Here is a 288,358-nt window from a genome sequence, read left to right as displayed (position 1 = left end):
CTCTGTCACTCTCTTTCTCAGACTCTCTGTCTCTCTTTCTGTCTCTCCCTGTCACTCTCTCTCTCTCAGTCTCTCTCTCTCGGTCTCTGTCTCTCTTTTCCTAAACATTCAAGAAGAAGAAATGTATATGAAGATACTCAACCATCCAGGGCATGGTTGTCCCAAAGGTGCTTTTCAAAAGGCAACTGGACTTTCTTTCTTTCTTTTCCCCTTAAAGACGTTTCACTTCTCATCCAAGAAGCTTCTTCGGTTCTCTCACTTCTTCAGAACTGAAGAAGCTTCTTGGATGAGAAGCAAAACATTTTCAAGGCAAAACAAAATCCACAGAAGTCTGTTTGCCTTTTGAAAAGCACCTTTGGGATAGCTAAGGAGAGAATACTTAACACAATTAGGGAATGTGAAGTACCACCTAAGAGACAATACAGGACGCATCCTGATTTAATGGAAAACAATTTAATTCTAATAGTTTCCTCAAGGGACAGCCTTAGCAAGCTAGGTTCAAGGTGAATCTGCATTTCCTCCAGTTCTGTTGAAATCAAGGGTATTACAATGTTTTCAGGTATATTTCTCAAGTCTCAAAATTGCTGCTCTCTGGCAGATAGGACAAAAAAGTGAGCCAAATTATTGCAAAAATCAAGTGTGGTAAGTTTGTCAGAGAATTCATGATTGGCAGAGACATGATAACAAAGTCACCCAATGAATAGAGCTTAGTAACAAGATCAGCCAATGGGAGCTGAGACAGTAAGGAGCCTGGGCGTGGCTTAGCTGTGCTAAGCTCTGAGAACTTAAACTGAAACTAGTTTGCTGCTGGAACTGAAACCAATGTCTTCTCTCTACCACGTTGGAAGAACCACTCTTGGTATTGCATATATTACTTCATGCGTTATTATCAGTGGGGGGATTCAATTTTTTTTACTACCGGTTCTGTGGGCGTGGCTTGGTGGGCATGGCAGGTGAAGCATACTGTAAAATCTCCATTTCCTCCCGATCAGCTGGGACTCGGGAGGCAGAGAATAGATGGGGGCAGGGCCAGTCAGAGGTGGTATTTACTGGTTCTCTGAACTACTCAACATTTCTGCTACTGGTTCTCCAGAACTGGTCAGAACCTGCTGAATACCACCTCTGGTTATTATCAGTGACATGCGGTGAGGTTTATGGCAGGTGAGGCACTGACACAGTGGTAGGTTTCAAATATTTTTAGACTTGTGGACTTCAACTCCCAGAATTCCACAGCCAGGCATGCTCAGTTCCGATTTAAAAATGACAGCATTTGTTTCTCTCTCCCTTCCTCCCCCTCTCTCAAACACACACACACACACACAAGTTGGATTGGACTATCTCTCCTACCCCCTTCCCTCTCTCACTCACTCTCAAACAAACACACACACACACAAAAGTTGGATTGGATATATTTTCCAGTGGCTCGAAAGCAGCTCCTCTGCCATCCCCCCCATTCCCCTGCTGCCTTCCCCAAACACCTCCACCATTGCAAATGCAGACTGCTGTCTGGGTGGGAAATGCCTGGAACGCAATAAAACCCACCCACTCACCTCCTGCTGGCAGCCTGGGGTGAGAGGAGAGGCAGAGAAGCTGGAGGGGAGCCGATCCGAGCCTTCCAAAAGAAAGAGACTGGGGGAAAGTGTGTGTGCTACAGCATGGCTCTTTGCCTGGCTTCCGTGGATGACTCTGCTTAACTGTTTTAAAAAGCCTCTATAAAAGCGCCCTCTACTAGGAGGCAGGAGAACTGCGTGCCTCCCCTACATCGGGAATTTTTAGGCTTTTAACCCTTGCTTAACTCTGCTCAAGTGATCATAAAACGCCTAAAGTCAGACTAGATGAGGCATGCAGTTCTCCTGCCTCATAGTAGAGGGCGCTTTTTAAGAGGCTTTTTTTAACAGTTAAGCAGAGTCATCACGGTGAGGCAGCAACTAGCTTTGCTTTTTCCTTTTACATTTTTTTTCTTTTCATGATGAGAGCAGTGAGGCTGTGCCTCACTTGCCTCACCTGACTGCACGTCACTGGTTATTATGTATATAAAGAGAAGCTAATGAATCCTATTGAATCAGTTACCGGTATGTGCTTTCTGGATTTGATTGCTGCAACAAACTCTGGCAAAGTTTGATTTAATTAACATCAAATCAAATTAATTAAGTACAATTAACAAGATGCTTCTCTCAGGTACTTAATAATCACACTCCTTTGGCACATTAAAAAGTAACCTTTGAAAGAATGCTAAATCTCTTTTGTTTCACTGGATCTATGAACGTGCTCCAAAACTGCCTCTTGAGACTCAAATCTGTCCAGTTCATTTGACAAGACTTACATAGCCGGACAGACTAAATTCAAATATTTGAGAATCTACCATAGGTAGTCCTTGAGTTACAGCCACAATTGAGCCCAACCCTTCCGTTTTGAAGCGAGATGGTTGTTAAGGAGGTCTTGGCCCATTTTGTGACTTTTCTTGCCACAGTTGTTAAGTGAATGACTTCGGTTGTTAAGCTAGTAACACGGTTGTAAAGAGAATCTGGCTTTCCCACTGAATTTGCTCGTCAGAAGGTTGCAAAAGATGATCACGTGACGCCGGAACACCGAAACCGTCATAAATACAAGCCAGTTGCCAAACATCTGATTTTTGTTTTTGTTTCGATGGGGATGCTGCTGTTCGGACCTAGGCTTCCCAAGAGCATGGGAGCATCCCGACAAAAAACCCTTTTATTCATTTGCTGTGAATTCTGCTCATTCATATCCAGCAAAGTCTTTCAAGGGAGGATTTACAGTCACAGACCTTCTCTGGCTTGGAGAGCTGCCAGGCCGATATCCGCAAAACTTGGCAAGGCGCCTTGGAGAGTCACGAACCAATTAAGCGAACTAATGGTCTCCTGCAAACTCCACTCCCCTTTCGCTCCTCTTTTATTTCCTCTGGGAGGGGCCATTCATCGTCCACCTGTGGCTTTACTCCCAAGTCGACCCCTGTTCTTTAGCTGTTCCCTTCATCTGGCAATTCTGCGCATGCGCACACTGGGAACAGGCTCCAGCTGTTCTTCTGCCTCACTGATGTCTGACTCTGAAGGCAGCTGATAACTGGCATACGGCTCTGGCCCCCTCTCTGCCTCTGACACAGAGCCCTCATCAGAGCCTTCCCCAGACTCCAGGACTGGCCCAGGTTCCTCCCCAACCTCCTCACTGTCTGAATCTGCTCCCAACTGCGCTGGCGGCTGGCGAGTCACAACAGCTGCAACAGTTGTAACTGTGAAAAACAGTCATAAGTCTTTTTTTTTCCATTGCTGCTATAACTGCAAATGGTCACTAAACGAATGATTGTTAATTGAAGGATAATCTATACCTGTTCTTCTTTATCAAGTAAATATAGCTCTCATTTTGGAGCAGAATACCTTTGTGAACCAAACACCAAAGGATAATGGACTTATATATGTCTACAGGTAGTCCTCAACTTACAACAGTTTGCTTAGTGACTGTTCGACGTTACAACGGCACTGAAAAAAGTGACTTATGACCATTTTTCACACTTATGACTCTTTCAGTATCCCCATGGCCATGTGAATTACATTCAGATGCTTGACAACCGATTCATATTTATGACGGTTTGCAGTGCCCTGGGATCATGTGATCACCTTTTGCGACCCTGTGAGAAGCAAAGTCAATGGGGAAGTAACAACCGTGTTACTAATTTAAGTCACTTAACAAATGTGGCAAGAAAAGTCATAAAATGGGGCAAAACTCACTTAACGAATTTCTCACTTGGCAACATAAGCATTGGGCTCAGTTGCGGCCGTAAGTTGAGGACTACCTGAATTTGCATCTGATTGCCCAAGCAACATGGCTGGAAAAGAAAACACTCAACTCCTGTGGACTACGTGGAAATGCATGTGGGGTTTCTGTCTCGCTTAGCAACAAAAATTTTCGGCTTAATTGTGGTTGTAAGTTGAGGACTAACCCGTAGACCAACTTGAAAGGCTACGTGCTCAACACTTTTTGAGAAATTAAGTAATGAATTAGGGTGATTATAAAATATAGAATAGGTGATACCTCGCTCAATAGTAGTAACTGTGAAAGGGATCTTGGAGTCCTAGTGGACAACCATTTAAATATGAGCCAGCAGTGTGCAGCAGCTGTCAAAAAAGCCAACACAGTTCTAGGCTGCATCAACAGAGGGATAGAATCAAGATCACGTGAAGTGTTAATACCACTTTATAATGCCTTGGTAAGGCCACACTAGGAATACTGCATTCAGTTTTGGTCGCCACGATGTAGAAAAGATGCAGAGACTAGAAAGAGTGCAGAGAAGAGCAACAAAGAGGATTAGGGGACTGGAGACTAAAACATATGAAGAACGGTTGCAGGAACTGGGTATGTTTAGCTTAAGAGGAAGAAGGACTAGGGGAGACATGATAGCAGTGTTCCAATATCTCAGGGGTTGCCACAAAGAAGAGGGAGTCAAACTATTCTCCAAGGCACCTGTGGACAGAACAAGAAGCAATGGGTGTAAATTAATCAAGGAGAGAAGCAACTTAGAACTGAGGAGAAATTTCCTGATAGTGAGAAGAATTAATCAGGGGAACAGCTTGCCTCCAGAGTTATGGAGATTTTCAAGAAGAGTTTAGATAACCATTTGTCTGAAGTGGTGTAGGGCAGTAATGGCTAAATTTTTTCGGTCAGAATGCCCAAAGCGTGCACACACATGTCTAAACCGCCAAAATGCAATATACACACCCTCACACATTCACCATGCCTCCTGTATGACCTCCCCACATGTCCCCTGCCTCCATGCACTTCCCCCCCCCCCGGACATCCACGTGTGACCCCCCCCCCAGTCAGGCACAAGAGACTCCCCCCATGCGCTACCACCACCCCGCAGGCGCGGCAGAGACCAGCTAGCCAGCAGGAGCTGCACACACATGCGCAGCGGAGCTGAACTGGGGTGATAGCTCGCACGCCACCAGAGAGGGTGTTGCGTGCCATCTCTGGCACATGTGCCATAGGTTCACCATCATGAGTACAGAGCTTCGTGCTTGAGCAGGGGGTGGACTAGAAGACCTCCAAAATTCCTTCCAACTCTGTTATTCTGTTATTTTAATCCAAATCCCAGTGGAATCTTCTTCCTGCTTTTCATCCAAGTTCCTGCTGCTTTGTGTAAGCAACTCATGGTGTTAGATATTAACATATATCGCGACAAGTCTCCTCTCTGGTCCGCCGCTACGGCGGGAAACAGGTATCGCTCTGATTGGTCGAGAGGCGTACCCGATCCCTATAAAAGGGGAACCCTCAGACCACAGAGCAAGCTGGATCACTACTACTACTAATAAAGAGCTGTTAAGTCACTACGTGTCCGGAGTCTGTTCTCTCGTTGCCCGAATCCAACATTGGTGACGAGGGTGGGATCGAGAGACAGATAGGACGAAGAAAGCTACCTCCAGAATCCCAGGATTCGATCCAGCCCAGGAATTCGGCAGAAATTCCGGCAGCCATCTCAGGCCATCGCAGCGCGGCAAATTCAACGCAGAGAAGATGGCGATGCACACTCCTCCTGCTCCGTTCGACCCGATGAACGACCAATGGGAGGCATACATGATTCGTTTCGAGTGTTTTCTCGAAGCAAACGAATACACGGGAATAACCGATTCCCGAAAGAAGAACATCTTCCTCAGCTACTGTGGGCGAGAAGTTTTCAACACGGCCAGAGACCTCTCCGAGCCTACACCGATACAAGCGGTATCATGGGCGGCGCTACAACAGACGCTGCAAACTCATTACGCGCCAAAACCTTCCCGCCACGTTTGCCGCCAGGAATTCAACACGCGGAACCAGAAGGCGGGAGAGTCAATCAACCAATATGTTGCAGCCCTACGTAAAGCAGCGACTCACTGCGAGTTCAGGGATCTGGACGAGCATATCCTGGCAAGACTTGTTTGTGGGTTAAGGGACATTTCGCTACAAAAAAGACTGTTGGCAAATCCAAATTTAACCCTACAAATAGCGCTAAACGAAGCAAGGGCGTCCGAATCAGCGGAAAGATCATCGGAGACCATACAACGCGGGTTCAACGCGAGCCAGCCAGCACCCAGACACGCCAGAGTCCACTACGAGGACACCAATCCAGATTTCGAGGATCCCGAGTTCAAGGAAAGTCACCTGATGCGGAGCAGTCACATGAGGCCTGGGGGGAGATCAGGATTTCGTTTGCCACCCTGCGCAAGCTGCGGAGGGAACCACCCCCGGTCTACCTGTCGTTTCAGGAACGTTGTTTGTTCGCACTGCGACAAACTTGGGCACATCGCACGAGTGTGCCGGAGCAAAGTCCCTGCCTCCTCACGGCAGCCTCCAATGTACCGCCAACAGAAGTCCAACCCAGGGGCTTGGCGAAATCAAAAAGGGCGCCCAGAGAGAAACACACGAGAGTTGACCCAGAGAGAAAATTCCCAAAGAGCTGAAAGGGCGTATTCCCAGAGAGATTACACACAAAGAGCTGAAAGAGCGTTCTACCAGGACGCTCAACGAGAGTATTGCCAGGATACCGATGCAGAGATAGAGTTGACCCAGAGAGAGGAATTGCGAACCTATCTCACCACAATAAGTCAGGTCCGCACCAAGCAGCCTAAAAAGCTGAAAGTCACAGTCCTCTTGGAGGGCTCTCCTTACGAGCTGGAAGTTGACACAGGATCGTCCCTGATGATCATTTCATGGGCCTCCATGAAAAAGGCTATCCCTAGCCTCAAAAAGAGCCAACTACGTGCACCAGACATTCTACTACGAGACTACCAGGGGAACCGAGTCCCCATCGTGGGCCAAGGCACATTCCAAATTCGTTTCAAGGACATCGTAGCCCAGCTGCCCGTGACCATCGCCAGCGCGCTGTTACAGAACCTTCTAGGACTAGATTGGTTTGAAGCCCTGGGGTTAGAAGTCACCGGGATCAACGCCGTGGAGAACAGCAGCGCTGAACAGATATTTAAGGAGTTCGAGGATGTGTTCAGCCCCAGTCTTGGTAAGTATGTGGGTAAACCTATCTCATTCAATTTAGACCCAAAAGTGGTGCCAATCCGACTCAAACCGAGACGAGTGCCTTTTGCACTCCGCCCAAAAATAGATAAAGAGATCGATAAATTAGTAGAGCAAGGAATCCTTGATCCGGTGGATCACACGCGCTGGGAAACTCCCATTGTGACCCCAGTCAAACCAGACGGGTCAGTCCGCATCTGCGCGGACTATAAATGCACAATTAATGTCGCGCTACAACAAAGCGCATATCCTGTGCCAGTAGTACAACACTTATTGCATTCGTTGGGGCCAGGAAAAATATTTGCTAAACTAGACATGGCACAAGCTTACCAGCAATTGCCCATGGATAGCGCCACAGCGGAGGCCCAAACTATAGTGACGCACAGAGGAGCATTCAAATGCAACCGGCTACAATTCGGTGTGAGTATTGCCCCTGGCCTGTTCCAGAGCGTCATGGAACGGCTTTTGCAAGGGATACCTGGAGTCGTCCCCTATTTCGACGACATCTTGGTGTCCGCTGCAAACGAGGAGCAACTATTAAAAAGAGTCAGAACTGTTTTGGCCAGAATCAGAGAGAAGGGTCTCCGCCTCAAAAAAGAGAAATGCCAAATTAACGTGCCTAGTGTAGAATTCCTGGGATATAGAATCGATGGTCAGGGAATACACCCCACTTCAAAAAAAATTAAGGCGATCCAGGACGCCCCCACACCACGAAATCAGACCGAGTTGCAGGCCTTCCTCAGACTACTTAACTTCTACAGCGTTTTTCTGAGACAGAAGGCGACCGTTGCTGAGCCATTACATCGACTACTCCAAAAGAACGCAACATGGAGATGGGGACGATCCGAAGCAGCAGCTTTTGCCGCAGTCAAGCGCCTGCTCACCACCGACTCGCTGCTAGTGCAATACAGCCAGACGCTACCACTGGTATTGACCTGCGATGCATCCCCATTCGGCGTCGGCGCAGTCCTCAGCCACAGGATGCCAAACGGGAATGAAGCACCCATCGCATTCTACTCCAGGACTCTTTTGTCGGCCGAGAGGAATTACAGCCAGATGGACAGGGAAGCGTTAGCTGCAGTGGCTGGAGTTAAACGTTTCCACGAATACCTCTACGGCCGCAATTTCGAACTAATTACAGATCATAAACCGCTGTTGGGACTCTTGGCGGGAAACCACCCCACACCAGTCTCCCTTTCTCCACGCATGACCAGGTGGACTGTTTTCCTGGCTGCGTACTCATACAAGCTGATACATCGACCGGGCTCCACTCTAGGACATGCAGACACACTCAGCCGTTGCCCACTCCCGGATCTTTTGCCAGACCCCACTCCCGAGGTACCGGTTCTGTTAATTGACTGTTTGGACTCAGGACCGGTCTCTTCCTGCGACGTTGCCAGATTCTCTTCTAGGGACAATGTAATAAAGCAAGTTCAAACCTGGGTTTGGAGGGGGTGGCTGAAGGGAAACGTGGGCCCGGAATTCAAACTGTTTTGGGCAAAACGGGATGAACTTTCAGTGTTACAAGGTTGTTTATTGTGGGGGGATCGAGTCGTTATTCCTTATGCGTTACGTAGAAATGTGTTAGAAGCGTTACATGTTGGGCATCCGGGGATCGTTAGAATGAAGGCGTTAGCAAGAAGTTACATTTGGTGGCCAAACATGGACAAAGAGATAGAGGAATGGGTGGCCACTTGTGATCCGTGCCAAGAATCTAGACCAGCACCCCCTGAAGCACCCGCCACATAATGGGAGAAGCCTAAAGCACCCTGGTCGCGAATACACATCGATTTCGCAGGGCCAGTCCAAGGTCAGACTTTTCTTATAGTTGTGGATGCATACTCCAAATGGCTAGAAGTAGTCCTAATGACTTCAACTATGGCAGAGGCAGTCATTAAGATACTACGGCAACTTTTCGCCACTCATGGCCTGCCCGACCTCCTGGTCTCCAATAACGGGCCCCAGTTCACGGCCATGCAATTTGAAACGTACTTAGCAGGTCAGGGAATTCGGCATGCCCTCGTCGCGCCATTCCATCCGGCATCGAACGGACAGGCGGAGAGAATGGTGCGATCCGCAAAAGAGGCCCTCGCTAGGATGGGTCCAGGTGATTGGCAAACACGCATTGATCATTACCTCTTAATTCAGCATATTACCCCCAGCGCAACGACGGGTAGGAGCCCCGCTGAACTACTCATGGGCCGCCGTCTACGGTCTCACCTGGACCTTCTTCACCCAAATTACTCTGCCACATCGCCCCCAGACTCTACAAGCAAAATTCGGAATTTTAGCATAGGGGATTCAGTATACGCCCACAACTATGCAGGGGGAACATTGTGGATGCCGGCAAAGGTAATTGGCATCACGGGTCCACGTTCATATTTGCTGGAGCTAGAAGATGGACGGAATTGGAAAAGGCACATAGATCAACTACGGGGTCGTCTGGCACACTCAGACCTATGAACCGAGAACGAAAACTATCTGCCAGCACAAAGTCAACCATCCGAGAGCCCAAACACGGAGGAACACGACATCATTGAGCCCAGGTTAGAACCAGCGGTCAATCGCGAACCGGAACTACGCCTAAGCAATGAAAGCCTGCAGACCCCCGAACGCGAAGCTGAAAGAACAGGCGAAACCGATCCTGCAACCACTCCCGTTCAACCCGAACTACGGCGTTCCACCCGGGTGAGACAAACACCCACTTATTTGAAAGACTATGTAACTAACCGGAATGCTCCATCTAAGAGGGGAGGGGTGTTAGATATTAACATATATCGCGGCAAGTCTCCTCTCTGGTCCGCCGCTACGGCGGGAAACAGGTATCGCTCTGATTGGTCGAGAGGCGTACCCGATCCCTATAAAAGGGGAACCCTCAGACCACAGAGCAAGCTGGATCACTACTACTACTAATAAAGAGCTGTTAAGTCACTACGTGTCCGGAGTCTGTTCTCTCGTTGCCCGAATCCAACATTGGTGACGAGGGTGGGATCGAGAGACAGATAGGACGAAGAAAGCTACCTCCAGAATCCCAGGATTCGATCCAGCCCAGGAATTCGGCAGAAATTCCGGCAGCCATCTCAGGCCATCGCAGCGCGGCAAATTCAACGCAGAGAAGATGGCGATGCACACTCCTCCTGCTCCGTTCGACCCGATGAACGACCAATGGGAGGCATACATGATTCGTTTCGAGTGTTTTCTCGAAGCAAACGAATACACGGGAATAACCGATTCCCGAAAGAAGAACATCTTCCTCAGCTACTGTGGGCGAGAAGTTTTCAACACGGCCAGAGACCTCTCCGAGCCTACACCGATACAAGCGGTATCATGGGCGGCGCTACAACAGACGCTGCAAACTCATTACGCGCCAAAACCTTCCCGCCACGTTTGCCGCCAGGAATTCAACACGCGGAACCAGAAGGCGGGAGAGTCAATCAACCAATATGTTGCAGCCCTACGTAAAGCAGCGACTCACTGCGAGTTCAGGGATCTGGACGAGCATATCCTGGCAAGACTTGTTTGTGGGTTAAGGGACATTTCGCTACAAAAAAGACTGTTGGCAAATCCAAATTTAACCCTACAAATAGCGCTAAACGAAGCAGGGGCGTCCGAATCAGCGGAAAGATCATCGGAGACCATACAACGCGGGTTCAACGCGAGCCAGCCAGCACCCAGACACGCCAGAGTCCACTACGAGGACACCAATCCAGATTTCGAGGATCCCGAGTTCAAGGAAAGTCACCTGATGCGGAGCAGTCACATGAGGCCTGGGGGGAGATCCGGATTTCGTTTGCCACCCTGCGCAAGCTGCGGAGGGAACCACCCCCGGTCTACCTGTCGTTTCAGGAACGTTGTTTGTTCGCACTGCGACAAACTTGGGCACATCGTACGAGTGTGCCGGAGCGAAGTCCCTGCCTCCTCACGGCAGCCTCCAATGTACCGCCAACAGAAGTCCAACCCAGGGGCTTGGCGAAATCAAAAAGGGCGCCCAGAGAGAAACACACGAGAGTTGACCCAGAGAGAAAATTCCCAAAGAGCTGAAAGGGCGTATTCCCAGAGAGATTACACACAAAGAGCTGAAAGAGCGTTCTACCAGGACGCTCAACGAGAGTATTGCCAGGATACCGATGCAGAGATAGAGTTGACCCAGAGAGAGGAATTGCGAACCTATCTCACCACAATAAGTCAGGTCCGCACCAAGCAGCCTAAAAAGCTGAAAGTCACAGTCCTCTTGGAGGGCTCTCCTTGCGAGCTGGAAGTTGACACAGGATCGTCCCTGATGATCATTTCATGGGCCTCCATGAAAAAGGCTATCCCTAGCCTCAAAAAGAGCCAACTACGTGCACCAGACATTCTACTACGAGACTACCAGGGGAACCGAGTCCCCATCGTGGGCCAAGGCACATTCCAAATTCGTTTCAAGGACATCGTAGCCCAGCTGCCCGTGACCATCGCCAGCGCGCCGTTACAGAACCTTCTAGGACTAGATTGGTTTGAAGCCCTGGGGTTAGAAGTCACCGGGATCAACGCCGTGGAGAACAGCAGCGCTGAACAGATATTTAAGGAGTTCGAGGATGTGTTCAGCCCCAGTCTTGGTAAGTATGTGGGTAAACCTATCTCATTCAATTTAGACCCAAAAGTGGTGCCAATCCGACTCAAACCGAGACGAGTGCCTTTTGCACTCCGCCCAAAAATAGATAAAGAGATCGATAAATTAGTAGAGCAAGGAATCCTTGATCCGGTGGATCACACGTGCTGGGAAACTCCCATTGTGACCCCAGTCAAACCAGACGGGTCAGTCCGCATCTGCGCGGACTATAAATGCACAATTAATGTCGCGCTACAACAAAGCGCATATCCTGTGCCAGTAGTACAACACTTATTGCATTCGTTGGGGCCAGGAAAAATATTTGCTAAACTAGACATGGCACAAGCTTACCAGCAATTGCCCATGGATAGCGCCACAGCGGAGGCCCAAACTATAGTGACGCACAGAGGAGCATTCAAATGCAACCGGCTACAATTCGGTGTGAGTATTGCCCCTGGCCTGTTCCAGAGCGTCATGGAACGGCTTTTGCAAGGGATACCTGGAGTCGTCCCCTATTTCGACGACATCTTGGTGTCCGCTGCAAACGAGGAGCAACTATTAAAAAGAGTCAGAACTGTTTTGGCCAGAATCAGAGAGAAGGGTCTCCGCCTCAAAAAAGAGAAATGCCAAATTAACGTGCCTAGTGTAGAATTCCTGGGATATAGAATCGATGGTCAGGGAATACACCCCACTTCAAAAAAAATTAAGGCGATCCAGGACGCCCCCACACCACGAAATCAGACCGAGTTGCAGGCCTTCCTCAGACTACTTAACTTCTACAGCGTTTTTCTGAGACAGAAGGCGACCGTTGCTGAGCCATTACATCGACTACTCCAAAAGAACGCAACATGGAGATGGGGACGATCCGAAGCAGCAGCTTTTGCCGCAGTCAAGCGCCTGCTCACCACCGACTCGCTGCTAGTGCAATACAGCCAGACGCTACCACTGGTATTGACCTGCGATGCATCCCCATTCGGCGTCGGCGCAGTCCTCAGCCACAGGATGCCAAACGGGAATGAAGCACCCATCGCATTCTACTCCAGGACTCTTTCGTCGGCCGAGAGGAATTACAGCCAGATGGACAGGGAAGCGTTAGCTGCAGTGGCTGGAGTTAAACGTTTCCACGAATACCTCTACGGCCGCAATTTCGAACTAATTACAGATCATAAACCGCTGTTGGGACTCTTGGCGGGAAACCACCCCACACCAGTCTCCCTTTCTCCACGCATGACCAGGTGGACTGTTTTCCTGGCTGCGTACTCATACAAGCTGATACATCGACCGGGCTCCACTCTAGGACATGCAGACACACTCAGCCGTTGCCCACTCCCGGATCTTTTGCCAGACCCCACTCCCGAGGTACCGGTTCTGTTAATTGACTGTTTGGACTCAGGACCGGTCTCTTCCTGCGACGTTGCCAGATTCTCTTCTAGGGACAATGTAATAAAGCAAGTTCAAACCTGGGTTTGGAGGGGGTGGCTGAAGGGAAACGTGGGCCCGGAATTCAAACTGTTTTGGGCAAAACGGGATGAACTTTCAGTGTTACAAGGTTGTTTATTGTGGGGGGATCGAGTCGTTATTCCTTATGCGTTACGTAGAAATGTGTTAGAAGCGTTACATGTTGGGCATCCGGGGATCGTTAGAATGAAGGCGTTAGCAAGAAGTTACATTTGGTGGCCAAACATGGACAAAGAGATAGAGGAATGGGTGGCCACTTGTGATCCGTGCCAAGAATCTAGACCAGCACCCCCTGAAGCACCCGCCACATAATGGGAGAAGCCTAAAGCACCCTGGTCGCGAATACACATCGATTTCGCAGGGCCAGTCCAAGGTCAGACTTTTCTTATAGTTGTGGATGCATACTCCAAATGGCTAGAAGTAGTCCTAATGACTTCAACTATGGCAGAGGCAGTCATTAAGATACTACGGCAACTTTTCGCCACTCATGGCCTGCCCGACCTCCTGGTCTCCAATAACGGGCCCCAGTTCACGGCCATGCAATTTGAAACGTACTTAGCAGGTCAGGGAATTCGGCATGCCCTCGTCGCGCCATTCCATCCGGCATCGAACGGACAGGCGGAGAGAATGGTGCGATCCGCAAAAGAGGCCCTCGCTAGGATGGGTCCAGGTGATTGGCAAACACGCATTGATCATTACCTCTTAATTCAGCATATTACCCCCAGCGCAACGACGGGTAGGAGCCCCGCTGAACTACTCATGGGCCGCCATCTACGGTCTCACCTGGACCTTCTTCACCCAAATTACTCTGCCACATCGCCCCCAGACTCTACAAGCAAAATTCGGAATTTTAGCATAGGGGATTCAGTATACGCCCACAACTATGCAGGGGGAACATTGTGGATGCCGGCAAAGGTAATTGGCATCACGGGTCCACGTTCATATTTGCTGGAGCTAGAAGATGGACGGAATTGGAAAAGGCACATAGATCAACTACGGGGTCGTCTGGCACACTCAGACCTATGAACCGAGAACGAAAACTATCTGCCAGCACAAAGTCAACCATCCGAGAGCCCAAACACGGAGGAACACGACACCATTGAGCCCAGGTTAGAACCAGCGGTCAATCGCGAACCGGAACTACGCCTAAGCAATGAAAGCCTGCAGACCCCCGAACGCGAAGCTGAAAGAACAGGCGAAACCGATCCTGCAACCACTCCCGTTCAACCCGAACTACGGCGTTCCACCCGGGTGAGACAAACACCCACTTATTTGAAAGACTATGTAACTAACCGGAATGCTCCATCTAAGAGGGGAGGGGTGTTAGATATTAACATATATCGCGGCAAGTCTCCTCTCTGGTCCGCCGCTATGGCGGGAAACAGGTATCGCTCTGATTGGTCGAGAGGCGTACCCGATCCCTATAAAAGGGGAACCCTCAGACCACAGAGCAAGCTGGATCACTACTACTACTAATAAAGAGCTGTTAAGTCACTACGTGTCCGGAGTCTGTTCTCTCGTTGCCCGAATCCAACACATGGCTAATGGATTCTCTCTTATCTTCCATGAATCCAATGGTGGGTTTCAAATTTTTTTAGAACTTCTTCTGTAGGTGTGGCCTGCTTTGTGGGAGTGGCTTGCATGCCATGTGACCGGGTGGCAGTGGCTTGCTGGCCATGTGACCAGGTGGGAGTGGCTTGCGGCCATGTGACCAGGTGGGAGTGGCTTGCCAGTCATGTGACTTGGTGGGCATGGCCAACTTGTAAAATGTGGTGGAACTCATTTAACAACGCTCTTGCTTAGCAACCAAAATGTTGGCTCAGAAACTCTGGCATTTGAAGCACGCAAGTCTTAAAGCTGTCAAGTTACAAGACCCTTGCACCCCTAACCCTTTAGAAAAAAAAAACCAGGGGTGTTCAAACTTGACAGCTTTATGACTTGTGGACTTCAACTCCCAGAATTCCTCCTCCATTCATGTCGGCTCAGGAACTCTGGCATTGAAGTGTGCAAGTCTTAAAGCTGTCAAGTTACAAGACCCTTGCACCCCTAACCCTTTAGAACAAAAAACCCACTTGTGGACTTCAACTCCCAGAATTCCTCCTCCAGTCATGTTGGCTCAGGAACTCTGGCATTGAAGCACACAAGTCTTAAAGCTGTCAAGTTACAAGACCCTTGCACCCCTAACCCTTTAGAAAAAAAACCAGGGGTGTGCAAACTTGACAGCTTTAAGACTTCTGGACTTTAACTCCCAGAATTCCTCCTCTCGCTCTTCATCTTGATGATGTGCAGACGGGCGGTGGGGAGGGAGCTGGAACCGGTTCTAAACGGCACTGGAGATTTGTGGAACCTGTTCTATAGGAGAGGTTAGAACTGGCAGGAACCCACCCCTGCATGAATCCCTTCTGCCTTGAAGATGTTGCTTCAAAGAGAAAAGAATTCAAAGGGACCCATACATAACGCAAAGCATTGACTCTCTGACACCCAGGAAGATGTCACAGACGGTTGATTAACATATTTATTAAAGGTGTGTTATCGGAGACACAACCTCTGTAATTCCACACCTCATTTATAATCTAGAATAAGGGGCAGCTGGGGTCACGGCGTAAATGCCATAAGGAAGGCATTATATTAACACTCTAATGTCAAACCAAAATGCTTTGGGATGGATTTACGGGAAAAGAAAGGCCTTTAAATCCTGTGGCTTTAAGGAGGGCTCAAAAAGGAATCAGCCTCTGAAATTATTCACTGTAATGGTTTACGGGAATGTTGTTGCCGCATGCATTATTTTTCCCCAATAAGTAAATATAACACAATAGATGAATAGATGGATAAAGGTGGGTTTCTGTGAGCAGATAGAAAAACAGTTCATTTCCACATTAGGGACTTAGGGTGTCATTCAGAGACATCCAAGGATCTTTCCACTAAGAGAATGGTAATAAAAGAGGCTGTTTATCGCTTCCATAATGATGGCTGGATGATCTTATGGAAATGCAGTAAGTTACTAGTGGAGAAATGGTGATAGATGAGAGAGAGGGAGGGGGAGAGAGGGAGAAAGAGGGAGAGAGAGAGAGAGAGAGAGAGAGAGAGAATGAATAACAGTTGGAAGGGACCTTGTAGGTCATCTAGTCCAATTCCCCCTGCTCAAACAGGAGACCCTACACCATTTCTGGCACATGGCACTCTGGCACTCTTCTTGAAAGCTTCCAGTGATGAAGCTCCCACAACTTCAGTAGCAAGAATGGTAATAAAATGGGGCAAAACTCACTTAACAAATGTCTCACTTAGCAACTGAAATTTTGGGCTCCATGGCAGTCGTAAGTCAAGGACTTCCTGTGTAGACTTTCCTGTCTGAGCAGTGGGTTGGACTGGATGGATGGATGGATGGATGGATGGATGGATGGATGGATAGAGATTAACATGACGTAGAGAGATGATAAATAGAACAGATAGAAGATAGATGGATGGATGGATGGATGGATGGATGGATGGATGGATGGATGGATGGATGGATAGATAGATAAATAGATAGATAAATAGATAGACAGACAGACAGACAGACAGACAGACAGACAGACATGACAGATAATAAATAGAACATATAGATGATAGATGGATGGATAGAGATAAACATGACATAGAGAGATGATAAATAGAACAGATAGATGATAGATGGATGGATGGATGGATGGATGGATGGATAGATAGATAGATAGATAGATAGATAGATAGATAGATAGATAGATAGATAGATAAACATGACAGTTGATAAATAGAACATATAGATGATGGATGGGTGGATAGAGATAAATATGACACAGAGAGATGATAACTAGAACAGATAGATGATAGATGGATGGAAAGATGGAAAGATGGATGGATAGAGATAGATAGATAGATAAATATGACAGATGATAAATAGAATAGATAGATGATGGATGGATGGATGGATGGATGGATGGATAGATAGATAGATAGATAGATAGATAGATAGATAGATAGATAGATGATAGATAGATAGATAGATAGATAGATAGATAGATACTGTAGATGATAGATAGATAGATAGATAGATAGATAGATAGATAGATAGATAGATAGATAGAGGTGTAGGTGTAGATGTAAAGATAGAGATAGATAGATAGATAGATAGATAGATAGATAGATAGATAGATAGATAGATAGATAGATAGATAGATAGAGAAACATGACAGATGATAAATAGAACAGATAGATGGTGGATGGATGGATGGATCTGAAGATGCTTCCTGGATGAGAAGCGAAACGTCTTCAAAGAAAAACCAGAAAGTCCAGTTGTCTCTTGAGAAAAAGCACCTTTGGGACAACCATGACCTGGATGACTAAGAATCTCCATAGACACTTAAATGAGCTATTTCCTTTATTATTATTTTTTAATGCAAACAAAAACTTGGAAAAATCATATTGCTGTACTGCATGTATGTGAGTTTAGAGATTTTTACGCTGCAATCCAGGGGTCCAGAGACAGCTCACACACCCCTGAAGCAGGGGAGCTGTAGCATCAATGCAGTCCTCCTCCCATGATCTTCTCTCCCTGCACTCCCCCCCCCCCTTGCCAAACTTGGCTAAATGGATGCATTCAGGAGACTGACAAGCAAAGGACGGACTTGGTTTGCCCCAAACATCATATACGTATCATATAATCATCTGAATCAGAAGCCACTGCAATTCTAAATACATGTTTCAGTATGTTTCAGTACCAGGGACCTGCGGGCAGGGGAGGCAGGGGAGGCAGAGCCTCACCTCTCTTCATGAAATAATAGTATATAATATTATATACATCCGTCCGGCCGCGCCTGGGAGCTGCGGAGGCAGAAATGTTGTCGGCGCTACCGGATGACGAAGGCACGAAAGAGAGAGCGAGGCAGCCTGATCCTCGGTCGCTCGCCCGCTGGACTGCCTCGGCGCCTTCTGGCTACCTCCATCCGTGCGCACCCGGGAGCTGCGGAGGGCGGAGGCAGAAATGTTGTCGGCGCTCCCGGATGACGAAGGCACGAAAGCGACTGGGGAACGACGAGAACCTTCCTGCTTCTGCTGGATTTTGTGCGCTCCTCGCGACTGCAATATGCAGTCGCGAGGAGCGCGCAAAGTCCAGCAGAGGCAGGAAGGTTCTTGTCGTTCCCCAGTCGCTTTCGAGGACTGCAGAGCGCGAGCCGGCGGAGCACGCTCAGGAAGGCGGAGAATGGGATCACGTGTGCTGGAGGCTGAGGCAGCCTGAGCCTCCAGCACACGTGGTCCCATTCCCCGCCTTCCTGATGATGTCACCAGCCTCACCAGCCATAAACCTCACCGCACGTCACAGTTCAGTACATGCAACTGAATGTAGGATTGCGGGTAAAAAGCAAAATCTCCTTCAAGCCAAGCTGATTTTCTTGCTGAAAATATGGTAGTCCTCAATTCATGACCACAATTGAGCCGAACATTTCTCTGGGGAAGCCAGACCTGTGTTAAGTGAGTTTGCTCCATTTTACGACCTTTCTTGTCACTGTTTAAGTGAATCACTGCAGTTGCTAAGTTAGTAACACGGCTGTTAAGTGAGTCCAGCTTCCCCCGTTGACTTTGCTTGTCAGAAAGTCGCAAAAGGGGATCGCGTGGCCCCAGGACACTGCGACCATCATAAAAGTGAGTCAGTTGCCAAGTGTCTGAATTCTGAACATCTAACCACAGGGACGCCGCAACGGTCGTAAGAGTGAATAACAATCATAAGCCAGGTTTTTTTCAGTGCTGTTGTAACTTTAGACAGTCACTAAATGACTCACTGGCTAAGACGCTGAGCTTATCAATCAAAAAGGTCGGCAGTTTGGTCGTTCGAATCCCTAGCGCCGCGTAACGGAGTGAGCTCCCGTTACTTGTCCCAGCTTCTGCCAACCTGGCAGTTCGAAAGCATGTAAAAATGCAAGTAGAAAAATAGGCACCACCATTGGTGGGAAGGGAACAGCGTTCCGTGCGCCTTCGGTGCTTAGTCATGCCAGCTACATGGCCGCGGAGACGTCTTCGGGCGGCGCTGGCTCTTCAGCTTTGAAAAGCAGCTGAGCACTGCCCCCTAGAGTCAGGAACGACTAGCACATATGTGCTAGTGTTAAGTGTAAAACTGTGTTAAGTTTAGGACTCCCTGTATTAAATGCATTTGCAAAAGGTCTCGTTTCTGTTCATTTGAAGCTGAAACAACACATTTCAGAATCACAATGAATAATCGTCTAAGCCAAAGGCAGCATCTGGAGTAAACCCCAACCTCTTTGTAAACTTGCTTCCAAAGCACAAAATGATCTATTTCTCTTCCTCCCCACCCGCCCTGGCCTCAGCGTGCAAAGGCCATGTTCTAATGCTGCATATTCTAGCTAGATCAGATACCTGTTCCATCTTTTGCAACTGGTCTATCTTACCCTCGCGACAGACACATTTATATCCCATTTACGCTAATGGGATTCACACATGGGTATCGAGGAGAGCAAAATATAACTCAGCTCTGTCATCCTTTATGGCGCTCAGACTGAATTTCTGAAAGTCTCCATGCTGATGATCCCCGGAAAGGAAATCAGGAGCTCTTGATGACATAAATCTGCCTCTCCCCAGTTATATCATCCTCTTCCAAATGCTTGCAGGCACAAGTGGGATTCTTTTTTTAAGTGCAGGGAGAGGATTAGTTTTTGGGTCTAGAGCTGTCTACAACCAACCAATCAATCACTCACTCAGAATAGAGCTGAAAGGGACCTTGGAGGTCTTCTAGTCCAACCCACTACTCAAGCAGGAGATCCTATACCATTTCAGTCTTAATGGTTGGAATGGAATGGAATGGAATGGAATGGAATGGAGTGGAGTAGGGTAGGGTAGGGTAGGGTAGGGTAGGGTAGGGTAGGGTAGGGTAGGATAGGATAGGATAGGATAGGATAGGATAGGAATATAGAATAGAAAATAGAATAGAACAGAACAGAATAGGAACATAGAATAGAAAATAGAATAGAATAGACCAGAACAGAATAGAATAGGAATATAGAATAGAAAATAGAATAAAATAAATTAGAAAACAGAATAGAATAGAATAGGAATAGGAATAAAGAATGGAATAGGAATATAGAATAGAAATTAGAATAGAATAGAACAGAACAGAATAGAATAGGAATATAGAATAGAAAATAGAATAAAATAAAATAGAAAATAGAATAGAATAGAATAGAATAGGAATAGGAATAGGAATAGGAATAAAGAATGGAATAGGAATATAGAATAGAAATTAGAATAGAATAGAATAGAACAGAACAGAATAGAATAGGAATATAGAATAGAAATTAGAATAGAATAGAACAGAACAGAATAGAATAGGAATATAGAATAGAAAATAGAATAGAATAGAACAGAACAGAATAGAATAGAACAGAATAGAATAACCTGCAAAGGGACCTTGGAGGTCTGCAAAGTCAATAGGGAAGCCAAAATCACTGAACAACCATGAAATGATGTAAAATGGGGCAAAACTCACTTTACAACTCCCGCTTAGCAACAGAAATTCTGGGGTCAATTGTGGCCATAAGTTGATTATCTGTATTATTAACCCACAGCTAACCTCTAGCACAGTGTTTCTCAACCTTGACGACTTTAAGTCCTGTGGACTTCAACTCCCAGAATTCCCCAGCCAGCTGGCTGGGGGATTCTGGGAGTTGAAGTCCCCAGGACTTAAAGTCGCCACGGTTGAAAAACACGGCTAGCAGGGGCGCCTTCTACCCATCTTCCACTGTCTCACTGCTGTGTTATCACAAATCTTCCTCTCCAAACGGCCTAATATCAGTTGGCGTTTTTCTCCGATTGAGTAATAAAACCTGCCCATCATTCAGAATTAAGGCATACGTACATTCTGCGATTATGGCAAAATAAAAATCGCAACGATAGCGATCGGAACTCGGCCGCCAATCCAAATGCCAGACAGGAGAAGAAGAACATGTATCTTTATGCATCGTTAGCGGCATAATATCTCTCTGCTCCTTTTATGATTTGCTTTGTTATTATCCATATTACAGAACTGCCCAGAAGCCACATAGAGTTGATACAGCACAAGACATAATTGTTTCAGCCTAGAAATAGTTATTAATCTTGACACCTGCATTTGGGGTAAATAACAATTAGGACCTGATAAGATTTTTAATTACGACTTCAAACGCTATTTGCACCAGTCATTGTTTGGTATATGTGCTTTTCTTTTTTTTCCCTTTCGCTTTTTAATTGGATGTTTTTAATTGTTGAACAGAGATGTTGTGCTTCTACTGTTGTGCCCTGGGCTCTTTTAAGGGAAAGGATGGTCGATGCCAACAAAATAAAAATGAGGCAGTAATGAAATTAATCAGCTAAATATCATAGCCCTGCTACTTAAAGCAAATGTAGTGGATTAACAATATTTAAAAACTAGCCAAGCATTAAAGCAGTGCTTCACGCGAGCCCTAATTAAAGCATAATTCTGCTTCCTTTTTTTAAGGGTACACCATAAAACAGATTTCCCAGAATCTTTGAAAAATAAAAAATAGCTTATTGGGGCTTTATTGATGGTTTCTGTATTTTCAATCAGTTAAACAGGGGAAAGGTTTGCGACCGAAGCTAAGTCGGCATTATATGTAGCCCTTGACTTATGATCACAAGTGAGTCCAAGATTTCTGTTGCAAAACAAGACAACTCTTAAGTGAGTTTTGCCCCGTTTTACAGCCTTGCTTGCCACAGTTGTTAAGTGAATCACTGCCGTTCTTAAGTTCGTAGCATGGTTGTTAAGTGAATCTGTCTTCCCCATTGACCTTGTCTGAAGGTTGCCAAAAGTGATCATGTGACCTCGGGACCCTGCAACCGTCATAAATACATACCAGCTGCCAAGCATCTGAATTTTGATCCCGTGACCCTGGGAATGCTGCAATAGTTGTTAAGTGTGAAAAATGGTCACGACTCACTTTTTTTCAGTGCTATTATAACTTTGGACAGTCACTAAACAAATGGTTGTAAATTGAGGACTATCTGTAATCTGGGACTTTTTTCTAACCATTTTGGGATTACCAGATAGCAATGCAAACCCAGAATATTCCTAGTTTAATCAGCATGTGTATGTGTATATGTAATGTATATATGTACTAGCTGTATACCCATGCTTCATGATAAAACTACGTGATTGGGCTATGCAGGAGAAATTTGGTTCACAATCCATTGGCTCGGTGGTGGTCAGTGCCTAAAATACATAAGGGAATATCGCTCTCATTGCCTTGAGTCCAGAAGCAGTTCCATAGGTGGAGGGTGTAGACATTTTGGTAAGGTACCGACATTTAGTACTATAAGGAGCCCCGGACCGCTCCTGAGTGAAGGAGTGGAACGTCCGCCAGTTTGAACGGAGGTAACGGAAAGTGAGGCAACTGGCAGTTGGAACAGAGTTCTTTTCAAGTGGGGAGGGGGAGTAGACTGTCTAACCTCTTAGCATCAGAGGGTGTAATATCATGTTTTCCCAAAAATAAGACCTCCCCAGATAATAAGCCCAATCAGGCTTTTCAGCGCATGTGCTAAAATAAGCCCTCCCCCAAAAATAAGCCCTCCTGAAAATATTGCAACACAGCAGCAGCCATGAGGTGACCACGCTCACCACCTCCTGTACCTCAAAAATAAGACCTCCCCAAAAATAAGGCCAAGCGCTTCTTTCAGGGGTCAAAAGAGAATAAGACCATGTCTTATTTTTGGGGAAATACGGTATAAAGCAACTGGCAGTTGGAACAGAGTTCTTTTCAGGTGGGGAGGGGGAGTAGAACTCCTTAGCATCAGAGCGTATTAATTACTGTATATGAAATACTAAAGATCTGATGGTAATTTAGAAAAAATCCTTTCTTAGCTAGCACCTAGAAGCCAAGACGAACATGCCAAATTCAAGTTTGTAGGCTTTACGGTTCTGGAGATTTCATGATGAGTGAGTGGTATTTGTCTTTTATATATATATAGATATGTGGGTGTATGTGTGTGTGTGTGTGTGTGTGTGTGGGGGGGGGTGTGTATATACACATATGTATATATGTATATTATAATATACATACTGTACATCAGAAACTAAACATTAGGTTGGGGTGCTTAACTAGATTATTTAAACAGAGTTTTCACTCAAGACTGAAATGACAAGGCTCAAATTATTCCAGTTGGATACAAGATGGAGAAGTCCATAATATTCGGAAAGGTGGAAGGCAAGAGCAGAGGACAAATAGCAGCAAGAGGGATGATGGGTACACCCTTGGAATACCTGAAGGACCAGGTTAGAAATAGATCATCATGGAGAAAATCTAATCTAGTTGGTCTATAGGAGCTGGCACTGACTTAAATAGCAAATATCTAATCTGTCAATCAATGCATGACCCAACTTTCTTTGAAGATTCCATAATGCTGGGAAAGTTGGAAGAAAGGAGAAGAAGAGGACAACTAGGACCAACTCAATTATAATGGTGATGGGTGCACCACTGGAAGACCTGAAGGAACAGGTTAGGAACAGGTAAAACATGGAACAAATTTGTGACCTGCGACTGACTTATATAGCACATATGTAATCTGTCAATCAATATGCAAAGATCCATGTCCCTTTGAGAGCTCTATATTGTTGTGAAAGTGGAAAAAAGGGAAGAAGGTGACCAGCAACAAGGTGGATGGACTTGGTTATAGATGATGGGGTCAACCATTGGAGGGTTTGAAGGACCAGGTTAAGAACAGAAAAATCTATGTAATCTATCAATACAAGGACATAGTTTCCTTTGAGCAGTCCAAAATGTTTGGGAAGATGGAAAAAAAGAGCAGAAGACAACTTAAGGTGGATGGATTGTCAAAGGGGATGGGTGCATCATTAGAAGATCTGAAGGACCAGGTGAAGAGGGATGGAGAAAACCTATCTATGCCAGTCAACAAGAGCCAGCAATAACTTCTTAGCACATAATGAAGCTGTCAGGCGTTCTAAATACCATGCAGAATTAAATCATTGTCCAAGGCAAAGTTATCCTTAAAGGTCCCTGTCAGGCCTGTAATTATATTCTTTTTAGGATCTTTGGCCTGCCACACTTTTTAATAATTCTCTATGCTGTTTCATTAGTGTAGTAGTTGGGAGGGGGGAATAGAAAGGAGTAGGATTGTAGAATGGATTGTTGACATTCTTTTGTAGAAGCCAAGGTCATCTTTTGTCTCCGCACCTCAACACCTGGCCAGAAGAAGATGGGTGTACATGCCAGCGTGGAAGAATATGATTGGAACATGTGATGGATTTGTGGGTGTGGGGAGAGATCATGAACTTTCAACTGGTTGAACTTAGAGGATGTAATTCAGAGTTGAAATTTTACATAGCCGTACTAACATGCCTGCGGAATAAATTGCACCTTAAAGGATGTTTTGCCTTGGACAATGATTTATTTCTGCATGGTATTTAGAACCCTAACAGTCCAATTTATTCATACAGGCAAGTTAGCATGTCTATGGAATTCCAACTCTAATGTTCTTCTTGGAATTCCACCCAGTTGAAAGTTCATGATCTTATCCCCACACCCACAAATCCATCACATGTTCCAATCATCATCTTCCACGCTGGCATCTACACCCCTCTGCTTCCGGTCAGGTGTCGAGGTGCAGAGACAAAAGATGACCTTGAGCTTCTATAAAAAAATGATAACAATACATTCCACAATCCTACTCCTTTCTATTCCCCCCTTCCAACTACTACACTAATGAAACACATAGAAAATTATAAGAAAGTGTGGCAGGCCAAAGATCCTAAAAAGAATATAACTACAGGCCTGACAGAAGCATTTCTATGTTTCTACAAAATGCTACCAGGTTAATAGAATCACTCAATGTCTATGGAGATTCTCAGTCATCCAGGTCATGGTTGTCCCAAAGGTGCTTTTTCTAGAGGCAACTGGACTTTCTGGTTTTTTCCTCAAAGACGTTTCACTTCTCATCCAAGAAGCTTCTTCAGCTCTGACTGGATGGTGGGGAAATAAGTATTTACAGCTGTTTAAGTGGTTGCCCAAGGACCATGCTTGATTTTATTCTTTCCTACACCAGTGCTTCCCAACATTGGCCACTAGATGATGTGTGTGTCAGAGTTCCAAGTAGCATCCAAAAGTAAATCTGAGTCCAAGGCAAATTATTGCTCAAAGTTCCAATTTATTAAGAGAGCCCTGTTGGCACATCTGGGAAAACCCGAATCTGAAAGCTTCCCGGTTTTCTCCACCCAGTTGAAAGTTCAAGATCTTGCCCCCGCACCCACCAGTCCATCACATGGCCCAATCTCCCACTGCAATGCTGGCATTCCCACCCATCCACTTCAGGTCAGGTGCAGAGACAAAGGATGACCTTGGCTTTCTAGAAGGAATTTTGTTTTGGCTACATAGCATTTAACTCGGTACAATCCCCCCTTCCATTTTCCCGCAGTAGAAAATGCATAGTAGAATAATAGAAAGTGTGGCAGGCCAAAGATCCAAGAGAAATACATGGCTGCAGGCCTGACAGTGTGGACTTCAACTCCCGGAATTCCCCAGCCAGACAGTTTTGCAAAAATGTGGAAAGTCCATCTCTAGGACAGATTGAAAGATGCCAAGTGATCGGTGTCATCACTGCCATCATTATATTTTATTCTGTGAGAGACTTACTCCTGCTTACGTAAAAGCTTCGTTCATAGTTTGATAGTTAATTAGTATGATTTACGTTGATCGCTTATTTAGTATCCAAGACTATCACTAAATGCTGTATCTAATGTTTTATGATGAATGTATTCTTACAATGAATACGATAATGATCTAGCACTACTGTTGTATGTGCACTTACGCACTGGAGGCAAATTTCTTTTGTGTCTAATCACACTTGGCCAATAAAAAATCTAATGAAGAATTTTAATAAGAAAAAAATAAGAATAAGATAGTTGAACAGGTCAGGAGCCAACCAATCACTACAACATTTGGATCCCTAAAGTAATCCAGTGGGCATGGAAGATTTTATTTACTGATCAAGGAACTGAGATCTCATCCTGTTAAGCAGGAGGTGCAGCGTGTTCTCGTTACTTTTTGGCAATTTAATTCTTTACCTAGCGGTTATCCACTGGAGGAGATAAATACAAATGTCAGGCGTGCCTCCATCAATAACCAAGAAAGAAAACTCCCAATTCCATTGTTCATGGAAATTAAAATACTTTTATTGGTTATGAAAAGATAGCGGCAAAAGGAAAGCAAGATCAAGTACATATCAAATGATTACCCAACCCCCTCCCTCCAACGACCCCACCCCAGTGTCCAATCTGCAACTCCCTAAGGTGTCACGTGGGTTGCATCTCCAAAAGGCATCATCAGGTTGGCATGCAAGACGGTTGGCCTTGACCAGGCCCAAACACCGGTCACCAGCATGCGCAGAAGATGGTGAGAAGAAAACTCCCTTTTCCATATCTCCTCCAGTACCCTATAATTCCCATCCCAAATACCATGCCTCCACCCTCCCCGTTTCTATGGCAGCCGATAGCAAGCAAGCGAAGCAGAGGCTGACAACGTATCAGGAAATTACGGGGTGAAGTAGCAATGAGGGACAATGACCATGACATTTAGACGTTTCACTTCTCATCCAAGAAGTTTCTCATCCAGAGCCGAAGAAGCTTCTTTGTTGAGAAGCGAAATGTCTTCAAAGAAAACGAAAAAGTCCAGTTGCCTCTTGAAAAAGCACCTCTGGGACAGGCTAATGGAAGTTTTTTGGGGTAGGTCACCCTGATCTTGGGGTAATTTATGATTGGCTGTCATGTGCAAATCCAGAAAGTGGGATAAGGCAGGAATCCACTTCAGACAAATACTGCAATTAATGCTGCAAGGGAGCCTTTTAAGCAGACAGGCAGGGCGGCTGCTGCAAACACTCCCGGCGGCCACCAGGGGCAGCTCAGAGCGTTAGAAAACCAGCGCTGCTGCCCCCTGGCGGCCACCCATAATATTGCAGGGACAGCGAATTTTTTGGGGGGGTATTTTACTTCAATGTTAGCGTTCCAAAGTTTCAAAAGATAGGATAAACGTCGAATTAGACGTTTAGAATTGTTTATTGGCTTTATTTGCTACGTAAAATAATGTCCGCCCGTCCCCCAGCCTTGCAGAACAAAGAACCCCGCGAGCCTTTTGGCTCGTTTTATGAGGTAAAAATGGAGCCTCCACCCGTCCTAGCGTCCTCCTGCGGGGTCAGAAGTGTCACAAACGAAGACCCAGGTTGATGGGGGACAATATGCCGACTCTGTAAACCCGTCAGAGGCGGCTGTAAAGCACCGCGAAGGGATATATAAATGCTATTGTTATTGCAGTCCATCGTTGCCCGAGGGCGCCAGGTTGGAGAAGGGGCGGAGGCGCGAGGCTATGGCCCGCCCTCTTTCTGGCGCGCGTGGGGAGGGGGCGTGGCTTTCACGGCCCGGCCGCCCCGCGTCGGTGACGCTCCTGCCGCCCCGCCCCCGCCACGTTCCGGGCGCGCCCCGCGCGTGCGCAGAGCCTAAGCCGGTGGCAGCGGCGGCGCTGGCGCTGCCGGAATGGCGTTCACGCTGTACTCGTTGCTGCAGGCCGCGCTGCTCTTCGTCAATGCCATTGCGGTGCTGCACGAGGAGCGCTTCCTCCGCAGGAGTGAGTCGGCTGCAAAGCCCCCTGGGAGGGGAGGCGGGGGGGGGGTCCTCCGGGGGGAGGCGAGTGGGGGGTGGTGGAGTTTAAGCCGATGGAGGAAATGCAGGAAGTCCTCGAGTTACGACCACGATGGAGCCCCCAGGTTTATGTTGCTAAGACATGGATTCAGGGAGTCTTTGCCCCGTTTTGTGACCTGTTGTTAAGTGAATCGTTGCATTTGTTTGGTGAGTCACATGGTAAGTTGAGTCTGGCTCCCTCATTGACTTCGCTGGCCAGAAGGTGGCAAAAGCAGATGATGGCATGAACCCGCAACACTGCTGCGACTGTCGTAAATATGAGTCAGTGGCCAAGCCTCTGAATATTGGATCGTGTGACTATGGGGATTCCAGGGTCATGCGATTCCCCTTCTGACAAGCAAAGGCCATGATGGGGAAGCCAGAGTCACTTTACAGCTGGGTTGCTAACTTATGACCTGCAGTTGTTAAGTGAATCACTGCAGTTGCTAAGTGAGTAGAACGGTCGTAAAGCTTCCCCATTTATTTATTTATTTATTTCTTGGATTTCTAAACCGCCCCCTCTCCCAAAAAGGGACTCGGGGCGGTGTACAGTCAAATGCAGATAAAAATATAATAATATAAAACAGTTAAATACATTTGGATGGAGGAGATAAGGCTGTACAAGAAATAAATATAAAAAACATTTTACTAAAAATCCCCTTAACTTCCGGTTCCTGCACCTCTCGGGGTCCACGAACCCGTCCTCGAGGCGGGCCCTTGAAAGAGCCAAGGGCCAAACCTGCGAGAGAGGGGCCTCCCGCAGGCGGAGCAAGTCTAACCTCGAATAGGTTATTATCAAAATTCCAGTGGGGGTTAAGGTGCTGTAGATGGTAAAATAAGTCAGTATGGGGGGGGGGGGTAAAAGGCATTAGTCCCATAGGTCAGTGGGGGGGGGGTAAGAGGCATTGTCCTGGATAATTCTTCAGTAAGGAGTGGGGGGGGGAGCAGATGTCCAGATGATAAGATTAGACGGATATGGCGAAGATGGAAAAAATGGTAGAAAAAAATGGGTGATAGCCCCAACTGGTAAATGGTAAGATAGTAAAATAGATGATAACCCTCCATGGTCTTAGATGGTCCTAGGTGGGCATAGGCTCAGGAACAGAGATTCAGGGTCCTTGGTGGGTGGGGGGGGCAGTCTTGGCCCAGGTATCCAGATAACCATAATCCCAGGCAGCCTTCCAGCCTCTCCATGGTCATAGGCCCAGTCCATGGCCCTAGGCCAGATCTTCCAGAGGCCTCAGATGATCCAGGCCCCCCCAACCACCATAGCCACCATCCTATCCCACTCTGTCCTGGCGCCCACCTGAAGGGTCCAATAAACCAGGCTATCACCCAGCGCTCACCCAGGCGTTGTTCCAGGCGTTGGTCTTCCGGCGTCTTCCAACAGCGCCGGCCTCCAGGAGTCACCGGGAGCCACCAGAGGATGATGAGAAGCCTCAGCGGAAAAGCCTCAGCAAGGCCCTTGGCAGAGGCATCTTTGCAAGCAACCGCTGCTATCTCCATTCCGCCTGGCCTCAGGTCTTCTTTTGGCCTTTCCTAGTCGGCTGCCTCGCCTCTTTGCCGGCCGCTCTGTCGCTCCACTTGTCTCCTCTGCCGGCGCGCACGCCAAAACGCCGAACGCTGTTGCGCCGCCATTCCACGCCTGCTCGTACCCCCCAGCCTCTTCCTGCCTTTCGGCGATCTTCTATGGCCTCCCCTCGATCACCACGACCACCCTGACGGACCGAAATAGGTCCAAAACCAGCCCGGGTGGTTCATCAGTCCGACTCTCAGCCCTCCGATGGAACGAGGGCCGGAAACAGCACCCATTGCCCCGTTGGAGCTCTGTAGCGTCTCCTGGAGCTCAAGAGGCGACCGCCATTGCCGGAAGCTCCTCCTCCTCCATGGACATTGCTTGCCAGAAGGTGGCAAAAGCAGATGATGGCATGAACCCGCAACACTGCTGCGACCGTCGTAAATACGAGTCAGTGGCCAAGCCTCTGAATTTGGATCTTGTGACCATGGATATTCCAGGCTCATGTGATCCCCTTTTGCAATCTTCTGACGAGCAGAAGTTGATAGGGAAGCCAGATTCACTTAACCCTGTTATACCAACTTAACCACTGTATGTGGGAATATGCATAATGGTTGTCCTTTGACAGCTGAATACCTGTATTATGTAAGAACTCTTAGCACTTAAGATGATTCCTAGTAGGGTAATGAAACAACTACCAGAAAACAACCAAGGAGTCCACAGTTTCACCCTGAGCTGCAAATATTCTCTCGTCTGTTGGTGCAAGCTACAACGTTGTGCAAACTGAATGTTGTGCAAACAGCTGAACTGTTTGGTGACAGTCTCCTAACTACTACACCTGCGCTCTCTGAACTTTCAGGTTGCCAAGCGACCACATTTTGACCACATGACTGGAGTTCTGAAGTGACTGTGTGAGGACCAGTTGTAAATCACTTCTTTCACTATAATTAAATGAAGGATGTGTAAGTCGTGGAATAGTTGTATTTGCTAGTTCCCACAAACACATAGTCCTCACATTAGTAACAGTTCATTTAGTGACCGTTCAAAGTTATAACAGCACTGAAAAAAAGTGACTTACAACTGTTTTTCACACTTGTGACCATTGCACATCCCCATGGCCACGTGATCAAAATTCAGATGCTTGACTCATATTTATGATGGTTTCTCTGACTTGGGGTCATATGAACTACCTTTTGCGACCTTCTCACAAGCAAAATCAATGGGGAAACCAGATTCACTTAAGAAACCATGTTACCGACTTAACAATTGCAGAGATTCACTTAACGAACGGTGGCAAGAAAGGTTGCAAAATGGGACAAAACCCACTTAACAAATGTCTCACTTAGCAACAGAAATGTTGGGCTCAATTGCAACCGTAAGTCAAGGACTACCTGTATCTTTAATTTAGGTTTATAGTCAGGCTCGGTTCCCATCCATTTTCTGGGATGCTCTAGAGATGTGGTAGAACTGGATTCCGTGTGATCATGTGGACTGGCTGTGACTTAGTCCAGAGGCTTACCAAGAGCACCAAAGCCATGAAAAAGTGATCCTGATAAAGAAACCTTTATTGGTCTTTCCGCCTTTGTTACTGAAGGAATACTAAAATACGAATGGAATGGAAGTAGAATGGAATGGAGAACAATGTAGAAGAGAATAGAGAATAGAATGGAATACAGAATAGAGTAGAGCAGAACAGAACAGAATAGAGAACAAGAGAGAAGAGAAAACAGAACAACACAATATAGAAGAGAGAAAAGAATAGAATACAGAATAGAGTAGAAAATAGAATGGAGTACAGTAGAATAGAACAGAATAGAATAGAGAACAATGTAAAAGAGAATAGAGAATAGAATAGAATAGAATAGAGAACAATGTAAAAGAGAATAGAGAATAGAATAGAATAGAGAACAATGTAAAAGAGAATAGAGAATAGAATAGAATAGACTAGAATAGAGAACAATGTAGGAGAGGAGAGAATAGAATACAGAATAGAGTAGAAAATAGAATGGAGTACAGTAGAATAGAACAGAACAGAATAGTATAGAGAACAATGTAAAAGAATAGAGAATAGAATAGAATAGAATAGAATAGAGAACAATGTAGAAGAGAATAGAGAATAGAATAAAAATAGAATAGAATGGAATGGAGAACAATGTAGAAGAGAAGAGAATACTGAATAGAGTAGAAAATAGAATAGAATAGAGAACAATGCAGAAGAGAAGAGAATACAGAATAGAACAGAATAAAATACAGAACAGAAAAGAACGGAACAGAATAGAAGAATAGAGAATTGAATTGAATTCTTTATTGACCAAGTGTGATCGAACACACAAGGAATTTGTCTGGTGCATAATCTCACAGTGTGCATATAAACAGCAAGTAATAGATCATAGGTCATAATCATAGTTACAATCGCTAATCACAAAGTTACAAATAACAATTGATAAATCATAAGAAACCAATAGGAGAAGATAGTAGGGAATCTGAGAAGAGGACAAAAGATTAGAAATGGGACAGTGCTGGGGGAATTAAGTGTTATTATTAAATAAATAGTGTTTTATAGTATAAAATCTTAAACTGTATAAACCAGCATTCTTTAGAATATTAGAATTCTGAAGTAAAGTCATATACTAGCAATTATTACTTCTGTGCTTGAGATTTAACAACTTCCTGATATCAAATTTAAGCAGTGGTGCTTCTCAGTAATGATGGGATCATTTGGTATTTTAATTTTCTCTGATCAGTTTTCCATGAAGAACTAATTTTCTGATTCCTGGAAATTCTGCTCTTTGGCCATTATAAATGTTCTGCTTCGTTTCAGGTGCTCATTTCTGTTCATTTTGTTCATTCCTCTGACATTTAAAGAAAGAATTAGGAGTTTTGTCTATTCATTAGGTTTGGGTTTGAAATGGGCCTTTCCTTCTAAGAGGGATTATCGATTTGTATCACTGATTATTTTATCTTACATTCGCTTTAACCAAAAATTAAAAAAAAAACTTCTCCGTACAGTTGGCTGGGGAACAGATCAGGGTATCGGAGGATTTGGGGAAGAGCCTGGAATTAAAGGACAGTTAATGAATCTGATCCGATCAGTACGGACGGTTATGAGAGGTAAGATTGACATAATACTATTGGTACAAAACAGTTGGGAATTAAATTCCTTCCCAAATATAAGGTAGTCCTCGGCTTACAGCCATTCGTTCAGTGACCATTCGAAGTTATAACGGCACTGGGAAATCCATTTCAGCATCCCCATGGTCACATGATCGGTATTGAGATGCTTGACAACCAGTTCATATTTATGATACTTGCAGTGTCCCAAGGGACATGTCGATCACCTTTTGCGACCTTCTAACCAAGCGCAATGGGGAAGACAGATTCACTTAACAATTGCGGCCAGAAAGCCTATCGAGACTACATATAGATTTTGCAGGCCCCATACAGGGGCACTCAATTTTAATAGTAGTAGATGCATTTTCACATTGGGTAGAGCTCTGTACCATGCATTCCATTACTTCTGAATCTACAATAAGACAGTTACAGAAAATATTCACAACCCATGGAATTCCCGACACTATAGTGTCCGATAATGGGCCCCAACTAACTTCAGCCACATTCCAAGCATTTTTGGCAAGTTTGGGCATAAGACACGCACTAATCGCTCCATACCATCCAGAGAGCAACGGCAGGGCTGAACGGCCAAGGAAGCACTCAGCCGTATGGGGCAAGGCCCATTGGAACACAAGGTTAATACTTATCTGTTAGCACAACATACAACACCATGTCCTATCTCTGGGGAAAGTCCAGCTGAACTCCATTGGCCCAAACACTGACTGATTGACAGGGAAGGCGGCCACGTACATACATGACAGGTAAAATGGAGCAAAACTCAATGACTGGGAGCTTCATCACTTGAGACTTTCAAGGAAGATATTGGACTGCCATTTGTCAGGAATGGTGTAGGGTCTCCTGCTTGAGTGGGGGGGTTGGACTAGATGACCTACAATGTCCCTTTCAACTCTGTTAATCTGTTAAATTTTGGGCTCAATTGTGATTGTCAATCAAGGACCACCTATATTATTTATTTTTCGTCATTCCTTTGAATCTGTCTTGACGCCTGAGAACGTCCATGCAATTTTCCATGCAATTTTCTTGGAAGTATTTTTTGGAAAGCCAGCTTTCCTAAGGCAGGACTAGAACTCACAGCCTTCCTAATTCTAGCCCAGGGATTTTAACAGCGACACCAAACTGGCTTTCCCCAAACACCTCGGTATTAACTAAATGTTAATGCTTTGCTAACATTTACCAGGCTAATTTCGAACTGCTATACATTAATGGCATATTTGATTGCACTAATGCATCTAATCTTATGATCTTAAATTTAATGACCTCCATTCCAAAGAATGGAGCAGATCTTTAGCAAAGACGTTATTATTCATAAGCTCTATACCAGTGGTGAAATTCATTTTTTTTTACTACCGGTTCTGTGGGCGTGGCTTGGTGGGCATGGCAGGGGAAGGACACTGCAAAATCTCCATTCCCACCCCACTCTGTAGCCAGCCAGAGATGATATTTGCCGGTTCTCCAAATTACTCAAAATTTCCACTACTGGTTTTCCAGAACCTGCTGAATTTTACCCCTGCTCTATCCCTTTTTTAAGAAGAAATTTGAAGGAGCATCAATGCTTCCCTGTTTTCAGATCTCTAATTTTAGTCTTAAGAGCTCTCCTTTTTCTAAAGAATAAAAGATTCTCTAACCATTACATCCTTCATGGCCAAATCTATTTTAAGGACTTATTCCAGCATGCAGTAAATATAATAATGTTGTATTTTAGACAGCTTTTGCTTTGCTACTCAGAAAGTGTGTCTTGTGTGGATAAGTGCATGATATCATATCATATATAATAGTGTAATGTTCCACTAAAGCCAAAGATGCTGCTTCAAGAAGCAACTGGACTTTCTTTGTTTTTCCTTGAAGACGTTTCCCTTCTCATCCAAGAAGCTCAGTCCTGAACTGAAGAAGCTTCTTGGATGAGAAGGGAAATGTCTTTAAGGGGGGGAAAAAAGTCCAGTTGCCTCTTGAGGAAGCATCTTTGGGACAACCACAACTTGGGTGACAGAGAATCTCTGTAGACATTTAGCTGGGCACTAAACTTTTCAAAATAGAAAAATTATTTTTCAACCTTGAAACACGACCTTGATATTTTTAGCAGCTGTTGCATTTTTTTTGTTGTTTACATGATTTAGCTGCCATTAAGCTGGGTGCTTGTATGGATGTTTAAAAAGCAAGAAAGGATATAAACACAGATGCAAATAATTTATCCTTAGAAGATAAGCCACAAAGGTAATCCTCAATTTAGCAACCACGCATTTAGCAACAGTTCAAAGCTAAAAGAGCACTGAAAAAAGTGACTCACGACCGATCCTCACATTTATGACTGTTGGCAACATCCCCACAGTGAGATGATCCCCAATCCAGGCACTTGGCAACTGGTGTGTATTTACCGCGACTGCAGTAGCACAGGGTCAAAAGCAATTTAGAAATACTTTTTTAAAGCAAACTTTTGTCCTGGACCGTTTCATTCAAGTGATATTCTTGTCCTATTAAGTTGTGTTCCAAAAATTATAAAAACCACAAAGAAATGGAGAGAGAGAAATTGTGGGTGTCCCCCCCCAGCTGTTCTTTTGAGTTTAACACAAGTGATGGCTAACCTTTTCCGGACTGAGTGTCCAAAGCATGTGTGCCTGAATCCCCAAAATGCAATGCACGCATGGCCCCGTGCACATGTGCCCTGGCACATGCGTGTGTGTCCCCTCCATTCCCCCTCCATGTGCGGCAGAGACCCGCCGACCAGCTGGCCAGTGGGAGGCGTGCACACAAGCACAGTGGAGCTGAACGGGGGCAACAGCTCACGTGCCCACAGAGAGGGCGTTACGGGCCACCTGTGGCTCGTGTACCCCAGGTTCGCCATCACGGCAATAGGCTGTTGTTTGAAATGACCCTTTTCTTTCTTTTTCTTTTCTTTTTTTTACCAGTGCCATTAATTGGAGTGAACACAGTGACGATTGTGCTGTTGTTATTATTTGGTTGAAATTGTCTTCGGAAAATCTGGACAGCGTCTAAAGCAAACAAGACTGCAAACCGATTTGCACGTGGGATCCAATCTGAGAGAGCTGCTGAAGAAGCTGCATTATTTGTCCCAATAAAGATGCCGTTTTATATTTATTGTATTGCTTAATATGCACTCCGTTTCATTAAATCCAATAATTAAATTGAACCAGTTTTTCCCCCTCTACGTATTGTGGCAATGGACTAAAGGTGCTATACTTAACATTCCCGCAAATGAGCCGTCGTGGCGCAGTGGTAAGAGTGCAGAACTGCAGGCTACTTCAGCTGACTGCCAGCTGACTGCAGCTTGCAGTTCGAATCTCGCCAGGCTCAAGATTGACTCAGCCTCCCATCCTTCCGAGGTGGGTAAAATGAGGACCCAGATTGTTGGGGGCAATAGACTGACTCTGTAAACAGTTTAGAGAGGGCTGTAAAGCACTGTGAAGCGGTATATAAAAGTGCTATTGCTATTCCTTTAAGTTTGGGCCTGAAATTCAGTCACTGAGGGTTCCCCCCCCCCCCCAAAAAAATGATTTAGTGTTGGCCTATCTATCTATCTATCTATCTATCTATCTATCTATCTATCTATATTTATATTTTATACATACACACACACACACACACACACACAATCCCCAGAGTCAACACGTGAGTTCAAGGCACATACAGGTAGCCGTCATTATATGACCAGAACGGAGCCTGCCCATTACAGTCATATTTTGTAACAGTCGTAAAACAGGACAGCCGTGTGACCAACCCAATTTTACAACTTAAGTTGTGGTGGTGAAGCGAAGATTGCAGTTTAGCAAACCAGTGGTTCACTAAGGGAGCAGCCTTGTCAAAAACCAGAAGGAAGGAAGTACTTTGGCAAAGTCGTCATAAAATGAAGCCATTGGTTTCTGGATAATTCCCATTAAAACCAAGTATCGTCTGGCTCCATCTTGACTTTCCAGTGAGGAAAAAAGAAAGGGAAACTAACTGGACAAGTGATTATTTTAGGTACCTCAGAATTGAAGTAAGAAGTGATGGCAATCCGAAATTCCAATAGTTGGGTCCCCCTTCTGCAGTCTTTGGACTAAACTTTGAATGGCTTGGCAATATGGCCATATTTACGATGTTTCAAAGGTGCTTTTTTCAGGAGGCAACTGGACTTCCTTTTTTTTTTTCTTTTGAGGACTTTTCGCTTCTCATCCAAGAAGCTTCTTCAGCTCTGACAGGACAGCTGGGAATGGAAGTGCAGTAGATAAAAAATAGTCATATAAGTATTACACACACGAGTAATAAGGAGAATATTTGTAGCTTGGGGTTGACATGAGGATCCTACTCTACTAGCACTGATGATGTTACATAGTTTGGGTAATGAAACGTCTGCAAGAAAACAAGCTCAGCACCAAGGAGACACACACACACACATGAATACTGCTTGTATCCGATAATTGCATAAAGAACGGTAACTTTATTGTTCTAATAACATTGTAGGAAGTTGGCACCCACCCCTCTCCTTAAAATAATGTAGGAAATATTTAAAAGGCAGAGATATATTTCCCTGGATAAGAAATGGAGAAATATATTTTTAGGCAGGAAACAAGACTGGCTCTTAATAGCTCCCACCCTCCCCAATAGCCCACAGCAGATGTCCACACTTAAGAGATAAAGAGATAGCTAGGTCTGTTCATAGGAATGTGCTCTCACTCAAGATCCAACAAAGGTAGGATTAGCCCTCTACACATCTAGCAACAGAACTCACCACCTGGGAAGATTACATCACCCAGCAAGGCTCAACCAAGCCTGGGGCTGAGGACACCTTACAGCAGGGGTGTCCAAACTTGGGAACTTTAAGACTTGTGGACTTCAACTCCCAGAATTCCCCAGCCAGCCATGCTGGCTGGGGAATTCTGGGAGTTGAAGTCCACAAGTCTTAAAGTTCCCAAGTTTGGACACCCCTGCCTTACAGATTTACTCCTGCATGGCCCCATGGGAGTCTGACAACCAATCAGAATACAAGCTGAAATTCAAAAGCCCACAGAGGGCATAAAACCCAGGCACTCTCGGTATCTCTATTATAATAATAAAATTTTATTTGTTAGCCGCATCCTCTCCCGAAGGACTCGGGGCGGCGTACAATAAAAACATATAAAATACAAATATGGACAATACATACACAAAATATAGACATATACGTGGAGGAGGTAGACAGATGAATGGAAACAATTAAAATCAGAGTTTAAAATCCCCTAAATAAAATCACAAAATTAAAAAACCTGTCAGGAGCGATATGATCAAACTATGGTTGAGCCAGGCCACCTCTGCCCTTTTTTTCTTCGCCCAAGATCTTCAAGGCGTGTGATCCTGTCCACCATTAAAACCATCTTTCCGGTGTCTTCTTCCCCACTTGGAACTGAACCCAGGACGCATTTCTTCCAACAATATACTCCGCATCCTACTTCATATTTTTTTTCCCATTTATTTTTAAGTACTTGTGTATATTTACAATGTACATGTTTTGTTTTGGCTTTTTGTGTTACTATTTCTTTTAAGCAATACAGATTTTATTTTAAAAAGCTACCCCTGAAAAGTAGTGACTTTGTTTTGTCTCTCCGTTCCAAGTTAATCTCACGTCAAAACTGGAAGTCTGACTGACCAGAAGAGGCTGTGTTTCCTTCCTTCTTTTTGCCATTATTCCCAGATTGACTGCAGGGAATGGTGGCTTAGCTGCGCTTGGATGTTGATCTGGTATCATAATTACTGTTTCTGTATTGCTTTTTCTCCCCAGGGAGTCCAGAGCAGTTTACAAGCGAAGGGAAAAAGTCTTCCTGCCATTGTCATAAAAGAAAAAAATATAATAACAGCAAATTCAGAGGCAGTTTGTGTGAATAAGAGTGACTATTTGTACCTAATTCTAAATGTAACTTATGGCAGCAAGAATTACATACGCACAGAATTGGAAAAATAAACATGGCAACAGAAGACAACGTGATCCCAAAAAAATTGGAATGTGCCGAAATGGACAGGCTCACAAAAGAGCTAAAAGACAAAGAAGAATCCGATGGGATAATTGGCTAGAGGAAAAGGGGGGGAGGGGAGATCAAGAAATTACAAAATAAATACAAAACCACAGGATTAACAAGAGGGGAAAATATAGGATTGATTGTAGATCAAAATAGTACGAAAAAAGGAAATATAAGAGAATCAAATGTATATAAAAGATGTAATGATTTGGATGAGGGAATAAATGGGGAACTCATCAAATTTGCAGATGACACCAAGCTGGCCGGAATAGCCAACACTCCAGAAGATAGGCTTAAGATACAGAAGGATCTTGACAAACTTGAACATTGGGCACTATCTAATAAAATGAAATTCAATGGTGAAAAGAGTAAGGTTCTACATTTAGACAAGAAAAACGAAATGCACAGGTACAGTATAGGACCAGGGTTTCCTGCCTAGACAGGGGGTTGGACTAGAAGACCTCCAAGAAGACCTCCAAGGTCCCTTCCAACTCTACTATTGTATTATATTGTATTATTGTATTGTAATGTATGGAATTAATGGAGAAAGAAGATATGTAAAAATGTATGTATAGATAAAGATATGTGGGATATATATGCATAGATAAGAGAAACACAATGGATATGTAAAAGATGTAGAAGTGCTGCAAAGATGATATAAATGTATAAATAAAATAAAAAGAGTGTCTATTTGTTCTCTTAAAGAAAGACAGTGGTAATGAATTCCTAGAGTTTGGGAATAGAGCATTGTAAAGTGGAGCTGCTATTCCCTGGTTTGCATCAGAGGTTCCTGTATATCATCTCCTTTGGGATCTAGGGTCCCATAGACAGGTAGAAATTCAACAGAAATGTATCTTTTTACTCTATAGAGAATAGATCACAATCTATCGAATCAATGAGATCAGGTGTTCATCTAACTGCCTGTTCAAAAATGTTAGAGTTGAGCAAAGTACAAAATAAATTTCATCATCTCGATTAAGGGACACATTTATCTGTGCCATTTAGGAAAATTATATCTCGATTGCTGACGAGGAAAAAGAAACGAAACGAAGGACCATGCAGGCAGTTGTTTAGACATTTCTATAAGGTCCTTAAGCGACAGGACCTTCAGTCAAGTCCCAATGACGGGTCATAGAAAGAGAAGAGGCTATCTCGTCCCTCCTGCGTATCGTAATAGTACAGTCCAATCGGTGGCGTCCCCAATGGCAGGGACGGTACCAATGGTATGAAAGAGGGGGAAGTGTCGTCTCCAGTCTCCTTATGGTCTCACGAAGGGCTCCTTCTGCAGGGATTTTCTGAGCAGCAAAAAGGGACTGTCGGGGGTGTCGAGGTACGGAAGGAAGGAGCGCTGTGAACGATTTCCCTTCCCCTTGTGACATTGGCAAGGAGCGGGGCTGCTCAATGGGGGAGGCGTGTGTGTAGCAAGGCTGAATGGGGGTAATGATGAAGTTGCTAAAACAATAAGACCAGATAATGCAACAGTGGGGAGGGTGCCTGTTGTGCCTCTGCATGCATCTCTGATCTTGCCACAGCTCCTTCCAAACCTTTTTTTTTGGGGGGGGGGGGGAAGCAGGCTCATTTCTGCCTCCTGCATCGATTACTGAATGGGGGTAGCTTCTAATGCCCAAAGGAAGCACCACCTGCCACTCCCACCATGGTCTCTGCATGAGTCCCTGTTCTGGCTTTGCATTCCACCAGTTTTGCCTGCATCCCTCCTTCCTGGAGCTGCCCACCACAAAAGGGAACATCCTGCTACTTCCATATAACCTTGTTTGTCAATACTTTTAAGATGCATGGATTCTGGGAATTGAAGTCCACACATCTCCCAATAAAAAGTGGTATCTTGGTGATAAGTGGTAAGGGCGTAGGTGGCGCAGTGGTTAGAGTGCAGTACTGCAGGCTACTTCTGCTGATCACCGGCTGCCAGCAGTTTGGCAGTTAGAATCTCACCAGGGTCAAGGTTGACTCAGCCTTCCATCCTTCCGAGGTGGGTAAAATGAGGACCCAGATGGTTGGGGGCAATAGGCTGACTCTGTCTGTGCTATTGCTATCTTAAATTGCTGTTGAATCGTGTAACAGGGTTACAATTGGAACGGCTTGTTTCTATTGTAGCAAGAGAGTTTATAAAGTATATGAGTTCAGCTTGGCAATTATCCTCTGAAACCAAAGCCGGACATGATGTCAGTTTCCAGATTTTTGTTTTGTGTGTAACTTTTTCGGTTTTTTTTTTTTAAAAAACAGTTGGTTTTTTGTTTTTGTTTTGGGGGATTGGAGGGATTGGAGGAGAAGGTTCTGATTGATCAATTGTTGATATATTTTTATATGTTGATCTCTTCTTTTGAGAGGGCTCATCTACTTAGCAGGCAAATGTCCCAAAGATGTTTTTTTTCCAGGACAAACATAACCAGTGTCTCTTTTCCCTTATACCAGGGATGTCCAAACTTGGGAACTTTAAGACTTGTGGACTTCAACTCCCAGAATTCCCCAGCCAGCATAGCTGGCTGGGGAATTCTGGAAGTTGAAGTCCACAAGTCTTAAAGTTCCCAAGTTTGGACACCCCTGCCTTAAACCATCAGGCAGATGGTAAAGCTGGACAAACAGGTTTAAAAACAGCTTCTCCCCATGGGCTGTCAGACTCCTAAACACAATCACAATCACTCCATGTACACAGGGAAACGTAGGACTAGCTTTTCCCCCCACCCCAATTACTTATATAAGGATTATTCTCTATACCCATCATGGCAAACCTATGGCATGCATGCCCAAAGTGGCACATGGAGCCATGGCGCCTGGCACAGAGCATCACCCATTCCTCTTCTAGGTTTCTCATGCATATGCGCGCATAACAATGCACAGTGCTGCAGTGCCGGAAACTGGAAGAGCTGGTTTTCCGTTTTCTGGTGTGAGCATGCACGCCAGAAACCCAAAGACTAGCTGACTGATGCGCATGTGCGTGCTGGAAACCAGAACTTCACTTTTTTGTACACACATGCCCCCTGGGCAGCTTCTCTTCTATGTTGCGCCCCAGACGAGTGCGCATGCATGTGTGTGCACTCCCTTTTGGGCACTCTGTAAACCGCTTAAAGCACGGTGAAGCGGTATATAAATCTAAGTGCTATTGCTATTGCTACTACCCCAACTGAACCCAAAATTCATGTTGCTAAGCAAGACATTCGTGAAGTGAGTTTAGTCTCATTTTGCGGCTTTGCTCACCGCAGCTGATAAGGGAATCATTTTCGGTTGTTAGGCTAGCAACACGGTCGTTAAGTGAATCTGGCCTTCCCCATGGATTCTGCTTGTCAGAAGGTTGCAAAAAGGGGTCACATGACAGACACCCACCCACCCTGGCGGGACATTGTGACCGTCATAAATATGTGTCAGTTGCCAAGTGACTGAATTTTGATCACGGGGATGCTGCAATGATTGTTAAGTATGAAAAAAAAAACATCCTAGCTCACTTTTTACAATGCTGTTGTAACTATTCATGATGTCGTGTATTTTCAGTTATGGATTGCACCAGTAGAGGCTAAACCAATTTCATTGTATACATGATCTACACTGACAATAAAAGCTACTATTATCACCTGGATGTCTGAGAATCTCCCTAGACATTTAGCAGGGAGATGGGTTTCCCCCCGCCCCTCCTGCTTGTTTTAATCGTCTGTTGTTACCTAACCATTTATGCTCTTTTTCTTCTCTTCTACCGCCTCCGTCTTCCCCTCGGCTTGAAGGATGGCAGCTCGGCGTGTGATAAAAGCGGTCTTGGTGGATCTCAGTGGTACCCTTCATATAGAAGACTCAGCTGTGCCAGGAGCCCAGGAAGCTCTTAAAAAGCAAGTTATGTCTTCCAAGTCCCATTGAAGGATGGGTGGGAAAGTGACAAATTTTGCAAATTACATTTCTTAGCGAAGAAGATGCTTTTGCAGGCAGGGGTATCCTCTCCCCCGCCCCGCCCCGCGTTCGTATAGTTGCATCTGAAAATCCAAAAATCAGGGTTCCAAATAGCATCCAAAAGTAAATCAGAGTCCGAGGCAAAGTATTGCTCAAAGTTCCAATTTATTAAGAGAGCCATGTTGGTACATCTGGGAAAACCCTAATCTGAAAGCTTCCCAGTTTCCCCCACCCAGTTGAAAGTTCAAGATCTTGCCCCCACACCCACAAGTCCATCACATGGTCCAATCTTCCACTGCCATGCTGGCAGTTCCACCGCCATGCTGGCAGTTCCACCCATCCAGTTCCGGTCAGGTGCAGAGGTACAAAGACAAAGGATGACCTTGGCTTTCTACAAAGAATTTTGTTTTGACTACATAGCATCTAACTCCATACAATCCCTCCTTCCATTTTCCCACAATAGAAAATGCATAGTAGAATAATAGAAAGTGTGGCAGGCCAAAGATCCAAAAGAAAAGATGGCTACAGTCCTGGCAGTCCTCTTGTATCAAAAGCAACCAATATTTAAGACTCCTGTTTATTTAGTTATTCATTATTTTATTTATTTGTCAATTTAGATACTACCCATCTCACTCACAGAATGGCTGTGGAAGGTGTCCAATTAAAAACTAAAAGCCATATAAAAATGCAGTACATCAATAAAAGAGCCAGTAAAAAAACAGAATAAAATATTCTGTTATTAGAATAAAATTAAAAGTTAAAGGGCAGAGGGAGGGCTGCTAAGGCATCAACCACCTCCAGGGTTGAATACTGGTAGGGCAGGAGTGTCAAACTCAAAGCCCGGGGATCAGATCTGGCCTGCGGGGCTATCCTGGAAACAGCAAAGGACCAGCCTGCCATGCTTCTGCCAGTGAAAATGGGTGTCAGAGTTCCAAATAGCATCCAAAAGTAAATCAGAGTCCAAGGCAAAGTATTGCTTAAAGTTCCAATTTATTAAGAGAGCCATCTGAGCCATTGGCACATCTGGGAAAACCCGAATCTGAAAGCTTCCCAGTTTTCCCCACGCAGTTGAAAGTTCAAGATCTTGCCCACAAGTCCATCACATGGTCCAATTTCCCACTGCCATGCTGGCAGCTTCCACCCATCCAGTTCTGGTCAGGTGCAGAGGTGCAAAGATAAAGGATGACCTTGGTTTTCTAGATAGAATTTTGTTATGGCTACATAGCATCTAACTCCGTACAATCCCCCCTCCCATTTTCCCCCAATAGAAAATACATAGTAGAATAATAGAAAGTGTGGCAGGCCAAAGATCCAACAGAAAAGATGGCCACAGGTCTGACAATGGGCTCCCGAGCTCCATTTTCGGCTGCCACAGCTTTCTGCAATCCTCTGCTAGTGAAAACACAGCTCGGGAGGGCTGCACGCAACAAACGTCTAACTTAGCAACATAAAGTTTGGGCTCAATTGTGGTTGTACGTCGAGGACTACCTGCGGCAGGATTGCAGACAAAAATACTTCTGTGATCAAAACGCCATCCGCTTCTCTGTTTCTCCCGGCCAGGTTGCGCTCTGCTCCCGTGGCCATCCGATTTGTGACGAACACGACAAAGGAGTGCAAGCAAGACTTGCTGGAGAGGCTGAAGCAACTTGACTTTGACATTAAGGAAGATGAGATCTTCACGTCTCTGACGGCGGCCCGAAATTTGTTGGAGCAGAAAAAGGTCCGGCCTTTGTTGATGGTGGAGAAAAATGCTTTGCATGATTTTACAGGTATTCTAATACAACCCTCCTGGCATGAATGTAGAATTATATCTACGCACACAGACAAAGGATGTATGAATGGTTTAACCATTGCCGTACGATAATGGGACTTGTTTAAGGCCGTAGGCTGGTAGCCAGGAGACTGTGAGTTCTGGTCCTGTCTTGGATTCGAGACCAGCTGGGTGTTGTGGCAAGCCAGTTATCGTAGGAAAATCCCAATAGGAAACAAAGGCAACAACACAAGCAACAATTCTTACTTTAAGATCAGAGGTTTATTGCTTCTAATAATTTGGAACATTAGAAATGAATAGATATAAAAGATATAATAGCAGTAATACACTGCATTAACATATTAATGCAGAGGGCCAATGAGAAATAGCAAGTCCTACAAGGACTGCTGTAAATCAAAGAGCTGTGAGCTGATCTTGAAGCCCGTCCTTTATACCAGGGGTGTCCAAACTTGGGAACTTTAAGACTTGTGGACTTCAACTCCCAGAATTCCCCAGCCAGCATAGCTGGCTGGGGAATTCTGGAAGTTGAAGTCCACAAGTCTTAAAGTTCCCAAGTTTGGACACCCCTGCTTTATACTGTTCTTCTAACCACATACTTGCTTCACAACCTCATTAACTCTCACTTTCGGTGAACACCTGTGTACATTACTTTCAATTCCTCATTTCCAACAGTTTCATTCTTCCTGTTTTAAACAAATCCATACAAGTGCATATTTTTTTAAAGAAGCATATTTCACAGTTAGTAACGGTTCAGCAGGATTACAAATATTTCTGGTAAATTTTGAAATCATCCTAGCTGAAAACTTTGGATCATATCTCTTTCTTCTGGGGCCTTCTATTATCCATAGGACTTATTGAATCTAATAGATCAATAGGCTATATTTCTTGATTCTCACACAGTGGCCAGCAGAGCTGGCAGCTGATTCGGACAGTGAGGTAGTTGGGGAGGAACATGGGCAAGTCCTGGAGTCTGGGGAAGGCTCTGATGAGGGCTCTGCGTTGGAGGCAGAGAGAGGGCAGAGCAGTATGACAGTTATCAGCTGCCTTTTGAGTCGGACATCAGCGAGGCAGAAGAACAGCTGGAGCCTGTTCCCAGTGTGCGCATGCGCAGAGTTGGCAGGAGAAAGGAACAGCTAAAGAACAGGGGTCGATTTGGGAGTAAGCCCACAGGTAGAAGATGAATGGCCCCTCCCAGAGGGAATAAAAAAGGAGTGACAGGGGAGTGGAGTTTGCAGGAGACAATTAGTTCATTCCTGCATTCTTGCCAAGTATTGCGGCATCTGAAAGATATCAGCCTGGCCACTCTCCAAGCCTGATAAAGGTCGGTAATTGTGAACTATCTTGAAAGACTCTGGGAGAGGAAAGACTTTGCTGGAGAGGGATTCACTGTCAATTAAATAAAAGGGGTTTATCGGGACGGGGACTCGGCTTCATGCTGCTGGGGAAGCCTAGGTCAGAACACTGGTGCCAGGTGCCAGCAACCAACTTTTGCAACAGTCATAAGGGTGAAAAACGGTCGTAAGCCACTTTTTTCAGTGCCGTAACTTGTGAGTTGAGGAGTGCAGATCGTCCTCGACTTACAACCATTCGTTTAGTGACTGTTCAAAGTCACAATGGCACTGAAAAATGTGACTTGGGACCGCTTTTCACAGTTACGGCCTTTGCAGCATCCCCATGATCATGTGATCAAAATTCAGGTGGCTGACAACTTATTCATATTTATGACCGTCGCTGTGTCCCAGGGTCATCCCCTTCCTTCCCACAAGCAAAATCAATGGAGAACCCAGTTTCACTTAGCAACCTTACATTTAACTTATCAACTGCTGAGATTCACTTAACAACTGCGGCAAGGAAGATCATCCGATGGGGCACAACTCACTTAACAAATGTCTCACTTAAGGACAGAAATGTTGGGGCTCAATTATTATTATTTACTTTATTGTCATTGTAGGTATGTACACAGTTTACACATACAACGGAATTCATATAACACCCAGAGACCAGGCCCAGCACACATAACAATCCCCAAACACCCACCCACCCAACCAAAAACTCCCCGCCCCTAAACCACGCAAACATCCACACAACAGACCAAGCAGTGCTGTCCAATAGCTCACTGATGGTGGCCCTTTAATTCATTGTTGAGTGCAATTATAGCTCTGGGACAAAAGCCATTCAGAAGACGTGTGGTCCGAGTTTTAATTGTTCTGTATCTTCTGCCAGAAGGCAACCGTCTAAAAAGATTGTAAGCAGAATGGGAAGAGTTTCTGAGAATGTTATGCAACTTCCTCAAACAGGGAGATGCGAAAATGTCATCCAGGGCTGGTAGCTGGAGCCCGGTGATATTCTGGGCAGTTTTAATGATTCTCTGTAGAGCTTTTTTGTCCGCTGCGGAGCTGCTCCCATACCATGCAAGAATGCCGTATGTCAGGACACTCTCAATGGTGCTGCGATAGTAGGACAGAAGTAGATGCTGAGATAGATTTATCTTCCAATTGTGGTCGTAAGTCCCGGCATTTCAATGCTGAGACGGTTGTTGTGATTTAGGGAAAAAAACCTTAAGAAGTTTTTATTGGCTGCTGTTTTGGCTCCAGTTCCATGATGGTTCATTCAGTTGACTTTGGTTTCACACATGGGTGGGCTTCAAAAATTTTAGCAAGGGGTTCTCTGCCTGCTTGCTGGGGGGGGGGGGCATGGCCATGGTGGGCGTTGTCAGGGGAAATATTTCACCCTGAACTAATGAGGCTTAGACCGTGGCTTTTCCAAACAGGCATATTCTTCAAGAAGTGAAAAATAAATAAAACCCGAAAATATGTTCTAATTAAAAACAAGCTTTAATACAAAAATAAGAAAATAGAAAGAAAACAAATCTATCTAATTGTTACATTTTGGCAGAAGCAGTTTGTCTCCCAGCTTCCTGGCAGACGGACAAAGATCAAAAGGAAAGAAGTCTCTGGAATGTGTGATGTATATAAACATGTTAAGCACGCGCAATAAATCATTGCTGATAAAGGCTTATGACCTGCGCAGTAATTCTTTCAGTTCAGTTCGGCTAGCAAGCAAATTAACGCAATGACAGGCGTGGCCTAATCGGCCTCCTGCACTACTGTGGATGTCAGGGGAAAAAACACCCTGGAGAAAAATGAGGTTTATGGACCGGGCTGATTCCCAGCAGCATATCATTAAGATGTTAAGAAAAGAAATAAAAGTCTTTGAAAAGTATATTCTAATTAATAAACAAACTTTAATACGGAAATAATAAAAGTAAATAAAACAGAAGTTAACTAATTGTTACATTTTGATAATAAAAGTTCCGTCTGCCAGCTTTTCTTGGCAGGCGGACAAAGAACAAAAAAAAAAAGCTCTGGAATGTGCGAAGACATGTGCAATAAATCACTTTCAGATAAGAACATGACCTGCGCAATAAATCTTTCTCAGTTTAACTCTTCAGTGTCAGTTTCAGTCAGTTCATGTCTAGCAAACTTTTTAACATCGTGACAGTGGAGGAGTGTGTGTTTGCCCTCCCCAGGTTCCAGAGGTTTTCCTCGAGCCTCCGGGAGGGTGAAATCGGCCTCCCCAGGCTCCAGAGGTCCTCTGGAGGATGGAAACGAGGGCTTCCAGAACTTCTGGGAGGCCTGTTTTTTGCACCTCCCTAAGCCTCCATGCGCTCCCTGCACTTACCTGTATCCAAAATGGACCACATGGGGACTCCTGGAGGGGGGCAGCCTGGAGTGGGATTTGGGGGTTCTCCGAACTGTACAGAATCTTAGCTAGAGGTTCTCCCCAACCCCTGCAAAGCCCCCAGCAGCCCACCTGTGATTTCACTCCAGAGTTGTGTATCTTGTTAGGTATTTTTCTTCCAGTTTTGGCATATGTGGGACAAGCTAACTTTGCCTCCCGTCCCATCTGGCCCTGATCAGTTTACTACATGAAACATCTTAATGTCAGGGAGATTTAAAAGTTTAGTTAAATCAGATTGCGTTTCCTGTCTTTAGATCAATTCTGTGTCAAATCCCATTGGGGGCGTGGCTCTTCCTTCTCTTCACCTAAAATGCTTTATATGCATTTTTGTGTGTGTCCGGTAGTTTTAAGTACGATGAAAGATGTTTAAGCCCCTGTTAGTAACTACTATGGAATTATTCTTGGATAATCTTCGTTTAAGATAGCTTGCAGCTAGATGAACATAATCCATTCTTTGCTTAATGGAGCCAGATGCTGCCAGGGAGTGTTGCAAAGTAAGTCAAGTAAATGCATAAAATCCACATTGAAGTCTCTCTCATTGCTGCGCTTCCATTTTTGCCTTTCCTAAGGATGCCTTCTCTTTCAAAGAATATCCTGGGCCTAGAATTGCCCCACAAGTTTCACTAAATTCCGCTGTGGGTCACGTACTTCCTCATGGACTACAGGATGGGGCTTAACCCTCCTATTGTCAGCTCCGGACGGCTTGCATTGATGGGTGAGTAGGACACCCATTCTCATTATTACAGTTTACTCCAGCTGAGTCCAATGCTGGAACCTCCAGCTGGACTTGCTCTAGGAGGCACCAGGAGTTTAGCTTGACTTAAGGCAGTGGTTCTCAACTTTTCCAATGCTGCGACCCTTTAATACAGTTCCTCATGTGACCCCCCAACCCTAAAATTGGTGTATTGGTTCCTAAGACCATCGAAAATATGTGTTTTCCGATGGTCTTAGGTGACCCCTGTGAAAGGGTCGTTTAACCCCCAAAGGGGTCCCGACCCACAGGTTGAGAACCACTGACTTAAGGAATGCTTTGTCTTTTTCTGCAACAAAGACGATTAGGGGACTGGAGGCTAGAACATATGCAGAGCGGTTGCAGGAACTGGGTATGTCTAGTTTGATGAAAAGAAGGACTAGGGGAGACATGATAGCAGTGTTCCAATGTCTCAGGGGTTGCCACAAAGAAGAGGGAGTCATGCTATTTTCCAAGGCACCTGAGGGTAGAACAAGAAGCAATGGGTGGAAACTAATCAAGGAGAGAAGCAACTTAGAACTAAGGAGAAATTTCCTAACAGTGAGAACAATTAATCAGTGGAACAGAAGTTGCCTCCAGAAGTTGTTCCAACACTGGAAGTTTTTAAGAAGAGATTGGACAACTGTTTGTCTGAAATGGTACAAGGTTTCCTCCGTAAGCAGGGGGTTGGACTAGAAGACCTTCAGGGTCCGTTCCAACTCTGTTATTCTATTCTATTCCATTCTATTCTAACCTTTGCCCACTTCTCAGATGCTGACAAATATGCTGTATCTCCATGCAGGTTCGTAGTCTGCTGGAATTGTGCATTTATTGGATTTTTTAAAAATCCAACCTTCGTTGCTTAATTTAATAACTCAAGGCAGTGAACATGCCTAATATTCTTTCCTCCTCCTCCTATTTTCCCTACAGCAACAATCCTGTGAGGTGGGATGAGCTGAGAGAGAGTGATTGGCCTAAAGTCACCCAGCCAGCTTTTGTGCTTAAGGCGGGACTAGAACTCATAGTCTCCTGCTGATTGGGCCAAAATCACCCATCCAGCTTTCATGCCTAAGGCGGGACTAGAAGTCACAGTCTCCTGCTGATTGGCCCAGAGTCACTCAGCCAACTTTTGTGCTTAACATAGGACTAGAACTCACAGCCTCCTGGTGATTGGCCAAAGTCACCCATCCAGCTTTCATGCCTGAAATAGGACTAGAACTCAGAGTCTCCTGCTTGTTGGCCCAAAGTCACTCAGCCAACTTTTGTGCTTAAGGCAGGACTAGAACTCACAGTCTCCTGCTGATTGGCCCAAAGTCAACTTTCATGCTTAAAGCAGGACTAGAACTCACAGTCTCCTGGTGATTGGCCAAAAGTCACCCAGCCAGCTTTCATGCCTGAAACGGGACTAGAGTCACCCAGCCAGCTTTCATGCCTGAAACAGGACTAGAACTCACGGTCTCTGGTGATTGGCCCAAAGTCACTCATCCAGCTTTCATGCCTAAGGCAGGACTAGAACTCACAGTCTCCTGCTGATTGGCCCAAAGTCAACTTTCATGCTTAAAGCAGGACTAGAACTCACAGTCTCTGGGTGATTGGCATAAAGTCACCCAGCTGGCTTTTATTTGTCTATGGTGGGACTAGAAGTCACAATCTTGGACTTGGGTAGGACCTGTTTTAACAGATGTTGACCATTTCCTCTAGGCCTAGACACAAGCGACCCAAATGCTGTCGTGATTGGGTTGGCTCCTGACCAGTTCAACTATCAAACTATGAACAGAGCTTTCAGGTAAGCAGGAACCTGCTGCTGTGGCCTGGAGGTGGAGCTCTCCCTTCACAATCAGGAGGTTGTGAGTTCGATCCTAGGTAGAGACAGTTCTAGGGTCTCCCTCTTGGGCGGGGGGTTGGACTAGATGACCTGCAAGGTCCCTTCCAACTCTTGTTATTGATGATGGAAGTCTCAGAGACTCCTTGCCAAGTATTTTCTTGTACAGCAGTTGCGTTTGAAAGATACCGGCCTGGCAGCCCCCCCAGCCTGATAAGGTCTGTGGTTGTAAATTCACCCTTGAAAGACCGTTCGCCGGGACTTTGCTGGATGTGAATGAGAGGAATCCACATTAGCTTAATAAAAAGGGGTTTTGTTGGCAGAAGGAGTCTGCTTTGCAATTTTGGGAAGCCTAGGTCAGAATACGTCTAGGCCTCCTTCGGTTACATTACAGCAGGGGTGTCCAAACTTGGGAACTTTAAGACTTGTGGACTTCAACTCCCAGAATTCCCCAGCTGGGGAATTCTGGGAGTTGAAGTCCACAAGTCTTAAAGTTCCCAAGTTTGGACACCCCTGCACTACAGCTTTTGTCTCCTTCTTCTTCCAAGGTTGGTGCTGGACGGGGCTCCCCTCATAGCTATTCACAAGGCCAGGTATTACAAGAAGAAGGATGGCCTTGCCCTCGGCCCCGGGCCCTTTGTGACAGGGCTGGAGTACGCCACTGACCAGAAGGCCACAGTAGTAGGAAAGCCAGAACAGACATTTTTCCTGGAGGCCTTGCGTGGCACCAACTGTGGACCTGAGGAAGCCATCATGATTGGTGATGTGAGTCCCTGGATCCTTGCTCGCTTGGTTTATTTAGATATTGATTGGATTTTTATAGCTGCCCTTCTAAGTAAACGACCTGGGCCGTTTACAATTCAAAATACTTTATTTTATTTATTGTTAGTTAAGTTAAGTTTACTTTATTGTCATTGCCCATTGTACAACAAAATTAAATGCCCTCTTCAGTGTACAATATAACTATAAAAACACAAACACACATCCTTCACATGCTATATAAATTGAAATTGAAAACCCGATATTGCATTAATATTGCACTACACCATAGAATTCAATACAGTTTACTGCCCTGGAATAGAAGCTGTTCTTCAACCTATTTGTCCTTGTTTTTAATTGTCCTGTACCGGCTGCCGGATGGTAATAGTTCAAAAAAAAAAGGGTGCCCAGGATGAGATGGATCTTTAAGAATGTTTTGAACTTTCTTAAGGCAGCGGGAGCTGTAAAGCTCTTTCAAAGAGGGCAAGCCATGATCCTCTGGGCAATGGCATTAACCCCCTGGAGCGCTGTCCTATCTACTGCTGTGCTGTTGGCAAACCAGACACAGGTGGAGTAAGTTAAAATACTCTCTATGGTGCAGCGGTAGAAGGTCACCAGCAGTTTTTCATTCAGTTGCTGTTTCCTGAGAAGTCTCGGGTAGCATCATCTCTGTTCGGCCCTTTTGACCAGGACTGCAATGTGAGCTCCCCAGGTGAGGTCCTCTTTTATGATAACACCCAGAAACTTAAAACTGGCCATTTGCTCCACTCGATCTCCATTGATAAGCAATGGGCTGGATGTTTGATCTGTTCCTTCTGTAGTCCACTATAAGCTCCTTGGTCTAATTGGTGTTAAGGACCAAGTTATTGTCTTCACACTACGAAAGCAACCGGTCCACCTGACCTGTATATTATTATACACAGACATCTTAAAACATTTAAGAGCTGTTCATTTTTTATGGACCTAGTTATCTGCAGGATCGCATCCTACCACACACGTCCCTGCGACCTATCCGCTCACACAGGGAGGGGCTCCTCCTGGTGCCGTCTGCTAGGCAATGCCAGCGGGCGACACCTAGGAGTAGATCCTTCTCTGTGATGGGCCCAACCCTCTGGAATGACCTCCCCCCAGACATTCGAACTACCACCGACCTCCGTTCCTTCCGGCAAAAGTTAAAGACTCACCTATTTCAATCAGCTGGCCTGGCACTTTCTTAGTTTTACCTCCCGGGATTTATTTATTTTAATTGGGTTTGGGGTTTTATAGGCTTTTAACGTATTATATTTATTATTCTATTACAGTCTCACAACCTCCTTCACCAGTATTAATTTAATTGTTTATGTATGTATTTTACAACGTATTTTAGTGACTGTACACCGCCCCGAGTCCTCTCCGGGAGAGGGGGCGGTCTATAAGTGTGAATAATATTAAATATATTATTATATTTATCTGGTAATGTGTAATGTACCAAAAGTCCTCGTTCAAAAGGCAACTCATGGACTTCTTTGTTTTTCCTTGAAGAGGTTTCGCTTCTCATCCAAGAAGCTTCGGAAAGATTGAACCTGAAGCAGCTTCTTGGATGAGAAGCGAAACCTCTTCAAGAAAAAACACAGAAAAGTTCAGTTGCCTTTCGAAAAAGCACCTGTGGAAAAACCATAATCTGGATGACAGAGAATCTCCATAGAGAATGTGTAAGAGAGGGAATTGAAGTACATAAATTTAAGAATCAGTGTAACCATTTAGCTTCTGCGAACTGTTATGCAATCGGATTTACCGTATTTTTCAGAGTATAAGACGCATCAAGATTTTGAAGAGGAAAATTTAAAAAAAAGTTTTTACACTGCAGACATCCCAAAACTGGGATTTTTGCGAAAAACGGGCCTGTTTTTTTGTCAAAAAATGGCATGAATAGCCTTTAGGGGGCTTATAGAGTGCTCCTGGGGGCTGGGGGGGGGGCAAAAGTGAGCAAAAAATGGGCCGTGTTTTGCTCATTTTTGCCCTCCCCAGCCCCCAGGAGGTCTCTGAAAGCCTCCTAAAAGCTATGCACAGCCATTTCAGTGAAGCGGCAAGGTTTCGGGAGGCAAAAAATGCTGTATTCAGTGTATAAGACGCACCCAGATTTTCAGCCTCTTTTTTGAAGGAAAAAGGTGCCTCTTATACTCTGAAAAATATGGTAACTGGTTTAGAGAGTCTAATTTAGATTCCTATACAGCAGGAGTTCAAACTCTTAAGTTGTGGAACAATTGCTTTACCACTTCAATGCAGAATAGGAAAAATAGCACATGGCAAGGATTATTATGAAAATAGAGTTCAGTAAAAACACATCCCTATTTTTTAAGTGCTTTTACAACCCGTTTCCGAGTTGCAGATTTATTTGCATTTCTCTTGCATTTTGCAGGACTGCAGGGACGACGTCGGGGGTGCCCAGAGTGCTGGCATGCTGGGAATACTGGTGAAGACTGGTAGGTAGTGATGCCTGGGCACTAAAAGAACTACACTTTAGTCTAGGCCAGAGGTGTCCAAACTTGGGAACTTTAAGACTTGTGGACTTCAACTCTCAGAATTCCCCAGCCAGCCATGCTGGCTGGGGAATTCTGGAAGTTGAAGTCCACAAGTCTTAAAGTTCCCAACTTTGGACACCCCTGATCTAGGCTGATGTTTATTTCTGTTCTGCCTTAACGTAAAAAAAATCCACGCTCAAGGAATTAGAACATTTTCCCTTAGGAAGAAAAAGAGATAAGCAGGAAGGTGCTCAGAGATTTCTCTAGTCATGGATGAATTGCAGGGATGTGATATCCGCGATGGCAAACCTATGGCATGAGCCCTCTCTGCAGGCATGCAAGCCATAACCCAGCTCAGCTCCACCGCACATGTGGGAGACATGCACACATGTGCTGGGGGTGGGGAGTGCAGCCCCCCCCCCTGGCCGATTTTTCTTCCAGGAGGCTGCAGGGAGGCCCAAAACGGGGTAGTTGCATGCGCATGCGCAGGGGGCGAGACTACATGGGGTGACACACACATTGCATTATGAGTGCAATTATGGCTATCGTGCACACACACACACACACACACACACAAACACTTTCGGCACACGACAAAAAGGTTAGTCATCACTGATCTATACCAACCTGTTACTCCTGACTCAATGGAGGCATTGCAACAGAAGGGTCAACACCCATCTTTCATTTAAAGGTTTCCTTTGCAGCTGGCCTCTTCTCTTCCCAAGTGGTCATTTTGTACTTACATTTTTTCAGTATCAGGTGCAAACCGTAAAGTTTTTCATAGTGGTGAAATCGAAATAAATTTTCCTACCAGTTTTGTGGGCGTGGCTTGGTGGGGTCATGTGACTAGGTGGGCGTGGCTATGCAGTCATGTAACGGGGGAATCTAAAAACAGAAAGCCACTTTAACAATGTCCTGCTGGAGCAGGGTTGGACTAGATGACCTCCAGGTCACTTCCAGCCCTGGATTATTCTCTGAAGCTGTGTCTAGTGTCAGGTTTGTAGTCTTTACTTCCTCTCCTTTTCCCTCCCTCTTTCTTTTTCTTTCTTTCCTTCTTTTCTTTCTTTCCTCAGCAATTAACCCCCCCCCCCATTTTTAGCCTACCAAAAACGGACCCCACCCACCCCATGTTTCCGAAAAACCTGTAGTAAAAAGATGCTTTAAAAGTTAAAAGTTCCTAAAAAAGTTCCTAAAAGTGATCTAAAAGTTCCGAAGATCAGCTGTATTTTTTTACTAAAGAAAGTAAACCATACTGGTTTCTGTGAACTAGTAGCATTTTTTACAACCGGATCAGACGAACCGTCTCGAACCGGTCGTATTTCACCCCTGGTTTTTCAGCAAGTACAATCCAGCTGCAGTTGTTTGTGTCAGCTTGCTTACACACATTTGTGGAACAGACATTTTACCTGTAACACCTTTCTGCTGTTCCCCTCTGAGTTAACCTTCTTCTGCAGATCTTTCCCACCTGAACTTAAAGGTAAAGGTTCCCCTCGCACATATGTGCTAGTTATTCCCGATTCTAGTAAACCGTGCTCATCACCATTTCAAAGACGAAGACTCAACGCTGTCCGAAGACATCTCCGTGGTCATGACTAAATGCTGAAGGCGCAGGGAATGCGGTTACCTTCCCACCAAAGGTGGTCCCTATTTTGCCATCTATTGTTTAAGAGGATGAAACCTCAGTTCCTTGGTCCGTAAATAGTAAATAGAAGCACCTATGCCCACCGGATTATATTTATAAAGCTGAATGCACCAGTGAGAACATTGGAAATTTTTGGTGCCAGCACTGATCTCTGGCAAAGTTTGATGCGAATTCGGACCTAATTACAGAACTTATCGTATTTTTCGGAGTATAAGACGCACCAAGATTTTGAAGAGGCAGATAAAATAAAAAGGTTTTGCACTCTGCAGACCTTCCCAAAATGGCCCATTTTTCACGAACAGGCCCGTTTTTTGTCAAAAAAAAAAGGACATGCATGGCCTTTAGGCGGCTTGTAGAGTGCTCCTGGGGGCTGGTGGGCAAAAAAAACGGCCTGTTTTTCGCTCATTTTTGCACTCCCCAGCTCCCAGGAGCACTCTGAAAGCCTCCTAAAGGCTATGCACGGCCATTTTTGCAAAGGGGGCGGGGTTTTGGGAGGCCAAAAATGCTGTATTCAGTGTATATGATGCACCCAGATTTTCAGCCTTTGAGGGGAAAAGGTGCGTCTTATACTTCGAAACATACGGTAGTTTATGTATTTCTGGTTTTGTCATTGCAGGGAAATACCGAGATGCCGACGAAGGCAAAATTAACCCACCGCCTTACTTAACCTGCGAGAGCTTTCCCCATGCTGTGGAACACATCCTTCAGCATCTGCTTTGAAGAAGCACCGCCATTTGTGTGCCAAAAAAAGGAAATGGCCCACAGAGCGTTCGGACTTTCTTGGTGCATTGCCGCTGGATTCTACTCTGTTGGGGACTGTGATGGAATGAATGTTCTCCCTGTAAAAATTGTTTCCCACACCAAAAAAGTTATCCTGTCCAATAGGAGTCTGTGCCCAACCTGCTCCGTTCCAGGCAGAGAGGGGAATTTATCAGGTCGAAAAAGGAAGGAAATAGCGACTCGCCCTTCCATACCGCTCAGAATCGACTTGAAATGCGAGATGCGTGGCAAATAAATTTGACAATAATAATATATATTAGATTGGCACATTGCATTGCCAGTGGAATCGGTCTGTTACTGCATGACCGTCCATCTTCATGGAAAGGAGAAAAAGTGTGCCTAATGCCAAGACCTTGGTAATACAACTACCGTATTTTTCGAAGTATAAGACGCACCTTTTTCCCACCAAAGAGGGTGAAAATCTGGGTGCGTCTTATACACTGAATGCAGCATTTTTGGCCTCCCAAAACCCTGCCCTCTTTGCAAAAATGGCCGTGCATAGCCTTACTTAAGGGGGCTTCTAGAGTGCTCCTGGGGGATGGGGAGGGCAAAGAAGAGCGAAAAAAGAGCTGTTTTTTTGCTCGTCCCCCCTCCCCCCCGCAGCACTCTACAAACCTAAAGGTTTTCCTACCCCTTTTTTTGTTTTACAAAAACAGGCCGTTTTTTGAGGTCTGCAGAGTGCAAACGCTTTTTTTAATTTGCCTCTTCAAAATCTTGGTGTGTCTTATACTCAGAAAAATACGGTAATACCGTTTCCCTGAAAATAAGACCTCCTTGGATAATAAGCCCAATTGGGCTTTTGAGCGCATGCGCTAAAATAATCCCTTCCCTGAAAATAAGCCCGCACCTAAAATATTTAAATGCCGCTGCCGCAAACCCTAGCTACCGCATCCCTTCTCTTAGTGGCGGCCGCACAAAGAGCGGCAGTCCCAGAGACACTAGGGCTGGCAGGAGTTTGCCAGAAATTGAGACAGAACTTCTGGCCCTCTCTGGATCAGCTGATCCACGGGCCGAGGTGAAGGGGCCTCCTGCACCTGAAAAATAATAAGACCTCCCTGAAAATAAGGCCAAGTGCTTATTTCGGGGGTCAAAAGAAAATAAGACCCTGTTCTATTTTGATCTGGGAATCTACCAGGTGCATTATACAAAACCTGTTATACTTGCTAAGTGTCTTCTCCAATAGAATAAACATCTTGAAAGTGTCTTATTTTCAAAGGTGCTTTTGCAAGAGGCCCCTGGGCTTCCTAGTTTTTCTTCTCATCCAAGAAGCTTCTGCCGCTTCTGTAGAGTTGAGGAAGCTTCTTGGATGAGAAGCAAAACGCCTTCGATGAAAAAAACCAGAAAGTCCAGGTGCCTCTTGAAAAAGCACCTTTGGGACAACCATGACCTGGATGACTGAGGATCTCCATGGACATTTGTCTATTTTCAGTCTTCAGGTAACCAAGCAAGGGAAGAGAGAGGAGCCCTATTGGTCACTGTAAGGAAGCCTCTAAAACAGGGGTCTCCAACCTTGGCAACTTTAAAGATTTGTGGACTTCAACTCCCAGAGCTCTGGGAATTGTAGCCCACAAGTCTTAAAGTTGCCAAGGTTGGAGACCCCTACTCTAAAAGATATCTCTGAGACTCCAGAGTGGCTTATTCTTGAAGGATATTCTTCGAAACCTGCTGGTTTAATGCAAGGATGCCTGTAAAGGTAAAGCTTCTTCTCGCACATATGTGCTAGTCTTTCCCGACTCTAGGGGGCAGTGCTCATCTCCATTTCAAAGCCAAAGAGCCAGCGCTGTCCAAAGATGTCTCTGTGGTCATGTGGCCGCCATGACTAAACACCAAAGGCGCATGGAACGCTGTGACCTTCCCATAGGTGGTTCCTATTTTTCTACTTGCATTTTTGATGTGCTTTCAAACTTCTAGGTTGGCAGAAGCTGGGACAAGTAACGGGCGCTCACTCCGTTATGCGGCCCTAGGGATTCGAACCGCTGAACTGCCGACCTTTCGGATCGACTAGCTCAGCCACTGAGCCACCATGCCCCACCAAGGATGCCCGAGAAGGCCCAATTAATGCCTCTCTTTCTCCCTTCCTATTATCTGGTCCCACTAAGGAAGAAAAGTATAGCAGCAAATATTAAGTCAGCAAAATGGATCCCAAAAGTCTTCTAGGTAACACAAGAAATAAAAACAGCCGGTCATGTTTAATTACAAAAATTAAAAATGGTCAAAGTGCTAAAATGGGGGTGGGGGGGTGGGGTTCCGCCTTGTGTATGAGTCTCAAGCTATCGGATGAAAAGATATAACGAGCTTTCTCCAAATCAAAATTGTCAGCCTCTTCTCCATCATCAAAACTTCAGCAGCCAGATCGGAAAGCGGCAAGTTTCTTCTCCTCTTTGTTTGTTTTAAAAATACACTTTTCAGAAATGTGTTGGGTGGAGCGGAGGAGCTCGAAACGCGGAGGATTGTTCCAGATCTTAAACTCCGCTCAAACCGACTCAAATTCTCTTTGCCAGTCAATGTATTTTTGACTTAGATTCTTAGCAGAGGGCTTGGTGTGAGAAATGACATCAAGGAAGTCTTCGGTTGTGACTGTGTCCAGGTGAATCCCTGGTAAGTTTCCACTGTCTGAAGAAAGAAGAACCTCCAGTTAGAAATTGAAATGGCGTCCAAAATCGGTCTGTGGTATAGAAAGGATTGCAAGTAAAAAGAAATTAAAGGTAGATTAATTAATAAAGATAGTAGGCCAGCTGATATGTATTAATAGTGGAATGTGAAATGATTATACCGGGTTACAAATAAGAAAAATATTAGTTGGGAAAGTTACCAGAGAAGAGAAGAAGAAAAAATGGATGGGGAATTTGGAAATACGCCTAACTATATATATTTAAAGTTACAATATGAGACCAAAAATATAGGCGTTTAATGATGTATAATGAGGATAGCTGGAAACTTGTATCCGCCTCGAACTTCGGCCAAAAAAGAGGTTTGGAGGGCGGGGGTAGAGGAAACAAATGGCATTTGTATAAAGGTATACCAATTGTGGTCGTAAGTTGAGGACTACCTGTACGATCTTAGGAAGGTTTGTATCAGTGATCAAATGTGAAAGGAGTGTGCAAATCCTAAGTAAATCTAAATGGGAAACAAATGGAATGGCGCCATCTGCTGGTACAGATTTATAAATTTATCATTTACTTTTATACGCATCTTAGCTAACTTAGCTAAGACATCCCGGCTTGCTCGACCCTGAGTCTTCTGACCTAGGCTTCCCAAAATCACAAAGCAGACTCCTTCTCCCAACAAAACCCCTTTTTATTAAGCCAATGTGAATCCCTCTCATTCACATCCAGCAAAGTCCCGGCGAACGGTCTTTCAAGGGTGATTTTACAACCACAGACCTTATCAGGCTTGGAGAGCTGCCAGGCCGATATCTTTGCAACGCTGTACAAGGAAATACTTGGCAAGGAGTCTCTGAGAGTCACGAACTAATCTTCACATTAATTAAGTGAACTACTTGTCTCCTGCAAACTCCCCTCCCCTTTCGCTCCTCTTTATTCCCTGTGGGAGGGGCCATTCATCATCTACCTGTCACTTTAACTGCTGAATCGACCCTTGTTCCTTAGCTGTTCCCTTTTCCTGGCAGCTCTGCGCGGGCGCACATTGGGAACAGGCTCCAGCTGTTCTTCTGCCTCACTGATGTCTGACTCCGAAGGCAGCTGAGAACTGTCAGACGGCCCTGGTCCCATCTCTGCCTCTGACACAGAGCCCTCATCAGAGCCTTCCCCAGTCTCCAGGACTGGCCCAACCTCCTCACTGTCTGAGTCTGTCACTAGCTTTCCTGGTGGGCCACAACACTGAGTACCTGTTCAGCTCGAACACGCAAGAGGATTTTTGCTATACCTGGCTGATGATTTTCAAGAGCGCTGAAGATTTTTCTCACAGGGCGCATGGCTGCCTCCTTGCAAACCAACTTAATGTCAGATCCCGAGTAGCCTTCCATCTCCTAATACACAAACATGAAGAGAGAAAGATGTGCTTAACCTCCACAGAGGTTTCCCATTGCAGGTAGCTGCCAAGCTAGCATTTAGATTAAGAAAGGACAGAGAGGAAGACAGGCTATGGGGAAGGTTTCTACATCGGGCCACTTCTGACACAACCCAAATGGTCCCCTGAGCACATGGAACCAGCTCTATGTAGGGGTGATATCCAGCAGGTTCTGACAAGTTCTGGAGAACCGGTAGCGGAAATTTTGAGTAGTTCGGAGAACCGGCAAATGCCACCTCTGGCTGGCCCCAAAGTGGGGTGGGAATGGAGATTTTGCAGTATCATTCTCCCGCCATGCCCACCAAGCTACACCCACCAAGCCACACCACGCCCACTAAGCCACACCCACAGAACCGGTAGTAAAAAAAAAATTGAATTTCACCACTGGTCCTACAGATCCTATTATGATGGACAAGAGATTGGTGAGGAGTTTATTTGCCACCGGAAGAGCATCAAGATAACATTAAAAGATCTACAGGGATCAGACCAGTTGGCCTATCCTATCCCATGCCCCATCTTGGCTGAAAGTGCTTCGAAACGCCTTCAGGAAGATCTCAAAGAAGGCAAGCCCTGTATTCTTTTTCTCAGGAGTCTGCAATTAATTACCGTATTTTCGGAGTATAAGACGCACCAGGATTTTGAAGAGGTAAATTAAAAAAAAAAGGTTTTGCACTCTGCAGACCTCCCAAACCCTCTGCACGCCTCATTTTTTTGTGAAAAATGGGGCGTGCAGAGAGTTTAAGAGTCCTGCAAAATGCTGCTGGGGGCTGGGGGGGAGGCAAAAACGAGGAAAAAAACAGCACATTTTTCACAAAAATGTGCCTGGTTTTTTTGCCAAAAGCAGGGCACGCATAGGCTTTGGGAGGCTTGTAGAATGCTCCTGGAGGCTGGGAGGGGGATGGGCAAAAACGAGAAAAAAATGGCCCCGTCTTCACGTGAGCCAGAGCGCCAGAAATCCGAAGACCAACTGACCAGTGCACATGCAGATGCCGTCAGTTCATCTTTCCGTTTCTGGCACATGCAAAGACCAGGCCGGCACATATGCGCCCACAGGAAACCAGAAGACTAGCTGGCTGGCGTGCATGCGCGCATCAGAAACTGGAAGACCAGCTGACCAGCACATGCATGCACACCAGCCAGCTGGCCTTTGGGTTTCTGGGCTCCGGTGCACACACATGTTCTGGTTTTGGCACCCGGTGCCAAAAAGATTCATAGTCTCTGGTCTATGCTCTGACTGGTGTCAGCTTTGATGGAGCCCAGCCACCGTATTCTTTGGTGGCCTGGTTACCTTTATATATGGCAGTGATGGCAAACCTTTTTTGCACAGAGTGCTAAAAAGGGAGTGCATGCACACGCACAGGCACTCATCTGGGCCGCACCCAAGAAGACAAACTGCCCAGGGGGCATATGCGCACCCAAAATGGACTTCTAGCACATGCGCACCAGCCAGCTAGTCTTTTGGTTACTGGCATGCATGTGTGTGCGACGATCAGCTGGCTGGCGTGCATGCTCACACCAGAAAATGGAAGACCAGCTCTTCCAGTTTCTGGCACTGCCACAAACAGGGAGGACAGCTGATTGTTTTTGCGCACATGCTCACCAGAAACCCAGAACAGGAACGGAGGATGCCACACATGACAGGCGCCATGGTTCCACGTGCCACTTCGGGCACATGTGCCATAGGTTTGCCATCACGGATATATGGGAATGGAATGGAAGAGTGGGGTGGGATGGGATCAGGAGCTCTTTTATCGGCTACAAATGCCTTCCAGAAAGCCCTCCGCAGGACTGATCCAGAACCCTGTTATCGGCTGCAGAGGGCTTTCCAGAAGGAGAAACAGAAGCCAGGGGGCTCCAGGAGCGTCAATCCAAAGCCCATTTCTCAGCTGCAGAGGTCTTTCCGAAAGGCTCCGACGGTGAAACGGAGGCGACTGGTAAGTAGGGAAGCTCCATCCCACCATCCCCACCCTAGCTTAAATTGTACCTCGCCCCACCCCCAGCACCCTGGGGTGGGCAGGGTCTCAACTAGGGCTAATTTTGGGGGTAGGGCTTAATTTGAGTGCATGCGTTCAAAAAAAAAACATGATAGGGCTTCTTTTTGGGGTGGGTCATATTTTTGAGGAAACACGGTAATAAGTCATATTTTCTAAATCATTCGATAAAAACATCAAGTGGCAAGTCATAAGATACCAATAGGACAAGACAATGGGAAAGATGAGAAGATGAAGAAGATGAGATAGATATAGATAGATATAGATATATAGAGAAAGATATGTGGACTTCTGTCAAGGTAATGATGATTTAATAGCTGATCAGCTGCTTTAAGGCTGTAAACCGAGATGATGACATGAGGATGTGTCAGCAGGGTTACTGCCACTTTAAGAAGCTGTATATATAGGGGAGGCCATGTGAGGATGTCTCTCTCTCTCTCTCTCTCTCTCCTTGTGTATGTCTCTCCTCGTATTCTATCTGCATTGTGGTTCCCTGTGTAGAGTTGAAGATTGATTGATATTGCCTGGTATTTGCCTAACACATGTATGTAGGTGTATATATAAGACTTGTATATAAACCACTGTTTGAAAGACAAAACCTCTGTGTACTGTATTTTGCTCCTGGGTTGTCCCAAAATAGTAGTCACACTGTGTGTACTCTGACAACTTCAACTCCCAGAATTGAACAGACGGATGTTCACACATCTTAAGTGGCCAAAGTTGAGAAACTCTACTCTATAGATTCCTTGACTCCTCTACAAAGGTCATTCATAAGGACCTGGATAACCTGGGTGGGTTTCTTCCTCACCTGGCTGAGCAAATTATAATCCAGTTCCGTCCTCAGCTCCACTCCTCCACTGTTGCTCACCGGGGGAAGCCAATGCTGGATCATGGTTTGCCGGGCCTCTTGATTTGGGAGGTCAACCAGAATCCTCTTCTCCAGTCGGCGCAGCATGGCATAATCCAGTTCCCTAGGAGAGAATAAGGAAGGCAGATCCTTGTTCTATTAACAAGAGGATCTCAGGACTCTTTCCATCAAGTATAAGTGGAAAAAGGTTCCTTAAGAAGCACCAAAATTAGGGAAGGATCAGACACACCCAGACCAGAACTGACCAGTAGAGACAAAGATTGTTCATATGACCATGGTGTTATGGCCCGCCAGTGGAGCAGGCAGCAGAGTAGGACAGTGAGGAGGTTGGGGAGGAGCATGGGCCAATCCTGGAGGCTGGGGAAGGCTCGGACAAGGTCTCTGCGTCAGAGGCAGAGATAGGGCCGAGGCCGTCTGGCAGTGATCAGGTGCCTATGGAGCTAGACAGCAAAGAGGCAGAAGAACAGCTGAAGCCTGTTCCCAGTGTGCTCATGCGCAGAGCTGCCAGAAGACAAGAACAACTAAGAAAGCAGAGTTGACTTAGGAGTAAAGCCACATCTTGGAGGTGACTGGCAAAAGAGGAGCAAATGGAGAGTGGGCTTTTGCAGAAAACAATTCGTTCCTTCGGTCGTTTCCAGAGTGGAAAGTTCTGTTTGTGACTATAAGAGACTCTGTTTTGTCTTGCCCTGGCCCCTCACATAGGAAATAAAAGAGGAGCAAAAGGGGAGGGGGCTTTTGCAGGGAACAATTTCGTTCGGTTATTAGATTCGTTTCAGGAGATCTGTCCGTGAATCTCAGAGACTCTGTGCCCAGTCTTTCCTTGCACAGCACCTCCTTTGGAAAATATTTACATGGCAGCTTTCCAAGACAGATAAGGTCTGTGGTCATAAAAACTCCTTTGAAAGACTGTTTGCCAGGGCTTTGCTGAATGTGAATGAGAGGAATTCACATTCGTTTAATAAAAAGGGTTTTGTCGGGACCAGGACTCTGCCTCCTGCTTTTTGGAGACACTTAGATCAGAACACATGGCTTCACTTGAGCCAAGATTTGATGTATGAATAAACCATCAAGGTGAACATACTAATGATGGCGTGCAAGCTTATACATGATGCTTTACAATACAGCTGGTTCACCCTCTCTGTTTTCAGCAGTGACGTGCAGTCAGGTGAGGCAAGTGAGGCACAGCCTCACCACTTTCATCATGAAAAAAAAAAGTAAAAGGAAAAAGCTGAGCTAGTTGCTGCCTCACCGTGGATGACTCTGCTTAACCTCACTGGTGCTCTCCCTCCCCAAGTGTAGTGACTTCCTCCCCAGGCCCCCATTCATTTCTCTCTCACACACACACAGCTGGATAAAACTATATAAAAATCTACCCCAGCTTCACTGATTACAAGTTTGAAAAGGCAACGTGGCTCCACCTGCAATCAAACTACACTTGGGGAGGGAGAGCACAAGCAAGCACTGAGGAGACCACAGGAGGAGGCAGGAAGCCAGGCAAAGAGCCATGCTGTAGTACACACACTTCCCCCCAGCCTCTTTCTTTTGGAAGGCTCGGCTCGGCTCCCCTCCGGCTTCTCTGCCTCTCCTCTCACCCCAGCCTGCCAGCAGGAAGTGGTGGGTGGGCTTTATTGTGTTCCAGGCATTTCCCACCAAGACAACAGGCTGCAAGGCACCTGAGGGTAGAACAAGAAACAATGGGTGGAAACTAATCAAGAAAAGAAGCAACTTAGAACTGAGGAGAAATTTCCTGACAGTTAGAACAATTAATCAGTGGCAGGGGGTTGGACTAGAAGGCCTCCAAGGTCCCTTCCAACTCTACTATTGTATTGTATTGTATTGCATTTGCAATGGTGGAGGTGTTTGGGAAAGGCAGCAGGGGAATGGGGGGGTGGGATGGCAGAGGAGCTGCTTTCAAGCCACTGGAAAAGATATCCAATCCAACTTTTGTGTGTGGGGGGGGTTGTTTGAGAGTGAGTGAGAGAGGGAAGGGGTAGGAGAGATAGTCCAATCCAACTTCTGTGTGTGTGTGTGTGTGTGTGTGTGTGTGTGTGTGTGTGTTTGAGAGAGTGGGAGGAAGGGAGAGAGGGAAGAAGGAGGGGAAGGAGAAGAAAAAGAAAAAGAAAGAAGGAGCAAAGGAGAAAAACAAATGCTGTCGCTTTAAATTGGAACTGAGCATGCCTGGCTGTGGAATTCTGGGAGTTGAAGTCCACAAGTCTAAAAATATTTGAAACTCAGCACTGTGTCAGTGCCTCACCAGTCATAAACCTCACCGCACGTCACTGGTTTTCAGTCATCAGATGTAGAGTTGTTACATGCTGAAAGTGTGCGGTAACTAGAGCAGAGAAGCAGGCTGGCTTTATCCAATGCCAACAGGCCATTGAAACAGGACTTTGCTTTCCGACAAGGGGCATTTCTACATTACAGGTATTCCTTGACTTACAACCATTTGTTTAATGAACTTTCCAAGTTACGCCCGCACTGAAAAAAGTGACTTACGACTCTTTTTCACACTGAACAACCATTGCACCTTCCCTATGGTCACATGATCAAAATGCAGACACTTAGCAACTGGTTCATATTTATGACGGTTGCAGTGTTCTGAGATCATGTGATCCAGTGGTGGGTTTCAAAATTTTTTGGAACCTCTTCTGTAGGTGTGGCCTGCTTTGTGGGAGTGGCTTGCCAGCCATGTGACTGGGTGGGAGTGGCTTGCCAGCCATGTGACTGGGTGGGAGTGGCTTGCCAGCCATGTGACTGGGTGGGAGTGACTTGGCAGTCATGTGACTGGGTGGGCCTGGCCAACTGGTAAAATATGGTGAAACTCGCTTAACAATGCTCTTTCTTAGCAATCAAAATGTTGGCTCAGAAACTCTGGCATTTGAAGCACGCAAGTCTTAAAGCTGTCAAGTAACAAGACCCTTGCACCCCTAACCCTTTAGAAAAAAAAAACCCCAGGGGTGTTCAAACTTGACAGCTTTAAGACTTGTGGACTTCAACTCACAGAATTCCTCCTCCAGTCATGTTGGCTCAGGAACTCTGGCATTGAAGTGTGCAAATCTTAAAGCTGTCAAGTTACAAGACCCTTGCACCCCTAACCCTTTAGAGAAACCCCCCCCCCAGGGGTGTTCAAACTTGACAGCTTTAAGACTTGTGGACTTCAACTCCCAGAATTCCTCCTCTCGCTCTTCATCTTGATGATGTGCGGACGGGCTGTGGGAGGAAGCTGGAACCGGTTCTAAACGGCACTGTAGATTTGTGGAACCTCTTCTATAGAAAAGGTTAGAACTGGCAGGAACCCAGCCCTGATGTGATCCCCTCTGGCGACTTTCTGACAAGCGAAGTCATTGGGAAAGCCAGATTCTCTTAATAACCGTGTTCCTAACTTAACAACCGCAGTGATTCAGCTACATGTAGTCAAACACGTTACGTATTTGCATCCCATAAGATCACACACGTTTAGTTAAAATGAGGTCTAAAGTCAGAAGGGGCATAAATTGTAAGGAAAAAAGTTGTTTTAAATTCACAAAAGAGATAAACCAGACCCCAATTTGTACTAACAAACTTTTTCTTATCTGGGGCTAGTCTCCAGCTTGTTTATCAATTTAGGAATGTGAAAAACCAATAAACCTGAACATCGTTTTGAAAGAAAGAAACTAAATTAAAATACAAAGTAACTACCGTATTTTTCAGAGTATAAGACGCACTTTTTTCCCTCAAAAAAGAGGGTGAAAATCTGGATGTGTCTTATACAATACAATACAATAGCAGAGTTGGAAGGGACCTTGGAGGCCTTCTAGTCCAACCCCCTGCCTAGGCAGGAAACCCTATACCGTTTCAGACAAATAGCTATCCAACATCTTCTTAAAGACTTCCAGTGTTGGGGCATTCACAACTTCTGGAGGCAACTTCTGTTCCCCTGATTAATTGTTCTCACTGTCAGGAAGTTTCTCCTCAGTTCTAAGTTGCTTCTCTCCTTGATTAGTTTCCACCCATTGCTTCTTGTTCTACCCTCAGGTGCCTTGGAGAATAGTTTGTCTCCCTCTTCTTTGTGGCAACCCCTGAGATATTGGAACACTGCTATCATGTCTCCCCTAGTCCTTCTTTCTCTTAAGCTAAACATACCCAGTTCCTGCAACCGTTCTTCATATGTTTTAGTCTCCAGTCCCCTAATCCTCTTTGTTGCTCTTCTCTGCACTCTTTCTAGTCTCTGCATCTTTTCTACATCGTGTGGCCTTACCAAGGCATTATAAAGTGGTATTAACACTTCACGTGATCTTGATTCTATCCCTCTGTTGATGCAGCCTAGAACTGTGTTGGCTTTTTTGGCAGCTGCTGCACACGGCTGGCTCCTATTTAAATGGTTGTTCACTAGGACTCCAAGATCACTTTCACAGTTACTACTATTGATACACTGAATACAGCATTTTTGCCCCCCCCCCTTCACAAAAATGGACATGCATAGCCTTTAGGAGGCTTCCAAAGTGCTCCTGGGGGCTGGGGAGGGCAAAAACAAGTGAAAAATGGATCGTTATTTGCTCATCCCCCCCCGGCCCCCAGGAGCAGTCTGGAAGCCTTCTAAAGGCTATGCATGCCATTTAAAAAAAAAAAAAACAGGACCATTTTCGCAAAAAACAGGCCGTTTTTGGGAGGTCTGCAGAATACAAAAACTTTTTTAAAAAATTTGCCTCTTCAAAATCTTGGTGTGTCTTATACTCTGGTGCGTCTTATACTCCGAAAAATACGGTATGTTAGTTAACAAATTACAAAAACCATGTCATTTGCTCCTAAGCAGGGAAGCTATTATAGCAATGACAAAAATTTATCTCAATTCACACATAGATCTTTGGGGTGGGGGACGGGACGATATCATTTTCTATCAAATCAAACAGATCTCAGGAATAATATAGCCTACTGCGTGGAAAGTGTTTTGCGCTGTGATCGTGAAAACAAGGGTTTGGACTAATTTCCTCCTTTGTTACTTTTGTACTGTAGGAAGTTAGCACCCACCCTTCTCCTAGGAAAATTTTAGGAAATATTAAAAGGGCAGAATATTTCCTCTAAAAGGGAGGCAGAAACAGCCCTCCCCCCCCACCTTTGTCAATAGACCATTAAGGCCTGATCCAGTCTATTCTACATAACAAAGATCTACCTCTTCAGGCAGAGCTGTAGTAGGAATCCCAAAGCCCTTTCATTACATCATCACCTAGCAAAAATCAACCAAGCTTGGGACTCAGGACAGCCTAGAGTTGCCCCTGCATGGCCCCATGGTAGTCTAACAGCCAATCAGAATACAAGTTCAAATTCAAAAGCCCAGACAGGGTATAAAACCGGAGACATTCTCAGCATCTCTTCCCTTTTTCCTCCAGGACTTCAAACCATGTGCTTCTGTCCACCATTAAAACCTTCTTTCCGAGCAACTTCCATGAATCCAATGTCTTTTCCCCCACTTGGAACTGAACCCAAATGGACATTTCTTCCAACAGTACAAACAAAAACATTTTTTTCTATTATATTGTAGCCCCCTTTTGATCCCAACTGGATCTTCATGTTAAAAAACACACACACGCGCACACACACAAAAAGGAAGGATTTTCATCCTGAAACTTTAGTGCGTATAATTCCAATAAAACCCAACTCTCCCTATTTTTAGAGAACATATTTTTCTAAGCACTGGATGATTTAAGCACCTTAAAGAGTTTCTCGGGCGGAGAACGCTTCTTTAGCTTAACTATAGTAAATAACTTGGCCATCAAGTTGCTTTTTTAAATATTAGCAGCTGGCTTGCTCTGGCATCTGCTGATCTTCTGCAGGATTATGCACTTTGGGGTGCAAAACGCAAGAACCGAAGCAGAAGCAAAACGTTAGTAGTAATAATAATAATAACAAAGAAGCTCAAAGCTCCCAATTAATCTTTGAAGGCTTTAGCCAAATATCATGGCTTTTACTGCTCTGGGTAAGTAAAATCTTTATCTGTGTTTAGAGGCTCATGCAGATGTATTCAAAACATATTCTCCGGCTCTCTTACCAGGGTAAGTTGGAAGCTGCTAAAACAAAGACAAGATCATCTGAGCGAGCCAAGCCATCCATCTGCACCAATAATTCCGTTTTCATCCGCCGGCTCCCTTCGTGTTCGCCCCTGTCAAGATATTGAGGGCAGGAGAAAAGAGGAAAGATTATTCCCAGGCACAGGAGAAGGTTCCCCATTAAAGGTGAGACCTCAACTTACAACAGTTTGCTTAGTGGCTGTTCAAAGTTATGACGGCACTGGAAAAAAGGGCTTTGTTCTGACCTAGGCTTCTCAAGAGCACGAAGCCGACTCATCGTCCGAATAAAGCCACTTTTATTTAGGTTAAAGTGAATTCGCCTCCGGCAAAGTCGCAGCCAACAGTTTTTCAAGAGATTTCACAACTGCAGGCTTTGATCAGGCTTGGAGAGCTGCCTGATATCTTCTAAATGCCATGCTGTAGCAGCAATTCCTTGGCAAGAAGTCAGGAACAGATCTTCACTCTAATGAATTGAACTAATTGTCTCTTGCAAACTCCCCTCCCCTTTCGCTGTTTATTCCCTAGGGGAGGGGCCATTCACTGTCCACCTGTGGCTTTACTGCTGAGTTGGCCTTTGTTCCTTAACTGCTCCTTTCTCCTGGAAGCTCTGCGCATGCGCACACTGGGAACAGGCTCCAGCTGTTCCTCTGCCTCACTGATGTCTGCCTCTGAAGGCAGCTGATAATTGGCATACGGCTCTGGCCCCCTCTCTGCCTCCGACACAGAGCCCTCATCTGAGCCTTCCCCAGAACTCCAGGACTGGCCCATGTTCCTCCCCAACCTCCTCACTGCCTGGGTTTGCCACCAGCTCCGCTGGCCGCTGGTGGGGCACAACGGGGCAGTTTTTCACACATAACTGTTACAGCATCCCTACAGTCACGTAATGTGGAATTAAGAAGAAAATTCCCAACAGTGAGGCCAATTAATCAGTAGAACTGCTTGTCTTCAGAAATTGTGGGAGCTTCATCACTGGAGATTTTCAAGAAGACCACCATTAGTCTGAAACGGTATAGGGCAGCGATGGCGAACCTTTTTTTGGCTCGCGTGCCATAAGTGGGCGGAGCGCAGGGGGGGTCGTGTGCGGGCGTGCCGCACCCATAATGCAATGCGCGACCCCACAGTGCGCATGCACACACAACAGGCGCCCACCCACCCCGTTTTTACATGCTTTTTTCACCCTCCCCAGGCTTCAGAGGCTTTATAGGAGCCTGGGGAGGGTGAAAAGAGCCTCCCCCCCCCGAAGGCCCTCCGGAGGCTAAAGGGACCGTCTGGAGGCTTCCCTAAAGCCTTCGGAGCGCTCCAAACGACCCTCCAAGCAAACCGGAAGTCATTTTCGGTTTGCTTGTAGGGTCGTTTTAAGCGTTCCGAAGGCTTCAGGGACCGTCCGGAGGCTTCCCTGAAGCCTTCGGAACGCTTACATTGACCCACCCAGCAAACTGGAAGTGACTTCCGGTTTGCTCGGAGGGTCGTTTTAAGCGCTCCGAATGCGTCAGGGAAGCCTCCAGACGGTCCCTGAAGCCTCCGGAGGGCCTCTGGGGGGGGCGGGGGAGGCTCTTTTCTCATGACAGCAGATAAGGCTCCCCTTCCCCCCTGTGGAATGCATGCCATAGGTTCGCCATCACGGCCTTAAGGGGTGGGATTAGCTAAAATAATATGAGTTTTCACCATAGTTATTTACGGTATTTGTAGAATTTATATGGCTGCCTAACACAAATTCATGTTAATGTCAGATTTCCAAGAAACGCTCCCAACAAAAGAAGACTCCAAGGCTTACGTTTCATTTTATTACAGATGTCATATTGGCACATCTGGAAAAACCCAAATCTGAAACCTTCTAGGTTTTCTCCAGGTTTTCTGGTCCCTGCCCAGCCCCCACATGTCCATCACACGGCCCAATCAGGCACCGTCCCAACTGGAGATGCCTCCCAGTCACACCATCCCAGCTGCAGGGCAAGGTATCCTTGACTCTCTGAGAAGGAATTATATCACCCACACGCCATACAATTCCCCCCTCCCATTTTCCTACAGCAGAAAATGTGACAGGCCTCAAGGCCCCAATGCAAAAAATGCCTTCCAGGCCACATTGTGACTCTGGCACCACACAAATAGGCCCCTGACCCAAAACAAAAGAAACAATGTCGATTAAAATTCAACCAGACATTAACAGACAACCGAAAGTTCACACTGCTGTTCCAACTGGGGTGCTGGAGAAGACTATTGAGCATCTCTTGGACTGCAAGGAGATCCAATCCGTCGATCTTCAAGGAAATCCAATTCTGTCTGTTCTTTGAGAGGACAGATCCTGAAGCTGAAGCTCAAATACTTTGGCCACCCAATGAGAAGAGAGGACTCCTCGGAGAAGACTCTGATGTTGGGGAAGATGGAAGGGAAAAAGAGAAGGGGACCGCAGAGGATAAGATTCAGAGATAAGCATTCAGTTTTGGTCGCCACGATGTAGAAAAGATGTGGAGACTCTAGAAAGAGTGCAGAGAAGAGCAACAAAGAGGATTAGGGGACTGGAGACTAAAACATATGAAGAACGGTTGCAGGAACTGGGTATGTTTAGCTTAAGAGAAAGAAGGACTAGGGGAGACATGATAGCAGTCTTCCAATATCTCAGGGGCTGCCACAAAGAAGAGGGAGTCAAACTATTCTCCAAGGCACCTGAGGGCAGAACAAGAAGCAATGGGTGGAAACTAATCAAGGAGAGAAGCAACTTAGAACTGAGGAGAAACTTCCTGACAGTTAGAACAATTAATCAGTGGAACAGCTTGCCTCCAGAAGTTGTGACTTCCAACACTGGAAGTCTTTAAGAAGATGTTGGATAGTCATTTGTCTGAAACGGTATAGGGTTTCCTGCCTAGGCAGGGGGTTGGACTAGAAGACCTCCAAGGTCCCTTCCAACTCTACTATTGTATTGTATTGTAAGATGGTTAGATAGGGACATCAGCAGAGATAGTATTCAGCCGGTTCGGACCGGTTCGCCCGAACCGTTTGCCGAAATCGCCCCGGCGCTATGCTGTCCTATTTAGGTGCTTTTTTGAGGCCGGATGCATGCGCAGAAGGCAGGGGTGTGAGCAAATTGCATGCGTGCAAGGCCGGGAGCATGCGCAATGAACCGGTGGCAACAAAATGTGAAACCCACCGCTGGTCATCAGTGCAATGAACATGACTTTGAGCAAACCATGAGAGTCAGGGGAGGACAGGGGAGCCTAGCAAAGGGGTGCGATCCTACCGCTTTAGCAACCGGTTTGCCGAGCGCACACTTTGTGCACACGCCCTTCACTCATGTGCGCGCCAGATATGCGCTCTGCACCCGTGCGGGGTTCACAGGGAAACCGCTGAGGCGTGGCAATCCACTCTGCCGTGCCTTTCAGCTGGGCTAAAAATCAATGGGATATAGGTGCCAGGGGCGCGCATGGGGGCCAGGCATGGATTCAGGCAGCCGCTAGGGTTGGTTTGCTCATGGTCGCCCAGCGTGCGCACACATGCGCAGTACTATAAAAATGCTTCTGCACAGGTGCAGAAGCCAAAAACAAGATGGTGCCACCTATGATGCCACCAGGAGAACCAGTTCGGGGGCGTGGCAGGCCTGGGTCGCTGCCGGTTCCAGCGACCCAGGCCGCCAAACCACTTACCAGTTCAGCTGAACCAGTCTGAACTGGTAGGGACCCACCACTGATGTGGGCCCACCTGAAGGTCGGAGCAAACCGGTTCGGTCTCAGCTGCTCTTCAGAGCTAGCGGTTCCGGCAAAACGGGCCGAATTGGTAGAATGCCACCTCTGGCCTAGCATGCTGTGGTCCACGGGGGTCCTGAAGAATCAGACAGAACTTAGCAACTGAACAAGAACAAAAGATTCACTTCACACCCTCCTCCAGATTGGGGGGTAGGGGGGGCAGTCTTCCCAGCCCCAAGGCCAAAGACAACAAAAGGCACATTTTGACAATCTGTCTGAGGTTCCTGACCCCGCAAGATAGAATCTTTTAACGTTATGACCCCTGGTTTAGACATCCAAGCTCTGAAGATAGATGGTGATTATAATATTAAAACAGGGGAGCGCCCCATATAAATCAGGGAGCCAATTAAAAAGACCCATAAAAGCCAGGGCAGAGGGCATGTATGCCAGGCCTAAGGTCCCAATCCTTTTCCCCCTGCAGGTAAAAGATTTCCGAGCCGTTTGTCCGAGGACTGGAAACGATAAGGGCTATTAATTCACACAAGGCTTATCTAATCATCTTCTCTTGGCGGTATGATGTGATAATGCTCTCTCCAATTAAGAAATATGCAAACCAATTTTCATATCTATGATTCAACACTTGACAACTCAGCAAATCCATTGATGAGTTCAGGAAGCGAAACCACCTTGGCTGACCCAGCCTTGCGGAGGTCTTCTTGGCCACATTCAGCCGCCGGACACTTGACCAACAAGACCTCGGGGGCTGGAGAAGTGTCTGGGAAGTTTTATTTCAGACGTCCCAAAGCCTCCAGGCCCCCTCTTAGAAACTGGGGCAGAAACTAAACCTGCAAACGGGATCTTTGGCTTCCATGCTGCAGCATTCCAAGGCCACACTTGGAATATTTGCATTCAGTTTGGTCTCCACGATGTAGAAAAGATGTGGAGACTCTAGAAAGAGCGCAGAGAAGAGCAACAAAGATGATTAGGGGACTGGAGACTAAAACATATGAAGAACGGTTGCAGGAATTGGGTATATCTAGTTTAATGAAAAGAGGGACTAGGGGAGACATGATAGCAGTGTTCCAATATCTCAGGGGTTGCCACAAAGAAGAGGGAGTCAAACTATTCTCCAAGGCACCTGAGGGTAGAACAAGAAGCAATGGGTGGAAACTAATCAAGGAGAGAAGCAACTTAGAACTGAGGAGAAACTTCCTGACAGAACAATTAATCAGTGGAACAGAAGTTGCCTCCAGAAGTTGTGAATGCCCCAACACTGGAAGTCTTTAAGAAGATGTTGGATAGCCATTTGTCTGAAATGGTATAGGGTTTTCTGCCTAGGCAGGGGGTTGGACTAGAAGACCTCCAAGGTCCCTTCCAACTCTGCTATTGTATTGTAAGACTGCGAAGGACTTCTGCTCCTTGGCCTAAACTGGTTGGCTTGGAGAAACAGAGGTACCGCCAAAAAAGGCCGTCTTAGTATCCACTTTATGCGATTATCAATTTCTTTCTCAGCCTTGCTGAGATAAAACAGGTAAAATAACATCAAGAGCAAGAGTGGGCAACTATGGTCCTTTTGCAAATGGCCGGAATTCAACTCCCAGAATTCCTCAGCCAGCCGTGCATGGATGATGCTACCCAGTTTGGTAATGAGATGCCTGCAAGAAAACAACCAAGCTTAGGAAGCACCAAAGATCTCTCATTTTAACCCAGAGCTACAAATATTCTGATGGGAGAACCAGACCATCTTATTTGTCTCTCGAGAAACATATATGCGGGTCAAGAAGCAACAGTGAGAACTGGACACGGAACCCCCGATTGGTTCAAAATTGGGAAAGGAGTCTGGCAAGGCTGCATACTGTCGCCCTGCCTATTTAACTTATATGCAGAGCACATCATGAGAAAAGGCGGGGCTAGATGAATCAAAAGTTGGAATTAAGATTGCCGGGAGAAGTATCAACAACCTCAGATATGCCGATGATACTTCTCTAATGGTAGAAAATGAAGAGGAACTAAAGAGCCTCTTGAGGTGGGCAAAGAAGGAGAGTGCAAAAGTTGGCTTGAAACTCAACAGTAAGAAAACTAAGATCATGGCATCCGGCCCTCTCCATTCCTGGCAAACAGATGGGGAAGAAATGGAGGTAGTGACATATTTTATTTTCCTGGGCTCCAAGATGACCGCAGGTGGGGACTGCAGCCAAGAAATTAAAAGATGCTTGCTCCTGGGGAGGGAAGCTATGGCAAATCTAGACAGCATACTAAAGAGCAGAGACATCACCCTGCCAACAAAAGTGCGTATAGTCAAGGCTCTGGTTTTCCCAGTTGCAATGGATGGCGATGAAGGTTGGACCATAAGGAAGGCTGAGCGAAAGGACTGGTCAGTTTGATCTCCTTGCAGTCCTGGAGGAATGTTGTCCATGGGGTGGCAATGGGTCGGACACAACTTCGCAACTAACAACAACAAATATTCTGGTCAAAAGGTTTATACCCAGGTAGTCCTCAACCTACGACCACAAGAGAGACCCAAATTTCTGTTGCTAAGCAGGATAGTTGTTAAGCAGGTTTCACCCCGTTTTATGATCATCCTTGCCAAATTGTTAAGTGAATCCCTGCAGGTGTTAAGTTGGTAACACAGTTGTACAATGAATCTGGCTTCCCCACTGAATTTGCTTGCCAGGGGGCCACAAAGGGGGATCGCGTGACCACAGGGCAGTGGTGGGTTTCAAATTTTTTAAAAACCTCTTCTGTAGGTGTGGCCTGCTTTGTGGGAGTGGCTTGTCGGCCATGTGACCAGGTGGGAGTGAGTTGCCGGCCATGTGACCGGGTGGGCATGGCCAACTTGTAAAATGCGGTGAAACTCACTTAACAACGCTCTTGCTTAGCAACCAAAATGTTGACTCAGAAACTCTGGCATTTGAAGTGTGCAAGTCTTAAAGCTGTCAAGTTACAAGACCCTTGCACCCCTAACCCTTTAGAAACCCCCCCCAGGGGTGTTCAAACTTGACAGCTTTAAGACTTGTGGACTTCTACTCCCAGAATTCCTCGTCCAGTCATTTTGGCTCAGGAACTCTGGCATTGAAGTGTGCAAGTCTTAAAGCTGTCAAATTACAAGACCCTTGCACCCCTAACCCTTTAGAAAAAAAAACCCCAGGGGTGTTCAAACTTGACAGCTTTAAGACTTGTGGACTTCAACTCCCAGAATTCCTCCTCTCGCTCTTCATCTTGATGATGTGCGAACAGGCGGGGGGAGGGAGCTGGAACCGGTTCTAAATGGCACTGGAGATTTGTGGAATCTTTTCTATAGAAGAGGTTAGAATTGGCAGGAACCCACCCCTGCCACAGGGCACTGCAATCGCCATAAATCTGAACCAGTTGCCAAGCCTCCACATTTTGATCACATGACCATGGGGATGCTGCAATGGTCGTTAAGCGTGAAAAATGGCTCGAAGTCACTTTTTCTCCACTGCCACTGTAACTTGCAACGGTCACTAGATGTACTCTTGCAAGTCGAGGGCTACTTATATTTCTTTTTGAAATATTTTTTAAAATCCATTAAGAGGATTCACACACACACACACCACCCAAAAAACAAGAACAACAAAACCTAGACTGCTTGAGAATTGTTACCCTTACGGTATAATTGGCTAGAGTCGTGATGGCGAACTTATGGCATGCGTGCCACAGATGGCACATGGAACCATTTGTCAGGGCACGCGAGGCTTGCCCTGTCAGCTGGCCAGCACATGTGCACCTTGGCCAGCTGACTTCGGTCTTCTTTTGAGGCTATTTTTCGCCCTCCAGAGCGTGAAAAACCGGCCCTACAAGCAAATCAGAAGTCCATTCTTGAATGTCCAGTTTGCCCGTAGGACCGGTTTTTCGCACTCTGGAGGCTCGTGGGCGTGGGGAGGCTGTTTTCGCCCTCCCCAGGCTCCTATAAAGCCTCTGGAGCCTGGGGAGGGTGAAAAAAGCATGCCAAAAATGGAGGGGAGCGCTGGGGTCGTGCACATAGCATTATGGATGTGGCATGCCCGCACACGACCTCCCTGCGCTCCCCCCCCCAGCTTCTGGAACGCGAGCCAAAAAAGGTTTGCCATCACTGGGCTAGAGGAAAGAGGAAAAAAAGTAGGAAAGCAATGAAGAGAAGAAGAAAGATCAAGAAACTACAAAACAAATACAAAACTGGAGAAGGAATAAGAGGTGGAAATACAAAATAGACTGTAGACAAAAATAGTAGGAAATAAGAGACATAAGATGACTTAAATGTATATAAAGGTTGTTACATATGGAACTGATAGAAAAGATATATGAAACAAAATATGTATATGTATGCATGTGTGTGTGTGTGTGCGCGCACATACATGTATGTATGTATGTATGTATATTTGTTTTCGTAGATTTTCATGGGTGTAGGTATGCTGGTCTTGTTGTATTCGGGTCTTTTCCTGTGTAAGATTGAGATTATCTTGGCAACGTTTCAGCGAGGTCTCACTCGCCATCTTCAGGCTGGGTTTTGGGCTTAAAGCGTGGTCAGAGCTGCGGTCTTTCTATAAATCTTGGTGGGGGTGTGTGGAGTGCTGGCTTTATTTCAGTAAGTGGAATGATTGGTTGTGTGGTTGTATCATGATTGGTAGATTGGTGCTGATTGGTGCTGTCCATGTGTCCATTGTTGTTTCGTGTTGTAACGGCATGGGTGGTGGATGGGGCTCGTTTGTTGACTAGGGCTGGTTTCCATATGTGTATATGTATATGTACAGTATATGTACATACACATATAGTTATATAAGATTTACATGTACAGACAAAGGAAACACAATGGATATGTAAAAGAAGTATAATATGTTGCAAAGATGTTATGTTTGTATAAACAAAATAAAATATATATATAAAAAAAGAGAATTATTACCCTGGTACTGTGCCTCGCTGACTCATGACCGACTCCAGCTCGTCCAGGAAGATGGTGGAAGGCGCATGATAGCGGGCAAGTTCAAATAATACCTGCGGAGACAAAGACAGGACCCAAGGAAGAAATGTCAAGTGGGAGAAATGGTCTGTCTGGGATCATTCTCTGACAGCAGGAATCTGGGAAGAGCGCGCTTTACGTGGGGCTGCCTTCAAGAGAATCCGAAAGCTGCAGTTGGTGCAAAATGCAGCACCCCACATGGTTTTGTGCAGATTTCAGTGTGCACATGTATCGCCTCTCCTCCGGGAGCTGCATTGGTTGCCGATTTGCTTCTGGGTGCAATTCAAGGTGCTGGTTGTCACCTTTAAAGCCCGTCATGGCTTGGGACCAGGTGATCTAAGGGATAACTATCACTATAACAGTGGTGGGTTCCAGATCCTGTTGCAACCAGTATGGCCCGCAATGCTCCGTGATGCTTCCGCAATGATCCAGCTGCTCGGCAGAGTGTTGCGCAGGTGCCAGACGCTCCCTGCGCCTGAAAACTTCAAATACCGGTAAGGAGAGCGCGCGGGCAGGTGGGCCCTCCAGAGCACCGTACTGGAACGGTACCTGGTGCTCCCGGCAGGCACTGGTACACCCGTACAGGGACGTACCGGTCATAATCCACCACTGCACTATAAGCTTCCATTAGAGACAGATATACTAGGTATCAATTCAATACTGCAAAACAAATGAACATTTTTAAAAAATGTACCTCAGGTACGGGGTGGGTTTCAATTTTTTTTACTACCGATTATGTGGGTGTGGCTTATTTTGTGGGCGCGGCTTGGCAAATTGACGTTTCAGATTGGAGGTGGGAAATAAAATATGCTGTAAATGTTTTTTTTTTTAAAAGACCAAAGAAGGCAGCAACCTGAGCCGAGCCCAGCTGAACGCAGGAGAGCTGGAGGGTCTGAAGAGTGCGTGGTTTTGTTCGCTGCCTGTGAGCTCCAAGGGGGTGGGGGGCAGCGGCCGAGCGAGCAAGCCAGCAATCTGCCGACTGTCGAGTCCCCTGCTCCTGAGTAAACTTGCTCACGAGTCAACTGCAGATTAGAGGCAGCCGGCAGATCCTGGCATGCTCGCTTGGCTGCTCACCACCACCACCACCACCACCCCTTGGAGCTCGCAGGCAGTAAACGAAACTAGCGCCTCCTGTCTCCGTGCATCGAAGAGGTGGAGAGGCTCGATCCCACTTAGGAGGCGGTGGTTGCGAAGCCTTGGGGCTCCTTAAACAGCCCATGCTGCTTACCTGTCTGTAGGCACTAGGGGACAGTTGTGTGGATGCACATGGTGAAAACTAGGCAGGGCAAGCGTCGCAGCGAGCCGGTTCAGGGGCGTGGCCGGCCAGCCATCACTACCGGTTCGGCGACCCACGCCCAATTACCACTACCGGTTCTCCCGAACCAATCCGAACTGGGAGCAACCCACCTCTGCTCAGGTCGCCCTCAACTTACAACCCTTCGCTTAGTGACCGTTCAAAGTTACAACAGCACTGAAAAGCATGACGTACGACCGTTTTTCACATTGACGACCACCGCAACATCCCCGTGGTCACATGATCAAAATTCAGACGCTTTTCAATTTGACTCATGTTTATGACTGCTGCCGCATCCCGGGGTCACGTGATCCCCTTTTTCTGAGAAACAAAGTCAATGGGGAAGCCAGATTCACTGAACAAGCGGGGGACTAACAGCTGCAGTGATTCACTTAATAATTGCGGCGAGAAAAGTCGTAAAATTTGGGCAAAACTCACTTGACAGCTGTCTCGCTTAGCAACAGAGATTTTTGGCTCGATTTTGGTCATTAGGTGAGGTGAGGACCCCCTGTATGTATTTTGCTTTCTGCTATGAGATCAGGAAAATGCAGTGGCTATTATAGTAAAAGGGTGGCTCAATGGCTAAGATGCTGAGCTTGTCGATCAGAAAGGTCAGCAGTGGCAGTTCGAATCCCTAGGGCCACGTAACGGAGTGAGTGCCCATTACTTGTCCCAGCAGTTCAAAAGCAGGTAAAAATGCAAGTAGAAAAATAGGGACCACCTTTGGTGGGAAGGTAACAGCGTTCCGTGTTCCTTTGGCTTCTAGTCATGCCAGCCACATGATCACGGAGACGTCTTCGGACAGCGCTGGCTCTTCGGCTTTGAAACAGAGATGAGCACCGCCCCCTAGAGTCGGGAACTAGAATGTATGTGTGAGGGGAACCTTTACCTTATTATAGTAAAATATTGTAAGCAATCTCATTATGAGAACAGATGAGGACCATGTTAGAAATGCTGCCTTGATATGGACATAGAAAATAATTCTTAAATCTCCACAGATCACAAAAGAGTAGAGGAAAGAGCGAAGAGAGACAAATAATCCTATCTTTATAGTTTAAATCTTTTCACCTAAATCCTACTCAAATACGAAGGGAATAATAAGAGAGGAGAATGATTCCAGAAACAGAAGCTGAACAAATCCTCCTATAACTGCTTGAGACTAAAATGTCCCTTTACAGCCGCATTTATGGATTTTTAAATACACTTTCATAAGCAAAAATGAATGCAAAGACAATTAAAAGTTGGGTGAGCTAAACAGTTAGGTACATTTTACACACACACCTCTCTATTTGTAGAGAGAAGAGTGTGTGAAATGTACCTAAGTAAAATGTATCTAAGTATCTTCAGACAAGCCAGAGTTCTGGTGCAAATGACATGCTAAATCTTTGGTTCGGCAAAAATAATTGTGCTGAAATGTACAGCTAGTCCTCAACTTACGACCACAATTGAACCCCAAATTTCTTTGTTTAATTTTTAAAAAAAATTCTCTTATATATACCGTATTTTTGGGAGTATAAGACGCACCAAGATTTTGAAGAAGCAAATTAAAAAAAAGTTTTTGCACTCTGCAATCCTCCCCAAAACGGCCCGTTTTTCGCAAAAACGGACCCGTTTCTTTTTCCAAAAAAAGGGCATGAATTGCCTTTAGGAGGCTTGTAGAGTGCTCTTGGGGAGTGGGGGGGGGGGCAAAAACAAGCAAAAAAGGGCCCATTTTACGCAAAAACGGGCCCGTTTTTTGTCCCCAAAAAGGGCATGCATAGCCCTTAGGAGACTTATAGAGTGCTCCTGGAGGCTGGGGGGCAGGGGGAATTGAGCAAAAAATGGCCCGTTTTTCGCTCATTTCTGTCCTCCCCAGTCCATGCCCCTTCTTGCAAAGGGGATGGGGTTTCAGGAGGCAAAAAAATGCTATATTCAGTGTATAAGACGCACCCAGATTTTCACCCTCTTTTTTGAGGGAAAAAGGTGCGTCTTATACACTGAAAAATATGGTAGTTGCAGGTATACATTCACATTGTTAGTGTTCTTATTTATCTTTATCACTTTTACATATTTGTTTTTCCATATAAAAGGTGAAAATATACATTCTGGGTTGCTTTGTTTACCATCCCCTACACCTATTTTGCATTCCTTGCCTCTCCCCTATTCCTCTCTTCCTCTTCCCCCTCCTACCCTCTCTCCTTCTCTTTCTATCCCTTCCCTCCTTCCTCTCCTTTCCTCTCTCCTCTCCTACTCTCCTTTCCTTTTCTGTTGTTGCGGTTATCTCTTTTCAGCTCTAAACTGGTGTATTTTCGGGATGGTATTCCCGCAAACGCTTTTACAAGTTTATGTTTGTCCTTTCCTATTCCCTTTTCTTCATTATCGTATCCTTTTTTTCCCCCGAGCCCCAAATTTCAGTTGCTAGGCGAGACATTTGTTCAGTGAGTTTTGACCCATTTTACGAACATTCTTGCTGCAGTTGTTAAGCGGCAAGTTGTTCAGTGAATCTGGCTTCCTCCCTGACTTTGCTGGTCAGAATGTCGCAAAAGGCGATCGATCCCATGACCCCAGGACACTGCAACCGTCATAAATATGAGTCAAATTGCCAAGCATCTGAATTTTGATCATGTGATCAGGGAATGCTGCAATGGTCATAAGTGTGAAAAAAAATGGTCATAAGTCACGTGACCCCGGGATGCTGCAACCGAAACATGAGCCAGTTGTAAGGGTCCAAAATTTGATGACGTGACCATGGAATGCTGCAACGGTCGTAAATGTGAAAACTGGTCGTAAGTCGCTTTTTTCAGTGCCTTTGTAACTTTGAACTTGAGTTACAACCATTTGTCATTAAACGAAGGGTCATAAGTGGAGAACTACCTGTATTATGAAAAAGTTACAGTAAGACATGGAGAGTCAGGCCTTTGAAGTCGAATGCAGAAATTGTTATGACCACCAGAGGGCAGCAAAGAAATAGAGAAAATTAACTCTGCTGCTCTCTAGTGGAATGTCTGGGTTTTTACAGCCTGTTTAAAAATCTCTCTGAATCAATATTAGGTCCACTCCATAATTTTTAATCCTGGGTGATTTTCTTGGATACATTTGAACTTGGACTTCGACTCCTAGAATCCCCTAGCAAGCATGCTGGCTCAGGAATTCTGGGAATTGAAGTCCACGCTCAGGTGGGGAAACTCTGCTCTAGAAAGTATTGGGATATGGATTATTAGTTTAGCCAATGCTTGCATTAGGGCACTGATGGCTAACCTATTTGTTGTCGCATGCCAAAAGCAATACGCGCATGAGCCCCTTGCCCTGTCCCCTGCGCATGCGCATGCCAACCCACCATGCTCCCCCCGCCCCCACACACGCATGCACGTGCAACCCTGTCTGCACCACATTTTGGGTCTAGCAGGCATCCCTACAGACTTCCGGGACGAAAAGTGGGGTGCAGGGGGGGTGCCGTACGCCCCTCATGTTCCTTCCCTGTCTCCCACATTCGTTCCCCATCCCCCGTGCATGCACGTGTGACCCCCTAAGATCCCTCTGCGCATGTGCGCATGTCTCCTGTGTGTGACCCCCCGCACATGCGTGGCAGAGACCTGAAAATCAGCTGGCTGGTGGGAGGCATGCATACTGGAGCTGAGCTGGGGCAACAGTTTGCATGCCAGCAGAGAGGGCACCGTATGCCACCTGTGGCACGCGTGCCATAGGTTCGCCATTACGGCATATCTTAGCTAATTCTCTCTTAAATTCTTTGCATAAAGAAAACAAAAGGGATTTTTACTCTGACAAGCTTTTCCGAATCGCCTCTCCATTTGCTGACAATGGTGGATGCGGAGATGTTGAAGAATGTTGTGTTGCATTCAGTGGCAACAGCTTTAGCCAGCAAAGTTTTCCCAGTACCTACAAGTTCAAAGAAAGGCAGTGTTTACTCTCCAGTCATAAAACGTATGAAGAATAGTTGAAGGAATTGGGTATGTCTGCTATATTGTGGTCCGCTAGCAGCCAACAGAGCTGGCAGCAGATTTGGACAGGGAGGAGGTTGGGGAGGAACATGGGCCAGTCCTGGAGTCTGGGGAAGGCTCTGATGAGGGCTCTGTGTCGGAGGCAGAGAGGGAGCAAGGGCCGTCTGACAGTTATCAGCTGCCTTTGGAGTCAGACATCAGTGAGGCACACAAGCAGCTGAAGCCTGTTCCCAGTGTGCGCATGCTCAGAGCTGCAAGAAGAGAACAGTTAAGGACCAAGGGTCGACTTGGGAGTAAAGCCACAGGTGGATGGTGAATGGCCCTTCTCATAGGGAATAAAGAGGAGCGAAAGGGGAGGGGAGTTTGCAGGAGACAATGAGTTCAATTCATTAGAGTGAAGATTTGTTCCTGACTTCTTGCCAAGGATTGTCTGCTACAGAGTGGCGTTCAGAAGATATCGGCCTGGCAGCTCTCCAAGCCTGATGAAGGTCTGTGGTTGTGAAATCTCTTGCAAGACTGTTGGTTGGGACTTTGCTGGAGAGGAATTCCATTTAACCTAAATAAAAGAGGTTTTATCCGGACGAGGAGTCGGCTTCATGATCTTGGGAAGCCTAGGTCAGAACATACTCTAGACATACTTTTCTAGACAAGAAGGACTAGGGGTGTTCCAATATCTCAGGGGCTGCCCCAAAGAAGAGGGAGTCAAGCTATTCTCCAAAGCACCTGAGGGCAGGACAAGAAGCAATGGGTGGAAATTAATCAAGGAGAGAAGCAACCTAGAACTAAGGAGAAATTTCCTGACAGAAGAATTAATCAGTGGAACGACTTGCCTCCCCATGTATATGCGGCAATGGTCATGAGTGTGGAAAAGGGTCATATAAGGCACTGTTTTCAGTGCCGTTGTAACTTCGAGCAGTCACTAAATGAACTGTTGTAAGTCAAGGTCTCTTTCATTAAGGAGATTGTCGGCATTCAGAATGAAAAAGAGTCACATATCATACCTGGAGGCCCATAGAGCAGAAGTCCTTTCCAAGGAGAAAGAATGCCCGTAAACAACTGTGGGTACTGTGGAAAAATGAAGAAAATGAAAAAGGCCATCCCTAAACAAACGGGCTGTTTGGAACACGAAGCACATCTGGCAGGTCACTCTAGCACAGGGGTGTCAAACTCAAGGCTCGGGGGATAGATCCGGCCTGCAGGGTGCTTAGATCCGGCACGCGGGGCCATCCTGGAAAGAGCAATGGATCGGCCCCTGCTGCGTCTGTCGGTGAAAATGGGCTCGTGAGTTCTGTTTTCGGCTGGGACGGCCTCCTGCAACCCTCTGCCAGTGAAAATGGAGCTCTGCTCTCCGTTTTCAGCTGGGATGTCCTCCTGCAACCCCCTGCCGATGAAAACGGAGCTCTGAGCTCCGTTTTTGGCTGGGACGATCTCCTGCAACCCTCTGCCAGTGAAAATGGAGCTCATGAGGCCGTCCCAACCAAAAATGGAGCTCAGAGCTCCATTTACACTGGCAGAGCATTCCAGGATGACATCCCCGCTGAAAACAGAGCTCAGAGCTCCGTTTTCACTGGCAGAGGGTTGCAGGAGGACGTCCCAACCCAAAACGGAGCTGAGTGCTCCATTTTCACCGGCAGAGGGTTGCAGGAGGACATCCCAGCTGAAAACAGAGCGCAGAGCTTCATTTTAACTGGCAGAGGGTTGCAGGAGGACATCCCAGCTGAAAACAGAGCGCAGAGCTTCATTTTCACTGGCAGAGCGCTCGGACCACCACAGGCGCCCCTGAACTTGAGGCCCCTCCCCCCCTCCCAGTAAAACACAATCCTGATGCAGCCCTCAATGAAATTTGAGTTTGACACCCCTGCTCTAGCAACTCAACCAGCATTTATTTTTAATCAGAACAATTGCTAAAGGGAAAATGTAGGAAATCAGGGTGGCTGATTCTGTATTTTTCACTTTTATTCATTTAATGTCCCCCTCCCTTTGGGACATCAAGCTCATTGTTAGATTTTATTTATTTATTTCATTTTGAGCCCACCTTTAGGACTAGAACTCACTGTCTCCCACTTTCTAGCCTGATGCCTTCACCACGAGACAAAACAACCGTCAAACCAGTCCCCGAGTTAATTTTCCTTCCTTCCAAATTGCTTCCTGTTCCCCAATTTAAGTAGTATTTACAAAATCAGCAATAGTAGTTTTGAAAGAAAAAAAAAAGATTACAGATAATGCTCAACTTACAACTATTGCTCAAAGTTACAATGGCACTGAAAAAAGTGACTTACGAATGCTCCTCGCACTTACAACCATTGCATCATCTGTGCAGTTCACACGATCAAAATTCAAGGGTTTGGCAAACTGGCATGTTTTTATAACTATGACAGTGTGCCAGGGTCGTGTGATCATCACTTGCAACCTTCCCAGATGGATTCCGGCGAGCAAGGTCAATGGGGGAAGCCAGATTTGCTTAACGACCATGTGATTCACTTAACAACGGCAGCGATTAGCGTAACAATCATGGCAAGAAAGGTTGTAAAATCAGGCATGATTCACTTAACAGCTGCCTTCTTAGCAATGTAAATTTTGGGGCCCAACTGTGGTCGCACGTCAAGGACCACCTATACAGGTGGCCCTTGACGTATGACCACGGGTGGACCCAAATTTTGGGTCCAATTGTGGCAGACAACCACAATTGAGCCCAGAATTTATGCTGTTGGATTTATGTTGTTGAGAAATTTCTTAAGCGGGTTTTCCTCCATTTTACGACTTTTCTTGCCAACTTTGTTAAGTGAATCAGTGCAGCTGTTAAGTTTGTAACCGAGTTGTAAAGTGACTCTGGCTTCCACACTGACTTTGCTTGTCAGAAGGTCACAAAAGGGGATCACTTCAATTGTCATAAAGGTGAGTCAGCTGTCAAGCATTCGTATGTAACTCACACGAACCATGGGGAAGCTACAACGGTCGTAAGTGTGAGCAAACGCTCCTCAGTCCTTTTTTTTTCCAGTGTGGTTGTAACTTCAAACGGTCACTAAATGAATTGCTGTAAGTCGAGGACTGCCTGTGTATCTCGGCCATGGGAAAAGAGGCCATTTGTGTGACTTTTGAAAAGGTGGCTCAGCCACTCCTTACCCTGATGGGATACACAACAGCTTCCTTGACCAACCGCTTGGCTGCGTCAAGCCCGATGATGCAATTCCACTTCACGTTGGGGCTGTGGAGGTAGATATCCTGCAAGACATGGTTTGATCTTCTTAAAAACAGGCCTCCCCATCTTCCTGTGCAAGCATAATAAACACGCAACAAAATAAGCTCGGCCGTGCCGTGAAATCAAAGGCGGGAAAGCGACACGACAAAGAACAGGCAATTATGCTGATGCCATTATGGGGGAGCAGAAGGGAAGAGTCGGCTGTGGCTGAACGGCGACTTTCGGCATCTCTCTCCATTAGTCAGGCTTGGTTGGGTCTGCAAGAACTGTCGCTCAGCAACGGACTGGAGGTTCTGGCTGGCTCATCCTTCCTTTAATTCAGGGGGGTGTCCAACCACAGCAACTTTAAGACAGAACAGAACAGAATGGAATAAAGAATAGAATAGAATAGAATAGAATAGAATAGAATAGAATAGGAGAAATAAATGGAATGAAGAATAGAATGAAATGGAATGGAATATAATAGAACATAATATTAGAATAAAAAATAGAATGGAATGGAATAGAATAGAATATTGGAATAAAGAATAGAATGGAATAGAATAGAATATTGGAATAAAGAATAGAATGGAACGAAGAATAGAATGGAATGGAATAGAATAGAATATTGGAATAAAGAATAGAATGGAATGGAATAGAATATTGGAATAAAGAATAGAATGGAATAAAGAATAGAATGGAATGGAATAGAATAGAATATTGGAATAAAGAATAGAATGGAATGGAATAGAATATTGGAATAAAGAATAGAATGGAACGAAGAATAGAATGGAATGGAATGGAATATAATAGAACAGAATATTAGAATAAAAAATAGAATGGAATGGAATAGAATAGAATATTGGAATAAAGAATAGAATGGAATGGAATAGAATATTGGAATAAAGAATAGAATGGAATAAAGAATAGAATGGAATGGAATAGAATAGAATATTGGAATAAAGAATAGAATGGAATGGAATAGAATATTGGAATAAAGAATAGAATGGAATAAAGAATAGAATGGAATGGAATAGAATAGAATATTGGAATAAAGAATGGAATGGAATGGAATAGAATATTGGAATAAAGAATAGAATGGAACGAAGAATAGAATGAAATGGAATGGAATATAATAGAACAGAATATTAGAATAAAAAATAGAATGGAATGGAATAGAATAGAATATTGGAATAAAGAATAGAATGGAATGGAATAGAATATTGGAATAAAGAATAGAATGGAATAAAGAATGGAATGGAATGGAATAGAATAGGGGAATAAAGAACAGAATGGAATAAAGAATAACCGGAAGCTCCCCATTCAATTCTGAAGCCGACTGGAAGTCTGTTTCCCCCATCCTCCTCCTAGCAGGATGTCCTTTTTCCTCTGCCAACCAGAAGTCTGGTCCCCCTATCATAGAGTCTCCTAGCATGGTGTCCCTTTTCCTCTACCTGTCCTAACTGAAAGCCCTATCAATTGTGGAGCCGACTGGCGACAGGGAGCCGCAGCAGAGGGATGAAGGACCCACATGCGGCTTCAGAACCGCAGGTTGCTGACCCCTGTATTAATGTAATGTATCAATGTAATGAACATTAATCTATTAATGTTCCTCCTGTGTCTTCTGCTTGACTTTCAATATCAAGATGAACAGTAGGATTAGTCCCTCATTGAATGAGGCTGGAGCTCAACAACCATCCTTGGGTTTGAGAAGGAAAACTCACCTTGCTGACAACTGTTGCAAGCTCCCTCATTTCAGCTGTCATCCCAAGTAAGGCGCCCAAAGGTTTTAATAGTCGTTCCTAGAGAAAAGAAAAATAGACTCCGGTTGCAGAAAATATTGTTTAGGTCAGTGATGGCGAACCTATGGCACGCGTGCCACAGGTGGCAGGCAGAGCCATTTGTCAGGGCACGCGAGGCATGCACGCGCTGGCCAGCTGAGTTCACCCTTTTTTTAAAGCCATTTTTCGCCCTCCCCAGGCTCCAGAGGCTTTATAGGAGCCTGGGGCGGGTGAAAACAGCCGCCCCCCTGGACGCCGTGAATTCCGGTTTGCTCGGAGGGTCATTTTGGGCACTCCAAAGGCATCAGGGAAGCCTCCGGACGGTCCCTGAAGCCTTCGGAACGCTCAGGGGAGGCTGTTTTCGCCCTCCCCAGGCTCCTATAAAGCCTCCGGAGCCTGGGGAGGGTGAAAAAAGCATGTAAAAATGGGGGGGTCATGCCTGTAGTGCGCGCCTGCGCACTGGGGGTCGCACATTGCATTATGGGTGCGGCACGCCCGCACACGACCCCCCTGCGCTCCCCCCACTTATGGCACGCGAGCCAAAAAAGGTTCGCCATCGCTGGTTTAGGTTGACTCCTGGTCTGTCCATTGTTGCTTCCATTCTCCTACCCTAAAGACCTATATGGAAGAAAGAAGCTGACGTCATGACGATACAACGTGCAATCTCGGAGCTCCGAGATCACAGTCGATTCTTTTGCCACTGGACGGTCCATCTGGACCTAAACCATCCCGAAGAGACAGTGACAGGGAAGAGTACATCTTGCTGATCTCAGGGACATCGCAAAGTCCCTGATTGATCCAAGGGAATCTCTTCTAGCCGGCGACAAAAAGTACATCCTCAAGCTGCTGAAGTCGGGACAGCTCCGCAACGGAAGGAAAAGCGGAAAGAGAAAGTATGTCCATCTAGTGAGGAAATTTTATTTTTATAAAAGACTGCCCCAAAAAGATTGAAGTTAAATTAAATTGGCAAAGAAAAGGAAATAAGCATTATTGGACAGTGTGTTATCTTTTTTTTATTTTATTTTTTCTATCAATGGAAATTTTGTGAAAATGTTTTACTTTTTAAAGTGAAAGTTTCGGATTTTCTTCTTCTATTGAATCTGTTTGTGGTTGGCAACTGACTCCTATTTATGACGGTCGCAGTGTCCCGGCTCACGTGATCCTCTTTTGGGATCTTCTGACAAGCAAAGTCAACGGGGAAACCAGATTCACTTAATAGCCAGGTTACTAATTTAGCAACCGCAGCGATTCACTTAACAACGCTGGCAAGAAAAGTGAAAAAAAATGGGGCAAAACTCATTTAACAAATTTCTCACTTTAGCAACATAAATTTTGGGCTCAGTTTTGGTCATAATACGAGGACTACCCATAGAAATGGAGATGCAAGTATTTTGAGGAACATCTGGATCCAGTTAAGGCTGACCCTTTTCTCCTAAACAGTGTATTTTCTCTTTCGCAAAGCAAAAATTATTTGGCCATTCTAATTAATTTGGGGAAATTAATTGGGCACTCTCATTGTGCTAAGATACAAAATAGTGTATTCTGGTTTTCTATGCTGGGAGACATTCTCACACATCAACAGTTCTGATCGGAGTTTTATTTCTAATTGAAATAATTGTTTTCAAAGAACTACCGTATTTTTCAGAGTATAAGACGCATCTCCCCCCCCCGCAAAAGAGGGTGAAAATTTGGTGCGTCTTATACACCAAATGTAGCCCCACCCCCCCACCCCCACCAGAGGCCAAAAACGTGAAGCATGGAGGCAGGGATGGTCTGTGGCAATCCCTGCAGCCTGGAATAGCTGATTGAGGGTATTCTGGCAGTCCGATCTGCCTGCCAATCAGCTGTGCTGAATCAGGCGGCAATAAGTACAGAAGCTGACCTGGCTGGTCAGAGTTTGCAGCAGCAATCACATTCAGAAAGCACAGTAGCTGATTCAGCAGGATTCAAAATAATAATAATATACAATACGTTACCACAAGCAGGTTTTCCAAGGTAGCAGTAAATACAAGCAAAACACAAGCAGTTTCACTTTCAGTTCTCGGCTAAGCCAGGCTCCTTCCTGTCTCCTTGCTGCTCACATGGCAAATTTCAGAGTCTAAATAGCCCTCATTGGCTGACTTAGTTGCTATGCCTATTCATTGGCTGACCTTGCTACCGTGTGTCAGCTGAATACCATGGATGCTGGTAGGCAGAGGCAGAATTTGTTTTCTTCTTATTTTCCTCCCCCAAAACTAAGCTATGTCTTATACTCCAGAGCGTCTTATACTTTGAAAAATACGGTAATAACTTTTGCCAGCTATTGGTTAGGGGGAAAACGACACTCACCGAAGGATCTGGATTGCAGTTAAAGCTGTGTAAGGAAATTTCACTGGACGTCCCTTTGATAGCATCCTGAATCAGCCCACGGAAGTCAATGATTTGGCCCTGCAGGAGAAGCAAACACCATTCGATCAACCTAGACTCTTGCAATACCTGAGACACCAAACAAAACAGATACAGACTTCGACCTGTATACTGTGTCAGGGTTCCAAATAATACACCCATAGCACACAGAACACCAAGGCAGGTAGATTCCTCACAGAACACATTGATTGGATATATCGTATTGGCACAAACGGGTGAAAACCGACTCTAAAGGTTCCCGTGGTTTTCACCTAATTAAAAGTGAGTTTGTCCCTTTCCCAAACTATCAGTCACATGGGTCAATCAAGGTGTTGTCCGGTTGCTTGGGAACTTCACTCTTCCTCTCTTCAGCCACCTGTGGGAATGACCTTGGTTCAAGGGGAAAACTATTTTGTTTTGGCTACTTTCCCCCTCCCTGCCCCTCAGCACCATTTTGGCAGCACTAAAGTCTCCAAAATGGCCTTGATCAGGCCAGCTTCAGAGTTGACATACTGCACGAGTCAAAAAGAGGGGTGTGAAAATATCTGCAGACCCCCCTCACATCCTGGACGTAAATTGTTTCAACTTCTACCCTCAAAACGACCCTATAGGGCGCTGCAATCAGAACCACCAGACATAAGGACAGTTTCCCCCCCCCCCATGCCATGACTCTGCTAAACAACTAATTCCCACAACACTGTCAAACTATTTAGTAAGACTGTATTACTATTACTATTAATCTTCTCATCTTTCCTATTACCTGACCTGGTTGGGCCACGAGGGAGGTCTTCCCCTCGTCGAAATGTGCCCACCAGGCTACCGAGCATTTCACCAGCCCCGGGCCCAGGGAAGGGGCGGTGGGGTGGCAGCAATTATTCGGGAGGACTTAGAGCCGAGGGAGTCTACTGTGCCACAGACGTCCGGATGTGAAGCCCTTGTTGTGAAATGGGGGCCTGGGAGACAGTTGGGCCTGCTGATAGTATACCTGGCTCCTCGCTATACATCAGCGGCCCTGCCTGAACTCCTCGAGCTGATCGCATCGGTGGCGGTTGAGACCCCCAAACTTTTAGTGATGGGGGATTTTAACCTGCCGTCGGTGGGAGAAGCATCAGAGGGGGTTCGGGAGTTCATGGCTTCCATGACAGCCATGGACCTGACTCAAATGATTCAGGGCCCTACACACGAGGGAGGACACACTCTGGACCTTGTTTTTGTCTCTGGCCAGTGGCTGAGTGATCTGGGAGGAGGGGACCTAACCATCACTCCCCTGTCATGGTCAGATCACTCACTCCTTCGTCTTGACTTCCCTGGTGCTACCTCCCGCTGCGGGGAGGCGGAACCGGAAAGTGCCAGATGGTTCCGCCCCAGGCGCCTGATGGAACCTGATAGGTTCCAGACGGAGCTTGGGCCACCTCCTGTAACCTTGACCCGCCCCCGGGTAGGGGACCTGGTGGTTGCATGGAATAATGCAACTACCGGGGCCTTGAACCGGGTGGCGCCTTTGCGGCCTCTCCGGTGGCAACGATCCACCCTAGCCCCTTGGTTTACCGAGGAGCTGAGGGTGATGAAATGCTGCAAGAGACGTCTAGAGAGTCGTTGGAGATCCTCTCGCTCCGAATTTGATCGAACACAGGTACGAGCCCATTTAAGGACGTACCTTGTGGCATTGAGAGCGGCCAAACGCCAATATTGTGCCACTCTCATTGCATCCACGGAGAACCGCCCTGCCGCCCTGTTTCGGGTGTCCCGCTCCCTCTTGTTTCAGAGGCCACGGGAGGCCCCTCTACAGGGCAGGGCAGAGGAATTTGGTAAATATCTGCAGGATAAAATCGCTCAAATCCGGAGAGACTGGGTTCCTGTCAGTGATCCAGTGGAGACGCCCATGGCGAGTCTTGAGGTTTCGATCTGGGAGGAGTTTGACTTGGTTGCCATCGAGGATTTGGACAGATTGCGTGGACGACTGCGACCCACCACATGTTTATTGGACCCGTGCCCCTCCTGGCTTGTACTGGCATCCTGGGAGGTTACACGAGACTGGCTCCTGGGCCTAGTGAATGCTTCGTTGGGCGAGGGGTCTCTCCCGGCCGCCTTGAAAGAGGCGGTGGTGAGACCCTTGCTCAAGAAGCCTTCCCTGGACCCTTTGGAGCTGGCCAATTATCGTCCTGTCTCCAACCTTCCCTTTTTGGCGAAGGTTGTAGAGAGTGTGGTGGCCCACCAGTTCCCACGACATCTGGAGGAAAATGATTATCTAGACCCGCGCCAGTCCGGCTTCCGCCCCGGTCACAGCACGGAGACGGCCTTGGTCGCGTTGGTGGATGATCTCTGGAGGGCCAGAGATAGAGGTTGTTCCTCTATCCTGGTCCTATTAGACCTCTCGGCGGCTTTTGATACCATCGACCATGGTATCCTGCTGCGCCGGCTGGAGGGGTTGGGGGTCCAGGGCACCGTCTTGCGGTGGTTCGGCTCCTACCTTTCTGACCGGACGCAGCGTGTGTTGACAGGAGAAGAGAGGTCGACCCTACGCCCCCTTACTTGTGGGGTACCACAGGGGTCGGTCCTCTCGCCACTCCTGTTCAACACATATATGAAGCCGCTGGGTGAGATCCGTGGTTTCGGGGTGGGATACCATCTGTACGCTGATGATACTCAGCTGTACTTTTCCACCCCGAACCACCCCAACGAGGCCATCGAAGTGATGTCCCGATGTGTGGAAGCCGTACGAATCTGGATGGATGACAACCGACTCAAGCTCAACCCTTCCAAGACGGAGTGGCTGTGGGTACCAGCCCCCCAGTTCAGCCAATTAATTCCATCATTGGCCATTGGGGGCATTCATCTTGCCCCCGTGGAGCGGGCGCGCAATTTGGGCGTCCTCCTGGATGCCCGGCTGTCCATGGATGACCATGTGACAGCCGTGGCAAGGGGGGCGTTCCACCAGGTTCGCCTGGTGCGCCAATTGCGCCCCCTACTGGACCGGGACGCCTTGCGCACAGTCACTCATGCGCTGGTGACGTCTCGCTTGGACTACTGTAACGCTCTCTACATGGGGCTTCCCTTGAAATGCACCCGGAGGCTACAGTTGGTCCAGAACGCAGCCGCGCGGGTAATTATGGGGAGTACTAGGTACTCCCATGTGACACCGTTCCTGCGCGAGCTGCACTGGCTTCCTGTGGTCTATCGGGTGCGTTTCAAGGTTTTGATAACTATCTTTAAAGCGCTCCATGGCTTAGGACCTAGTTACTTGCGGGATCGTATTCTGCCCCATACATCCCTGCGACCAATTCGCTCGCACAGAGAGGGGCTCCTCCAGGTGCCGTCCGCTAGACAATGTCGTGGGGCGGCGCCTAGGAGTAGAGCCTTCTCTGTAGCGGGCCCAGCCCTGTGGAATGACCTCCCTCCGGATATTAGGAATACCTCTGACCTCCGCTCCTTCCGTATTAAGCTTAAGACCCACCTATTCCAAGCAGCTGGCCTGGCTCAACTTTGATCTAACCATATCGCTCCTGACGGGTTTTTAACTGGGTATTTTAATTATATTTAATTTCTAGGGGGTTTTAAATACTGTATTTTAATTGTTTTTTATCAGCCGACCTCCTCCTTGTGTATGTTTCAGTGTATGTCTTTGTTATATGTTTGTTTTGTTCACATATTTATTTCGTATGTTTTATTGTACGCCGCCCCGAGTCCTTCGGGAGAGGGTGCGGCTAAGAAATAAATATATAATAATAATACCTCCTTTTCTACTTATGGCTATAGCTTTGTTGCTTGGATTTTTACGATTTATATTGTTTTATTTAGTTTCCTAGTATGATTTATGTTCATTGCTTAATTAGTATCCTATGACTATCACTAAGTGTTGTATTTTATGATTTATGAAGAATGTATTTTTATGATGACTATGATCAAGTTTTATCCCTTATAGCTTTTATACAATGAGAGCTCATGCACTAAAGACAAATTCCTTGTGTGTTCAGTCACACTTGGCCAATAAAGAATTCTGTTCTATTCTATTCTATTCTATTCTATTCTATTCTATTCTTCTACTCTACTCTACTCTACTCTACTCTACTCTACTCTACTCTACTCTGCAGTGAACCAAAATATATCAAGCTAAACCAGAGAAGAAACCACTATTGATACCAAAGGCCAGAGTTGATCATCCAAAGTTATTCAACCATAGCAACTTCAAGTATGTTTATGAATACTAGTAGTCCTCGACTTACAACAGTTCATTTACTGACCGTTTGAAGTTACAACAGCACTGAAAAAAGTGACTTATGACCATTTTTCTCACTTATGAATGTTGCAGCATCCCCATGATCATGTGATTTATATTTGGATGCTTGACAACCGATTCGCATCTATGACGGTTGAGTGTCCTGGGGTCATGTGATCCCTTTTGCAACCTTCTGACCAGCAAAGTCAATGGAAAAGCCAGATTCACTTAACAACGGTGTTACTAATTTAACAACTGCAGTGATTCACTTAATAAACGCGGCAAGAAAAATAGTAAAATGGAGCAAAACTCACTTAACAAATTTCTTGCTTAGCAATATAAAATTTTGGGCTCAATTGTGGCCGTAAGTCGAGGACTATTTATATATTAAATAACACTCAAGATATCTGCAAGTCTTTCCCCTTGGACACCTTAATGTTACATAAGACCTTTAATGTTTGTAGGATTTTGACTAACTCTTTTAGAATGAGGGCCTTCTCCATCTCCTTTATGGATTGCAGATACATTTAAACCAAATTCCGATGCGACCCGACTTAAAGGACCTTCATTCTCCTGTAAGGGGAAAAATATATATATATTCTGAAGTTAGTGAGGGACAGTTTGGTCTAGTGATTAAGGCACCAGGTTACAAAGTGGGGGACCGTGAGTTCAAGTCCCATCTTAGCCATGAAAGCTGGCCAGGTGACTTTGGGTCGATCACCAGAAGGCTCCGAGTTCTAGTTCTGCCTTAGTCATGAAAGTCAGCTAGGAGACTTTGGGCCAGTCAATCTCTCCCAGCTCAACTCCACCTCACAGGGTTGTTGTTGTGAGAAAACAAGGAGAAGAAGGTGTATTGGAAACATTCACCACCTTGAGTTATTTAAATAATAATAATAATAATAATAATAATAATAATAATAATAATACAGGCAGCAACCCGTATCAACCATTAACACCAGTCAATAGTATTTGTGATGCATTTTTGAATGTTCAGTTGACTGAGTTTCATGTTTAATGAATAAAGTATAATAATAATGACGGATAGTCATTTGGAATACAACACGCCATATATCACGGTTGTAGAGGGCCAAAGTGTACAGTTTATTGATATCGCTGTACCAGGAGATGCCAGTCGAAGAAAAAGAACTAGGAAAAAAATCACGAAATATCGCAACCTGGTCATCGAAACTAGCCGATTATGGATGAAGCATGTAGCAGTGATACCCATTGTCATCGGGGCACTTTGTACCATGTCCAAGAATTTTAAAAGATACATCAACAAATTGCAGCTTCCTGCAATAACACCAGCGGAACTGCAAAAATGTGAGCTACTCGGAGCATCTTATATTTTAAGAAGGTCCTTGGTTGATACCTGGGACGCTGGCAGCAAACCGTATCAACCATTAGCACCAGTCAATGGTATTTGTAATAGATTTTTTGAATGTTCAGTTGGCTGAGTTTCATGTTTAACGAATAAAGTATATAATAAATAATAATAATGTGGGATAGAAATAAATAACATACTAAATAATTTTTAAAACATCACTTCATAGGTAGTCCTGACTTGCAGCCAGTGGTGGGTTGCACTTATTGTCACTACCGTTTCGTTGATCACAAATGCGCGCGATCCGTTCGTTCGCCTGCCTGACTCGTGCTGCACGTGCATGCACAATCCACCCCACCCCCTGTGACAGCCAGCTGATTGTCGGGACTCGCGCAGGTGGCGCACACTGTGCTCATGCACAATTTGACTTTTGCCTTAAAAACAGGTATAGAGCGCAGGCGGGCCAAAAGAGCCACCGTACCGGTTTGCTCTCAGCTGCTCCAGGCCACCACCAGTTCTACCGAACCGGGCCGAACCGCCAGCAACCCACCTCTGCTTGCAACCATTCACTCAGTGACCATTCAAAGTTATAAAGGCCCTGAAAAAAGTGACTCACAACCAGTTCTTGCACTTAAGACTGTCACAGCATCCCCACGGTCACATGATCAAAATCTGGGCACCTGGCATGTATTTATAACGGTTGCGGCGTCCAACGACGGCCCTTTGTGACTTTCCCAGCTGGCTCCTGACAAGTGAAAGCAGCAGAGAAACGAAAAGGAGTTTTACCTGCTTCGAGTTTTCTTTGAGTTCTGCTACTCTTCTGGGTGACACTTTGGACTGGGGTCTCCCCTGATGTTGGCTAATCTTGGGAAGAGTCCGGCATGTGCCGCTGGGGGCCCTAGATGGGAAAAACCGGATTGTAGTTGAGCACGTTTCTTAAAGAGGAAAAGACTCAAGGCCCGGATCATGGATGGTGTGTGTGCGTCTGTGTGCATGCTGTCAATTAAAGTCCCAGTGGTTGCCACAATAAGGCAATAAAATCCCCTCCCTTTAAATGTCTGTGGAATTGGGGAGACTGAGTAGAGCTTGAGCATTTACTGGCTGGATTCTCTTCCTGACGCCTATAGGGAGCTCACAGCAGATATTTTCTCTTTGCACCCATAGAGAGAAATATCTGCCGCTACCCAAAATCAAGCTCACAGCCTCACTTGTGAGGTAAGAGCTCCACCTCTATGGCATCAAGCCACTCCCCTCCCTTTACCTATGCCACATATTAAAGGGGTGGGACACAGCTGCCACCATTTTACCTTTTTTTTAACCTCCATGCAGACGCTCCCAATAAAAGCTCCACAGATCCAGGCACCTCACTCTCCTGTTTAGATTGAAACTCTGCTGCAGGCAGGACTGGTTTTAAGAGATTCAGAGATATCACTTTGCCCAAAATAATGCAGAGTAAGACTGGATAGCTTGCCTCACAATGTCTCATCTTGGCTCAGCCACTTCATTTCTAAAGCTCACTTGAAACATTTCTTTTAACCAAGTGGCTCTTAATGGTTTTGAACCAGGTTACCTGAGAAAAGGGTCTTCTTCCAAGCCTTAAGATCTACTATGCTCTACACCAGGGGTGTCAACCTCAAGGCCCGTGGCCCACATCCGGCCATGGGGTCCTTAAATCTGACCCGTGGGAACGGCCTGGAAATATCAAAGGCCTAGCCCACAGTGCCTTGGCCGGCCCATTTTCGGCCGGCAGAGTGCTGCAGGAGTACTGGATTGGACTGGATTACAATTACCGTATTTTGGGGTGTATAAGACGCACCTTTTTCCCTCAAAAAAGAGGGTGAAAATCTGGGTGCGTCTTATACACTGAATACAGCATTTTTGACCTCCCGAAACCCTGCCCCCTTTGCAAAAATGGTCGTGCATAGCCTTTAGGAGGCTTCCAGAGTGCTCCTAGAGGGTGGGGAGGGCAAAAATGAGTGAAAAACGGGCCATTTTCTGCTCGTTTCCCCCCCCCCCAGCCCCCAGGAGCACTCTACAAGCCTCCTAAAGGCTATGCATGCCCTTTTTTTGACAAAAAACAGGCCCGTTTTCTCAAAAAAACCAGGTCATCTTTGAGAGGTCTGCAGAGTGCAAAAACTTTTTAAAAAATTTGCCTCTTCAAAATCTTGGTGCTTCTTAAACTCCGGTGCGTCTTATACTCCGAAAAATATGGGATGTGGCCTGAAGCAAGTGTCTGATCTGGATAGAAAACAAGCAACATCCTATGCTAATACTACAGTTTAATGCCAGATTTTACATACTGTAGGTCCATTTAATCTGCAATCAACAATCTGCCATTTCTATTTACTATCCTGGAAATTTACCTCTGCTGTTAGATCTTGTATTATCATACTATTTAAGCTATTGTATTTTTAGTATTAGTTGAATAATAAAAATACAGTAGCATTTTCTACCTGGAAAAGCAATTTACTATTAAACAATGGGGTATAAATTAAGAAATAAAAAGTTTAGTGGAGTATGAAGAATAAGTAATAAATGTTTGTCAAACGCCCACCATGGCTACCCACCCTAGCCACGCCCACCCCCACCCACCCCCACCCCTGCCCTCTGAGATCAAACACAACCCTGATTCAGCCCTCAATGAGATCAAGTGTGACACCCCTGCTCTACACTCAAGATGTTTTATGCTCTGCTGAGACACTCAGGGTGACAGACTGGCATGGAAAGGTAAAAAAACAGGAACTTCCTTTTGGCAAAGACTTTGCAAGATCCTTCCATCTTGTGTGTCAGTTAGAGCATTTTCTATTTACCCATAACCTTTTTAGTTGCTGGTGCAGTTTTACTCAGTTTTAAAGCCTGTATGTTTTATAATTCTGTTTTGTGTTGCTTCCCCGATATTAAGACAACATATCAACAGAGAGCATCTGATTTTTCTTTCGTCCATTACTTTCATTTCCTTCTACTGCACTTCTGTATTATTCTCAACCCCAGAGGTGTTCGTAACACTGCGTATGTGCAAAAAAACTCAATATGGTGGCTTTGGCCACATGATCAGTAGGTGAGGCTTTGATCATTCAGCTACAGTTGCTATCCTGATTTTTGGGACACTCTGCAGCCGCCCCTACTTCTATCTATTCATCCATCATCCATCATATCTTTCTGTCTGTCTGTCTGTCTGTCTTTACTCTACTCTACTCTACTCTACTCTACCCTACTCTACTCTATCTATCTACAGTATCTACTATTTATCTATTCTATCATCTATCTATCTATCTATCTATCTATCTATCTATCTATCTATCTATCTATCTATCTATCTATCATCTATCTATCTATCTATCATCTATCTATCTATCATCTATCTATCTATCTATTATCTATCTATCTATCTATCTATCTATCTATCTATCTATCATCTATCTATCTATCATCTCTCTATCTATCATCTATCTATCTATCTATCTATCTATCTATCTATCATCTATCTATCTATCTATCTATCTATCTATCTATCATCTATCTATCATCTATCTATCTATCTATCTATCTATCTATCATCTATCATCTATCTATCTATCATCTATCTATCTATCTATCTATCTATCTATCTATCTATCTATCTATCATCTATCTATCTATCTATCTATCATCTATCTTCTCTGGTAATATTGTACTGCTAACCAGAGCACACAAAACATTTCCTAGATCAATTCTTTTTTGGGGGGAGGGGGGAGTATATTTTTATTATTTTTACATTTGAAACAAAGTCGAAGTGACCATACAGTCACATTATATACAGCTAGTCTCAACCATTAACTATTAGCCAACTTAATACATTGTCTATCCTTCTGTCCAATCACAATATATAGTTTGTTCTAGTCTTGTCACCTTGTCCTATACCAATCATAAAATCTGTTCCAGACTTCAAAATATTCTGATTCCTCTTTATTTTTAAGTTCAAGAGTGAGCCTATCTGCTTCCCCACAGGCCAACACTTTTCTGATTATATCTAGCTTTGATGGCGTATTTTCTTTTTTCCAATATTGTGCATAAGTTATGCGCGCCACAGTTAGTACATGTATAATTAGATAAAGTGTATCTTTCTTAAATCCTTCCGGTATTATACCTAGGAGAAAAAATTCTGGTTTAAACAGAATTTGGTCTCCCACCATTTGTTCTAACCATGATTGAATCATTTTCCAATATTTTTTGCCTCATTTCATGTCCACCACATATGATAAAAAGTGCCTGGTGTTTTTTTACACTTCCAACAATTTGGGGCCAGATTTTAAAACATTTTGGAGAGCCGTGCTGGCGGGATATGCCATCTGTAGAACATCTTATAAAGGTTTTCTTTATATGTTGAAGCCATTGTTAGTTTCTGATTAAATATCCAAAGTTTTTCCCACTTAGCCAATTCCATATTATAACCGAAATTTTTCGCCCAGGTGATCATAGTTTCTTTGACATGTTCTACTTGTACGTAATACAATTCAATACAATAGTAGAGTTGGAAGGGACCTTGGAGGCCTTCTAGTCCAACCCCCTGCCTAGGCAGGAAACCCTACACCGTCTCAGACAAATAGCTATCCAACATCTTCTTAAAGACTTCCAGTGTTGGGGCATTCACAACTTCTGGAGGCAAGCTGTTCCACTGATTAATTGTTCTAACTGTCAGGAAATTTCTCCTCAGTTCTAAGTTGCTTCTCTCCTTGATTAGTTTCCACCCATTGCTTCTTGTTCTACCCTCAGGTGCCTTGGAGAATAGTTTGACTCCCTCTTCTTTGTGGCAACCCCTGAGATATTGGAACAATGCTATCATGTCACTCCTAGTTCTTCTTTCTCTTAAGCTAAACATACCCAGTTCCTGCAACCGTTCTTCATCTGTTTTAGCCTCCAGTCCCCTAATCATCTTTGTTGCTCTTCTCTGCACTCTTTCTAGAGTCTCCACATCTTTTCTACATCGTGGTGATGTAAAATTACATCTTGTGATGCCAATTCTAATCTAGTTTTAATCTCCCCCTGTCTATTCAATAACTCTTTATATGTAACAATATTTTCCATATTAATTAAACTTGGGTGTATATATGCTTCCATTGTAGATAGCCAAATGGGTGTTTCGGGATAGTGGCCGTGTTTAATTTTGTTCCATATTACTAACAGGGACTGTCTGATATAGTGTCTATTGAAATATTTATGTACACATCCTTTTTCATACTACAGGAAGGCATGCCATCCTGCTTGGAGGTCATGACCTTCCAATTTGAGTAATCTTTTATTTCTCAACATTATCCATTCTTTTAACCATTAGGGTGGCCACAGTATAATAAAGTTCCCAATCTGGTACGCCAAATCCTCCTTTTTCCTTAGTATCTTGAATGGCTTTGAGTTTTATTCTTGATTTTCTTCCCTGCCAAATAAATTTCAAAACCAATTGATTCAAATCCTTAAAAAAAAATCTAATTTAATTGGGATATTCTGAAATAGGAAAAGAAATTTTGGAAGGACATTCATTTTTATGACTGCGATCCTACCCATCAGGGACAATTGTAGGTTTTTCCACCTTTCTATGTTCCTAGACCAATTCTTGAATACAGCTCTTCTGTCTGGAACCCGCACTGCATAGCTAGTGAACATTAATACAATTGAGCAAGTCCAGAGATACCGTATTTTTCAGAGTATAAGACGCACCGGAGTATAAGATGCCCCAAGATTTTGAAGAGGCAAATTTTTAAAAAAGTAGGTAGGTAGATAGAAGGATAGACAGGGAGAGAAAGAGAGAGAAATAGAGTAAATAGGTAGGGAGAGAGAGAGAGAGAGAGAGAGAGAGAGAGAGAGAGAGAGAGAGTAGGTAGGTTGGTAGGGAGAGGGAGAGAGAGAGATAGAAATAGAAAGAGAGAGAGAAAGAGAGAGAAATACAGTAGATAGGTAGGGAGAGAGAGTGAGAGTAGGTAGGTTGGTAGGTAGAGGGAGAGAGAGAGAAATAGAGTGAAATAAAGTAGGGAGGGAGGGAGAGAGAGAGACAGAGTGTGTAAGTAGGTAGGTAGATAAAGGGATAGAGAGAGAGGGAGAAATACAGTAGGTAGGTAAGTGTTTCTACGGGCACAGCACTTGATCAATGTAATTCTCATCAATCAATTAAAGAGATTTTCAAAAGGAAAAAAAAGTTTTTGCACTCTGCAAACCTCCCCAAAACGGCCCGATTTTCACAAAAATGGGCCCTTTTTTTCCAAATAAAAGGCATGAATAGCCTTGGGGAGGCTTGCAGAGTGCTCCTTGGGGCGGGGGGATGAGCAAAACGAACCCGTTTTTTCTCAAAAAAAATGTATGCATAGTCTTATGGAGGCTTATAGAGTGCTGCTGGGGCCTGGGGCGGGGGGGGGGCAAAAAACGGGCCATTGTTTGCTCACTTCTGCCCTCCCCAGCCCCCAGGAGCTCTCTGAAAGCCTCCATAAGGGCACGCAAAGCCATTTTGGTGAAGGGGCGGGGCTTCGGGAGGCAAAAAATGCTGTATTCGGTGTATAAGACGCACCCAGATTTTCAGCCTCTTTTTTGAGGAAAAAAAGGTGCGTCTTATACTCTGAAAAATATGGTATTTCACGAGAAGAGTCCTGCACTCCTCTGCTCGCAACCGAATCCCTTATGCCACCAGACTTGAAATCTATCTATCTATCTATCTATCTATCATCTATCTATCCATCTATCCGTCTATCCATCTACCCACCCATCCATCCATCCGTCCATCCATCTACAAGACATAACATGTTGAATGCAACACCATTTGCATTTCAGAAATGGGTGGGGGGGAAGATTAAATGAATCAATAAAAGTGGATACTAAAGAATTAGTACCCAATGCCATCCAGTAGCTGCATTTCTCTTACCTTTTTGCTTTCCCTCCACTTCTTGATTTATTGTCTACTGTGGAAGAGAAGAAAGACAGCAGTTAAAATTTAAAAAGGAAAACATTACTCTGAACAGAAGCAAAGAAGTTCTCAAGTTTGTGTTAAGCTCCGGTTTGCTTTGTGAGAAGGGGGGGTGGGGTTCTGGCTCATTGAACTCAATGCCCACTGCTACACCATACCTACAGGAATTTGGAAGGAGAAAGGCCAACATTTATTCCAGATGAATATTCCAAGGAACTTGGACTGTATGCAGTAAAAATCCGGAAAGAACCTGTTGCACAGTTATCTTGCCCAAAGCAAACACAAATGCAAGGGAGCTGTTAGGAAAGGAGTTCAATTAAGTCAGTGTTTCCCAAACTTAGCACGTGTGGACTTCGAATCCCAGAATTCCACAGCCAACACGGCCATTGCTAAGGATCCTGGAAGTTGAAGTCCATACATCTTATAATGGGAAAATATTTGATTAGATGATCTTCAAGGTCCCTTGAAAATCTTGATGCCATGATTCTAGTCTTTCATGTGGCATGCAAACTGGCTGGGTGACTTTGGGCTAATCACCAGAAGACTGAGAGTTCTAGCCCTGCCTTAGGCATGAAAACCAGCTGGGTGACTTTGGATCAATCACCAGGAGCTTGGGAGTTCTAGTCCTGCCTTAGGCATGAAAGCCGGCTGGATGACTTTGGGCTGATCACCAGGAGCTTGGGAGTTCTAGTCCTGCCTTAGGCATGAAAGCCGGCTGGATGACTTTGAATCAATCACCAGGAGCTTGGGAGTTCTAGTCCTGCCTTAGGCATGAAAGCCGGCTGGATGACTTTGGGCTGATCACCAGGAGCTTGGGAGTTCTAGTCCTGCCTTAGGCATGAAAGCCGGCTGGATGACTTTGGGCTGATCACCAGGTGTCTGTGAGTTCTAGTCCCGCCTTAGGCATGAAAACCAGCTGGGTGTCTTTGGGCTGATCACCAGGAGCTTCTGAGTTCTAGTATGATATTGGGAATGAAAGCCTGCTGGGTGACTTTGGGACAGTCACTCTCTCTCAGTCCAACCCACCTCACAGGGTTGTTGTGGTGGCAAAAAAAAGGAGGAGGAAGGAGTATGTACATTCACCGCTTTGAGTGATAAAGTTGGGTTAAAAATCAAATAAATAAATAAATAAAATGAGCCACACCGATATACGTTCCTGCTCCACCATGTAGCGAGGCCAATATTCAAGAAGTATGAAATTCAGTGGCAAACCATTCTCACTTTTAAACAGGGTTCCTTTGCAGGTGGAGGTTGGGAGGGAAGAGGCATTAAGTATTAGTGGCAGCGACAACATTTAAAACACAAAAAAAGTTCTTTCTGAGCAACGCAACGTACTGGTGTCGACAACTTTCCTGGTAATCTTGGGGTACTTTTGGAACTTGACGTAGTAGTAGCTTTCATACTCCATCAAAATGGTCTCCAGATCAACGTTGTCGCACACTTCAAAACGGCGCAACCCACATTTTGTTTCCTGTTCCAGTGCGCTAGCCGCATCTACATACCTGGGAGTGACAGATTTAGAAAGTTTCAGTGTGTGATTGAGGATTGAGGATGGTCGTCATTTACGACACGAGTTTTATACAGGAAGAAAAAAGAGGACAAAGTATAAAAACAGGATCAGGATTGACCTGCACAAATCAACTATTTCTGCATTTTTTGCATATGTGTTAGATTTCAACTCCCTATCATGCTGAGTCAGATTGGCTGGGACTGACGGGAGCCCTCAGTCATCCGGTACTGCTATGTACCGAATTGTTGTACGCTATCTCTGCATAAGGCAAGAGGTCAGCCCAATTATCTTGTTGATAATTGACATGGCACCTAAGATACTGCTCTAGAATCGAGTTAGCCCTTCACAAGCCCCATTTGTCTACGGATGGTGGGTGGAGCTTAGACCCTGGGCGAAGCCTATTAACTTCAGGAACTCCTTCCAGAAGAGGGAGGTGAATTGGACACCCCCCCCCCCCAGTGATCATTAATCAACTGCATAAAAATGGCTGGTGCCCCTTGCAGTCCGAATGGGAGTACTCTAAACTGGAAGCACCCCAGAGGGCAGTTGAAAGCGGTCTTCCACTCATCCCCTGCTTTTATGCGGACTCTGTAGTAGGCCTCCCTTAATTCTAATTTTGTGAAAAACTTCCCCTTTGCCAAGTGAGCTAACATGTCCTTCATGAGGGGTAAAGGGTACACATTTTCCACACAAATGGCATTGAGGTTTTTGTAATTCACGCATAAGCGAAGAAAGCTGAACTTCATTATCAGACACCCTATGAAGTTCACTTACGGCAACAATTAGAGCACTGGTTCTCAAACTACGGCCCGCAGGTTGGATATGGCCCGCAAATGCAAAGTATCCAGCCCGCGGAGTGGTGGGATTCAGCCCTGCTCCTCACCCCGCCTCTCACCGTCAGCGTTATATTCCAGCGAGCATCCACTCCAGCTGCACTTCTGGTTAGTTATTTCACTGGTTGAGCTGCACTTCTGATCACACCGCTGCTGCCGAAGGTAAGGCCAAAGGGTGCTGAGGAGGACCAGCTGAGTGAGGGGTGATCTCGCCAGTGTAGCCAAGTGATCCAGGGCCAGTGGGTGAGTAGGGAAGGGGCTGCTGCTGGCTTGAAAAGCACCTCTGCTGCCAGCTTGTAAAGTAGTGCTTTAAAAGTCTTTAAAAACACTTTAAAAACAGCCTTTCACGATGTTCTTCACAGCCATATAATGCAGCACCAGTGGGTGAGTAGGGGAGGGGCAAGTACAGCAAGGACAAAGGGAAAATGGACTGCTAAATTGGCCGCGCCCACCTAGTCACATGACTACCTAGCCACACTCACCCAGACAGTCCGGTCCCCCAACAGTCTGAGGGACCGTGAATCGGCCCCCTGTTTAAAAAGTTTGAGGACCACTGAATTAGAGTTTTGTAATATGTTGTTGGCTACCTTGTAAAGCCAATGAATGCTTACCCTTCTTCCATTAAATAATGTAAAATCAAAATAAGGAGATTTTTGCGCCGGGCTTCTGTTCGTGTGTGTTCCTAGGAAACAAAAAAAAGAAAATAATAACATATATGGTTCTGTAAAGCATGCATTGATGACTCTAGATCAGGGGTGTCAAATTCAAGGCAGGATACGGCCCTCGGGGTGCTTAGATCTGGCCCGCGGGGCCTCCCTGGAAACATTGAAGGACCAGCCCGCGGTGTCTCTGCCAGCAAAAACAGAGCAATCAGACATAGGACATGAGAGAAAGGTGATGAAAAAGTGATGAAGATGACCAACAGAAAGGTGGATGGACTCAAGTTACAGTGGAACACTGCTAGAAAACAGTGAAGGACCAGGTTGCCATGGAGAAAAACTATTTATGGGATTGCTAAAATTGAGCAGTAAATCTGACGGTACATAATCCAATCAATCAATCAATCTGTTGGAATAAATATCCATCTGGTTCAGTTCCAAGCCGGGACAAAGGCACAGGAGACAAAATGGAGGCTGGAGGTGGATTGGAAAGATGGTTTAATGATGAAGCAGAACCAGCAAGCACATGGTTCTAGTTTAGCTGACCACATGGAATTCAGAGTGGGTGGCTTTTATACCTTCTCTTGGGCTTTGCACTTGAGCTTTCTGTTCCTGTGCAAGAACAGGTATTCTATTGGTTGTTGTCAGACTCCCATGGGACCATGTAAGGGTCATAGCTGGCTCTGTAGGTTGTCTGAGCTCCCAGGTTTGGTTGAGGTTTCTGAGGGTGATGCAATGAAAGAGCGTTGGGCAATTCCTATTGTGGCTGAGGGATCATCCTACCATTGTTGGAACGTGGGTGAGGGTTTTTGCTTATGAATAGAGCTATCTATCTCTTTATCTCTTAAGTGCTGACATCTGGTGAGGGCTATTACGAAAAGTGGAGGCTGCATTCTTCTCTCCAAGAGCATATTTGTCAGTCGTGCCTCTTTCAAAATCCAAGAAAGGAAACCCCCAACTCCATTAGTTTAGAGCAGGGGTGTCCAAACTTGGCAACTTTAAGACTTGTGGACTTCAACTCCGAGAATTTCCCAGCCAGCAGAGCTGGCTGGGAAATTCTAGGAGTTGAAGTCCACAAGTCTTAAAGTTACCAAGTTTGGACACCCCTGGTTTAGAGAAAAGGTACTTTTACTGGATATAAAGTGATAGCAATAATAATAATAATATATTTATTTCTTAGCCGCACCCTCTCCCGAAGGACTCGGGGCGGCGTACAATGAAACATATGAAATAAATATGTGGACAAAACAAACATATAACAGAGACATATACCGAGACACACACAATGAAAGTAAAGCAAGATCTGAGGCTAAAGGTGCGAAATTGTACATATCAAAAGTTTACCCAAATCCCTCCCCTCAACAGCCTCAAGCGGAATGTCCAATCTCCAGCCTCCAAGGCTGTCATGTGGGGTGCATCTTCAGGTGGCTTCATCCATCTGGTATGCAGAGACGGTTGTCCTTGACCAGACCCAAACAAGTGCATTCAGCATGCACAGAAGATGGTGAGAACCGAAGCTCCTTCTTCATCCCAAGACATCTCCACCAGCACACTTCCCCTCCCAAATACTGAAAACCCCTCATCCCCCTGTTACTATGGCAGCCAATAGCAAGCAAGCGATATAGAGGTTGACATTATTTCTCCCTTTAGGGAAATATAATATTCTGTCTTTTTAATATTTCCTAAAATATTTCATTCTTCTAGAAGAGGGGTGGGTGCTGACGTTCTATAAATCAATCAATCAATCAATCAATCAATCAATCAATCAACTGAAATAAACATTCTGCCCTCTGCAGGCTTCTAAATCACAGCACTTATCCTCAGCAAGATAATCCTCTTTTATTTGACAATATATAAACTATTCACTATTTGGAGTTAACTTCCCTAATACAATAAGCAAGAATTTCTTAGAGACTGGAGCACCACCTAGTGGCTCTAAGTGGAAACCCTAATTTTTATTTCAATGCCGTTTAGAAAATTAAGTGTTTTAATACTGGAAAAGTTGGAAGAAAGAGGTCAGCCGGTAGTAAGGTGGATTAACTCAATTGCAGCAGCCATGGAGGCATCGCCGGAAGATCCGAAGGGCCAGATTGGGAGACAGATCTATCCACATCGACTTGATGGCACATCAATCTGGCAAGCATAAACTTGAGTTAACAACCATAATTTCTCAGGTTAGTCTCAGCAGCCAAAAGTTAGAAGGCAGGAAAAGGGGAAATATATTTTAATGGGCTCTCAAAGATCACCGGGACTTAAGCTAAAATCCTAATAAAACAAGAAGAAAAATGAAGCTAAACTTGGAAGATTCAGATGATTTTCTGAATGAAGATCGTTACTTTCTGGATCATGGAAAATTTCTGCAGCCACATCGCAAGCAGTGAAAGAATCAAACAAGTCATATATTGTCCTTCTGGGTTCAGTTCCAAGTGGGGAAAAAGACACTGGAAACTTGGTGGCTGTTTGGAAAGATGGTTTTAATGGTGGACCGGACCACATCAGTGGTGGGATTCAAATATTTTTACTACCGGTTCTGTGCGCGTGGCTTTGTGGGCGTGGCTTCATGGGCATGGCAGGGGAAGGATACCTCAAAATCCCCATTCCCTCCCCACCCCGCTAACCTACTTTCCTGCTCCGTTCTCCTGTTCAGGGCAACAAAAGAAGATCAGCCGGGAGGCTGGGAGGCAGCAGGGGCGCGGCCAGCCTATTTACCAGTTTTCCAAACTCCTCAACATTTCCGCTACCGGTTCTCCAGAACCTGTCAGAACTGACTGAATACCACCTCTGGACCACATGCATTGAAGATGTTGAGCGAAGAAGAAAAAAAGGAAGAGATGTGTTTTATGCCCTCTCTGGGCTTTTGAATTTGAGCTTGTATTCTGATTGGTTGTCAGACTCCCATGGGTCCATGTAGGGGCAACTCTATAAGCTGTCCTGAATCCCAGGCTTGGTTGAGCCTTGCTGAGTGATATAATCTTCCCAGGTGCCATGTGGTGAGATGGGTAGAGGACTAATCCTATCATGTCCTGAGGGCCATGTCTTAATCCCATCACCCTGGAGCTGAAGGGGGCAGGGAGCTGTTTTGTCTTTAAAAACGCATTTCTCCTTTTCTCATCCAGGGAAATATAATATTCTGCCTTTTTAATATTTCCTAGAATATTTCATTCCTCTAGGAGAGGGGTGGGTGCTAACTTCCTACAATAAGAAGAAAAATGAAGCTAAATCTTGAAGATTCGGAAGATTTTCTGAATGAAGAACATTACTTTCTGGATCACGCCAAATTTCTGGAGCCGCATCGCAAGCAGTGACAGAGCCAAACAAGTCATAGTATGTTGCCGTTGTGGTGACAAAAGGGAAATAAAGCGAGGGATGCTGGCAAAACAGAAATGGGTACTTCTTACAAGGATTTAAATGCAAAGAGGAATAATAACCCAAACACTTGATTCATCCCCTTTTCATCATCCCTCGAACTCTTCTCTATGGGAGAAACTGCTGTCTGCAAAGGACTGTCTCTCTCTTTTCAAGTCTTTCTTCTGTTGGAAGAAATATCCATCTGGCTTCAGTTCCAAGTGGGGAAAAAGACACTGGATTCATGGAAGTTGCTTGGAAAGAAGGTTTTAACGGTGGACAGGATCACATGCCCTGAAGATGTTGGGTGAAGAAAAATAAAAGGGGCGAAATGCTGAGAGTGTCCTGGTTTTATGCCCTCTCTGGGCTTTTGAATTTGAGCTTGTATTCTGATTGGTTGTCAGACTCCCATGGGGCCATGCTGGGGCAACTCTGTAGGTTGTCCTGAGTCCTAAGCTTGGTTGATTTTTGCTGGGTGATGATGTAATGCAAGGGCTTTGGGATTCCTATTATGGCTTTGCCTGGAGGCAAATCTTTGTTATGTAGAATAGGTCTGGCTCAGGCCTTAATGGCTCATTGACAAAGGTGGGAAGGCCCCTAAATTTCCTCCTCCCTTAGGGGAAATATTCTGCCCTTTTAATATTTTCTAAAACATTTCAGTTTTCTAGGAGAGGGGTGGGTGCTAACTTCCTATAGTTCCTTGCCAGTTTTGAACCTTTATTCGCTCCCATCTCTGGCTAGAATTTATACTACATTCTTTCCTCTGTGTATTATGTCATCAAAGCTGCAGTGGTTTGTAAATTGCAATATAATTTGAGAATTTAGGAAACCATTTGGCAGATAATACAAATAATCCTTGACAAACACAAAACATAAAGGAGCCTGCCCACTACAGCTGTATGTCGTTGTGGTCATAAAATGGGTTGGTCACATGCTCGATAAATTGTACCATAGTTTTTTAGTGGTGGTCATTAAGTGAACACATGGTCTTAAAGCAAGCCAATGATTCGCGATGGGCACTTGTTAAAAATCAGTTTTCAGCAAAACATCATAGAGTGTGGTCACATGATCGCAGGAGGCTGCAAATAGTCATAGATATGGCAGCGTTGCTCAGTGCCCGGAGTTCGGTCACGTGACTGCAGAGGGTGCCCATTGGGACTTCGAATCTGGGTTAGTGTCCCCATTTTCAGGTTGGTTGCAACTTTGAATCATTGTTAAGTGACCGGTTAAAACTCAAGGACTACCTATATAGTATACGCTATCCAAATCATGTTAACCAATGAGTAAGCTGCGTGTTATCCTTAGTGAAGCGTGTAAACCAGCACCTGCACTTCCTGCATAGGAGGAGAACACATCTTTCTCCATCCATCCTGGCCACTTTTTACAGGGTCACAATTGAGAGTGTTTTAACCAACTGCATCCCTATTTGGTTTGGTGGCAGCACCTCAGATAGAAAGTCCCTACAGAGAGTGGTGAAGACAGTGGAGAAGATTATAGGAAGTTTGCTTCCCGTTATTCAGGGTGCTGTTTATAAGCACCTTGTGCTTAGAGCTCAAAGCATTGTTAGAGACCCTACACGCCCATTTCACAGTCTTTTCCTGTTGCTCCCCTCTGGGAGGAGGTTTCAAAGTATTTCTAGAAGGACTTCCAGATTCTGTAACAGCTTTGTTTCCTATGCCATCTGTTTGGTAAAGTCACAAGATTCTTTTTTATTGCCGTGTATATGTATACATTTGAACTAGAGCAGTGATGGCGAACCTATGGCACGCGTGCCACAGGTGGCATGCGGAGCCATTTGTGAGGGCACGCTGAACTAGAGTGTGATATTTCTCTGTGTCATATAATATAGGTAGGTATGTGGGTATATGCATAATGGTTATCTTTTCAAACCTAACTGCAATGAAATTTTATTTTAATTTATGCTGATTAGTGTACATTTAAACTGACAATAAAGTTTTTATTCCATTCTATTCTATGTTATGGAAAGGTCTTGTAGAAAGTTAGCACCCACCCCTCTCCTAGAAGAATGAAATATTTTGAGAAATATTAAGAAAAGGCAAGATAAAATATTTCCCCTAAAAAGAGAAATAAAAATCTTAAGGGAGACAGAAACTCAGAGGCCCAGTTCCCTACCCCCAAGCAGATACTAAGCTCAGGCCAACTTTTAGAAATACAGATTTGGTGATCCATTACTCCCTGCAGCAAGATCTGAAACAAAGGTAGAGTTAGCCCTCAGCCGCAATAGGAATTGCCCAACAAGCCCCTTCATTGCATCAGAATCCAAACTTCAACTAAACTTAGCTCAACCTAGAGCCAGCTATACCCCTGTAACAGCCAATAGAATACATGTCTTTGCACAGGAACAGGAAGTTCAAGTGCAAAGCTCAAGAAAAGGCATAAAACCATGTGGTTGGCTGTACTAGAACCAGTGGTTCTACTTCATCATTAAATCCTCTTTCCAATTGGCCTCCATGTTCCCAGTGTCTTTTTCCCAGCTAGGAACTGAACCAGATGGATATTTCTCCCAACAATCTATTAACTACTTTTGAAAACTACAGACATCCATACTAGCAGGAGTCAGGGAATGGATTTATTGGAAAATGAATGCTACAATTGCAAGATCATTTCCAATATCACTTGTTCAGCAGTGAGGTTCATGCTGGAAGAAGTTTAGCAGAGTAACACTGGAGGTCTTTAAGAAGATGTTGGATAGCCATCTGTCTGAAACGGTACAGGGTTTCCTGCCTAGGCAGGGGGTTGGACTAGAAGACCTCCAAGGTCCCTTCCAACCCTGCTATTGTATTGTATAGAGTACATGAGAAGAGCCTGCTGGGGCAGTTCTGTTCCTTCTATTTTAATTGGCTTCCTTCTTGGTTCTGCTACATTCATCAGCTTTTTTCCTAAATTCCAGGGCCCAATCTATATATATAAAAGCGAAATACCACTCACACATCATCACAAAATCTCCAGGACCGTAAAGCCTACAAACTTGAAATTTGGCACGTATGTTCCTCTTGGCTTCTAGGTGCTTACTAAGAAAGGATTTTTCAAAATGACCATCAGATCATTAGTATTTCTTATTTTATTTTTAACATGCTCTGATGTTAAGGCGTTAGACATTCTATTCCCCCTCCCCATCTGAAAAGAATTCTGTTCCAACTGCCACTTGGGTATGGGTATGGGTCTCGTAGGCGTGTGACACCTGAAAACCGCTCGGATGCTAAGGAATTAGACTGAGAGACAGAAAGGGATAAGATAGGAGAGGCCTCTGTGGGGCAAGCCTGAGGGAGAGAAGGGGATAGGATAGGGGAGGATTCTGTGGGGCAAGCCTGAGGGAGAGAAGGGGATAGGATAGGGGAGGATTCTGTGGGGCAATCCTGAGGGAGAGAAGGGGAGGATTCTGTGGGGCAAGCCTGAGGGAGAGAAGGGGAGAGGAGAGGCCGATTGTAACTACTCATTAATTTTCAAGCTGTAAGTGTTGATTTATCAAGCTCGATCACATAGTTTCATAGCAGAGCATGGGTATTCAGCTAGCACTCTATAAAGTATTGTTCACATTCTCAGACCAAACATGTCACCCACATCTGCATCCAAGAGTGAAGTGTGCACTCAACAAACATCCATGTGGATTTCTACATTCTACATAATTTGTCCCAGGCACAAGATTAATTCTTTATAATAAAAACCCACCACCAGAATTAAGATGAGCCTTTGAGCTGCTAAAAATAAACAGTTACTATAGAAGCCATGAGTCTTGAGCATGCGTAAAAGAACCGAAACACTTAAAGAACAAAACCTTACTTAAAATTCAGTTTAGGTTTATAGTGATTTACACTTGCTCCTGTAATTGCTGTGTAGAATGCCACCATCTTTACAGCTATTGGTATTTCAATAGAGGTTTAAGTGTTTAAAGTTTAATAAGCTCCCAGTCCTAGAACGGAAAAAAAAATGGGTGTAATTAAAATTTCAATTACTGTAAGGGATTTTTGGTCCATACTATTAATAAAAGCTTAAGGCACTTAAACAGGAGCTGGTTTTAAATGCTAAAAGCTCTTCCCTAATTAGCTTGAATGCTTACAGAGCACACATTATTCATTTCTTAAAATGCCACACATTGTTTCCCTTTGCAGCTGCCAGTAGATGAATTAGGGCGCAATCAAGATTTAGCCATACAGATAATTTCTTTCGGGCTCTTTTTTTTAAAATCTTCCTCCTCTTAAATGGTGCTGAAGTTGTTCTTCCAATTTTAATAGCCCGAGCCTAGTTTGTTCAGCATTTATCATGGACATTCTGCTGCCTCTTTTCCATCTTCAAGAAGGCACACGAGTCCAATTAAAAAAATCAATTAGGGAGTTCAAATGAAAATAAAGTGTGTTCAATGCATGTGCGTCAAAGCCTTCAGAAGAATGTTATGGCGGTATTCTCTAAAAGCCGCCTTTCCCTAACGGGGCACTCGTCGGATGGTAACAGAATAACAGAGTTGGAAGGGACCTCGGAGGTCTTCTAGTCCAACCCCCTGCTCAAGCAGGAAACACTATGCCAGGGATGTCAAACTCAATTTCATTGAGGGCCGCATCAGGGTTGTGTTTGACCTGCCCGGGGGGAGAGGGAGAGAGGCTGGCGGATCCAGGGGTGTGGCCAACTCGATGTCACTCGTGTCAGGGGCAGCTGTGGTGGCCTGCGGTGCTTCTGCCAGCGAAAGCAGGTTCTCAAACTCCATATTCACTGGCAGAGAGTTGCAGGAGGCCATGGCAGCTGAAAAAGGAGCTCGGGAGCCTGTTTTCGCTGGCAGAGGCACCACGGGCCGGTCCTTCACTGTTTTCAGGGCAGCTCCATGGGCCAGATCTATTGCTTATTTGTACCCTATGACTATCATTAAGTGTTTTATCTTACGATTCTTGACGAATGTATCTTGTCTTTTTATGTACACTGAGAGCTTCTGCACCAAAGGAAAATTCCTTGTGTGTCCAATCACACTTGGCCAATAAAGAATTCTATTCTATTCTATTCTATTCTATTCTATTCTATTCTATTCTATTCTATTCTTTCATTGCATTCCATGTTTCCCTATTCTGTTATGTTCTAATTCTATTTCTATATTTCTAATTCTATTCTATTCTATTCTATTCTATTCCATTCCATTCCACCCCACTCTCCACTCTATTCTATTCACTCATCTCCTCCCACTTATGACTGTATGACTATAACTTTGTTGCTTGCATCTGTACAATTTATGTTGTTTCCTAGCATAATTTGATTGCTTATTAATAACTTATGATTATCACTAAATGTTATATCTTATGATTCTTGATGAATCATAATCTATAATCTTTTCTTTATGTACACTGAGAGCATATACACCAGTGGTGGGATGTGGGGTGGGGCTTCGGGAGGCCAAAAATGGCTGTATTTGGCACATAAGACGCACCAACGCTTTTTCCACGCTCTCTGGGGCGGGGGAAGGTGCATCTTATGCTCCGAAAAATATGGTAATCCCCACGAAACCCAACCTATTTTGACTGATGTCACAAAGAACCCCTTTTATGTATTGTAAGTGGTTCCGTGACCCCTTTCTTGATCAGTGGTTGCAGACCTATGACTTCCTCAAAACCTTGCAGGCAAATGTGCCTTGCAATGTTTCTGCAACGTAGGACGAACTATGAAAAGCTGAGTCTGGAAATTTTACAATGCGGGATAAAGAGAAGAACCTGAAAGGGGAAGATAATAGATCCAAAATATGTCATTATTCCTAGGATTTGTTCCATTCAGAAATCAGGTCTTCCGTACGGGTTTTTTTTTCCCCCTACTTCTCTGCTGGTGACCTGACTCAATGAAGGCAATTTTAAAATACACGAAAAGCAACACATGCCAGAGATAAGGCTCCCACTCTACAGTCTTCAATGTCTATAAATATATTTCTTTGCTATTGTTCAGAGTCCCTCTTTCTTGTAAAGCAAATACCCAATGATCATTGCAATAATTATGTTTTTCTCAACATTGTGCTCCTTACTTCAGCAAAAAAAAAAAAAATCCATCACAGTACCCAGAACTGGGCTTGCATGTGCATCACAGTTTGTTGTTGTTAGTCGCAAAGTCGTGTTTGCGACCCCATGGACAACATTCCTCCAGGCCTTCCTGTCCTCTTATCATCCTCTGGAGTCCATTTAAGCTCACGCCTACTGCTTCAGTGACTCCATCCAGCCACCTCATTCTCTGTCATCCCCTTCTTCTTTTGCCCTCAATCATTCCCAGCATGAGGCTCTTCTCCAGTGAGTCCTTCCTTCTCATTAGGTGGCCAAAGGATTTGAGTTTCCTCTTCAGGACCTGGCCTTCTAAAGAGCAGTCAGGGTTGATCTCCTCTAGGACTGACCGGTTGGATCGCCTTGCAGTCCAAGGGACTCGCAGGAGTCTTCTTCAGCACCAGAGTTCAAAGGCCTCAAATTTTTGGGCCTCAGTCTTTCTTATGGTCCAACTTTCACAGCCATCCATTGCAACTGGGAAAAACATAGCCTTGACTATAGGCACTTCTGTTGGCAGGGTGATGTCACTGCTTTTTAGTATGCTGGCTAGATTTGCCATAGCTTTCCAGGAGCAAGCGTCTTTTAATTTCTTGGCTGCAGTCCCCATCTGTGGTGATCTTGGAGCCCAGGAAAGTAAAATCTGTCACTACCTCCATTTCTTCCCCATCTACTGATATGTGCTAGGAATCGAGAGGGCCGAATGCCATGATCTTAGTTTTCTTACTGTTGAGTTTCAAGGCAACTTTTGCACTCTCTTCACCCGCCTCAAGAGGCTCTTTAGTTCCTCTTCACTTTCTACCATTAGAGAAGTATCATCGACATATCTGAGGTTGTTGATATTTCTCCTGGCAATTTTAATTCCAACCTTTGATTCATTTAGCCCCGCCTTTCTCATGATGTGCTCTGCATATAAGTTAAATAGGCAGGGCGACAGTATACAGCCTTGCCAGACTCCTTTCCCAATTTTGAACCAATCGGGGGTTCCATATCCAGTTCTCACTGTTGTTTCTTGACCCGCATATACGTTTCTCAAGAGACAAATCAGTTACACCAAGCTAAATAAATTAAATACACAAAACTGCACTATGCTGAATTTGAGGATTGTAATTTATTTCCCCCATTACTGAGTGGTCCAGCCTTTTGCAATCCCCTACCAATTATACAGCATTTGGACTGCAATACCCCAAATCCCTAAGCCGTATGGCCAAAGGGCAGGTAAGTGGAATATTTTGGGAGTTGCTCTTGTAGAAAGCTAGCACCCACCTCTCTCCTAGAAGAGTGAAACATTTTGAGAAATATTAAAAATGCAGAATATTATATTTCCCTGGATGAGAAATGGAGAAACATGCTCTTGGAAAGCAGCCCCCACCTTCCTTAATAGCCCTCAGCAGATGTCAGCACTTAATAATAATAATAATAATAATAATAATAATAATAATAATAATAATAATTTATTAAATTTCTAGACTGCCCCCTCTCCCCGGGAGGACTCGGGGGGTGTACAGGAATAAATTTAAAAACATACAAACAATCATATACATAGCTAAAAATCAAATTAAACAAACCCTGTACGAATTTATAAAAATTAAAAACATTAAAAACAGACCCTAAAAAATTTAGAAATAAAACTGAGGTGGGAAGATAGAATTAGGCCAAGCCGGCTAGCTGGAATAGGTGGGTTTTAAGTTTCTGATGGAAGGAGCGGAGATCCGTAGTCATTCTAATGTCGGGGGAAAGGTCATTCCAGAGGGTCGGGCCCATCACACAGAAGGCCCTTCCCCTAGGTGTCGCCCACTGGCACAGCCTAGTGGACGGCACCCGGAGGAGTCCCTCTCTGTGTGAGCGAATCGGCCGAAGGGATGTATGGGGCAGGATACGATCCCGCAAATAGCTAGGTCCTGTGCCATGGAGCGCCTTAAAAATGATGGTCAACACCTTGAAACGCACCCGAAAAGCCACAGGCAGCCAGTGTAGCCCGCGCAGGAGAGGTGTTACGTGGGAGTAGCCAGAGACTCCCGAGACTGCCCGCGCGGCCGCATTCTGAACCAGCTGCAGCCTTCGGGTGCATCTCAAGGGGAGCCCCATGTAGAGAGCGTTACAGTAGTCTAGCCGGTCCAATAGGGGACGCAATTGGCGCACCAGGCGAACCTGGTGGAACGCCCCCCTGGCCACGGCTGTCACATGGTCATCCATGGACAGCCGGGTATCCAGAAGGACGCCCAAATTGCGCACCCGATCCACGGGGGCCAGACGTTCGCCCCCAATGGCCAGTGATGGAGTAAGCTGGTTGAACCGGGGCGCCGGTAGCCACAGCCACTCAGTCTTGGACGGGTTGAGCTTGAGTCTGTTACTTCCCATCCAGATCCGTACGGCCTCCAGACACCGGGACATCACTTCGATAGCATCGTTGGGGTGGTTTGGGATAGAGATGTACAGCTGGGTATCATCCGCGTACAGATGGTAATCTACCCCAAACCCACGAATGATCTCGGCCAGCGGCTTCATATATGTATTGAACAGGAGAGGCAAGAGGACCGACCCTTGTGGCACCCCACAAGAGAGCGGCCTCGAGGTCGACCTCTGCCCCCCTGCCAATATAAATTGCACTCGGCCAGAGAGGTAGGAGGAGAACCACCGCAAGACGGTGCCCCTCATCCCCAACCCCTCCAATCAATGCAATAGGATACCATGGTCGATGGTATCGAAAGCCGCTGAGAGGTCTAATAGGACCAGGATGGAGGAACAACCCCCATCTCTGGCCCTCCAGAGATCATCCACCAACGCGACCAATGCCGTCTCCGTGCTGTGGCCGGGCCAGAAACCAGACTGGCCCGGGTCCAGATAATCATTTTCCTCCAAGTGGCGCGGAAACTGTTGTGCCACCACACTCTCTACAACCTTCGCCAGAAAGCAAAGGTTGGAGACGGGACGGTAGTTGGCTAACAGAGCTGGGTCCAGGGAAGGCTTCTTGAGGAGGGGCCTCACCACCGCCTCTTTCAGGGCGGCCAGCGGAAACCCCTCACTCAAGGAAGCGTTGACTAACTCCTGGAGCCAGCCTCGTGAGACCTCCCAGGATGCCAGTACAAGCCAGGAGGGACACGGGTCCAATAAACATGTGGTGGCTCGCAGTCGCCTACGCAACCTGTCCATATCTTTGGAAGCAACAGAGTCAAACTCCTCCCAGAATGGAACCTCAGGACCCACCCCCAACGTCCCTTCCAGACCACTAGTAGGGACCAATTCGCTTCGAATCTGAGCGATTTTGTCCTGCAGATACTCCCCAAATTCCTCTGCTCTGCTCTGCAGAGGAGCTTCCCGCGGCCTCTGTTGGAGGAGGGAGCGGGTCACCCCAAACAGGGCGGCAGGGCGGTTATCTGCGGACGCAATAAGAGTGGCACAATACTGACGCTTGGCCACTCTTAATGCCACAAGGTAAGTCCGTAAATGGGCTCTCACCTGAGTTCGGTCAGATTCAGAGCGTGATGATCTCCATCTGCTCTCTAGGCGTCTCTTGTGGCGCTTCATCACCCTCAGCCCCTCGGTGAACCAAGGGGCCTGGGTGGATCGCTGCCGCAAGAGAGGCCGCAAAGGCGCCACCTGGTCCAAGGCCCCCGCGGCCGCACTGTTCCATGCAGCCACTAGGTCCTCCGATCGGGTGTGGGTCAGAGCTACAGGAAATGGCCCAAGCTCCGTCTGGAACCTGTCAGGTTCCACCAGGCGCCTGGGGCGGAACCATCTTGGGCAATAAAGAGATAGATAGATAGCTCTATTCATAAGCAAATACACTCACCCAAGATCCAACACAGGAAAAAGCCATTAAGCCACAATAGGAATTGCACAACACCCTTTCAGAACACAAGCCTAGAGGTGATATTCAGCAGGTTCTGACCAGTTCTGGAGAAACGCTAGCAGAAATTTTGAGTAGTTTGGAGAACCGGCAAATACCACTTCTGACTGGCTCCGCCCCCTTCTATTCTCTGCCTCCCAGCTGATTGGGAGGAAATGGGGATTTTACAGTAACCTTCCCCTGGAGTGGGGTGGGAATGAAGATTTTACAGCATCCTTCCCCTGCCATGCCCACCAACCCATGCCCCGCCCACAGAACCAGTAGTAAAAAAATTTGAATCCCACCACTGCACCTTTCATTGCATCACTCTCACAAACATCAACCAAACTTAGCTCAAACACCTAGGATTTCTACTTTGCCTATAGAGCCAGCTATAATCCCTGCATAACTACTACATGACCCCATGGGAGTCTGACAACAGCCAATAGAATACATGTTCTTGCAAATAATAATAATAATAATAAGTTTGAATTTATTAGCCGCTCCCTTTCCAAGTAGGACTCGGGGCGGCGTACAATGGGGCATATAAAACACAGAAAATATATAAAACACATAGGCGTACATACAAAACATACATACAGATACACAAACACGGACTCGGAGGAGGTAAACAATTTACATCATATAGACAGTTAAAAGACCCGCATTAAAATACCCCAGTTGTAAAAACCCGATATAAAAATAAGATTTAATGTTTAAAATACAATTTAAAACAGTTAGGAGGAATAAGAATAATTACGATTGAGCCAGGCCAGATAATTGAAAGAGGTGGGTCTTCAGCTGTACACGGAAGGAGCGGAGATCGGAAGTAATCCTGATGTCACGGGGGAGGTCATTCCACAGGGCTGGGCCCACCACAGAGAAGGCTCTGCTCCTGGGTGTCGCCCCCCGGCACTGTTTGGCGGACGGCACCCGGAGAAGTCCCTCTCTGTGTGAGCGAATTGGTCGTAGGGATGTGTGGGGCAGGATGCGATCCTGCATATAACTAGGCCCTGTGCCATGAAGCGCTTTAAAGATCATAATCAAAACCTTGAAACGCACTCGGTAGACCACAGGAAGCCAGTGCAGCTCGCGCAGGAGAGGTGTTACAGGGGAGTACCTAGTCCTCCCCATAATCACCCGCGCGGCCGCGTTCTGGACCAACTGTAGTCTCCGAGTGCATCTCAAGGGAAGCCCCATGTAGAGAGCATTGCAGTAATCCAGGCGAGACGTCACTAGCGCATGGGTGACTGTGCGTAGGGCATCCCGGTCCAATAAGGGGCGCAATTGGCGCATCAGGCGAACCTGATGGAACGCCCCCCTTGCCACGGCTGTTACATGGTTATCCATGGACAGCCGGGCATCCAGGAGGACGCCCAAATTGCGCACCTGTTCCATGGGGGCTAGTTGGACGCCCCCGATGGCCAGAGATGGAAACACCTGGTTGAACCGGGGGGCCGGAAGCCACAGCCACTCCGTCTTGGAAGGGTTGAGTTTTAGTCGGTTGCCATCCATCCAGACCCGTACGGCCTCCAGACACCGGGACATCATTTCGACGGCCTCATTGGGGTGGTTCGGGGTGGAAATGTATAGCTGAGTATCATCAGCATACAGATGATATCCCACCCCAAAACCACGGATGATCTCGCCCAGCGGTTTCATATATGTGTTGAACAGGAGAGGCGAGAGTACCGATCCCTGTGGCACTCCACATGTGAGTGGCCTCCGGGTCGAACTCTGCTCCCCTGTCAACACACGTTGCGTCCGATCAGAGAGGTAGGAGCCAAACCACCGTAAAACGGTGCCCCTGACTCCCAGCCCCTCTAGCCGGTGCAACAGGATACCATGGTCGATGGTATCGAACGCCGCCGAGAGATCTAATAGGACCAGGATAGAGGAACAACCCCTATCTCTGGCCCTCCAGAGATCATCAACCAATGCGACCAAGGCCGTCTCTGTGCTGTGCCCGGGTCGGAAGCCGGACTGGCGCGGGTCTAGATAATCATTTTCCTCCAGGTGACGTGGGAACTGCTGTGCTACCACACTCTCTACAACCTTCGCTAAAAAAGGAAGGTTGGAGACTGGACGATAATTGACTAGGTCCGTTGGGTCCAGGGAAGGCTTCTTGAGCAGGGGCCTCACCACCGCCTCTTTCAAGGCGGCCGGTAGAGAACCCTCACCCAACGAGGCGTTCACCAGGCCCAGGAGCCAGTCGCGCGTAACCTCCCAGGATGCCAGTACAAGCCAGGAGGGACACGGGTCCAATAAACATGTGGTAGGTCGCAGACGTCCACGCAACCTGTCCAAATCCTCGATGGCAACCGAGTCAAACTCCTCCCAAAGCGGTCCCTCAAGACTCGCAACGGGCGTCTCTACTGAATCACTGAAAGGGGTCCATCCCATCCGGATTTGAGCGACTTTGTCCTGTAGATAATTCCCAAACTCCTCTGCTCTGCCCTGTAGTGGGGCTTCCCGTGGTCTCTCAAACAAGAGGGAACGGGTCACCCGAAATAGGGCAGCAGGGCGGTTATCTGCAGACGCAATAAGAGCGGCACAATGTTGACGTTTGGCCGCTCTTAATGCCACAAGGTACGTCTTCAAATATGCTCGTACCTGTGCTCGGTCAAATTCGGAACGGGAGGATCTCCAACGACTCTCTAGGCGTCTCTTGTGGCGTTTCATCACCCTTAGCTCCTCGGTAAACCAAGGTGCCAGGGTGGTTCGTCGCCGCAAGAGAGGCCGCAAAGGCGCCACCCGGTCTAGGGCCCCGGTAGTCGCACTATTCCATGCGTCTACCAGGTCCTCCACTCGGGGGCGGGTCAGGTCCACAGTAGGTGGCCCAAGTTCCGTCTGGAACCTATCCGGTTCCATCAGGCGCTTGGGGCGGAACCATCTAATACCTTCCAGTTCCGCCTCCTCGCGGCGGGGGGTAGCACCAGGGAAGTCCAGCCGGAGAAGTGAGTGATCCGACCATGACAGGGGAATAGTGTCTAGATCCCCTATTCCCAGATCACTCGTCCACTGGCCAGAGACAAAAACAAGGTCCAGGGTGTGGCCTCCCTCGTGAGTAGGGCCCTGAATTAACTGGGTCAGGTCCATGGCTGTCATGGAAGCCATGAACTCCCGAACCCCTTCAGACGCTTCTCCCATCGACGGCAGATTAAAATCCCCCATCACTAAAAGTTTGGGGGTCTCAACCGCCACCGATGAGATCAGCTCAAGGAGTTCGGGCAGGGCCGCTGAAGTATAGCGAGGAGCCAGGTATACTATCAGCAGGCCCAACTGCCTCCCTGGGCCCCATCTCACGACGAGGGACTCACACCCGGATGTCTGCGGCACAGTGAACTCTCTCGGCTCTAAGTCTTCCCGGATAATCACAGCTACCCCACCGCCCCTTCCCTGGGCCCGAGGCTGGTGAAATGCTCGATAACCTGGTGGGCACATTTCCACAAGGGGTAGACCTCCCTCGTGGCCCAACCAGGTCTCGGTTATTCCGGCGAGGTCCGGCTCCCCCTCCAGAATTAGATCGTGGATGAGGGGGGCCTTATTGACAACGGACCTCGCATTGCATAACAGCAGTCTCAGGCCTTGGGTCTGTAGGTCCTGACCACCTAGTATGCAGGGGTTGGTACAAACGACCGGGAATGACCAAAAGCCCCGGTCTCCCAACCGACTACGTGCTCTTAAGTTGTCCTCACACCTGCCCCTCCCTACGACTGTTGGTATTAAGGAGCCCTGAACAGGAATGCTATCTTCCCTCTCCTCCCCCACTCCGCTCCCTCCTCTTTCGACCACACCTAAGTGCCTGGCTCTACCATCCCTCCTAACCGGTTCCCCCCCCCCCACCCCTAGAACCCCTTACAATTTTTAAAAAAGATTTTATTAAAAAACCCCTCAATGTGCGCTTCCTCCACCTCTCTGGGTTAATAAACCCGTCCTCGAGGTGGGTCCTAGAAAGGGCAGGAGGACATAACTGCGAGAGGGGGGATTCTCGCAGTAAAATAAGGTCAGACCTCGCATACATGACAAATAGTAGATAGTGAATACGCCGGGCTACAGAAGGATTCTGGGTGCTGAGATGTTAAATAAGTCTACCCGTAGAAATTATAGCGAACGGCAGCTAAGATCACAAAATGAGAAAAGAAGGAACAGGAAGCTCAAGTGCAAAGCCCAAAGAAGGTATAACCTCAACCCCATGTGGTCAGCTGTACTAGAACCATATGCTTGGTGCTTCCACTTCATCATTAAACCCTCTTTCCAATCAGCCTCCATGTTTCCAGTGTCTTTCTCCCCACTTGGAACTGAACTCAGATGGACATTTCTTCCAACAAGACTTTTGCCTGGCCTGAAATTAAGGGAATGGGAAAGGCAGGGCATTTGGAAGGATGCGGAGGCTCCAGCCCTTCTGCTTTCCATCCCGTTGCAAGAGCTGCTCTTTAGCGGGAGCTCGAAGGAAGCAAAGGCCGAAGCCCAACTTCGACTGAAAGGCCAAGATCAGCCGCTCAAACTGTTTCAGGTCAAGATTAACTGCAAGCCTCCCTTTTCTTTTTTTCCTTCAATGGCGCTAAAACGCATGCGCAGCGCGGGCGCCACTCTTCCCAGCGCGTGTGAGCCAAGAGCCCCGCCCCTTCGCCTCACGGTTGCCATAGTTACTGGGCAAACAGGAACGGATTCTCGTTTCACTCACATCTTCTCTGGCCTGGTGCGTCGTTCTCAACGACTGATACGTCAGCTCCATTTCCGAGAGTGCGACTGAAGGAAAAGAAGGGGGGGAAAACCCAACCCTAGAGGGACTCCGAGTTTGCTATTTCGTCAGGGCTTTTAGTAAAGCTCCATCGCTTCCCTCAGCGGCGCTTTTCATTCGAGAAAGAAGGCGGACCAATCAATGTCCCCCAATAGCCAATAGTGACAGGCGAGGGGTGGGTTTAAAAGCGACCTGGCGAGGCCAAACAAGAAAAAGCCGCAAATCGATTTAGAATGTAAAGCAGCGGAAGGCGGGGGTTGTTTGGAAGGTGACCAATCACGACGGGGCGGGAGGAATTAGCCAATGACGGCACTGCAAAGGGCGCTCATGCAACCGACTCGCCTGTCGCCTCTTGGCTGTATTTCCTTCTGCCAATGGAGCGGAAGCTGGTGACGTAATAGGGATGGCCTGGGTTGAGTTGGGCGGGGAATGTTTTTGATTGACAGCGGCCGTAGGTAGAGTTCGCATGGTGCAGAGGTCTTCAAACCTGGCAACTTTGAGACTTGTGGACTTCAACTCCCAGAATTCTCCAGCCAGATATGCACTTGAGCTATGCTGGCTGGAGAATTCTAGGAGTTGAAGTCCACAAGTCTTAAAGTTGGCAAGTTTGAAGACCTCTGATGGAATTTGCCTCTTGGTCCTCGCATACTTTGTGAAGGTTTAGTGGGCCAGGATTTTAGGCAGATTCTATCTCTGGCATAACACTGAAAAGACATACAATTTGCTCACACAGGACATATCCATGATTAACTGGGCCAAGTAATTTTAGAGGGAGGAGTGCAAGATGATTAGGGGGACTGGGGCAAGCAGTAAAATGCAAAAATGAGATGGAGATAAATGAATTCACTCCCTGTGTTTGTTCAGATTAATTAATTGGATGGGGATGTTCAAATGGTACATTAATGTTTCCTTCTATTGTACCTATGTGGCAATTGTAAATTGCTAAGGAGATAAAAAAATCAAGATGGCAGTGTTGTGATTTTTAAAAATCTTTTTGAGGTTGGGAGAATTGAAGGAGGAAAAGTGTGCAGTGGCAGCCAAAAAAGCCAATGCAATGTTAAATTGCATTAACAGAGGGGATGCAATCAAGATCAAGTGAGGTACTAATACCATTCTATAAAGCCTTAGTAGAGTATCGCATCCAGTTTTGTTCCCTATAAAAAAGATGTTGACACTCTAGAAAAAGTGCAGAGAAGAGCAACCAAGATGATTAAGGGACTGAAGACTAAAACCTATGAAGAACGGTTGCAGGAACTTGGCATGGCTAGTCTAGTGAAGAGAAGGACAGAGGAGACGTGATAGCACTCTTCCAATATTTGGGGGGCTGCAACAGAGAGGTCAAGCTATTTTCCAAGGTCCCCCCGAAGGCCAGAGAAGAAATAATGGATGGAAACTGAACAAGGAGAGATTCAACCTGGAAATAAGGAGAAATTTTCTGACAGAACAATCAACCAACTTCCTTCTGAAGTTGTGGGAGCTTTATCACTGGCAGCTTTCAAGAAGAGACTGGACTGCCATCTGTCAGGAATGGTGTAGGGTCTCCTGCTTGGAGGGGGATTGGACTAGATTACCTACAAGGTATTTTCTCACTCTTAATCTGTATACCTGTGTATACATCCCTGCGACCCACTCGCTCACACAGGGAGGGGCTGCTCCGGGTGCCGTCCTCTAGAGAGTGCCAGGGGGCGGTGCCCAGGAGTAGGGCCTTCTCTGTGGTGGGCCCTACCCTTTGGAATGACCTCCCCCCAGACATCCGGACAACAACCGATCTTCGCTCCTTCCGCATGAAGCTGAAGACCTACCTGTTTTGTCAAGCCGGCCTGGCATAAACGTTACAATCTTGCCACCCCAGGTCATTTTATAATGGGAAATTTTGTTTTTAATATTTTTTGGTTTTAAACTTTGTAAGTATGCTTATTTATGGACTTGTTTTTACCTCCTCTGCACGATATATGGTGCTATCTTGATTATTGCTCTGTACGTCGCCCCGAGTCCCTGTGGGGAGAGGGGGCGACTAATAAGTTCAATAAAATAAATAAATAATAAATACTTTAAACCATACACAGGTAGTCCTCGACATACAAAAGTTCATTTAGTGACCGTTCAAAGTTACAATGGCACTGAGAAAAGTGATTTATGGCTGTTTTTCACAGTTACAAGCTGTACAGTTCGCAGTTACAACCCACGGTCGCAAGATTAAAATTTCAGATGCTTGGCAACTGGTTCATATTTATGACTGTTGCAGCATCCCAGGATCTTGTCATCGCTTATTGCAACCTTCTGACATGCAAAATCAATGGGGAAGCCAGATTCACTTCACAACCAGGTTACTAAGTTTATCCACTGCAGTGATTCACTTAACAACTGTGTCAAGAAATGTCGTAAAATGGGGCCAAACTCACTTAACACATTCTCGCTCAACAACATACATTTTGGACTCAATTGTGGTCGTAAGTCGAGGACTACCTGTATTAAGAGCTGAGGTTGTATAAGATGGTAGTTTAAACGGTGGTATTTTGTGTGTTGCATGAAACCTAGAACTAAGGGGAAATTTCCTGACAGAACAATCAGTGGAACAACTTGCCTCCAGAAGTTGTATTGAAGTTGTGGATGCTTCATCTCTGGAGGTTTTTAAGAAGAGACTGGACAGTCATTTGTCCGAAATGGTATAGGGTCTCTTGCTTAAGCAGGGAGGTGGACTAGAAGACCTCCAAGGTCCCTTCCAACACTGTTATTCTGTTAAATATCCATATCTGAGAAATGAGGGTGTTTGCACCTTTAATACCCCAATAAATGCTGCCAAAAGAATGTAAAAAAACAGTCCTTAACAACATGGTAGTCAAATTGCACTATATCCTTACCCACATCATTTATTTCATGCTTTCTTCTAACAAAGTTATTTTGAAAGTACATGATATGTTAAGTTGTACAATAAATTCACCAAATAGTCTGAATTTGTTCAACACAGTAGGTTAAAATGTGATTGGCAAATTGATGGTTCAGGATGTTTCTTGTAACATGCAAGAAAAACAAACTTTGGCTTAATGTTTCATGTTGACTACGGACAAAACTTTTGAAAGAAGAATAAGCATGCTTGCACAGTATTGCTTCAGCCATATACTTCCACATTTCATTTTAATCCATTAGGTTATACAGAAATAGCCCAATAAATTACATTTCAGTATGTGTTATACAAATCCTGAAAATGGGTTTAACTAATCAAATTGCTTCAGTTAACCATGGGTAAGAATCTTACGTAATAAAATTATTTTTAAAAAACTTTGGTTTTACATTACCAGCTGAACCTGAATTAATAAAGTATAATTGTTATGTTCAACTAACAGGCTATGCTCAGATATATTAATTGGATGGCCTGTTCATACATGCTAAAACAATCGTTGGTTTCCTAACATAACTCCCTACTAAGTCATTTTAGTTCAAACTACTGTGATGTGTGAATCTAATCCATGGATAAGCTTGTGATTCATTGTGTATTGCAACCCCAGGCAACAGTGTATATTAAATCCTGAGTGCATTATACAAACTCAGCAAAAAGTAAATATGGTTTAAGTAGAGAAAATACAGTATCAGTCAAAATTAACATGTCCGAGTGAAGCTGGTGGTAGAACTGTTGGCTATACTAAACAGTTGATTTTAAGTAGAGAGCAGTTTTGTGGCTTTATACCTCTAATTTGAATAACTGCCTGTGTAACATAAAACTTCCCCAGGTCTTGTAATAGGGTTTCTTTAATTCTAATATAAATTACTAGCTTTCTTATCTTTCTGCATTTGATTTACACTAAAATCACAGGCTGCACGAGTTGGAGGAAATCAGGGAGATCATAAAGTCCAACACCCTATCCAATGCAAAAAAAAGCCCAAACCCTACTGTCCCTGAAGGATGGCCATTCAGCCTGTTGAAACTTCCCAGCAACGAAGAGTATATCAACTCCCAAGGCAATCTGTTCTAGTTGTTGAACAGTTCTCACATTAGATTTTATTTTTCACAATGTCTGACCAAAATTTACTCGCTCATAATTTTAAGTGTATTTGTTGTATTTTCTGAGACTAAAAGTGCAGAGAAGAGCAACAAAGGTAAGATTGAAGGCTAAAACTTGTGATGAACAGAAACTAGCTAGGTTTAGTCTAATGAAGAGAAGGACACTAGGGGGTGACATGATAGCAATCTTCCAGGATCTAAGGGGCAGCCAAAGAAGAGGAAGTCAACCTATTCTGCAAAGCACCTGAAGGCAGGACAAGAAACAATGGATGGAAACTTACCAAGCAGAGATCTAACCTAAAAATAAGAAGTAATTTCCTGAAAGTGACAACAATCAGTGACTGGCTTGCCTTAGGCATTGTGGGTGCTCCATTACAGGAGGGTTTTAAAAAAAAGGCTTGGGCAACTATTTGTCTGAAATGGTTTAAGGTCTCCTGAGTGAGAAGGGAGCTGAACTAGGAGACCTCCAAGGTCCCTTTCAACTCTGTTGGTGTGGGACAACCTAATAAATCTGCTTGGTCTTCTATCAAATCTCCATATAGTCTTCTCTTTGCCAGGCTAAAGTTTACCAGCCACTGGATATGATCATTTAGGTGAGATCTGACCAGTGCAAAGTAGAGAAGAAATATTATTTTTTAAAATCATCACATTATTCTTCTGTTTACGCAGCAGTTGGAAGACCCCTGCTTATTTTGCAGCTGGACCATTGTTCACTAACAAATGTATTGGCGAGTACAGAAACTAGAATAAAATTACTAAATGAGACACCATTTAACACTGTCCAACTTGGCACGAAACCAATGGCACACTTGAATAGGACTGTTTGACTATTAGCATAAGCCAGCTCACACGCTGTCAACTTTACTAGAGATTTCATGGGCCAATTAATTAAATACTTTGCTAAATTCAAGCTAAACTACAGAATTCCTGGGGTCCCTTATCAAATAAAGAAACTGCTCTGGTTAGGCTTAATTTATTCTTGACAAATCCATGCTGGCTCCTGTTAGAAATGCTCAAAACTCAAGTCCTGAATATTACACAATTATGATCAGAAATGATGTCAGGCTGACCGGTCTCTATTTACCCAGCTCCTCCTTTATTTTATTCTTTTTGAAGTCAGGAACATTTACCCTTCTCCAATCTTCTGGGTCTAAACCCATTCATGAATTCTCCAAGGTCAGAGGAGACCTCTGAAAAAACATCCATAAATCCATCAAGATTTGCTGTAATTGAGCTGTTCCTGAGAGGTAAACTCATTAATGGTAGCTAGTAATCACTATTGACTAACTTGGGTTGCTACTTTCCTATCTTAATTGCTCTGCTTAGGATTTATTTGAAATTTCCCCTGGGGAAGACAGAAGCAAAATAGCAGTTGAGGAGACCTTCCCTCTATCATGCTACTGTCCTACAATCTTTTGATCTTTTGCAGGATTCAAACTATTTTTCTTACTTTCAACAATCCAGTTATCTCTGTGTTGGTTCATGTAAAACCAAAGTTGATGAAGATTTTATCATAATTCCATTTCGCTTTGAGTTTAATTTCTCAAAATTTATAAGAATCAGCAACTCTGCAATTTGTTTTTTTGTAGTTTGTAGTTAATGATGTACATCTTGAAACATGTTCATGTTATATTAAAATGTTAGACTTAATTTTTTTAAAAATATGCATGAATATACAGTGCCGCTAGGATGAGTGTTGACATGGATTATTTTCCATTATGAATGTCTGGCTGCAGCTATCTAACAACACCCCCACACACACACACACACACACACTTCTGCCTTCTGGTGACAAAGCAAATACATACATACAATACATACAATAGCAGAGTTGGAAGGGACCTTGGAGGTCTTCTAGTCCAACCCCCTGCCTAGGCAGGAAACCCTGTACCGTTTCAGACAGATGGCTATCCAACATCTTCTTAAAGACTTCCAGTGTTGGGGCATTTACAACTTCTGGAGGCAATTTCTGTTCCACTGATTAATTGTTCTAACTGTCAGGAAATTTCTCCTCAGTTCTAAGTTGCTTCTCTCCTTGATTAGTTTCCACCCATTGCTTCTTGTTCTACCCTCAGGTGCCATGGAGAATAGTTTGACTCCCTCTTCTTTGTGGCAACCCCTGAGATATTGGAACACTGCTATCGTGTCTCCCCTAGTCCTTCTTTCTCTTAAGCTAGACATACCCAGTTCCTGCAACCGTTCTTCATATGTTTTAGTCTCCAGTCCCCTAATCATCATCAAATGGAAGAGAAAGTATCTAGGCAGGAATGGATGGCTGAGTCTCCTTAAGTTTTATTATTATTTTTCTTCTTAATTCCTTATAGCAGTGGTTCTCAACCTTTTCTTCATCATAGACCCTCTTTAAATACCTTTTGTGGCTATGCACCATGGACACCGATCCCCAAGACTTAAGATTTAAATCAATATTTTTTTCAAGCCTTTGCAGACCACCTGAGAGTCCGTGGACCACAGGTTAAGAACCACTGTCTTATAGTCATTTGCCTCTTTTGGTCTGCAGAACACTTTCAAGTCTCTTGACAACCCTAATATTCTTTAATCAATTTAAAATAAACTGTTATCGGCAGTCCTTGATTTACAAGCTTTCATTTAATGACCAAAGTTACAAAAAACATTGAAAAAGTGATTTGCAGCCTTGCACTTATGACATTTACAGCATCTCCAGTCACATGATCAAAATTCAGGTGCTTGGCAACTGGCATGTACTTATGACAGTTGCAGCACCTTGGGATCATGTGATTGCCACCTGTAACTTTCTCATCCAGCTCCCGATAAGCAAACAACATAAATCATAATAGGATACTAAATAAAAGCAATCCGCATAAATCAAGATATACAAGTTATAGTCATAAGAATATAAGGAAAAGGGTATTAGGACAGATGAGAAGTAATACAATACAATACAATACAATACAATACAATACAATACAATAGTAGAGTTGGAAGGGACCTTGGAGGTCTTCTAGTCCAACCCCCTGCCTAGGCAGGAAACCCTATACCGTTTCAGACAAATAGCTATCCAACATCTTCTTAAAGACTTCCAGTGTTGGGGCATTCACAACTTCTGGAGGCAACTTCTGTCCCACTGATTAATTGTTCTAACTGTCAGGAAATTTCTCCTCAGTTCTAAGTTGCTTCTCTCCTTGATTAGTTTCCACCCATTGCGTCTTGTCCTACCCTCAGGTGCCTTGGAGAATAGTTTGACTCCCTCTTTGTGGCAACCTCTGAGATATTGGAATAATGCTATCATGTCTCCCCTAGTCCTTCTTTCTCTTAAGCTAAACATACCCAGTTCCTGCAACCGTTCTTCATATGTTTTAGTCTCCAGTCCCCTAATCATCTTTGTTGCTCTTCTCTGCACTCTTTCTAGAGTCTCCACATCTTTTTTACATCGTGGCGACCAGAACTGAATGCAGTATTCCAAGTGTGGCCTTACCAAGGCATTATAAAGTGGTATTAACACTTCACGTGATCTTGATTCTGTATAATAAGTAATACAGTCCTACTAAGTGGTTTGACATCCCAGGGCATAGACAGTATTGAGGGAAGCATGGGGTGGGGGGGTGGGGAATCCTGTCGTTGTGTCTGGTTGTTTTGGCATGCAATGCCCTGTAGCATTATCTTGAGGGAAGAAGTTGAAACAGTTTATGTCCAGGATACGAGGGGTCTGTAGAAGTTTTCACAGCCCCCTTTCTGGCCCATGCATTATACAGGTTCTCAATGGAAAGCAGGCTGGTTGCAATTATTTTCCCTGCAGTCCTAACTATCCATTGAAGTCTGTGCCTGGTTTCTGTGCCAAACCAGAGAGTTCTAGAGGTGCAGATGGCGGACTCAATAATTCCTTTGTAGAATTGTATCAGCAGCCCTTGGGCAGTCTAAGGTTTCTGAGCTGGCACAGGAAGAACATTCTTTGATGACTTTTTTGATGTTGTCCATTTTAGGTCCTGGGATATTATAGAACCTAGAAACTTGAAGGTTTCTACCTTTGATACCATGTTGTTTAATATTGTAAGAGATAGTAGAATAGGAGAACTTCTCCTAAAATCTATTATCATCTCTAGTTTTGAGTGTGTTCAGTTCAAGACTGCTCCCACTGCACCGCAGGCCCAATTGTTCAACTTCCCACCTGTATGCAGTTTTGTCATTGCTCCTGGAGACTGCCTGGACAAGTGATGTGATTTCTTGCCAAAATCATTTGCCATTATCTTCTTCTTAGGGCTGAAACAGAGTGACTGGCACAATGTCACTCAGCTGGCTTTGGGCCTAAAGCAAAACCAGAACTCGGTCCCAATTTTTAGCATGATACCTTATAAAAATAAAAGAGTTGCCTTGGGGCAAGATGGGCAACAAACAAATTTAAATAAATAATAGTGAAAAAGAAACAGTAAAATCAAAAACAGAACAATGTGATGTTACCACACTTCCCTGATGAAATTCTCATTATCACTCTCTGACCTAACAGTGAGATTTTAAATGGTCTCCAGATAATGAAAAGGGGTGGGTGGGTGGCTGTCAGATCACAGAAGTTATATCTTGTGTAGCAATTAGGTCTATTCCTAAATTGGGAGTCACAACTCATGGTTACTACTTGATTTGACTACTGCAATTATATCAGACTGACCTTGAAGACAATTTGCAAGCTGCAGCTGGCCCCAATACACTAGCTTCTAGCGTGATTAGCATGTCGTATACTGGGTGCACACAATACAGCCTCCTTCTTCCTTTCCTTCTTTTTGGAATGTAGGCCAATCTCACAAGAGAGAAATAGAAGCATTTTCATGAAAAGTGAGCAATTGTAAAGCCCCCCTCTCTTCTCCACCCCCCTGCAGTCAGCAGCTTCCCATAGACCGGTTCCTAACCTTTCCAGCTTTGCAGTGGAGGGGGAGGAGAGGATGGTTATGCAGGTGCATCAGCAGAAGGGATGATTCCATGCTCCATGTGTGAGTGGCAGACATGTCACCCATCACTTGCACAAATGGAGCTTCATGTATGAGCCACTCGTGCAACTGGAGCTGTGTGTGCTTGCCGGGGACCCTGCTATACAACATCCAATGATAAAACAAAACAGGAACACTAAAAGTAGTCCTTGCCTTACAACCACAACTCAGCTCAAAATTAGATCAAGAAAGAAACGGAAGGTTTAATACTGGCTGCTCAAGAACAAGCACTACAAACTAATGCCATGAAAGCGAAGCTACCAAAATCCACTGACAACCCAAACTGCCGATTTTGCGATAACAAAGTCGAAAATGTTTCACATTTAATATGTGAATGAAGCAAAATTGCACAAACTGATTGCAAAGCTAGACACGACCGAGTTGCTCAATTAATCCACTGGTCATTATGTAAAAAATATGATTTACCCGTACCCAGAAAGTCATGGGAACATAAAGTGGAAAAAGTTATCGAAAATAAGAAGGTGAAGATTTTTTATTCTTAAATTTTTTATTAAGTTTGACAATTATTACCCCCCTTACCCTTCCCTCTTCCCCCATCCCTACTCCTCTTCCGTCCCTCCCTCCGACCTCCCAGAGCAAAATACAGGGTATAAACATTTAACAACCATACGCTAACATAAGCTAACTAATTTTAACATGTTACTATTCTTGTGCTTTAACTCCTTTATTAAACTAGCTTTGAATAAATTGTAGCATTCCTTATGCCTTCATTCATAAACTAACTGAAATTTTTTAGTCCGGTATTTGTTTTGAATATAGTCAATCCATCTTCTCCAGTCCAGCTTGTATTTCTCATCTGAATGGTCCTTCAAATATGCTGAAATTTTGGCCATCTCTGCTAAGTTTACTACTTTTAACGTCCATTCTTGGATAGTGGGCAACTCTTCCTTCTTCCAATATTGCGCTACCAACAATCTTGCTGCCGTCGTTAGGTTCAAAATCAAATTAGTCTCTATAACAGTACAATCTGAAACTATACCTAACAAAAACAACTGGGGTGTGAACTTTATCCTCTTTTTCAAAATATTTTGAATAACCCACCAGATCTTGTGTGACTTTCGAATACAAACGGATCGTCATTTGGAGCACAACACGCCAGATATAGAGAGGGCTTGTAGAGGGCCGAAATGTACAGTTTATTGATATTGCTGTTCCTGGAGATGCCAGAGTCGAAGAAAAAGAATGAGAAAAAATAATGAAATATCGCGACTTAGCCATCGAAACGACACGGCTATGGATGAAGCATGTAACAGTGATACCCATTGTCATCGGGGCACTTGGCACCATGTCCAAGAATTTTACAAGATACATCAACAAATTGCAGCTTCCTACAATAACACCAGCGGAACTGCAAAAAACTGCGCTACTTGGAGCATCTTATATTTTAAGAAGGTACTTGGCTGATACCTAGGACGCTGGCAGCAAACCATATCAACCATTAGCACCAGTCACTGGTATTTGCAATGCAGTGTTTAATTAATAAAGTATATAATAATAATCTTTTCTATCCTGCTCTACGGAGTAGAGGGTCAGTCTCTGACAGAAAGCCACTTGAAGAGACTAGAAGCATTTGAAATGTGGAGTTACAGACAGCTGTTACGTGTAAGCTGGGTTGACATGAGAAATGAGGTGATAAGCCGCCTAGGAAAGCCAAGGGAAATCATCAGAGCCATTAAAAAGCGGAAGTTAAAATATTTTGGACATGTGATGTGACACCTGGAAAAATATGCCATACTTCACTTAATGCTCCAAGAAAGATTGAAGGCAAAGGAGGTCCAGGCAGAAGAACATCATAGCTTCAAAACCTAAGGGACTGGTTTGGAGAAAACTCAGCACTTTTTTGTGTGGCTGTTGACACAAATAGGATTGCCAACATGATTGCCAACGTCCTTTGACGGATATGGCACAAGAAGAAAATATGATGATGTGACTAATACCAATGTAATGAACATTATTGTGATTGCAATTATTATTTCCCAAAATTGCTCGTATCCAGACAACACAGTTTATTTAGAAATGGAATTTTTATATGTAATATTTTTTTAAAAAAGGTGTGTGTGTGGCCCTTTTGCTAGGGAACCCACAACGCAGGAGCTTCAATACGGTCACGGGACCAGGGTCGTTTTCCTCCCTTTTCTCTGGAGGACGATTTCTCCCGATCAAATTATTAATCCGTTATTGATTAATTCATCAGATTTCTCCATCCAACCCCCGTGAATTCCGACGAGCAAGAAGCGCTTTCTTTCCCCTCAGCTTCGGCCGCCCAACCGCTTCAGGCGCGGGAGCCTCTTTATTTATTTTTATTCCCTCACCCCAACCGCCTCGCTCGAAAAGGGCGGGAAAGGTGCGCTCGCCTCGCGCCCCGCCCCTTTTAACGGCCGGCGGGCTCCGCAGTCGGGTGGGCGTGGGCACGGGTGCCGGCCCCGCCCCCCCTCGCGTCAGCGGCATCGGAGGAGGCGGCGGCGGAGGTGGCATCGGGCGACCCTGCAGGATGGTGGCGGCGGCCGCGGCGGCGGCGGTGCCGGCGGCGGAGGCTGAGCCAGGCGGCGGGTAGAAAATGGCGGATTTCGAGGAGCTGAGGGTGAGGGCGAGCGCGCCGTCCCCGCGGAGGATCCTTCCTCCTCCCGTCAGCCCCGATTTTTTGGGTGGGGAGGTGGGGGTGCTGTCCTCTTCCTTTCTTCCTCGCTCCGGCCTCCCCGAGGCTGATGGGAATTGTAGTCCGACGCCTGGGAGTCGCGCGCAGGGGTCGGGGCCAAGTCTGGCGGCTACCTTGCCTTCCCTCCCTCCCATTCCCGGTCTTTTTTTTTTTAACACCCTCCCCGACCTTCGTTTCCTTCCAGTCGCCCTCGGACTACAAGGCCCATCCTCCTGTCCCTGCCGGACTCGTCTCGGCGGGCCAGAAGGAGCCTCTCGGCGCTTCAGAGAGCGGGTGAAAACAAAGGGAGGGCTGCTTCTTCCCACGTTCGCGGGAGGGGGGCGGGGGGGGAAAAAAAAGGAAACTCGTGTTTTTTGCTTTAAATCCCCACAGGAGCGGAGCCTGGACTGAACTTGGCTGACTCACCTATCTCCCTTCTCCCCTCCTTATTTCCTAATTTACCTCCCGAACCCCCCCCCCCCTTTTGTCCTAAGTGACCCCTATCAATCCCTCTTATTTCACATGTCATCCCTATCATCCCCCCTATTTCCTAAGTTACTCTTAGCAGCCCCCCTTCTTTTTTAACTCACCCTAAACCCCTCCCTTATTTCTTAGGTCACCCTATCAGCCCCCCCCCCCTACTTCCTAAGTCTCCCCATAACCCCCTCCCTTATTTCTTAAGCACCCCTATCAGCCCCTCTTATTTCCTAAGTCTCCCCATAACCCCTCCCCTATATCTTAAGCACCCCTATCAGCCCTCCTTATTTCCTAAGTCTCCCCATAACCCCCTCCCCTATATCTTAAGCACCCCTATCAGCCCCCCTTATTTCCTAAGTCTTCCTATAACCCCTTCCTTATTTCTTAAGCACCCCTATGTGCCGCTTATTTTTTAGGTCATCCCTTCCAGCCCTCCCCTCCTTATTTCCTAAGTCTCCCCTAAACCACTTATTTCTTAAGCACCCCTATCATTCCCCCTTATTTCCCAAGTCACCCTCTGAACCCCCCCTTTTGTCCTAAGTGACCCCTATCAGTCCCTCTTATTTTCCAAGTCACCTCTACCAGACTTCTCTTTACTTCCCAAGTCACCCCTATCAGCGTCCCCCTTATTTCTTAAGTTGCTCTTAGCAGCCCCCCCTATTTTTCAACTCACCTTAAACCCCTCCCTTATTTCTTAGGTCACCCTATCAGCCCCCCTCCCTTATTTCCTAAGTCTCCCCATAACCCCCTTCCTTATTTCTTAAATCACCCCTATGTCCTGCTTATTTTTTAGGTCATCCTATCAGCCCCCCCTTATTTCCTAAGTCTCCCCTAAATTCCTTATTTCTTAAGTCACCCCTATCAGCCACCCCTTATTTTCTAAATCATCCCAACCCCCTTTTTAAGACCCCTCTTAATCCCCTTATTTTCTAAGTCACTCCACCCCCTCCCTTATTTCCTAAGTCTCTCCTAACAATTCCCCTTATTTCTTAAGTCAGTCCTATCAACCCGCTCCCTATTTTATTAAGTCACCCCTAGCCCACCCCAGCACCTCCTTTTGTGTTTCTCGGATATTTCCTTTCCCACCAGCAATCCACTCAGTTTGGCTTCATCTGCGGCCCAGAATGATGAGCTTTTGTGTCCCTTCATATCCTGCAGCTCCCGAGTTACTCAGTCCACGTTTTTCCCTTCCCTCCTTCCCAGCCTCTCTACTGGAGTTCATCCCATGCCTTGCTCTTTTGGCAAGAAAAAGAGCTTGGCTTCTCACTTTCATAAAGAGGGATTTTTGGAGACTATATTAATTTTTTTCCTGTGCTTATTATCCACCTAACCCCTTCTCTGATCCTAATTTTGTTCTTCCTTTGTTGTGTCCTTCTTCTCCCCTCCATTCTCAGAAAGGCCCTTTTCTTTAAGCTGCTGCTTTATCCTGCTGGGTTTCATTCCCTCAATTGTACCACAGAAAGTTCCAGGCCGCCTCTGAGTGTCAGGATCCAGTATAATATTCTACAGTACATACTTAAGAGGCAGTCCCATCTATTGTTGAGACCTGTTTTAAAAAAAATAGGCAAGGGTGGGCTTTTAATCTCTGGGTTTACTCTTGGAGTCCTGATGCGAAGATACTTTCCTGAAGAAGTCTGAAAGCCTTTATAGGCAATCTGCTTTTGAATTCATTATTGTTAGATACAGATCACTGAGCTGAAGATAATACTTATGTCTCTTCAGTTAACAAATCTAACAATGCTTTGTAGATTTAACTATAGGTAATTTTCACTTAATGGCTGGTCATTTAGCAACTGTTTGTAGTTATGATGGGCCCCTCTCAAAAGGTCCTTGGAATCTAATTCTAGGTTTCTGAAGGTGGCAGCCTTCCTGGTAACAAGACAAGCTTGGCCTTGCCTTAAGGCCAGATATTTATATTTATTTTTCACACTTCTTAGTCTGCTATCTCTTCAAATGTGGAGCCCTCTGCAGTCATGTGATGCTGTTCACGGCTGTTTTAGCCAGAAATTGGCCTTTTCAGACAATTTCCAAGAATAAACACCCATAGGAATGCATTAACTCACTTAACAATTGCCACCTTTTTTTAATAATAATAAATAATAATAATAAATTTGGATTTATTAGCCGCTCCCTTTCCGGGCAGGACTCGGGGCGGCGTACACTAAGACATATATAAACATACATATATACACAGACATACATGCACGGAGGAGGTAATAGATTAAAACATTTAGACAAATTAAAACCATTAACATGCCCCGTTTAATAAAAACCCAATATACAATAAAAATTTGAAATTTAAAAAAGACAGTCAGGAGGAATATGAAAAAATTACGGTTGAGCCAGGCCGGATAATTGAAAGAGGTGGGTCTTCAACTGTACACGGAAGGAGCGGAGATCGGAAATAATCCTGATGTCACGGGGGAGGTCATTCCACAGGGCTGGGCCCATCACAGAGAAGGCTCTGCTCCTGGATGTCGCCCCCCGACACTGTTTGGCGGACGGCACCCGGAGAAGTCCCTCTCTGTGTGAGCGAATTGGTCGTAGGGATGTGTGGGGCAGGATGCGATCCTGCATGTAACTAGGTCCTATGCCATGAAGCGCTTTAAAGATCATAATCAAAACCTTGAAACGCACTCGGTAGACCACAGGAAGCCAGTGCAGCTCGCGCAGGAGAGGTGTTACAGGGGAGTATCTAGACCTCCCCATAATCACCCGCGCGGCCGCGTTCTGGACCAACTGTAGTCTCCGAGTGCATCTCAAGGGAAGCCCCATGTAGAGAGCATTGCAGTAGTCCAGGCGAGACGTCACTAGCGCATGGGTGACTGTGCGTAGGGCATCCCGGTCCAATAAGGGGCGCAATTAACAACTGCTGCAAAAAGATGGTAAAATCAGATTGGTCGCAAGGGTGTCTTGATTTACAACTGTCATGATTTATGACAGAAATTCTGGGCTACATTTCGGTCATAAGTCAAGGACTATTTGTATGCCACTATCTCTTGTATACCTTATGACTTCAAACTTATTGTATTTTGTTTTGTTTTTTATGTCCTGAAGCTGATTATATTGGGGAGGATGGATATGCAGGTTCTTACTTTTTTTAGTTATGATTTTATTCTGACGTTAAAGTAATATTTTTTAGTGCACAAAATATTTTTATTAATGGCCAAAGAGAGAAGAATAAAAGTACAAATATGATTTGAAAGAGTCTTCTTGAACTGCTTTTTCTCCCCCCCCCCCCAGTGTCTTCTATTTAATTTGATCTTAGTATTTCAGATGAAGCTCACATTTTAATTTATGACACAGTTTTTGGAAAGTTTGTTGACCTAAAGGTAAAGGTTCCCCTCACACATATGTGCTAGTCGTTCCCGACTCAAAGCTGAAGAGCCAGCACGGAATGCTGTTACCTTCCCACCAAAGTGGTCCTTATTTTTCTACTTGCATTTTTACATGCTTTCGAATTGCTAGGTTGGCAGAAGCTGAGACAAGTCACGGGAGCTCACTCTGTTACGCTGTGCTAGGGATTCAAACGGCCTAACTGCCGACCTTTGTGATTGACAAGCTCTGTGTCTTAGTCACTGAGCTAACGCGTCCTTCTTTTGTTGGCCTAAAAACTGTTAAAAATGGAAATTCAGATGTTGTAGTAGTTTAACAATACTTCCATGTGTATTCAGTACTCTCAACTGAAAATTCTGTCCTGATTTTTTAAAAACATGTTTTACATATTTGGTTTCTTTCTCCATTGTTGAAAATTTCTCCCTTGATTCATTAAAGGGCAACCTGACATGTTCAGTATTGATTAAGCAAATAATACCGTATACCTACTTTCTTTGATTGTTGAAATGAAGGTTTATTTCCTTTTGTAATGTAAAGAACTTGAAATGGCAAAAGTATATTTCTACTCATTTCTTTTGTCACTTATCACAGTGCTATTATGGCCATTCTGTGTTTTGGAGAGAAAATTGTTTTGGGGTGATTGCTGGTGCCCCTTAACAGTTGAGAACTACTCAGATTAAGTGAGACTTTTCCCAGGATTGCATTGTAGCCAGTGGTGGGTTCCTCCCGGATCGCACCGGATCGCGCGCGCTCCCTTTCAGCGCTCCACCTGGCTTGCGCGCTCCCTTTCAGCGCTCCACCTGGCTTGCGTGCTCCCTTCCGGCGCTGAAACCGGAAGTACAGTTTTGCCCGGCCCTGGCGAAGCAACGACGCCTGCCTGCGCTCCACCAGCTCGGCTGGGAACGGAGATGTTTCCTCAGCGGAGCGGAGCGCCTTTCAGGCGCTCCGCTCCGCTGAGGAAACATCTCCGTTCCCAGCCGAGCTGGTGGAGCGCAGGCAGGCGTCGTTGCTTCGCCAGGGGCGGGGCAAGACTGTACTTCCGGTTTCAGCGCCGGAAGGGAGCGCGAGAGCCAGGTGGAGCGCTGAAAGGGAGCGCGAGAGCCAGGTGGAGCGCTGAAAGGGAGCGCGCGCGATCCGGTGCGATCCAGCAGGAACCCACCACTGATTGTAGCTATGGAAGTGTAATCCTGGGAAAACACACAGCTTCTTTAAGGAACTGCTGACAGGTGCTGTGTGTGAAAGGTCCTTGGTGCTCTCTGAACTTGTTACCTATTTTGGGTAATGAAACCTATGCAAGAAAACAATCCAAGCTCAGAGAGCACCAAGGACCCCTCATTTCAACCCTGAGCTACAGATTTTCTCCTTTAATGGTGCTGCATGTATTCCTGCACACCTGAAAACACCAATTTCTCTTAAAATTGGAAGACTAGATACCATCCAAATAATATAAAGTCAAAGTGGAAATGAGGTTGGACTTTACAAGAAGATAGCAAAATATGTCCCCAAACTCCAAGAGAAATAAAGTTTAGAAGTCCCATAAATATGTAATAATATACAGATAGTCCTCACTTAACGATGGAATTAGGAGTAGGAATCTTCATCGCATAGCACCACAGGTGTAAAAGTGTGACATGTGGCCGATATGGGGGGGGGGGAGGGGTACTAAAAAAAAACATGATAGGTGTCTTTGGAAACACATCAGTTGGAAAACTGTGGAGTATAATAAAAAGCATTAGACTCTTTCCTGTGTTAATTTTTGGGGAAACCCAAGCTTAAAAATTGGGAAAAAGAGAATAAGAAAAAATTTGGATGGAAGCAGGGACTTTTTACTAGTTGATAGATGATGAAGATGTATTTTTAACATTCTCATTTGTCAAGAGACAAATGTCATCTACCACAGTAATCCCCAACATTTCCAACTTTGGGAACCAGCGGAGGGGAGGGAGGAAATGATAGGCAAGAGTGCACCCAACTCCGTTTGTACAGGTGGCAGCACACAGACACGGCACTTGCTCAAATGGAACACACAAATGCACTTGCCCCTTGCTGTCGCAGCCTGGTTCCGAACAAGTCAAGGCCTGGTAATGGGCTGCGGCCTGGGGGCTGGGGACCCCTGATCTACCAGTGGCAATTTGTTAACAACATTGGTTGCCGAGCATTTGAATTTTGATCACATGCCCATAGAGATGCTGCAATGGTAGTGAAAAAAATGGCCATAGGTTATTTTTTTCAGTTCCGTTGTAACTTTGAACAGTTGCTAAATGAACTGTTGTAAGTCAGGGACTACCTGTATATGAAAGTTTTGATCGTTGTTAGAATAATGAGAGTAGATTGACAATCATGGTATATGGAAGATTGCAACTGGGAATGTAAAAAGGAGTAAATGAGAATTGAGTTGGCAAATAGAATGAATGAAAATAGATGCATGTAAAAAACCTAGAAGAAAGGAAGCATGTGATAAATCTCAGAATATGGTGCCATGAAGTTCCTTTCCAAATGAAGGAAAGTAGGTTTATCATGAATTAAAGAGCGAATGTATACAACAGAAATCTGCTTTATATCTTTAGTTGTTGTGGGAACATATGCTAGCAGAAATAGATTTGTGAGAGTTGTATGTTAACAATGGAAAAAAACAGAAATAACCTAAGGGGGAAAAATGTAACAAAAGAAAAACGAAAAGCGAACAACTGCAGGAATGGAAAGTATGAATTCTATATTAAAATGTACTAGATGACATTAATCTCCCAAAAAGCAATGGAAAATGTATATAAGAAAAGAATATGGGGGATGCTTTCAATAGCATGGAAAAATGGTATCACCCAGTGCTACATGAATGTGTGATGCTAATGAGAATGACGAAAAAGGATGGCTGGTGGGCCTGCAATTGAAGAAAAATAGCATATAAGAGAATGCTGGAAAAGTGAGAGAGATGAAAGAATATTGTAGGAAGAAGCTTGCATGAAGAAAGAGAGTTTTGATTCTAATGCAAAGAAGCTCAACTTCCTCTCTCCCAACAAACCATTAAATATAAAAATAATTTCAACTCCACAAAGTTGTCCAAATTACCTGGTTAAACTGGAAGAACTACAAAGAACTCCTATCGTTTGTTTTTGTTGTTTGAGTATTGCTTATAGGAAGAATATTCTAGACCTGGGATGGGAGTCCTGCAGCCCTCCAGGTGCTGGCGAACTACAAAGAAACACAGGACCCAAGGCAGCAAATTAGGAGAACTTGTTGCAATTGGTATAAGACCTAAACATATTTTGCCATTCTTTAAGCCAGAGTTTGCAAGGATGAAAGGCAGGAGAAACAGAGAAATGATAGCAGAAAAATAATATGGATGAGAACAGAAAAATAAGGAGGCTTGACCCTTGATTTTTAACAATTTCCAAAACCAAATCAACTTTAATTGAAATAATTCCAGGAATGGGAAAAAGAAATGCCATCTGGCTATCTTTTCTTAATATCCTTAATACATATTTTCTGCATCAAAAATAAATAGATGACTTATGTGTGGGGTATATTTTCAGTTTCTTCTAATAATTGCTTTAGGAATTATTTAGGCTTTAGGAATTCTTATTAGGAATTCATCTTGCCTGCCCACTTACTGTCACGTTATTATTAGCATCTGAATTTAATCAAGCGTTTAAAAATAATCATTTTGACCCTTGTAGCATAATATAACATGAAATTACAATGCTCTGAAGGATCCCCTAATTCTCTAGCAAAGGTTTTGGTAGAGAGAAATAGAGGATTGCCCCCTCCAATTTTACTTCTGGAGGTCTTTTTCTAGGTGCGGATTTATTTGTATCATTTACAGCCCAACCCACCTAACAGGGTTGTTGTTATGGTGAAAACAGGGGGAATAAGTCTTGGTTATGTTTGCTGCCTTGAGTTATTTGTAAAAATAATAAAAGTGGAATACCAATAAGTAAAAATAAAATGTAATACTCATCTTTCACAAATAACTAGGTAATTTACAAGATTAATAACAACCCCCCCCCCCAAATTCCCTCCTTTCCCAGTAAAGATAAACAGTGAACAATGAATCGCCTATGGTAACAGAGCTCATCTCCACCCTGATTCAAGTGCCTGGGGAACAGCCAGGTCTTCAAGACCTTATGGAAGGCTCACAGGATTGGGGGCTTCTGAATCTCCAGGGAGGGCGTTATGCTGTTCCACAGAGCAGATGCTACTACTGAGAGGACACAGATCGGGGGTCCAACAAGGTGGCATTGTTTAATAGAAGGGACCTGGAGCACTTTACGAGGTTTGCAATAGTGGCGAATATCTGTAGCTTGGCTGTAGGATGAGGATCAAGGTTCGTTCTCCAAGCTTGTGGGTTGGTTTCCGAACATTTCATTACCAAGCTAGGTAACATCTTCAGCAGAGTTTAGGGGATTGTCAGTGTTCTTCTGCTTACTAGGGCTTCAGGTGTGGGTATGTTAGGTGTGGTCTCTCTACAAGGTCTCTGGAGACTCTTAAAGCCAATTCTCGGGAAGCATTTAAAGACAGATTCCAATGAATCTCCAAGGAAGGGAGATTTCAGACTTTTGGGGTAGCTTTACAAAGTCCTATCATTCATTTCTTTTTGTTGTTTGAGTATTGCTTATAGGAAGAATATTCTAGACCTGGGATGGGAGTCCTGCAGCCCCCCAGGTGTTGGCGAACTACAAGCCTTGGTAGCACAAATTAGACTCATGATAAGGGATGCCGGAAGTTGTATATTGGTAATATCTTGAGGAATAGAAAATGGCTTTTGAAAATGGGGATGGAACAATAGAAGCCTATCACAGTTGGATTTTGCGGCTGGTAACTGACACATTGACTTGCTTTTTCTCAACTCTCTGTAAAGCTAATGTTATATTTTCAGATCTGTAGTTACAGTTACAATCTCACTGAAATAAGTGACTTTCAACTGGTTCTCACACTTAGGACCGTTATAGCATCCTTGTGGTCACATGATTGTAATTCAGGTACTTGGCAACCAGCGGTGGTTGCTGTGTCCCAGGGTCATGTGGTTGCTATTTGTGATCTTATTAGCCGGCTTCTGGCAAGCAAAGCCAAAGGGGGAAACTGGATTTGTTTAAAGACAGTGTTCAAAAACGGGTCATAAAATCAAGCAAAATCGAATGCAGTGCATGACTCATTCTTCAAAATATGTTCCAGTTCCAGTTGTAGTAACTTAAGGACTATCTGTATTCAGAGGAAGGCCGGATTGTGAAAGATGAATAAATATTCAGAAGAGTAGAAACATTTAGCCATGAGAAAACGTAAGGAGGTAATCTTGTGCTCTGTTTTATTTTACTTATGTGTTTATTAAATAGAATTCCACCTCAGGTCACTGGTTTAGTGGTCCAAGGAATGAGTGCAGATTAACTGATATATTTAAGCTGATTCTATAGCTTTCTTCACGCTGCGCCGTAGTCACAAATATCCTGCATGGAACAAGACGATGGTTATGAGACACCCTGTAGCTATAAAAATCTGAAAAACTGAAACAAAAACAGTACAGTAAACAGTACACTGTTTGGGCTTTTAAGTCTGCTATAAATGTGTCACTTCATTAGAACTTATATTTTACTTTATTGCTGCCATTATGGGGGTTAATGTTGCTTGTTCTATGAAAAATTATACTTATGTGTGGGACACAATTTGAACGGCTTTTAACTACATCCCAATTGTAATACCATCAATATTTCAGTGACCGAATTGGTTAAAAAACCCCACCCCTAAATCATCAAGGATTTGTTGCCCATTTATGGTATGAAACAATATTATGATGTAAATAAAACTTGATCATATTTATTGTAACTTTGTAACCTAGGACTGTCAGTCCATCCTGCCACTGCCCATCATTTCACCTATTCTTGATCTGTTGTTACTCCTAGAATATGGTATCGAGTTTTCGGGTGTCTGAACTGCAAGTGTTGCTGGGTTTTGCTGGACGTAATAAAAGTGGGCGCAAACATGACCTCCTAATGAGGGCTCTGCACTTGCTGAAGAGCGGCTGTAGCCCAGCAGTTCAGATCAAGATCCGGGAACTCTACAGGCGCCGCTATCCCAGGACAATTGAAGGCCTTTCTGACTTGACTGCTCTAAAATCTTCAGTTTTCAACCTGGACAGTAGCTCTTCTCCGGTGGAACCTGACTTAGCCGTGCCCGGATTGCATCCTGCACCTTCAACTTCGGTCGCTCCCCAATCACCTTCCTCTCCTCTTGGTTCAGTGTTACTTCAGGACACCAAGCCTCGTTTTGAGATGCAGCAGCCATCCCCTTCGGTTCCTCCAGTGCATCCTGATGTTCAGTTGAAGAATCTCCCTTTTTATGATGTGCTTGACGTTCTCATAAAACCTACCAGCTTAGGTAAGTGTGCTAAAATACGTGGGTTTGATACAAACCTTTAGTTAGGACAAAAAATAATGAGGTGATGTGCCAAACTGGTTTGCATTGATTATTGTTTCCAATCCAGACAGAGACTAACTTAGAATTGCTTGCTTGTTAATGTTCCAATCTGATCAGCAATCCCATTTTATGTAGCCTTTGAGGCCAAAATTTATGTTGATAAATGAAGCGTTTGTTAAGTGAGTTTTCCCCATTTTATGACTTTTCTTGCCATCGATGTTAAGTGAATCATTGTATTCATTAAGTTAGTAACACAGTTGTTAAGTGATTCCAGATTCCCCATTGATTTTGCTTATAAGAGGCGGCAAAAGGGGATCACAGGGACACCCCAACTGTCATAAATATGAACCACTTACCAAGCCTCTGAATTTTGATCGTGACCATGGGGATGCTGCAATGGTCGTAAGTGTGAAAAAAGGTCTTGAGTCACTTTTTTCAGTGCCGTTGTAACTTTGCACGGTCACTAAGAACTGTTGTAAGTGGAGGACTACCTGCTGTCTAGGATATTGAATTGTTCCTATGCATTACATCTCTCAGTGCTATAAATCAACAAATGAAGCTTTACTATGTTCCCTTAGTCTGCATGTTATCTGACCTTATGGCTGAGGAAAGTTGTTAGGGTAGATTGGGATCATAAAGGAAGTTTTTCTTTTGTACAGGTGTGGGAAAGAGGTGTGCGATTTTCAACAGTTTGTGAATGTAAGGCCATGGGTGACTCAGGAAAATACAAGCTCCCTGGTCTACACTAGGCTCTTCTATTTCATCCATAGTCATAGAGATAACCCTGGAAACCATCTAGTTCAACTCTCTTCTCTGCACAAGATTTATTGGATTATCAATCAATCCATCAGAATAGAGCTGGAAGGTACCTTAGAGCTCTTCTAGACCAGCCCCCTGCTCAAGCAGCAGACCCTATACCAGTGATGGGGAACCTTTTTGGTACCAAGTGCCCAAGCCAGAATGCATGTGCGCTGGAGCCCCGGAAACAGAGACCACCTGGTCTTTGGGTTTCCGGTGCGTTCATGCACGCTGGTCAGCTGGTCTTCGCACATGCCAGAGCGCTAGAAACCCGAAGACCAGGTGGTGACAGCATGCATGTCCGCAGAGGACTCTGCGTGCCAGAGGTGCAATAGGTTCACCATCACGGGCCTATACCATTTCGGACAGGTGGCAATCCAATCTTTTCTTAAAAGCCTCCAGTGCTGAAACACCTATAACCGTGATGGTGAACCTATGGCACGCGTAGCCATATTTGCTGCATGCCAGCTGTCAGCTGATTTTCAGCCTTCCGTAGGGCCGGGGAAGGCCATTTTGTGCCCTCTCCAGGCTTCAGCAAAGCCGCCAGAGGCTGGGGAGGGTGAAAACCAACTGGAAGTTTGTTCCAGAACTTCCAGTTGGCTCATTGGGGCCATTTTTCACCCTCCCCCAGGCTTCAGGAAAGCCTCTAGAGCCTGGGGAAGGGTCGTGCACGCATGCGTGGGGCCCCCCGCACATGCATGCGCAGGTGGGAGGATTGAATTGGTGTGGGCACGCAGGCGTGCACGATAGCATGTGCACACACAATGTTGGCACGCTATAAGAAAAAGGTTCGCCATCACTGACCTATAACTTCTGAAGGCAAGCCATTCCATTGGTTAAGTGTCTTCACTGTTAGGAAGTCTCTCCTCAATTCCAGGTTGCTTCCCCTTGATTAGTTTCCATCCATTATTTCTTTTCCTTCCTTCATTTGCTTTGGAAAATAAGTGGACCCCCTCTTCTTTGTGGCAGCCTCTCAAATACTGCAATACTGCTAGCATGCCACCCCTAGTCCGTTCTTTCTCTAGACTAGCGATACCTAATTCCTATCTCATAACTCTGTTATGGCAAACCGGTGGCACATGTGCCACAGGTGGCACGCGTAGCCATTTGTCAGGTCATGCGAGGCGTTGTCTTGTCAACTGGCCATTGTTCATGCGCGTGCTGGCCAGCTGACTTCAGCCTTCTTTTGAGGCCATTTTTTCACCCTCTAGAGCAGGGGTGGGGAACTGTGGCTCTTTTGCGACTTGTGGACTTCAACTCCCAGAATTCCAGAACCAACATAGCTGCCTCAGGAATTCTGGGAGTTGAAGTCCACAAGTCGCAAAAGAGCCACAGTTCCCCACCCCTGCTCTAGAGGCTTCCTTGAGGCCTCCAAAGTGCAAAAAACCGGTCCTACGGGCAAACCAGAACATCAGGAATGGTGACTTCTGGTTTGTCTGTAGGCCTGTTTTTTTCCCTCTGGAGCCTTCAGGGAAGCCACCCGAAGGCTCTGGAGGTCGAAAATCGGCCCAACGGACAAACTGGAAGTCACCATTCCCAAACTTCCAGGTTCCCTGTAGGGCCATTTTTTGCCCTCCGGAGGCTTCATGGAAGCTCAGGAGGCCTCTGGAGGCTGTCGGGGGGGAACCATGGCAAAAGCGGGTGTGGGTGGGTGTCACTGATTGTGCGCATGTGCACACGCATAGCATTATGGATGTGGCGCACCGGCGCACAACCCCCCTGGGCTCCCCCTGCTTTTGGCATGGCAGCCAAAAAAGGTTTTCCATCACTGACAGAATTCTATTGCTTTTTATTTTAATACATCTCTCCAAGATTAAATGAAGCCATTAACAATGCACATTTCGGGCATTGTCATTTAGCCAACTGTTAAGTCCATTTAGCACTATCATCTACCCCATATTTTAATTAAGAACATCATTAAGCAGTCTGTCAAAGGCTTTGTTGAGGACCAAATACAATATGTTTATAGCATTCTCCGACTTGCCATCTTCGTTTTTCTCCTATGATGAATATTTGAGAAAGGGCCACTTATTCTATCAAAGAGGGAGATGTAGTTAATCTAGCCAAGATTGTTTGCTACAATTCCCATGCTGGTTTTTAATTGTGGCCTGCCTATCCAAGTTCTCACACACATGCTGAACCTATCCCAGGATTGATATCAGGTTGCCTGTCTGTAGCTTCCTGGCACCCCCCCCCCCTTTTTTTTTTTTTGAATATGCAGATAAACATTTGCTTTCTTCCACACTTCTAGGACCTCATCAATCCTCCAAGAATTCTCAGAGATTAAAAAGAGTGGGCTTTTTAAAATTAAAATTTCTTTTTCAATAGCAAAATGCAAATAGTAACTGCACCACCAACAAAAAAGAGGTGGTGATTATATGTTGCAGAAAGAAAATCAAAATATAATGATTAAAATAAATTAAAACAAAGCTAATTAACAGAAAAAGGGAACCATATAATAATGCAAAATTAATCCAAACTTATTGCTAAAGCTTATTAAATCTGGACCATACAGAGACATATTGCATTATCTTCTTATTTTTAGAACAAAGAAACTTTTTAAAAATTAATTACACATCAATATATGGGATCGTTTTCTTAGAATCAGAAGAATTAAGGTTTTTGGGAGAATAGAATCCTTTTTGCTTTGCCCTAAGCCCAAGAGTGAGTATAAGACACACACACCGCCCTAAAAGAGGGTGAAAATTTGGGTGCGTCTTATACACCAAATGTAGGCAAAAATGCGAGGCTCGACTAGGTGATGGACTGTGGAAATCCCTGCAGCCTGAAACAGCTGATTGGGGGTATTCCGGGAGGCCAATCCATCCGCCAATCAACTGCTCATGCTGAATCAGGCTGGAATAATGTGCTGAAGCTAACCTAGCTGTTTGCTATTTGCTGCAAGGATGTGTCAGAGTTTGCAGCAGCAATCACATTCGGAAAGCACACACAAGTAACTGATTCAGCAGGATTCAATATCTTCTGTTTATATATAATATAACACGTTAAGTAAATATGTAATACCAAAAGCAGGTTTTCCAATATGGTAGTTCAGCAAAGGAGAGAAATTTCACTTTCAGTTTTAGTTTCAGATATCAGCACAACATGCAGCTTTAGTACAGAACAAGCCACCCCTTGGCTCCTTGCTGTCTCCTTTGTTGCTCACACAGCAAATACTGTTTGTTTCCAAACAGCCCCCAACACACTCACACACACTGACAGGACGTTAGCCAGATGAATACCATGGATACTGGTAGGCAGACAGATTTTTTTTTCTTATTTCCCTCCCCAAAAACTAAGGTGTGTCTTATACTCCAGAGTGTCTTATACTCCAAAAAATATGGTATATGATTCTGAGGATATGGGGGAGCCAGCAAAGCTTTCAATCTTGAGTTAAAGGAATATAAATAATCAGGGAAATTGAGGAAACGCAATATTGTAGATGTTTCAGGATCAAGGAGAAGTTTATTTGGCAGCCAGGTTCAGAAAAGCTAGTCAAAGGCAAGCATGTAACTTCTGAACAACTCTTCTAATGGAAGCACGCATTCTTAATACTTTGTCGAAAGCAGCACAACACGGAAATACTTAACCCATTTCTGATTGTTACCTTGAGGAAAGAAGCCTTATAAGCAGATACTGTCTTGCTTCCCCTTTTGTCTGGGCCGCAGGTCATAATGGCTACTTGACTTTGTAAGAACTTTAGCTGAACTCTGCGGTTTTGGCATTCACACTTTCTGTTCTTCCGCAAGCTTCAAACTCTGTCTTTTACTTTATAATAACAAGATGAAAGGTACCCCGAGAGGCTATCCAGTCTGACCCCATATGTTCACTCTTAATGTCCAAATCTCACTTTACGTCTTACTTTAATATGTCCTCTAGAAATTAATTTTGAAATTAGCATATTTTGGAATGTGCTGATTATGTGATTGTAAAGCAAGTATGTGTTAAATATGTCATTCAAAGTCCTTATCCTACATACTTAAGTAGGTACATAGCATTCTGTATGTGGTCATGTTTTAGGTATTTATTATCAACATAGTTTCTTAGTCATCCGTAAGTAGAGAACATTTTTCTTGGTTAATTCTGCATGCAACTTATCACTCCTCTCATAATTACTTTAAAAGTGAACTTATCAAGTTCCTGAAGAATGTCAATACAAGAGTTTTGGGAAAGGATAGAGGTTTATGAGTTTTAGAGCTTTCTCAATGCACATTTGATATTTATGATGAATGTATTTTTTAATGTATCTTTCTATATCTCATGATTCTTGATGAATGTATTTTATTAATGTACACTTTGAGCATATGCATCAAAGATAAATTCCTTGTGTGTCCAATTACACTTGGCCAATAAATAATTCTATAAATAATTATGTTGTCACGTTCACGTTGCAATCAAACAGAGATTCAGTTTGTTTGGTGAAAAACTTTTATCTCTATCTAACAAACTACGTGATAACCAGCACTAAATGACAATGATACAAAGGTAATCAAGTCCAAGTCATTCAGGGCCCCACACATGAAGGTGGGCACACACTGGACCTTGTTTTTGTCTCTGGACAGTGGACGAGTGATCTGGGAATAGGGGATTTGGTTATTACACCCCTGTCATGGTCAGATCACTCATTTCTCTGGCTCGACTTCCCCGGCGCTACCCCCCACCGCGGGGAGGCGGAACCTGACTGTCCCAGATGGTTCCGCCCCAGGCGACTGATGGAACCGGACAGGTTCCAGACGGAGCTTGGGCCACTTCCTGTAGCCCTGACCCACTGCCGGACAGAGGACCTAGTGGCCGCTTGGAATAGGGCGGCTGCTGGGGCCTTGGACCGGGTAGTGCCTTTGCGGCCTCTCCTGCGGCAACGAACCACCCTGGCTGAGGGTGATGAAACGCCACAAGAGACGCCTAGAAAGCAGGTGGAGGTCCTCACGCTCCGAATCTGACCGAACACAGGTAAGATCCTATTTACGGACCTACCTTGTAGCACTGAGAGCGGCCAAACGTAGACACTGTGCCGCTCTTATTGCGTCCGCAGATAACCGCCCTGCCGCCCTGTTTCGGGTGACCCGCTCCCTCTTATCACAGAGGCCGCGGGAAGCCCCTTTGCAGGGTAGAGCAGGGGAGTTTGGGGAATATCTGCAGGACAAAATCGCTCAGATCCGGAGTGGATGGGCCCCCTTCAGTGGCCCAGGGGAGACGTCGGAAGCAAGTCTTGAGGCACCACGCTGGGAGGAGTTTGACTCTGTTGCCCCCGAGGATCTGGACAGGTTACGTGGGCGACTGCGAGCCACTACATGTTTATTGGACCCGTGTCCCTCCTGACTTGTACTGGCATCCTGGGAGGTTACACGAGGCTGGCTCCTGGGTCTTGTGAATGCTTCATTGGGGGAGGGGTCCTTGCCGGTCGCCTTGAAAGAGGCGGTGGTGAGGCCCCTACTCAAGAAGCCTTCCCTGGACCCGGTGGAACTAGCTATTTTCCTGTACACCGCTTGGAGAGTCCAAGCAATGGGTTAATTCAGTCTGCTTGCCCTTAGGACTGAGGAACTATTTTTCCTTAAGCCACACCTCCTCCTGGAGTGCTCAATCCCCCAGAATTCTTCCTCAGTCAGCCCGTTTGGACGTAATTAGTTAGAGCTCTGAGCTAAATTAATCCTTTTTTTGGCTTGGACTCTCTATTTGCATTTCAATTTTATTCCCTAACATTCCCCAACCTTGTGAGACGTTTCTCTCTTCATTGCTGCGACTTCTCTCCAGTAGAAATTGCATTTGAAGGCCAGGAAGTAAGCTGGAAGGTGGTGGGGGGTGCCCCTCAAGCCGATCCTCATGGAACGGCTTCGGAGGCCTGCCGCTTGTCGTTTAAACGGCGCGGCTGCAGCGGCGAGGCTCCTACGTCCCCAGGCCCCCCGTTTGTTGTTTTAAACGAAGTATTTTTCGTTCCCGGCCTGCTAGAGGACCTCGGCCGCAGGGAGGAGTGGGCGATCGTCGCCATTCAAGGCGCGTTCGCTCCTCGCTCTCCCTTAGCCCCACGCTGTTGCGGCGGCCATTTTAGGCGCGAAAATAGCGCGCCCAGCCATGGCCGCCATTTTGCATCAGCCTCGTTATCAGGAGACCGCTGGAGGTGGCAGGGCCTAGCAAGGGTTTCTCGGGCTAGGATCGCCACCTTCGCCTTTTGTCTATTTTTGCGAGCGGCGCTGGTTCCTGTGCCATTCCAACGGTCATCATACCGGCTCAGGGAGGAGGCCTAAGTAAGCGCAGGCCAAAGCTTTTTGATAGTCATTCTCCTCCCTGCTTCTCCTGCGGAGCCTTGCACCTCGGTGCAGGCTCCAATCCTACCCCTGGGCCTCCGACTGGTATTAAGCATGGGATGATTTCTTACGTATTGATTCAATTACTGTGCATATGGCAATTTTAACGAATCTTTTCGTTTGTTTTCCCATTGCAGCAACCAGTCTATCTCTATCCTTCTGCCTTATCATAGCCTTGCTCCATCTTGTGTGGTCATTGACTATGGATCTGCCCAGTCCTCCCGATTCCCAAGATACTAGGCCGAGCCTCTCGCAGGCCCCTAGCAAGGGTTCCTCCTCATCGGGGAGTGGGGGTGCGGGCAAGAGTGGTGGGGGTAGCTCTGGGAAACAGCGTTCCAGGACCCCTTCTGTGGCTGAGGCCAAGGATGCTGAAAGGCGCCAGCCGGCCCTTGACAAGCAATTTGAGAAGGCCAGACGCCAGGCAGACAGGGAGCAGTCCCTCTCAGGAATCCCTCCCTCCCGGGAAGATCTCCAGATGGTCCTCGCCGAGGAGGTGGAGTCCCAGGACCTCTCCCCAAATAGGTCATTTGCAGAGCCGGCTTCCCCGGCGCCCTCTTGGGCCTGTGAGCAGGCCCCTCCCCCTGGGGATGCTAGCATAGACGATATACAGGGTGAGGCTTCACCCCCCCTAGAGGAGGGCTTGGATCCTGATTCTGACTCTGAGGAGTTATCGCCCCGCATGCAGGAACTAATGGCCCGTGCCATTGCCAAGGGCATCACGGAGGCCATGAAATTTAAAAGTCCCACTGCAGTGGCCCCTAGGGGCCCCAAACCCGATCAGGCAGCTCCCCCTCCAAGCAAGCGTGCTCGCCATCCTTCCCTGGAATCCTCGGTGGTCAGCGAGGCCTCTGCCATTGAGGACCCTGACCCGGAGGTGCTAGGTCTCTCAGACGACGAGGACCTCCCTCCTGAAGCGCCCGCCTTTGCGGGTCTGTTCAAGCCCAGCCTTTTCAAATCTGTCCTTCACAAGGTCAAGGCTGCCACCAGGGTGGGGATCAAGCCCAAACCGACCGCGCCGGCGGCGGATGCCACTCCGGCTAATCCCAATGCGGTCATGTTTGATGTCCCAGCGCCCCAGCAAGAGCTGGTTCCGGTCCCGGGGCTGTTTCTTGACCTAATCCAGCGCCAGTGGGCTCAGCCAGCCACGCAGTCCTCTCCCAGTGGGGTAGATAGGAAGCTTTATACTATGGAGCCAGTGCTGGAGGACCTTCTGGCCCTGCCCACTGTCGACCCGCCCATCGCTGCGCTCACCTCCAACTCCTCCCTACCGGCCGACCTCCTGGAAGGCCTTAAGGCAGAGGACAAGAAGGCGGAAAAGGCGTGCCACAAAACCCACCTGGCGGCTGCCTGGGCCATCAGGGCCTCTTCATCCGCCTCCTTTTTTAATAGGGCCTCTGTGATCTGGCTGCGCGAGCTCCTAACCAAGCTCCCGGCGGGAGACGTCCGTCTCCACCAGGACGTGTCAAAAATAATCGCGGCCTCCCAGTATGCCGCTGATGCATCCCTTAATGCCACAAAATTTGCCTCCAGGGCGCTAGGCTCTAATATAACTTCTCGTCGGCTGATCTGGCTCCGACATTGGCAAGTGGACCAGAAAAACAAGTGGAAACTGGCTTCCGCCCCCTTTAAGGGGTCCAAATTATTTGGCGAGTCCCTGGATCCTCTCCTCATCGAGTCCAAGGACAAGAGGAAGATCCTACCTTCTCTAAACAAAAAGCAGGAACGTAAGGCCGCTCCCTATTCTAGGAGGCAGTCCTTTCGTGCCTCCGAGCCTTCTACCTCTGCCTCTTCCTTCTCTCCCTCCAATAGGTCCTTCGGCCAGCAGGGCGACAGATCCCAGGACAGGGCGCCCTTTCGGGACAGAGGCAGGCAGCAGTTCGGCTTCCGCAAGTATAACCGCGGTGGGGCCTCCAACAGGCCGTTCCGTAAGTCAAAGTGACTGCCCGGGCTTGGCGCCCATCGGGGGTCGCCTCCAGCTGTTTGCCTCCCATTGGGCCCAGAACACCGAGGATGCTTGGGTTCTGCAGACAGTCAGGGAAGGCCTCTCCCTGGAGTTCCTGTCCCTCCCCCCCCGGACCTTCATCCGGTGCCCTGTCCCATCCTGCCCCCAAAAGAGGGAGCGGATGGACCAGGAGGTCAGTCATCTCCTAGACATCAGGGCAGTGGAACCAGTTCCCCAGGGCGAAGAGGGGAGGGGGTTTTACTCCATCCTCTTCCTGGTGCCAAAGAACTCGGGGGGGTGGAGAGCCATCTTGGACCTCAAAAACCTCAACAGGCATATCGCCTACCGGAGGTTCAAGATGCAGTCCCTGCAGACTATTCTGGCGGGGATCCGACAGGGGGATCTACTCACTTCTATAGATCTCAAAGAGGCATACCTCCACATCCCCATCCGTCCTCAGCACAGGAAGTTCCTGCGCTTCTATTACGCGGGTCGCCACTTCCAGTACAAAGCTCTTCCATTCCGCCTCTCGTCCGCTCCTCGGACGTTTACCAAAGTGCTGGCGGTAGTGGCGGCCCAGCTAAGACGCAGGCCCATAAGGCTCCAGTGCTACCTGGACGACATACTCCAGTCGTCGTCCAGGCAGCAGGCCCTACGGGATCTCCAAACCACTATGAGATCCCTCAGAAATCACGGCTTACTCTAAACATAGAGAAGAGCCATCTCACTCCAACGAACAGACTTGTACACCTGGGGGCGGTGATAGATACCAACTTGTGCAAGGTTTTCCTCTCCCGAGACAGGTTGGCCGGTCTAAGGTCCATGACCCACAAGGTGTTGAGCTTGAGGCAGGCTCCAGTGGTCCTTCTGTCGCAGCTGCTGGGAAAAATGATTTCCTGCATTTCCATCGTGCCGTGGGCCCGCCTGCATTCCAGGGCTCTTCAGTGGCTGCTGCTGCCGCACCAGAGGGCATCCAGGAGCAACTCTACCAGGGCGATTCGAGTTACGCCGGACGTAAGAGGTCTCTCCGCTGGTGGGTGTCTCCGGCCATCCTCAAGGGCCACCTATTCAAGGAGCCCGAGAGGTTAATCATCACCACAGACGCCAGCCTCTCCGGCTGGGGAGCCCACATGGGGTCCCTGGTTGTTCAGGGCAAGTGGTCCCAAGTGGAAACCAGCTACAGCATCAACCTGCTGGAACTGAGAGCTGCTCGCCTGGCCCTGCGCCATTTCAGCCGGTCCATCCATCGTCAACATGTGCTTCTGATGACGGACAATGTGGCCACCAAGGCCCACATCAACCGCCAGGGCGGCACCAGATCCAGAGCACTGATGAGAGAGGCGGAGTCCCTGGGCCGCTGGGCGGAGCGCCATCTGGAATCCCTTCGCTCCGACCATATCTCCGGAGTGGACAACACACAGGCAGACTGGCTGAGCAGGACGACCATAGATCCTGCGGAGTGGAAGCTGGACCCTCGCCTGTTCCACCAGATGTCCGACAGATTCGGGACTCCGGCTGTAGACCTGTTTGCGTCCAGGGACAACAAGCAGCTCGACCGCTTCTACTCCCGGTTCTTCACCCCGGGGGCGGAGGGGACAGACGCACTGCGTTGCAAGTGGCCCCGCGAGCTACTGTATGCCTTCCCTCCCCTGCCTCTCCTTCCTCAATTCATCTCCAAAGTCATCGCAGAGGGAGCAGAGGTCCTTCTTGTGGCCCCGCATTGGCCCCGCAGGTCGTGGTTCGCCGACCTTGTCCACCTGTCGGTGTCTCCTCCGTGGCGCATTCCTCCGGACCAGATCTCCCTCAGCCAGGGGGCCGTGATTCATCCAGAGCCCCAGTGGCTCCAGTTGGCCGTCTGGCACTTGAGGGGGACCAACTGAAAGGCCAAGGTCTGTCGGAGGAGGTAGTGAACACCATTCAGGCGGCGAGACGCCCTTCAACCACCAGGATTTATGATGCGTCCTGGGCCGCCTTCGCCAAGTGGTGTGAGGAGCTGCTCATCGAGCCGACGACCGCGCCTGTTTCCAGAGTGCTTGACTTCCTTCAAGCGGGACTCAACAAGGGCCTGGCCCCGAACACCCTTCGACGCCAAGTGGCGGCTTTGTCTACCGTCTGGTCGGGCGACCACCTTTTGCCTCTCAGCAAAATCCCGAAGGTGCGTCTTTTTCTCAAGGGCGCCTCTAACCTTCGCCCTCCACCGTTCATCGCTACCCTACTTGGCAGCTGTCCGTGGTCCTGCGGGCCCTCTCTGGCCCTCCATTCGAGCCTCTACGCACTACTTCTCTTCGATTCCTGACGCTGAAGACGGCCTTCTTGATTGCCATCACGTCAGCTCGCCGGATTTCGGAGCTGGCGGCTCTTTCTGTTCGCCAGGATCTGTGCGTCATCCACCCTGACAGGGTCATTTTGAGGCTGGACCCGACCTTTACCCCCAAAGTAAACTCATGGTTCCATAGAGCGCAAGACATTGTGTTGTCAAATTTTTGTCCTCATCCGTCGCATCCCAGAGAGCGATCCTGGCACAATCTTGATGTCAGGAGGACCCTGAAGGTCTACATCGCTCGTACTGCGGAATTCAGGAAGTCAGAGGCTCTTTTCCTCTCCTTCCAGCCCGGTTCCCTAGGGAAGAAGGTCACTTCCTCCACAATTGGCAGGTGGCTTCGCGCTTGCATTGCGACTGCCTATGAAAGTCAATCCAAGGCCGTTCTGCGCGGCATCACTGCACACTCCACACGAAGTGCTGCTACCTCAGTGGCCTGGGCCACCCAGGCTTCGATCCTGGACATCTGCAGGGCCGCTACGTGGTCCTCTCCTTCTCCATTTGTGCGACACTATAAATTGGACATTTTCGCCTCGGCTGAGGCGTCCTTCGGCAGGCGTGTGCTCCAGGCGGTTGTGTCAGAGACCGAATCCCGGGAGCCCTTTTCTGCCCGCCCAGATGGACAGTAACTTGGGTATGTCCCATTGCTTGGACTCTCCAAGCGGTGTACAGGAAAATGACCATTGGCTTACCTGAAGGGTCCTTTTCTGTACACCGCGGGAGAGTCCAACCCACCCTGGCTCTCGAGGCCGGGATTCGGGTTCTTCGTGTCAACAGTACATCATCTTGGACGCTTCGCTCCGTCCGCACGAACTGACTCCTTCTAAGAATTCTGGGGGATTGAGCACACCAGGAGGAGGTGTGGCTTAAGGAAAAATAGTTCCTCAGTCCTAAGGGCAAGCAGACTGAATTAACCCATTGCTTGGACTCTCCCGCGGTGTACAGAAAAGGACCCTTCAGGTAAGCCAATGGTCAATTACCGTCCCGTCTCCAACCTTCCCTTTTTAGCGAAGGTTGTAGAGAGTGTGGTGGCACAACAGTTCCCACGTCACCTGGAGGAAACCGACTATCTAGACCCGCGCCAGTCCGGCTTCCGGCCCGGTCACAGCACGGAGACAGCCTTGGTCGGGTTGGTGGACGATCTCTGGAGGGCCAGAGATAGGGGTTGTTCCTCTATCCTGGTCCTATTAGACCTATCAGCGGCCTTCGATACCATCGACCATGGTATCCTATTGCGCCGGCTGGAGGGGATGGGAGTGGGGGGCACCGTTTTACGGTGGTTCTGCTCCTACCTCTCCGACCGGACACAATGTGTGTTGGCAGGGGAGCAGAGATCGACCCTGAGGCCACTCACTTGTGGGGTGCCGCAGGGGTCGGTCCTCTCGCCCCTCCTGTTCAATACATACATGAAGCCGCTGGGTGAGATCATCCGTGGTTTTGGGGTTGTATACCATCTGTACGCTGATGACACACAGCTGTACATCTCCACCCCAAACCACCCCAACGAGGCCGTCGAAATGATGTCCCGGTGCTTGGAAGCCGTTCGGGTCTGGATGGGGGACAACAGACTCAGACTCAACCCCTCCAAGACTGAGTGGCTGTGGCTACCGGCGCCCCGGTTCAACCAGTGGACTCCATCGCTGGCCATAGGGGGCGAACAACTGCCCCCCGTGGAACGGGTGCGCAATTTGGGCGTCCTCCTTGATGCCTGGCTGTCGATGGATGACCATGTGGCAGCCGTGGCAAGGGGGGCGTTCCACCAGGTTCGCCTGGTGCGCCAATTGCGCCCCCTATTGGATCAGGACGCCTTACGCACGGTCACTCGCGCTGGTGACGTCTCGCCTGGACTACTGCAACACTCTCTACATGGGGCTCCCCTTGAGATGCACCCGAAGACTACAGCTAGTTCAGAATGCGGCCGCGCGGGCTATCATGGGGAGTACTAGGTACTCCCACATAACACCTCTCCTGCGCGAGCTGCACTTGCTGCCTGTGGTTTTTCGGGTACGTTTCAAGGTGTTGGTTACTATCTTCAAAGCGCTCCATGGCACGGGACCTAGTTACCTGCGGGATCGCATCTCACCTCATACATCCCTGCGACCAATCCGCTCTCACAGGGAGGGACTCCTCCGGGTGCCGTCCACTAAGCAGTGTCAACGGGCGGCGCCCAGGAGTAGAGCCTTCTCTGTGATGGGCCCAACCCTCTGGAATGACCTCCCCCCCCCCCCCCGATATTAGAACTACCACCGCCCTCCGCTCCTTCCGACAGAAGCTTAAGACCCACCTGTTCCAATTATCTGGCTTAACTGATTTATAGTCCCATTCAACCTCCTGGCAAACATCTTATTGGGTAGTTTTTAAGGGTATTTTAAGGGTATTTTAATGTTTATTTGTATTTTAATTTAAATATTGTACAGTCCACATCCTACCTCCTCCGTTTAACTATTTGTTTAACTATTTGTATATTAAGTATGCCCATATTGTCTATTTATTCTGTTTTAATATGACTGTACACCGCCCCGAGTCCTGTTTAGGAAAGGGTGCGGTTTATAAATTAAAGTTATTATTGTTGTTGTTGTTGTTGTTGTTATTATTATTATTATTATTATTATTATTATTATTATTATTATTATGTTCTATTATCCTATCCTATCCTATGTGTTGAAGCTTTACTGTACATTGATAGTTCCTTCTAAGGTTTGATGTGTTTTTGTATCAGTCAGAAGAGATCTTCTGTATTCAGCTCAAAAGATCTTCTCTCTCTCTCTCTTTCTCTTTAGTACAGAGCAGTATTCAGAGATTCCAGGAGAAGTTCTTTATTTTTGCTTTAACACCTCAACAAGTCAGAGAAATCTGCATTTCCAGGTAACAAGGGAAAACTTGAACCGAATTTCCTTGTACACAATTTCGTATCATGAAAAACTACCTTAATCATTTTATGCCCCAATACTTGCTGGATATTGGACATTTTGTGAGTTCTCTCAAAGCAAAATTATTACTTCCTTGTGTTTATTGTCTTATATTAGTTGCCCTCCTCAGTGCCTGCAAGTATATAATTCAAACTTTTATTATGCTAACAAAACTGAAAACAATTATTGCTTTATACACTTTGAAAATATTTGAAAGTAGCACATTTTTGCTATTTATTAAAAAGTTTGTTGTTTACTTTGTGCACCATAGCTGAAATTTGGTGATAATTCTTTTTAATTGGTTTGGTAAATTTTGGATAGAATGTTACTGAGGAATTCCTGCCTGTTTGAAACCAATGGCAGTAACCATTTGATCCGTGCATGCTATGTTTCTTTCTTGAAAATAGCCCCTGTTTATACAGAAATCTAGTGGACTTTTTTATACCATGCCTATTTTTTAGTTATAGAATATTTATTATATGAATGCAAACTGAACCGTAATTGGATTTGTTGTTCTGTAGGATACCTGAAACTCTGTCAGAGGAAAAAATACATGTATTATTACCTGCATACACTATTCGTTAGTGACATATATAAAAGTAATAGGTACATGTTGAAATAAGTAAATAAACTCAAAATAAATCATAAATTTATACCAGTTCTCATACAACATGTCCAAGAAAACAGACCAATACATCAAAAAGAGTGAACACAGCAAAGCTGAACTCTAGGGACAATTATTTACCCCCAAAATTTCTGTTTTTTCATTACAGTTTCAAATATTTATGCCGATGGAAATGCTTACAACTTTGTTAAAAACCTCTATGCTCAGAATATTTCATTTATACTGTTTTAAGGCCTTTTCCTCACTACAACTTTGATTGCCCTAGATCTCTGGAACAGTTGGCTCTTCAGCAACATTTTTCAAGCTTCCAAAGCCAACACAGTTCTAGGCTGCATCAACAGAGGGATAGAATCAAGATCACGTGAAGTGTTAATACCACTTTATAAGGCCTTGGTAAGGCCACACTTGGAATACTGCATTCAGTTTTGGTCACCACGATGTAGAAAACATGTGGAGACTCTAGAAAGAGTGCAGAGAAGAGCAACAAAGATGATTAGGGGACTGGAGGCTAAAACATATGAAGAACGGTTGCAGGAACTGGGTATGTCTAGTTTAATAGAAAGAAGCACTAGGGGAGACATGATAGCAGTGTTCCAATATCTCAGGGGTTGCCCCAAAGAAGAGGGAGTCAAACTAATCTCCAAGGCACCTGAGGGTCGAACAAGAAGCAATGGGCGGAAACTAATCAAGGAGAGAAGCAACTTAGAACTGAGGAGAAACTTCCTGACAGTTAGAACAATTAATCAGTGGAACAGCTTGCCTCCAGAAGTTGTGTATGCCCCAACACTGGAAGTCTTTAAGAAGATGTTGGATAGCCATTTGTCTGAAACGGTATAAGGTTTCCTGCCTAGGCAGGGGGTTGGACTAGAAGACCTCCAAGGTCCCTTCCAACTCTGCTATTGTATTATTGTATTTAATATGGCCTTTTCCTTGTTTTAATTTTATTTGTTCCTGTCTGGTTTATTCTTTCATTTTACATTTTTATTTATCTTCACTGGTGTTTCCTGCTTTTTGCCAGTGGGCATTTTTACCCCTCCCAATGGTGTGTATGGCCTTGAGTTTCTGTAAATCTGTTACCACGTGGCAATACATTCATCCTACATATAAGCATCTTTGTTTGAGCTTTTCAGAAAAGGGGTATGTTGCTTATTAAGGCTTGCCAACAAAAGCAGGATTCATCCATATGTCCCCGGCCTAAATGTGTGCGTGTGAAAATGACTTTTTGCAATTGTATGTTCCAATGGAGACAGGAGACAGTGCCAAGATTTCTCATACACTGCACTGAATAAGAGGCCCCCATATACTTACAGGGCAGTTTTAACATCTAATAATAATAATAATAATAATAAATTTGGATTTATTAGCCGCTCCCTTTCCAAGTAGGACTCGGTGCTTCCAATACTGCGGTCTGACCTTTTTGTTCCTACATTACAGATATAGATCCAGTTTGGCCCACAGGAAAGGACTTAATTGCAAACTTGTAGTAGGTAATTTCATACCAAGCCAAGCAATCCTAGTAAATTGATGAAGCATCCTGCTCCAGTTTCAATAAACCTAATAAAAAAAGAAGGCAGGAATAATGGTCATTGTCACTAACTATTTTGATTGGTTGTTTTTGTGCCAAAGTAGCCATTGCTGAAATGGAACCGATAGAAGAGAATATTTGTAGTTCAGAATTGAACTGTGGGATCCTGGTTCGATGAGCTTCATGGTTTTCTTGCAGACGTTTCATTACCAAACTTTAATCCTGACGATCAGATATTTTGGTTCCCGAATGTTTTACTCGGCAACGTCAGAAAGTGGGTTTTATAAAAAAGTGAATCCTAATAAAAGAGAGGATTTGTAGCTCGGGGTTGACATGAGGGGATCCTTGGTGTTCTCTGAGCTTGCTTGTTTTCTTGCAGGCATTTCATTGCCCTAACTCAGTAACATAATCAGTGCTAGCACTAGCACTGATGATGTTACCTAGTTAGGTTAATAAAATATGTGCAAGAAAACCAGCAAGCTCAAGAGAGCACCAAGGACCCTTGAAAGTGAATCCTACAGGTCTGGACAATAGCACTTAGCTTGCATCTTCAGTTCTGTATGCAACTGATAAGGCCACAATGAGTAGCAGTCTATCTCAGTTAGTCATGGAGTCCTTGGGTTGTAGTTGCCCATGGCTTCAAATATGACAGACTAATGTTAACAAATGTGGTCATTCATCCGCCAAGACATCATACCTCTGAACAAATCTGTCACCCTTTTTCAACGTTTATTTCTGCCACTGGGAAAGCTCGTTGCATGTTGTCTGAAAACAGCTTGTAATGTGGGGAGTGTCTTTATCAAGCTCGTCTGCCCCTCTGATCTTCATTGAAGCGATGGATCATAGCACTGGCCAAAGCAAGTTCATGTTGAAAGATGAAGGTCAGAAAAATCAGTTCTGTCTAAACCATTTCTGTTTCCGTTGCTACAGGGACTTTTTGCCCGGAGGCAGAAGAGACTACACGGTGCAGGTTCAATTGAGGTGACTTCCATCTTTCTTACGATAACGTATTCATAATGCCTTCTTTTAACTGGAATGAATGGTAACATAAATTCATTGACTGAACAATTTTTTCTTTTGCAAATAGACTATGCCTAGCAGAAACAAGCTGCCCTCAAGAGGATAACTACCCCAATAGTTTATGCATAAAAGTGAACGGGAAGCTCTTTCCATTGCCGGTATGGTGACTGAATTATATTGAAGTATTTATTATTTTTATGTATATGGATGCCTATCTCAAATTCATGATGCTGGGTGACTCACCATGCTAAAAAGAAAATATAAAATATAAAAAAAAAAAAACAACCAAGTGTTTGCAGTTCTTCTGCCTGAAACTTCACTTTGTTCTGTTTTTGTACTTAAATCTCCTGGATTTAATGTCACATAGATCAGAGGTGTCCAACACTGGCATCTTTAACACTTGTGGATGTCAACTGGCTGGGGAATTCTGGGAGTTGAAGTACCACAGGTCTTAAAGTTGCCAAGGTTGGACACCCTGATGTAGATTGTCCGCTGGAATATTTGGGTCTGTTCTGAGAACAGTTAATATAACAAAAATTCTGGGAACCGAAAAAAAAAAAAAAGAATCCTGCGATTACAGGTAGTCCTTGATTTACAACGATCATTTAGTGACTGTGCGAAGTCCCAGTGGCACTGAAAAAAGTGACTGATGACCATTTTTCATACTTGCAACCATTGCAGCATCAATTCACTTAACATCTGTCTCACTTAGCAGAAGAAATTATGGTCATAAATCAAGGATTTACCTGTATTTGCAAAAAAAAAAAAAAAAAAAGTGAACACCTTTTCCCTGATTATATTTCCATTTCTTTTTCTACTTTTCCTTTTCTACACGAGAAGAGAAGGGCTAGAAAGAGGTATGTGTGAGGATAATGTTTGAAAGAACCTTGTGACTCCAGATGCTTAAGGCATTCCAGCCTTTTTACTGTCCCTGAATATGTCATTAAGTCATATGAACCTCAGCCCTTACTTATGTGAGAATGAGCTCCAGGGGAATACATTCACTCAGCTTTGTAGCAAATACCTTGAAAGAACTAAGTGCACGCTTAATGTTTCTGCGGCCATCAGTTGAACATCTTCATAATTTTAGATGAATGTACTACGACCCCTATATGTTGTGAGGGAAAATAGAAGGATGAAACAGCATTAGATAATATTTGCTGCTTTGAGTTATTTCTAAAAATAACTAGCTGATAACCCGGCATCCTGGTATTTATTTATAGGGGGGAAATGTCCAGACCAAATGTAATTTCTAATGTTGGATTTTCCCCCTTATCAGAGGGAACCCCCTTGTGGAGTGCTGTAAAGCCATTACAATGGCGACTCCACTGCTCTGTACAGTAGAAGCCATTTTACAGCAGTCTAGTAGAAGCCATTTGAAGGCACAACAGGCTGTATTGTAACAGAAAACACACCCCTAGGGGTTTTAGTGGTGTCTTACCCCCACAGCATTTTTTTCCAGAGAGTGAGCCATCTGTGTACCAAGTTTGATTGAAATTGCTCAAGGCGTTCCAGAGTTATGCTGGAACACACACACACACACACACACACACACACACACACACACACCATTTTTATATAAATAGATAAAGGTGGGGGTAAAAATAAATCCCTCAAGGAAAATATATGATTGAGTAAATGCTGTGTTTTTCAGGGATACGCACCTCCACCTAAAAATGGAATTGAACAAAAGAGGCCTGGACGTCCCTTGAATATTACATCATTAGTTAGACTTTCCTCTGCAGTGCCAAATCAGATTTCTATATCCTGGACATCTGAGATTGGAAAGGTAAGCAAGTTGTAAGCAACAAGATGTTTTTTTTTTCTTTAAGTTACTATGGTCCTTTCTGTATCTGCTATAGATCAGTGTTTCTCAACCTTGGCAACTTTAAGAGGGGTGGACTTCAATTCCCAGAAAGCTTTGCTGGGGAATTCTGGGAATTGAAGTCCACCTATCTTAAAGTTGCCAAGGTTGAGAAACACCGCTGTGGATTAAAGTTCAATGTGTTAATCCTTCAGTACATTCTAGAACTCACTCATTCTTTTATGATTTTCGCCCTGTAGAATTACTCGATGTCTGTGTATCTCGTGCGCCAGCTGACTTCAGCAATGTTGCTACAGAGACTAAAATTGAAGGGTATTAGGAATCCTGATCATTCTCGGGCACTAAGTGAGTAAAGTCATTCTTGTGTGTATATTTTTCCTGATTTGAGGAATTTGCTATTGGGCTCCAGTTTTCTCCAGCGAATGTACTCAGATGAAAACGGTTGGGTAGTGCCTTACCAAAGTATACTTGGGAATGCCACATAAATATGAATCTATTATTCTCTTAACAAGATTGAAGCCAGAATAAAATGATGACTTTTTTTTTTAGAAAAAACTTGAAAAGGGATGAAACATAAAACAGATTAAAAGGTTTCCAGGCAACCTTTAAAATGCAAAGAGATTAAGTTTATACAGATAATTTTCAGCTGACGATCATAATTGAACCCAAAATTCCCATTGCTAACCTATTTGTCCTCCCCTAGATGCATTTCTCCTTCAGATAGAGACAGCACGTTACATGTAGTCCTTGACTTACGACCACAATTGAGCCCAAAATTTCTTGTCGCTGAGACATTTTTCAGTGAGTTTTGCCCAATTTGACGACCTTTTTTGCCAAAGTTGTTAAGTGAATCCCTGCGGCTGATAAGTCCATAACCTGGAATCTGGCTTCCCCATTGACTTTGCCTGTCAGAAGGTCGCAAAAGGTTATCACATGCCCTTGGGACACAGCCACGGTCATAACTATGAACCACTTGCCAAGCATCTGAATTTTGATCATATGGCCATGAGGATGCTGCAAAGGTCGTAACTGTGAAAAATGGTCATAAGTCACATTTTTCAGTGCCATTGTAACTTTGAACGGTCATTCAGTGAACTGTTGAAAAGGACTACCTGTAATTGTACACTGGGAGGCAAGCATTTGTATGGTGAGGTTTTTTCAAAAGTTATACCACGGAGCTTCACTGTTTTTTTTACATAGGTTGTGCAGTGACAAATAAATAAAGGAATAAATAATTCTAATTAATATTATGTTGGATTTTCAAATGATAAGCACGTGAAGCAGAACTTTTATTAGCCATTGTATTTAATATTAAAGTCATTCTGCATTTTTAATTACTTCTCCCAGTTAAAGAAAAACTCACTGCTGACCCAGATAGTGAAATTGCTACAACCAGCCTCCGGGTATCACTAATGTGTCCTGTAAGTAAAACTAGAAGAAAGTACTTGACTTTTTTTGGGGGGGGGGGATTGAGCTTCTATGGGGGGAAAACACATTAATAATATGCATGGATTGCTGTGGTTCCAGTTTTATTATATGAAATATATACTTTCTGCTTGGGATTCAAAGCTTCCAGTAATAGTAAGAAATAAATAGATTGACCCCTTCTTCTTTGTGGCAGCTCCTCAAATATTGCAAGAATACTATCATGCCATCCCTTGTCCTTCTTTTCATTAAACTAGGTGCGCCCAATTCCTGCAAATGTCCAGTGTATTTTTTTGCCTCCAATCCCCTAATCATCTTTGTCACTTGTCCCTGCATGCTTCCCATTTAATCTTAATTATTACTACAAATAAATATGAACTGGGTGTGGAATTCTGAAAGTCCACCCATCTTAAAATTGCCAAGACGGAAAAAAAAAACATTTCTCCAGTTATTAGACGCATTCATGCAGTGGCAGGACCCTGCCTGGTCTGTGGGAGATGCTCTAATTGAGATCCTTGCATTTGGGAGGGATTTGACCATTTGTCCTAAACGAGGGCCTTCCGTTTCATTTCCTGAGAGTTGAATTTCTTCTTCGTCCTTGTTCTCTTTCTACCCTATTGGGTCACCAGCTGGGGAAAATGAGACTGACAATCCCCTGCCGTGCCGGCACATGTACTCACCTGCAGTGCTTTGACGCCGCTCTCTATCTTCAAATGAATGAGAAGAAGCCGACCTGGATCTGTCCTGTGTGCGACAAGAAAGCGACATACGAAAATCTCATCCTGGATGGGTAAGAACCCAGATAAGGCCTGTCTTCCAAGCCTGAAGTTTTATAAACATAATTCTCAGATTACAAAAGGCAGTTGAACCACTGTACTAAAATTTCCCACGTATGCTTAAATAAAAGACAGCTTAAAATGCAAGGTAGGTTGTAATTTTTTTTTTTAAAGGAAAGAGGAGACGGGAAAAAAATCCACACAAAAAATAATCCTAGTTTCCCTATCTCTTCCTGATTCCCTTTAATGATAGCTTTGCAGGTGCAACGGACTTACATGCATGTTCATATATGTATCTGGGTGCGCAGAAACGACACGTCAAAAAAGTAAAAGAAAGAAAAATAATTGAATTAACAGTTAATTAAAATAATTACCGTAAAATTAGATACTCCCGCTTATACATTGGTGAGCCACCCACCCACAGAAACATAGAAGTATAAACATTCTCCTTTCTTAAGAAGAGCTAGAGATGGAATAAGCTGTTACTAGTGATTTCCTCTTAACATCTTCCTTTTTGCTGTTTTTTTGAAAGATTTAGGTCAGAGGTATCCAACCTTGGCAACTTTTAAGACTTCTCAACACCCAGAATTCCTCATGCTAACTGTCTTCAAGTTGGCAAAGTTGGACACCCCTGATTTATTTAGGTCATTAGCAGGCTTGGCTCCTGGCCTGCTGAACAAACCCTTTCTGAAATATCTCAAGGAGGCTTGATAGTAGTTCGTCATCTGGGTATCATGGCTTAATATTTGTAGTGAAGTTGCAGAGGGGAAACTATGCTAACATTGCCAGGGGCTTCTGCCTGTCCATCAGTTTTTCTAGAACCATTCATAGCTTTAGTGCAGGGGTGTCAAACTCGATTTCATTGAGGGCCACATCAGGGTTGTTGTTGTTTTTTTTAATAAAAATTTTATTGGTTTTTCAACATTTATAGGGAAAAGGGTAAATGGACAGGTATACAAATTTTGGCAGTTGCAAAATGTGGCAGGCGCCCCTCCCTCCATACTCATAGTATACATTTATATATAATGCATTGGTATATAATTGGTTACAATCAGCATGTTAGTTCTATTACTATTTTCAATCAGATTAGACATTACAGTATAAAATCCAGATATAATTCCATTATCACTTTCGGTCAGTTTATAATAATATGATTTTCTTGTTTATTTTTGTGATCTGAGTTTTCTTGCTATTGCCCCTTCTCCCTCCACTGGCAGAGCTCTGGCCCCTCCCGTGTCCTATGTGTCCGTTGTAGTGTCTCGTGTTTTTTCTAGGAGTGTTTTGTTTTTTTCCATAAAGGCCTGCGCCTCTATGGGTGAATTGATTCTGATTCTTGTCTCCTCCCAGAATATCAGCATACCTTCAGGCATCAACCATCTAAACCACACCCCTTTCTGGTATAATTTATTCGCTAATTGCGAATAATTCTTCCTTTTTTCTCTAATCTTCTTAGGGATCTGCTTCAGAATGGTTATCTCCCTATCATGGTATGTCAATGCTTGCCCCCTTTGTACACCCAGAATTTCATCTCTTGTGCTTTTTCTAAGAAATTTAATGTGAACCTCCCTGGGTACATTGTGTGTTCTAGCATAGGCTGAATTCACTCTATAAACCAGGTCTATATCCCACCCCATCTGTTGTTTTTCTTTGTGTGTGTAGTCAGCCAGGATGTTTGTCATGATGTCCCTTATATTTTCCCCATCTTCTTCTATAACATTTTGAAATCTAAGGTAATAGGACATTCTCTCAAATTCTATTTTCATCTGTTGGGTGTCAAGATCTTTGTTCCCTTTCTGCACAGCTTCTACCCCCCCCCCCCTCACCTCCTCCACCCCCCCCCCCTTCCACAAGATTCAGTCTTTGTGAGTTCTTATATATTTGGGCTTGATTTTCTTTAATTTCATCTTTCATTTCCCTTAGCTGTTTCTTGATTTCCTCCTGGCCCTGTAAAATTTGTTGAAGCATTTGTTGAAAGTCCATCTCTGTAGTCTTAGGTTGCATCAGTTCTGTTATCTTTGACTGTGTGGCTGGACTGGATGTTGAGATGTTGGAGCAGAAGTGGCAAAGCCAGGTTTTCCAGGAGGTGGTCTTTTGGGTGGCATCATTTATAACATTAGAAGTTCAGTCCATATATAAGATAAACAGTTAGAAAAGAAGGGTAGCAAGGTGAGTTCCGGGAGCAGAAGAACCAGGCAGAAGAGCGTCCCTCTAATAAATCTGGCAGTAGATAGAAAATTTCCCCTAGAAAGTTTAAAAAATACCAATCCACAAGAGATTCCTCTGGGAGACACGGAGACAAAGACCGGAAGCCTGAATTTTAAAGGTGGAGTCAGGTTTCACAGTTCATAAAGACAACGGAAGTGTGCCATCTTGCCCTGCCAGTTTTGGGCACAGAGGCATAACAAAGTTTTAAAAGTTCCAAAAGTCCTCAAATCATCAGTAATATGTAGAATTAAATTGAAGAGAAAATCATTTTAGCCTGGGTGAGGCTTCATTTGTTGGCTCTCCCCCCTCCTCCTTCCCCGGGGGCTGAGAGCAGAATTGTTCCTCGCCGCTTGTCCAAGGGGGGGGGGGGAAACCCCCTCCCTCCAGCCGCGCCTCCAAAATGCTCCGAAAGTTAAGATTTTAAAAAGCTGAGTAATTCTTCCGTGCAGAGTAGGGAATGAAAAGAGAAGCAACCTCACTGCACTGCAGCTGCTTCCTTCTATTGTTACATTCTCCAGTCAGCTTGTAGCGAGGCGCGAGGCGCAGAAACGCGAAGCGCCCTCCGAGTTTGCTCCCCGGTGCCTTGGGCGCGCGAGAGACCTCCTGCCGGCCGCCGCCGCTGCAGGAGTCCTCCACGATGCCGCCCCTCCGGCAGGACCCCTCTGCGGGGTGTCCTGTGCCCCCCAAGGAGTGGGGAAGCCCACCGGGGAGCCGGAGCGGGCAAGGAGCTGCCCGTTGCCGCCGGAACCGGAACTCAGGGTTGTTTTTGACCTTGGGGGGCCGGGGTGAGCGTGGCCAACTCGACGTCACTCGTGTCAGGGGTGCCTATGGTGGTCCAAGTGCTCTGCCAGTGAAAATGGGCGCTTGAGCTCCATTTTCAGCTGCGACAGCCTCCTGCAACCCTCTCCCAGCGAAAACGGAGCTCGCGCTCCTTTTTCACTGGCAGAGGGTTGCAGGAGGCTGTCACAGCTGAAAATGGAGCTCAGGAGCCCATTTTTGCTGGTAGAGGCACTGCGGTCCGATCCTTTGCTGTTTCCAGGGCGGCCCCGCAGTCCAGATCTAAGCACCCCTCAGGCTGGATCCGGCCCCCGGGCCTTGAGTTTGACACCCCTGCTTTAGTGTCTCAATATGTGCCTTGTGATAGAAGCGAATATCTGTAGCTCGGGTGGGGGTGGAGGTTCGTTCTCCGAGTTTGTGGGGTGATTTCCGAACATTTTGTTACCAGGCTGTGGATAACATCTTCAGCAGAGTTTAGGGGACGTTCCCTAAATTCCGCTGAAGATGTTACCCAGCCTGGTAATGGAAAGTTCGGAAATCGCCCTACGAGCTCGGAGAACAAACCACCCTCAATAGCTGCCTTTTTAAATAGCATCTGTTCTTCGCCTTGTGTGCACAAACAATTGAAAGATAATGGGAAAAATTATTTTGTGTTTGGGTAAATATATTGCTACAAAAGAGCTCCAAAAAATTGAAAAGATAGTCCTCGACTTAACAATGGTTCTCTTTAGTGACCGAAGTTGCAACAACATTTTAAAATGACTTATGACCATTTTCCACACTTATGACTGTTGCAGCATCGTCATGGTCACGTGATCAAAACTTGGATGCTTGACAACTGACTCGTATTCATGACTTTTGCAGTGTCCCGGGATCATGTGATTCCTTTTTGCGACCTTCTGGGAAGCAAAGTCAAAGGGGGGAAACCAAATTCGCAAAACAGCCATGGTACTGATTTAACAGCTGCCGTGATTCACTTAACAATTGTGGCAAGAAAGATAGTAAAATGGGGCAAAATTCACTTCACAACTGTCTTTCTTTGAAACAAATTTTGGGCTCATGTGGTCGCAAGTCGAGGACTACCTGTAGCATGTATATCAGTCACCTTTAGTAGGTAACTAGTGGTTCATGTGACTAATAACTGCTGGCTATGGGAAGGATGCTCCAGAGTGTTTCCAAGGAAAGTATCTGCACGATTAATGGAAACACATCGGTAATCACAACCACAATCACTCCATGCACACGCTAGGTTTTTTTTTCTTTTTCTTTCCTTTTCGTTTCTGTTATAATTTTGCACCAGTGAGGTTAAAACCAATTTCGTTGTATTTAAGTACAATGACAATAAAGATTATACTTATACTGTGTTTCCACGAAAATAAGACAGGGTCTTATTTTCTTTTGCCCCGCGAATTATGGCCTTGGGCTTATTATAGGGGGAGGGCTTATTGTTTTGGGGTTGCCGGGCAGCTGCTCCCTTGCGAGCAGGCTCCCGAAGAGCCAGGCACAGCCTCAGAGGCGAAGCATCCATGAGGTGACCATGCTCACAAGCAACCGCCCAGCAAACCCCCTCTCCAGCCGCGCAGAGCGCCATTCACTGACCTAAGGCGCCAAGGCACATGGCGCTCTGCCCACTCCCCAGCTCCCGCGGCTTGGCACATTAGGGATACCCCCTAGATCAGTGCATGGAGCTCTGCCCGGCTGGAGAAGGGGGTTGTGTGAGCGCCTGTTCCGCCCCCAGCAAACATACCACCCAGCCTCAACATGCCCTGGCTCAGTCTCCCTGCAGGGCCACGCCGCCGCCCTCCCAGCATAACTTCTTCTCCGGCTTCCAAACTCCAAAATTCGGCTGCCGAGTCTTCCAGCAGCGGCCGCTCTAGGAGTGCGCTCTATGGTTGTGGGCCGGCTGCCAGACAGAGTCTTCCGGACAGAGAGTCTTCCAGCATCCAACCATAGAGTGCACTCCTAGAGCGGCCACTGCTGGAAGACTCGGCAGCCGAGTTTTGGAGTTTGGAAGCCAAAGAAAAAGTTATGCTCGGAGCGCGGCGGCGTGGCCCTGCAGGGAGACTGAGCCAGGGCATGGTGAGGCTGGGAGGCATGCTTGTTGGGGGTGGAACAGGTGCTCGCGCAATCCCCCTCTCCAGCCGGGCAGAGCTCAATGCACTGACCTAGGGGGTATCCCTAATGTGCCAAGCCGCGGGAGCTGGGGAGCGGGCAGAGCTCCACGTGGCTTGGCGCCTTAGGGATACCCTCTAGGTCAGTGCATGGCACTCTGCCTAGCTGGAGACATTTGCCAGGCAGTTGCTCGGGAGCGTGGTCACCTCATGGATGCTTCACCCCTGAGGCTGTGCCCGGCTCTTTGGGAGCCCCCTCACAAGGGAGCAGCCGCCCGACAACTCCCTCCTCTGGCCAAGCAGAATGCCACTCCCCAAACTAGCGGGATCCCGAAGGCACCATGCAACGTGAGTGCATTCCCCCCTGGCTCCCCTGGCTTGGCGCCTTCGGGATATTGCTAGGTCGCTTATTTTCGGGGGTGGGCTTATATTTTTGCCCACGCGAAAAATGTGGCAAGGTGTTAGTTTCAGTACTTAATGTTTAATGTGTTTTTTTCCAGGCTCTTTATGGAAATTTTGAATGAATGTTCAGATGTTGATGAGATCAAGTTCCAGGAAGACGGTTCCTGGTGCCCTATGAGGCCCAAGAAAGAGCCTTTGAAAGTCGTTAGCACACAGTGCCCCAAAATAGAAAGTAAGTAACTTGTAGGGATTTGTTTTTTCTGTTGGGCTGGGAAGTTATCCCTGCTGATCTGGGTTGAACTTGGTACTCCTCCAGCTTGTCTGAAGGACAGAGACCTTAACACACCCTTCCTGGAGCACAACAAGGTTAACGATGTGGAAGGGAGTCCCCCAGTTGGGCCTCTAGGTTTGAAATGGGCTGCTGGCTGAGGCGAGTGGCTGCAGGCCTGAATATTATAATAAAATATACTAGTTGATAACCCGGCGTAGCCCGGATACATATTTATCCCAATCCTGTATTAGAGGGAGCCCCTTGTGGAGTACTGCGAAGCCGTTACCATGGCAGCCCCACTGTGCTTTACAGTAGAAGCCATTTTAAGGCACAACAGGCTGTATCTTAACAGAACATGCACACTATCACTGTCAAAAGTACTGTGACTTGACACTATAGATATAATTCAGTCCTTTTCATTTCAACAGCTCAGGCGTTCTGGAGTTATGCTGGAACATATGCACACATGGACACACACACACATGGACACACTCACTGAGGGGTGTCTTACCCCCACAGTATTTGTTTCCAGAGAGTGTCATCTGTGTACCAAGTTTGATTGAAATTGTTTGAGGCGTTCCAGAGTTATGCTGGAACACACACACGCTTATAGATATAGATATATAGATGTGTTGTATTTGTGCTGATAAATAAATAAAGGGATATATATATAGATGTGCAGGTCTTGGCGTATTCGGATCTTTTCCCGTGTAAGATTGAGAGTATCTTGGCAACGTTTCGATGAGGTCCCACTCGCCATCTTCAGGCTGGATACTCTCAATCTTATACGGGAAAAGACCCGAATACGCCAAGACCTGCCTACCTGTACCCGTGAAAATCTACGAAAACAATTATATATAGATATATAGATATAGATTAAGAGGAACTGCTGTCTTAACCAAAAAGCTTCCTTCCTTCTGATGGGTAGAGAAGTCTTCTTCCTGAGTTCCCTGCTATTTCAGCTTGTTTATTTTTATTGTATTTATTTATTTGTATCCTGTCTTTACAAACATCCCAAAGGGAACATATCTAACACATCTTCTTCCTCCTGTTTTCTCTACAACAACCCTGTGAGGTGGGTTGGACTGAGAGGGATTGGTCCAAGGTCACCCAACTAGCTTTCATGGTTAAGGCGGGACTAGAACTCTCAGTCTCCTGGTGATTGGCCCAAAGTCTCCCAGCTGGCTTTCATGGCTAATATGGGAGTATAATTCACATTCTCCTAGTCAAAGACACCAAGCTGACTTTCATGTCTAAGGTGGGATTAGAACTCATAATCTTGTGCTTTCTAGCCTGGCGCCTTAACTACTAGATCAAACTGATTGCTATTTTCACTCCTTTTACTAACATCTGTCCTAGAGTCCACAAACGCTCCCAAAGAGTCTCCTTTCACTACCTTTTTATTAATTAAATAATGCAAAACAAAAACCAAGGAACTGGGAAAGTACCATATTTTTCAGAGTATAAGACACACCAAGATTTTGAAGAGGCAAATTTAAAAAAAAAGTTTTTGCACTCTGCAGACCTCCAAAAAACAGCCTGTTTTTCACAAAAACAGGCCCGATTTTTGTCCAAAAAAAAGGGGAGTATGCCTAGCCTTTAGGGGGCTTACAGAGTGCTCCTGTGGGCTGGGGAGGACAAAAATGAGCAAAAAACGGCCCTTTTTCGCTCATTTTTGCCCTCCCCGTGCACAGCCATTTTTGCAAAGGGGGCGGGGTTTCAGGAGGCCAAAGATGCTGTATTCAGTGTATAAGACACACCCAGATTTTCACCCTCTTTTTTGAGGGAAAAAGGTGCATCTTATACTCCAAAAATACGGTACATCTATACAAATAAAATAAAATTTGTACTTCAGCAAAGATTGAAATAGCACTATGATGATGAAAACTTATTTCCTGGATGTCTACAAAATTGTAAGGCTTTAATATAAACTGTCCCATGGTGGAACTAGGTGTGATTAATTTTGATGAGCAAAAGTTTGACCAAGTAAAAACAATAACAATTTTTGCACCTTAAGAAGAAACTTTTGCCAGTACTGTGGGGCCCTTGATGCTCTCCGAGCTTGGTTTTCTTCTTGCAGACATTTCATTACCCAACTAGGTAACATTGTCAGTACTAGAAGGGAATGGGGTTTGCTCTCCAATTATATCCTAGTCACTGGCTTGTTCTCTTAATTCTGGTGGGTCCTCATTTGACCGACCTCAGAAGGACAGAAAGCTGAGTCAACCCAGTTGAATTATAACTGTGTCTTTTCCCCCCTTAGTCCTGCACTCTCCAGGATCTGCCATGATCGGTAAGCAGGGCTCGACCCCTGCCAGCGAAATCAGCAAGAAAAAGGTGGACGTCATCGATCTCACTGTCGAAAGTTCATCTGATGAAGAGGAGGATGCCCCGCCCAAACGGAAATGCATATACATGTCGGACACACAAGCAAGTCCCACAAAGGGGTTGGTTCATTTTCCTCTTTGTAGGGCCGCCTTTGACGTTGGGTTGGATGTTTTGGGTTGGGTCATAGAGGTGAGGAAGGCTCCCTGCCTTTTGAACTCCACTTTTTCATGGGCTTTCCCATGAAAAAAAAAAGTTTGGATCAAGCTTCCTAATTTAACAATGGGAGAGAATCCAGATAGTCTCTGACTTACAGTATGTCCCTGACTTATGACCACAATTGAGCACAAAATTTCTGTTGCTAAGTGAGACAATTTCTTAAGTGCGGTGTTGCCCTACTTTACAACTTTTCTTGCCACTGCTGTTAAGTGAATCAGTGCAGTGGTTAAGTTAGTCACCCTGTTGTTAAGTGACCTTGGCTTCCCCATGGACTTTGCCTGTCAGAAGGTCGCAAAAGGGGATTATGTGTCCCCAGGACACTGCGACAGTCATAAATATCAGCCAGTTGTCAAGCATCCGAATGTAAATCATGTGACCATGGGGATGCTGCAACAGTCGTATGAAAAACGGTCACTCTTTTCAGTGCTGTAACCGGACGGTCACTAAAGGAACTTTTGTAAGTCGAGGACTACCTGTGTTTGTAGCTCGGGGTCGAACTGTGAGCTCCTTGGTGCTCTCTGAGCCTTGTTGTTCTCAATAAGGGTGGAGATAGCATCCATCACTGTCCGTGCTCTGATTGGACTGAGTCTGATTACTAATTAATTAATGTACTATATAACCCGCCCCTGTGAATGGCACCACTCCCCGTTTCCGACTCTGGGACGGTCGTGTTATCCACTTATCTCCAGTTACTGAAGCTACTTCCACTGTTACTGAAAGTAGTCAATCTGACAAGGCTGTGAGTATTCCTGGACTGCTAGTCCAGAGAACCTGGTACTTCTGGCCACTGGGCATCGGCCCACAGGTCTGAGCGCCCTGTATCTTCTGACCGTCCTGACCAGCGCGCTTACCTTGCCTCCATCACACGTGCAGAATCCTGTTGGGAATCAAAGGGCCGGAATTGACAGCCCCATCGCAGCCAGTCTGCAGGGCTTCCTTCTCCTGCCCGAGTCTCACTCAAAACGCTGGACTCCGGTGAATAAAGGCAGGGGCGAAGATCGGACATACGTGTGTCGCAATGGCTCGGAGGAGCCGCACACTTCGGAGAGAGCCAGGAGAAAGCCTTTGGTGCTTCAAAACGGTGCGGATCGGATGCGGAAGCATCAGCCGCGATGCATACGGCCGAGGAGAACCCACTGATACCCCTAGGGCTATTCTGCTCCCAGGGGCCTCCCATCCGCCCAGCAAGGCCGGATCGCCGAGAAAAGGGTGGGAGAGCCATTTTGAAAAGGCAGAGCTAGGGAAAGAGGTTGCGGCCGCCATTTTGTCCCTCTGTTCTCAGTGAGTGACAGCATGGCAGACAGTAGCGTGGCCGACCTCGCTCCGGAGGCTGGCAGGAACGCTGGTAGCCTGCTTGCGCTGGGTCGGAGCCCCATTTCCCACATCCGGCAGCCTGCCATCCAGACTCAGGGGGAAAAGGCCATGGGTAAGGGCTCCTCTTCCTCTGGCAAGGGGACAAAGAAAAAGGCCTCCAAATCGTCCTCTAAGGGCAATAACCGAGAGGAGCCTGGCCGTTCACATCAGAGGCGCGATAAGGTCCCTGCGGTGACGGCCCAGCCTAGTCCCTTGCCCCAACTGCATCTGGAGCTCAGCCAAGGGCCGTTTAGCCCCATGCTGCCCATTGATACCTCTGGGCTTTGGGGCAGTGCTGTTTCAAGACCACTAAGCAGGCCTGCGGAAGCCACTTTCACCCCTACCATGGCAGGTGTCCATCAAGAGGCACAGTTGCCCACCTTACCAGCAGCCTTCCCCCTGCAATCAACTACAGCTGGATTCCAGGACATTGTAGCTGGGGCTATCAAGCAGGTGATCACGGCAGGCCTCCAGGAGAAGGCCCGGGGGACGCAGTCAGGGATGTCCCGACCTACTCCTCAGACAGGGGCAGTTCCAGAGTCCAGCGCCCGCTTGTCCCTGTCAGAGCTGGTGCGCAGTCCTTCCCCCATCTCCGAGGAAGGGGAGATTAGAGACGCAGGTCTGTCTGAGGAGGAGGGCACTACTCTGGACAAACCCACCTGCATAGGCCTTTTCCCGCCGGAACTGTTCAAACCTCTCGTTGTCAAAGGCTAAGGCCTCCTCCAACCTCGAGAGCCAAATGACACTGCCCACAGCTCTGACGCAAGGGCCGTCGGCCAGTGCCCTGTTCACAGAACACAAAGTAGAAGCAGACACCATACCCACCCCTCAACTATTTATCGACACGGTGAAACGCCAATGGTCGGCACCGATATCTGGCCCGGCGCCCTCGGCTAGTGACAGGCGATTCTACAATGTTGCTGAGCAGCTGGACAAGACCCTCCTCTGGCCGACTGTTGACCCCCCTGCCCCCCATCGCAGCTCTACACACCAATACCAGTTCCTGGCGTGCAGGAAGACATCCTCAAGCCGGAGGATAGACGGGCTGACCAGGTTCTACAACGGGGGCATCAGGCCTTGGCCTGGGCAATGCGAGCTTCAACTGCAGCTTCCTTCTTTTCGCATTCGAGCCTCGTGGCTCCAGCAGCTGCAACAACGCATTCCCGCTGGGGATTCTAGGGCCCATCAGGACCTGAATAAAATTGTTGCCGCTGTGCAGTTTTCTGCAGATGCCACGCTGAGTGCCACCCGTTTTGCATCCAGGGCCATGGCATCATGGGTGGCCTCCCGCAGACTTCTGTGGCCACGACAGTGGCAATCCGATTTGAGACATAAATGGCGCCTGGCGTCTGAGCCATACTGGGGGGCTCTCTTCAGGGATTCGCTAACACCATTGTTAATCGAGGGCGCGGAGAAGCGTAAGATCCTGCCCTCCAACCCAAAGAAAGGGTTCTCCCAGGCCGCCTCCTACCCTAAAAATAACCCTTCAGGTAGGAGTATGGGGGATCCTTTAGACACTCAGATTATTCTCCATCTGGGTTCTGTCAGCAGGGTGGCTTCGGCCAACGTCCAAGGCAGCAGCAGTATAGGCAACAGAGGGGTGGTCAATCCAAGCATCCCTTTCGCGGGACTGGTAACTGATGCTACCACAAACCCTAACCTAGCTCAGGATTGGGCCCCCATTGAGGGAAGGCTGTGGCAGTTTGCCGCTCAGTGGGAGGCCACGACTTCTGATGCATGGGTTAGAGCCATGGTCAGGTTCGGTCTGACCCTGGAATTCATCTCCCACCCACTCCTCTAGGTCCTTCCTCCAGTGACCCATTTCCAGTAATCCCCAGAGGTGGTTGTTAATGAGATCGGCTATTCAACACCTCCTAGACATTGAGGCCATCCAAGTGGTGCCTGCCGACCAAATCCGTCAGTGATTCTAGTCCTTGTTATTTGTCATTCCCAGGGGGTGGGGGTGGCTTCGGCCAACATCCAAGGCAGCAGCAGTATAGGCAACAGAGGGGTGGTCAGTCCAAGCATCCCTTTCGTGGCACCGGTAACTGATACTACCACAAACCCTAACCTAGCTCAGGATCGGGCCCCCATTGAGGGAAGGCTGCGGCACTTTGCCGTGCACCAGTATCCAACTTGGGACCACACCAAGGTACTTGGGGCTCTCGTCAAACCTCCATTCGAGCCTCTGAGGAAGGTTTCCCTCGAGTTACTTACCTGGAAGGTTGCCTTCTTGGTGGCGATAAGATCCGCCAGGAGGATATCGGAATTGCCCGCACTTTTGGTTCGAGATGATCTGTGTAAATTCCACACGGATAGGGTGGTCCTCAGGCTGGACTCATCCTTTGTGCCGAAGGTGGGATCTTTTCATCTAGGACAGGCCATAGACTCGGAGGCCTGGAACATCAGAGGCCCACGCAGAAGGCCAGACCCGATGTTTTGCTGTGCTCGTTATTACCCCCCCCCCACTCACGTATTTACCATCTACTTCTACGGGCTATTCGCCCTACCATCTACTATGATTTACCACCCATTGCAAACCACCTCTTAGCTGCAATTCTTATCCACCAGCTGGCTACTTTATCATACTTTCATCAGCCAGCATTTCCATTCGGATATGGACTATCTCCATCAGCCTATCCCCCGCCTGGACTATCTTCTTGCCAGGACCATCCCCTTAGTGGGAATTGTGGCCACTGATACATCTACAGCTCCCTCTTGACGAACTTGGCCCTGTCTAATTATGTTATATACGAGGCTAGACCTTCTACAGCTACGAGATTCCCCCCTCTCGCAGCTATGGCCTCCTGCCCTTTCAAGGGCCCACCTTGAGGACGGGTTCATTAACCCAGAGAGGTGGAGGAAGCGCACGTTAAGGGGTTTTTTAATTAAATGTTTTTTAAAAGTTGTAAGGGGTTATAAGGATGGGGGGGGAGGGGTTGTAGGGATGGGGGGGGGGAACTGGTTAGGAGGGATGGAAGAGCCAGGCACTTAGGTGTGGTCGAAAGAGGAGGGAGCGGAGTGGGGGAGGAGAGGGAAGATAGCATTCCTATGCAGGGCACCTTAATACCAACGGTCGTGGGGAGGGGCAGGTGCGAGGACAGTTTAAGAGCACGTAGTCGGTTGGGAGACAGGGGTTTTTGGTCATTCCCGGTCGTTTGTACCAACCCCTGCATACTAGGTGGTCAGGATCTACAGACCCAAGGCCTGAGACTGCTGTTATGCAATGCGAGGTCCGTTGTCAATAAGGCCCCCCTCATCCACGATCTAATTTTGGAGGGGGACCCGGACCTCGCCGGAATAACCGAGACCTGGTTGGGCCACGAGGGAGGTCTACCCCTTGTGGAAATGTGCCCTCCAGGTTATCGAGCATTTCACCAGCCTCGGGCCCAGGGAAGGGGCGGTGGGGTAGCAGTGATTATCCGGGAAGACTTAGAGCCGAGAGAGTTCACTGTGCCGCAGACATCCGGCTGTGAGTCCCTCGTCGTGAGATGGGGCCCAGGGAGGCAGTTGGGCCTGCTGATAGTATACCTGGCTCCTCGCTATACTTCAGCGGCCCTGCCCGAACTCCTTGAGCTGATCTCATCGGTGGCGGTTGAGACCCCCAAACTTTTAGTGATGGGGGATTTTAATCTGCCGTCGATGGGAGAAGCGTCTGAGGGGGTTCGGGAGTTCATGGCTTCCATGACAGCCATGGACCTGACCCAGTTAATTCAGGGCCCTACTCACGAGGGAGGCCACACCCTGGACCTTGTTTTTGTCTCTGGCCAGTGGACGAGTGATCTGGGAATAGGGGATCTAGACACTATTCCCTTGTCATGGTCGGATCACTCACTTCTCCGGCTGGACTTCCCTGGTGCTACCCCCCGCCGCGAGGAGGCGGAACTGGAAGGTATTAGATGGTTCCGCCCCAAGCGCCTGATGGAACCGGATAGGTTCCAGACGGAACTTGGGCCACCTCCTGTGGACCTGACCCGCCCCCGAGTAGAGGACCTGGTAGTCGCATGGAATAGTGCGGCTACCGGGGCCCTAGACCGGGTGGCGCCTTTGCGGCCTCTCCTGCGGCGAAGAACCACCCTGGCACCTTGGTTCACCGAGGAGCTAAGGGTGATGAAACGCCACAAGAGACGCCTAGAGAGTCGTTGGAGATCCTCCCGCTCCGAATTTGACCGAGCACAGGCACGAGCCTATTTGAAGACGTACCTTGTGGCATTAAGAGCGGCCAAACGTCAACATTGCGCCGCTCTTATTGCGTCTGCAGATAACCGCCCTGCCGCCCTGTTTCGGGTGACCCGTTCCCTCTTGTTTGAGAGACCACGGGAAGCCCCTCTACAGGGCAGAGCAGAGGAGTTTGGGAATTATCTACAGGACAAAGTCGCTCAAATCCGGATGGGATGGACCCCTTTCAGTGGTTCAGTAGAGACGCCCGTTGCGAGTCTTGAGGGACCGCTTTGGGAGGAGTTTGACTCGGTTGCCATCGAAGATTTGGACAGGTTGCGTGGACGTCTGCGACCCACCACATGTTTATTGGACCCGTGTCCCTCCTGGCTTGTACTGGCATCCTGGGAGGTTACGCGCGACTGGCTCCTGGGCCTGGTGAACGCCTCGTTGGGTGAGGGGTCTCTACCGGCCGCCTTGAAAGAGGCGGTGGTGAGGCCCCTGCTCAAGAAGCCTTCCCTGGACCCAACGGACCTAGTCAATTATCGTCCAGTCTCCAACCTTCCTTTTTTAGCGAAGGTTGTAGAGAGTGTGGTAGCACAGCAGTTCCCACGTCACCTGGAGGAAAATGATTATCTAGACCCGCGCCAGTCCGGCTTCCGACCCGGGCACAGCACGGAGACGGCCTTGGTCGCATTGGTCGATGATCTCTGGAGGGCCAGAGATAGGGGTTGTTCCTCTATCCTGGTCCTATTAGATCTCTCGGCGGCGTTCGATACCATCGACCATGGTATCCTGTTGCACCGGCTAGAGGGGCTGGGAGTCAGAGGCACCGTTTTACGGTGGTTTGGCTCCTACCTCTCTGGTCGGACGCAACGTGTGTTGACAGGGGAGCAGAGTTCGACCCGGAGGCCACTCACATGTGGAGTGCCACAGGGATCGGTGCTCTCGCCTCTCCTGTTCAACACATATATGAAACCGCTGGGTGAGATCATCCGTGGTTTTGGAGTGGGATATCATCTGTATGCTGATGATACTCAGCTATACATTTCCACTCCGAACCACCCCAATGAGGCCGTCGAAATGATGTCCCGGTGTCTGGAGGCCGTACGGGTCTGGATGGATGGCAACCGACTAAAACTCAACCCTTCCAAGACGGAGTGGCTGTGGCTTCCGGCCTCCCGGTTCAACCAGGTGCTTCCATCTCTGGCCATCGGGGGCGTTCAACTAGCCCCCATGGAACAGGTGCGCAATTTGGGCGTCCTCCTGGATACCCGGCTGTCCATGGATAACCATGTAACAGCCGTGGCAAGGGGGGCGTTCCATCAGGTTCGCCTGATGCGCCAATTGCGCCCCTTATTGGACCGGGATGCCCTACGCACAGTCACTCATGCGCTAGTGACGTCTCGCCTGGATTACTGCAATGCTCTCTACATGGGGCTTCCCTTGAGATGCACTCGGAGACTACAGTTGGTCCAGAACGCGGCCGCGCGGGTGATTATGGGGAGGACTAGATACTCCCCTGTAACACCTCTCCTGCGCGAGCTGCACTGGCTGCCTGTGGTCTACCGGGTGCGTTTCAAGGTTTTGATTATGATCTTTAAAGCGCTCCATGGCACAGGGCCTAGTTATATGCAGGATCGCATCCTGCCCCACACATCCCTACGACCAATTCGCTCACACAGAGAGGGACTTCTCCGGGTGCCGTCCGCCAAACAGTGCCGGGGGGCGACACCCAGGAGCAGAGCCTTCTCTGTGATGGGCCCAGCCCTATGGAATGACCTCCCCCGTGACATCAGGATTACTTCCGATCTCCGCTCCTTCCGTGTACAGCTGAAGACCCACCTCTTTCAATTATCCGGCCTGGCTCAATCGCAATCGTAATTTTCCCATTCCTCCAAACTGTTTTTTAAATTGTTCTTAAATATTAATTTTATTGGGTTTTTACAATTGGGGTATTTTAAAGCAGATTTTTAACTGTCCATAGATGTAATTTGTTTCCTCCTCCGTGTATGTATGTGTGTTGTGTATGTATGTACGTTGGGTGTTGTTATATATTTTTTATGTTATATGCTCCATTGTACGCCGCCCCGAGTCCTACTTGGAAAGGGAGCGGCTAATAAATCCAAATTTATTATTATTATTATTATGATTCTATCTGGTCCAGGAAGTGGTGCTCCCAAATTTCTGCCCCAACCCAACTCACCAGCTGGAGAGGCAATGGCACAACCACGATGTGCGTCGGGCACTTAAGATATATATCAACCGCACATCAGAGATTAGGCAGTCGGAGGCGCTCTTCATTTCTTTTCAGCCTCCATCCTTAGGCAGGAAGGTCTCAGCCACGGTCATTGGTAGATGGGTCAGGCGTTGCATAGCAGCAGCCTATATAGCCCAGGAGGAGGGGGTCCCGGAGGGCATAACAGCCCATTCTACGAGGAGCGCCACTACCACCACGGCGTGGGCTATGCAGGCCTCTCTAGACGAAATTTGCAGGGCGGCGGCATAAGCATCTCCATCGCCGTTCATTAGGAATTATAAGTTAGATAAGTTTGCAACGGTAGATGCAGACTTTGGCCAGAGTCTTGCAGGCTGTCCAGACTGGTGTAACACAACAGGGAAGGTCACCTTCCCGCCCTTGAGGTCATCGAACTTGGGTATGTCCCATGCATGGATGCTATCTCCACCCCTATTGAGAAAGAGCGTTGGTACCTACCTGATACGCTATTTCTAATAAGGTGAAGATAGCATCCAGCCTCACCCTTGTGGGGGCGACCTTTCGCTTCCAGATCCTGCTGTTGACGATTGTTCTGGTTGGTTACCTGCTTCCTATATGTTACAATTCAGTTTACTCACTAAAGTTGTTTTCTGTGGGTAACACATTGAGTCTTTTTCTTTCTTTACTTCACCGGAAACTGGGTGGTGCCACTCACAGGGACGGGTTATATAGTATATTAATTAGTAATCAGACTCAGTCCAGTCAGAGCACGGACAGTATCAACCCATGCATGGATGCTATCTCCACCTTATTAGAAGAAGCGTATCAGGTAGGTACCAACGCTCTTTTTCTTGCAGATGTTTTATTAACCAAACTAGAGTAACATCATCAGTGCTAGTCATTATTTATTAGTCATTTAGTAAAGACATTTAGTAGGGATGCGGTGGCTCAGTGGCTAAGATGCTGAGCTTGTCGATCAGAGAGGTTCGCAGTTCGGTGGTTTGAATGCCTAGTGCTGTGTAACGGAGTGAGCTCCTGTTACTTGTCCCAGCTTCTGCCAACCTAGCAGTTCAAAAGCACGTAAAAATGCAAGTAGAAAAATAGGAGCCACCTTTGGTGGGAAGGAAAAAGCGTTCCGTGCGCCTTCAGTCATGCCAGCCACATGACCATGGAGATGTCTTTGGACAGCTAGCTCTTTGGCTTTGAAACGGAGGTAAGCACCGCCCCCTAGAGTCAGGAACGACTAGCACATATGTGTGAGGGGAACCTTTACCTAAACTAAAGACATCTTTTTTTAATTATTATTTTGCATTTTTAAAATATATTGAGAGTTAATTATGGCATTAATACATAATTATTAATTATTTTAATATTACAGCATATAATAGTGATTAATAAAATCATTACTGGGGACTCTCCTGTTTAACAGATATAAATTCAAACATGACAAATTTATACTTCTTCCAGTGACCTACACAAGTCCTTTGGTGTGATATTGTACAGATAGTCCTCGACTTAGAACTACAACTGAGCCCAACATTTCTGTTGCTAAGCGAGACATTTGTTCCGTGTGTTGCCTCATTTCATGACTTTTCTTGCCCTAGTTAAGTGAATCACTGCCGTTGTTAAGTTAGTTATATGGTTGTTAAATGAATCTGACTTCCCAATTGATGTTGCTTGTCAGAAGGTTGGCAAAGGGGATCCCATGACCCTGGGGATGGTGCAAAGGTTATTAAGTGTGAAAAAATGATCATAAGTCATTTTTTATCAGTGCCGTTGTGTCTTTGGACGGTCACTAAATAAACTCTTGTAAATCAAGGACTCCCTGTATTGTAGTGAGTTTACAGACAACAGGTCCGTGTTGCATGGTGCCTTACATCTGTTTCTGGCAATGTCTGCTTTATTTTAATTTTTTGCCTGCTTTCCCCCCCCCCCCCCCCCCCAACCAGCGTCCTTGTGTATCAGCCGGCAGCCATACGAGTGCCAGGAGTCAGCACAGTGGATTCTACGGCCATCGCCCCATCATTAACAGACTACTCTGTGCCCTTCCACCATCCACCAATATCAAGCATTTCGTCTGACTTGCCTGGTAAGTGCATTTTTAGCTGATTGAGACTGTGGCTGGAATGACTTAACAGTTGGAAGGGACCTTGGAGGTCTTCTAGTCCAACCCCCCCTGCTAAAGCATGAACCCAATACCATTTCAGACAAATGGTTGTCCAATCTCTTGTTTAAAACTTCCAGTGTTGGAGTAGACGCAACTTCTGGAGGCAAGTTGTTCCTCTGATTAATTGTTCTCCCCATAAAAGTAAGATGTCGACCAAAATGTCTTTCTTCTCACCCTTTGTTGAATGCATATCAAGCAGAGATTTTGGTCAGAGTCTGTCCAATTCATTTCCTTGTCAGAAGGTTGGCAAAGGGGATCCCATGACCCTGGGGATGATGCTGTCGAAGTGATGTCCCAGTGTTTGGAAGCCGTCGGGGTCTGGATGGGGGACAACAGACTCAAACTCAACCCCTCCAAGACTGAGTGGCTGTGGCTACCGGCACCTCGGTTCAGTCAGCTGACTCCAACGCTGGCCATAGGGGGCGAACAACTGCCCCCTGTGGAACGGGCGCGCAATTTGGGCGTCCTCCTTGATGCCCGGCTGTCAATGGACGACCATGTGGCAGCCGTGGCTAGGGGGGCGTTCCACCAGGTTCGCCTGGTGCGCCAATTGCGCCCCCTTCTGGACCGGGATGCCCTACGCACGGTCACTCATGCACTGGTGACGTCTCGCCTGGACTACTGTAATGCTCTCTACATGGGGCTTCCCTTGGGACGCGCACGAAGACTGCAGCTAGTCCAGAACGCAGCCGCGCGGGCAGTCATGGGGAGTACTAGGTACTCCCACGTAACACCGCTCCTGCGCGAGCTGCACTGGCTACCTGTGGTCTTTCGGGTGCGTTTCAAGGTTTTGACCACCATCTTTAAAGCGCTCCATGGCATAGGGCCTAGTTACCTGCGGGATCGCATCCTCCCACATACATCCCTGCGGCCAATTCGCTCTCACAGGGAGGGCCTTCTCCTGGTGCTGTCCACTAGGCAATGCCAACGGGCGACACCAAGGAGTAGGGCCTTCTCTGTGATGGGCCCAACCCTCTGGAATGACCTCCCCCCCGACATTAGAACCACCACTGACTTCCGCTCCTTCCGGCAGAATCTGAAGACACACCTGTTCCGACTGGCTGGTCTGGCATAATTCTAAATAAATAAACGTCTACCTCCTGGCATATATATTTCCTACTGGTTTTTTGGGGGACTTAATTTTATAAGACACTGGGGTTTTAAACTTTGTATATTTTAAATTATTTATTTAGCAATTACAGTTCTGTCTATTTTATCCTCCTCTTATTTATGTATTTATCCATTTAATAATTTTTAATTGTTATTATGTATGATGTTTTTGATATGGACTGTACACCGCCCCGAGTCCCTTTTGGGAGAGGGGGCGGTCTAGAAGTGCTAATTAAATTAAATTAAATTAAATTCCTTGCTGATTACCAAAGTCCAAAATAAAATTTGTGGAGTTGGTATTTGAGTCTAATAGAGAATTTTCCCTTAGCCTTCTTTCACTCCCTTTTCATGCTAAATAAGAGACTTCTTCAATTCCCAAGCTCTTTGCTGAAATGTATTGGCTGTTTATTAATTAAACCTACAGCGAGACCTTGACGTATAACCATTCCTTTAGTGACAGTTTGAAGTTAAAATGGCACTGAAAAAAAGACTTACAACCATTTTTCACACTTGTGACCATTGCAGCATCCCCACGGTCACGTGATCAAAATTCCGATGCTTGGCAACTGGTTCGTATTTATGACCTTTTCAGAGTCCCAGAGTTACATGATCCCCTTTTGCAACCTTCTGACAATGTCAGTGGGGAAACCAGATTCACTTAACAACTGTGTGACTAACAATAATTGCAGTGATTCACTTAACAATTGTGGCAAGAAAGGTCGCAAAAGGGGGCAAAGCTCGCTTAACAACTGTCGTGCTCAGCGATGGAAATTTTGGGCTCAATTGTGACCGTAAATTGATGACTACCTGTAGTTTAGCCGGTCCCAGGTCTCTCAATGGGTGTCATGATTCAATGTGGTTTTGAATTTACTCTTCTAGCCCAGTACAGGTAGTCCTTGACTTACGAGCACAATTGAACCCACAATTTGTGTGGTTAAGTGAGACATTTGTTAAGTGAGCTTTGCCCCACTTTACGACTTTGCTTGCCACGGTTGTTAAGTGAATCATCACAGTTGATAAGTTAGTAATAAGTTAGTTAAGTGAATCTGGCTTCCCCATTGACTTTTTCAGAAATATTAATCAGTTTTCAAGCGTCTGAATTTTGATCTTGTGGCCATGGGGATACTGCAAATGTTGTAAGTGAAAAACAGCCAGAAGTCAGAGTCTTCAGTGCTGTTGCAACTTTGAACGGTCACTAAATGAACTGTTGTAAATAGTGGACAACCTGTATTTCGTCTACTGTGATCCATGATCACAGGATGTAATCTAATGCAGCAGTCTCCAACCGTGGCATCTTTAAGCCTGGAGGACTTCAATTCCCAATGGGAGTTGAAGTCCTCCAGGCTTAAAGTTGCCAAGGTTGGAGACCCCTGTTCTCCGAGTGCGCTGAGGAGAATCCAAGAATGGGTTAACTCTGCCTTCCTGCTCATTAGACTGAGTCAATCAATCTTTTGTAGCCACGCCTCTTGTGTTTACATCCCCAGTTTTTGACTCAGTCTTCAGCTCAACAGATGTTTTTCTACTTACCTCCAATTATTCAAACCTCAGAACCAAAATTCAAGAACTACACTTTTATATGGAAGAAGTAAAGTACAAGAGAACGAAACAGGCAGGCTCCCCTATCTAACCGACAAGGGCGCCATTATCCAGCTCATTCTTGTAAAGTCAAGGTCCCTTTGCAACATCCCGCAATCTGCGAAGGGGACTTGAGTCACTGGCAGGGTTTTGGAGCATACTTGTTTTGTGGTGTTTAGTCAGCTGCGGCAGCTGTGTTTTCAAATGAAACCTATCTGCCTTTCAGAGGGGCCCAATCCAAAAATGGAGCCTCCGCGGTTGGAGACAGCCACGAGGAAATCTTGAGAGGGGAAGGATTGAATTCACCAGGCCCCAAGCCCCAGGTCTCAAAGCAATGCTTCTCCATGCCGAATTTGACTATTACAGGAGAAGCGGCCAGAATCAGGGCAAAAGTGCTATCCTCCAGAAAGGCCACTAAGGCTGAGGAGAAGGACGTGTGAAGGCGCCAAAAGGCCTTGGGCAGGGAAGTTGCAAAGGCAGAAAGGAAAGCGGAGCGACACAGGCAAGGGTGTTCCCAATGGGCGAACCTGCCATTTCCCGCACTTTTCAACCACAGTTGTTGCAATCTCTAATTGAGGTCAGGCAGATGATTAGCCCGACTACCCAATCTTGGTCACCAGAGCGTGCCCGAGAACAACTTTCTCAGTCACAGCTTCCAATGTTAGAACACAATGAGCTGTTCCTTCCTTCAGTTTCAGATCTACTCCCATCGGAAAGACGTTGGAAGCAGGTTCCTAAGAGGGCAAAGCCTAACCCAGAGGCTACCTTCACTCCTACAGCAGCAGGACTCCGCCCAAGGGAGACACAGGAACCAGGCATTTTCCCCCAACTACTGAGTCGAATAATCTCAGAGTCTATCACTCGGGGCATTGCCGCAGGCCTTCAGCAAAAGCAACAGGCAGCCACCTTACACCGGGGGCTCCGTCACTGCCAGGCAGACATGAAGTACAAGTGTAAGTTGGCTTCTGCTCCCTTCAAAGATGACAAACTATTTGGAGAGGCCTTAAAGACCAAAGACAAAAAGAAAATCCTACCCTCTATGTCCAGACGTGCTGACCGTCGATCTTCGCATTACTTTCGGAAGACTTCCTTCAGAGCAGTGGACACCGCAAATGACTTTTCACATCCGCAGAGGGCATTCTTCCAGCGACATGATCGCCAATCTGATAGAGTAGGCTATAGAGACAAGAGCAGACAGCAGTTCCAGTCCAAACGGCCATTTCGAGACAACAGACGTCGTCCCTTCCATCGCTCCTCCAGATAACTGCAGATACAATCCTCCCATTGGTGGCCATCTAGATCTCTTTGTGGCTCAGTTGGAGGAAACAACCACAGATGCTTGGGTCCTAAACACTGTCCAACAAGGCCTTGCTCTCGACTTTCTCTCTACACCCCTGAGGTCCTTTATTCGTTGTCCAGTCCCAAGAAACGGAATAAGAAGATTTGCCGATGGAAGTTACAATCCAACACCTGTTAGACATTAAAGCCATCCAGTCAGTTCTAGAGGACCAGCAGCAACTGGGGTTCTACTCCATCCTGTTTGTAGTCCCAAAGGGTTCCAGAGGGTGGGGGGAGCGATTCTTGAGCTAAAAAGATTCAACAGGCATCTGGTATACAGGGCGACTTGCTGACATCAATAGACTTAACGGAAGTGTTATGTATTGAATGTATATAGTTGTGTTAACTGTGCTAAAGCGAAACTAACATTTAGATGACCCCAACTGTTTTAGAGGAAAATTTAAAATATTTATATTTGGGTGGGCTTTTTCTAGTTCTATGATTAGTTAAGGCCCTGTAGGCCTAGAGTATAAATCACAGGCATTTGCCTGCAGTTCCTCAGTTCCATTTTTGAGTCAATAAATGCCTTTGCAGCTATTCTGGTCTGGTTCTTGCCTACTGTCCACTACACAATAGGAAGCATACCTACACATTCCTATATTGCCGGTTCACCAAAGATTCCTACGGGTGTGCTACGTGAACCAACACCCTGTCCATTATATGGTCTGTGACTTTCAACCACATTTGCAAACATAGCTGATGTCGAGCTCTGCTCAAATCATTGAGTTTAGTGCTAATGGACTTTCAGAGTCGCCGTGTTCCTGTAAGGGGCAAAGCTATCATTAGAGTACAATTTACAGAGTTCGAGGGTCCCCTCAGCATAGTAGTCATAGAGGGGCTGCGCACTGGACTGGACTGGACTGGTTCAAGGCCCTGGGCATCAGAGTAACGGGCATTCATTGAACCCAAATAGCTGATCTAAAAGTGGTATGCCAACAATACACTAACGTATTCAACGCTGAGTTGGGACAATACAAAGGGGCACCCATTTCACTTAACCTTGATCCAGCAGTAACTCCAATCTGATTAAAACCGTGCAGGGTTCCTGTTGCATTAAAACGTAAAATTGATGTGGAACTAGAGAAGCTGGTATAGCAGGGAGTGCTCCAACCTGTGGACTGTAGCCATTGGGAGACTCCCATAGTCACCCCAGTTAAGCCTAACGGGAATGTTTGCATCTGCGCAGACTACAAGTGCACCATAAACAAGGCACTACAGCAGCATGCTTACCCTGTATCAGTGGTAAGCCTTGCTCCAGGGAGGCAGAATTTTCGCTAAACTAGACCTCGCTCAGGCCTACCAGTAGCTGCCGGCAGACGACGCTACCGCAGAGGCACAGACAATAGTCACACAGAGGTGCATTCTGAATGCACCGCTTGCAGTTTGGAGTAAGTGTAGCACCAAGTTTATTCCAAAGTATTATGGAACGAACACTGAAGAATATTCCTGGTGTCTACCCGTACTGTGATGATGTCCTGATTGTGGGGGAATCAGCGGCAGTCCTGGAGGAACGTCTCTGCGTAGTACTCAAACGTTTCCACGAGGTAGGCCTAAAACTCAAAAAGGAAAAGTGCCAGATCAGTGTAAAATCCACAGAATTCCTGGGTTTAAGCATCAACACTGCTGGAATCCACCCATCTGAAGCAAAGCTGAAGGCAATTCAGCAAGCCCCCACACCAAAATCTAAGTGGGAGCTTCAAGCATTCCTCGGCTCGCTCAATTTTTACCACTCCTTCTTACTGCATAAGGCTGCCCTGGCAGAACTGCTACACCACCCACTGGACAAAAAAGCACCCTGGGTCTGGTCGAGCACTCAAGACAAAGCATTCAAGGCAATAAAATCATTGCTATCTTCAGACTCCGTACTAGTTCATTTCAATGAAACCCTACCAGTAACACTAGCCTGTGACGCTTCACCATGACATTGGGGCAGTACTAAGCCACAGGATGCCAAATGGTAGAGAGGCTCCATTGCATACTATTCTCAAACGTTATCAATGGCTGAATTAACTATCCCCAAATAGACAAGGAAGCTCTTCCTATAGTGGCTGGCATTAAGACGTTCCACAATTTCTTATATGGACAAACCTTCACCATCTTTATGGACCACAAACCTCTGCTCGGTCTGTTCACAGCTGACAGACACCACAGGTCCTGTCACCATAAATGCTACGATGGTCCATTTTCGTGGCTGCATACTCGTACCGGCTAGTACATCCGGGCAAGGAAATGAACCACGCCAACGCTCTTAGCCGATTGCCTCTACCACAGACTGAGCCGGATCCAGCCCCAGCTTGTTATATTCTCACGATCCAGGAGCTGCCTGAAGCACCCCTACATGCAGGAAACATTGCAGCTGAAACCAACATGGACAAAACGCTTAGCTGTGTTCTCAACTGGGTGTTAAGGGGCCACTTTGTCATCCGTGTTATCTTGTGTGGAACTGGAGTCCCTCGCATGGCACCCTATTGTGGGCAGCTTTATCAGAGGTGTGACTAACTTAGAGCCTCCAATGGTACAACAATATCCCACCTGGGAACTTCCTATGGTCCTCCAGTCTCTATGTTCTACACCCTTCGAACCCTTGCACTCTGCCAGCCTTCGCTTCCTCACCTGCAAGGTCTCCTTTCTCGTGGCTATCACCTCGGCGAGACGTATCTCCGAGCTAGCAGCCCTTTCAATAAGAAAGGATCTATGTGTTTTCCATTCCAACAGTTATTCTGCGACTGGATCCTTCATTCCCTCCCAGGGTCAATTCTTTATTTCACAGAGCACAAGAACTGATTTTACCGGGCTTCTGCCCTAGTCCGAGCCATGACCTAGAGAGGAAATTGCACACCTTGGACGCCAGGAGGGCTCTCCGCATCTATATCAAGAGGAGAGCTTCCTTTTGGAGATTGGAATGCCTGTTCGTGTCATTTGAACCCTCTACTTTGGGTAATAAAGTCACAGCATCAACAATAGGCCGGTGGATACGGGCATGCATCGCCAAACCGTATGAACTTCAGGCTCTTCTGTTGCCTTGGCAAGTGGCAGCCCACTCCACTAGAAGCACAGCCACTACAGCTGCATGGTCCGCACAGGCCTCCATTGAGGAGATATGTAGAGCAGCGATGTGGTCCTCTATCCCCGTTTACACAGCATTATAAGCTGGATGCCTTCACTTCCGCTGAAGCGGCCTTCGGCAGATGAGTTCTCCAAAAAGTGTATGCAGACTTGGAGACTCTGAACCAGGCTGCTGCCCACACTTAGGACGTGCCGGCTTTGGTATGCCCATTCCTTGGATTCTCCTCTGCACAATTGGAGAAGGGGTGTTGGTCTTGCCTGACACGCTGCTTCTCGGTGTGCTGAGAGAGAATCCAACCCCACCCTGGCGGCCGTCTGGCCCAGAGTCCAGACGTGGTCAAGTCAATCATCACACCCTCCTCAAAAACTGGGGACGCAGATGCAAGAGGCGTGGCTGCAAAAGATTCATTGACTCAGTCTAATGAGCAGAAAGGCACAGTTAACCCATTCCTTGGATTCTCTCAGCACACCAAAGAAGGGAGCATGTCAGGCAAGACCAACGGCCCATCTAATGTATCCTTTCATACAATGTTGTATTTACTGAAGGCAACATCTTTCTCTCCCCAGGGTTGGATTTTCTCTCTTTAATCCCGGTCGATCCACAGGTAAGGCTCTTAACTGCTTCTGATCCGCTTCTTAACATTCATAGAAACCTGAATTAAGCCAGAATAATTTTGAAAATGAAAAATGGAAGGCCTCTGAGAAGAGTTCAAAACTACTCTTATTGTAGTGCAATTAAAATTCACGGCTCCTGCGATTTCACTCTAATCCAGACGTGTTAATTTAAACATAGAATATCTCCCATCAAGGAGACAGTAGAGGTTGGGGCAACTGTTTTAATTTTTTTGATTTCTTTGTCTGCCCATCTCCATAAGCATCCCTGGGCAGCATCCCCATCGTAAAACGTAAGAACAAAAACAATTAAAACAATACAGAATAAATACATGTGGCCATTGTGTAGATTCCCAGTTTTTCTGGAGCTTTCATCAGCTTTTGATAGCATCAGTCATGGTATCCTCCTGGGAAGAGCATGGGAGGTACTGTGATGGTTCTTCGGCCATGACTGGTCCCAGTCAATATTGGGGGAGAAGAGGAGAAATCAAGTGTTAAGGACGCCAGTGGCCCTTCCTGATGGTCTCTCTCCTCTCCTCTAATATCTACACCTGAGGTGTCTAACCTTGGCCACTTTAAGACTTGTGGACTTCAAGCTGGCTGGGGAATTCTGGGAGTTGAAGTCCACAGGTCTTAAAGTGGCCAAAGTTGGACAAAAATGTACAAAAAAAGCCATTGAGAGGGGACGTCCATTGCCACAGGGTGAGGGATCAGTACAACAATGATCCTCAGCTGTACAGATTAGAATTCTTTATTAGCCAAGTGTGATTAGACACACAAGGAATTTGTCTCTGGTTAATAAGCTCTTAGTGTACATAGATTGGGTCCCTCTTAATTGTTTCCCCCCTCCCAAAGAATTCCCATTTGTCGTAAAGAAAATAGAAACTGACAGAAATGAATGGCATCTGCCGTTCTTTATCCCAAGGCAGACTTTTTTTTTTTTTAAAGTATGATCTTGTAAATAGGAAAGCAAATGAAAATGGCATGGACATACCATGTTTTTGGAGTATAAGACGCACCAAGGTTTTGAAAAGGCAAATTAAAAAAAAAAGTTTTTGTACTCTGCAAACCTCCCCAAAACAACCCATTTTTTGCAAAAACGGGCTCATGTTTTTTTTTTACAAAAAGGCACGAATAGCCTTTAGGAGGCTTGTAGAGTGCTCTTGGGGGCTGGGGGGACAAAATTGAGCAAAAATTGGCCCGATTTTCACTCATTTCTGCCCTCCCCAGCCCCCAGGAGTGCTCTATAAGCCTTCTAGAGGCTCTGCACAGCCATTTTGGTGAAGGGGGAGGGGTTTCAGCAGACAAAAAATGCTGTATTCAGTGTATAAGACACACCCAGATTTTCAGTCTCTTTTTTTGAGAGAAAAAGGTGCGTCTTATACTCCGAAAAATGCGGTAATTATTGGAACTCCAAACCTGACCGTTTGTATTCTACCCTTTGGGGAAAATAACTGCAATCGGGCCTTTTCTGTAGCTCAAAGACTTCTGCACTTCTCAACTGACAGTTTGTTCTGCTGTTCTTGAGCAAAGTGCTTCAGTTGTCTGGGTGCTTGGTGGGTTCCTCCTCCTCATTGGGAATCTCAGCTCTTTCTATAGATCCAGTGTCTTCTCCAGGGTGGATTTGATTTAAATCAACTTGATTTAAATCATAATTTTTAAAGAGCAACTGCCATCTCCGCCCTGCAGCGGCTCTTCCTGACCCACTGTGGACTCACCAACAGTCCCATTCACCTGAATGGGACGGCTGATGATGTGGCAGTGGCACTAGGTGAGGGACGTAGCTAGTAGCAGGTGAGTGGATGCCAGCTAACAGGCGCTGCCATAATGGATTTGAAATGACAGACACTCTTTAAACTAAGGCCTCATTCTTGCTGCTAGTTAGAATTTTTAATATTACTTGCAAACAAAAGGAAGGTTTCCTATTTAGCTTGCAGAGCTTGGATTCATTGAATGAGTTTACCAAAAAACATAAATATTGCAGACTCTACAGCCTCATGCTGCATAGCTAAGCTCCATTTCATGCTGAATAAACTAAATTATTAATGTATCTTAACTAGAAAATTATCTTTAGATAGATTTTTTATTCCAAAAGCATTTTATTAAAATAAGTACGATAAAAAAAATTAAAAATCTGATTTAAAATTTAAAAATCTGTTTTAAATAAAGTCCTTTAAAAAAAAAAACATCTATTTTTATCCACCCTGGTCTTCTCCAAAAACGCTTCACTTCTAAGCGATGCCAATAATTGACGACCGTGCCCATTATTAAGGAAAATATTTTTTAGCCCTCTGGACTACTGTATCGTGCTTTAGAGGGGACTCTTTTTGAAGACCTCTCAGAAGCCTACAGCTGGTCCAGAATGTGTCTTGTTCCATCCCTGTAGTATTTCTACTAGGCAAGCTGCGGTGGCTCTTGGTAGACTTTTGGATCAGAGGTGGGTTGCTGTCGGTTCAGCCCAGATCCGACGAACCAGTAGTAGCGGCTGCGGGAGGCTCCGCCCACCTGTCAGACGCTTCTGTACATGCGCAGAAGCAAGTGCGCACACGGGAGCACGCCCGAACCGGTAGTAAAAAAATTAGCAACCCACCTGGATATAATTCAAGGCACTAAACGTCACCTATGGAGTCCCATGTTGTTTTTCAAAGGGCAATTTTTTTCCCCAGACTTTGGGCTCAGGCAGGTGTGGGGACTGTTTTTATGCACTTCTGTGTCTGTTTTCCTGGCCATCTCTTCTTTTTTTTTTTAAAGTGGGTTTTTACTGTGTTGCATCCAGCTCTTGTTTTCATTTGCTATCTGGAATCAGGAATGGTTTATCTAAAGTCTAAATTAGGGGGGAAGGTTCCATAATGAGAGACTCTCCTCCTCGATAGGTTTATAGACACAGGAGCCTGTTAGCAGGATAACAATGTAGATGTGGAATTTTAGGACTTGCTTCTCTTGGACTCAATCCGGATGTCTTTTGTCAATCCAGACAAGAGTGTCCCATAGGTGCTTTTCCAAAAGGCAGTTGGAGTTTCTTGGGGTGTCCCCCCCTCCCCCCAAAAAAAACCATTTCTCTTATGAGACGCTTCTTCAGTTCTTGACTGAGAAGTGAAAAGTTTTCAAAGAAAGAAAAGAACCAAGAAAAACTTTTGGAAAAGTACCCTTGGATGATTGAGAATCTCCATAGACCAGGAGGGGTGTCAAACTCGATTTCATTGAGGGCTCCATCAGGCTTGTATTTGTTCTTGGGGCTGAGGGGGGGAGGGCTGGCATGTGTGTGTGGGAGAGCGGACGTAGCCAGCTCAACGTCACTCGCGTCAGGGGCGCTGGTGGTGGCTGAGTCCTTTTCCCGCGAAAACGGACTCCCGAGCTCAGTTTTCTGCTGCAATGGCTTCCTGCAATCCCCTGCCAGTGAAAACGGAGCTCGGGACAGCCATACCGGGCACTACGGGCCCAGTCCTTCGCTGTTTCCAAGGCGGCCCATGGGCCAGATCTAAGCATCCCGCGAGCCTTAGGTTTTGACCCCCACTGCCATAGGCAGTCCAGAGCAGTGTTTGTTAACTTTGCCAACTATAAGCTGCGTGGACTTCCAAACTCCCAGGAATTCTGGGAGTTGGAAGTCCACACATTGTGTAGTTGAGCCACACTCCCTTGGCAGAAGCTTGGTGCAATTTGGCCCCCTGTGGCTCGGGTGCGCATGCTGTTCTCCCCGCTTGCATCTAGTCTCTCTTCCTTACCCTCCATCATTGTTTGTTTCAAGCAGTACTGTGCTCCTATGTTTTTGGATAGTCTCGCCTCGACCTTGCCAGCAAACACCAGCTCTGGCAGCCTCCTCACCTCAGCCAGCCCCCTCGACAGCAGCAGCAGCAGCAGCAGCACTCGCGTTAGCTCTTCGGGCCGGAACGAGACGGCCGTGCTCACCAGCACCAGCGGGAGCAACATTCCGGATATCATCTCCCTGGACTAAAAAGGAAAAAAAAAAACAAGCAAAGCTGGACTGCTTTCTTTGCAGCTTGGAAACTTTTTATTTTAAAATATTTATTGGGAGAAGACAAACAAAAAGCTTTGGATTCCACAACTCTTTACGTGCAGGTGAACGGTGGAAGAAAACTGGAGCAATTTTTATTTTATTTTCATCCTGAATGTTTCTCTCTCTCTCCCCTGCCCCTCCTTCCCTTTTAGGAGACATGTTTTCCAACAAGCCAGCCTTTCTTTATGATGGTGAAACTGGCAAAGTTTTTACTCTGTGGATTCGAAGGAGGAATCCCATGTGCTAATTATAACTTTGGCTTAGATCTAGCAATAATGTTTAAAAAAAGAAGTGTTTTGAAATGCATTTAAGTACTTGGGTGACAAGAACCTGCCTTATCCCAGATCTTAAGGACAAGAGGAAGGAGTTTTAAATTTTGAGGCATTCCTGACCTTTTGCTGGGACCTGAAAAGAAATCCTTAACAGAGAGGATGCCACTTTTGCAAACTTGATGGTTGTATGAATTGTTTGCCTCCTCCCTTCCTCTTCGGTGAGATCACAAACCCTCTTGTGAAGATGAATTGGTGTTTCTGTTTAGGAGTTTGTGCTCTCCTGAAACTGCTCAGTTACATGTGCAAAAAAAAAACAACCCTATGAGAAGTGGAGAAAAAGAATGCTATGCAAAGTCCCGTTCATGCATCTACTCTGTGTTTGTAAAAATGTGAATACGATGTTCGGTGGTTAATTTTTAGGATGGGTCATTGGTTCTCGCTGAGAGGAAGGAAAAGGTTAGCTGCTCCAGATCTTGCAAAATAGCCGGTGTGCTTGGGTCCTTTTTGATCTGCATAAGGATCATGCAGTTGAAGTGCTCTCAGTTCGTCTCACTCCGGTCATCGCCACTAGGAAGATTGGCTCTCAGTTGTCTTAAGAGTCGTTTTAGGAGTGTAGCTAAATTAACGAGAAAGGATCGTCACGCTAAAATCTTCCCATCAGTTGGGGAGGGGGGCAGAAACCTCAGCGATAGAAACATGAATGCTTTAAGCCAGGGGTCCCCAAACAGTGGGCCACAGGCTGATTGCCACTGGGCCAATGTAAGTGGCCGGCAGGGATGCCCATCTGTGGGCAGCCGCACAGCTCCACCCTCTGTGGGCATCCACACAGCTCCACTCGCCACAGATGCTCATGATCCCGCTCATGCTTCACGGACGCACATGCGCTTGCCCCTCCCACACACACACCCTGCCCCGGACCGCCAACCCAGCAAGGCTGGGGAACTCTTGCTTTAAGCATCATGAGTAGGTGTGCTTTTAACTTTTTTTTTGGCCCAAAGAAAGTTGCTAAAACTGTCCTGGGAAGAGCCATGCTCAACTGTATGGTCTTTAGGGGATAATTTCCAAGTATTCCATAAGTAAACAACCTCCCTAACATCATTCTAATCACACACACACACACACACACACACACACATATTATACAGAATCTGTAATACCAGGAAGTCCACAGGCTTTAACAACAGCCAAGGTTTGGACATCCCAGTCCTAGATGAATAATGAAAAACCCTGAGAAAGAAAATGGCAATTGTAGTTGATATTCTAGAAGTCACCTGGGCAGGTAAGGAGTGAAATCACTTTGGCCATTCATGCCTTAGGGCTGGGATGGCGAACCTATGATGTGTCACGGGTGACACGTGGAGCCATATTTGGTGGCACTCCAGCACGCATGCACACACCGGCCAGCTGATTTTTCACTCTTCTGGAGGGTGAGAGAAGGCCATTTTTCGCCCTCCCTAGGCTTCAGGAAAGCCGCCAGAGGCTGGGGAGGGCGAAAAACGCTAGAAACGGGCCAACCGGAAGTTGGGGAACAAACTTCCGGTTGGGCCGTTGGAGCCATTTTGTGCCCTCCCCAGGCTTCAGGAAAGCCTCCGTAGCCCGACGAGAGGTTGTGCGCGCATGCACGGCCGGGGGGGGGGGCATGTGCAGGTGAGCAGTGAGATTGAGTGGGCACGTGTGCGATAGTGCATGCAATTTTGGCACGCCATAAGAAAAAGGTTCGCCATCACTGCCTTAGGGGGTCTTGCAAACGTTTTGATAAAACACCCCGTATTTTTATAATACAGAGCATTTTAGCCAGAGTGGATGAGATTAGAAAAGCTCTAGGCGTTCTATTTTACCGCCAACCGTTTGCTTAAAGGTCTCGGATGTTGTGACGATGAAAGCCACCCCGCTATTATCATGCGTGCGCAGCTCTTTCCTGCTCTCCCTTTTGACTTCCTTGCAAAAGGTCCTTTTTCACGATTATCTAACAGTGCTCTTAAACTTGCAAAAGGCATTGCCGGGTCTTTGCTCCCCTTAAACAAAGTCTTAATATTTTTAGAGTTATCTGGGCCATGCATACCTGATAATGATTTTCCCTTTGGCTGTCCTACCCCAAACGACACTTGTTTTGTATCGTTACGGCCACCCGAAAGAATGTTTCGCTTACGTTTCATTGATCTCCATGTGTCTGCCGATTTTTTTTTGTTATCGATTAAAAGCGATCCAATTCTTTCTATCTTTCAAGTTTAAGGGAAATAATACCTTTTTACTTTTGAGATTTTCTTTTCAGTGCTGTTCGGAAGGACTTTTCCCCCCCCTCCTCGTAGTTTTCCTCTTGCTGTGCTGTAAATTCTAAAGATCCCGGAGGGATTCACTAAAACTCAGGGTGCGTCTCTTGAAAAATTTCCTCTGGTTCGGAGCTGAATTTCAGGCTTCTGACTCAAGTCAAAAAATAAAAAATAAAGGTTTTTAAGCCATACTTTTTATTAAGCGATGCAATTAAAAACATGGAACTTTTTTTTTTTTTTTTAAATGCCACGCTGGATTGTTTCTGCAAACTTTTCTCCAAACCTTTAGAAGCAGCATTTTGTGTGCGAAGCAAGAGACGCTATGTACCGGATCGGCCTAAAAAGCCACTGAATCTGCATAAACTGAGCTTGATATGTAAATTGCCCTGTCTCAGAAATCCTTGCCGTAAAAAAAAGAAAGAAACTGAACCCATCTGAACTGATCTTGTTTCCGGAGGAAAATAAAAACCCGACTCGATCGTTGTATTCAACAACACACTTTTTATTTCTCGTTATGTGAACATGACATAATTGCTAGAGGCTGTTTTTTTTTTTTGTCTTCATTTCGGGTTGTCTGGTTTTCTCGTGTCTTCCTTTCGCGTTTTGGTGAAGCAATCCCGATTCCGCGGTGGAGTTTGTTGGGTGTTGTCATTAAGACGCTCCTCGCCCGCGTTGAGTGAGGAAGCCGTTACAATTTGTCCAGGAAGTTGTCTAGGGGTGGGATGCCTTCCTTCAAGCCTTTGCGTTTACGGGTTTCGGCCACCACTTGGAAAGGGCGTGAATTGGCATCGTAAGGATCACCAGGTAAGATCTGCCAGTGGTCGAAGACGCACTGCGGGAAGGCCTGGCCTCCGGTGTTGGATCTCAGGTCAGCTGTGAAACCTGTCGGGGAGGGGGGGGGGAGAAGACGACTTTGTACCACCGTCCCACACAACAGGAAACCTTAGGGGTGTTTTACAGGTAATCCTCGATTTAAGACCATGGCTCAGGCCAAAAATTCTGTCGCTAAGCAAGACTGCTGAGTTTTGTCCCATTTTTACCACCTTTTTTGCCACAAGAGAATCACTGCAATGGTTACTGTTAGTAACCCGGTTGTTAAGGGAATCGGGTTTCCCCATTAACACTTGCTGGTCAGAAGATCGCAAAAGAGGCTCACATGACCCCGGGGACACTTCCACCCTTAGAAATCCATGCCAATTGCCTAAATTGTGATCCCATGACCACAAGGAGGTTGCAATAGTCATAGGAGTGGGGGAAAATAACGGTCGCTAAACGAAAGCCTGTAAGTTGAGAACTACCTATACCTTAATCGTCAGTACAATATTTGTGCAGGGCAGAAGGAAGTCATTTAACTAATCTCTTCATAGATGATTGTTTTCCCTTTCCACAAAATGCAGAACTTCATCTATTCTGCATCTTCCCAAGATAAACCTCTGTCTTGACATCTGGACAATTTATGGTTTCAGCCCAGTGTCGGACATTTCTATTATTTGATCCTGGAGGGATGGAAGAACCGTTCTTTTAAATATGCAATTAAGCTGTATGCACAGAGCCCACCTGTATGTAACCACCAATGTCCGATGCAGTATAGAGCAAGCAACTAGATCAGGGGTGGCGAACACGCGGCTCTCGAGCCGCATGCGGCTCCTGGCCAAAATGAATGCGGCTCTTTGCCTCTTATCATTATTTTGTATGCTGTGGCTCTTTGCCAAGTTTGGATTTTGTCCCTTTCGGCGCTAAACCCGGATCGCACGCTCCCTTTCGGCGCTAAACCCGGAAGTACGGTCTTGTCCCGCCCCTGGCGACGTGACAACGCTTGCCTGCGCTCCACCAGCTCGGCTGGGAACGGAGACGTTTCTCTGCTCAGCAATGTCTTCAGTGGAGTGGTGGCAGCCTGGCAGGCTGAGCCTGCGTCCCTTTCAGGCGCTCCGCTCCGCTGAGGAAACGTCTCCGTTCCCAGCCGAGCTGGTGGAGCGCAGGCAAGCGTCGTCGCGTCTCCAGGGGCGGGGCAAGACCGTACTTCCGGGTTTAGCGCCGAAAGGGAGCGCGTGGTGTGGCTCTCTAACTCTCACAGTTTAAAATTTTGGCTCTTTTTGTCGAACTTGTTCGCCACCCCTGAACTAGATTGTTGGGAAATAGATACTGATACAGGTAATAATTAGCAGATCACACGAGGCTACTGCACAGGTAGTCCTCGACTTACAACTGATCCCTTAGCAACCGTGCAGAGTTACAACAGATTTTCTCCAGGGCTACTTGCCACTCAGATTCAAAGTTTGGACGGCCACCCCCCAGTCGTCTGATCACAATTTTGGGTGCTTGGCAATTTGCCTCCATTTATGGCTACTTGCAGGATCTGGTAAGTCCTGTGACCATAATTAACTGGAGGGTGGGGGTTTGCCAGAAACTGGCATTTACATCCAGTTTCTGACAAAATGTCCATTATGGGTAACTGACTCACTCAATGACCACTGCAAAAAGAAAAAGGTAAAATCAGTCAAGGTCAGGTGCTTAACAGGCACAACTTGCTGTCATAATTCTGGATTCAATTATACCAATAGCCGCAAAGGTGCTTTTTCAAGAACTTTCGGGTTTTTCTTGGAAGACCTTTTGCTTCTCATCCAAAAAGCTTCTTCAGCTCTGACTGGCTGGTGGGGAATGGAAGGATTTATATTCCTTGCAGACAGCTGGTCATTTGCATCCTTTTAGAGGGTGGCTGAGGCCACCTGGAGGCTATCCATGTCCTCAGGGTCACCTGTGGTGCAAATGGATATGCAGGATGAGATATTCTTGGTTGTAGGATGAGGAGAGAAAGTCTCCATAGACATTAATTAGGCCAGGGGTGTCCAAACTTGGGAACTTTAAGACTTGTGGACTTCAACTCCCAGAATTCCCCAGCCAGCCTGGCTGGGGAATTCTGGGAGTTGAAGTCCACAAGTCTTAAAGTTCCCAAGTTTGGACACCCCTGAATTAGGCCAATAGCCCCTAGCCTTATATATTGCTCCATCGTGCTTTATAGCAGTTTTTGAGGGGTTTATCACTTACCAAAAGACTCGTTCACCGGAAGATACGCTTTGACCACAAACATCGGGGTCCCGGCTACCTGAGACTCCTCAAAAACATGGCCACGTTTCCGATTCAGGACACCGTAGATGCCCCCAACCACCTGTTCTGGACACTAGGGGGGAAAACACATTTTTAAAGCATTTTTTTTTACTTGCTTCTTGCTGGAAGGACTGGTTCATAGCATCTCACAATTTTTAATAGAGAGGATTATAATTCATGCAACAAGAGTGAATCTCGGACTACAATGTTCGTCTAAGGTAAAGGTAAAGGTTTTCCCCTCGCACGTACCTGCTAGTCATTCCCGACTCTAGGGGGCGGGGCTCATCTCCGTTTCAAAGCCGAAGAGCCAGTGCTGCCCGAAGACGTCTCCGTGGTCATGTGGCCGGTATGACTAAACGCCGAAGGCGCACGGAACGCTGTTACCTTCCCACCAAAGGTGGTCCCTATTTTTCTACTTGCATTTTAATGTGCTTTTGAGCTGCTAGGTTGGCAGAAGCTTGGGCAAGTAAAGGGAGCTCACTCCATTAAGTGATGCTAGGGATTCGAACCACCAAACTGCAGATGTTTATGATTGACAAGCTCAGCGTCTTAGCTGCTGAGCCACAGCGTCCCTAATGTTAGTCTATGTTACTGCAATTCATAAAACAAGTTTTTTCATAGTAAAGGTGTCATATTCATTTTACTTTATGGAATAAGCTAGATTTCTGTACACATTTGGGAAAGCAAAGCGTTTGAGCAACTGCTGATATTTCTCTTAAAATGCGCTGAAACTCAACCCGCAAATTCTAAAATCTTTCCACTCAAACCAGTCAGAGAATCTTTTAGCTAGTGAAAACGCGCTTTAGCACCGGGATCACCAACCTTTCGCATCTCAGGGACCACTAAAGTCATATCATATGATCTGCCTAATGGCCAGTTGGGTGGGTATGGCTAGGTGGGCATGTGACTGGGTGGGCACAGCCAACTTGATGTCACTCACGTCGAGGGACACCTTGCCGGCTTCTACTTGCCCCTCAGTTCCCAGCTATTCCTCGCCTGCCCGCCCAGGCTCCTTAGGGCCCCAACAGGAAGCAGTTATTAGAGCTAAGCAGCCCCCATGAGAAAGAGTTGGCAAAACAGCTGGCTCAGTTCAAATTGGATCTGACAGAGAAGGAGGCTCAGCAGAAGCACCTCACTGAGGACTATGGGAATAGGCTTTCCAAGCAGAGGGAAGACCTGCGGGAGTGCAAGGCCAGGTACCAGCGCCTGGAGCCTCAGTGGGCTAAGATGGTCAGCCAGTTCCAGGCCATGATGCAGTCCCACTGGAATGAGGCTCTCCGGCTCTTTGTCACCAGCGGCACTTCTTCCCTCCAGCCTTCGCCCAAAGCCTTGCACCAGGAGGCTGAAGCAGACCCCAAGTCAGAATTTCTCCCCCCGCCTCTGACTCGCACAAAAAGACCCCAAAGGGGGAGACTCTCTGAAGCAGCACAAACGTTCATTGCACATATCCATCTCGGGCCGTAGTTTGAGGACTCCTGATTTAGTGCAATATAAAAAATGCAAATAATTTTTCTGCGGACCACCAACATTTTCTTGTGGACGACCAGTGATCCACAGACCACTGGTTGGTGACCACTGCTTTAGCAGAACAGGAGACAGGACTGATAATCCTCTAAATGCATCTTTCAATCCCCAATTTTTATTGGGATCTGAACACTGAGACATCACAATGTTCTTCAAGGTTGTTTTTACCCGTAGCAGCACCTGGTGGCAAAAACAGGAAACATTTTGGAGTCCAGAGGGAAAAATTGTGAGCACAATTTGTGTAGTAGCCAGTTTATTGCACATTTTGCATAGGGTTTTACTATATCATAATATACTAATTACTAAGAGTCACGGTGGCCCAGTGGCTAAGATGCTGAGCTAGTCGATCAGAAAGGTCGGCAGTTCAGCGGTTCGAATCCCTAGCACCGCGTAACGGAGTGAGCTCCCGTTACTTGTCCCAGCTTCTGCCAACCTAGCAGTTCAAAAGCACATTAAAATGCAAGTAGAAAAATAGGAACCACCTTTGGTGGGAAGGTAACAGCGTTCCGTGCGCCTTCGGCGTTTAGTCATGCCGGTCACATGACCACGGAGACGTCTTCGGACAGCGCTGGCTCTTCGGCTTTGAAACAGAGATGAGCACCGCCCCCTAGAGTCGGGAACGACTAGCACATAGGTGCGAGGGGAACATTTACTTTTATTACACTGCTCTTTCCACTCATTAAAAACTGTAGCTTAAACTATATTGTGGAGGACCTGGATCAAGGACATCAAGAAATCCGACCACAAACTGAACACAACATGAGCAAAAATAGCTTTTGCGGAGAAGCGTGCCAAGTCCCAAGTAGCTTGAGGGACACGTGGCTGAGTTTGGAACTGAGAAGAGCTCGCTGACCCTGTATCTCATCTCAGAATGACCATAACTACGTCAAACCTGTTACGGGAACATGGAAATAGCAGCCTTGGCTGGCTCTTCTGGATGCCAACAAGGATCATCAACTCCTCATCCCAGGTTGACCCGGGGTTGTACCTGAATCTCAACAAGATAGATGGGCTCCATCAGACGAGGCTGGGCAGTCAAGGCAGAAGCATACAAGACCCTCCTGGCAGTCGGGATGATTTGTCCTCCCCCACGATGGATCGCATCGGCATGGAGGGTCACGTCTTGAATGTCAAAACGGACCCCTCTCATATTCTCTTCGCACAAAACGCCCTGCGTAGAGAAAGAAGACTAGGTGCTAAGGACGCCTTTCCTGGGTAAACAACAGAAGCAGGAGGACCTTTTTACAAGGACGGTTGCCGCAGCCTTGCAAACAATCATTAACAATTCCAGCTAAATCGGGGGTGAAATTCAGCAGGTTCTGGAGAACCGGTAGCAGGAATTTTGAGTAGTTCGGAGAACCGTCAAATACCACCTCTGGCTGGCCCCGCCCTCATCTCTTCTCTGCCTCCCGAGTCCCAGCTGATCAGGAGGGAACGGGGATTTTGCAGTAACCTTCCCCTGCCATGCCCACCAAGCCACGCCCACAGAACCGGTAGTAAACAAATTTGAATTTCACCACCGAGCTAAATGAAACCAGCACAGTAATCAAAGTGAAGCCCTCATGCGAGATAACAGTATATACCCATCTTTTCATGAAAATAAGACTGGGTCTTATATTAATTTTTGCTCCAAAAGACGCATTAGGTCTAACTTTCTGGGAAATACTGTACTAAATGCATCCCTCTAGCTGGCCATCTTAACTGGGGCTTATTTTGGGGGGAAATACAGTAGGAAATTTGCTCTATTCCAATGGCGATTTGTGGGAAATGAAGGACCGTATGCAGTGAGACAATTATACTGGTGGTCCTCGGCTTACGTCCACAATTAAGCTCAAAACTTCCATTGCTAAGTGAGACAGTTGTTAAGTAACTTCTGCCCCATTTTATGACCTTTCCTGCCACAGTTGTTAAGTGAATCACCGCAGTTAAGGTAGCAACATGGTTGTTAAGCAAATCTGGCTCCTCCCCACTGATGTTGCTTGTCAGGTGGTTGCAAACGGGAATCACGTGACCCCAGGACACTGCAACCGTCATAAATATGAGTCGGTTGCCAAGCATCTGAATTTCGATCACATGACCACAGGGAGGCTACAACGTTCACGTGAAAAACGGTCATTCGTCTCTTTTTTTCAGGGCCGCCCTATCTTTGAACGGTCACTAAACGAATGGCTGTAGGTGGAGGACCCCCTGTAGGGCCTTAGATGAAATTCTGCAGCAGACCCACCTCCTTAGTGGCCCACTGGAACCCAGCCACGACGCTGTCTTTGATTTCATTGAGATACTGGACGCCCTTGGTGATGTCCACCAAAATATTGGGGCCCGTCCCGTCGGGTCCGAAGCACCAGATCTTCCGGGCTTCAGAAACATCCCACTCGTACTTCTCGGCCAGATAGCGAGCTCGCTGCTTCAGCTCTTGGCGGGAACTAACGTCTCCTTTGTCTACGTCTTCTGCCAATCCGTCAGGGAAAGGGCGGGCTTTCATGTAAAGCCTGTTGTGCTTGTTAGGCGATTTGGATAAGCACAACTGGTTCGATTCTTCGCAGACCGTCTCCCGATAAGATACAACTGGGTCAGATTTCTGCAAGTAAACAAACCCAGTTCAATTTATAAAGGAGAATGGCGGTAGCTCAGGGTTGGAATGAGGGGTCTTTGGGAGGTGATCTCTGTGTTTTCTTGCAGACGTTTCACCACCAGACTAGGTAACAGTGCTAGAAGAGAGAGGGATTTGCTCTGTCTTCTACATATAGCAATAACAGACTAATCTATTCCTAATCAATGAGCTATCAAGGAGAAAGCAAGCAACTTGTATATAAGTAGACAGCAAATCCCAGTTCCTTTTGGGACTGATGGGAGTTACCTAGTTTGAGTCATGAAACGTCTACAAGGAAACCAACCAGCTTCAGATAGTACCTCGGACCCCCAGTCCTCCTCCTCCTCCTAGCATTGATGATGTTACCTAGTTTGGGTAATGAAACGTCTGAAAGAAAATAACAAAACTCCAAGCACCAAGGACCCAAATTCAACTTGCCGATCAACCTATGCCCCTATTTCCAAACCCAGCATTCTTTTTAGAAAATCCAATTATATCCAGTTTACCCACTCTCATTAAAAGGCCAGGCTCTCTAGAAGATATCTCAAGATATCCCATCAGGTTAAATATCTAACATAAAGTGAAGGTTCCCCTCGCACATATGTTCCTGACTCTAGGGGGCGGTGCTCATCTCCGTTTCAAAGCCGAAGAGCCAGCGCTGTCCGAAGACGTCTCCGTGGTCATGTGGCCGGCATGACTAAATGGCAAAGGTGCACGGAACGCTGTTACCTTCCCATCAAAGGTGGTCCCTATTTTTCTACTTGCATTTTTTCTGTGCTTTCGAACTGCTAGTTTGTCAGAAGCTGGGACAAGTAACGGGACCTCGCCCCATTATGCGGCGCTAATCAGCATACATTAAAATGAAATTTCATTGCATGCAGCTCTCAAAGGGTCTCCACCTCTAGTATACACAACATAAACATGATAAAATAAATATGCATATACCTACATGTTCTGACCCCCCCTCCTCCCACGCCTGTGAATAAACCAGAGCACAGGCTTGGCTGTTTGCCACTGTTTAATTACTGAGATAACGAATCCTTTGGCTGAGGGCCCAGACAACTCACGTTCAAAAGAGCAATCCAGATAATTCAAATGAAGCAACGCAGAGAGTCCAAACGAGCAGACACAGCCAGAATACATAGATTTTCTTAACTACTAATTCAAACGGTTGTTTCCTGCAAATGTCCCCTCCCAACGCCTCCCCTATAATCTCTCTTGGGAGGGGCCAATCCACAACCACCTGTGCTTAATCACCTTCTGTGAGTCTGCCTACGGAGTTGCTGCTTCCGTTTCTCAGCCCTTCTCAATCTAGCATCAGGGACAAACTGCCTTTGATCCTCCCCACTGCTCCATGCCTCAGGCGCCTCCTGGTGGCCGACCAGCCTCTCTGGTCCCTGCTCTGAGTCTGAACCCTGCACAGGGTCCTCCACATCGTCCAGGGCAGACTCATATGGTTCCTCGCTATCCGAGTCCATCAGCAGCGCAACCGGATCCTGCTGGGCCACAACACTGGACTAGCAACCCTCATGTTATCTGGTTTAGGAAACGAAATGTCTGCGAGAAAACAACCAACCTCAATGCTCTACTCCTGTGATGGCAAAGCTGTGGTGCGCAGAACCCTCTCTGCGGGCACCTGAGCTGTTGCCCCAGCTCAGCTCCACCACACATGTGTGCATGCCTTCCACTGGCCAGCTGGTTTTTGGGTCTCTGCCGCCCAGGCGTGGGGCGCATGTGGGAGATATGACACACATGCACGGGGGGTGCGCCGTGACCTCTCCCAATGGCCCGTTTTTGCCCTCAGTAGGCTGCAGGGAAGCCTACTAGGCCCAAAACAAGACGTGAGGGTTGAGTGCGCAAGTGCAGGAGGTGGGTGTTCCGCGGGCGCAGGGGGGCGCACACGCATTGCATTGTGGGTATGGCACTCACTATTGCGCGTAAGCGCTTTCAGCACATGACAAAAAGGTTAGCCATCACCGCTCTACTCCCTCAATAACAGAGGTCAATAGAAGTCAACATTTATTGGGGCTGCAGGCATTTGCCTCCCCCTAGTCCAGGGGTCAGCAAACTTAAACACTCAAAGAGCCATTTGGACCCGTTTCCCACAGAAAAGAAAACACCGGAAGCCCCCTGTTCATTTCTGGAGCTGACCGGAAGTTCAGGTCCCCCACCATAGAGTCTCCTCCTAGCGCGGCTTACTTTTTCCTCTACCTGTCATAACCGAAAGCCCTATCAATTGTGGAGAAAACAGGAAAACCCTCCCCTTGCCATAGAGTCTTCTCCTGGTGCACTGTGCTCCCCCCCCCCACGACTAGTGACAGAGCCGCAGCAGAGGAAAGAAAGAGCCACATGTTGCTCCAGAGCCGCAGTTTGCTGACCCCTGCCCTAGTCTGTATCAAAGGGGGAGCTGAATCTCTATCAGAACCAGAATTGGACAATTCACTGCAGCCAATTCGCCATGGCCATCTCACTGCAGACAATTCCATGTGGAATAACCCCATGCGATAAAACGTTATCTGCCATTATTTCTATTTTTGTCAATGGAAATAACGTGGAAGAAACAGTGGCGGGTAACGTGTATTGCGCTGAGTTATCCTGCGTGGAATTGTCCGCAGCAAGTTGACCATGGCAATTGGCCACAGTGACCTGTCCTAGACCCATCCAGAAGGTCAGCTGCAGAATGGCCGCTGGTCTTCAGGGCTCAGTGGACAGCTCTTGAATTCCCTTTTGGAGGTCAACCCACCGACTGGGAACCCTTCGGTTTCTCCAGGCACAGACCGAACGGGCCAACACATTGGTAGAGGATGAAAATGATCTTCATATACTCCAGAAAGAAACAGCTGGCAGTTGCGCAAGACGGCAACAAATGTACAAATGTTGCCTATTAACACAATAATAATAATAATAATAATAAACTTTAATTTATAAACCACACTCTTTCCTAAACAGGACTCGAGGCAGTGTACAGTCATATTAAAACAGTATGAATACAAAATATAGATATACTTAAATATATAAATAGGTAAACGGAGGAGGTAGGATATACACTGTACAATATTTAAATTAAAATACAAATAAACATTAAAATTACCCTTAAAAACTACCCAATAAGATGTTTGCCAGGAGGTTAAAAGTGGGACTATAAATCAGTTAAGCCAGCTAATTGGAACAGGTGGGTCTTAAGCTTCTGTCGGAAGGAGCGGAGGTCAGTAGTAGTTCTAATATCGGGGGGGAGGTCATTCCAGAGGGTTGGGCCCATCACAGAGAAGGCTCTGCTCCTGGGCGCCGCCCGTTGACACTGCTTAGTGGACGGCACCCGGAGGAGTCCCTCCCTGTGGGAGCGGATTGGTCGCAGGGATGTGTGAGGTGAGATGCGATCCCGCAGGTAACTAGGTCCCGTGCCATGTTCTGCCCACACCTTCATGGACAACTCTGCACTATGTTTACTATCTCTGTCTTCTTCCTTACCCTTCCACAGGCTGATTTTTCTTAGAAGCAGAACCAAAACCTACTTATCAATGTCAGGTCTGGAAGAAATATCCCCCCCCCCCCCAAAAAAAAATTAGAATTTTATCTTTAATTTAAATTTTTTTTAATTTCAATTTTATCTGGAGGTTTTTTTCAAGAAGAGAATGGGCTGCCATTTGTCCAGAAGGATATATGAACTCCTGCTTTGGGCAGGGAGTTGGACTAGAAGACCTCCAAGGTCCCTTCCCAATCTATATATTCTATATCAGGGGTGTCAAACTTGATTTCCACCTCAGGATTGTGTTTGACCTGGGGGGGGACGACGACGACACAGGGGCATGTGGCTGGGGGAGGGGGGCGTGGCCAGCGTGACATCACTCAGGCATCTATGGTGGCCCAAGTGATCTGCCACCGAAACAGGCTCACGGGATCCGTTTTTGCCGACAACAGCCTCCTGCAGCCCTCTGCCAATGAAAATGGACCTCGGGTGGGGGCCGTGTACGAGCTCCATTTTCACTAGCAGAGGGCTGCAGGAGGCTGTTGCGGCCAAAATCTGAGCCTGGGATAGCTGTGCATGACTCTCCCAAGCTCCCTTTTTGCTGGCAGAGCCACCACAGGCTGAATCTGAACTCAGGCCTTGGGTTTGACACCCTTCTTCTACATTCTTTTGGGGCGCAAAAAAACCAGAACTGGGAACCTTCTTTCTTTTTCTTTCTTTCTTTCTTTCTTTTTTAAAAAAAGTAACTGTCAATTTATCCCGCCATCAAATGTTTCCACCCAGCCAAGTGGAATCGGGTACCTTGATTGGAATGCAGGCGTGGTCTTCCTCCAGATCTTTCAGGCAGATTTCCAAGTGCAGCTCTCCAGCGCCAGCAATGATGTGTTCTCCCGATTCCTCAATGATGCACTAGGGAACAGGAAAGGCTTGTGATAGGGATCCATTCTGGTGTCAGGATAAAAGAAAATTCTGGAAGCCTTTATAAATCTGGTAGTTCACACCATAGCATATGTTTTTTGCAAATCACGTTTTGGAGGATTTCAAGGTTAGGTCATTCTAAACGGGGCATACAGAAATGATCATAAGATTAAATGGCTAGAACCGTGATGGCAAATCTATGGCACCCGTGCCAGAAGTGGCGTGCAAAGCCGTCGCCCGTTGTTCTTCTGGCTTCCGGTGTGCCAACCAGCTGGTCTTCACACACGCGGGAGAGCTGGAAGCCAGAAGAACAGCCGCCCGGGCGCACATGCACGCACCAGGAAGATAATCTTCCGGTTTCTGGCGCTCGCTTGTACACCGGCCACCTGCTTTTCCTGTTACTGGTGCACGTGCGCATGGGAAGATCAGCTCATCATCATCCGGGAAGATGAGGAACGCGAGGGGGATCCCTCCCCCCCCGCAGATGGGCTCCGAACCAGCGGAGCCTCGTCCTTCTTTTTAAGCAGGCGATCTTTAAGCAGGCGATCTTCGGCTGCACAAGCCGCGCTGCCTTCTTCTCTCTGATAGATGCCTGCTTAAAAAGAAGGACGAGGCTCCGCTGGTTCGGAGCCCATCCGTGGGGGGGGGAGGGATCCCCCTCGTGTTCCTCATCTTCCCGGATGGGCTAGTAAGGGGACAGAAAAGGTTGTTCTCCAGTTCGGACGGAGAGAGGGACAGACAGACAGAGATCGCCTGGTTAAAAAGGAGGAGGCTTCACTGATCTGGAGCCCATCCAGGAAGACGAGGAATGTGAGGGGGATCTCTCCCCCCGCGGATGGAGCCTCCTTCTTCCAATTGGGGGGATCCATGCAGAGGATTTCTCCCCCACCCCCCAATTGGAAACGAGGTGGATGTCAAACCAAGGCAGCACCCCCCACAGAAGAAGGAACAGGAGAGAGTTCGCGCCAGTCGCCGGCTGGCCAGAGGCCCCCCCCCCCCCCGTTGGCTGCTCCCTCCTGAGCCGTGCCCACGCCCCTGCCTGGCCTGCCTGCTGAGGAGGAGGAGGAGGTGGGGGCGCGTTGCTGAGGAGTGGGCAGGGCAGAGGTGGGCGCAGCGCTGCTGCCCTTGCCCTTAAGGGACATGCTGGCTGGCGTTGCTTCAGGGCGCCCTGACCGCCAGCTCCTCCATACACAGCCCATTGCCCCCCCCCAAAAAAGACCGTTTTCTTTTTAAAAAACGCCTCTGCAGACGATCTTGAAAACCTGCGAGGTTGCTTTCGGAGGGGAAAGACGGGCAGCTGTGCAAAGGCTTGTTTTAAAGCTGCAGGCTCCAAGGCTGCAGGTGCCCAGGGAGGGCGGCAGGGGCAAATGCTGCCGCCTGCCCCCTCCCAAAGCAACATCGCAGGTTTTCAAGATAGTTCGGACAGGTGTTTTTTAAAAAGAAAACCCTGAAAAAGCCGCAAGATCTGGAGAGAGATCCGGCCAGCCCGAGAAGACATTTCTGAGAAGAGATCTCGCCATTTTTTGCATCGGGGCATGCTGCAAGGGGGGGGGGGGGAAGTGAAGACCTTTTTCAGCTGGCGCAAAGGACTTCCCCGGACTTGCTTTAGTGAGTACGGGCCCGCACCTCCACCACCACCAATCCGGAAAAGGTCTTTGCTCCCTCTCTCTTGCAAGCCCCGATGCAAAAAAACGCCAAGGACTTGCGAGTGAGTGACAGGGGCGGAGCTTCCGGGTTCATTGACCAACCGGCAGAAACCCACCACTGCCCAGGTGGCTACATTCGGCCTATAAGACGCACCCAGATTTTCACCCTCTTTTTTGGAGTAAAAAAGTGCGTCTTATAGGGCGAAAAATACGGTAAGTCCAAATGCAACTGCTATGCGTACAGGTCATCTTCCACTTAATGATTCCAATGGAGCTTGTCCATCACAGTCATAAGCTTTAACTGTCGTAAAACAGGTCATCCCATGGTGGCTGACCGTATTTTATTATCATTTTTTTGCAAGCAGCTTTAAGCAAATGCTGCAGGCATTAGGTGCACCAAGAGTTTGTGATGGGCTGGTTTTGCTGAAAACCAGGTGGTTTTTTTTTGGGGGGGGGAACTATTGTGAAATACATTTGCGCGACTGTAGGGTGCTACAAATGGCTATAAATGCAGCCGGTTGCTGAGCCGCTGGCATGCAATCCTTTGAAAACACTAAGTGATTTGGTCGTAAATCAAGGATTATCTGTACTTCCAAGTTTATGGTTTTCTTTCCTTCCCTCCTTCCTTCGCTTTCTCTTTCCTTTCTTCCTTTCCCTTCCTTTCTATCTTTCACTTCTTTCCTTTTTTCCTTTTACCTTTCATTCCTTCTTTCTTTCTCTCTTTCATTACTTTCTTTCTTCCTTTCTTTTCCTCCCTTCTTTCGCTTTCATTTTTCTTTCCTTTTCCTTCCCCCCTTCCTTCCTTTCTTTTCCACTAATATTATCATTACTCATCATCTATCTATCTATCCAATGAATAATTGGCTGTGTTTTGAATGTGGCAGGCTTTCGATTTTCAGGTGATTCTCTTATTTTTGTCTCCATATTTTAAGGCTTGGAGAATCTGAGCGAGATTTTGAGCTGGAGCTGACTGCATGGAGCAGCAGGCTTGCAAATGCAACTAGGCAAGACATTTGAGGCGAATTCTGTTTCTTTTCTTTTTCTGTTTAATAAACCTACGCTGGCCAACCGGTTACGCCAAGTCACACCGCAACAGCTACCACACTCACCTGCACCATAGGGTCCGACTTGGCAAGACGCTTTAGGCCCTCCACTAGCTTTGGTAGGTCGGCAGGGTTTTTGGCTTCAACCGCAACGCGCACCACTGGGCTAACACTAAACTTCATCACTCTCATGTTGTGGGCATGTTCGAAGGTGCTAATGGTGCCCGTCTTCACCAAAAACTGATCGACACCAACCAGGCCAACAATGTTGCCACAGGGGACATCCTCAATGGGCTCAACGTAACGACCCATCATCAAAATGGTTCTACAAAGACAGAGGATGAGTAACCAGACCTGTTTTATCATCGGAAGTATTTTCTTTGTTTGAAATCAAACCTTTTACAAAGAATGTATTCTCTATCATTGCCTTCTTTCTATCTTTCTTTCCTTTTCTTTCTTTTCTTTTAAATCACATGACAAAAGCTGCCTAAACAAATTGGCGTAGGGAAAAAAGTCTCCTGGGAATCAAAATAGCGTTTTCTCTCCAGCAGCCTTCCGTTTCCTATCCCAGAGATCCATTTTCAAAAGGCAACTGGATTTTCTTTGCTTTTCCTTTGGAAGACCTTTCGCTTCTCATCCAAGAAGCTTCTTCGGTTCTGACTGGATGGTGAGGAAAATGGGAGGATTCAGTCAGAAGTAAAAAGAAGTTTCTTGGATGAGAAGCGAATCGTCTCCAAGGAAAAACAAAGGAAGTCCAGTTGCCTCTTGAAAAACCACCCGTGACAACTATGACCTGGATGATGGAGGACCTCCAAAGACGCTTCTCCATTCTCTACGCTTCCTAAATACAAAACTGACTTAGCTCGTGCAGAGTTAGAAATTGTCACACAAGCAGGAGAAAAGAGCCCTCCCAAGTCACACCCGGTGACGTTTCTACGCTCAAACACATCCCTGTCTTCGCGCAGTGATCGAAGAGTGTTTCCAGCTTCCTAGGGGTTCTCCTTAACATGAAGCCGTGGTGGCACAATGGATGCAGTATTGCAGGATGACTCTGCCCACTGCCAGGAGTTCAATCCTGACCAGTTCAAGGTTGGCTCAGCCTTCTATCCTTCCGAGGTGGGTAAAATGAGGACCGAGATTGTTGGGGGCGAGAGGCTGACTCTGTAAACCGCTTGCAGAGGGCTGTCAAGCACTTTGAAGCGGTACATAAGTGCTGTTGCTATTGCTATTATTCTGCCCTATCAGAGCTGCCACGGAGAGCTTTAAGCATACATGTCTACCGGGGATGGTGTCTATTGTGAGTGGGGGAAGAGGGGCAGAACTCATCCCTGCTGCTTGGAGAGTGCTTTGCAGCTCTTTTTGTCCTGGCAAACGGGACGCTGGATTTCGTTCGAGTGCACCCAGTTTAGAAGAGGAGGGAAACCCTCATTAAGCTACCTCTGAATAGGCTTCAAGTAGAGGTCTTCCTTCTTTCCCGGGGTATAGTTGGGTCCCATAATCCGCACCTTCTGGCCGGTGGAAACTATGCCCGAGAAGACCCTCCCGAAGGCATAGAAGCGGCCTTTGTCTGACGTGGGTACCATTTTTGAGATATACATCATCAGAGGGCCCTTTGGGTCACAGTTTTTAACCCCTGCAGCGAAACAAAAAGAGCACATTGTGAGGTCCAGGCCGTTCCCTAAATGGAGTCAAAATTGGCTGCGGGACCTTCCAGCTGACATACACGAAGTCCTTGACTTGCAACAATTTGTTTAGGGATCAAAGTTACAGTAGCCCTGAAAAAAGTGACTTGGGACCATTTTTCACATAGTTGTTCCAGCGTCCCCCGTGTCACGTGATCAAAATCGAGACCCTTGGCAACTGGCTCGTATTTGCGACGGTTGCCGTGGCCCCGGGATCATGTGATTGCCTTTGGCGGCTTTCTGACAAGCAACGTCGATGGGGCAGCCAGATTCGCTTAACACAGGGGTGTCCAAACTTGGGAACTTTAAGACTTGTGGACTTCAACTCCCAGAATTCCCCAGCCAGCTATGCTATGCTGGCTGGGGAATTCTGGGAGTTGAAGTCCACAAGTCTTAAAGTTCCCAAGTTTGGACACCCCTGGCTTAACAACTGTGTTCCTAACTAAACAACTGCAGGGATTCATTTCAGAATTGTGGAAAGATTGTAAAATGGAGCAAAGCTCACTTAGCAACAAATCCTTCAAGGTCGTCCAGATCAGGAAACTGTCATTGCAAGGATTCCAGGAGTGCTAATTTATTGCTGTTGTTTTTTAAACCATTTTTATTTGTTTTTGAACAAACATAACAAGTAAAAAAAAAACCATCTTCCATTACAAATTGTAGAAAGTGCGTCAGTCAGTTGCAGTATTTCCATGCATCTCTTCCATAGTCACCACCTGCTTTTCCTATCAAATCGCATATTTTAAATTCACCCATATTCATGTATATCACGATGATTATATCTCAACCTTAATTTGACTGTAATTGTTTTTACATCCTTTTATATATAATATTAGAAATCTAGAATAGGATTATATAACATAAATCATCCTAAAATCATCCAATCACAATACATCGTTATAACATATTCTAGATAGAGCTTTTAAACCTCCTCTCATAATCTCCATATATTGTTTATATAAAATTTCTTATTATCAAACTACTATATCTATATGTATTATCATTATTAATCATTATTTAGCTATAGCTATTGTTGCTTCATCTTATATACATACTACTAGTAAACTAAATTTAGCTTAATTTTTATTATACATTTTCATTGCATCAACCTGTATCTTTCCAGTAATAGTGCAGTCTTATATCTCTTGCCATTTGTAGCATTAATGTTCTAGTTACTTTCTTAATAAATCTTGTATAAATCTCCCTTGGCAACATGCTATTCCTTTCATATGTCACAAAAGCTTGAAACCCAACATCTGCTCTTTCCATCAGCTTATCTTTGGTTATCACTAGTGCTTCTGTCAAGATTTCTCTCCTTATCTCCATCAATTTTTCTCTCTTTTCTTCTTCTGTGCTTTGAGGTCTGGGGTAGAGTTCCAATCCATCCATCTCCCCTTTCCATATTCCGCTCTTGCCATTACCAACCACGCTCACTTTGTTGTCAGTATCCACAGTTTCCTTAACTCTTTGCTCATTTTTTTCTTCCATCTTTTGAACTCTGTCCTCCACTTTCTTCATTTGGTAAACATCCTCAGTTTCTCCATCAGATTTTTTTTTCTTTTGTATTCCATATTCTCCAGTCTCTTTTCAATTCTCTCTGTCACAATTAATAGATTTTGAATTTCAAACATAATCATTTGCAACGTTGCAGTTTCTTTTTCCTGATGGGCCATTCTTTCAATTTTGCAGATACTGCCACTATAGGGTTCAAGGCTATTTTAATAAACTTCAAACAGGTTCATTTATTATCTTTCAAGTCAAAATCTTGTCTTCCCTCCAATAGCTGGTGATAGAACTTCCAAAATGCACCTGTATAAACAACTTGTGCTCTTCCTACGATCACTGTCAGTAAACAAGCTGAAAGAACCTTGAATCTCAAATGATCAAAGAGAAAGAAGAAAAAACTATGTATCCAGCCTCCAGCCTCTAAGTGGCAGTGTAACTGCTTTTCCTCCTGTTGTTGCAACCCTCTTTATAACCCTTCTTATTTTCTTCTTTATATTCCAAGTTTAAGAAAGAAAAAAAAACCCTTAAAGGGAGCTCAAAAACAATCCAATCAATCAAGCATTATTAAAAAAAGGAGAATTTTAATCCATAGGTATAAGCAAGTGAAAAAAGAAGAAGAAAGAATTAATCCATTCAGTTTAAAAAATAGGGAGCCCCTGCAAAAGTTCCATCCATGAAAAAAAAAAAGAAACTGGATAACATACTAAGTTCAATGTAGATCAATCTCGCCGCCTACAATCTTTTATCTTCAATCTTAACTTAACTTAAAAAATATTTATTGGGTAGTCTCTTCCTCTATCGTTTCCCCAATATTAACCCCCCCCAAATTTTGCTAGAGTCTTATTATCAGGGGGAGGGGGTGTTTGGTTTGGGGTTGCCGGGTGGCTGCTCTCTTGCAAGCGGGCGCCCGAAGAGCTGGGCACAGCCTCAGGGGCAAACGGCTGTGTTGCGCTGTCACAGCAGCGCAACAAAGCCGCCATGAGGTCACCATGCTCATGAGCAGCCACCCGGAAACCCCCCTTTCTAGCCAGGCAGAGCGCCACTCACTGACCCAGTAATATCCCAAAGGCACTAAGCCGCGTGGCGCTCTGCCCACCTTGAATCCCTTTGACACTTATCTCCCGCCAATTTGCTTTGACTGTTAGTAGTTCAGATTCTTGTAGAGAGCTTTAGAATACAATAAACCTATACAGGCAGTCCTTGACTTACGACCACAATTGAGCCCAGAATTTATGTTGTTAACGTGAGATTTTGTTAAGTGAGTTTTACCCCATTTTACGACCTTTCCTTGTCACATTTGTTAAGTGAATTACTGCAGTTGTTAAATTAGTGGCACAGCTCTTAAGTGAATCTGGCTTCCTCATTGACTTTGATTGTCAGAAGGTCACAAAAGATGATCACACTACCCTGGGACACTGCCACCGTCATAAATATGAAGCAGTGGCCAAGTATCCGAATCTTGATCACGTGACCATGGGGTGGGGATGCCACGACATTCGCATGTGTGAAAAAATGGTTGCAAGTCACTTTTTTTCACCGCCATTGTAGCTTTACACTAAACACGACCTGTTGTAAGTTGAGGACTATCTGTATATTCATTTGAGCTGCCTGCATTGTGGCCTGTCAGCTACCAGCCCCTCCAACAGCTGAATCAGAGGAGGAGGAGGTGTGGGAATCAAGGCCAGCATCAAGGCAACCTGAGAGGGAAGAGGGAATGGAGCTGGCAGAGAGAGAGAGACAGAGGCAGAGCCTGGGTCATCTGATAGCCCTCAGAAGGAGAGTCAACAGCCCCCAGGTCGGAGGTGGCTGATGAGGAAGAGGAGGAACAGCCGTGTCCAGTGCCTGATGCGCAGATGTGCAATGGGAGAGGAGAGTGGTGGAAATCTATGGGCCAGTCCTTGGGACAGAAGAGCCACTGCTGCTTGCGAAGTCCCACCCTAGCTTTGGGGATGAAAGGCAGGGGGTAGAGATCAATAGATGTGGCAGGCAACTATTCATCTCCTGGACAGATGGACTTCTTAACCTGTGGTGAGAGAGAAACTTATTGCTGGCGCTCCTAATAAAGGAATCTTTGAGTTAACTTCAGAGAGTTTGTAAATGTTTGGGGAGCTGGGCCATAACTGCCTGGACTCCCGATCTCCTGCACATGAAGTGACATGGGAAGAGTCAGAAAGGAGAGACAGGCTTGGCTCAGTCTGCTGAAGGTCCTCCAAGGCCTTACCCATGGCAGCTTCATCGTCAGGTGGCCCCTCGTACAGAAGCTCACAGCGGTACTTCTGAGCAGTTACAGGGGAGGGCAGATGAATGGTGATCATCTGAAGTAAAGCCTCTCCAGCAGGTAACCAGCGACGCATAACGGCCTGGAAAACACATACGGAGAAGCCCTCAAGAAATGCCACCTGAGATATGGATCAGTACCGTAGCTTTCCCTCTTTGAAAAGGTAACGAAAACAATGGGGCCCCTCCCCCCCCCGTTCTTCCAACATGCAGGGCCGTTTCCCCCTAAGGCTGCCGCGAAGCTTTGCAGCGTCCCTTGAACCACGGGACAAGTTCACGCGCAGCTTGGCTCCCTCAAGACGGCACCTGCAATTCTCAGGGCACGCGGCTGCTTACCACTCTTGTGTTAAAAGGACACACATACACACGCCATTTCAAAAAACCTTGAGAAGCGGCTTTCCTTCTTTCTCACGATCTTCCGCGTCTAGCTTGATGTCCAGTTTCTCTATCAGCTTGGACGTTTCGTCTTTCTTGAAGTTCATGAGGGCATCAAAGACCTGCGGGGGGAGGGAAAAATAAAAGAAATTACGGTATTTTTTGGAGTATAAGACGCACCAAGGTTTTGAAGAGGCAAATGAAAAAAAAAGTTTTTGCACTCTGCAAACCTCACAAAAAGGGCCCGTTTTTCGTGAAAAGGGGGTTTTTTTTTGTTTTTTTTTAAAGGGCATGGATAGCCTTTAGCCGGCTTGTAGAGTGCTCCCAGGGGGTGAGGGAGCCAAAGACGAGCAAAAAATGGCCCGTTTTTTGTTTTAAAAAGGGCATGGATAGCCTTATGGAGGCTTATAGAGTGCTCCTGGGGGCTGGGGAGGCAAAATTGAGCAAAAAAACTGCCCTCCCCAGCCCCCAGGAGCACTCTATAAGCCTCCTAAAAGCTATGCACGGCCATTTTCGTACAACCATAGAGCGTGTGCCCAGAGCGGCCACTGCCGAAAGACTCGGGTTCGAAGCCGCGGAAAAAGCCAGGCTGGGATGGCGGTGCCCTGGCTCTGTAATGAGAGCTGGGCCATGCATCGTGAGGCTGGGAGGAACAGCCGCTTGCGCAACCCCCCTCTCCAGCCGTGCAGAGCACATTCACTGGCATTTGGAGGGCGCCAAGCCGCGGGAGCCGGGCGGCGGCGAACAGGCGCTCACACGGCTTGACGATACCCCTAAGTCATTGAATGGCGCTGTGCCCGACTGAAAAGGGGGTTTGCCGGGTGGCTGCTCGTGAGCGTGGTCGCTTCATGGCTGTTGGGTTGCTCTGCTGCGACAGCGCAACACAGCCATTCGCCCATGAGGCTGTGCCCGGCTCTTTGGGAGCCCGCTCGCAAGAGAGCAGTCGCCCGGCAACCCCCCTCTTCAGCTGGGCACAGTGCTGTTCACCAACCTAGCGGTATCCCGAAGGCACCAACCAACGCGATTACCTTTGCCTCCCCCCAGATTCCCGCGGCTTGGCACCTTCGGGATACTGCTAGGTTGTTGAGCAGCGCTCTGCCTGGCCGGAGGTGGGGTTTTTTCCAGGGGGCTTATATGCGGGGGAGGGAGGGGCTTATATTTTTGCCCACCAGAAAAACGTGGCATGGCTGTATTATGAGGACATGTTGTATTTTCGGGGAAACACGGTAATGAGGCAGTCCACCAGGTTGTGCTCTCTCTCTCTCAGTAAGTTCTTATGAAGGCTCTTGGCATTCTCAGGTTCATGAAACCGGGGCCTGCCATTATGTAGAGTGGCCCACCTGCTCCAGTCTAGAATCTTTGCCGAAACATGCAAATGAAGGAGAATACACGTGTCCCGGGATAATGTTGCAGGATCCAATCTGAGTCGGTCCCTGGGATCAGAGGTTTATGCTTTCAAACTTTCAGGCTCATGCTGGAATCTGTCCTCAAGGAACTTCTCTCTTTTCAGAATAGGTTCCACGTGTTGTATTTATATGGTTTCTGGGTGTAACAATTAGCTTTTACTTGCTAATACAACAATCATTACTTGTTGTTTTCTTGTGCCATCTGTGTCATTGGTCCTAAGTTTTTGTTCATTGCTGATGGTAAATCATCACTCCTATTGACTGACAAGGAGCCTGTTTCCCAGACGTCAATTGTTTTTCTGGCTATTTTTGTCCCTCCTCGACCAACAATCATAATAGCTGTGAAAATGAATGAAGTGCAAGTTTTGAGTTCAACTGAGCTCATTGCAATGTGAGGCTATCACTGAGTCCTTGTCTAACTGCTCATTTGTGTTCTCACAATCTGTGCTTAGATTCCTTCCCATCTCTCCTACATAGTCAGTCACAGGGACAATCCATATAGGATTGGTAGTCTCATGAACAAGGGCATGCATTCCGTTTTGCAGCTACTACTATTATTGGCCGAGCAGGGACAAAAATAGCCAGAAAAATGATTGAAGGTTGGGAAATGGGTCCCTTGTCAGTCAATAGGTGTGCTGATTTACCACTAGCCTACCAAGTACTTAGCAGTCAAGAGCTGGGCAGCACAAGGAAACAATTAACAACTTAATAGTTAGCCATCAACACACTAATTAAGTTGTTAAAAGCTACACACAACTAGGCACCATATAAATACAACACGTAAAACAGCCCGGCGCACATTTTATGAAACAGGCTATAACAGCGATGGCGAACCTTTTTTGGCTCGCGTGCCACAAGTGGGGGGAGCGCAGGAGGGTCGTGTGTGGGCGTGCTGCACACATAATGCAATGCATGACCCCCGTGCGCATGCGCGCACAATGCGCCCCCCCATTTTTACCTGCTTTTTTCACCATTCCCAGGCTCCAGAGGCTTTATAGGAGCCTGGGGAGGGCGAAAAGAGCCTCCCCACCCCCGGAGGCCCTCCGGAGGCTTCAGGGACCGTCCGGAGGCTTCCCTGAAGCCTTCGGAGCACTCAAAAGGATCCTCCGAGCAAACCTGACAAATGGCTCCGCGTGCCACCTGTGGCACGCGTGCCATAGGTTCGCCATCACTGGGCTATAACATTCATTTAAATCCAAGTACCTTGGCTTAACTTGAGCAAGAGGGATAGTAATAAAATCAGGCTACTTCGCTGTGAACTGAAAAGCATTTTTCCAGGACAGCTGCGTTAAGGCAGAAGTCTGTCCATTGGGAATAAGAATATTTCAAGCTACACCAGAAAGACACTTCTAAGGATGCGGCCACCAATTTATGAAAACTCATGTAAAGATATGTCATTCGTAAGTGTTCTGCCAATTAGACATTCTTGGAAATATGAATGTTGCAAGCGAAATGTATAAATGTCAAAGTGTGAAGTTTGAAAAGCAGATTAATTAGCATTCAGTGTTATAGCACTGTTCTGGCATTACCTTAAAAATAGGATCCAGGATAAGTTGGCAGAAAGTTCGTGGCAACTTCTTTCCATCAGGGCCAGCTGCGGATTTGCTGAATTTCCCTGTTGCCGGGTCAAAATACCTAAATGAAAATTGTACCTGTTTAACATTCATGGGCTAAAGAAGAGAGAAACAAAACAGGCCTTGATGCTACCCCATCTGCACAAAATGGCTCATATATCATTAATCTAGACAGCATACTAAAAAGCAGAGACATCACCCTGCCAACAAAAGTGTGTATAGTCAAGGCTATGGTTTTCCAATGGATGGCTGTGAAAGTTGGACCATAAGGAAGGCTGAGGAACAAAGAATGGAGGCCTTTGGACTCTGGTGCTGGAGAAGACTCCTGCGAGTCCCTTGGACTGCAAGGCGATCCAACCGGTCAGTCCTAGAGGAGATCAACCCTCACTGCTCTCTAGAAGGCCAGATCCTGAAGAGGAAACTCAAATCCTTTGGCCACCTAAGGAGAAGGAAGGACTCACTGGAGAAGAGCCTAATGCTGGAAAAGATGGAGGGCAAAAGAAGAAGGGGATGACAGAGAAGGAGGTGGCTGGATGGAGTCACCGAAGCAGTTGGCGTGAGCTTAAATGGACTCCAGAGGATGGTTGAGGAGAGGAAGACCTGGAGGAACGTTGTCCATGAGGTCGCGATGGGTCGAACACAACTTCCTAACTAACAACAGCAACATCATTAATACCAATCAGTTCAATACCACAGGACCACACGATTCCACTCTACTTTGGTGTTCAAAACACAAAGGAAACGGAATATTGTTGTTGTTTTCTCACAGTCAGCCAAATGTTTAGACTGGATTTGGCATTTTTGTCTATCTATCATCCTAATGAGTTATTTTCAAAGACTTGCAATAGGCAGGTGTGGATGTTTGATGGTGTTACATTTATCATTGCAGGAAGGAAGCTGTTGTCAGTAAAACTGCCTTTTGCAATTGACTGAGGGCGGATTTGTCAATGCCAATCAATGGTGTTCAAAGGGTGCTCCAGTTGTTCTGGGATTGGACCCAAGGCACCTATTACTATTGGTACGACCCTCGCTTGCCTTTGCCACAGTCGTTCTACTTCTATTTTCAGGTCTTTGCACTTTTTTGTCTTCTCCAGTTCTTTCTCTTCTCTTCTGCTACACAGGTAGTCCTCAACTGGCAACACTTAATGGCCATTCCAAGTTATGATGACACTGGAAAAAGTGACTTATGACCGTTTTTCACACTTATGGCCTACGGTCACATGATCCAAATTCAGATGCTCGGCAACTGACTCGTGGTTTATGACCGTTGCAGTTGCCCAGGGTCATGTCATTCCCCCTTTGCCGCCTTCTGACAAGCAAAGTCAACGGGGCGGCGAGATTCGCTAAACAACCATGTTTACTGCTTTAACAACTGCAAGGATTCACTTAACAACGGTGGCAAGGAAGGTCGCAGAACGGGGCAAAACTCACTTAACAAGCGTTTCAGTTAGCAACATACATTTTGGGGGCAACTGTAATCATAAGTTGAAGACTACCTGCATTACCTCGCCATGGGGGGTAGCTTACAACAATATGGAAAAAATGGGCTTTATCACAGTCAGATCAATGCCACTTCTTCTTAGCCCAGGGGTCGGCAACCTTAAACGCTCAAAGAGCCACAAAGGTCCTAACCGGAAGCCCCCCATGCAATTCTGGAGCCGACCGGAAATCTGGTTCCCCCACCATAGAGTCTCCTCCTAGCGCGGTGTCCTTTTTCCTCTGCCAACTGAAGTCTGCTTCTCCCACCATAGAGTCTCCTCCTAGCGCGGTGTCCTTTTTCCTCTGCCAACTGGAAGTCTGCTTCTCCCACCATAGAGTCTCCTCCTAGCGCGGTGTCCTTTTTCCTCTGCCAACTGGAAGTCTGCTTCTCCCACCATAGAGTCTCCTCCTAGCGCGGTGTCCTTTTTCCTCTGCCAACTGAAGTCTGCTTCTCCCACCATAGAGTCTCCTCCTAGCGCGGTGTCCTTTTTCCTCTGCCAACTAGAAGTCTGCTTCTCCCACCATAGAGTCTCCTCCTAGCGCGGTGTCCTTTTTCCTCTGCCAACTGGAAGTCTGCTTCTCCCACCATAGAGTCTCCTCCTAGTGCGGTGTCATTTTTCCTCTGCCTGTCCTAACTGAAAGCCCTGGCAATTGTGGAGCCAACCGGAAAACAGAGTCCTCTCCTGGCGTGCCGTGCTTCCCCCTCCCCCCCCCCCATTCAACCGGAAGCTCCTCTCAAAATTGTGGCACTGACCGGCAACGGGGAGCCGCAGCAGAGGGATGAAAGAGCCACATGCAGCTCCAGAGCCGCGGGTTGCTGACCCCTGTCTTAGACCCATCCTGTATTATGTCGCTTTAGCAAAAGGAGAAGGCGCATCATACTGCAAACCTGCATCGAAGGGCCTCCTTCCCCTAAAGTGTACCCACCTGAGACTGAAGGTAAGGATGCTATTTACTCACTTGTCTCCCCACAGCTTCTTCATCATGTCCTCCACTTTCTTGGCTCTGTCAGCTGAGGAAAGCTGGGCCTTTTCTCCTCTGGCTGCAAATTTGGCCACGTACATCTCGGCAAACTGCTTCAAGGTGAACGCCCAACCATGCAAGCCAGAGCCAAAGCCAACAGTACCGATGACGGGGTCGATCTGCAGGCAAAAGGAAGGATTCAGGCGTTTTAAAAGAACATGGAGAAGGTAGTCTACTTGGGAGACCCAGTCCCTCAAATAAAAGTGATCTCCAAGCAAGCAGAAACCTATTCTGACCTAGGCTTCCTGATACAGTAAAAAGCACACGCTTAGTCCCCCAAACCCTCATTATTTCAAAGACTGTGAATTATCTTCATTCACATCCCGTAATGAGTCCCAAATAGTAGTAAAGAGTTCTACAGCATGCTACCAAAGTCTTTCGGGATAAGACTGATAAGCACCTACCTTTGTCTTCTTTGAAAACAATGCCAAAGACTTAATTGGCAATTGGCTTGGCAAGGCCACACGGAGCACAGAGTCAAAACGGAGCTTCAGAAGGTAAACTGACCAACATGAACCAAGTTGCTTCCTGCAAAAGCTCATGTGCCTTTGTTCCTCCTTTATGTCCTATGGGAGGGGCCAATCACTTCCAAGCCTTACTTCCGAGTTGCCCCTCCCAGGAGTCTCCACGCGGCCCGTTTTGGATGCAAGGTAAGTGTAGGGCCCGTGTGGAGGCTCAGGGAGGGGGGAAAACGGGCCTCCTGGAAATTCCAGAAGGCCGGAAATGGGCCTGTCTATGGCCTCCAGACCCCGGGGGAGGCAGTTTTCACCCTCCCAGAGGCTCGAGGAAAGCCTCCAGAGCCTGGGGAAAGCGAAAAATGTCCTCCCTGCTGTGGTGCAGGAGGCTGACTAGGCCACACCCACCATGGCCACGCCCACCCAGCAACCGAGCAGAGAACCCATTGCTGAAATTTTTGAAGCCCACCCCTGGTTCTGGTCCTGCCTTGGGCTTGAAAGCTGACTGGGGTGACCTTAAGTCAGTCAGTCACTCTGTCAGCCCTTGATGCCATACTCAGGCAACAAGCCCTCCGGTCAATTCCTCTCACAACCAATAGATAAAACATTTGCTTGATCAGAAAAACAACGGTTCCTGCAGGAAAATGCTAGGAAGAAAACAAAACTTTTTTTTTTTAATCCAGGGTTCTCCAAACTTCGCACCTTTTAGACTGGAGGACTTCCAACTCCCAGAACTCCCCAGCCATGTTCCCCACACGTCTAAAAAGTGCCAACTTTGGAGATCGCTGAATAAATTCAAGCAAATATTTAATTGAACTCTCTGCCTTCTTGGTTTTCTTTAATTCTGAACGGCTTCACCAGATTATAAATTTTTAAAAAACTGCACATCGATGAGACTAGACCTTTTTTTAGGAAAAAAAAAACAAATTAAGGGACGTTAGCTAGGAAAATCCAGCATCAACATCCTGAATATCCATCTGAATCAAGCTGATAATGGAGCTCCTCACATGCCAGAGTCCTTCACTTCATCACAATAGGTAAAACAAGACCTGCCTTTTTAGTGCTTCATTCGACAAACTGCAACATGGAATAGAGTTTTCTCCCAAGGTTCAAATGCGAAGGGAGGGAGGGAACTGATGCCGTCAAAAGCATTATTTAAGCTTACATTGGTCTTAGTTCTTTAATCCTCTATACCAGGGGTGTCAAACTCAGATCCAGCCCCCAGGGTGCTTAGATTGATACAACTGAGCGAGTCCAGAGATATTTCACGAGAAGAGTCCTCCACTCCTCTGCTCACAACGGAATACCTTATATCACCAGGCTTGAAATTTTGGGCTTAAACAACTTAGAACTACACCGTCTTCGGTCTGACCTGAGCGTAGTACACAAAATTATCTGCTACAACGTCCTACTGGTCAATGACTACTTCGGGTTCAACTGCATCAATACACGAGTACACAATAGATACAAACTTAACGTAAACTGCTCCAAACTTGATTGCAGAAAATACGACTTCAGCAACAGAGTGGTCAATGCCTGGAATGCTCTACCTGACTCTGTTGTTCCATCCCCAAACCCCCAAAACTTTAACCTTAAACTGTCTACGGTGGACCTCACCCCTTTCCTAAGAGGTCTGTAAGGGGCGTGCATAAGCGCACCAATGTGCCTACCGTCCCTGTCCTACTGTCCCCACTTATTCGTATCAATTTCCTGTGTTCATAATCATGTTTATACTTATATCTCTTATCTTATACATGCTTGACAAAATAAATAAAGAATAGATGTGGCCCATGGGGCCGGCCTGGAAATATTAAAAGCTCCTCTGCTGGTCAAAACAGGGTGCTGCAGGGAGCGGCACGTTTTCAGCCAGCAGAGTGCTGTAGGAGGTAATGGAGGCCAAAAACGGCCCATAGGGGGAGGCACGTGAGTGCCCCCCCCCAGCCCATTTTCAGCCAGCAGAGTGCTGTAGGAGACCATGGAGGCTGAGAAAGGCCTAGAGGGAGCCGCACGCAGCTCCCCTGCACCCCATTTTGGCTGGCAGAGGCACCGCAGTCTGGTCTCTTTATATTTCCCACGGGCCTAAGATCTAAGGACCCTGCAGGCTGGATCTGGCCTGAGTTTGACACCCCTGATAGAGAGGATTAAAGAACTAAGCATTGCTAGCTGGGGAATTCTGGGAGTTGAAGTCCACGCATTTTAAAATGGCTGCAGTTGGGAAACACTGGTCTAGCACAACACCATGCAAACCAGTGGTGGGATTCAAATAATTTAACAACCGGTCCTCTGCGCTAATGACCAGCTGGGTAGGCGTGGCTTGGTGGTCATGTGACTGGTTGGGCGTGGCCAACTCAAGGTCACTCAGGTCGATGGGCGCTTCGCCTGAGCTGTTACAATGTAGCAAGGGTTAACCGGAGAGGCAGTTTCTGTAAGCAGGGCAATAAAGATCAGGCTAGAAACACCACCAGAATCTTTCCTTCCTGCCTTCCTTACAGGATTAGCCCTGTAGAGTGTGAAAAAATGAAAGGAGATTTCTTCCAACAACTGGCTCTCCGAACTGCTTAGAAAATTAACAACCGGTTCTCCCGAATAGGTGCTAACTGGCTGAATCCCACCACTGATGCAAATGCAATCCTACGGAACTAACTTCCTCCTTGCTCCAATCTCAACGTAAGTTCTCTTTACCATAATATTACCCATGGGTCCAGTTTCACCCTCTCCGTAAGTAGAAATGATAACATTGACGTTTTCCACAATGCGCTGGAAGGTCTGGTAAAGCTCCTCGGGTTCTAACTGCAGCTCCAGCAGAGCGCGGTCCATCTTGTTCATCATCAGGACGGGTTTGATGCGCTCAGCAATTGCCTGGCGAAGAACAGTCTCCGTCTGCACGCAAACCCCTGGAGGGAAAGTTGACACTGGGTATGCGTAGTTCCCGAGAAGAACTGGGTGCTGAAAAGTTCCAGCATTCTCAAACCGTCAAAGGTTTTGTGTAACTTTGGTGGAAAGAAGAAAAACAAAGTGGCTTCCTACCTAATGGCCAGAGATTAGCAGTAGCTAATCTTATATATTATAATTTAAAAGATACTGTTGTGGCCTGTCAGCCACTGGCCCCTCCAACAGCTGAAACAGGGGAGGAAAAGGAGGCTTGGGAGTCAGGGACAGCATCAAGGCAACCTGAGAGCTCGGAGGGGGAAGAGGGAATGGAGCTGGCAGAGAGAGAGAGAGAGATGGAGTCTGGGTCGTCCGTCAGCCCTGAGATGGAGAGCCATCAGTCCCCAGATCTGGAGGTAGCTGATGAGGAAGAGGAGGATCAGCTGAGTTCAGTGCCTGACGTGCGGATGCACAGAAGGCAGAGGAGAGGAGAGCAGTGGAAATCCATGGGCTGGTCCTTGGGATGGAAGAGCCACTGCTGCTAGCGAAGCCACACCCTAGCTGTGGGGATAAAAGGCAGGGGATAGAGATGAATAGATGTGGCAGAGGAGAGGAGAGCAGTGAAAATCCATGGGCTGGTCTTTGGGATGGAAGAGCCACTGCTGCTAGCGAAGCCACACCCTAGCTCTGGGGATAAAAGGCAGGGGACGGAGATGAATAGATGTGGCAGAGGAGAGGAGAGCAGTGGAAATCCATGGGCTGGTCCTCGGGATGGAAGAGCCACTGCTGCTAGCGAAGCCACACCCTAGCTCTAGGGATAAAAGGCAGAGGGCGGAGATGAATAGATGTGGCAGACAACTATTCATCTTCCGTCCGGACGTAGCCTGCAGTGAGAGAGAAACTTGTTGCCGGGGCTGCTGGCGTTCCTAATAGAGGAATCATTGATTTAACTTCAGAGGGTTTGTTGTGTTTGGGAAGCTGGGTCAGAAGAGATACATATCCCATTTCTCAGCACTTAAAAGAGAAAAAGACTCTGGTGTACTATATCCTCAAGGCTGTGGCGGGCTGGTATTTGTGTTGCTGAAATTTTGTATGTTGCAGAAACATCGAATACCCCCTGAGGTGCCCATCTCACCTTCTTTATTCTGAAGTTTTCCTGGGTGAAAACTCTGGTGAACAATCCAAAGCAGTGTTCTCCAAAATTCAAGACTTGTGGACTTCAACTCCCAGAATTCCATACTGGCCAGGGAATTCTGGGAATTGAAGTCCACAAGTCTTAAAAAGTTGCCAATATTGAAGACCCCTGATCTAATCTGCCTTGCTTTGAGGTGTCACCAAACATTCACCGTTTGGGGGAGGTCTGCAGAGTGCAAAAACTTTTTTAAAAATAATTTGCCTCTTTAAAATCTTGGTGCGTCTTATACTCCGAAAAATATGGTAAGTGGTTTGCCCAGAGGAATCTAGAGAGTTTTGCTGACAGGGAGAGATTTAATCCAAACTGCCGCATCTGTTTTACCTTTCCATGGTATACTGAATATACACAATAGAGAAGAGGGTAAACTGTACTTTGTTGTGACACTTGTGAATTTGAGAGGAGACAAACACCAGCCAGATATCTTGTAATAATACTGCCAACTTCCAAAATGTTTTATTTTCTTTAAAAAAATCGAAATACTTGGCACTACCCATAGGGCTCAGGAATTCATAGATTGCTAATGGCTTTGTTAGCAACCTTGACCGCCAGGAGCGACACAGATCTGAGGAGCATCTTATCCTTGCTACTATGCTTTGCTTTGGAAAGTCTGAGTAAATCGGGAATCTTCCTTGCCAGACGGATGCTTAGCACAAAGGCGCTCCTTGATCACACATAACAGTGAACAAAATTTGTGGATTCCTTCAGAATCAGATGCTAAGATACAGGTAGTCCTTGACTTACAACAGTACCATTCGAAGTTACAACGGCAATGAAAAAAAACGACGACTCATGAATGTTGTTCACACTTATGACAGTCACAGCACCTCCCTGGTCACATCTTAATTTTAAGTACATTCACCTGAAACACAGTCAACGACTACAAGAGCTCCATCAGTGACGCGAAGAGCTGCTGTGACTTCGGAGGAGAAATCCACATGCCCAGGGGAGTCGATTAAATTAATGAGGAAACCGGATCCATCTTTGGATTGCCTGATAAAGTCCAAATCGTTTTCTGAGAGCTCATAGTAGAGAGAAATGGCCCTACAAAAGAAGACAAAGGATTTTCCTAAAGTCCCGTAAAACATCTATCAGGAAAGGAGGGGGGGGAGTGCATTCCACGCATACCTTCGGCTAGAGTCGGATCTCAGATTACTACAGCAGGCTTGTGAGGCGTGTACCTCATTGGTGAATGTGATTTATGACACAGACTGGGGGGATGGAGGAAACAGGGGCAAAGTTCAGCCATAATTAAAATGAAGTCAGGACTGACTGCAATAGGGTATTGCTGAAATGGTGTTCCTAATAAATGACTGGATTTCTTTTGAAACTTGGCTCGGGGCTCATGAATTAATTAGGGCATCTTTCGGAGACCTGACAACATCTGCATAGAACACTGCGCCCTCTGGGTGCGCTGGATCCACAACTCCCCTAATCTTTAGGCACCAGGGCTAGGCACTAAAGAAAAACTAAGGCACCACTGCGTAAGACTCCTTCATTTATCAAAATGCAAATCTCGGAAACCAGACGTTTTTACTTTCTCTGTCATTGCCAAACTCCCCTCTAGAAAGTAATAACTTCCAGGTTTCCAGCTATAAACAAGCCACTGCGTTTTAGGAAAGTTTTGCTGACATGGCCATTGAGATTTTAGCTTTATGGATTTTTAAAAACATACACAATCACTAAAATTAAAAAGGACAATTTAAACAAGAAATGTTGATGAGGGAGCGAGAAATAACAGGATAACAGAATTGGAAGGGACCTTGGAGGTCTTCTTAGTCCAATCCGTTGCTCGAGCAAAAAACCCTGTCCATTTGAAGCAAAGGGTTGTCCAATCTCTTCTTAAAAACTTCCAGTGTTGGAGCATTCACAACTTCTGGAGGCAAGTTGTTCCACAGCTTAATTGTTCTGTTAGGAATTATTTCCCTAGTTCTTGATTCTCTCCTTGCTTAGTTTCCATCAGTTGTTCCTTGTCCTGCCCTCAAGTGCTTTGGAGAATAGGTTGACTCCCTCTTCTTTGTGGCAGCCCCTCAAACATTGGAACGCTGCTATCATATCCCCCCTAATCCTTCTCTTCATCAGACATCCCATATACCTGCAATTATTCTTCATATGTTTTAGATTACTGAATTTGAATTAAACTGCTGAGTTAAATGAAACAAGCTGACCATCTTCATACATTGCATTTAACTTGCTGCTGAATTAATTCGTGTTTGCCATTTTCACGATATACTGAACCATAAATCAACCAATTTAGTAAATCACAAAAACTCTTGGTGAAGTTAAAATAACCAAGTTTAGTGTGTTGTGCACATTCATTCATCCACAAGTCTTTTGTAAAGATGTAAAGCAATGCTTCTCAATCTTGGCAACATTTTAACAAACTGAATCCCTGTTTGGTTTGGTGGCAGCAGTGCCTCAGATAGAAAGTCCATACAGAGAATGGTAAGTGACAATCAAGATTCTATTCTATTCCATTCCATTCCATTCCATTCCTATTCGTCTCTAGTCTTTCATCTCCTCTTATTATGAAGTTATGTGGAATTCAACTCTCAGTATTCCCAAGCCAGCATGACTGACTGTGGGATTCTGGGAGTTGAAGTCCACATATCTTAATGTTACTAAGGTTGAGAAACATTGATGTAAAGTATATCATGACATTTCTTTATTGTTTACACTGCTCATACAAATAATACAGAAATGCATCCTTACTTGGGAAGAATAGTGTAGCCTTCATCCTAACCATCTTTGATAAGCCGATGCCATGTTTGTTTCATGTGATGTTTTTGCTGGTAATCCTCAACTTACAACCATTTGTTTAGTGATTGAAGTAACAACAATACTGAAAAAAAGTGACTTATGACCGGTTTTCACATGTACGACCGTTGCAACATCCCCCGTGATCAAAATTTTGGTGTTTGGCAACTGACTCATCGTTATGACAGTTGCAGGATCCCAGGTGACACCATGATCACCACTTGCAACCTTCCAGCCGGCTTCCAACAACCAAAGTCAAGGGGGAAGCCTGATTCGTTTAACAACTGAATGGTTCACTTAACAACTCTGGCGAGAAAGATTGTAAAATGGGGCAAAACTCACTTCACAACTGTCATGCTTAGCAATGGAAATTTTGCGCTCGATTGTGGTTGTAAATTGAGGACTACCTGTAGAAATTCTAAACCATTGGACCTAACACATTTGTGATCCCTCATATCTTGCGTGCCTTGCACGAGACATACTTTGTGAAACAGACTATAATGCAGAAACACAATCACAAAATATTTTATTATTGCTATCACAACTCATATGACTATTGCTCTAAAATCCATCTTTTTTGTTTAAAACAGCGGCCCCCCAAAATTCTAGCTTGGTAGACTGCAGGAGTAGGGGAGAGGCGATGTGCGCACAGCTCCATTTCAGCAAGCAGTGGGCGTGCATGCCCACCGCTTGCACAAATAGAGCTTTGCACGCAAGCACGAGCACCTGCTGCTCACACAAATGGACCTTCGCGTGCATTGCTTGCCCCTTGCATAATCCAATACCGGATATGGCCCGGTAGTGGGTCTTGGCTCTGGGGTTGGGGCCCCGTTTTAAAGAGCATGTCAACTTCCAACTGAACCTGGCCGCAGCTATCTTTCTATTCCTCAGTTGCCAGAAAGGGGGGAAGGAGGTTGGAATGCCTTACTAGACAAAACAGAAAGTTTTCTCCTGAGAACCAAGGTCATCCCCATTGGTAATGGATAAGGTTGGGGAAAGGGTGCCTGGAGAGCCCACCAATTGACCTAATAGACCAACATGACCTGTGACACTTGGAGATGGGGTTATTTCCTAGTTTAATTATACTGAAACCGCGGGAAAGATTTAGATTTGGTTTTCCATTGAAGCTGTGCCAATATGATGTACTCATTAAAGGAGATCTTTGAGAAGGAGCCCAGTCTCAGAATCCTGATTTGCTTGAGTTTGTTAGTCGGAGCCTTGATAGACCATTTTAATGGGTGCTTCTATGAGTAAGAAACAACTTGGCAAGTCTAAGTTACAAGTGTCAGATATTCTGACCTATAAAATCAGTCAAGAGAGTGAATTTTTCAAAATAAACTAGCATAAACCAAACGGAAGTCTGCTATCTTCAGAACACTCCATTTGTAACTGATGTACAATTGATAGTCAAAAAGGACTGCAGAGAAAAGTTAACGATACTCACGTAGATTTGATTGTGATACACCTTTCCTGCTCGTCTTTCCGTGTGTCAGTAAATCGTGTTTCACCAGCCCTGGAAGAAGCGATGATACCCGCTTTACACACTAAAGAATCTGTAAGCGTGGACTTGCCATGATCAACATGAGCAATCACCGACATGTTTCTGATGTTGGACTTTTTGTCCATGATCGCTCGGATCTGGTCTACTGTAAAATTCACCTGAAAGTGAAGAACAGAAAGTAAATAAAAAGAGACAGGGAATGGAACTGGTGGAGGTTTTATTCCATAAACATTTCACAGAAACTAAAACGGAAAGCTTTTGTGGCATTTAATTATGCACTTTCAAAGAGGTGTTGGCTCTAAGCAACTGCACAGAATTTCTCCCTGACAATCTCTTGCCTGGTCCTTCAGGTTGTCCAACGGTGTACCTATCTTTGCTGTGACTCCGTGGTCCCCAACCTTTCTGGCTCTGAGAATCGGTGGCAGCAATGGTGGGAGGAGAGGGAGGGGATGGTTTTGCGTGCGCACAAATGCAGCTTTGTGTGTCCACACACTCATCCAGCGCTTGCATGACCCAGTTCCTAAAGGGCTACGGACCGGTACCAGGCTGCAGATTGGGGGGGTTGGGGTCCCCCTGCTGTAACTGATTCTATCCTTGCAGCTGGACTTCCTCTCCTCCCCCTCGTTCATACCATCTTTCCCATCATCAGAGCCTTCACTAGAGAGCCAAGTCTTCAAATAATGCATTAAGGTATTATCTCAAGTCTCTGTAATATCAACCAGGTGGGTTTTTTTTTAAAAAAATGCCTTTATTGGAATAATACTATATTGTAGTCCAACTGAAATGAATTTTGCAATTTTCATTTTCAATTTATCTTGGGATTCCAGTCACAGCCTAGCATTGCAAACTGTTACTTTTCAACAGAATTAAAACAATGAATTTTAACATTGATTGTTGCTCGGGTAAGCATAGTTAATTCAGTGTCAGCAGCTTTCTGTGCTCTAGGCTCACTTCTGGCTTTTCAATTAAAAAAAAAACTGACACCATAAAACTATCAAATTAAACTGCCAGACAGCAATATTCCTGCTTTGTGGAATACAGGATCACAATTATTTCACAGATAGCTAATTATCTAGTGTTCTATTCCCATATGAGCAGAACATGCTATGGTGATCTCAAATTCTATCTTTTTAATAACCAAAACAAGTTATAGCAACTGTATTATCTATCTTCTGTATCTTTTGTTGTTAAAAATCAGGCTTTAACCCAGGGGTGTCCAACCTTGAAAATATTACAATGTATGGACTTCAACGTCCGGAATTCCCCAACTGACTGGCTGGGGAATTCTGGGAGTTAAAATCCACAGGACTTAAAGTGTCCAAGGTCGGATACCCCTGCTTTAACCATTCCTCTCATCAAAGCAATGATATCATTAGCATCTTGCTATAAGCAGAGCAAGCAATTTTTTTTCTTCAATCATGAGGATTGTTATGCAGCCAATCACTTGGACAGTTTTTGCCCATTTCTGTCGTTCTTTCAAAGTCGGGCAGAAAGCTTTTTGCTTGCCGTGCTAGTGAGATGCTAATGATATCATTGCTTTGATGAGAGGAATGGTTAAAGCAGGGGTATCCGACCTTGGAAAAGTTAAGACCTGTGGACTTCAACTCCCAGAATTCCACAGCCACATTCCAAAGCTGGGAAGAGGATATTCCCAGTTCCTGGGCCTTTGGCCTTCCAACTCATCTAAAGCCTGGTCTAAAATAACCCACGCCAGCCGCTTCTTGAGACGAGTGACACTTGGTCCTGACACTGCAACTGGAAGGGGCTTGAAGCATAAAACTCAACCAGCACACACTCCCCTCTCTGACAATCCCATTTCTCTAGAGCAGGGCTCTCCAACCCTGGCAACTTTTAAGACTTGTGGACTTCAACACAACTCTAGAAGAAGGGTCACCAACCTTTCGGAAGTCAGGGGTCACTAAATTCATAATTTTAAATCCCACGGACCGTTAATATGATCTGCCTAATGACCGGCTGGATGTGTGTGTGGCTAGGTAGTCATGTGACTGGGTGGGCGTGGCTAACTCGATGTCACTCATAGAGGGGTGCCTCACCAGCCTCTACTCGCCCCTCCCCTCCCAGCCATCCTCCCCTGCCTGTCCGGCCTCCTTAAGAAGCAGTTGTTGGAGCTAAGCAGCCACCACGAGAAAGAGTTGGCAAAGCTCAGTTCAAATTGGATCTGAAGGAGGCTCAGTAGAAGCACGTCACTGAGGACTACAAGCATAGGCTTTCCAAGCAGAGGGAAGACCTGTGGGAATGCAAGGCCAGGTACCGGCGCCTGGAGGCTCAGTGGGCTGAGATGGTCAGCCAGTTCCAGGCCATGATGCAGTCCCACTGGAACAAGGTCCTCCGGCTTTTCACCACCACCAGCACTTCCCTCCAGTCTTCACCCAAAGCCCCCCACCAGGAGGCTGAAGCAGACCCCCCGTTGGAATTTCTGACCCCCTCTGACCCACACAAAAAGACCCCGAAGGGGGAGACTCTCTGCAGCAACACAAGCCTTCATTGCACGTATCCGTCTCAGGGGCTGTAGTTTGAGGACTCCTGATTTAGTGCAATATAAAAAAAAATGCAAATAATTTTTCCGCGGACCACCAAAATGTTCTCACAGACCACCAGTGGTCCACGGACCACCAGTTGATGACCGCTGCTCTAGAAGGCACAGGAGGGAATCCTGGGAGTTGAAGTCCACAAGTCTTAAAGTTGCCACGGTTGGGCAGCCCTGCTCTAGAAGGCACAGGAGCCTAAGTGTTCGTTTGTGAAAGCTCTCACAATGCCTTGATTCAGCAGAGTGTGCATGTCCCTGGGCCAGAGAAAGAAGGACAACCGGCTGACAGTTACAATTGTGGCGTTAACCAGCAAAGGCAGCCAAAGTCTGTGAAGTCCCTCCATTTCTACAAAGAGTTGTCAGTTATGATTAAAGTAACTGCAATTTTTTTTTTACTTGCTAAGTCGCCATGGAGATGATGGGCAACGAGGAGGATATATTAAACATGTAGGCCATCCAACTGTGGATCTTTTGCATGGAATAAGATATTATTACAAAGCAAAATGGTAACGGAGGATTATAAAAAGAAGAGAATCTTTTTGGAGAATAATCTTAATAAAAAGTACAAAAGGAAGGAGGTTTGGGGTGTAAGTGAAGCTTTTGTAAGAGGGTATTTGATACAACACAATAGCAGATTTAAAAAGAAAAAGGGAAGAAAATATACTAATGATTTTGAGTGAGATTGAAAAAAAAAATCTTAACATTCTCCAGGGTTTGACAACTATTATTCACCAAATTAAGCTTTTACAGCTGCAATTATCTATGTTAGCAGTGAGAGAGATGGAATTCAAGATGAACTTGTAAGACAAAGAAATTTTGAAGCTGCAAATAAACCAGAGAGATGGTTGGCATATAAGATAGAAAAAGAAAGGAAAATCATTTTGTAACTTTAGAAAAAGAGGCATATTTATAATTGTATTTATAATTTGCATCTAAAGCCACTTTTTTTCTTTTTTTCTTTTTCATTATTTTTCTATTTTTCTTTGATTTCTTTTTTCTTCCGTATATTCAATTTCTTTGCATTAGATTTTATCTCATTGTTTAAAAGTTTCAATAAAAATTATGTATATATTTTAAAAAAAGGAATTGTCCTTGGCTATTTTTCTATTGCAGCTTTTAGTAGCTGTATGTGTAAAGAGCTTACAGGATAAGCTTAGATAATAAAAGTTTATTGTACTGTACCTCTTACTGTGAAAATATTTTACAATATTAGTTTTCAGCACCATTACAATTTATTAAAAGTGTAAAAATCCCACTAGGATTTATTTCTGGGTAACTGAGCAGAATAATCCTCCTATAACCCAAAGTATCTCTGCCACCCTCTTAATGTCAGTATTTGTTAAACATCAGTCTCTTAAGAGATATATTTGATCTATGAATGCAAGCCATTATTGAGGATCCATTCTGTTTCTTTCCCACCATTATTTACTGCTAAACAGGGAGAGAAAGAATAGATACGGTGATATTTCTGTCAATGGGAGAGACCTGCCTATGAAGATTCTCAGTCATCCAGGTCATGGTTGTGCCAAAAAAGGTGCTTTTTCAAAACTTTGTTTTTGCTTGAAGATGTTTCACTTCTCATCCAAGAAGCTTCTTCAATTCTGAAGAAGCTTCAGAAGTTCTGAAGAAGCTTCTTGGAGGAGAAGCGAAACCTCTTCAAGCAAAAACAAAGTAAGTCCAGTTGCCTTTTGGAAAAGCATCCTTGGGGCAGTGGAACAGTTACCGTATTTTTCAGAGTATAAGACACGCCAAGATTTTGAAGAGGCAAATTAAAAAAGAAAGTTTTTACACTCTGCAGACCTCCCAAAAATGGCCCGTTTTTTTGCAAGAACGGGCCCATTTGTGTCAAAAAAAGGGCATGCACAGCCTTTAGGAGGCTTATAGAGTGCTCCAGCCATTTTTTGCTCATTTTTGCCCTCCCCAGCCCCAGGAGCACTCTGGAAGCCTCCTAAAGGCTATGCACAGCCATTTTTGCAAAGGGAGCAGGGTTTTGGGATGCCAAAAATGCTGTATTCAGGGTATAAGATGCAGCCAGATTTTCACCCTCTTTTTTGAGGAAAAAAGGTGTGTTTTTTACTTCGAAAAATACAGCAGTTTATTGACTTGGAAAGCAATTATTTTGGCTTGGCGGCCTTAGCCAAATGTGTGAGCCTGGTCTTCTATATACAGAAGAGACACTTATTTGTTATTTGCTTACTTATTAAATCTAGACGGGTGTACAACTCTATCAAGACTCTGGGCTGGGTATAATATCAATACTTCAAACCCATTTGAAAGAACCACAAAAGTCTGGAGAAGAATAAACCCAAAGTCCTGGGGAAAGTGTTTTAAGGGCCCACTTAAACAAAAGCAGAGTGAGAAAGTCAGAATACAAACAATGAAATTAAAACAGACAAGATGTTCAAGTTACTCCTCCTCTTGGTTTCTCCTCATCCAGGCTAAGGAAGCAGCTGAGAACGACTTCGCCAGGAGTTGGATATTGTTATCTCATCATCTCCGATCACTGCCCATTGAATTTATAAGAGTTGCAGTCCAGTAACATCTATACCAGGGGTGTCCAAACTTGGGAACTTTAAGACTTGTGGACTTCAACTCCCAGAATTCCCCAGCCAGCCATGCTGGCTGGGGAATTCTGGGAGTTGAAGTCCACAAGTCTTAAAGTTCCCAAGTTTGGACACCCCTGATCTATACAAAAGCAGGTTTCCCTACACCTGATGAGAATTTGCTGCGAACATGCTGCAAAAATCCGTAACCCCTGAAAAGGGCAATAAAATAATGCTTAAAACTAATAAAAAAGTCTTGTCACAGACATCTCTCCTCTTCATGGCTGTTTTCGGCACTCAAAGAGATACAATAAAAGAGAGAAGTGAAGAAATATGAGTGATTTTCATTACACGGTGGTTATAGGCAGATTGCGATTCATATTCTGATTAATAGTCAGGTAGGAGTTCCAGGGAACAAAATCCTTTAAAAATAATAATAATAAATATACACAAATGTTTTACGCCAACCAGATAAAACAATCTGGTAAAGGAGCCAGACTTAAACTAACTTAGCCCTTAGATCAGGGGTCACCCAACCTCTGGACTGTAGCCTACTACTGGGCTGCGTCCTATTGAGTCTGTCTTCTGCACCTCTATAACTGTCTGGTTTGGCTCTGCAACCAAACAAGACAGACACAGACTTCAATGGACAATTAGAACTGCAGAAAAAAACAGTTGCTATCAACCTGCCTTCCATCGAGGACCTGTACGCTGCACGAGTCAAAAAGAGGGCTGTGAAAATAACTACAGACCCCTCACATCCTGTACATAACTTATTTCAACTTCTACCCTCAAAATGACGGTATAGGGCACTGAACATCAGAACAACTACACAAGGACAGTCCCCCCCCCACCCATGTCATCACTCTGCTAAACAGCTAATTCCCACAACACTGTCAAACTATTTAGTAAGATTATATTACTATTATTCTTCTCTTCCTTCCTATTACCTATGGTATTTCCTTTTCTACTTATGACTATTGGTTAGTAGTTTGTATCTTTACGATTTATATTGTTTAGTTTAGTTTCATATATTGAAGAGCACCCGGAGGCTTCAGCTGGTCCAGAATGCGGCCGCGCGGGTTGTCATGGGGGTACCTAGGTGCTCCCATGTTACACCTCTTTTAGGCGGCCTGCACTGGTTGCCGGTTGTTTTCAGGGTGCGATTCAAGGTATTAATTATGACCTTTAAAGTGCTCCATGGCTTAGGCCCAGGGTACCTGCGAGACCACCTACTGCCACCAGTAGCGTCCCACCGTCCAGTACGATCCCACAGAGTTGGCCTCCTCAGGGTGCCGTAGGCCAGGCAGTGGGAGCGCCTTCCCTCTGGAATGAGCTGCCCCCGGAGCTTCGCATAATCCCTGACCTCCGGTCCTTCCGACGTGCCCTAAAAAGTTGGCTTTTCCAGGAAGCCGGCCAGGCCTGTTAATTTTAACTTATTTTAAATGTATTGTCTTTTTGGTTTGTTTTTGGATATGGATTTAATTTTTTTTTAAACTTTTGGGATGTATGTTTTTTAATGTTGTTTTTTAATGTTGTACGCCGCCCTGAGTCCTTTTGGAGAAGGGCGGCATATAAATCCAAACAAACAAACAAACAAACAATATATGATTTAGGTTCATTGCTTATATAGTTTTCTATGACTATCACTAAGGGTTGTATCTTATGATTCATGATGAATGTATTTATGACTATGATCATGATTTATCACTTATATCTTGATGTACACTAAGAGCTTATGCACCAAAGACAAATCCCTTGTGTGTCCAATCACACTTGGCCAATAAAGAATTCTATTTTCCATTGCATTGCATTCCATTTTTTCTTTATTCTATCCTATCCTTGTAAGACGAGGACTATTTGTATAGGCTAAATAATGATAATAATTGTAAGCCAATAACTTAATAAGATTCCAAGTCTTTTCGGTGTTACATCTTTATATTTGCTTATCTTTTTAGCAAAACCTAAGCTCCAACATAGCTCTACTTTTAACTAAATCTGTCCTAATGCTCCTTCTGTATTCGTCTACCCAATAATTCCAGCCAGGCCAGATCCAGAGTCTCTCTTTCTCTTCTCTCTTCTCTCTCTCTCTCCCTCCCTCTCTCTCTCCTGTGGTCTGGTGGTGCTCAACTCTTTCTGAAGCACTCCTATCAACGATGTGGGTGCGCAGGTGAGATCTGCCAGCATCATGACCACTCTGAAGCATGGCTGGTGCACTTCCTAGGGGGAGCTCTTCCTGAATTGGTCCACACTGAAGCTGCATCAGGTGAACTTGTGAGACCTCTGGGCTCCCCTGCTGCAGCATCGGCTGCTTTCTTGGTCCCACCCCTCTCACTGTCACTGAGCCTCTGCTATTTCCAATGCTTCTCTGCCCTTTCAAAATTGCATAGCAGGTATTTCCTTTTCTCCTTCACCCTGTTTCTTTTAACCCTCTTCTTTCTCCTCCTTGCGCCTCCTGGCATCTCAGTGGCCGAACCCTGCCACAAAACTCTCTTTTGAAGCAAAGCGGGTCCTTCCTAAAGCTCTTTCTTCATAGAAAGGCAGGGCCCTAAAAAGAATGCAGGAAGTGGGGGCACAGGCATTCTTGGTGCCATGCAGCCCACACTTTCAATACAATACAATAGTAGAGTTGGAAGGGACCTTGGAGGTCTTCTAGTCCAACCCCCTGCCTAGGCAGGAAACCCTATACCGTTTCAGGCAAATGGCTATCCAACATCTTCTTAAAGACTTCCAGTGTTGGGGCATTCACAACTTCTGGAGACAACTTCTGTTCCACTGATTAATTGTTCTCACTGTCAGGAAATTTCTTCTCAGTTCTAAGTTGCTTCTCTCCTTGATTAGTTTCCACCCATTGCTTCTGTCTGGGAAAAAAAATGCCCTGGGAAATCTGAGATCAATGGACCGTGGCTGATTCCCTTCCGCATATCTTTTGAGATATTGAGAAAAAAATAAGTCTTTTAAAATATTCTAATTAATAAACAAACTTTAATAATAAAACAATAAAAGTAAATGAAACAGAAATAACTAATTGGTTACATTTTGATAATGAAAGCTCCGTCAGCCAAAGTTGGCTGCCGAACAAAGAAGAGAAGAATTTTTGGAATGTGTAACGCGTGCGCAATAAATCACTTTCAGATAACATTTTGTTTTATGACCTGCGCAATAAAGCTTTCTTAGTTTAACTCTTGAGTGTCAATTCAGGCAGTTCAGGCCTAGCAAACTTTTTAACATCGTGACACTCCTTCTTTTGCTAGTCTGGGCTGACATCATCAAATCATCAATTAAGGCACATCTTCTTTCGCAGATATTCGTGTTGATTTGCGGCAAGTGGTTTGTTAAGCATGTCTGCAATCTGATCATGTGTAGAAACATATTGCAATTTAACAAAACCTTGCTTAACTAATTGCTTTGTGTTTTGATAACGAATGTCAATGTGTCTGGACCTAGAACTTGTGAAATGTGACTCAGAAATATAAACAACAGATACATTATCTTCCATCACGGTGATTGGTCGAATCGGACGTGTCCAGATATCTGTGATCAAAGCATCAAACCACGTTAGAGAATTACAAGCATCTGAAACACAAGCATATTCAGCTTCAGTAGATGAACATGAAACAAAACTCTGTTTTCTCACTTGCCAGTAAACAGGACAACCATTTAGGAACATCATGTAACCAGAAGTGCTTTTGCGTGACTTCTTGTCGCTCGCCCAGTCGGAATCAACAAAACAAATCAACTTTGGTTGATCAGTGTGTGTTGGTTCTAGCAATAACTTCATGTGTTTAGTGTGTTTCAGGTATTTCAACAACTTCTTAATGCATGACCAATGAAATTGTGTTGCCTTACCTACGTGTCGTGATAAAAGATTAACACTAAGTGCGATGTCAGGTCTGGTCCAACTACTAATGTATAATAGTGAACCAATGACTGAACGATAAAGTGTTTGATCCTCGAACTCAGGACTTGGTTCATGTGTTAAGTTGTGAAAATCTGTTTGCATGGGTGTCTTTGTTGTGCTAGCATCTTTCATGTTGCAATGATGTAGAATGTGGTCAATTTTCTCCTCTTGTGAAAGACTAAACCCCTTCTGTGTCTTTTCAATTCGAACACCTAAATAAGTGCTAATGTGTCCTAAAGATTTTAGTGTGAAGTATCTCTGCAAACTTTTGGCAAAAATCTCACTCATTTTCTTATTTGGACCAATATAAACAATATCATCAACATAAACAAGAATTATCTCATATGCATTGTTAGATCTTTTTGTGAACACGCATTCATCAGTTTCGGACTTAATAAAGCCCATTGAATTTAGTTTGTCAGTAAGACATAAATACCACATTAAACCTGACTGTTTCAGACCATAAAGACTTTTGTTCAGGAACCAGGTATCCCCTTCTTGCTTTCGGAATCCTGGAGGGCTTCTCACGTAGATCTCTTCATCTAGGTCTGCATGTAGATAAGCTGTGTCCACATCAAATTGAAAAACTTCTAAACCAAGAATAGTTGCAGTGGTTAAAGCAATTTTTACACTTTCAGTTCTGACTGTTGGTGAGTAAGTGTTTGTGTAGTCCTCAGGATAACGTTGAGCGAAACCCTGAGCTACAAGTCTGGCTTTGTATAAAGACTCACCATTTGGTTTCTTCTTGATTCTGTAGACCCATCGGGTGCCAATGACTTTCTTATTTGCTGGAGGTTTTGCAGGTGTGAATACATTAAGTTTCTTTAAACTGTCCATTTCATCCTGCATTGCATCATACCATTTGTCTTGTTCTGAATCAGGAAGCTGTTTGATTTGTGTGAATGCCTCAGGAGGAAGAGTAACGTTGCAAATCAAAGGTACTGGTGTTTTTGTCAGTTGCCATGAATAACGTTGTGGAGGGATTCCTTTTGTGGCCCTCTTGGAGCGTCTAGGAACATCAGTCCAGTCTTCTTCTTCTTCATCATCATCCTCGTCCTCACGTTCGTCGCTAGCATCAGCATCCGCGGCTTGCGAAGACGGAACATCAGGTTGTGAAGAACTGGTAGAAGGAACATCTGCCTGCAAATTGTCATCAGGCTGCGTGGCATCTGGAACACCATCTCTAGGAAAATAAACTTCAGGATCATTGGAATGAATCCTGGACCAGTCAATGTCTTCCTCAAAATTAGCAGATTGTGAAATGACAATCACATGTTTAGTATCAATGAATTTGTACCATTTTGAATTATCATCAATACCCATAAATCTCAGTCTCTTTGCTACTGTACCTCCCTTTCTTCTTTGACTTAAGGGAGTGTTCACCATAGCATATGAACCAAAAATATGGAGGTTCTTGAGATTAGGCTTGTAGCCATACAGCATGTAGAAAGGAGTTTGATTGATTACACTGCTCCAAGTACGGTTGACAATGTAATTTGCATATTTGATTGCTTCACCCCAGTATGCGTTACTGAGATTGGCATCTTCTAGAAGACAACGCATCATGGTTTGTAGAACCCCTTGTCTTCTTTCTACGACTCCGTTATGAGCCGGTGTATATGGAGCAGATGTCTGATGAAGAATTCCATTCTTACGCATCCAGTCCTGGAAACGCTGAGACATGAATTCTGCACCACGGTCACTCTGGATTCTGGCGATGCGAACTTGGTATTGTGTAGAAACAAACGCTGCAAAGTCTTTAAAGATCTGAAAGGTCTCAGATTTCTCTCTCATAGGATATACAAATCCATATCTAGAATGATTATCTACAATTGTTAAAAAATACTTTCTGCCACCAAGTGTTGGTGGGAAAGGACCCACTATGTCAGTGTGTACCAAATCAAAAATGCGTGTTGACAGGCATGTAGCGTGTTTGGGAATTGCAGCCGCCTTGGATTTAGCCTTTTTGCAAACTGCACAATCCAAAAACACCTTACACCCCTTTAGATCCAAACCTTTTGCGAACTCCGGCATCTTTCTAAGAACACGGAAACTGGCATGTCCCAATCTTCTGTGCCACTTGTGAATACACCTGGAATGCAAAGGTTTACCAGTTAGTGAATTCTCAACATTAACAGTTTCATGAGGATCCTCAGGCTTGCTCTGAGCAATCTGTTTTTGTTTTCTCTGTTTGTTGGCTTTAGGAGCCTTTGGCACAGTAACATTTTCTCTCTCTGGGACAACTCTCTCTGGGTCTGCGTTATGCCTTTTTGGAGTTTGCATACTTGCCTGTGCTTGCCCTTTAGGCTTTGGCTTTAAGTAATAAACACCACCAATCAGCATGGTTTCAGCAACAATATCACCATCTTTAACTAAGTAACTTGCTTTTTCGAGGTGGTGAACCTGGAACTTTAACTCTCTAGACAAGTGACTTTGACTAAGCAAATTACTGGTTGCTGAAGGTATGTAATAAACATCAGGGATGTGTGTATCGAGCTCTTCAATGTAAACAGTTCCTTTTCCCATGACCTTGCAAGTGTGGTTGGTGAAGGAATACAGTTCTCGATACTCGGGCTCTGGTTCGCCCATCTCTGTGAAAAGTTCCCTTCTGTGGGTAACGTGCACAGCTGCTCCACTATCTAAAGTCCACAAAAGACGTCTGTCGAACTTTGGATCAGGTTGTGGAACGTTGGTTATGGCCAGTGTCGCAAGTGGAGCTTGTGGATCACGCCTTGGACCACGACGACCTTGTCTTCCGCCTCTACCTCTGCCTCTGGAATCTGTTCCTCTGGGCTGGTACGTGACGGGAGCTGGAACTCGTTGGGGACAATCCCGGGTTTCATGTCCCATACGGTTGCAGGTGTAGCACTTTGGCATCCTTGGAGCGTAGCCTCTTCCTCGGAAGGGACGTCTGGCTGGAGCCTTTGACGCTGGAGGCCGTTGCAGATGTGGGGTAGCTAACCTGATAGCTTCGTCTTCCACTAAAAGTCTGCAAACGTGGTTAACTGTGCGTTGAGCAATAGGCACGTAGTTAATCTTTGCAACAGCATCTTTCCATTCATAATTCAACGAGTTAATGATGATGCTAATCATTTGGATATCATCGATTACATGGCCATTTTGTCTCAATTCACTTCTCATTCTTTTCAGTTTGGTCAAATGTCCACCAATTCGTTCACCAGGTTTCAACTTCGAACCATGGAACTCAGACATGAGCAAACATGAGGATTCAATTGAAACGGGCCTGTAGCAATCTTCCAAAATAGCCCATATTTCTTGGGCAGTTGCATCAGGTGGAAAGATACCTTGGATCTCATTTTCCATTGACATGAGTAAAGTCGTGATTGCTGTTTTCGAGGTCTCTTATCGCAGGTGTCCAGGGTTGACGGGGAGGATTAAAAACCATGGAATATGTGCCTTCTCTTCAAAGCAAGAGCGCAATTTCACTGACCCAGGCTTTATAATTCTCTCCTGACTCCTTTAATTTGGACTCACCAGTCAAGGGGGTGACTGTGAATACCTGCTGAGGAACAATTTGTTGCTCTGGTTGCAAATCTGGTTGTTGAACCAGGGGATGCTGGGGTTGCATCATTGGCCTTTGCGTGGCAACATCAAATTGGCTTCCTCGAATTCGCCTTTCGCTTTGCCTTTTTTCATCTAGGGAGGATTCGACACCGCCAGGGGGTGGGGGCAAAGTTTGGGCTTCTGTAAAACTCATAGACAGATCTCTAAAAATCTGGTCCAATTGCTTTATCTTTTGCTGTAATAATTTTTCTCCGCCAGCAGATGGCAGTGCAGCTTCACTTTTTGGCTGCCTCTCCTTTCTATACGTATGCGGAAGTTCAGTTGACTCAAAGGGACCACGTGACCTCGGTGACGTGTACATGTCTCTTTGTTCTAATTGACCAATGAACTCTGTGGGGTGTGTCTTAGGCTGTTGTTTTGAAGACAAGATGGCGTCCTCAGACATTTTGGGAGTGGGGGAGCTTCTCCTACTTCGCCTTATCTCTTCAAAACACACTCTCGCCTCCCTAGCATATTTTTCAAACAGCTTTATTTGATCAAGATAGCTTTGCATTTCTTGCTCATCATCTGGGGGGATTTCATAAAATCTGCTTTCTGCGTGGAAGGATTTTTTTTGTGCCGGCAGTTGCCATTCATCAATTGTTTGATAATCTGCGAGGGTCTGGGAATGGAGTGGCTCTGGCAGAGTGGGAAGTTTTGGCTTGGCCCCCAAAAATTCATAATCTCCTGGAGATATTTTAGAAGGAGGAACCACTGACCTCGTTTCGTGGATGTCGCATCCTGTAGCTCCTTCCCCCATATTTGGCTCGGCACTTTGTTGCTCCTGGAGTACGTTTGAAGGTTTTTGCTTCTCTGTGTCCGAGGAAGCCTCCTCGTCAGAGGAAGCTGATTCATCTGTGCTCGCCCCATCTTTCTTTTTCTTCTTTGACATGGCTAATTAGCCTTAGTCGGTTATCTTTAGATAGCATGAAGGGAAAATACAGCCATAAATTGTAGCCATCTCAGCTTGTATCATCGAACCATCCTCTGCTACCAAGTTGTCTGGGGAAAAAAATGCCCTGGGAAATCTGAGATCAATGGACCGTGGCTGATTCCCTTCCGCATATCTTTTGAGATATTGAGAAAAAAATAAGTCTTTTAAAATATTCTAATTAATAAACAAACTTTAATAATAAAACAATAAAAGTAAATGAAACAGAAATAACTAATTGGTTACATTTTGATAATGAAAGCTCCGTCAGCCAAAGTTGGCTGCCGAACAAAGAAGAGAAGAATTTTTGGAATGTGTAACGCGTGCGCAATAAATCACTTTCAGATAACATTTTGTTTTATGACCTGCGCAATAAAGCTTTCTTAGTTTAACTCTTGAGTGTCAATTCAGGCAGTTCAGGCCTAGCAAACTTTTTAACATCGTGACAGCTTCTTGTTCTACCCTCAGGTGCCTTGGAGAATAGTTTGACTCCCTCTTTGTGGCAACCCCTGAGATATTGTAACACTGCTATCATGTCTCCCCTAGTCCTTCTTTCTCTTAAGCTAGACATACCCAGTTCCTGCAACCGTTCTTCACATGTTTTAGTCTCCAGTCCCCTAATCATCTTTGTTGCTCTTCTCTGCACTCTTTCTAGAGTCTCCACATCTTTTTTACATCGTGGCGACCAGAACTGAATGCAGTATTCCAAGTGTGGCCTCACCAAGGCATTATAAAGTGGCATTAACACTTCACGTGATCTTGATTCTACCCCTCTGTTGATGCAGCCTAGGACTGCGTTGGCTTTTTTGGCAGCTGCTGCACACTGCTGGCTCATATTTAAATGGTTGTCCACTAGGACTCCAAGATCCCTTTCACAGTTACTACTACTGAGCAAGGTACCACCTATACTGTACCTGTGCATTCCGTTTTTGTTGCCTAAATGTAGAACCTTACTCTTTTCACCATTGAATTTCATTTTATTAGATAGTGCCTAATGTTCAAGTTTGTCAAGATCCTTCTGTATCTTAAGCCTATCTTCTGGAGTGTTGGCTATTCCTGCCAGCTTGGTGTCATCTGCAAATTTGATGAGTTCCCCATTTATTCCCTCGTCCAAATCATTGATGAAGATGTTGAAGAGTACTGGGCCTAAAACAGAGCCTTGGGGTACTCCACTGCATACTTCCCTCCATGTAGATGCAGTTCCATTGAGGACTACACATTGAGTGCGGTTGGTCAGCCAGTTACGAATCCATCTGGTGGTGATGCTGTCTAATCCACATTCTTCTACTTTATCTATTAGTAGGTTATGGTCTACCTTATCAAAAGCTTTACTGAAGTCCAAGTAAACTATATCGACGGCACTCCTCTTGTCCACTAATTTTGTCACATTATCAAAGAATGAAATAAGATTAGTCTGGCATGATCTGTTTTTGACAAATCCATGTTGGCTTTTGGCTATTACTTTGTTTGCTTCTAGGTGTTCGCAAATTTGTTGCTTGATTATTTTTTCCAGAATCTTTCCTGGTATTGAGGTTAGGCTGATAGGTCTGTAGTTTCCTGGATCTAATTTTTTCCCTTTTTTGAAGATGGGAACCACATCAGCTCTTTTCCAGTCCTCTGGTAGTTCCCCGGTGTTCCAGGATCTCTGAAAGATATAATTCAGTGGTTCTGAGATCTCGTCTGCTAGTTCCTTCAGAACCCTGAGGTGTAATCCATCCGGTCCTGGTGATTTGAACTCGTCAAGGGTAGACAGGTGCTCACTTACCATTTTCTTCCCTATTTCAATTTGTGTTCCTAATCTGATTTTTGTGGTGCTGCTTTTGATAGGTTGGACTGTTTTATCCCTTTGTGTAAAGACAGATGCAAAACATGAGTTAAATAGTTCTGCTTTCTCCCTGTTGCTTGTCACCTTCTTGCCACTTTCTCCTAGCAATGGACCAATTGTTTCCTTAACTTTTTTCTTGTTTTTAACATGTTGGAAGAAGCTTTTTTTGTTAATTTTTACTTTTGTGGCAAGCCTTTCTTCATTGTGAGCCTTAGCTTTTCTCACTTCATCTTTACAGGCTCGGGCTATTTGCTGATATTCTGCCTTAGTTATGTCCCCCTTCTTCCACTTTTTATACTTACCTTTTTTGTCAGATAGTTCTTTATGCAGCCATGCTGGTTTCTTTTGGGAGCTATTATTTTTCTTCTTCATTGGTATTGTGCTAGACTGGGCTTTTGTAATCTCATTTTTCAAAATTTCCCAAGCTTCTTGAGTTGTTTTCCCCTTGAGGATTCTCATCCATGGAATTTTTCCCAAGCTCTCTCTAAGTTTATTGAAATTAGCTTTCTTAAAGTCCAAGACTCTAGTTTGACTTTGTTCTACTACTTGTGTTTGGATAATGTTGAATTCCAATATTGCATGGTCACTTGCCCCCAGGGTTCCTATGGCTTCAACACCTTCTATCATTTCCTCTCTGTTAGTGAGAATTAAGTCCAATATGGCTGATCCCCTTGTTCCCTTCTCTACTTTTTGGAAAACAAAGTTGTCTGATAGGTTTGTTAGGAACATGTTGGATCTTCCACTTGGTGCAGAGTTTGTTTCCCAGTTTGTTTCAAACTGACACAGACTATCTTAAGACTCTTAGTTTACGACACATTGATTTGGGAATATGGAATGGGATGGAATGGAATACAAATTAAATAGAAAAGAATTAGAAGTAGTAGAATTAGGAATAGAATAGAAAACATGGAATGGAATGGAATAGAATAGAAAACATGGAATGGAATGAAATGGAATGGAATAGAAAACATGGAATGGAATAGAAAACATGGAATGGAATAGAAAACATGAAATGGAATGGAATAGAATAGAAAACATGGAATGGAAAACATGGAATGGAATTGAATAGAAAACATGGAATGGAATGCAATAGAATAAAAACATGGAATGGAATAGAATAGAATAGAAAACATGGAATGGAATAGAAAACATGGAATGGAATGGAATAGAATAGAATAGAACAGAAGTTAGAAACAGTGCAGAGAAAAGCAACAAAGATGATGAGGTTGAAGGCTAAAACATATGAAGAACAGTTGCCGGAACTGCGTATGTCTAGTTTAATGAACAGGACTAGGGATGACATGATAGCAGTCTTCCAATATTTTAGGGGCTGCCTCAAAGAAGAGGGGCTCAACCTATTTTCCAAAGCAGCAGAAGGCAGGACAAGAAGCAATGGACGGGAACTAATCAAGGAGAGAAGCAACTTAGAACTAAGGAGAATTTTCCACACAGTTACTAGACTTAACTAGTAGAACAGCTTGCCTCCAGAAGTAGTGGGTACTCCATCATTGGAGGTTTTTAAGATGAGATTGGACAGCCATTTGTCTGAAATGGTAGAGTCTGCTGCTTAAGCAGGGGGTTGGACTAGAAGACCTCCAAGGTCCCTTGCAATTCTGTTAATAACACAAGTCTTTGCCTCAATTCACATTGCGCATTTGCACCTGTTAATGCTGGATTACAAGGGAGCTGGGAAGTTTGTGGTTCAGAATCTTTTTCAGAATGCAACCACTGTCATATATTGTATGAATATGTCCACTATCTTAAATTATAACATGGATTATTGGGGGGAGGGAATGCATAGGGAAGTACATAAACCCGGCAAAATGTGGTTTATACACACGAATTGAAATGCTACCTGAAACTCAGCCATTTTGTGCAAATTTCTGTGGCAAAACTCTAGGCATTTATTTGGAAACTGGCTCTATTTTAGACAGTTCAAGACATTTCACAATAAACCCAGCAAGGATTAGGACACATGAACGTAAGAAATTACTGCTTTCTGTTAAAATATGCAAATATTATACTAAATAAACCAGATTAGAGCCACAGTCTTAGAACAAGGATGATGTTATGAGTCTACCTTACAGGTAAGGATTACTGAAAAAGCATGTAACACAGTTAAGACTTTAAACACTCTAAATATGAATTCTTATCCTTGCAATCCACCTTCATTCTGTCTTCGGGTAAAATGCAAAATCCTGATTGTGTTTCTTTAAATATGCTTGGTACATTTTGCAGCTATTTAAAGCTATGCAGATGGGGGTAGGGAAACTATCCCCCCCCCCCAAACATTCTTGCAGTTCCTGCTGCAGTATAAAAGATAGTAAAAAAACACAGCTAATTTTTTACTGGACAACTCAGAGAATTGGCATACAAAAAGATAGCAATTTAAAAGAGAAAATACAGAATGTGTTCTCTAGCTCATGCTATTCCTTAAATAACCTTGTGCAGTGTTTTAGGGCACCCACAATAGTCACTGCAATGAACATATATTAAGATGAGCATAAACAGATGATTTTTTTAAGTAAATGAGTAATAGAGGAAGGAGGTCATTTACAAAGATATTTAGAATATCAAGAAAGAAGTCCATATTTATAATATAAATTATTTTTTTTGGGGGGGGGGAATATAGCAAATATATCAGCTTTGGGGTTCTGGATACATACAGGACATTCTTTCATTTCTTCTGAGTTCCAGAATAGCCCTTTTTCAGACCAATACTGTAAACAATGTCAGCAATCAAAGGAAAATCCCCTTGACTCAAGGAGAAAAAAAAGCCACAATCATACAATAATGTCCAACTCACATTGAGATTTTGAAAAATAATGTTAGAGGAGATAGTGGCAGGGGAACAGGACTTTCACTGCTAAGATGCTTCAGCAAATAATTACAACAATGATAATAGTCTGGAAAGTGAATATCGCAATATCGGGAGACCGCAGCCCAGAAGAGAAAGAACGGTAGAAAATCGCAAAAATCCAAAGAGCCACAAACAGAAGTAAGAGAACAACTGTGGCAAAAGGAAGCAGAGATAGTAAGTATCCATAGCAATCAATAGGTGTCCTTAGGTGCAATCCCAAAACATCTGGAGCGTTACTTGAACCACCACTGGCTTTGACAAAATCCTCAATTGCAAAAAGGCAGCCTTGGAACACTTGACACCCTGCAACTATACCATTATTATTAAAGCACACCTGCCTATCCCGGAGTGGTTTGGGAAGGACCCCCATAGGTGGACCCAAAGGCCCAAATCCAGCCCTGAACATCTGGCTGGCTGTTGCAACCAAACCCTTCAACCCTCATAAAATTATGCCACGGATGCCCGAATTAACTTCTCCACCCCCAAGAATTCCCCCTTCCCTGGTCGTAGCAGATAAAACATCCAAGTGGATCTTTTATCAGCTGGGTTGGGCTCGTCTTCAGCGCAAGGGATGATGGGCTTTGTAGTCCCTCCAACCCAGCTGGGAAGCAGTGCAAGGAGACACCCCCCCTCCCTCTACCTTCCCCAGCCTACCCTAGTGGGCAACCCAGCTGACCCTTTTATCAGGACTGGAAGGGAAAGAGGCACCCAAAGAAGTGGGTGACCCACACTGGCAATTCCTCTCCCTTCTCTCCCCACCATACCCCTCGTCCTCTAGGGAGGATGTCACTGACATCATCCTGACATGGGTCCTGCAATAGGAATGACGGCGGCGGCGGCGGCGGCAACGGGGTGGGGGGGAGAGCAACTGCCCTGAAAAATGGCTGTCGGAAGAGGCCGGGGCCAGGGTGGGGTCTCCGAGAAAGAAAGGCTGGTACGGACCCCCGAGGGCGCCCGCCTCACAAAATGGGGCCGCGAGGGGGTCGCCGGCCTTCCCCCCTCGGGGTATCGCGCCTTTCCGCCCGGGGGATCGCTCACCATTTTGGCGGATGGTTCTAGATTGCTCCGCGCCGCCGACTCAGAAACCGCCGCCGACGACGACTCAGACCGCGGAGGTCAGAGAGAGCCGAAGAGAGGAGAAGGAGGGATTAAAAAAAAAGAGGCCAAGACTACAAACGGGTGCGGGGAGGGGGACTCCTAGAGCGGACACAACAAAGGCGGAGGGGGGTGAGGGGGACCCTCTGGCATGCAGATTTGCAGTCTATGGTCTGCAGCTCGGGCTCTGGGAGGGAGGGGGGCGACGCGCGGTCCTCCGGAGAGTGCGTTCGTTTTCCCACGCTCCCCCCCCCACCCCCGCCGCGCCGTTATCTTCACGGCGCAGCGCCGGGTGTGCAAAGGGAGGGAGCGACACGTCCTTCTGCCACAAGCAGTCCAGGCATCTCTGGGCTTACAACAGCCCCTTTAGTGTCCGTTCAGAGGTATAACGGCACTGAAAAAAATGTGACTTAACTTAGGACCGTTTTTTCGCAGTTACGACCGTTGCGGCATTCCAACCCCCCGTGGTCACGTGATCGAAATTCAGCTGCTTGGCGACTTGATGACTTTTGCTGTGCCCCCAAGATCATTGCGATCCGTTTTTGCGACCTTCTGACGAGCAACGTCAATGGGGAAGCCAGATTCGCAAGAAAAGTCATAAAACGGGGCAAGACTCCCTGAACAAATCTCTCTTTTTTTCCCAATTTTATTTTGATTCAAGCATCATCTTTCATTAAACAGTGTGTCCCCTGGGTACAAATGTTTTGTGCCAATATTTTATACAATAACAATTACAATGTACAGTCATGTTTATTATATATATACTTGACTTAATACTAATATTAATATATACCATACCTATCATGATAAGTATAATCTTTATTGTCATTGCACTTAAATACAACGAAATTGGTTGCAACCACTAACGGTCCTCTTCTTAACTTATTTAACTTTATTAAAACATTCTCTTTCACTCCTGATTTTTTTCCACTTTTCATATTTATTCTCTTAACCATTGATAAAATAATTCCCATGTGTTATAATCATCAAATTGTTCCTTCTCTTTAATTTCAAGTGTTAAACCTATTCATTTCTGCACGTTCTAATCTTTTCCTAATCCCCTTCTCATCCAAATGTTTCTTAACTCACTTAATGCCTATGGAGATTCTCAGCCATCCAGGTCACTGTTGTTCCGAATGTGCTTTTTTTTCCAGGAGGCAATAGTGAACTTTCTGGGTTTTTCTTTTGAAGACGTTTCCCTTCTCATCCAAGAAGCTTCTTCAGTTCTGACTGGATGGTGGGGAATGGAAGGGTTTATACTCTTTGCAGACAGCTGGTCATTTGCATCCTTTTAGAGGATACTTGAGGCCACTTGGAGGTTTGTCTGTGCCCTCAGGGGTCACCTGAGTAGTTCAAATGGGCATGGAAACTTCTTGGAACTGTTCAAAGGACTGTTGTAGATTGGAGATAGATGATGTTGTATCCCTCCCCCTTGGGGCTGGGTTCCGGCAGACATTATTGCTGGTTTGCTTGTGTGCGCGCTTGCACAGTGCAATTAAAATTGTTCTGCGCATGCACAGAACTGAAAAACAAGATGGCAGTGTCAGGGGTAAATTGAGCCCTGTAATTAACGAGGTATGAATCATGGTATTTCCCTGAAGTATACTTCTTAAATAAGCAAAATAAACCCGAGATATATTCTAAGAAAAAACATTTTATTGTAAAGAAAGCACAAACAAAACTTACTAGCTAAATGATTACATTTTGGCAGAGTTCCTGTCTGCCTTGGCAGACGAACAAAAGAAAGTAAAGTGTGAAAGAAAGAATGTGGAATGTGTGACATGCGCAGTGAAGCTTAGAGATAAGAATCAGATCAGTCTACCTTATGTCTTAGAGTTGAAGCACAGCTGGCAAACCAAATAAACGCAGTGACAGGCAGTGCCTATGGCATGACCTGGGAAACTGGTTCAGGGGTATGGGAAGGCTGGGTCGCTGCCGGTTCCAGTGACCCAAGCCACCAAACCACTACCGGTTCGGCTGAACCAGTCCAAACTGGTAGGAACCCACCACTGTTCCCCCTCTGTTGAGGAAGGGCTCTTCCATTGTGCCATAGATGGCCTCTTTAACCCCTCACAAACGACCAGCTGTCTGCAAGTAGTATCAATCCTTCCTTTCCCCACCATTCAGTCAGAGCTGAAGAAGCTTCTTGGATGAGAAGTGAAACCTCTTCAAAAGAAAAAAAACCGAGAGAGTCCAGTTGCCTCTTGAAAAAAAAAATCACCTTTGGGACAAATGTCTCACTTAACGACACATATTGTTGGGCTCAATTGTGGTTGTAAAACGAGGAATACCTGTATGATCACGATTGGTGTTTGCAAGATCAAGGGGCACAGCGAGCGTCGTAGGAGTAAACAAGCTTTTGAGGATTCACTGGGCACCCAAGGCACGAAATATAGATGGGCAGCGAATGGGAGCAAGGTGTAGCCAACCATGGTTAATTTCCCATTTGGGGATGTTGGAAGAAATGTCCTTCTGGGCTCAGTTCCAAGTTGGGGAAAAGACACTGGAAGCAGGGAGGCTGCTTGGAAAGATGGTTTAATGGTGGACAGGATCACATGGATTGATATCCTGAACAGAGACATGCTTCCAGATGTTGGGTGAAGAAGAAAGAGGCAGAGATGCTGAAAGTCCCTGGTTTTATGCCCTCTCTGGCCTTTGATCTTGATCTTGTATTCTGATTGGTTGTCAGGCCATGCAGGGGCAACTCTCTAGGCTGTGAGTCCATATTTGATTGAGCATTGCTTCTTCCCATGTGCCCTGTGGTGAGATGGGTAAAGAGCTAATACTATCATGCCTTAATGCCATCACCCTGGAACTGAAGGGGGAGATCTGTGTTATGTAGAATAGACTGGCCCAGGCTTTTTAATGGCCCATTGACAAAGGTGGGGGCTATTAAGAGTGAGTCTGCTTCCTGCCTTAAAACATGTTTCTCCATTTCTCATCAAGGGAAATATAATATTCTGCCTTTTCAATATTTCCCAGGATATTTCATTCTTCTAGGAGTGGGTGGGTGGGTGCTAACTTTCTACAGGGAAAAGATTAAATTCGCTTGTGCTAAAAGCCATCTCACTGTTTAGGCATAACGCAGGTGGCTTGATGGGGACAATATCTAGTTCTGAGAGGAATCTGTGTTATTTATGTATTTATTTTACAATACTAGATTTGTTTGTCTTGAAGCAACACGGGCAGCAAACGAATCTAATAAAGAATAGATCTCAGAAGAACATGTTCTTTATTTGTATTAAATCTACGGTATTCGATTGGTTTGCCTTAAAGTAAGATGGACAGCAAACAAATCTAAATAATTTTTTTAAAAAATAGTTCTGAGAGGAATACATGTTAAATCGTTAGGTTTTTAAAAAGTGTGTGTGTAGAGACTTGCATGTTTACCTCTTAATATGCCTCCAGTTGAATGTAATTAATCATCTTAAAACATCTAATCGTCTTAAATCTTCTCATGTACCCAGAGGTTTAGTTTACCCTGTGTGCTAAACCATGAAACATGATTCACAGCGTTGCCCCTTGAGGTACAAATGTCAAGAATGACAGAATAACAGAGTTGGGAGGGACCTTGGAGATCTTCTAGTCCAACCCCCTGTTCAAGCAGGAAACCCTATACATTTCAGACAAAGGGTTGTCCAATCTCTTCTTAAAAACTTGCAGTGTTGGGGCATTCACATCAACTGGAGACAAGCTGTTCCTTGATTAATTGTTCTAAATGTCAGGAAATTTTTCCTTAGTTCTAGGTTGTTTCTCTCCTTGATTAGTTTCCATCCATTGTTTCTTGACCTGCCTTCAGGTGCTTTGGAGAATAAGTTGACCTCCCCCTCTTCCTTGTGGCAGCCACTCAAATATTGGAACACTGCTATCATGTCTCCCCTGGTCCTTCTTTCCATTCAACTAGACATACCCAGTTCCTGCAACCGTTCTTCCTATGTTTTAGCCTCCAGTCCCCTAATCATCTTTGTTGCTCTTCTCTGCACTCTTTCTAGAGTCTCCACATCTTTTCTACATCGTGGCGACCAAAACTGGATGCCATATTCCAAGTGTGGCCTTACTAAGGCATTATAAAGTGATATTAACAGCTTGCCTTCAGAATTTCTGAGTGCTCCATCCTTGGAGATTTTAAAGTAGAGCTGGTGTGCTTGCTGGTGGCTTGCAGGAAGTTATGCCCTGGTTTGAACATACCGGTGCCTGCCGGGAGCACCAGGTATCATTCCAGTACAGTGCTCCGGAGGGCCCACCTGCCCACCTGAGCACCTTACCTGTATTTGAGCTCTTCGGCACTTCCACGCATGCGCACAGAGCGTACGCCGCCTGCGCAATGCTCCGCCGAGCAGCTGGAGCATCGCAGAGGCGTCACGGAGTGCGTGGAGGTAAGGACGCGTGCACACGTGTGTGATCGTGCTGCGATCGTGCATGTGGGGGACGCCAGGCCCCGTTGCACCATACCGGTTGCACCGGGATCTGGAACCCACCACTGGTCTCAATCATCTTTTGTATATTTATGGTGATCAAAACCGGATGCAGTATTCCAAGTGTGGTTTTACCAAGGCTTACTTTGGACACATTTTATGAAGACCTGTTGGAAGAATGGTCCATCTGGGTTCAGTTCCCAAGTGGGGAGAAAGACACTGGAAACATAGTCGCTGCTTGGAAAGATGGTTTAATGCAGTGATGGGTTTCAAAATTTTTTAGAACCTCTTCTTTAGGTGTGGCCTGCTTTGTGGGAGTAGCTTGCTGGCCATGTGACCAAGTGGGAATGGCTTGGCAGTCATGTGACTGTGTGTCCAACTTGTAAAATGTGGTGAAACTCACTTAACAACGCTCTTGCTTAGCAACCAAAATGTTGGCTCAGAAACTCTGGCATTGAAGTGTGCAAGTCTTAAAGTTGTCAAGTTACAAGACCCTTGCACCCCTAACCCTTTAGAAAAAAAAAACCCAGGGGTGTTCAAACTTGACAGCTTTAAGACTTGTGGACTTCAACTCCCAGAATTCCTCCTCCAGTCATGTTGGCTCAGGAACTCTGGCATTAAAGTGTGCAAGTCTTAAAGCTGTCAAGTTACAAGACCCTTGCACCCCTAACCCTTTAGAAAAAAAAACCAGAGGTTTTTTGACAACTTTAAGACTTTAAGATTTAGATAGGACTCTTAGAGGCAGGCGGGGCGATTGGTGAGCCAGACAATCAGTGAGCGGCGAGCGGGGCAAACATGGTGCAGACGGGCGGGGGGAGGGAGCTGGAACCGGTTCTAAACAGCACGGTAGATTTGTGGAACCTCTTCTATAGAAGAGGTTAGAACTGGCAGGAACCCACCCCTGGTTTAATGATGGACAGGACCACACAGCTGGCCTGGCACTTTCTTAGTGTTACCTCCCGGGGATTTATTCATTTTAATTGGGTTTGGGGTTTTAATAAGCTTTTAATGTACTATATTTATTATTCTATATACAGTCTTGCAACCTCCTCCACCTACGTATTTAATTATTTAACTGTTTTATGTATGTATTTTATAACGCATTTTAGTGACTACACCGCCCCGAGTCCCTTTCGGGAGAAGGGGCGGTCTATAAATAAGAATAATAAATAAATAAATAAATAACATGGTTTGAGGTCCTGAGCAAAAAAGGCACATGGGTGTGTGTGTGTGAGAGAGATTTATATCCTCCTTTGGGCTTTGAATTTGAGCTTGTATTCTGATTGGTTATCAGACTCCCATGGGGCCATGCAGGGGCAACTGTGTAGGCTGTCCTGAGTCCTAAGCTTGGTTGACTCTTGCTGGGTGATGATGTAATGAAAGGGCTTTGGGATTCCTATTATGGCTCTGCCTGAAGGAGATAGATCTTTGTTATGTAGAATAGATTGGCCCAGGCCTTAATGGCCCATTGACAAAGGTGTGTGGGGGGGTGCTGAGTGTCTGCCTCCCTTTTAGGGAAAACATTCTGCCCTTTTAATATTTCCTAAACCATTTCATTTTTCTAGAAGAGGGGTGGATGCTAACTTCCTACAGACCGAAAAGCTCTAAAGTAGAAAAGGTGAAAGGAAAAAGAAGATGACAACCAGCCATGAGATGGATGGACCCAGAGACAGTGGCGATGAAGGCATCTTTGGGAGACTTGGAAGAACATTTTAGGGATAAATCATGAAAGATACCTAGTTATAAGAATGACGATATCACATAATCGTATCAATTATTCAACAGACTAAGCAATAAGCAAGCTACCTTTGGGCTTAATAAAATATATGAACCAGTGTTGGGTTGCTACTGGCGTTACTACTCGTTCGCTGAGCGCATGCACCAGACATGCGCTCCACACGTGCACAATGGAACAAAAGTTACTGGGGGAAAAAGGAAAGCAGCTGAGGAGCGGCAATTCAAGCTGCTGCCCCGGATCAGTTGGGCTTCAGAAGCTGGAATTAAGGAACTATTTCTTTTGGGAATCATAAATGATAAACATAACAAGGGGGTAATCTACTGAATCTTACATATTATTACGGCAGCAAGAATGGTCTTTGCCCAAAACTGGAAAAACAGGGAAATTCCACAAGAAGAGGAAGTAATTAGGAAAATTCTGATTTGTGCTGAAATGGATAAATTGATGTGGGAATTGAAGAACAAAGACGAATCAGAATATTATAAGATCTGGGATAAATTCTATCGATGGTTGGAACAAAAAAGGAAAGACCCAAAATAGGTAATAACTAAGATTTATAGAATGGAGATTAGAATTATGTATGAAATAATAACATTGAAAATGTATAAGATGAGAACAAAGCAACGTGGATGGAAATATGGTATCTTTATATATGTACATACTGAATAGTGGTTGTAGTATTTAACTTTATATTCTAGTACTGTGATGGCGAACCTATGGCAGGCGTGCCACAGGTGGCACACAGAGCCATTTGTTAGGGCACACAAGGCGTTGCCCTGTCAGCTACAGTGTGCATGCTCGCACTGGCCAGCTGAGAGGCCGTTTTTCGCCCTCCCGAAAAACCGGCCCTATGGGCAAACTGGAAGTTCGGGAACAGACTTCCAGTTTGCTCATGGGGCTGTTTTTCGCCTTTAGGAGCCTTCACGAGGCTTCACTGAAGGCTCCGGAAGGCAAAAACTGACCCCACGAGCAAAATGGAAGTGACTTCTGGTTTGTCCATAGGCCATTTTTCGCCCTCCAGAGCCTTTAGGGAAGCCTCCTGAAGGCTCCGGAGGGCCTCCGGGGGGCTGTTTTCCCCCTTCCTAAGCTCCTAGAAAGCGTCTGGAGCCAGGGGAGGGCGAAAAAACCACGGCAAAAGCGGAGGGGCGGGCGGGCGCTGGTTGCCTGTGCATACATGTGTGGGGGTGTACATGCATAGCATCATGGGTGGGGCACACCCGCGCATGACCCCCCCTGCACTCCCCCTGCTTTTGGCACGGGAGCCAAAAAAGGTTAGCCATCACTGTTCTAGTATGTATGGCAAAGACATTGGCAGGACAGTTACACTGTGTCAGTGGTGGTTGCAGGCAGTATGCCCCGGTACGGGCGTACCGGAGCCTGCCCAGAGCACTGGGTACCGTTCCAGTATGGTGCACCGGAGGGCCCACGCACCCGCTTGCACTCCTTACCTGTCTTTAAACCCTTTGGAACTTCCGCGCATGCGCATGGCACATAGAGCACCTGTGCGACGTTCCACCAAGCAGCTGGAGCGTCGCAGAGGCTTGCAGAGGCATTGCTGGAGTGCGCCACGCACATTCATGTGGAGTACGCCGGGCCCCGTTGCAACCATACCGATTGCAACTGGATCCGGAACCCACCACTGCACTGTGTCCAACGTTTTAATGTGTGTTTAATAAAAAAAACTTTTAAAAAAGAAGCTGGAATTAAGGTAAGTATAACCTAGAGGCTGGCAGGTGGGCCCACTGTTTTAAAAAAAAACAGAGAAACCCAATAATGTTCATACTGTGTTTCCCCGAAAATACGACTTGTTCTGAAACTAAGGCCTTGCCACATTTTTCATGTGGGCAAAAATATAACGCCGCCCCTGAAAATTAGCACCCTGCACGCACACACCCCTCTCGGCCAGGCAGAGCACCGCTCACCGACCTAGCAGTATCCCGAAGGCGCCCAGCTGCGGGAGCCGGGGGGAAGGAGTTCACATTGCTTGGCACCTTCGGGATACCGCTAGGTTGGGGAGTGGCGTTCTGCCTGGCCAGAGGGGGGAGTTGCCGGGCAGCTGCTCCCTTGCGAGCGGGCTCCCGAAGAGCCGGGCACAGCCTCAGGGGTGAAGCAATAAGCCCTCCCCTGATAATAAGACCCAAGCCATATTTTGTGGGTCAAAAGAAAATAAGACCCTGTCTTATTTAGTTTAGCTAAATAAGTTTAGCATGAAAATATTGCCCCAAAGGTGCTTTTCATCAATGGGGAAGCCAGATTCGCTTAACATCCAGGTTGCTCACTTATCAACTGCAGTGATTCACTTAACAACCGTGGCAAGCAAAGTCATAAAATAAGGCAAAACTGACTGAACAAATTTATCTTACCTCTCTTTAACTCTGAACTCACAATGTCTATGGAGATTCTCAGTCGTCCAGGGCATGGTTGTCCCAAAGGTGCTTTTTTTCAAGAGGCAACTGGACTTTCTTAGTTGTTGTTTTTTTTTAAAGACGTTTCGCTTCTCATCCAAGAAGTTTCTTCAGCTCTGCCTGGATGGTGGGGAATGGAAGGGTTTATACTCCTTGCAGTAAATCCTTCCAATCCCCACCATCAAGTCAGAGCTGAAGAAGCTTCTTGGATGAAAAGCACAATGTCTTCGAAGAAAAACCAGAAAGTCCAGGTGCCTCTTGAAAAAAAGCACCTTTGGGACAAACATGTCCTGGAGGACTGAGAATCTCCATACATATGAAAGTCTTGACCAAGCGGAAGAATATAGCAGCTGTGCAGAAGCAGAGATGCCACACACGACTGCAGAGGGAATATCCAAGCCAGGATGGCCATTGGCTGATTAGGGAAACTCAAAACCCACCTGTTCCATCTTGCCGGCCTGGCCTAATTCCAGCTTTCCCACCTCATTTTGTATTTTTAAATTTTATGGTTCGGTTTTAAAGTTTAATGTTTTTTAATTCTTATAAATTTGTACAGGGGATATTTAATTCAATTTTAGTATGTATATTATTGAGTGTATGGTTTTTAAATTTGTACCTGTACACCGCCCCGAGTCCCTTCGGGGAGAGGGGGCGGTCTAGAAGTTTAATAAATTAATTAATTAATTAAGATTGGGGACCACCATGCCTCCATTCTTGGGCCATCTGGCTAGTGTTGGAAGAAACGTCCTTCTGGGTTCAGTTCCAAGTGGGGAAGAAGACACCGGAAACATGGTGGCTGTTTGGAAAGATGGTTTTAATGGTGGACAGGATCACATGCCTTGAAGATGTTGGGTGAAGAAAAAAAAAGGAGAAGAGATACTGAGAATGCCTGGGTTTTATGCCCTCTCTGGGCTTTTGAATTTGAGCTTGTATTCTGATTGGTTGTCCGACTCCCATGGGGCCATGCAGGGGCAACTCTGTAGGCTGTCCTGAGTCCCAGGCTTGGTTGAGCCTTGCTGGGTGATGTAAATCTTCCCAGGTGTCATGTGGTGAGATGGGTAGAGGGCTAATCCTACCTTTGTTGGATCTTGGGTGAGGGCATTTGCCTATGAATAGACCTAGCTATCTTTTTACCTCTTAAATGCTGCTGTGGGCTATTGAGGAGGGTAGGTTCAGGGGTGTATTGTATTCTTTCCTCCCCGACTTACGACCGGGGAATTCCCCCTGTTGTCAGCCAGCAACAGCCATGCTGCGCCTTAGCCAATCAGGCGCGGCATGGCTGAAGGCGGGCTGACTTGCGCTCCTGATTGGTTCCTTGGCCTGACAGCTCTTCGTATAAATAGCTGTCAGGCTAAGGAAAGGGGCTTCTCTCCTGTATTGCTTGCTGTTGGTTAAAGCGTAATAAAATAGAGTTGGACGTTCCTCAGTTGTCAAGCCTCATCTTTTCCCACACTTTTTCACTGGCGACGAAGGTGGGATCCCACTGAGGCGACGACCCTGACGGAACCCGACCTCTGTTACACAGCCGCTTGAGTTTAGCTCCCCGAGCCGCACAACTCCAAGCCGCTATGTCCTCACTGCCCCCGTTCGCTCCCTTTGGCACCGACGGAGAAGGATGGACGGGTTTTTTGGAGCGTTTTGAGTGCTTCCTGCGAGCCAACGGAAAACGGGGTATTCCGATGGAGGAGAAGTGCAGCTTCTTCCTCAGTAGCTGCGGAACCCCGATGTTCAACGCCGCCCGGGCGCTGGCAGCCCCTGTGCCAGTCCACGACCTCGACTGGGACACGCTGATGGCTAAGCTGAAGGGACATTACGCCCCGACTCCATCGAAGATCACCAGGCGATACGCTTTCCGTCAGTGCGTCCAGAAGCCGCACGAAGACGTCAGCCAGTTCCTCCAGTCCTTGCGGACCACAGCCATTCCCTGCGAGTTCCCTGACTTGGAGGACAATCTGGTTGAACAATTCGTCAGCGGCATCAGGGACCGACGGCTGAGGAGGCGTCTCCTGGCCCGGCCAGAAATCACCCTGTCAGAGGCGGTCGCTGATGCACGGGCGGCGGAGTTGTCGGAGCAATCTGTCGCTGAGATGGACCGCCACCCGTTTCACCCTTCCTCAGCACAGACCTGCCTCATTGATCAGCTGGTGCCCATTCCAAGCCCGACTGAGGAAGAGGAAGAACTTGTGGCTCGCCTGGCAGAACTACAGAGACGCCGCAATCCGCGACCTCCGCGCCAGATTGTGACAGCCTGCCTGGGCTGCGGGGGCAGCCACGACCGGTCAGCCTGCCCATTCCGGGCATCCATCTGCCGCCGGTGCTCGAAAAAAGGGCACCTGGCCCAAGTTTGCCGAGCTACGCTACCACCGCCGCCATCCCAGGGAGCCACAGGCCAGCAGATGACAGCCGGACCGCAGCAGCAGCCCCGCCGCCAGCCGCGCTCGAAGGCCAGCTGTTACACCGTGGAGCCAGGACCTGCAGCAGCCGCCCCTGCAGAGGCGATCTACCAGGCCTCCGCAGGTGCGGACAGAATCAAGGCGTCAGTCCTCATTGAGGGCACGCCTTGTGTAATGGAGGTGGACTCCGGCTCGTCCCGCTCCTTAATCGCCTGGGCTGACTTTCAGAAACTGTGCCCCGGCGTCCTGAAACGCCAGCTGTCTGCTAGCCCCGTGGCCTTAAGGGACTATCAGGGGTCACTTATCCCAACCCTGGGCTGCCACACAGTCAGGGTTGAATACGGGGGGTTTTCGGGGTGCCTGCCAATCCTAGTGGTTGAAAAGCCCCTTCCCGCTCTATTAGGGCTAGATTGGTTCCCCGCCCTTGGTCTCTCCGTGCAGGGGGTGCATTCCATCTCAGACACACCCCCTGACGTAGCTGCTGTCATCTCCGCCTACGCGGACGTCTTTGACGGCCAGCTGGGACTATACAAGGGCACCCCCATCTCCCTTAATTTAGATCCCCAGGTTGCTCCCATTAGGCTGAAGGCCCGCAGGGTGCCTTTTGCCTTAAGGGCCAAAGTTGATGAGGAAATTGACCGCTTGCTGGCGCAGGGCGTATTGGAGCCTGTTGACTACTCACGTTGGGAGACCCCTATAGTGGTCCCAGTGAAGGCCGACGGCTCCATACGCCTCTGCGCCGATTTCAAATCCACCATCAATTTGGCCCTTCAGGCAAACCCCTATCCAGTCCCTGTAGTACAGCACCTGCTTCACTCCCTGGGGCAGGGCTGTATTTTCGCGAAACTGGATATGGCGCAGGCCTACCAGCAGCTCCCGGTGGATGACGAAGCGGCGGCCGCGCAGACTATCGTCACCCACCGAGGGGCTTTCCGTTGCCGCCGCCTCCAATTCGGCGTTTCCGTGGCCCCGGGGATCTTCCAGAGTCTCATGGAGCGATTGCTCCATGGGCTCCCTGGCGTTGTACCCTATTTCGACAACGTCCTGATCGCTGCCTCCAGCCGCTCAGGTCTCCTCGAAGTACTGGGGAAGGTCCTCGACCGTTTTAGGGGCGCGGGCCTCAAATTAAAGCGCAGCAAATGCTCATTTGCTGTGCCTAAAGTGGACTTCCTTGGGTTCTCCATAGACGCCCACGGAATCCACCCCACCCCTGCGAAAGTCACAGCCATGAAGAACGCCCCCACCCCCGCCTCTAAGGCGGAGCTGCAGTCGTTCTTGGGGCTTTTAAATTTCTACGCGCCATTTCTGCCGCACAAGGCGTCACTAGCCGAGCCGCTGCATCGGTTGCTCGACCGATCGACGGCCTGGCGCTGGGGCAGCCGCGAAGCGCATGCGTTCGCGGCTGTCAAAGACATGCTGACGTCAGAGGCAGTCCTAGTCCAGTATAGTGACAGGATGCCCCTGACTCTAGCGTGTGACGCCTCCCCCGTGGGTTTGGGGGCTGTCCTGAGCCACGTACTCCCCAACGGCTCGGAAGCCCCCATAGCTTTTTATTCCCGGACACTCTCTCCAGCGGAGAGAAACTACAGCCAGATAGACAAGGAGGCTCTGGCTGCCGTGTCCGGGGTTAAAAAGTTCCACGAATACCTCTACGGACGGCATTTCACGCTCTTCACTGACCACAAGCCACTCCTTGGGCTTCTGGCCGGTGACCGTCCGACCCCTCCCATTCTGTCGCCCCGGATGACACGTTGGGTGGAATTCCTAGCGGCATACTCGTATGCCCTGGTCTACCGCCCTGGCAAGCAGCTGGGGCATGCTGATGCCCTCAGCCGCTGCCCCTTGCCCGTCTCCAACCCTCAGACAGTGCCTTGCATGTCTGTTTTGGCCATTGCTGACCTCGCCTTGCCGCTCTCTGCGGGCGATGTGGCGGCAGCGTCTCTGGCCGACCCCACCCTCTCCCAGGTGATGACCTGGGTTCTGCGGGGGTGGCCTGAGGGGCCGGTGTCCGACGGCCACCGCCCCTACAAGGCCAGGCAGTTCGAGCTATCCCTTCACAGTGGGTGCCTCCTGTGGGGGGACAGGGTGATCATTCCACCCACACTGCGTGACCAGGTGCTGTCTCGCCTCCATGAGGGCCACCCTGGCATAGCGCGCATGAAGGCATTGGCGCGCAGCTATGTCTGGTGGCCCCGGCTGGACGACGAGATAGCTACCTGGGTTGCCAGGTGCTCGACCTGCCAGGTCTCCCGTCCAGCGCCTCCGGCGGCCCCGCCGCGGGAGTGGGAGATTCCTCGCGGCCCGTGGTCACGCCTCCACCTGGATTTCGCCGGGCCTTTCCGAGGTCAGGTTTTCCTGGTTGTGGTGGACGCTTACTCGCGCTGGGTGGAGCTCGTCATCATGACCTCCACCACAGCCGAGGCCACTGTCCGAGCACTAACGCGCCTGTTTGCCACCCACGGCTTGCCGGACGTCGTTGTGTCGGACAATGGCCCTCAGTTTGCGTCCACCGTGTTCCAGGGTTTCCTGGCCACCCAAGGCATCAGGCATGCCCTCGTCGCTCCCTATCATCCGGCCAGCAATGGCCGGGCGGAACGCGCTGTCCGCTCGGCCAAAGACGCCCTTGGCCGAATGGACAAGGGCGACTGGCCCACGAGGGTGGCTGCTTACCTCCTGGTTCAGCATTCCACCCCGTGCCCCTTGTCCGGAAAAACCCCAGCTGAGCTGCTGATGGGCCGGCGCCTGCGGACCACCTTAGATAGGTTGCACCCAACCTATTCTGAGGCACAGCCGAGCAACCTGGGACCCCCTCCTCGTTCCTTCCGTGAGGGCGATCCAGTATGGGCAAGGGCTTTCTCCGGGGATTTGAAGTGGGTGCCTGCCACCGTCACTTTTGTAACCGGCCCCTGCTCTTACAGGGTCCGGACCGCCGACGGTGCAGACTGGCGCCGCCACGTGGATCAATTAAGGCGCCGCGAACCTTTGGATCCACACAACAACCCCGCAGGGTCGGCCTCGCCAATTCCACCCGAGGCCCTGGGGTTGGCGCCGCACCCGATTCCCCAGCCGTGGCAGTTGCCCAAGCCGCAAGAAGTTTCGCCAGAGACTGTTCCAGGCGCCTTCCGCCTTCCACAGCCCTCCATCGTTTCAGCCCCCGTTGGGCTACCAGCTCCGCCATTGCAACCGACTTTGGCCTTCCCTCAATCAGGCCAGCCTGTCCCTCGCAACAATTCAAAGTTCCCTGACTCAAACCCGCCAGCGGCCGCGCCACCCCGGCCCTGCCTACCTGTTCCTGAGTCTCCGCCTCCTCCTCCGGCTGGGGTAGGCCTTCAAGATGGCGCCCGGAGCTCCACTCCCTTCAGGGAGGAGCTCCCACGGACACCACCTCCTTCTCCGACGGTCTGCCCAGTTCTGCGGCGTTCTGGGCGTGTCCGTCGCCGCCCAGCCTATCTTAGCGACTACGCATGCTCCACTGCTACGCATGCGTACTCGCTGGGGGGGAAGGAGTATTGTATTCTTTCCTCCCCGACTTACGACCGGGGAATTCCCCCTGTTGTCAGCCAGCAACAGCCATGCTGCGCCTTAGCCAATCAGGCGCGGCATGGCTGAAGGCGGGCTGACTTGCGCTCCTGATTGGTTCCTTGGCCTGACAGCTCTTCGTATAAATAGCTGTCAGGCTAAGGAAAGGGGCTTCTCTCCTGTATTGCTTGCTGTTGGTTAAAGCGTAATAAAATAGAGTTGGACGTTCCTCAGTTGTCAAGCCTCATCTTTTCCCACACTTTTTCAGGGTGGGTTCCTGCCACTTCTAACTTCGTCTATAGAAGAGGTTCCACAAGTCTCCAGTGCCGTTTAGAACCGGTTCCAGATCCTTCCCCCCGCCCGTCCTCACATCATCAAGATGAAGAGCGAGAGGAGGAATTCTGGGAGTTGAAGTCCACAAGTCTTAAAGCTGTCAAGTTTGAACACCCCTGGGGTTTTTTTTTCTAAAGGGTTAGGGGTGCAAGAGTCTTGTAACTTGACAGCTTTAAGACTTACGTGCTTCTGAGCCAACATTTTGGTTGCTAAGCAAGAGCGTTGTTAAGTGAGTTTCACCACATTTTACAAGTTGGCCACGCCCACCCAGTCACATGACTGCCAAGCCACTCCCACTCGGTCACATGGCTGGCAAACCACTCCCACCCAGGCACATGGCTGGCAAGCTACTCTCACAAAACAGGCCACACCTACAGAAGAGGTTCTTAAAAATTTTGGAACCCACCACTAGTGGGGGCTATGAAGAGTAAGTCTGTTTCCTGCCTAAAAACATGTTTCTCCATTTGTCATCCGGGGAAATATAATATTCTGCCTTTTTAATATTTCCTGAAATATTTCATTTTGCTAGGAGAGGAGTGGGTGCTAACTTCCTACACTACGAAATTATTTTACAGCGAGGTAGACATATTTGCCCCTATTTGCAATGTCACAAAAGCGACAGCGATACATAAATTTGTAAATCACTTAGAGAGGGCTGTAAAGCACTATGAAGTGGTAGATACATCTTAAGTGCTAAGTTTAATATTGTAAGCTTCCAGCAGTTTCCCCGAGCCACTGAAATGCCAAAGAGAGTGAGGTTCGAAACGAGGCTTGCAAAAAATATCAGCTTTTATTTATGGCCATAGCAAAAGCTGGGTGACAAAACTGTATCCAAAACATACAAACAAATGCATGTAAGGAATAGCCCACCCACTGCAAGAATGGCTCAGAGTATTATATACATTTTAGGCAGATAGAAACCAAGTTTATCCAATCAGAGACAAAGATTCGTTACCAACGTGATCCTTAAAGCGTTCTTTTGTTCAAGTCTTTATCTACCTTATCTATAAACTTGTGTCGGGGGTGGCAGCCTCCCTTTGCCAAGTTGTTTTTCTGGCAGAATGCTTTAAGGATTTATGAGCCAGGAAAACTTCCTAGTTTGGTTCCTTTATCTATGAGGCCTGATATTCCTGAGTAACAATTTCTTCTATGTTTTCAAGAATGTGCCTAGCTTTGAAGCCAAGGATAGAAGCGAGACGCAGCAGTAAGATAACATTTGCATTAATGCCATCCAGTATTAAGGTGACAATTTGCTAGGCTAGAAAACAACTAATTTCTGACAGTATACAATAATATAAGGGGAAGCCAATAACAAAGCTTAATTATTAATAATGATTTCTAGCAGTATATCATATCAGAAGCAAACAGCAAATATTGGTTTAATCAGTAACAATCCTATATAGTAACATAAGCAGTTCATAATAAAAGCAATTAGCCGATATTGATTCATATTGATTCATATACTCCTTCAATATTGTAAGCCACCCAGGGTAACCCTGTGGTAAGATGGACAGTCAATAAATTTTACAAATAAACAGTGTGATAAGGGGGAAAAACCCAAATACCCAGAGGAGTCACTAAATTCATACGGAGGCTAAGTTATTGCTGAATGCTTCCGTGACCAAACAATAATTAGCTGATTTACAGATTGAACTGAGTAGAGTATGGTTTCTTTCGTTTGTCTTAAATTGGATATAACCAGAACCCTGTAATCCCAAAGCATAGCACAATGGGCTTATGTCCACCCTGCTTTATATGCGTTGCAGTGCCTTTTGTGAGTCCACTGAAACGGTGCACAAGATAATTTAAGGAGTAGCAGCCTTTGAAATGGTGAGCTAAAGAATGTATTTTTGTATTTGGAGGGTTGGGGGGATCCCCTTAGTTTTGACATTGCAATGTTTTCCAACCATTTTAAGATAAACATTTTACTAGATGTAACATGCAGGTAATCCTCAACTTATGACCACAAGTGAGTCCAAACTTTCTGCTGCTAAGCGAGACATTTATTCAGTTTCCCCCTATTTCTTTCTACCTTTCTAGCCACAGTTGTTTAAGTGAATCACAGCAGTTGTTAACTTAGTAACGCCAGGGATGGGCTGCAAAAATGTCAGCAACGGGATCTCTGCCTGGTTGCTGAGTGGGCGTGGCTGCGGTGGGCGTGGCCTAGTCAGCCTCCTGCACCACAGCGGGGTGTGGGGGGCATTTTCACCTTCCCCAGGCTCCGGAGGCTTTCCTTGAGCCTCTGGGAGGGCGAAAAATGCCTTCCCCGGGCTCTGGAGGCCTTCCGGAACTTCCAGGAGGCCCGTTTTCCCCCTCCCTGTGCGTCTGCACGGGCCCTACACTTACCTCACATTCAAAACAGGCCGCGTGGAGACTCCAGGGAGGGGCGAGGCAGGGTGGGAGGGGCTGAACTGGCCATAACGTTAGCTACAGGTTCTCCCGAATCTGGGTGAACCCGTAGCAGCCGACTCCTGAGTAACATGGTTGTTAAGTGAATCCGGCTTCCCCATTGACTTTGCTTATCAGACGTATTGCAAAAGGGGATTGCATGACCCCGGGACACGGCCACCGTCATAAATATGAGTCAGCTGCCCAGTATCTGAATTTGAACTATATGACCGAGGTGCAACTGGTACCATTGTGTGAAAAACTAAGACACTTTTTTCAATGCCATTTTACCTTCAAACAGTCACTACATGAATAAGTACACACACGCACACAAACACACAAATTGTCTGGTTCTTCTCGTGGGAGATTTCACTTTTTACTTACCATATTTTTCGGAGTGTAAGTCGCATCCTTTTTCCCTCAAAAAAGAGGCTGAAAATCTGGGTGCGTCTTATACACTGAATACAGCATTTTTTGCCCCCCGAAATCCCACCCCATTTGCAAAAATGGCCACGGCCTGTTTGAAACCGGGCTTTGGGAGAGGTGGCCAAGCACGTGTGCAGCAAGCTCCACTTGTGTGAACGGTGGGCGCTTGCACTCGCGCCCAAAGCTCCCTTTGCACGAATGGAGTTTCACATGCCAGCGCCCTGCCACCCATGCAAGTGGAGCATCGCACATGAGGGTAAGCAACCTCCACTCGTGCGCGAAGCTTCATTTGTGTGAGTGGAAGTGTGCATGCGCACCCCTCGCACCAAGGGACCTGTGGGTGCACTTGCACCTGTCATTCACACACATACACACCCTTATGCCGAGCTGGGCCACTAAGCTGGAAAGATTGGGCACCATTGTGCTATATAGTGCAGTGATGGCTAACCTTTTTTTGTTGTCCATGCTGACCCCGTCCCGCATGCCCCCTCACGCCCACACATGCGTGCACAACCCCCCGCATGCATGCATGTGTGACCCCCCCCATGCCCCACACCCCCTTGCCCATTTTTGGCTTCCAGGTTGGTGCAGGAGGCTTTCCAGGACCAAAACTGGGCACGGGGAGGGGAGGGGAGGCTCGCACGGCACCCCTGCACCCCGTTTTAGCTTCTAGAGTGGTGCAGGAGGCCTTCCAAGCCCAAAATGGGGCATGGGGAGGGCCACATGTGTGCGCGGTGGATCTGGGCTGGGACAACGGTTGGCTTGCCCATAGAGAGGGCTCTGTGTGCCACCTGTGGCATGCGCGTCATTGGTTCGCCATCACGGATATAGCATCACAGTTGTTCAGTGTATCACTGCAGTTGTTAAACTATTAGCACAGTTACTTACGACTTACAACCATAATTGAGCCTAAAATTTCTGTTATCAAGTGAGACATTTCTTAAGTGAGCTTTGGCCCATTTTACGACTTTTCTTGCCATATTGGTTAGGTGAATCAGTGCAGTAGTTTAGTCACACAGTTGTTAAGTGAATCCGGCTTTCCTATCAACTTTGTTTGTGAGACAGTCGCAAAATGGGATCACAAGAGCCCGGGACACTGCAAACGTTGCCAAGTGGGTGAATTTTTATTCCCGTGGCCATGGAGAAGCTTCAACGGTTGTAAGTGTGAAACACGGTCATAAGTTGCCTTTTTCAGTGCCGTTGTAAGTTTGAATGGTCACTAAACCAACCGTTGTAAGTCAAGGATGACTTGTACCATTCTGTGAAAGCAAGAACTTTTTAGCGGAAATTTTTATCCTTCTTAGGAAGGATCAAAAAGTGGCTGGAGGTAATTTTAACAGGTGTTAAAATAGAATGGAAACCTGAGGTTTTTTTAATTAGGAATAATGACTGTGAAATATAAAAAAGAAATTCCGTATTTAATATTACATATAATTACAGCGGCAAGGATTGCCTTTGCCCAGAAATGGAAAAACAAATTAATTCCAAGCGAAGATGAAATAGTAAGAAAGGTTATGGACTGTGCTGAAATGGACAAATTAACAAAAGAAATCCAGGGAAAAGAAGAAACAGAATACTACCAGATAAGGGATAAATGTTATAGGTGAATGGAGGAAAGAAACAAGGATCAATGAAGGAAGACAGCAAAGCCCAAAAATAGTAGTTAAGGAGAATTAACACATATGTATGTATCCAAGAGGTTTAAATTTACTAGAGGTAATCAGCCAATATAGCAGACAGAGGAATAAGATAAGAGGGTTAAGAATGGTGAAATGCAAATGAAATATAATAGAAGGGGAAACAATATAAGGTGAGCGATATCGATTGGCAATTGCTATTAGAAAGTACAGGAAGCTCCTGTTCGTATTGTATTGTGTAAATGTGGTGTAGGTCTAAATTTTGTGTGTGTGTATTTTACATGTTTGTAAATAATATTTTTTTTAAAAAAGTATGGATTCCGCGAACAGAAATTTCCAGCTACAGAAAGTTGTAGGCCATTGTGAAGGCAGTCCCCTCTCCCCTTCCCAAAAATGCTGAATCAAAAGCACAATAATTCCTATTTGTTATTTAATTTTTATTGTTTCTCGGATGATAGATACCTGTTTATTCCCGTTACTGGGATGAAAGCATGTTTAAATAAAACTCAGTTTGAACTCAGTTACCAATGATCATTCGAAGAAGATAGCCTTTTTCCAGGTACCAGTTGTTTTCAATGCCTGATATATATATAAGAATACCAAGGGTTTTTTTTCTATATTTGTAGCAACGTCGCAACAATTTCCCATTTAAAAAAATGAAAATAGAATCACTCGCCAAATACTGCTCGTTGAACAGTGAAATAAAAACCAGTTTCCATACTGTTTCTCTTTTAAAACTACTGCTTTCCGACCGCTCAAATCTTAAAGCTTTTTAAAGATGGGAACTTTATACCAGCAGAGGGTGTGCAAAACACACTCTATTTTGTCTCTGGACAGCTCTCCCATTTCTTTTCCGATACCAGCATAGATATACATATCAGGAGCGTCAAACTGGATCAGCATTGTAGTTCTCCTCCGTGGGCCGGAGTGGAGCGGGGGAGATGGGATGGACACCTCCTCCAGCACCATATTTGGTGGACTTGTAAAAAAGTTAAAGCATTTTGGATAAAAATATGGTGGGTTATTCAAAATATTTTGAAAAGGAGGATAAAGTTCACGCCCCAGTTGTTTCTGTTAGGTATAGTCTCAGATTGTACTGTTATAGAGACTAATTTGATTTTGAACCTAACGACGGCAGCAAGATTGTTGGTGGCGCAGTATTGGAAGAAGGAAGAGTTGCCCACTATCCAAGAATGGACGTTAAAAGTAGCAAGCAGAGATGGCCAAAATCTCAGTGTATCTGAAGGACCATTCAGATGAGAAGTACAAGCTGGACTGGAGAAGATGGATTGACTATACTCAAAACAAATACCAGACTAAAACATTTCAGTTAGCTTATGAATGAAGGCATAAGGAACACTACAATTTATTTAAAGCTAGTTTAATAAAGGGGGAGTTAAAGCACAAGAATAGTAACATGTTAAAATTAGTTAGCTTATATTAGCGTATGGTTGTTAAATGTTTATACCCTGTATTTTGCTCTGGGAGGTCGGGGGGAGGGAGGGAGGGAAGAGGGGTAGGGATGGGGGAAGAGGGAAGGGTAAGGGGGGTAATAATTGTAAAACTTATTTTAAACATTTAATTAAAAAAAAGAAGTCCACACAAACAAGTGAAAGGTCCATCTGCGGGATGCAGGCAGCATTCAAAACCACAGAAAAACTGCTCTTCACTGAACCGGTTACCGGTGCCCAAAAAATTGGGGCCACTGTTTTAGACCAGAGTTCCCCAACCTTTCCAGCTTTGAAGACAGGAGTGGATGGTTCTGTGTGAGCAGCTGGCAAGCATACGTACAGCTGTATTTGCAAGTACCACTGCTGCTCACGCAAATGGAGTGCACGAGCTCACCCATTGCTCATGGAAGTGGGGATGAATACGCGTGTACATGCGCTTGTCCGCCATTTCTGCATCTTGGTTGCAAACACCTCTGTTGTAGCTCACCAGCGGCCAGCGAAGCTGGCAGCAGAGTCAGATAGTGAGGAGGTTGGGGAGGAACATGGGCCAGTCCTGGAGGCTGGGGAAAGCTCGGACGAGGGCTCTGCATCGGAGGCAGAGACGGGGCCGAGGCCGTCTGGCAGTGATCAGGTGCCTACGGAGCTAGATAGCAGTGAAGCAGAGGAACAGCTGGAGCCTGTTCCCATTGTGTGCATGTGCAGAGCTGCCAGAAGAAAAGAACAATTCAGAAATCAAGGTAGACTTGGGAGTAAAGTCACAAGTGGATGGTGAATGACCCCTCCCACAGGAAATAAAAGAGGAGCGAAAGGCGAGGGGGCTTTTGCAGGAAACTATTTGGTCGTTCGGTCGTTAGATTCGTTTCAGGAGTGTGAAGATCTGTCCGTGAATCTCAGAGACTCTGTGCCCAGTCTTTCCTTGCACAGCACCTCCTTTGGAAAATATTTACAAGGCAGCTTTCCAAGATAGATAAGGTCTGTAGTCCTAAATGTTCCTTTGAAAGACTGTTTGCCAGGCCTTTGCTGAATGTGAATGAGAGGAATTTACATTCGTTTAATAAAAGGGGTTTTGCCGGGACCAGGACTCTGCCTCCTGCTTTTTGGGGAAGCCCAGGTCAGAACAACCTCATGGACAACTAGTGCAGTGTTTCCCAACCTTTGGCAACTTGAAGATGTCCGGACTTCAACTCCCAGAATTCCCCAGCCAGCGAATGCTGGCTGGGGAATTCTGGGAATTGAAGTCCAGACATCTTCAAGTTGCCAAGGTTGGGAAACACTGAACTAGTGGGCTGCAGCCCAGAGGTTGCGGCCCCCTGTCTTAGAGGAAAAACAACATCTTTATACGAGCAGGCGATGGAAAGCTTTTTAAAACAATTTTTTGAGCCAGATTTGCCTATTGTGCAATTCTCTAATAGCAGAGTCTTCAAGGAAAACAAAAAAGACAGACAGACAAAATATCTTTAATTACTACCTCTCTTCCTAGCCTTCTCCTGTGGCTCAGTTGTATATTGAAGCAACACAAAGAATTCTTTATAGCAGATAATAGCAGTCCTGTTCTCCCCCCACCCCCCTCTATATTGGCATTCAGCACAAGAATATACTTCATTTTCTGTAAACAGCTGTACATGCAAAGCATCAGGGCAACCAGTACTGGTTGTAGCTTTTTAACGGCATCTGTTTGTAAAACATTCTCCTTGTTCAATCTCCCCCCCCCTTTTTTTTTTGGTTCAGAAATACATGCTTTTACACCAGGGGTTCCTCAACATTTCCTCATCGTGCCACCCTTTACTACAGTGATGGCTAACCATTTTGTTGTTGGGTGCCAAAAATGTGAGCATGCATGCACGATAGTGCGCGTGCTTGCCAGCACCCATAATGCAAAGCATCCCCCACATGCACGCACAACACCCCCCACACGCTCCCCTCCACATGCGACGCACTGCTCGCCTCCAAGCTGAGCTTTTGTGAAGTTTCCAAAGGATGACCTAATTAATTTAAGAGCCGCGAGACAAAGTTCAAAAGAAATCCATTCGTTTATTAGAATCAACATTTTGGCATGTTCTTCTGTGAAGCCGAAACTGATATCCACTTAATTGCGTTTGAACTTTACCCCTGTATCCCCTCCCCTCTGTCTGTGTCATAAATCACATCCACCAACAAGGTGCTACCGCAGGCTATGAACATGCGCATTTCACACATCAGCTGTAGGAATATGAGACCTGACTGTGGCCAAAGGTATGCATGGAATTCTCCTCTCTTCCTCCCTTTTTCTATGTCGACTTGATAGTAGTCATGGAAACGCTTTACAAGTTGACTGGTATTTCCTCGGAGGGGAGGGGGGAGGAGGCCATTTTCGCGCTCCCCAGGCTGCAGGAAAGCCTCCGGAGCCTGGGGAGGGCTAAAAACGGGCCCAATGGGCCTATTGGAACTTCCGATAGGCCCGTTAGGCCTGTTTTTCGCCCTCGACAGGCTCCAGAGGCTTTCCTGGAGCCTTGGGAGGGTGAAAACTCCCTCCCCCGGGCCTCCAGAAGGCCAAAGATCAGTTGGCCGGTGGGCACAGGCGTGCTGGAGCTAACGGCTCGTGTGCAGGCAGGTATGGCTCCATGTGCCACCTGTAGCACGCGTGCCATAGGTTCGCCATGATGGGCTTTAGTATAATCTTAACGTTGCAGGACCCAATAGTCAGTCACCAGGATCAGAGGTTTATTCTTCCAAGCTTTAGGACTCACTCTCGGGGACCTTCTCTCTCTCCAGAACGTGTGTGTGTCAAAGCGGCTGTTCTATACGTATTATTTATGTGATGCCTGATGATGTGTGACTTTTATTTGTTAACTAGCTGAGAACCCAGTGTTTTCCCAGTATTTATTTATCCTAATCCTGTATTAGACAGGAAAAGCCCTGATTTTGTTAAAAATGTCCGGACCAAACATAATTTCTAATGTTGGATTTTCCCCCTTACCAAAGGGAGCCCCCTTGTGGAGTACTGTGAAGGCGTTACCATGGCAACTCCACTGCGCTGTACAGTAGAATCCATTTTATAGCAGTATGATAGAAGCCATTTTAAGGCACAACAGTCTGTATCTTAACAGAACACCCCCCCCAAGGGGCGTTACCCCCTATTTGTTTCCAGAAAGTAAGTCATCTGTGCACCAAGTTTGGTTGAGATTGCTCGAGGTGTTCCAGAGTTATGCTGGAACGAACACACATACACACACACACACTATTTATATATAGAGGGATTGTGGTGTTGATGGCCAGCTATTAAGTTGCTGACTGTTGTTTCTGTGTGCTGCCATGCACTCAACTCCTCAGTACCTGGTAAGGTGGTGCTTCGCTAGCAACAATGGTTCTTTCATCCCAAGGACCAGCCCATGGATTTCCACTGCTCTCCTCTCCTCTGCCTTCTGTACATCCACACGTCAGACACTGGACCTAGCTATTCCTCCTCTTCCTCATCAGCCACCTCCAAACCTGGAGGCTGATGGACGGCCCAGGTTCCGCCTCTGTCTGTATCTCTGACAGCTCCATCCTCTCTTCCTCTTCAGAGCTCTCAGGTTGCCTTGATGCTGGCTCTAACTCCCACGTCTCCTCATCCTCTGATTTGACTCCTGGAGGGCTTGAACTGCAAACAAATCAATCCAGTCAAATTGGACTGTTCTTTGGAAGAATAGATCCTGAAGCTGCAGCTCAAACACTTTGGCCACCCAATGGGAAGAGAGGACTCCTTGGAGAAGGCCCTGATGTTGGGAAAGATGGAAGGCAAAAGGACAAGGGGGCGGCAGAGCTTGTTGAGATGGTTAGATGGGGCCAAGCAAAGTAATTGGGGAAGCCCGATTTATTTACAACCATGTTACTAACCCAACAATGGCAGTGGTACACTTCAAGCTGAGGCAAGAAAGGAACTCACTGTCAGTGAGTAATACGCCCCACTTAATAAGAATTCCGAGGCAGGCAATTTCCTCAAAGAACATTTTTATTTGGACATAACCAATTAGCAACTTCCTGGTGGAAAACTGGCTCTAAGCTGGGTGCCAGTTTCCCCCCTTAATTAAAAGTAAAACTTCATAATTTTCCCTCTCAGAGTCTCAGTCCAATCAGCACACAGTCCAGTGGCAGGATGACCGCAGCCTATGCCCTGCAGGCATCTGCACCAACATCCTTGATTCCCAGGGGAAAGAATTTTATTTAGACTACAACTGTTCTTTTTAAAGGTTCCTTAAAAAGCAAGAAGCAGAGTCTTGGTCCCAACAAAAAACCCTTTTATTTACACAACTCTGAATTCCTTTCATTCACAGTCAGCAAGGCTTTATCAAACAGTCTTTCAGAGGAATATTTATCAACACGGACCTTATCTCGCTTGGCAAGCTGTGAGATAACTAGTTTCTAAATGCAGGGCAAAACAAAACTTGGCACAGAGTCTCTTATAGTCACAAACAGAACTTTCCACTCTTGAAATGACCGAAGGAACGAATTGTTTCCTGCAAAAGCCCCCTCCCCTTTCGCTCCTCTTTTATGTCCTATGGGAGGGGCCAATCACCTTACATCTGTGACTTTACTCCCAAGTCTACCCTGATTTCTTGGTTGTCCTTGTCTTCTGGCAGCTCTGCCCATGCGCACACTGGGAACAGGCTCCAGCTGTTCCTCTGCTTCACTGCTATCTAGCTCCGAAGGCAGCTGAGAACTGCCAGACAGCCTTGGCCCTGTCTCTGCCTCCGATGCAGAGCCCTCATCCGAGCCTTCCCCAGCCTCCAGGACTGGCCCATGCTCCTCCCCAACCTCCTCACTGTCCGACTCTGCTACCAGCTCTGCTGGCTGCTGGTGGGCCACAACAACAATACTCCAGCTAATCTCTACTAACCCCTCCCTGGCCCCTTCACGCCCGGCTGTGTCAGCTCTGAAGCCGTGAGAAAAGAAACCTCTCTAACAACTACACAAAAAGAAAATGGCCACAGTTCAGCCAACTTTGCTTAACACCTGTTTTGTTTAGCAACATAAATTTTGGGCTCATTTCTGGGGGCAATTCAAGGACCACCTTTACTGATTCACTCGATGTTTTTATCCGTTCGATTCTATGAGTGGAGCGTTACTTCTGCTTTTAAATTTTTAATTAGAATTGTCGCTCAGGTCTTTTATTCTTGAGCGCGACTTCAAACTCTGCCGAGGAAGTTTTGCGAGTCCATAAATCAAAGAGCAGTTTTACTGCTTCACAACATTTTCCGCTGGAGATCCTGGACGGCAATTTTTCATCCTGTCCCGTTTCAGTTTCCTGTTCAAGCATTATTGTTCAGGCCAGAAGTCGGTTTTCGGTCTGAATCGAGTTAATCAGCCTTGGTGGGAGAAGCAAAGGGTTGATTGGCTTGCGCTTACGGTTTTATTACTAATGATATTTTAAAAGTGCATGGTGTACGAGTGTGGGTGTCTGCTTGTTCTTGACGGCGACTTCTTCTGAACCGAGCGATTAAATTTTCCATGTCAACTGCAGAAATGACAACGGAGGTCTTTCGCAGTGATGGAGCAGGTGGGCCGTGTGCTGAACGAAGTGAACATATGGTAGCTGGCTAGAATAACTGACTAGCGGAATCGTGAGATGCCGTGGGGCCCTTTGACTCTGTCTTGTCTCCTGGCAACTTCCCGATTACAGAATGACAAGGTTTTGCAAGGGACCTTGGAGGTCTTCTAGTCCAACCCCCTTGATATACAGGTTCTAGATCCGTGACGGTGAACTTATGGCATGCGTACCACAGGTGGCACACAGAGCCCTCTCTGCTAGCACACGAGCGGTCGCCCCGCTCAACTCCACTGTGCATGCGTGTGCGCTTCCTGCCGGCCACCTGATTTTCGGGTCTCTGCTGCTGGAGACATGAACACATGCGGTGTGTGTGTGTGTGTGTGTGTGTGTGTGTGTGGATTGCAGGGGATGCAGCGCGCCCCCACAGCCCAGTTTTGGTCCCAGGAGGCTTCAGGGAGGACTGCTAGGCCCAAAATGGGGCGCGGGGGAGGGGGTCGTGCGCATGTGTGGAGGGGTGGGGTGCATTGCATTATGGGCGTGGGCATGTGTGCATGTGATGTCACTTGTGTGTGCGTGTGTGTGGTTTCGGCATGACTGGACAAAAGGTTTAGCCATCGCTGTCCTAGATAATTAAGGGGCGCTTGGGCAAGGGGTTGGAATAGAATGCCTTCCAACTTCGTTATTCTGTTCTGTTAATCTGATTAGCTCTTTGTTATTCCCTGCCTGGTTGGCTCTGCTTGTTGTGGCCCACCAGCAGTCAGCAGAACTGGCAGCAGAGTCGAACAGTGAGGAGGTTGGGGAGGAACACAGGCCAGTCCTGGAGTCTGGGCAAGGATATGCTTGCGTGCAATGCTTCTACGCATATGCAGAAGAGTCTGCATGGGTGGGCGGAGCCTCCTGCCACCACTACTACCGGTTCGCATGATCTGGGCAGAACCGAGAGCAACCCACCTCTGGAACAGCTGCAGCTTGTTCACAGTGCGCGCATGTACAGAGCTGCCAGAAGAAAAGAACAGCTAAGAAATCAGGGTCGACTTGGGAGTAAAGCCACGGGTGGAAGTTGAATGGCCCCTCCCATAGGAAATAAAAGAGGAGCGAAAGGGGAGGGGGCTTTTGCAGCAAATAATTCATTCGTTCGGTCGTTAGATTCATTTCAGGAGTGTGAAGATCTGTCTGTGAATCTCAGAGACTCTGTGCCCAGCTTTCCTTGCACAGCACCTCCTTTGGAAAATATTTACATGGCAGCTTCCCAAACTAGATAAGGTCTGTGGTCATAAATACTCCTTTGAAAGACTGTTTGCCAGGCCTTTGCTGAATGTGAATGAGAAGAATTCATATTCGTTTAATAAAAGGGGTTTTGCCGGGACCAGGAATCTCCTTTGTGCTTTTTGGGGAATCCTAAGTCAGAACACCAGTTTTACAGAGCTGCAATCAGTCCCTCCTTAGTTTCTCTGAAAGTCTGACGGCCACTCTAAAGCCCTAAGGGGGCCAAGCTTGAAAACTCCACTGCGCTAGAGCATTTCAACCGATATTCCTCTGGGGGATTTGAGAAACCTTAATTTGAAACATAAGCAATGCCATCAATTTCCTTCATGAGACATGTGCCATGAGGACAGGGCAACATTGAGCCATAATTGGATTTTTTTTGCGGATAAAAACTATTAATAGGGCTCTTCAAAGGGGTCACCCAGAAAGTTGAACTGGAAGTGAGTCCTATTTTCCTACAAGTTTCCTTTTTTTTAATTTAAAGGAGCTATAGCCCACACTTTCCCTCAGCTGTTAAAATTAAGAGCCAAGGAAAAACTAGCTCCATCATCACAATTTATCTTATTTCCCACCTTCTAGACAGCCGAGCCACTCAAATCACAACTGCAGGTAATCCTCGACTTAAACCCATTTGTTTAGCGTCAATTTGAAGTTACCATGCCACTAGAAAAGGTGACTTTCAACCACCCCTCGCCTTTAGGACCGTTGCAACGTCCCCAAAGTCACGTGATCAAAATTTGGTCACTCGGCAACCAGAATGGCAAAAAAAAAAATTGGGTTCGACTCACTTAACTGCCTTGCTTAGCAACAGAAATTCTGGTTTGTATTGTTTGTATTGTTTGAGGTCGTAGGTCGAGGACGACCTGTATAGCACTGAGGAAAATGACGACGACGTGCAGGTAGTCCTCGACTTGCAACCACAAATGAGCCCAACATTTCTTTTGTTATGTGACACATTTGTTATGTGAGTTTTGCCCCTGTTTTACGATCTTTTTTTGCCACAGTTGTTAAGCGAATCACTGCGGTTGATTCGCTGCACTTAACCCGGTTGTTAAGTGAATCTGGCTTCCCCATTGACTTTGCTTGTCAGAAGGTCACAAAAGCAGATCACATGACCCCTGGACAATGCACGCGTCATAAATATGAGTCAGTTGCCAAGCATCTGAATTCTCATCCTGTGACCACGGGGAGGCTGCAAGGGTTATAAATGTGAAAACCCATCGTAAGTCATTTTTTGCAGTGCCGCAGTCACTAAACGAACTGTTGCAAGCCGAGAACTACCTGTATTGACATAGGGAAGGAACAGACCATAATCTGCCATTCTGATCCAACGCGGGTTGGCAAGTGTGATTGACGTTTTTTTTTTTATATGCCAAAGGACTCAGGACAGCGTACAACATTAAAAAATACATATCACAAAAGTTAAAAGGAAATTAGATAAGTATCCAAAAAAAAACCAAACCCAATTAATATAACAATAACATTTTAAAAATTAGATAAAATTAACAGGCCGGCTTGCTGGAAAAGCCAATTTTTTAGGGCGCGTCGGAAAGACCGGAGGTCGGGGATTATGTGAAGCTCCGGGGGCAGCTCATTCTAAAGGGAAAGCGCTCCCACAGAGAAGGCTTTCCCCCTGGGAGTCGCCAGCCGACACTGCCTGGCCGACGGCACCCTGAGGAGGCCAACTCTGTGGGATCGCACTGGACGGTGGGAGGCTACTGGTGGCAGTAGGTGGTCTTGCAGGTACCCTGGGCCTAAGCCATGGAGCGCTTTAAAGGTCATAATTAGTACCTTGAATCGCACCCGGAAAACAACCGGCAACCAGTGCAGGCCGCCTAAAAGGGGTGTAACATGGGAGCACCTAGGTACCCCCATGATAACCCACGTGGCCGCACTCTGGACCAGCTGAAGCCTCCGGGTGCTCTTCAAGGGCAGCCCCATGTAGAGAGCGTTGCAGTAGTCCAGGCGAGAAAGGATGTTAGTCTATATCTATCGTGCCCTGTTCCCCTTGGGAGTCCCCTCTGGACATAAACACCAGAGGCCAATTGCTACCGGTTCGCATCAGTTTGGGTGAACCGGTAGCAGAAATTGCAACTGGTTGCTGAACCGGTAGGGATGGCAGACTCACCATGCCCCGCGTGCACTAAACCGGCAGTAATGCCAGCAAAAATCCACTCCTGATATACATGCCTAACAATTTAGCTCACGGGTCCCCAACCTATAGGCTGCGGGCCACTACCGAGCCATGGCCTATTGGCCACTGGCTGGCCCATGCACATGCATGTATGGTTGCAGACACCCCTCTTGTGCTAGCTTTGCTATGAGGGCTACCATGGCAAGTGCCCCATGGGCTCTACCATTGCTGCGAACACCACACGGACTCTACTGTTCCCATCCCGTTTGCATCGTGCGCATGCTCATGACCCCATCCATGTGTGCGGTCCCATTAGCACATGCGCATGTGTGCGTAAAGGCCCTGCCCCTCCCTCCCACTCCTCTGTGCCACTAACCCAGAAAGGTTGGGGAACTCTGATTTAGCCCACAATTTCATTTCCCCGCCCAAGCCCCTTCGCCTCGCCAAGGTCCCGATCATAGAACCAGAAGGCTCATCAAGTGATTATTATTTTATTGCCACTAACTCAATAAAATACAATACAATACAATAGCAGAGTTGGAAGGGATCTTGGAGGTCTTCTAGTCCAACCCCCTGCCTAGGCAGGAAACCTTATACCGTTTCAGACAAATGGCTATCCAACATCTTCTTAAAGACTTCCAGTGTTGAGGCATTCACAACTTCAGTGTTTCTCAACCTTGGCGACCTTAAATCCTGTGGACTTCAACTCCCAGAATCCCCCAGCCAGCAGCTGGCTGGGGGATTCTGGGAGTTGAAGTCCACAGGACTTAAAGTTGCCAAGGTTGAGAAACACTGCACTAAATCATCTTCCTGATGTTTATTGGATGTCTTTACTGAAGACCGTGAGGAAAACGAATGCATAACTGTATTGCACTGGAATCTGATGTCCTCCTGTTTATGAAGTACGTATTATTGGGTTTCTATTAAAACTGAATGGCACAGAGATAGACTCAACAGATGGCCCGCTGCCTGGCATAAGAAGAACTGAATAGTGTTTAAACTTTTTTATGTGTATAGTTTTTATTAATTTATAATATGACCAGGGGTGGGATTCACTTATGTTCCCTACCAGTTCGCAAATGTGAGCACGCATGTGAATGGTTGCAGGAACTGGGTATGTCTAGTTTAATGAAAAGAAGGACTAGGGGAGACATGATAGCATTGTTCCAATATCTCAGGGGTTGCCACAAAGAAGAGAGAGTCAAACTATTCTCCAAGGCACCAGAGGGTAAGACAAGAAAAGAGTAAGGTTCTACATTTAGGCAAGAAAAACGAAATGCACAGGTACAGTATAGGTGGTACCTTGCTCAGTAGTAGTAACTGTGAAAGGGATCTTGGAGTCCTAGTGGACAACCATTTAAATATGAGCCAGCAGTGTGCAGCAGCTGCCAAAAAAGCCAACAAAGTTCTAGGCTGCATCAACAGAGGGATAGAATCAAGATCACGTGAAGTGTTAATACCACTTTATAATGCCTTGGTGAGGCCACACTTGGAATATTGCATTCAGTTCTGGTCGCCACGATGTAAAAAAGACGTGGAGACTCTAGAAAGAGTGCAGAGAAGAGCAACAAAGATGATTAGGGGACTGGAGACTAAAACATATGAAGAACGGTTGCAGGAACTGGTTATGTCTAGCTTAAGAGAAAGAAGGACTAGGGGAGAGATGATAGCAGTCTTCCAATATCTCAGGGGTTGCCACAAGGAAGGGAGTCAAACTATTCTCCAAAGCACCTGAGGGTAGAACAAGAAGCAATGGGTGGAAACTAATCAAGGAGAGAAGCAACTTAGAACTGAGGAGAAATTTCCTGACAGTTAGAAAAATGAATCAGTGGAACAGCTTGCCTCCAGAAGTTGTGAATGCCTCAACACTGGAAGTCTTTAAGAAGATGTTGGATAGCCATCTGTCTGAAACGGTATAGGGTTTCCTGCCTAGGCAGGGGGTTGGACTAGAAGACCTCCAAGGTCCCTTCCAACTCTTCTCTTCTCAACCTATCCTATCCTATCCTATCCTACCCTACCCTACCCTACCCTACCCTATCCTATCCTATCCATTCTTATTCTACTCTACTCTACTCTACTCTACTCTACTCTACTCTACTCTACTCTACTCTACTCTACTCTAATTATGATCAGGGATGATGACAATGAATTCCTTCTAGCTAGGAAGGCAGGTTTTAGCCCACCAACCTCTGGAGAACTTCCTCCCCATGAGCGAGATTCCAGTCTTAGTGAATTCAGCATCCTTTCGATGCCATTCTTTGGCTTTCCACATCACCAATCAGGTCCTCCTTTGGTCCGAGTGGCAATCCTGGTGGAAGGGTAGAACCGCCATTTCACTTGTCACAATTTTCCTTTTTTTTCCCCACCGGTGCCCACCTCTCCCTTCGTGAAATGCCACCCACGGATCTTTTAGCAAGCCTAAGTGCAAAACGCAGCTTTAATGGATTTCGCTGGAAGTTGATTGAAAGCAGTTTTGAAACCTTTTAAAAGTTCTCCATGGGAATTCTTTGCATTTATGGCTTTATGCTAAGCTTCCTTTGTTCAATGCAATTAATTTGAGGTGGGCTTTGCTTGTCGCCAAGGCTTTGGTCCTCATTGTCTCCACCCCCCCCCCGAAAGGTTAAAAACTTCCCCCTTTGAAACCAAAAACAGCATCTCCCATTTTCTGCATCTGTGCAATTGGTTAGCCAGGTTTAGCTTTGAGGATGATTACAGGTAGTCCTCGACTTACGACCACAGCCTAAAATTTATGTTGCCAAGTGGTGAAGTGAGTTTTGCCCCGTTTTATGAATTTTCCTACCACAGTTGTTAAGTGAACCACTGCAGTTGTAAAGATAGTCACTCTGTTGTTAAGTGAATCTGGCTTCCCCATTGACTTTGCTTGTCAGAAGGTCGCCAGAGGGGATCACATGACCTTGGGACACAGCAATGGTCATAAACATGAACCAGTTGCCAAGCACCTGAATTTTGATTTTTGAAAGTCGTAAGTAATTGTGAAAACGTAACTGGGGGAGCAGATAACTAACAATCTGAACTCTCCACACGTCGTCCTTAGTGAAAACCAGCATCTTCATTTCCTGCATCCGAGGAGGAGAGCACATCTTTCTCCTTCTCTCCTAGCCACTTTTTACAGAACCACAACTGAGACTGATTTAACAATCCCTGTTTGGTTTGGTGGCCGCAGTGCCTCAGATAGAAAGTCCATAGAGAGAGTGGTGAAGACAGTGGAGATTATAGGAAACTTGCTTTCTGTTACTCAGGATACCGCTTACAAGTACTATGTGCTTAGAGCAGCGATGGCGAACCTTTTTTGGCTCGCGTGCCAGAAGTGGGGGGAGTGCAGGGGGGTCGTGTAAGGGCTTGCTGCACCCATAATGCAATGCGCGACCCCCCCCAGTGCGCATGCGTACACTGCAGCCACTCCCCCCCATTTTTACATGGTTTTTTTGCCCTCCCCAGGCTTCAGAGGCTTTATAGGAGCCTGGGGAGGGTGAAAAGAGCCTCCACCGCCCCCCCGGAGGCCCTCTGGAGGCTTCAGGGATCGTCCGGAGGCTTCCCTGAAGCCTTCGGAACGCTTAAAACGACCCTCTGAGCAACCCGGAAGTCACTTCCGGTTTGCTCGGAGTGTCGTTTTAAGCATTCCGAAGGCTTCAGGGAAGCCTCCAGATGGTCCCTAAAGCCTCCAGGGTGGGCGGGGGTCACTTTTTGCCCTCCCCATGCTCCTATAAAGCCTCTGGAGCCTGGGGAGGGCGAAAAATGGCTTTTAAAAATGGTGAACTCGCGTGCCCCGACAAATGGCTCCGCGTGCCACCTGTGCCACGCGTGCCATAGGTTCGCCATCACTGGCTTAGAGCATTGTTAGAGACCCCACACATCCACTTCACGGTCTGCTTTTGTTGCTCCCCTCTGGGAGGAGTTTTTGAAGTATTTCTAGCAGGTCTACCAGATTCTGTAACAGCTTTGTTTGTATATGTATACATCCGGACTAGATTGTGTTGCTTCTTTGCATCATATAATATTTATAGGTATATGCATATTTATTTATTTTATCATGTTTATGTCGTGTATATTAGGGGTGGAGACCCTTTGAGAGCTGCATGCAATGAAATTTCATTTTAATGTATGCTGATTAGTGTACATTCAAAGTGAAATAAAGTTATTCTAAGCCTCTTAAGTCTAAAAGTGGTCATAAGTCATATTTTTCAGTGCCGTCGTAACTTTGAACGGTCGCTAAATGAACTGTTGTAAGTCGAGACTACCTGTATTTTTTTCATATGCTGCCTTTCCTGCAGGAGGATCAGCTGTAGGCAACGTAGGTGCGGTTGCCCTTTGATTTTTCTCTCCAGAACAACAACCTTGTAGAGAAGGCAGCGCGGGGAGAAAGTGGCTGGGCAGGGAATTATTGTTGCTGAAGTTACACTGAACGTCGTAGGGCAGATTGGCTTTGTCTATGCTGATACTCTTCGACTTACGCCCATAACTGAGCCCAAAAATTCAAGTGCTAAACAAGCCAGTTGTTAAGTGAGTTTTGCCCCATTTTATGACCTTTCTTGCCAAAGTTGTTAAGTGAACATGCGGTTCTTTCCCCCACTGACTTTGCTTGTCAGACATTTGCAAACCCTAAACCCATGATAGCGGACCTATGGCATGTGTGCCGGGGGTGGCACACAGAGCCCTCTCTATGGGCACATGTGCTGTCCCCAGCTGCTCTTCCGATTTCCGGCACATGCGTGCATGCCAGCCAGATGATCTTTACACATGCCAGAGCCCCAGAATCCGAAAGACCAGCTGGCCAGTGCACATGCGCGCACCAGCCACCTCGTCTTTGGGTTTCCAGCATGCGTGAAGACCAGGTGGCATGCATGTGGCGGAAACCAAAAGGCCAGGTGCCTGGCATGCACATGCACACTGATCAGCTGGTCTTCGAGTTTCGAGGCCTCCGGCACGCGTGTGCGTAAATGCACACAAGAACACACATATTCCGGTTTAGGCACTCGGTGCCGAAAAGGTTCGCTCTCACTGCCCTAACCCCTGTTCTAGAGTCTCAACATCTTTTTAATAGTGTGGTATCCAAAACTGGATACAGTATTCTAGATCCTCACTTCTTACTAATACCTGACATCCCTCTGTTAATGCAACTTAGTGTCAGGGTTCCAAATAGCAGCCAAAATTAAATCAGAGTCCAAAGCAAAGTATTGCTCAAAGTTCCAATTTGTTAAGAGAGCCATGTTGGCACATCTGGGAAAACCTGAACCTGAAACCTTCCCGGTTTTCCCCACCCAGTTGAAAGTTCAAGATCTTGTCCCCCATACCCACAAGTCCATCACATGGTCCAATCTTCCACTGCCATGCTGGCAATTCCACCCATCCAGTTCCGGTCAGGTGCAGAGGTGCAGAGGCAAAGGATGACCTTGGTTTTCTAGAAAGAATTTTGTTTTGGCAACATCAAATTCTACTCCTTACTATTCCCCCTCCCAATTCCCCACTAATGAAACAGCATAGTACAGGGGTGTCCAAACTTGGGAACTTTAAGACTTGTGGACTTCAACTCCCAGAATTCCCCAGCCAGCATGGCTGGCTGGGGAATTCTGGGAGTTGAAGTCCACAAGTCTTAAAGTTCCCAAGTTTGGACACCCCTGGCATAGTAGAATAGAATATTAATGTGGCAGGCCAAAGATCCCAAAAGGAACCAGCTGCAAGCCTGACATTTAGCTCTTTTGGCTGCTGTTGCATACTGCTGGCTCATATTTAATTGG

The 288,358-nt window shown here is 46.0% G+C and overlaps 5 protein-coding genes across 17 annotated transcripts; 3 read left to right on the top strand and 2 right to left on the bottom strand.

Annotated features, from left to right (window-relative positions):
* The first annotated feature begins 27,552 nt into the window (after positions 1–27,552).
* IER3IP1 (immediate early response 3 interacting protein 1) lies at positions 27,553–35,557 on the top strand. Its single transcript, XM_081941952.1, has 3 exons — positions 27,553–27,711; positions 32,290–32,391; positions 35,316–35,557. The coding sequence occupies exons 1-3, from the start codon at positions 27,621–27,623 to the stop codon at positions 35,369–35,371; spliced, it is 249 nt and encodes an 82-aa protein (XP_081798078.1). The 5' UTR covers positions 27,553–27,620; the 3' UTR covers positions 35,372–35,557.
* Positions 35,558–39,518: 3,961 nt separating this feature from the next.
* HDHD2 (haloacid dehalogenase like hydrolase domain containing 2) lies at positions 39,519–56,659 on the top strand. The gene is made up of 7 exons (XM_081945601.1): positions 39,519–39,726; positions 42,128–42,229; positions 43,848–44,056; positions 50,231–50,315; positions 50,900–51,116; positions 53,509–53,572; positions 55,870–56,659. Exons 2-7 carry the CDS (start codon positions 42,129–42,131, stop codon positions 55,971–55,973), a joined length of 780 nt encoding a protein of 259 aa, XP_081801727.1. The 5' UTR covers positions 39,519–39,726; position 42,128; the 3' UTR covers positions 55,974–56,659.
* A 1,544-nt stretch (positions 56,660–58,203) lies between these two features.
* KATNAL2 (katanin catalytic subunit A1 like 2) lies at positions 58,204–150,412 on the bottom strand. Of its 7 annotated transcripts, none has more exons than XM_081942545.1 (16): positions 149,812–150,406; positions 105,595–105,665; positions 103,976–104,142; positions 102,599–102,635; positions 96,502–96,613; positions 94,869–94,964; positions 90,119–90,265; positions 87,734–87,811; positions 85,955–86,053; positions 83,833–83,896; positions 82,651–82,769; positions 77,543–77,634; positions 68,947–69,057; positions 62,862–63,024; positions 59,919–60,021; positions 58,204–58,646 (listed from the first exon to the last, which is right to left on the bottom strand). In XM_081942545.1, the coding sequence occupies exons 1-16, from the start codon at positions 149,875–149,877 to the stop codon at positions 58,507–58,509; spliced, it is 1,665 nt and encodes a 554-aa protein (XP_081798671.1). In that variant the 5' UTR covers positions 149,878–150,406; the 3' UTR covers positions 58,204–58,506. The 7 variants fall into 7 exon arrangements, with proteins under 7 accessions (XP_081798671.1, XP_081798674.1, XP_081798672.1 ...); XM_081942548.1 differs by having other exon boundaries at positions 90,119–90,217; positions 149,812–150,404; XM_081942546.1 differs by lacking the exon at positions 149,812–150,406 and adding an exon at positions 123,521–123,767.
* PIAS2 (protein inhibitor of activated STAT 2) lies at positions 134,972–213,638 on the top strand. Of its 7 annotated transcripts, none has more exons than XM_081942531.1 (14): positions 134,973–135,134; positions 144,893–145,367; positions 159,549–159,633; positions 162,758–162,808; positions 162,915–163,005; positions 164,502–164,636; positions 164,912–165,017; positions 166,020–166,093; positions 166,727–166,887; positions 172,467–172,600; positions 174,903–175,086; positions 184,862–185,001; positions 192,736–192,773; positions 213,519–213,638. In XM_081942531.1, exons 1-14 carry the CDS (start codon positions 135,111–135,113, stop codon positions 213,531–213,533), a joined length of 1,713 nt encoding a protein of 570 aa, XP_081798657.1. In that variant the 5' UTR covers positions 134,973–135,110; the 3' UTR covers positions 213,534–213,638. The 7 variants fall into 7 exon arrangements, with proteins under 7 accessions (XP_081798651.1, XP_081798657.1, XP_081798655.1 ...); XM_081942527.1 differs by lacking the exon at positions 213,519–213,638 and adding an exon at positions 196,526–199,226 and having other exon boundaries at positions 135,002–135,134; XM_081942530.1 differs by lacking the exon at positions 213,519–213,638 and adding an exon at positions 196,555–199,226 and having other exon boundaries at positions 135,003–135,134.
* LOC309386770 (elongation factor 2-like) lies at positions 199,364–253,138 on the bottom strand. Its single transcript, XM_081942524.1, has 15 exons — positions 252,935–253,138; positions 233,668–233,882; positions 230,329–230,510; positions 228,089–228,300; positions 224,889–225,070; positions 222,405–222,510; positions 219,478–219,591; positions 219,039–219,177; positions 215,067–215,262; positions 213,696–213,954; positions 210,824–210,931; positions 206,191–206,544; positions 204,955–205,137; positions 202,383–202,515; positions 199,364–200,219 (listed from the first exon to the last, which is right to left on the bottom strand). Exons 1-15 carry the CDS (start codon positions 252,935–252,937, stop codon positions 200,026–200,028), a joined length of 2,580 nt encoding a protein of 859 aa, XP_081798650.1. The 5' UTR covers positions 252,938–253,138; the 3' UTR covers positions 199,364–200,025.
* Between the last annotated feature and the right edge of the window lie 35,220 nt (positions 253,139–288,358).

This window comes from Natrix helvetica (assembly GCF_964273705.1).
Source record: "Natrix helvetica genome assembly, chromosome: 2".
Taxonomy (NCBI): Eukaryota; Metazoa; Chordata; class Lepidosauria; order Squamata; family Natricidae; genus Natrix; species Natrix helvetica.
The sequence above is the reverse complement of the archived record's forward strand: the minus strand, read 5'-3'. Positions and strand labels throughout refer to the sequence as shown.

Excerpts from the sequence above, each read along its gene's own strand:
- LOC309386770 (XM_081942524.1), bottom strand. Across the intron at positions 219,178-219,477 it reads AAGGAAAGCCGCTTCTCAAG|GCCGTTATGCGTCGCTGGTT; the intron begins GTTTTTTGAAAT and ends TGTGTTTTCCAG. Across the intron at positions 213,955-215,066 it reads TACTTGAAGCCTATTCAGAG|AACCATTTTGATGATGGGTC; the intron begins GTAGCTTAATGA and ends CTGTCTTTGTAG.
- HDHD2 (XM_081945601.1), top strand. The coding sequence starts at position 42,129 with ATGGCAGCTCGGCGTGTGATAAAAGCGGTCTTGGTGGATCTCAGTGGT. Across the intron at positions 44,057-50,230 it reads TGCTTTGCATGATTTTACAG|GCCTAGACACAAGCGACCCA; the intron begins GTATTCTAATAC and ends CATTTCCTCTAG. Across the intron at positions 50,316-50,899 it reads ACTATGAACAGAGCTTTCAG|GTTGGTGCTGGACGGGGCTC; the intron begins GTAAGCAGGAAC and ends TCTTCTTCCAAG.
- KATNAL2 (XM_081942545.1), bottom strand. The coding sequence starts at position 149,877 with ATGACCTGCGGCCCAGACAAAAGGGGAAGCAAGACAGTATCTGCTTAT. Across the intron at positions 104,143-105,594 it reads CATTATTTAATGGAAGAAGG|GTATGTAGATGCGGCTAGCG; the intron begins GTAAGCATTCAT and ends TGTCACTCCCAG. Across the intron at positions 82,770-83,832 it reads TCTGCTCTATGGGCCTCCAG|GTACTGGGAAAACTTTGCTG; the intron begins GTATGATATGTG and ends TTGAACTTGTAG.
- PIAS2 (XM_081942525.1), top strand. The coding sequence starts at position 135,111 with ATGGCGGATTTCGAGGAGCTGAGG. Across the intron at positions 166,094-166,726 it reads GGGTATCACTAATGTGTCCT|CTGGGGAAAATGAGACTGAC; the intron begins GTAAGTAAAACT and ends TTGGGTCACCAG. Across the intron at positions 185,002-188,456 it reads CATTTCGTCTGACTTGCCTG|TTTCAGATCTACTCCCATCG; the intron begins GTAAGTGCATTT and ends TCCTTCCTTCAG.
- IER3IP1 (XM_081941952.1), top strand. The coding sequence starts at position 27,621 with ATGGCGTTCACGCTGTACTCGTTGCTGCAGGCCGCGCTGCTCTTCGTC. Across the intron at positions 27,712-32,289 it reads GGAGCGCTTCCTCCGCAGGA|TTGGCTGGGGAACAGATCAG; the intron begins GTGAGTCGGCTG and ends TTCTCCGTACAG. Across the intron at positions 32,392-35,315 it reads AGTACGGACGGTTATGAGAG|TGCCATTAATTGGAGTGAAC; the intron begins GTAAGATTGACA and ends TTTTTTTACCAG.